Source organism: Lucilia sericata, unplaced genomic scaffold (assembly GCF_015586225.1).
Source record: "Lucilia sericata isolate MDLA Ls3-8-SP2 unplaced genomic scaffold, ASM1558622v1 Contig000848F_arrow, whole genome shotgun sequence".
Lineage (NCBI taxonomy): Eukaryota > Metazoa > Arthropoda > Insecta > Diptera > Calliphoridae > Lucilia > Lucilia sericata.
Genome location: NW_023994840.1, coordinates 1 through 208,676, shown reverse-complemented (window position 1 = coordinate 208,676; position 208,676 = coordinate 1). Strand labels below are relative to the sequence as shown.

Sequence of the window (208,676 nt, the reverse complement as noted above, 5' to 3'; positions counted from 1 at the left end):
GCAATTTTTCATTGCAGTCCTCAATGGATTAACTTTAAATAATGTATTTCATTATTGTGATTCGTTTTCATTTAAAAATCATTATTGTGATTCGTTTTCATTTAAATAAGAATAAAATCACAATCTTACCTGTGGAAAGGTTGAAAAACTCATCAAATTTATTTATGTAATAAAAGAATTTTACACACGACATTAAAAATTGTTTTAAAAAAGTACAATTAAGATAAACAGGGGAAAATTGTAGTTAATTTTAAATACTGAAATGTACGATAAACCGGGGAAGATTTTCGAAATGATGGAAATAAAACTTTGATACTATAATAAGCTTAGATTAATTATGAAAATAAAATGGACATATGTATGTATGTGATAATGTCTACATATGTATGTAAACCGATTCATTAAGTAAACCTAAAAAATCCCTTTAACTAACATCTACCACTCTCTGTAAATCCAATTAACCACAAATTGTTGATGTTATTTAAAATATTGTATAATTGATGATGGTTTGTGGCAGATAAAAAAAACTATTCCCAAAATGCTCATTTAAACATCAGCAAACGACAACAGCAGCAACAATGTTTACAATTACATTACAGAATCTTACGTTTTCACTAATTCACCCCTCCCAAAAACTAGTTAAAGAAAATAACCCTTTTCCCTTAACAACATACATTCGTATCTATATTCATACTCAACACATTTTTAACCAACTTGTCTAGAATTCTAACAGAATTTAAACAATTGTAACAAATAGAAACTCATTAGACTTTTACAACATTGTAAAACGAGTAAGAGGCACACATATACACACAAACGACAATTGCAACTATAAATAGTTGCAAGTTCTACTTCTAGTTTAATATGTATGAGAAGGGGAGCAGCATACATTGTTGACATTGTTCCCGTGTGTTGTTGGTTGGTTAAGTGTTGGCAAATGATAATATCCATGCACTGGCATCTTTACATACTTACACACACTAACATACATACATTCTAAACATTACCGATAAAGACATTGAATGAAATACAAACACATCATCCTTAGTTTAAGTCAAAAACATGTGCAGCATTCAAATCGGTTAGAAGCTGTCAAAACGATTATCTAATTCGGTTTTTTTTGTTAGTTGTATAGCCATTGTCATTTTCTAGGTCATCTGTAAGAGTTGTACATAGATTTCAAAGAGTGTATTCTTGAGGGTAAATTAGAATGATTCCTTTTACGATTTAAGGAACTAAAACTGATTTTAGTTTTTAGAGAGATAGAAGAAATAGGAGCTGTGGTATTGAAATTATTCCAATATTGATAAACGTATTTTTTTGAAAAACAAATGAAAAAATTAAAAAAAAAATTGGAAACATTGAAGAAATATATATATGAACTCCTTTGAACAATTTTTGCTAAGACCAATAGATGAAAAGTTAATTTGAAAAAAAGCCTGCAAGACCAAAATGTCCAAAATTAAGCCCCTCTAACTCCGGCAGTTCTTGACCGGTGGAGCTACTATCCAATAGTACTAACTTTGGTGCAAATTTCACAGAAATCGATTAATTGTTTATTTGGATTAAAAACGGCGATATTCAAAGATATTCAAAGAGGCGATATTGATCCTTAGGTTTTATTTTTCAAATTCAATAATTTATTTTAAAATTATTTAAAATTTGTAACACATTTACTACCATTTTAATTAAAATAATAAATTTAAACAATTTTTTTTTAAAAATTTTATTGCAAATGTAAAGATCAAATTTATCAATTATAATATCGACTCCTAAAACTATACTATGATATAAAACACTAAATAAGCAAAAATCCTAATACAAACAACTTCCACTTAACATCCACAATAATAGCAAAGTAAAAGTTTTGTCTACAAAAAATGTACAGATTACACTTTGTCCCAACTTTTAACTATAAAGTCCTACAGACTCTTTGCCTAATATGTACTTACAACAACATTATCTAAATAAACTACTTTACTCACACATACAGGTAAAATTGGCGCTTAAAGTCAATCAATCAAATGCGCATGTCTAAAAAGTAATCTCTTACTCTCTATCTCTCTCTCATATTTTAACCATTTTTCCCACCAAATTTTTAACCTTCTCATAAAATTTGCAAAGTTTAGTACTAACTAATGACAGCAACAAGTGTTTAGCAACAACAATGTAATAGAGAAATTTGTATGCAAAAATTGATAAATGCAAATGTAATAGAAAATTTGCAATAACAAATGAAATTGTAAATTAAATAAGAAAATTAATACAAATTAATAAATAAATTAAGGAAAACAAAAAAACATACCCAAATTTCACAATTCAATTGCTCCCATTCGGAATTTATTTCTTCATTAATGGTGGAACGACGATAAAATGAGCTCCAATAGCCACGAATGCTCATGAAATGGCCAAACAGTTCATGGGCCATGGTCATTAATAAATAAATTAAGATCAGGATAAATAGAACACAACACAAATTAAAAACAAATTAAAATAAATTAACAGAATATATTATTAAACAAATTTAATAAAAACATACTTAAAAAAACACAAATAATAATTTAAGAAAAACTAAAAGAACGTTTTAACTGTTCCAACTAAGAACTAAAGTGTGGCATTGAAAATGAAAAAAGCAATAACTAATTTTGTCTAATAGAAATAAAAGCTTCCCTAATCATTACAAGCTTTTAAAGTTTTGAGACAGAAAATAGGGAAATATGTATAACAGAGCTCATAGCTTAATTGGAACTTAAACTTTGATAATAAAAATACCTTAAAGATACTTCCCCTGTTGTTTCTATATATAACAATAACTTTCTTTAGGAACTTGACTAAATATTTCAACAATTTTTTTCTCCAAATTTCTATTACTCTCACAGGTAAAATTGGAGCATTACATGTCTCCAAAATAATGCAATTCTCCTTTATACTCTCTTAATCATTCATTTATTATATTTCTCGTAAAATTCTTAATAAAATCATAAAGACTTTAAAAGTTTTAGTGACAGCATTGAAAAAATGTTGGAACACGATATTAATCCGTCCGCCATTCAAAATAGCTAAAATCTGTGATCACTTATATTTCCCACTAAACTTGGATATAAATCGAAAATTGCAGATAGAACCTTATAAACTCTCTAATTGAGAAAATAGCTAAAACCTGTGATTAATAATATTTTCAACTAAAAATTCATTCTTATTTTTTAAAACATAAAAGGAGCTATAGACTTTAAATATCACACCAAGTGAGATAACAGCTAAAATCTGTGATCACTCATATTTTCCATAAAAAATTAATTTTTATGCAAAAAAAAAAAAAAAAAACTGAAAACGGCTGTAGATCATTAAATAGTGCCCCAAATGAAATAACAATGAAAATCTGCTATATTTAACGAAAAACAAATCACTCATATTTTCCTGTAGATCCCTAGAAAATGCTAAAATCCAGAAAATAGCTTAAATCACTTATTTTTTTTTTCACCAAAAAATATTTTTTTTTTATATGTAAAACACAAAATCTTTTGTAGATTTGTAAATAATGCTCAAATTAGAAAAAAGCATGAAAACCTGTCATCATATTGATTTCTCATCAAATATTGATTTTATATTAAAAAAGTTGAAATTGAAAGTAAGCTCTTTAAGAAACTTTTAATTGAGAAAATAGCTAAAATCTGCGATCACCCATATTTTCAATTAAAAATGGATCCTCATTTAACGGTCTAATTAGGAAAACAGTGGATATATATAATCACTTTCATTAAATTTAATATGAAAATATTTGAAATCGGCTGCAGATCCTTAAATAATGCTTCAATTGTGATAATTTGCGATCTCTCATATTTTCAATGAAAAATTTATTTATATATATAAAACCTATAAACATCTGTAGATCTTTAATTTAGGCTACAGTTGAAAAAATAATTAAAATTTGTGAACACACATATTCTCCATGAGAAAATAACGAAAATGTGATCTGATTACTTACATTATTTTTATTTGAATGCTTTAAATCTAGAGACGTCCAATATCACTACAATATCAATTTTCTATCAAAAATGGATTTGTAGCTCCTTCCATATTACTTCAATTGAAAAAATAGATTCAATACTTTGCTTTTTCAGTTAAAATATTCCTCTTGAGCAAAAGAAACCTTCATTTTGAAAAAAAATTGAAAAAATCTTTTTTTTAGTTAAAAAGTAATTTTTTGAAAAACAAATAAAACAATTAAAAATAAAATTGGAAATATTAAAAAAATACATATCTAAAGTCCTTTGTACAATTTTTGCTTGGATCAATAGATGAAAAGTTACACTCATTTGACCAAAATGTCCAAATTTAAACCCCTCTAACTCCGGCAGTTCTTGACCGATGGAGCTGAAAATTTGTGTCTGGCCTACTATCCAATAGTACTAACCTTGATGCAAATTTCATCAATTGTCGATTAATTGTCTATTTGGATTAAAAACGGGGGAGGAGGATGAGGATTTTTTGGTACGTAAAACACCTTCAAATAGGAGATATTGATCCTAAGGTTTTATTTTTCAAATTCAATAATTTGTATATAAAACCTAAAAACATCTGTAGATAGTTAATTTAGGCTACAGTTGAAAAAATAGTTAAAATTTGTGAACACACATATTCTCCATGAGAAAATAACGAAAATGTGATCTGATTACTTACATTATTCGTAAAAAATTTATTTGTATGCTTTAAATCTAAAGACGTCCAATATCACTACAATATCAATTTTCTATCAAAAATGGATTTGTAGCTCCTTCCATATTACTTCAATTGAAAAAATAGATTCAATACTTTGCTTTTTCAGTTAAAATATTCCTCTTGAGCAAAAGAAACCTTCATTTTGAAAAAAAAAATTTAAAAAATCTTTTTTTTTAGTTAAAAAGTAATTTTTTGAAAAACAAATAAAAAAATTAAAAATAAAATTCGAAATATTAAAAAAATACATATCTAAAGTCCTTTGTACAATTTTTGCTAGGATCAATAGGTGAAAAGTTACACTCATTTGACCAAAATGTCCAAATTTAAACCCCTCTAACTCCGGCAGTTCTTGACCGATGGAGCTGAAAATTTGTGTCTGGCCTACTATCCAATAGTACTAACCTTGATCCAAATTTCATCAATTGTCGATTAATTGTCTATTTAAATTAAAAAATGGGGAGGAGGATGATGATTTTTTGGTGCGTAAAACACCTTCAAAGAGGCGATATTGACCCTAAGGTTTTATTTTCAAATTCAATAATTTGTTTGAAAATTATTTAACAATTGTAAAACATTACCATTTTCATTAAAATAATAAATAAAAAAAATTAATTTGTAGATTTTCATTCAAACGGAAAATTTTATTGCAAATGAAAAGAGCAAATTTATCAATTATAATATCGACTCCTAAAACTATACTATAACATAAAACACTAAATAAGCAAAAAATCCTAATACAAACAACTTCCACTTAAATCCCACAATAATAGCAATGAAAAGGTTTTGTATACAAAAAATGTGTTTAAAAAGTGCAGATTTCATTTTGTCCCAACTTTTAACTATAAAGTCCTACAGACTCGTTGCCTAATATGTACTTACAATAACACTATCAAAATAAACTACTTTACTCACACATACAGGTAAAATTGGCGCTTAAAGTCAATCAATCAAATGCGCATGTCTAAAAAGTAATCTCTTACTCTCTATCTCTCTCTCCTATTTTAAACCATTTTTCCCACCAAATTTTTAACCTTCTCATAAAATTTGCAAGTTTAGTACTAACTAATGACAGCAACAAGTGTTTAGCAAAAACAATTTAATAGAGAAATTTGTATGCAAAAATTGACAAATGCAAATGTAATCGAAAATTTGCAATAACAAATGAAATTGTAAATTAAATAAGAAAATTAATACAAATTAATAAATAAATTAAGGAAAACAAAAAAACATACCCAAATTTCACAATTCAATTGCTCCCATTCGGAATTTAGTTCTTCATTAATGGTGGAACGACGATAAAATGAGCTCCAATAGCCACGAATGCTCATAAAATAGCCAAACAGTTCATGGACCATGGTCATTAATAAATAAATTAAAATCAGGATAAATAGAACACAACACAAATTTCAAAACAAATTAAAATAAAATAACAGAATATATTATTCAACAAATTTAATAAAACCAAATTAAAAAAAACACAAATAATAATTTAAGGAAAAACAAAGAAAATGTTTTAACTCCTCCACGGCCAACTAAGAACTGAAGTGTGAAGTTGGAAAAGAGAAAAGCAATAACTAATTTTATCTAATAGAAGTAAAAGCTTCCCTAAACATTACAAGCTTTTAAAGTTTTGGGACCGACAACAGGGTAATATAACAGAGCTCATAGCTTATTTAGAAGCTTAAACTTTCATAACAAAAGTACCTTAAAGATACTACCTTTATTGTTCCTATTTATAACAATAACTTTCCTGAAAATCTCTTTCAACAACATTTTCTCTGGTGCGTTAATCACCTTTAAAGAGGAGATATTGATCCTTAGGTTTTATTTTTTAAATTCAATAATTTGTTTCAAAATAATTTTAAAAATAATAAAACAATCATTACCATTTTAATCGAAACAATATATTTTTGAAAAAATTTACTGATATTTTTAAAATTTGTAGATTTTTATTAAAACGGAAAACTGCATTACATATTTCGAAATGTTATTGCAAACGAAAAGAGCAAATTTATCAATTATAATATCGACCCCTAAAACTAGACTATGATATATAACACTAAATAAGCAAAAAATCCTAATACAAACAACTTCCACTTAAATCCCACAATAATATTAATGAAAAGGTTTTGTCTACAAAAAATGTGTTTAAAAAAGTACAGATTTCATTAAGTCCCAACTTTTAACTATAAAGTCCTACAGACTCTTTGCCTAATATGTACTTACAACAACTTTATTAAAATAAACTACTTTACTCACTCACACAGGTAAAATTGGAACTTAAAGTCAATCAATCAAATGCGCATGTCTAAAAAGTAATCTCTTACTCTCTATCTCTCTCTTATTTAACCATTTTTCCCTCCAAATTTTTAACCTTCTCATAAAATTTGCAAAGTTTAGTACTAACTAATGACAGCAACAAGTGTTAACCAACAACAATGCAATGCAATGAAGCATGTTGTATGCAAAAATTTTACAAATACAAATGTAATAAAAAATTTGCAATAACAAATGAAATTGTAAATTAAATATGAAAATTAACACAAATTAATAATAAATTAAGGAAAACCAAAAAACATACCCAAATTTCATGATTCAATTGCTCCCATTCGGCATTTAATTCTTCATTAATGGTGGAACGACGATAAAATGAGCTCCAATAGCCACGGATGCTCATGAAATGGCCAAACAGTTCATGGGCCATGGTAATAAATAAATGAATTAAAATCAAGATAAATAGAACACAAAACACAACACAAATTTAAAGCAAATTAAAATAAATTAACAGAATATATTATTAAACAAATTTAATAAAAACATACTTAAAAAAACACAAATAATAATTTAAGAAAAACTAAGAAAACGTTTTAACTGCTCCACGGCCAACTAAGAACTAAAGTGTGAAGTTGGAAATGATAAAAGCAATAACTCATTTTGTCTAATAGAAGTAAAAGCTTCGCTAATATTTATAAGCTTTTAAAGTTTTGGGACAGAAAATAGGGAAATATAACAGAGTTCATAGCTTATTTAGAAGCTTAAACTTTCGTAACAAAAGTACCTTAAAGAAAGATACTACCCTTATTGTTCCTATTTATAACAATAATTTTATTGAAAGGCTTTTCTTAATATTTCAACAAAATTTTCTCTGGTGTGTTAATCACCTTTAAAGAGGAGATACTAATCCTTAGGTTTTATTTTTTAAATTCAATAATTTGTTTTAAAATAATTTTAAAAATAATAAAACAATCACTACCATTTTGATCGAAACAATATATTTTTGAAAAAATTTACTTATGTTTTTATCGAAATATTTCGAAAACGAAAAGAGCAAATTTATAAATTATAATATCGACCCCTAAAACTAGACTATGATATATAACACTAAATAAGCAAAAATTCCTAATGCAAACAACTTCCACTTAAATCCCACAATAATATTAATGAAAAGGTTTTGTCTACATAAAATGTGTTTAAAAAAGTACAGATTTCATTTTGTCCCATCTTTTAACTATAAAGTCCTACAGGCTCTTTGCCTAATATGTACTTACAACAACATTATAAAAATAAACTACTTAACTCACACATACAGGTAAAATTGGCGCTTAAAGTCAATCAATCAAATGCACATGTCTAAAAAGTAATCTTTTCCTCTCTGTCTCTCTCTCATTTCAACCATTTTCCCACCAAATTTCTAACCTTCTCATAAAATTTGCAAAGTTTAGTACCAACTAATGACAGCAACAAGTGTTAAGCAACAACAATGCAATGCAATGGAATGGAGAAATTTGTATGCAAAAATTTTACAAATACATATGTAATAGAAAATTTGCAATAACAAATGAAATTGTAAATTCAATTAAATATGAAAATTAATACAAATTAATAAATAAATTAAGGAAAACCAAAAAACATACCCAAATTTCATGATTCAATTGCTCCCATTCGGCATTTAATTATTCATTAATGGTGGAATGACGATAATATGAGCTCCAGTAGCCACGAATGCTCATGAAATGGCCAAACAGTTCATGGACCATGGTCAATAATAAATAAATTAAAATCAGGATAAATAGAACACAACACAAAATTAAAACAAATTAAAATAAATTAACACAATATATTAGGAAACAAATTTACTAAAAACAAAATTAAAAAAAAAACACAAATAATAATTTAAGAAAAACTAAGAAAACGTTTTAACTGCTCCACGGCCAACTAAGAACTAAAGTGTGGCATTGAAAATGAGAAAAGCAATAACTAATTTTGTCTAATAGAAGTAAAAGCTTCCTAATCATTACAAGCTTTTAAAGTTTTGAGACAGAAAATAGGGAAATATAACAGTGCTCATAGCTTATTTAAAAGCTTAAACTTTCATAACAAAAGTACCTTAAAGATACTACCCTTATTGTTCCTATTTATAACAATAATTTTCTTGAAAAGCTTTTCTTAATATTTCAGCAAAATTTTCTCTGGTGTTTTAATCACCTTTAAAGAGGAGATACTAATCCTTAGGTTTTATTTTTTAAATTCAATAATTTGTTTTAAAATAATTTTAAAAATAATAAAACAATCACTACCATTTTAACCGAAGCAATATATTTTTGAAAAAAATCTATCGAAATATTTCGAAATGTTATTGCAAACGAAAAGAGCAAATTTATCAATTATAATATCGACCCCTAAAACTAGACTATGATATATAACACTAAATAAGCAAAAAATCCTAATACAAACAACTTCCACTTAAATCCCACAATAATATTAATGAAAAGGTTTTGTCTACATAAAATGTGTTTAATAAAGTCCTACAGACTCTTTGCCTAATATGTACTTACAACAACATTATCAAAATAAACTACTTTACTCACACATACAGGTAAAATTGGCGCTTAAAGTCTATCAATCAAATGCGCATGTCTAAAAAGTACTCTCTTACTCTCTAACTCTCTCTTATTTTAACCATTTTCCCACCAAATTTTTAACCTTCTCATAAAATTTGCAAAGTTTAGTACTAACTAATGGCAGCAACAAGTGTTAAGCAACAACAAACAATGCAATGGAGAAATTTGTATGCAAAATTTTAAAAATACAAATGTAATAGAAATAACAAATGAAATTGTAAATAAAATATGAGCTCCAATAGCCACGAATGCTCATGAAATGGCCAAACAGTTCATGGGCCATGGTCATTAATAAATAAATTAAAATCAAGCGAAATAGAACACAACACAAATTTAAAACAAATTAAAATTATCACAATATGTTATTAAATAAATTTAAGAAAAAACTAAATTAAAAAAAAACACAAATAATAATTTAAGAAAAACTAAGAAAACGTTTTAACTGCTCCACGGCCAACTAAGAACTAAAGTGTGGTATTGAAAATGGGGAAGGCAATAACTATTTTCGTCTAGTTGAAGGTTGAAATTAATAAAAGCTTCCTTAGTCATTACAAGCTTTTAAAGTTTTAAGACAGATTTTGTTAAAAGAGTGCAGAAAACAGGGACAGGTCTAATCTATTCCTTACTTTATTGTCAAAAGTTGTTAAAGTCCCGACTATACACCTTAAATTTTGTTAACAAAAGTACCATTTTTGTCCCTATTTATAACAATAACTTTCCGAAGAAGCTTTTCTAATGATTTAACAACATTATCCCCCAAATGTATATTACTCTCGCAAGTAAAATTGGCGCTTAAACTCCATATATTAATGTGCATGTCTCTAACATAATGCAATTCTCCCTACTCTCTCTTTATCTCACTTTATCATATTTCCTGCAAAATTGTTAATATCATAAAAAACCTAAAATTTTTAGTACAAAGTAGTATTACAACAACAAAGTTAATGAAAAGTTTTGGTGCAAGCAACAAAAAATTTAAGGAGCAAGAAAAAACTCTAAAAAATTTGCAATTATTATAGAATTTAATAAAAAAATCAAAAATAAAAAATTAAGAAAAATAAAACATACCCAAATTTCATAATTCAACTCCTCCCATTCAGCATTCAATTCTTCATTTATGGTGGAACGACGATAAAAGGAACTCCAATAGCCACGGATGCTCATGAAATGACCAAAGAGTTCATGGGCCATGATAAGTTATTATACAAATTAAAATCCACAAAAACACAACATAAATTTAAAAAAACAAATCAACACAACATATTAATTAAATAAAATATAATGAATTAACAAAAAATACAAATAATAAATTAAGGAAAACTAAAAAGACGTTTTAACTCCTTCACAGCCAACTAAGAACTAAAGTATAAAGAAAGAAATGCGAACTGCAATAACTAATTTTAACAACTTTTAGTTGAAAGCTTTACTTCCTAGCTTTCCTTACAAGCTTTTCAAGAGAGTTTATAACATAGTAAGTTGGCAAGAATTTTCATTAAAACTTCCTACTAAAACTTCTCCCCCTAAACTGTTACGAAGCCAATAGATTGGTCTATAAAGAAATAAAATTAACTTGTCCATAGACTAGAATATAGACTAGCCTATTAAATAGTTTACAGCCTTGTATATAGAATAGTCCCTAGACTAGTAAATAAACTAGTCCATATACTTGTACATAGACTAGTCCATAGATTGATCCATGGACTTATTCACAGACTAATAAATAGCATTTAAACAAGTCTATTCAATAGTCCATATACTAGTCTATTTACTAGTGGTTGGCCTGTTCTATAATCAAGTCTGTAGTCCACAGCATTTTATATAGATTAGTCCCTAGACTAGTAATAGATCATATAGTTGTTCATAGACTAGTCCATAGATTGATTCATGGACTTATTCACAGACTAATAAATAGCATTTAAACAAGTCTATTCAATAGTCCATTCTATTTACTAGTGGATGGACTGTTCTATAGTCAAGTCTGTGAACTAGTCTATTGACTATTCTATGTACTAAGCCATAGACTAATCTATGGACTAGTTTACTGTCAGGTCTATTAACTTGTCTAAAGACTTGCCTACAGACTGGTCTCATAGACTAGCCAACAGAATAGCTCATAGACATTTCTACACTCTAGAAAATAGACAAGTCTATGTACTTGCCTATGGACTATCCATAACATTAGTCCATAGACTATCTCATAAACTAGTAAATACACTAGTCCATAGACTATGTAATAGACCAAGTCATAGACTAATCCCAAGAATAGATAATAGACTAGTACATGCTTTGACTAGACACTAGACTAGTCGACAGACTAATCCACCGACTAGTCGATAAATTAGTCCAAAGAGTAGTCTATAGACTATTCCATTGACCACAACCTGGACAAGTCCATAGAGCAGATTATAGACTAGTGCAAAGACTGATCTATCGGCAAGTCTAGTTTGAGGACTAGGCCATTAAGCAATTTAAATTACAGGCCCTAATTAAGTCCAACTAAATCTACAAAAAAAGTATTTTCTTTTGTTCCAACATTGATCTTCAAATGCTTTAAACATTTTTCTCAAACTTATCTCCACAAACTGCTTTGAACACACACATACAGCTAAAATTGGCGCTTTAAGTAAAAGTAGTAACTGCGCAGGTCTCAAAATTATATTCTCCCTCACGCTCACTCTCTCTCTTCCTCTTTCATGACTTTAAACATAATTCCCATAACTCCATCATGCCAACTAAGAAATAACATGTTAAGAGCTTCCTTAACCTTTTTACAAGCTTAAAAAGTTCTGAGAGAGATTTTAAAAGCCGTAAATGATAAACGGAAATGTAGAACTTTGATTAGCAGAAGTTATTAAACTAACTTTAAATTGTTTTATTTCCAAAAAATACATTCCGCAATATGGTAACGGTGGCACTTATAGATGGCGCTCATTGCTAAAATGCGGTTCAAGTATTGACTAAACTGATAAAAGCTTTTTAAAAGAGCTTTGGAAAACAAATTCATTATTAAATCGACGTATTCAGGCACATATATACATAAGTATGTTTATGTATGTGCTTACATATGTAAGCACATGCTGAAAGTTTTATAAATTTTTACAAGACAATTTCGGAGTTTGCTCTTTTAGATAAATATTTCGGAAATATGTACCTTGCAAAATAGGGAAAACAACATATGCTTTTAAATTAAACGTTTGTAATCAGCAGCTTTCGTAGACCATTGTAGCTTTCAATGTTTTGTTTTTAAGACTTCAGCCTTTTCTACCAAGGTCCATTTTAGTCAGACCTGGGATAAATGCATTAAATGTGTTAATGCATTAATAATTTTTTCTACATAAAAAAAATTAATGTTAATGCAAGTTTATTGCATTAACATTAACATGGGTACATTTAATGCATTAAATTTGCATTAACATTAAATATTTTTAAATTTAATGCATTAATTTTACATTAACATTAAATATTTATGAAATTAATGCATTAATTTTGCATTAACATTAAATATTTTTGAATTTAATGCATTAATTTTTCATTAACATTAAATAATAAATAATAAAATTAATGCATTAATTTTCCATTAACATTAATGTATAAAATAATTTATAAAAATAAGAATACAGCGCTAAAGACCTCGGTCTAACTAAATTCAAGTAAAATTGAATGTGTTAAAGTCCTTTCTAATAAGTCCTATACTCGATAATACATATTAGAAGAATAGTATCACTTCCCAGATATTCCTTTTTTAGTTTATTTTGTTAAAGTCCTTTCGAATAAGTCCTATACACGATAATACTTATTAGAAGAATAGTATCACTTCCCAGATATTCCTTTTTTAGTTTATTTTGTCTGTGGAATCTTATATAAATATCATATTTAAAACACACAAGTTTGAATGGAATATAGAAATTATTAGAAAGGACTTTAACCTATTTAATTTTAGTTGTATTTAGCTAGATCGAGGTCTTTTGTGCTGTATTTTTATTTATGTTTATCAATTTTTATATATATTAATGTTAATGGAATATTAATGCATTAATTTTATTGCTTATTTAATGTTAATATAAAATTAATGCACTAAATTCAGATATATTTATTGTTAATGCAAAATTAATGCATTAATTTCAAAAATATTTAATGTTAATGTAAAATTAATGCATTAAATTCAAAAATATTTAATGTTAATAGAAATTTAACGCATTATATTTTACAAATTTAATGTTAATGCAATATTTTTTACATTAAATTAATTTTTTTTAATTTAATGTTAATGCAAAATTAATGGAAATCGCCCAGGTCTGATTTTAGTTAGTTAGTTAGTTAGTTAGTTAGTTAACTAACTAACTAGTTAGTTAACTAACTAACTAGTTAGTTAACTAGTTAGTTAACTAGTTAACTAGTTAGTTAACTAGTTAACTAGTTAGTTAGTTAGTTAGCTAGTTAGTTAGTAGTTAGTTAGTTAGTAGTTAGTTAGTAGTAGTAGTTAGTTAGTTAGTGTAGTTAGTTAGTTAGTTAGTTAGTTAGTAGTTAGTTAGTTAGTTAGTTAGTTAGTTAGTAGTCGTTAGTAAGTAGTTAGTTCGGTTAGTTAGTTAGTTAGTTAGTTAGTTAGTTAGTAGTAGTTAGTTAGTTAGTTAGTTAGTTAGTTAGTTAGTTAGTTAGTTAGTTAGTTAGTTAGTTAGTTAGTTAGTTAGTTAGTAGTTAGTTAGTTTAGTTAGTTAGTTAGTTAGTTAGTTAGTGTTAGTTAGTTAGTTAGTTAGTTAGTTAGTTAGTTAGTTAGTTAGTTAGTTAGTTAGTTAGTTAGTAGTTAGGTTAGTTAGTTAGTTATGTTAGTTAGTTAGTTAGTAGTTAGTTAGTTAGTAGTAGTTAGTTTAGTAGTTAGTTAGTTAGTTAGTTAGTAGTTAGTTAGTTAGTTAGTAGTTAGTTAGTAGTTAGTTAGTTAGTTAGTTAGTTAGTTAGTTAGTTAGTTTAGTTAGTTAGTTAGTTAGTTAGTAGTTAGTTAGTTAGTTAGTTAGTAGTTAGGTAGAGTTAGTTAGTTAGTTAGTTAGTAGTTAGTTAGTAGTTAGTAGTTAGTTAGTTAGTTAGTTAGTTAGTTAGTTAGTTAGTTAGTTAGTTAGTTAGTTAGTTAGTTAGTTAGTTAGTTAGTTAGTTAGTTAGTTAGTTAGTTAGTAGTTAGGTAGTTAGTTAGTTAGTTAGTTAGTTAGTTAGTTAGTTAGTAGTTAGTTAGTTAGTAGTTAGTAGTAGTTAGTTAGTTAGTTAGTTAGTTAGTTAGTTAGTTAGTCGTAGTTAGTTAGTTAGTTTAGTTAGTTAGTAGTTAGTTTAGTTAGTAGTTAGTTAGTTAGTTCGTTAGTTAGTTAGTTAGTTAGTTAGTTAGTTAGTTAGTTAGTTAGTTAGTTAGTAGTAGTTTAGGTTAGTTAGTTAGTAGTTAGTTAGTAGTTAGTTAGTTAGTTAGTTAGTAGTAGTTAGTTAGTTAGTTAGTAGTTAGTAGTAGGTAGTTAGTTAGTTTAGTTAGTTAGTTAGTTAGTAGTTAGTTAGTTAGTAGTTAGTAGTAGTTAGTCGTTAGTTAGTTAGTTAGTTAGTTAGTTATTGGTTAGTTAGTTAGTTAGTTGTTAGGTAGTTAGTTAGTTAGTTAGTTAGTTAGTAGTTAGTTAGTTAGTTAGTTTAGTTGTAGTTAGTTAGTTAGTAGTTAGTTAGTAGTTAGTTAGTTAGTTAGTAGTTAGTTAGTTCAATTCGGTTGCCGATTAATTTCATTCACTTGTATCGAAGTGGTTAATTTAGGACTTCTGTGGTTCAATAACTTTTTCCTAGTTCACATTAATATAAAAAAGCTATAACCACTTATTGAGGACATCCACCCCAAACTGCAGGGTTCTATACGATGCCCTTGTGTGAGTCTGTTAGCTGTTAGAAGTGTATATTATTTTGGTATACTGAAGTTATTTATATTGTTTTCTAAAACGCATTTGAGGACGTAATGTTTTGTTTACATTTTCTTTGTGATACTTTACTATAAAAATGCTAATAAAATACATTTTATGTATGTAAAATGGTACATATCGCACCACCTAGTACAAAAGTGGCACAACTCAAAATTTATTTTTCCGTGTTTATATTCATTTTAAGCCTTAAGTTTAAGCCTTAACATGCACAAGATATTTGTTTAACTCTACAAAAAATATTTGGTATTTGTTGTTGTTAACTGTCAAGAAAAAACGTTATGTCTTTCTTTATCTTTCCGAATTTGTAAACAAATTTTTTCCTTTTCTTAAAAAAAAATTTTTGAGTTGTGTCACTTTTTTACTGGGTGTGCGATATGTATGTATTTAGTACTACATATGTACGTATTGACACACTTTTAAATATCTTGTTATTATTTATAAACAAGTTTACAACTTCAGCGTTAAATGCGGTTTCATTAAAGAAATATTTTGACAAAATTGTTTTTGTGGTTAACTCTTATAAACTACCTTTTCTTAACACCCGCACAGTGGGGCAGAATGGAAATTTTTTGGAAATAAATCTGGCATTTCTAAACGGCTGATCCGATCGGGATAAAATTTGGCGTGAGCGTAGCCAAGGAGTATTCGAGTTTAAGTTTTGAAGATGAACCCTGCAGATGCCCCAGGGACGGCGCTGTGGCGGCTCAAAGTAGGGTACCTACGACATGTAAAATTTTTAAACTCGTGCCATTTTTTTGTTTTTCACCCAAATACAAAGATTTTTATATTTTGTGAAAGCGCTCGACGAGATCTTGAAAAAACATGCTTGGACATACTACTTATCTCTTATAATATCCGAGTTATAGGCATTTAAAAATTTAGTGATACAAAATTTACCATACCTTGGTCCGCCTTTTTTTGAATACCGGACGTAATTTTGGACCAAATGGACTCAATTTTTTCTTGTTAGTTAGACAACAAACTTCCAATAATATACAAAAAATTTCAGATCAATATCGTTTACAGATCCAAAAAATATACGTTTTTTAATTTAAAAATTCAAAAAATTTTAGATTTTTGGCGTTTTTTTGCCAAAAATGTGTCTTAACTCTTTTATTAATAAAATAAAATTTTTATTAAGAACATATAACAATTTTATAGTTTTCTAAAAGGTATCTTTACGCAGAACGCTTTGGCGTAAAAAAACTTGTCCTATTTTTTGAAAATGTTGCCACTGCGTCCTTTCGAATATGACCTATTTTTTATCAAAACTTCAACTTTGGGCGACATGTTCTAAAATCCCAAAGCTGTGATCAGAAAACTGAAAGCAGTTTTGGAAACCTCAATATGTTTTCTATTTACTCCAAAGTATTTTCCCAGCCCTGAAAGAAATGTGGACCCTATGGGCAAAAAAGTAAAAAATCCCATTTTTGGGATTTTCATTCCTATTTTTGGGAATTGCGGGATGCCCTTTGACCTTTTCAATTTTTTTTTTGCATATTCTTATTTGAAATGACAAATTTAACAAGCGTTGAAAATTTCATTGAGTTTTGTTCATAAATAAAGATTTTGTCATATATTACATATTTGTTTAATTTCTAAAACTATGATTTATATCAAAATTTTAATAGGATCGCAGATAGCTACAACAATTTAGTCCATATTTATCCTTTAATATCATTTTTTAGTTAGATATGGAAATTCTCGACCCTTTACAAAAAATTTCAAGCCAATATCTCAATTACATTCAAAAATATGTTCATTTAAACCTGTGTCCTTTAATTTCATCTTTTTCATATTTTAGTATTAAGTATGACAGAACATACATTTGGTGTTGAATAAAATATTTGGACAATTTTTAAAAATTATTTAGTTAATTATTTTATTATAATATTGTATATAAAATAAAAAAATTATAATTTTATTATGAGCCACGCACAACAACACCTAAATCACCCCACACAAATTACCTTTCCCGCCCACCGAAATATAAAACACAATTTAATACAATATCATCAGTTAGTATAATAGCTTTTTTTATTTGAACTGTTTATCTTAAACATAATACAATTAATTCTTACAACCTACTTATATAGTTAATTCCTAACACTACTTATTTTCTATAAAATAATCTGTCATATCGGTATACATATCCAGAAGGTAATATAAGTCCTTTAAATCTTCCTTGTTTTGAGATGATAGAGTTTCATAACAAATCCATCTTTTTCGCATAGTTGAAAGAACAGGATCAGAAGATAGAAGTAAACTATTAAAAATATCTTCATTCTGTGATTGCCTGGAGCATTTTCTTGAGCTGAATAGTTGAACATGCTTAAAATCTCGATTCCTCGCTTCCTGGGCTTCTTCTGTTAACTCTCCAAGTGGAAGAATATTCGATTCAATTATTATTTGACCATGACACAATATTTTGTGTACTGTTGGTGTTAGTTCCCTCCATGGATACAGAGATACAAGTAATTTAGAAATTTCAGATGTGTATTCCCCAAATCGATTTTCATTAATTTTATGTTTACTATTCAGTGCCATTAAAATAGTTTTAACTCTTCGAAGCAACTCCTTGTCGATTCCAGTTATTTTTGAAGTAATTTCAAAATCACGAAAAACCTTCTCGACGTATTACCGTCATTTGTACTACCGCAACTTGAAAGTGGTTTGTCGATGTTTAATCCCATCTGAACTTTAAATTCTTCTTGGATTCTGCTTTTTTCCGCAGCTCTTTCTTTCAATTCTTCATTATTTTTTGTTGATTTAGTAGGATAGTTTGTTTTTTTTTTCCTGGATCGCCTTGTATGATGGTAATATATTGTGTCCTTTTTCATGCAGAGCTTTCCTTAATATTTGGTACTTATTTCGACTGAGACCCAGTTCCAACATAAGCGCTATTGCTTCCTCTTCAGTAAAATTTGATTATGATGTTGGAGTTGGTATACTTTCCACAATTCGCTTAAGTCGTTTTGGTGATGCATTAGGAAGAATAGTTGCAATATGTACGACATCCATATGTTGGTTTTCCTTTTTCAGCATTTCGTTAAATGTATCAGCAATTTCCTCATTTGAGATTGAAAAAAGTTTTTGTGAACATAAGTCTTCGTATGACTTGCAAGGCGCTCCTATTGATGTGTTGTAAGTTGAGATTTCCGTAGTAGTTTCCATCCAACTACAAAATTTTAATCGAAATTTCTTTTGATTTCCATCCACAGTTTTAAAAAGTTTTCAATTTTTGATATGCCTGTTTTGTCTACTTTTCTACTATATGTAGTTTTTATATAATTTGAAATGTCTTCAATTCTTTCTGGCCCTTTTGAAGATATACTCCATAAAACGGAACACAACTCTTCGTACTTTAATGTAATCTTCATTGTAGATTTATTAAATATGGTACTTAAAATCTGAGAAGTTTACTTATATACCAATTCTTGTCATTTCCGATACAGGTATTCCAAAGTAAAAAATTACGAATTGTCTACCTATTAACATTTAGGACTATATTACTATAACCTGTAATTCAGTCATTGATATTTCTTATTAGTGAATGAATCGAAATTATCATTACCTGTATATTTTTACCTACATGATCATAAACGAAACAGAACGAAATGATCTGTCGAAAAAATTTAGGTAAAAAATAGTTATAAATTTTTGAAAATTTAAGCATAATAGGACCTTTCAATTATAGGGATAAGCAAACAAATAGGTAAATATAAGATTTAAATATGTGCTGTCATACTTAATACTAAAATATGAAAAATATGAAATTAAAGGACACAGGTTTAAATGAACATATTATTGAATGTAATTGAGATATTGGCTTGAAATTTTTTGTAAAGGGTCGAGAATTTCCATATCTAACTAAAAAATTACATTAAAGGATAAATATGGACTAAATTGTTGTAGCTATCTGCGATCCTATTAAAATTTTGATATAATCATAGTTTTAGAAATTAAACAAATATGTAATATATGACAAAATCTTTATTTATGAACAAAACTCAATGAAATTTTCAACGCTTGTTAAATTTGTCATTTCAAATAAGAATATGCAAAAAAAAAAATTGAAAAGGTCAAAGGGCATCCCGCAATTCCCAAAAATAGGAATGAAAATCCCAAAAATGGGATTTTTTACTTTTTTGCCCATAGGGTCCACATTTCTTTCAGGGCTGGGAAAATACTTTTGGAGTAAATAGAAAACATATTGAGGTTTCCAAAACTGCTTTCAGTTTTCTGATCACAGCTTTGGGATTTTAGAACATGTCGCCCAAAGTTGAAGTTTTGATAAAAAAATAGGTCATATTCGAAAGGACGCAGTGGCAACATTTTCAAAAAATAGGACAAGTTTTTTACGCCAAAGCGTTCTGCGTAAAGATACCTTTTAGAAAACTATAAAATTGTTATATGTTCTTAATAAAAATTTTATTTTATTAATAAAAGAGGTTAAGACACATTTTTGGCAAAAAAACGCCAAAAATCTAAAATTTTTTGAATTTTTAAATTAAAAAACGTATATTTTTGGATCTGTAAACGATATTGAATTTTTTGTATATTATTGGAAATTTGTTGTCTAACTAACAAGAAAAAATTGAGTCCATTTGGTCCAAAATTACGCCCGGTATTCAAAAAAAGGCGGACCAAGGTATGGTAAATTTTGTATCACTAAATTTTTAAATGCCTATAACTCGGATATTATAAGAGATAAGTAGTATGTCCAAGCATGTTTTTTCAAGATCTCGTCGAGCGCTTTCACAAAATATAAAAATCTTTGTATTTGGGTGAAAAACAAAAAAATGGCACGAGTTTAAAAATTTTACATGTCGTAGGTACCCTACTTTGAGCCGCCACAGCGCCGTCCCTGGGGCATCTGCAGGATTCATCTTCAAAACTTAAACTCGAATACTCCTTGGCTACGCTCACGCCAAATTTTATCCCGATCGGATCAGCCGTTTAGAAATGCCAGATTTATTTCCAAAAAATTTCCATTCTGCCCCACTGTGCACCCTGTATTTACGATTCTTTATAACTAAAGTTCTTGCGTTTGTCATTTGGTATTAGTTTCACGTATTAATACAGTATAACAAGTTATTATACGAATATTTACAGCTATAATAACGGAAGTTGACAACTTGCTAACTATTCGTAAACAACTTTCATAGCAATAAATTTGTTTGAAATTGTAATATTAACAAAACTCAAAATATGTGAATATATCGGTATTAGAATAAATTGCAACATTAATAAATTTATGGACTACTATATTGACTAATCTATGGACTGCTATATTGGTTAGTCTATGGACTAGTCTACGGTCTAGTTTACTGATTACTCCATGGACTTTTTATTAGTCCTACTATGACTATAGTATATTAATTAGTTTATCGACTAGATTATATATATTGACTTGACTCCGTATATGGATTAGCTTATTGTCTAGTGTATTGATTTGTCTATGAACTAGCCTATTCACTAGTATATAGTCTAATGATTATTTCATTGACTAATTTATGGACTAGTTAATGAGATGTGAGCTTTATAAAAACAAATATGCGTTTTTTGCAAAATTTCTTTAAATTTTACAATAAATATCTAATTATAAAATGTAAATTCAATTATCCTTTGCCAAGTCCCGAGTAAATTTGTTGTTTTCCTTTTTTACGACAAGATTTAAATGTCATTTGTTGACAAGTTTATGGCCTAAAACGTAATAAAATGGACAGTGGGGTAATAAAGAAGAACAAAGAAAACTATAAACAAAATTTAAAGTCGCGTAACTACATATATGAGTTTTACAATTGTAAAAACCAAAAATATATATTTTCTCGAGTCACTTCATGGGTGAAGAATGCCATCAAACATACACATTAGTATTTGGCTAAGAACTGACTTTTGTATAGAAAGGCAGAGTTTTAAAAGAACTACTTTCTGTGTACTTTTGCTTCATACTCCCTTTTGTCATTAATATAAATTCTAACAAGCACTATTTTTCTGTTTTTCTTTAAAGATGTTTTAAAACGAAGAATTGTTATTAAAATAAATCCTTTTAACTAGCTGCACGAGCCAGTTTAAGTACAATTACATACATATGTATTATTTTCTAAATCATACCCAAGTATTAAGAATAGTTAAAAGAAAAGTTTTTTAGTTTTCTTTCCTTTTTCCCCTATTAAACGTTTTAGTTTTCTAAAAGCTTTTCAAATTTTATTTTTGTTTGTTTGTTCCTTTTTCGTTTGGGTTATCACCTCTTAAAATAAACAATATAAAACGTAAGGACCTTTTAAACATTAGAAGCAACACTTTATCTCATTTTTGCAAATAAAAAGAAAAAGAGAATTGAATTAATCTGATACTAAAATTATTTTACTACTCAACTAAAGACGAGCTACAACTTAAAGTCACTTCATTGTATAAATTATATACACTGAAAAAAAATCCATGCTTAACTTTACGAAAAAAATGTCGACTATGAAGCATTTCGTACAATGTACGAAAGTTTTCGTATATATTAGGCATGGATTATTTTCAGTGTAAAATTTTCTTTTATAGTTATACATATTAAGTTATTGCTGAAAGAAGAAAAAATTGTTAAAAATAGTGTTTTCATTTATTTCTTCAAATATTTGCACAATATGCACGTACCTTAAGAGTCGTAAAGACTGTCTTTTATAACATGAGATTATTGCCTGTATAATAGTGAGACATTACCTGATTTAAAGCAAATACTATTTCCGTTTTTAGTAAAACCTATAAAAACAAATGTTTTTACTAGATGCTTCAAAGTATCTTATATTTTATCTGCCTTATTCATAAATATTTATCAAAGGTTTATAGTACAAATTTTGTATGAAAATTTGATTTATAAACCTTTGATAAAAGTGTATGAATAAGACCCTATAAATCATATTTTAACTGTAAGTTCAGTTCTGATCGAAACAAAGCACCCATCGCGAATGCGTAGTGTTCGTAAGACTGTGTTGCGAATCTTAGTCGCCGTTATCGGTCACTCGAATATGATTATGCGCTGACCGAAAATGTACAACTTAAGAACCAGTTTCATTCCAAGAGCATCGCCTCAACATCTCGCATACGTGATAAAGTAAGACGATTTGTTTCGGATTCCAGAGTTAAGACTGGCATCGTATGAGTACCAGGCCACAAGGAAAGAATCGGTAACGAATTCTATAAAGGGAAAGCAGAATAGGAGGAAGTTGTCCTAAGTAACCAGTATAAAAGTGTTCGTCTCAACGATTGGAATAATGTAACAGTGGGTAGAACCACAAAAATCCTATGGGGGAACCTAACGAGTGGGGGAGAATAAAACATCTCGGCAAAGGTTAGGTTCCTAGGACCTGAATCGGATTCAATATATATTCATGAGCAGGAGATGAACCACAAAAAAAGTTTGGATATCAGACGACACTAAGAATCTGGTTTTTCAAAGAAGGGAACTCAAGCTGCAATTAAACAACAACAACAATAGTCTAAGAGAGCAATACCAACTTGTAGCGAAAGAGATAAAGAGAAGTGCAAAAAGAGACAAGATTTCGAAGTGCTTCATGTGAAAACTTACCTGGCGGCCTTTTTTCACTAACCGGGTGAGTTTCTTTGACGACTCAACATCGCCCTTTGTGTTTGTTACACGCAGGTGGCAATTTTTGTACGTGATTCTCTCGGTCCAACTAGGAAAAGTCAATCACTGGTTTAGAATCAATAGAAGGGGCGGACCCAGCATCACCCTATTGATGCTATGAGGAATGCTCATGCTAGGAGCGGTAATAGAAATTTATTCCGAAAATTAGACTAGAGGTATTGGTACAACCTCTTTACCCCTGGATTTCAATACACCAAGATGAGATCTATCATCATGGAAACAATCAACAAGAATGGCGCTAGAGTAGAAGCTTCTAAGCTGATGAAACCCTGTTCGAACAATTAATACTCACGAAACTCCAAGAATTAGGACAATGTAATCTTATATGAGAAGACGCCAAAACAAGTATAACAATTTCAACTTCCACTTAATACAATGATTTATTTAGTTTCAAGGATTGCCTTCATATTTTAGAGGACTTTTTCACAGTATAATTTAAGTACTTTCTCCATCATAATTACTGACCTTGCTGCATATCCTAGACACACATAGAAAAATGTGTCTAGACACAAACATGTTTTCCTTTTCTTTTGTCGCAACGTCTTCATAAGTGTTTATAATTTTTATTAAGGTCAATAAATAAATAATTTTGATTTTGGCACAAAATAAGTTAGCTACTAGAAAATAAAAAAATCATTTTGTTTTTATTTTTCTGTTATGAAATATGAATAAATATGTAATTTAATTTAAAAGTAGTTTTAATATAAGCACTTGTTTACAATGTTATTTTAAATTTCCTTTTTACTACTCTAGTAAAAAATACAAAATACTACAAAACTAACACTTTAACAAGAGTAGATACTGCCATAAATTTACCAAAAATGTAATATTTTTTAATAATACAGCATCATCTTGGGCTATAAAATTATTGCCCTATAAATTTGCATACTTTTAAAGGGTATAAAAGCATAATTATTGTACATAGAAAAAAAAATATGAATAACATGTTTTTTTAAGATTTCCCTGAATAACATATTGTTGAAAATTATAACATATTTTATGGAGTCTTTTTTATTGCACAAATTTATGACATACTCCAAGGAGTACACAAACTGCCAAATATGATGAAACCATCATGATGAAACTAATTTAAGTATCAACAAAAAAATTGTGCAAATAGAAGTAAATTTTGAACAGAATTATCAAATAATTGAAAAATGGAAATTTTGAAATAATACAAACTTATAAGAAACTTTTAAGATTTTAAAGTATTAAACTAATTTTCCGCTAGACTATATACTAGAATATAGACTAGACTATAGACTAGACTATAGACTAGACTATGACTAGACTATAGACTAGACTATAGACTAGACTATAGACTAGACTATAGACTAGACTATAGACTAGACTATAGACTAGACTATAGACTAGACTATAGACTAGACTATAGACTAGACTATAGACTAGACTATAGACTAGACTATAGACTAGACTATAGACTAGACTATAGACTAGACTATAGACTAGACTATAGACTAGACTATAGACTAGACTATAGACTAGACTATAGACTAGACTATAGACTAGACTATAGACTAGACTATAGACTAGACTATAGACTAGACTATAGACTAGACTATAGACTAGACTATAGACTAGACTATAGACTAGACTATAGACTAGACTATAGACTAGACTATAGACTAGACTATAGACTAGACTATAGACTAGACTATAGACTAGACTATAGACTAGACTATAGACTAGACTATAGACTAGACTATAGACTAGACTATAGACTAGACTATAGACTAGACTATAGACTAGACTATAGACTAGACTATAGACTAGACTATAGACTAGACTATAGACTAGACTATAGACTAGACTATAGACTAGACTATAGACTAGACTATAGACTAGACTATAGACTAGACTATAGACTAGACTATAGACTAGACTATAGACTAGACTATAGACTAGACTATAGACTAGACTATAGACTAGACTATAGACTAGACTATAGACTAGACTATAGACTAGGACTATAGACTAGACTATAGACTGACTATAGACTAGACTATAGACTAGACTATAGACTAGACTATAGACTAGACTATAGACTAGACTATAGACTAGACTATAGACTAGACTATAGACTAGACTATAGACTAGACTATAGACTAGACTATAGACTAGACTATAGACTAGACTATAGACTAGACTATAGACTAGACTATAGACTAGACTATAGACTAGACTATAGACTAGACTATAGACTAGACTATAGACTAGACTATAGACTAGACTATAGACTAGACTATAGACTAGACTATAGACTAGACTATAGACTAGACTATAGACTAGACTATAGACTAGACTATAGACTAGACTATAGACTAGACTATAGACTAGACTATAGACTAGACTATAGACTAGACTATAGACTAGACTATAGACTAGACTATAGACTAGACTATAGACTAGACTATAGACTAGACTATAGACTAGACTATAGACTAGACTATAGACTAGACTATAGACTACTATAGACTAGACTATAGACTAGACTATAGACTAGACTATAGACTAGACTATAGACTAGACTATAGACTAGACTATAGACTAGACTATAGACTAGACTATAGACGAGACTATAGACTAGACTATAGACTAGACTATAGACTAGACTATAGACTAGACTATAGACTAGACTATAGACTAGACTATAGACTAGACTATAGACTAGACTATAGACTAGACTATAGACTAGACTATAGACTAGACTATAGACTAGACTATAGACTAGACTATAGACTAGACTATAGACTAGACTATAGACTAGACTATAGACTAGACTATAGACTAGACTATAGACTAGACTATAGACTAGACTATAGACCAGACCATAGACCAGACCATAGACTAGACTTTAGACTAGACTATAGACTAGACTATAGACTAGACTATAGACTAGACTATAGACTAGACTATAGACTAGACTATAGACTAGTCCTTAGACTAGACTCTAGACTAGACTATAGACTAGACTAGACTATAGACTAGACTATAGACTAGACTATAGACTAGACTATAGACTAGACTATAGACTAGACTATAGACTAGACTATAGACTAGACTATAGACTAGACTATAGACTAGACTATAGACTAGACTATAGACTAGACTATAGACTAGACTATAGACTAGACTATAGACTAGACTATAGACTAGACTATAGACTAGACTATAGACATTTTATTTAATTTTAAAGAGAATAAATGTAATCTTTTTACAAAATACCACCCTAATGTGTGTATATTTATCCTTATGATATAAAGGGAAAACTCAACATAAAAGAAAACTGCTAAAGCTTTGACAAATAGAGCCATTTATCAAATTTTTCATCATTCCGTCTCTGTTGTTTATTTGAAAAAGTTACTAATTTTATTTTTTTAAACAACAGCTGAAAACACTCAATTGTACAATTTTAAATTTAAACAATAAGGCACAAAAAAGAGCCACCCATATAAGTATGCTACAAAATAATAACTAAAACAAAAGCCACTAAAAACCCAATGAAATGCTCTAATATTTCTCTTGTGTTTCTATTTACATACATATATTTCTTTAACAAAATTTCTTGATTTAAAAGAAATTTTTTTTTGTCTCACATTTCTATTATTTTGACAACAATTTGCACAACTGGTTATAACCCTTAAAAGTATGCTGTAAAAGCAAAATCTTACAGATAAAGATATAAAATGTAACAGCATTAGATTGGGTTATAAATACAAACAGACACTTAGACAAAATGCCAAATAGAAAGAAAGACAGATGTAGAAAACAGACAGAGTGGATATATGAATAGAGATAGACAGTAGTATGAACAGTTAAGATAACAATGCCATAGAGAAAGAATGAGTCCTTAAAGAAGGAGAGAGAAAAAAAGAACAAAAAACTTTAAAACAAAAACAAATAAAAGGTTATAAAGACAACAATAATAACAAGAAAGAAAAAGACATTAGACAAACAATACCATGTTAATGTCTTTTATATATATTCAGACAATTCTTCTAAATCCAAATGGAAATAAAAAATAATATAACAATAACGATGAAATTCAGGAAAATAAAATGTTAATAGAAACAAACAGCTAATCATTTCAAAGTAAATGTTCGGAAAATATTGCATACATCTAGGAGGGAAGGAATTCCTAAACAGAGTACAGGTAGGAAGGATTTCTTAAAATATTGAAATAAAATTTAATCTTTTAAATCTTATGCTTATAAGAAAATTATATAATTTTCTACATATTTCAATTCGCATACTATCCCCGCATAGTACCAGTATTATTATCTTTGTTCTACCATGTATTTTACATAGTTGAACAACGAAAGTATTGTTGTTCAACTTAAAGGACAATACCAGGATAAATTGTGAGCCTTAACAATACAAATACAGTTATTGTCTGAAAGACTGGGTGAAAATGGAATGAACAGCTCTAAAATTACAACGACAGTAAAAGCTCATTGACAACAATAATAAAAATAATCACAAAGTATATAAAAATGCTAACAAAAAGTTGTGTATATAATATTCTATATACTTGTAATAGATGAGACCTAAATAGAAAATTGCTAGGTGTTTTAAAGAGGTAAAAGAATCAAAAGTTTCACTTACTTCATTAGTACATATAGAGAAACAAGGCAAGAAATAAATCCGATCACCATTTCCATTTATAAGAACTAAAATAGTTTTGTCAAATTTACTATTATAGTCAATAGCCGGTGACTGTAGTCGGTAGGCTAAACTATAGACTTGTCAACATATAATTTCAAAAACTAATATAGACTATAGACCATTCCATAATAGATGAGACCTAAATTGAAAATTTTCGAGAGTTTTAAAGAGATAAGAGAATCCACAGTTTCACTTACTTCTTAAGTACATATAGAGAAAAAAGCACGAAATAAATCCGATCACCATTTCCAATTTATGAGGATTTTATTTTATGAGGTACGTAATTGTCCCATATGTTCATATATGAAAGTTCTCCTCAGAAGATTACTTTAACGCCTATAACTGTATTTAAAGTACTAGTATATTCAATAGCCGATGGCCTCCGAAGAGACTTCTGAATATACAATTACAAAGACTAATAAACTGAATGGACTAGACTACATACATATATAGACTATTCCATAGAGGTGTCAATAATCTAGGACCAATGTAGTGTAGTTAGTATACTACTAGACAATAGATTTATTCATACTTTAGCTACTTTAGTCCAGCTTATAGACTAGCCAATAGACCAGACCAAAAGTCAATAGAATGGTATAGATACTTAGTTAGTTAGTTAGTTAGTTAGTTAGTTAGTTAGTTAGTTAGTTAGTTAGTTAGTTAGTTAGTTAGTTAGTTAGTTAGTTAGTTAGTTAGTTAGTTAGTTAGTTAGTTAGTTAGTTAGTTAGTTAGTTAGTTAGTTAGTTAGTTAGTAGTTAGTTAGTTAGTTAGTTAGTAGTTAGTTAGTTAGTTAGTTAGTTAGTTAGTTAGTTAGTTAGTTAGTAGTAGTTAGTTAGTTAGTTAGTTAGTTAGTTAGTTAGTTAGTTAGTTAGTTAGTTATAGTTAGTTAGTTAGTTAGTTAGTTAGTTAGTTAGTTAGTTAGTTAGTTAGTTAGTTAGTTAGTTAGTTAGTTAGTTAGTTAGTTAGTTAGTTAGTTAGTTAGTTAGTTAGTTAGTAGTTAGTTAGTTAGTTAGTTAGTTAGTTAGTTAGTTAGTTAGTTAGTTAGTTAGTTAGTTAGTTAGTTAGTTAGTTAGTTAGTTAGTTAGTTAGTTAGTTAGTTAGTTAGTTAGTTAGTAGTTAGTTAGTTAGTTAGTTAGTTAGTAGTTAGTTAGTTAGTTAGTAGTTAGTTAGTAGTTAGTTAGTTAGTTAGTTAGTTAGTTAGTTAGTTAGTTAGTTAGTTAGTTAGTTAGTTAGTTAGTTAGTTAGTTAGTTAGTTAGTTAGTTAGTTAGTTAGTAGTTAGTTAGTTAGTTAGTTAGTTAGTAGTTAGTTAGTTAGTTAGTTAGTTAGTTAGTTAGTTAGTTAGTTAGTTAGTTAGTTAGTTAGTTAGTAGTTAGTTAGTTAGTAGTTAGTTAGTTAGTTAGTTAGTTAGTTAGTTAGTTAGTTAGTTAGTTAGTTAGTTAGTAGTTAGTTAGTTAGTTAGTTAGTTAGTTAGTTAGTTAGTTAGTTAGTTAGTTAGTTAGTAGTTAGTTAGTTAGTTAGTTAGTTAGTTAGTTAGTTAGTTAGTTAGTTAGTTAGTTAGTTAGTTAGTTAGTTAGTTAGTTAGTTAGTAGTTAGTTAGTTAGTTAGTTAGTTAGTTAGTTAGTTAGTTAGTTAGTTAGTTAGTAGTTAGTATTTAGTTAGTTAGTTAGTTAGTTAGTATTTACTACAGAAAACTTCGTCGTAGCTAAAAATTATCTCTTTGAGCTTTGGCGATATTTGCCCTATGGTACTTTGTACCGGCAAACTTGAGATTGTACTAAAGTTATGGTATAATTTGTATACTATTGAAAACATTAAGACAACAACATTATTATGGGACAATGTTTCTATATATAGATCAGACACGTTTAAAACCATATACACATTATATACACTTTCATCGGGCAGATAAATACAACTTGTGAATACTTTATTTCGCAATAACTTTAAGCCTTATTATGATTTCTGTTAGGCTAAAGTGGTAACAGATGATTATATTGCATTACAGTGTTGGGGCTGACAAACATTTAGATTCTTGTATGGAATTGTTAGGGTAAATATGTCAGTAACAACCCAACAGTTTTCAAGAAAACCATGTTTCCCTTTTTTAAAAATATCCCGATTTTGGTCTTACCCGAATTTTGTTAATTTCTCTCGTAAATGTGTATGTCAACTTTGTAAGGCAGATAAAATTTAATCGTCACTTTAACATATATATTGCAATACAGTTAAAATCACCAGTTCGCGACCGTTACCTCGAACTGCAGGATATGTTTAAATGACAGTCGATTTGTAAGAATGGTAAGTCGTCTATCTGTGTGTATTAATAAAAAAGTTCTTCAATATGGGTTAGTACGTGTGTCTATTTATTTACAAAAAAAAAGCACAGAAAAAACAACCAAAAACAAGAGATTACATTTTTTATTGCTGAAGGCCTAAATTAAATGTCATAATGTTTTTGTTGCGTTTAACACAAATTTAAGCAGCTTAATCGCTTGTTCTACAACTGTTTATAGTCAGTCAGACATTCACTCACTGCTTAATCGCTTGTTCTCAGTCTACATAGACATTCATTCAGTCAGCCAATTCTTCCTGCCTTAGTCTATTTAACCTCTCCACGTGTTTTTTAATTTCTAAACTTTTTTTGTGCTTTTAGGTGATTAGTCTTTATCGGCTGATTGTTGAAGTAGAATATACAATTTATATACAATTTATGTTCAAAAAGGATTTCAAAAAAAGTCACAGAGATAAAGATAACAACATTACAGCTAATTTACTTAGCTTTTGATTTTTATGTTGGTTGATTAACTTTCATGTTTTTTGGATTGGGTATATTTTATCGTCTAAATCTGCTTAGAATATTTTTCGTTAAAGAAAATATTTTCTTATGACTAAGTTAAAGAAAGTTTATACATTTGAGAAAAAGAAATATCGTTAAACTCACAGTGATATAGATAAAATAAATTTGTAACTTGAAAGTACTTAGTCTGATTTCAATGAAATAAAGAGGAAGGGGTTGCAAAGTTTACATTTTTAATATGGAGTTCGTGGGCCCACTGTGGGTGTAGCTGGAGATCCCCAAATTGAGGCACCTCGGGTATGCATAGTCTAGTCTATATCTAGTCTATAGTCTAGTCTATAGTCTAGTCTATAGTCTAGTCTATAGTCTAGTCTATAGTCTAGTCTATAGTCTAGTCTATAGTCTAGTCTATAGTCTAGTCTATAGTCTAGTCTATAGTCTAGTCTATAGTCTAGTCTATAGTCTAGTCTATAGTCTAGTCTATAGTCTAGTCTATAGTCTAGTCTATAGTCTAGTCTATAGTCTAGTCTATAGTCTAGTCTATAGTCTAGTCTATAGACTAGTCTAGTCTATAGTCTAGTCTATAGTCTAGTCTATAGTCTAGTCCTATAGTCTAGTCTATAGTCTAGTCTATAGTCTAGTCTATAGTCTAGTCTCTAGTCCTAGTTCCTATATCTAGTCTATAGTCTAGCTATAGATCTAGTCTATAGGTCTAGTCTATAGTCTAGTCTATAGTCTAGTCTAATGGCTAGCTATAGTCCTGTCTATAGTCTAGTCTATAGTCTAGTCTATAGTCTAGTCTTAAGTCTAGTCTATAGGTCTAGTCTATAGTCTTAGAGTCTATAGTCTAGTCTATAGTCTAGTCTATAGGCTAGTCATATCTAGTATAGTCTATTTCTAGTCAGTCTATCGTCTAGTTCTATAGTCTAGTCTATAGTCTAGTCTATAGTCTAGTCTATAGTCTAGTCTATAGTCTAGTCTATAGTCTAGTCTATAGTCTAGTCTATAGTCTAGTCCTATAGTCTAGTCTATAGTCTAGTCTATAGTCTAGTCTATAGTCCTAGTCTATAGTCTCAGTCTATAGTCTAGTCTATAGTCTAGTCTATAGTCTAGCTCTAGTAGCTCTAGGCTTAGTCTAGGTCTAGTCTAGTCTATAGTCTAGTCTATAGTCTAGTCTATAGTCTAGTCTATAGTCTAGTCTATAGTCTAGTCTATAGTCTAGTCTATAGTCTAGTCTATAGTCTAGTCTATAGTCTAGTCTATAGTCTGTCTATAGTCTAGTCTATAGTCTAGTCTATAGTCTAGTCTATAGTCTAGTCTATAGTCTAGTCTATAGTCTAGTCTATAGTCTAGTCTATAGTCTAGTCTATAGTCTAGTCTATAGTCTAGTCTATAGTCTAGTCTATAGTCTAGTCTATAGTCTAGTCTATAGTCTAGTCTATAGTCTAGTCTATAGTCTAGTCTATAGTCTAGTCTATAGTCTAGTCTATAGTCTAGTCTATAGTCTAGTCTATAGTCTAGTCTATAGTCTAGTCTATAGTCTAGTCTATAGTCTATAGACTAGTCTATAGTCTAGTCTATAGTCTAGTCTATAGTCTAGTCTATAGTCTGGTCTAAAGTCTAGTCTAGAGTCTAGTCTATAGTGTAGTCTATAGTCTAGTCTATAGTCTAGTTTATAGTCTAGTCTATAGTCTAGTCTATAGTCTAGTCTATAGTCTAGTCTATAGTCAAGTCTATAGTCTGTCTGTAGTCTACTTTTGAAAGTGTAATGACTTTAGTTCGTCACGTCAAAGTATTCATACCGGAAGACATCGGTTTTAAAAGTTGATATGAAATCCCCCTTATACATATAAAAATTATTTTATTTAAAATTTAAATATAAGAATTAAAATTTATACAGTAAATCACTTATTTATTATTATTCCTCTTCTTCATTTTCAGAAGAATTATTTTCAGAATCTAATGTTTCAATTGGCTTTGGTTTCAAATCAGTTTCAACGGTAGTATTCAAATTATTTCCAGAATCTAACGTTTCAATTGGCTTTGGTTTTAAATCATTTATGGGGAAACCATCCAAACGGTTTGAGGTTTTAACATCTTCAACATTACAGCAAAATATAATGCCCATTACACCATGACGAAAAGTAGAGCTAATTTCTTTCAACCAAGGAATTTCCTGACATATGTCTGGACAAAAGATGATATCTTCCTCCGCATAAAACTAAAAAGAAATAATTAAAAGAAAAATGTTAAGCTTATTCATTTAATGAAACTTTTTTAAACTAAATAAGTACGCACATCATTAAATGGCGAATTAAAACCAATAATGACAATTTCATCGGTGTAATTGTCACTGCCCTGTAAATAATTCCAAACATACAATGGTATTGTCCTGTCAGTTTTCGCGATCACTTCTTTCATGGTGTAATTCGTTTGACAGTTATCAATAAAGGGTGCTTTTAGGGTGCCAGATATTCCCGCTAGGATGTCATATGCTTGATGTTCATTTTCAACATGCTTTTCGAGAGCAGCTTCATAACGTTGCCAATTATTAAGACGTAAATTTGGCCACCACAAAAATCCAAGTAGAGAAGAGAACTGCTGATTAAACGTCGAATTTAGCTTAGGGGTTTGTATTATGGAACTGTATCCATAATTTGTGTAAGTGAACATTTTTTGGAACTGTTCATTATCGAAATCGTCTTTTGTGATGCTATGGAAATATAATAAATACTCTTTGCTATTATTATTTGTATTTAAGGCCAAATTCATAATTTACCTATTTGGACCAAAAGATTCATCTATATATTTTATTTCCAAAGGAGGTGGTGCGTTCGAATTCTCCAAGTTAGATGGTTTCTGAAATTATTAAATTTAAAATAAAAATATTAAAAATAGGTTTATTATTTTAATAAGTTTACCTCATAAAAAGATTGTTTTGGTTTTAATGTATAGTAAACTGATGAAAGGGACTGTTGATAGGTACTATAACAGATTCTAGCCAAAATAGTATAATAATTATTCCAGTTATAAGGTCTACCCACAAAATACGAAGTCGAATAAAATGGACACCATGTGAAATCAGTTATTGATTCATATAATTTCCATTTTATTGTTGAGCATTTCAAATCCATAGCTTTTTCATAACTGTAGATCCCATACGATTGTTCTGTATCCGTTTTTGTGTATATAGAGTTCATACACTTGACGAAAAGTTGATTTGTTTCGAATCTATTAAAGATAAAAAATATTTGTAATTAAGGTAAAACAAGTAAGAGTGCTGTATTCTGCTATGCCGAATCTTAAATGCCCTACACCAGCAAGCTACTTTTTATTTAAAGCCATTAAACTAACTAATTTTTTAGATTACTCGCCATAAGATTTGTTTCCAGGGTGAGGGTTCTATCATTTATTAATTTCTTTATGCATATATGGAATTCATTTTGATTAGGTTCAGAAGGTACTATGACCCATTATGGGCCAATCTTGCCGATGTCAAACAATTTATATATTTACAAAATATATCCCTGACGAGTTTTACTCCGATGTGGATATTTTTAATGAATTATGTATATTCGTTTAAATGTTTTTCCAAACTATGTTGATGACCTTATATGGAAGCTAATACTACTAATGGGCCAATTCAAAAACATTTTTGCAGAATGTACTCATGTCGAATTTTATCCGGATGACCAATTATGGACCGATGCGAAAAAAATTCCGTATAATGACTCCTATATACAAAAAATGCATTTATGTCGAATGTTTTCCCAATAACTTTGATTGTCAATGAAACTGTGCACTTAAGTAATTTTCGAAAATGGTCCGAATATGGGAGTTGTGACCAATTAGGGAATGATGAGGATATTAATTTTATATGTGCGTTTAAGTGATTTTCGGATGTAGACTTTAAGTAGGAGCTGTGATCAAATACGGGCCTATTCGTAAAAAATTCGTAGAATAATTCATATACATATTCATGTCGATCGGTCGATAACTGATCCATCCCCCCCTATATAAAGTCTCCTTCAGAAAATGACTTTAACACTCATTATTGACATAAAAATACAAATATACGGATGAAATTCGGCATAACCATGTTTTATAGGTACAATTTACGTACCAAATTTTATGAGGATCGAATTGACCCTAGCCTCTATATAACTCCATAGTTGTACAAATTCAGCAATAATGAGTTTTTAAAAAAATGATCACTTTTTATGAAATTTTCAAAGGTTTTTAACTCATATCTCAATTATTTATGAAGTAATCTTCTCTAAAGCATTCAAGATTTTGGCCCCGAAGATATCTAGGGTCTTCAGAAAATCGATTTTAACAAACATACAGACGGATGGACGGACTGACAGATAGACAGACACTTATGGGGTCTGAAAATTATATTTTAAAAAACTATAAGTCCCCCATTGACAAAAATGTACTTACTCTTTTTTAATTTTCAAAAATTATATACAGTTTTGAAAAATAGACAAAATTACCTTTCCATTGATATATAACATACCTATCTAATGTTTTTTAAGTGACAAATTAATTAGGGAAAACTCAACATCTTTAAGAGAATTTACCTAGTACTATTATTTTCATCCATACATTTGTTAGGCAGGTTTTACTACCTAAATTTTTATGAATTTTTACAGCCACTTTTTACGATTAATCTTTTATTCTTTATCCCTAAAAAAATTAACAAGTATTTATTTTATATAAAAATAGTCTTTATTTATTTTTTTATAAATAAATATAATTTTGTAAAATAATCGGTATCACAGTAGTCCATATCTAAAAGATAAAGTAAATCTTTAAATTCATGAATATTTTCAAATGCTAACGTTTTGTAGCAAATCCAATGTTTCCTTATAGTAGATAAAACAGGATCAGAAGATAGAATCAGATTATTAAAAATATCTTCATTTTGAGACTGCCTAGAACACTTCTTTGAGCTAAACTGATGAATATGCTTAAAGTCTCTATTCCTCGATTCTTGGGGTTCTTCTGTAAGCTCTCCTAAAGGTAGAATATTATGTTCTATGATGACCTTTCCATGACATAATATCTTGTGAACTGTAGGTGTCATTTCTTTCCAGAGTTATAATTCCAAAAGTAATTTAGAAACTTTTGTAGAATACTCTCCAAATTTTGTTGCGTTCACTTTATGCTTGCTATTTATCGCCATTAGAATAATATTGACCTTTTGCAGTAAATCCATATTAATTCCGGTTATTTCGGAAGTAGTTTCAAAATGTTTGAAAAAACGTCTAGCGGTATTACCATCGTTTGTGCTTCCATATCCTGTGAGTGGTTTATCAATATTTAATCCCATCCGCTTTTTAAATTCCTCTTGAATTCTTCTTTTCTCACTGGCTCTCATTTCCATTAACTCCTTATTGTTATTTGCACTTTTGTTTGCATTTTCCGGTATGCTTCTGTACTTTAAATCATATGCTAAATGTAGAAAATGTTCCAGAAATCGTATGCGAGCATGTAGGGGGGATATTCCAAATTGTAATGTTTCCTCATTTATTGACCTTTGCTTGGAAATATTCGAAAATTCTGATTTTTTATCACCACATATGTAGCAGTACCAAGTAGATGATGTTCCTGTAATGGCATTTCCAACTTTCCCATCAATCATTGTAAGTTTTAAATCATAGGACATGTTAAACGAATAATTTTCTATTTCGATTGTTATAGGTTCCAAGTTTTTAATTTCTGCTTCAATACGATTTATCAAATCTTGCGTTGTTGTTTTGGATTTCTTTATATACTCAAAGCTTATTGGCCTACAAAAAGCTTTGGATCCTGGAGTCGAATTCTTCCAAATATCATCGAAACTGGTTGATGGAGAATCGCTGTCAGCATACTTTCGAATTCTTAATGGAACTAGCGATGCCATAAATACACTTTTATACTCGGAAGATGATTCACTTGTGTTGATTTGTTTATATTCCGAGAGTGCTGATAATCCATCACATCCCCACTTACAAATCAGTTGAAAATCACAAGAATTTATTTTTTTTAGTTGGTCTGAAGAAAAGTCAGAAGCAATCCTTAAAGCAGTATTTTCGAGTAGAGCGCCGAGTCCAATAACAGCCTTCCGATCAGTTATTCCAATAGGAGGTGGTATAATGCTTTTCTTCTTTTCATTTATTTTGTCATATGATGGTAAAACATCCACTCCTTTTTCAGATAGCGCCTTAACGTTATGTAGTTATCACGACTCAATCCCAGCTGCAACATAAGCGCAATAGCTTCTTCCTCAGTGTCCGTTGTATCAGATGATGGTGTGGGTATACTCTTTACAATTCTTTTCAGTCGTCTTGGTGATGCGGTTGGAAGAATATTTGCAATTTTTATGGCATCCAAAGGCTGTTTTTCTTTTCTTAACATTGCTTTAAAAGTGTCCGAAACTTATCCGTTAGATAAGGTTTCTAGTGAAGTTGATAACCTTTTCCTCTTTGATTTTGAGCTCAAATCCTCATACTGCTTACAGGGAGCACCAACAGTTGATACGCAAATAGCAACTTCTACACATTTATCCAGCCAATCAGAAAATTTCGATCGAAATTTAGCAATGGAATACCGAACACTCTTCAGTTTTATATCAACTGATTTTATAAAATTTTCAATTTTACATATATCAGTTTTATCCACTTTATTTTTATGTGCAGTTTCAATATATTTCAATATAATAAAATAAAATAAAAGCGCGCCATAAGATTTGTTTCCAGCGTGAGAGTTCTATCATTTAGTAATTTCTTATATGGAATTCATTTAGATTAGGTCCAGAAAAATTAAATAGGTGACCCAAAAACAATTCAAAGCTGAATGCTCTCATGTCGAATTTTATGTGGTACTAGCTATACCCAGTGTGCTTCGCTACCCTCATCGTAATTGAATAAAATAAATATTAAAATAAATATACTTGTTTCTAGGTTCAATATTTAAAATCTATGAAGGTTCCCTTTTAATAAGGACCCTATAAGTTTGATTTTATGATTGTAGTGTCAATATTACAGAAAATTAAAAAAAAACAGTTGAAGGACGAAAAAGTACCAGACAATGACTTTTTATAGATTTTCATTTAATCAGGTTAATGCAAGTTTAATTTTCAACCAGAAATTCCTATCATACAGATTTTTATACAATCAGGAAGCTGCGTATCCAATTTTATATTTTTAGGTTCAATATTATAGAAAATTCGAAAAGTATTAGTAAAATAACAAAAAAGGACCAGAAAGTCTCCTTCATAAATTTTCGTTCAATCAGAACACTTAGTGTTTAATTTTATGTTTATATATGCAATATTTTAGAAAACTCAAAAAGTACCAGTTGAAGTACGAAAAAGTACCAAAAGACCTCTTTTATTTACTTACATGTTAATAAGTTCTATATTATAGAAAATTCAAAAAGTACCAATTAAAGAACGAAAAAGTACCTGGAAATACTTCATTTTAAATTTTCATTAAATCAAGCTCCTGGCTGCTTAGTTTTATGTGTCTAGGATCATAAAAATAGAAAACTCAAAAAGTTTGAAGAACGAAAAAGTACCAAAAAATCTAATTTTATATGTTCTCACTTGCTCCTCCACATGATTGATTTCATGTTTCTAGGATCAATATTATAAAAAACACAAAAAGTACCTTTTGAAGAACGAAAAAGTACCAAAAAGTCCCGTTTTAAGATTTTTCTCACATAATCCGGGCTCCACATGCTTAACTTCATGTTTCTAGGTTTAATATTACAGAAAATTCAAAATGTTCCTTTTGATGAATAAAAAAGTACCAAAAAGTCCCCTTTTATAGATTCTAAATTACTCCGGGCTCCACTTGCTTAATTACATGTTTCTAGGTTCAATTTAATAGAAAACTCAAAAAAGTACCAGTCGAAGTACGATAAAGTACCAATAAGTCCCCTTTTATAGATTCTCTTTTACTCCGGGCTCTACTTGCTTAATTTCATGTTTCTACGTTAAATTTTATAGAAAACTCAAAAAGTACCAGTCGAAGGACCAAAGAGTCCCCTTTTATATGTTCTCTCTTACTTCGGGCCCCACATGCTTGATTTCATGATTCTAGGATTAATATTATAAAAAACACAAAAAGTACCTTTTGAAGAACAAAAAAGTACCAAAAAGTTCCCTTTTATATATTCTCACTTCCTCCGGGCTCTACGTGCTTAATTTCATGTTTCTAGGTTCAATATTATAGAAAATTCAAAAAGTACCTTTTGAAGAACGAAAAAGTACCAAAAAGTCCCCTTTTATAGATTCTCATTTACTCCGGGTTCTACATACTTAATTTCATGTTTCTAGGTTAATTTTTATAGAAAATGCAAAAATTACCTTTTGAAGAACGAAAAAGTACCAAAAGGTCCCATTTTATAGAATCTCATTTATTCCGGTCTCTACATGCTTAATTTCATGTTTCTAGGTTTAAAACTCAAAAAAATACCTGTGTAAAACGAAAAAGTGCCGAAAAGTCGCTTTATTATTAATTTCATGTTTCGATTTCAATATCATAGAAAACTCAAAAAGTACCAGATGGAGAATGAAAAAGTACCAAAAAATATCACATGGTACTGGGGTTCCAAATAACACCCCATTAGCTTATTTAGTATTTCTAAATCTAAAAATTTTATCTAAATTGGATCATTGTGTTTGAATAAAATCAAATTTCCCGTTTTTACCCCTTTTGGTACTTTTTTTCTCCCCATTAACGAAATAAAAATTCTATTCCAAAAAGTTGCAACATCGTAGTGGGAGCCCGTTATTATGTATTCATACGTATAAGTTAATAAACCAAAAACAATGTTTTATGAAAAAAGTACCAAAAATAGGTACAATTTTCACCCCTTAAACGTCCGAATAACCAAAAAGCACTAAATTTATATTTTTATTTTTTCGTCAAGTTATGAAGGAGTCAAAAATATTGTTTGAATGTTCACTGGTTTAAAAGATACATGGGGTACAAAAAAGTACCAAAATACAGTTTTTACCCGTTTATTCCCTAAAGGGGCCGAATTTGTCCGCTTATTTTTTAAATGAATGACGATGACCTTTAAACAATTTGTGTATCTTTTCTAGTTTAGGAGATATGAGGTTACCGAATTTACCCGTTTTTACCCTTTTTTACCCCCTAAACATTCGAATTTCCAAAAATCCAGTCTTAGTGGATCTATTTTGAGGGAGACCAACCTCCTGTCCAAATTTCAGCTCTTTAGCTTTAACCGTTTAGGCTGTGCGATGATGAATCAGTCAGTCAGTCAGTCAGTAACGTTAGAATTATATATATATATAGAAAGCGGTGGTTCCCGATAACTTTGATTGTCAATGAAACTGTGCATTTAAGTAATTTTCGAAAATGGTCCGAATATGGCAGTTGTGAACAATTAGGGACCGATCCGGAAGTTAATTATAAATGTGTGTTTAAGTGATTTTCCGAAGTAGACTTTATATGGAAGATGTGACCAAATACGGACCTATACGTAAAAAATTTCGCAGAGTAATTCATTTGTATATTAATTTCGATCGGTCGGTAACTAATTTTGATCGGTCGGTAACCTCCAGATAAATTATCCCTCAGAAAATTACTTTAACACTCATTATTGACATAAAATATGAATATACCGATGAAATTCGGCATAACCATATATTATAGGTACAATCTACGTACCAAATTTTATGAGGATCGATCCATAATTGAGCCTAGCCTCTATATAACCCCACTTACAGAAAATCTCAATTATTTGTGAAGCAATTATCTCGAAAGCATTCAAGATTTGGGTCCCGAAGATATCTGAAGACTTCAGTAAATTGATATTAACAAACATACAGAGGGACGGACTGATAGACAGACACTTATGGTGTCTGAAAATTATATAAAAAATTATGTAAAAAAAGCATATACCCTTCTCACGAAGGTTAAGTAGAAAATTTTTTAAATATATTTCCTATAATGACAAATATGTACTTACTCTTCGAATTTAAGATCACAATATGCTTTAATTTCTTGATTGTCATGCAAAATTATATAGTTTTGTTTTACATATATCTGCTTTGAGCCAACATATTTATACACTATTGGTCTTAAAGAAATATCTGTCGGAAGATATACTCTGCAGTCAGCTTGTATGGATGTTATGGTACAAAATATAATTAATATATTTAAATGAAAAACTTTTATAACTCGGCCCATTTTATAAATGCGTGCTGAAACTTTCGAATTTTACTAAGTACTAAAGCTAGGTCTTAAATACATCTTCTATTTATATGACTAAATTTCAGATTTATAAGCTTATCTCTCTTTAAAAAAAAATAAACATATTTTGCAAATTTTTCTATACCCTACGCAAATTCTATTAAGTAAAACAGAGGGAGCAGAGAAATGAGTGAGAGAGTGATATAATTAATTAATAATTTTGTTGTTACAACGTATTCGTACATAGTATCAATGAATTTAACATGCAGTTATATTATAACATTTAATCGAATTTAAGATATTTTAAAGAATATTTTATATGAATACTTCCAACATTACCCTAAACTAGCACTATTAACAATTACTGAAGGTGCTTTGTCATTAAAATCCGTGATAAGGCATTTGCAATGTCCAGCAATAATTCCGGCATTATCATTAAGTTCAACAACATTGTATGTACGTGGAAATTGTAATAAATAAAATTATGTTCTTTCCCTTATAGGATTGATATTAGTTACAAAAAAATTTATACAAATTATTATTTTAATAATATTCACAGAAAAAACTGAAAATGTGTTTTAATTATCAAATTGATTGTATCAAGCAAGTTTTGCACCTATCAACAAAATGATGATATCAATTATGAAATTTGTAAAAAAATATTTTTTTCCAATTAAAGAAATAATCAAAACAATTAACATCAGTAATTAAATTCAAAATTTAAATTAGTTAATTCATTAATTGGATAAATTAAATATTTAATAAAATAAAACTTACATTTTAATTAGTTTATTAATCAAATAAATTGAACAGTTTGGTTAAAAATGTATTAAAAATCAATAAAGTCGATGATTGAAACAATCAAAGCATTAATTGAATGCTTACAACATTAAAGGATTCCTTTACCTTTAACAATGCGTTAAGCACTCTCAAAAATATCTCTTTATTGTCACATTTGAACAAATAAAGTAATTTATAAATTTTAAAATATTTATGAAACTTCAACCTCTTATGCCTAAAATATTATTGACTATTTGAGATTTATTTTCCGTTATAAATAATGAAATTATTTAAATAAAATATCAAAACAAAAAACCAAAATAAAAAAGTAGGCTGGAAAAACGTTTTCAGCCAATTAAAAAATTAATTGATTCAATTAAAAGTTTAATCAAATTTGTATACTTAGGATCAAAACAATGAGATAATTATGACAATTAAAAAATTGTTTAAATAAAAGTTAAAGAAAGAGGAAAACATGTTAATTGAAAATAAACTACCGATAATTTTTTCTGTGTTATTGGATAGAAAAATATTAAAAACATAAAAAGAGTTTTTAATGTTTATTGATATAGATATTTAAAATCAGTAAAATCGGTCCATAAATAACGGAAATATGAAAAATTCGACAAAACTTCTGAAAATTTCATCAACAAATTTTAAAAATTTTGTTCTTGTAAAGTTTGTCATTCCTTATAGATAGCGGAGTCAATTTAGCCATGTCCGTCTGTCTGCATGTATGTATTAATGTTGAAGTGCTTTACGTGAACACCTGCCGTACTGGCCCATTTCACGGTGGTCTCTTTCAACCACTGGGTGAGCTTTTGTAACGACTCACCACCGCTCCATTGTGCTTCTTATACGCATGTGGCAACTTACATATATCGAATTTCCGGTCCAGTATATGTGCACTTTGCTCAAATTCTTGAGCTATCTAATCTCTGACCATTGCTGCCCCGTTGCATAACCTCCTAGATGCAAAAACATCACTTCCGTTTACAACCACGCAGATGGGTTTGCCTCTGTTGAGTCGGCAACAGCACCTACAGACGTAACCGGTAGATCGAAGTACGAATTCATCAAATAAGCCGAGACTTTGTTCTTACTCATAGTGACACACTGTGGTAAATCTGTTAAAAACAGAGTTTACTCTGAACATACCTAGACAAGGAAGAAAAATTCATTGGTATCAATTGTATAAGATACCATTCATCCATCACCTGCACACTTCTCATTTATCAGACATAACATACGACAGACTCACTCTAGGTATACGGGCGGATGAGTTCCGTATACCCCTACATTAATCCAGTATCATATACAATTATGCACGTCGAGATGCGTATTATTGTAATAAATATTCTGTGATCAAACATATGTATATGATCCTGATGGAATGAAAATTTATAAGAGTAAACTTTTGTGTACTTTTTCGTTCTTCCTAGAAACATAAAATTAAACACGCAGCGCCCTGATTGAATGAAAATCTATAAAAGGTGACTTCCTAAAACTTTTTCGTTTTCCAATTGTGATTTATTTTATTTACAGCACATTCACAATAGCAAGTGAAATTTACAGTTTTGTAGAAAATAATTATTTTAAACATTTTCAAATACCATTGTCACTCGTTTTAATAAAAGGTCGGCAAGAATAAACAACAGTATAATTTTGGCAAAGGCTCAGTTTATTCTCTAAAATTAAGTAATTATTATTTATAAAGTATCTTAAGATTAAACAAAACTTACTCGGTCGATCTCTTGTAGGCAATATAAAACGAGGACAAGTTGACTTTAACAATTACGTGACAAAACAGACTTTAGAAATGGTTGCTTTGTAACAAGTTACTTATTTAAAAAATGGACAATTCCAATGTATTAATTTAGCTTTACATAAATTATTGACTTTAATATACAAGAAACCGTAAGTTTTTTCCCCTCTTTAATAAACATAGATACTAGCAACATTTCGAACAAACAAAGATGCCACCTAATAATAAACAATATATCAAACAGGATTGCCCTCAACGACATCCCCGCCCCCGTGAATCGACTTCATGGGCTGAGATTCACTACATCCATCCGCTACATCTAGTACAGCTAACTTGTTGATCGGTCTACTTAAAACTCCTGTTGACGTACGTATATCTGCGGAACGGGCAACTCCATCTTTACCAAATATTAATCTTAAAACTCTTCCTCTCTTCCACTTTGAGCGGGGTTCATTCACATCGCAAATTAACACAAGGCTTCCAGAACATAATGGACTGGATGGGGCAAACCATTTAGAACGGCGTGTAAGTTCTGGAAGATACTCTTTTATCCAACGCTTCCATACTCCATTCTTTAGATTTTGCAGTATACGCCACTGTTTTCTTGATGCGCAAATACGATGTTCATATTCTGCGGGAGTTTGGGTTGAACTGGTACATCCAAGTATAAAATGATTTGGTGTTAATGGCTCGGGCTCGTTAGGTGTTATCGGAATATGAGTAAGTGGCCTTGAATTTACCATATTTTCGGTCTCTACCAACAGACTGTATAGAGTTTCTAAGCGTGGGGCATGTTCTTTTAACATTGCGTATAAAGCTCTTTTTACTGATTGAACCAATCTCTCCCATGCTCCACCAGCAGATGGGTCAGATGGTGTATTAAATTTCCATTTTATGCCAAGAGGAGCAAGGCCAGCAGTAATGACTTCATTATCCCAAAAATTCCTCTCACCATGTAATTCTTTCTGGAGGCCTACAAAATTTGTTCCATTATCACTCCTTATTTGTATTGGCACTCCTCTGCGATTAGCGAAATTTCGTATACACATTAAACAAGCATCACTAGAGAGATTTGTAGCGATTTCCAGATGCACTGCTCTGACCGTAAGGCAAGTGAATAGCGCAATCCATCTTTTTTCTCTTTGACGTCTTATAGTAACCTCAACCGGCCCAAAATAGTCAAGACCCGTATATGAAAAGGGCCTCAAGAACGGTGTGACACGGTCAATTGGTAATGGCCCCATTATTGGTTGACTAGGCTTTGATTTACGAATTTTACATATACAACATTTTGTTTGAACTTTATTTATTACACTTCTGATTGATGGAATCCAAAATTTATGCCTTATTTCGCATATTACCGTGTTGACATTAATATGGTTGAATCTATGATGATACCACGAAACCAACAATTCTGTGAACCGGTGTTTTCTTGGCAATATACACGGTCTTTTTGTACCCATGGCAACAAATGGTGCATTATCGATACGTCCATACACACGAAGCAACCCAAAATCATCCAAATATGGGCACAACGTTTTTAAATCACTTCGAGCCTCAATAGGTTTGTTCATTTGGAGGCATTTATATTCAGAACGAAATGTTGATTGCTGTACCATACGACACAAAATCTTTTCAGCGTGATCTTCTTCTTCAACTGATAATTCGCCTTTGATTCTACCGTTATTTTCAGATATTTTTGAATTATTAATAAATCTCATTATCCAAGCCATGGCTCTTTTCAATCTACGAAAATTAGAATATCGATTAAAATCAAATAAAGGTGAACATACCACAGATGTTAAGACATATTTATTTCGAAGTTCTAACTCAGGTTCTAAATGGTAAGAAGTATCATTCATTGAAGGCCACAAATTTTCTGGAAGATACAAAAATTCTGGTCCATTTTTCCACCGACTATCAAATTCAAATTTTGGTTTTGACCGCGTTGCATCATCGGCAGGATTTTCAGTTCCCGGTAACCACCGCCAATTATCCACTGTCGTAGCTTCTAAAATTTCACCAACTCGATTCGCTACGTACTGTTTATATTTTCGTGAATCAGATTTTATCCATCTCATTACTGTATGAGAATCTGTCCAGAACTGCACACGATCAGGTTTAACACAATAATGATTAATTATTTGGTTTTGAAGTCGAACAGCTATAACAGCGGCTTGAAGCTCCAGTTTTGGTATTGAGTGATATCTTGTCGGTGCACAATTAGTTTTACCACAAACAAATGAAATTTTATAACCAGTATTTGTTTTTATTCGCCAGTAACCGACAACCGCCATGGCCTGTTCGCTAGCATCACTAAACAAATGTAACTCATTAACAGTATTACAAAAATTATAAAAATGGCAACGAGATATTTTATAGTCCTTTACCTTCTTTATTTCACACAGCCAAGCAACCCACCTACCATTCAAACAATCCGGTATTTCATCGTCCCAGTTTAAATCGTATTTCCATAGTGTTTGCATCAGAATTTTTCCCGCTACTGTAATATTTGCCAAAAAACCATACGGATCAAAAATAGACATAATTACACTTAACATTTCTCTTTTTGTTGGTTTGCGACGTAATTCAATAATATCTTCAGTTATTCGATGAAATTTTAAAATAAAAACAAATTCATCAGTAATTGGATTCCAATGCAAACCTAATATTCTTTCGACTCCATCCGTTGACACATCTACTGAACGTACATTAGAGCCATGAAATGCGTCAATAACATTCTGGGAATTTGAAACTATTTTGCATAAATCAAAACCAGCTTTTTTATGAATCTTTCTCACCTCTGTTACAACCTCGATTGCTTCCGAATCTGACTGGAAACAATCCACGTAATCATCTACATAATGACGATAAATTATAGCATCCTCGGCTCTTGGGCTTACTTCCGAAAATGTCTGGGCATTTTTGTTTTTAATAAATTGAGCTATAGTAGGAGAGCAAGCGGCGCCAAATATCATTCTTGTCATAACACAATGTTGTATGGAATCATTACAATCTAAACCTCTCCACAAGAATCTTTGAGAATTTATGTCATCATTCTTTATGGCTACTTGTAAAAACATTTCACGAATATCTCCGCAAACCGCTACCGGTGCTTCTCTAAATTTAAACAATACTGAAATAAGTGAATTGTTTAAATCAGGGCCAGAAAGAAGTGCATCATTTAAAGAAATTCCATGGACTTTGGATGCAGCATCAAAAACGACGCGAATATCATCTTTGTTTGGGTTTTTAACGGCAAAATGAGGCAAATAAAAGGTTTTTGGTGTAATTGCTTGCTCTGATTGGCTTAACCGTCTGGCATATCCCTTTTTAAACAGATCTTCAATTTTGTCACAGTATTTCTTAGCATATACATCATCCCTTTTAAATTTGTTTTCTGTTAATTCTAATCTTTTTCGGGCCATTTCATAAGTTGGTGGAAACGAGATATCGTTAGTTTTCCACAATAAGCCACATTCATAACGATCACCAATGAACTTTGTTGTTGTGTTCATTATATCTAATGCTCTTTCATGTTCACTTGACAAAATTGTTTTAATATTACTTTTCACACCACAAGATTCAACCTCAAAGTAATTATACATCATATCTTTTATTTCTTCATCGGCCGTTTTATTTTTTACTGCATTTGTACAAAATACTTGCTTGGCCTTTGAATCACAATTTTTCACGGGACCATAAATAATTAATCCCAATTTACATTTTATAACAATCGGACCAAAATACGATGGATTTTCTATAACTTCATTGGGAACTGTTAAAAATGCGTGAGCAATACTTATTATCATTTTTGGTCTTATTGAAATGTATTCGTTAATTGGTATATTTGTCAAATGGGGATAATTAACAGTCAGCTGATTTTTAACAATCGATTGGGTTGGCAATTCTAGATTTTTTGACAAGTAAATTCTTTTCATTTCATATTTATTTTTATTATCGTCAATAGCGCTTACATAAACATCAACAATTTCTGTGGATTCACTAGACGAGCGACCATTTAACCATTGCAGCTTTAGCGTATCTGTTGTGCCGTGTAGGTCTAGCTGACGAGCAATATCCCAATCTAGAATTGTTGCATTAGCCCCATCATCTATAAAGGCGTAAATAGACACTTCTTGTCCATTATTGTAAAGCTTTATTGGGATTATCTGGAACAAAACATTATCAAGTTGGCAGTCTACATGACAATTAACGGCGGATGAAATAGTTGATGAACTTGTGGGCATTTCTCGGCTAATATTATGTAGGAGATTATGATGTTTTTGAGGACAATTATTTATACCACACACATGTTTGGCGTAACAGGATTTTAATTGATGATTCGGTTTTAAGCAACAAAAACACAAGTGTAATTCTTTTACAATTTTCCAGCGATCATCTACTTCCATGCTCAAAAACTTTTCACAATTACATATGTCCGCACATTCACCATCACAAATAAAACACGGTTTGTGGGCCATGCTAAGCATTGCATATTTGTTTGTTTTTTGTGATGCAGGTTGTTGATTATATGATTTGCGGTTGGAGCTATCTTGCAATGAAGTTGGAAGCGAATCAGATACCATGTTAGCAAGTTTTCTCATACAGTTCAGCCAGTTACTAAAATCAATAATATTGGCTGTCTTATTTAAACTTAAACATTTTTCTGCCCATTGCATTTGTTTAGTTGTTGACAATTTTGAAACTAATTCGCTCAACAGCGATGGATTATATAAATGGTGTTCTCCTTCTACTGACTTCAGAAATGTGGCCATGTTGTTAACTTTATTGGCAAAACCTATAAGTTGGTCCAATTTACCATCGGGAACGTTCGGATATAACCTCACTTTTTGAATCTGGCTTTTTATTAGCATTTCAGGACGTCCAAATGTTTCTTTTAATGTTTCAATTATGGCACTCACGTTTTTTGAACTGGAAAGAAGGCATTCCACGGTTTCTCGTGCGGGTCCCGTAAGAGCTTCACGAATTCTAATGATGTTCTGAAGATCAGTATATTCAAATTCTTGAGTAGTGGCAATAAAATCTTCGTAAAACATTTGCCAGTCTTCAGGCTGGCCTTCAAATTTAGGAAGGGGATATATTTTCTTTGATTTGGTAGGTTGGCAGTTTTGACTATGAAAAGATAAATTAGAATAGGACTCACCCGTTTCTTGACCATTATTTCGAGGAGTATTATCAGATACTGGTGTTGTTGTCGGTGGTATTGCTTTGGCAATGGTTTGAATTTCTTGTCTTAATTCTCCAACTGTAGCTTTCGTCTGATTATTGTTGGCGATAATTAGACTTTGAAGAGACGTCATTTGGCGCTGAAACTCTCTCTATATTTCAGCGATTTGCTTTGAAGCATCTGGTGGTTTCTTACACGAACCTGTTTGGACGTTAGATGGAGTAGTATTTTTTGGTGTCTGCGAATTGTTTACTTCATTTTGTAAGACTTCATGTGGCTGTCTTAAAGCATCTGGTTGTCTAGGTGTACCCGTTTGAATATTTGGTGCAGCTGCACTCCTTGGAGTATGCAAATTGTTGGCTTCATTCTGCGATTCCATTATATAACGGGCTGGCGGCACTCCTTTGGTATCTCTATTACTTCTTCTAAATGGGGCAGGATCCGACATAAGGCAAATGGCAAATTAATTGTTTCATAAGGCTGACGAAGAATAAAGTTGTCACTCGTTTTAATAAAAGGTCGGCAAGAATAAACAACAGTATAATTTTGGCAAAGGCTCAGTTTATTCTCTAAAATTAAGTAATTATTATTTATAAAGTATCTTAAGATTAAACAAAACTTACTCGGTCGATCTCTTGTAGGCAATATAAAACGAGGACAAGTTGACTTTAACAATTACGTGACAAAACAGACTTTAGAAATGGTTGCTTTGTAACAAGTTACTTATTTAAAAAATGGACAATTCCAATGTATTAATTTAGCTTTACATAAATTATTGACTTTAATATACAAGAAACCGTAAGTTTTTTCCCCTCTTTAATAAACATAGATACTAGCAACATTTCGAACAAACAAAGATGCCACCTAATAATAAACAATATATCAAACAGGATTGCCCTCAACGACAACCATTTCAAATATGTTCCAATAATTTCATTGTTTAAGTAGATTTCCCCTGAACATTATTGTTGGGAAAACCATATAAACGTTTGGAGGACTTTACATCTTCGACATTGCAGCAAAATACAATGCCCATTACGCTATAGCGAAAAGATGAACTGACATTGGCCAACCAGGGTATTTCTTGACATTTATCCGGACAAAAGATAATATCTTCTAACGTGTAAAACTGTAAAGAATAATTGAACAAAGAGTTTCATACCTTTAGTAAACCCCTTACTAAAAAAAACTTACCTCATTAAATGGTGAATTGAAACCTATAATAACAAACTCATTAGAGCTATTGCCTCTGGCCTGCAAATAATTCCAAACATACAATGGTATTGTCCTGTCAGTTTTATCGATCACTTCTTTCATGGTGTAATTCGTTTGACAGTTTTCAATAAAGGGTGCTTTTATGGTGCCAGATACTCCGGCTAATATGTCATATGCTTGCTTATCACTTTCAACATGTTTTTCGAGAGCAGCTTCATAACGATTCCAATTGTTCAGACGTAAATTTGGCCACGATACAAATTCAAGTAGAGAAGAGAACTGCTGATTAAATGTCGAATTTAGTTTAGGCATTTGTATTATTGAATTGTAGCCATAATTTGTGTAAGTTATGACGTTTTGAAACTGTTGATTATCGAATTTTTTTGTAGAGATGCTGAAATTAATCAATTATTAATGGATTTATAAAAAGTTATTTGATTTCTTACAAATTCGTGGAAAAGGTCTCCTTATTTGATTTCTTACCTATTGGAGGGAAAGGTCTCCTTAATATACATTATTTCCAAACCGGGTGCATAAAAAGTCGTTAGATTAGATGGTTGCTAAATTAAAAGAAATCATGTTAAAGCTTTTAAATTTTTACTAGATTTTACATAGCCTACCACATATTCAGAATGTTGAGGTGCCAAACTATAGTACACCGATGAAAAGGATAGATTATTGATGTCATAACAAATACCAGCCAAGTAGTCGTAACCTAATTGCGAATGCTTGGGTCTAGCTACAATATATGAAATTACATTCGATGAGCACCAGGTATAGTTATTTGATGATTCATATAAATTCCATTTTATAAAGGAACATTCTAAATTTATTTCGGATGTATAGGCATGGAGGTTATATGCACCATTTGTGTTCGTCTTTATGTAGATATAATTATTATAACATTTAATATAAAGTTGATTTGATGTTTGATATTTTTCAGGTCTATTAGATAGAAAATCATTAAAAAATATTACGATTAAAAATTGTATTCATAAATTTCATTATGTCATTCTCTATTTTTACTTACATTTTGAATTGTATATTACACTGTGCCTCTATTTCTTGATTTTCATATAATTCTATATTATTTATACTATTTGCATCAAGATTTATTTTAATTGTATGTGAACCAACGATTTTATATAAATCTGGTCTTAGCGACAGGTCCGCCGGATAACGTACTCGACAAGTAGCCCTTATGGATGTTATTAAACACAATATGAAGAATATATTTAAGCAATAAACTTCCAACTTCCGTGACATTATAAGCGTTATTACTTTCAAAAGCAACTATCTAACTGTTCAAAGAAATTTTTAGGTAAATATAGCCAACTTCTTCGGAATTCTTTTGATAACTACTGTTTAATTATTTTTTATAATTTCATTCCATTAGATTGGCATATGCTACAACCTTATACACTACATGTACATATTTCGATTCAAAAAAAAAAAATACACATATAGACACTATAGTCTAGACTAGACTAGACTATAGACTAGACTATAGACTAGACTATAGACTAGACTATAGACTAGACTATAGACTAGACTATAGACTAGACTATAGACTAGACTATAGACTAGACTATAGACTAGACTATAGACTAGACTATAGACTAGACTATAGACTAGACTATAGACTAGACTATAGACTAGACTATAGACTAGACTATAGACTAGACTATAGACTAGACTATAGACTAGACTATAGACTAGACTATAGACTAGACTATAGACTAGACTATAGACTAGACTATAGACTAGACTATAGACTAGACTATAGACTAGACTATAGACTAGACTATAGACTAGACTATAGACTAGACTATAGACTAGACTATAGACTAGACTATAGACTAGACTATAGACTAGACTATAGACTAGACTATAGACTAGACTATAGACTAGACTATAGACTAGACTATAGACTAGACTATAGACTAGACTATAGACTAGACTATAGACTAGACTATAGACTAGACTATAGACTAGACTATAGACTAGACCATAGACTAGACTATAGATTAGACTATAGACTAGACTATAGACTAGACTATAGACTAAACTATAGACTAGACTACAGACTAGACTATAGACTAGACTATAGACTAGACTATAGACTAGACTATAGACTAGACTATAGACTAGACTATAGACTAGACTATAGACTAGACTATAGACTAGACTATAGACTAGACTATAGACTAGACTATAGACTAGACTATAGACTAGACTGTAGAGTAGACTATTGAGAATACTATAGAGAAGACAATAGACTAGACTACAGTCTGAACTACAGACTAGACTAAATGAGAGAACGACTATATGGATTATTTATAAAAATTATGTGGAGGTACCGCGTTATTCTTCGATATCAAAAAGTACTGATAAATGTACTAAAGTACAGCAATTCCCATGCCTGCGCTGGAATACAGTTTATGAAGTCATAAATATGTATATAGAGTATGGCTAAAATTTGACCCTAGCTCCCATATAAGGTCCTTCGTAAAATGACTTTAACTTTCTGAAAAGTAGTAGAAGCCACAAACAAGTTTTATAAACAATATTACCAACTATTACTGTAGGGGTTTCCATTGAACTCCAAGATAAGCAATTTTCAATTGACTTATAAATCAAACACTTAATCGATGTAGTAAATCGAAAACAAACACTATCAGTATTAAATGTATTTGAATTAAAATTATGTTCTTTCCCTTTTATGAACAGATATGTATACTATCAAATCAAAAAATGTACATACATATTTTTTATTACAAATTCTTTTTTTAAACTTTGGTGTAAAAAAACAAGTTGGAGTGCTATATTCGGCTCTGCCGAATCTTAAATACCCTCCACCAGCAAGCTACTTTTCATTGAGACCCATTTAACTATCTAATTTTTAGATAACTTGGCGAAATTTTTGTTTCCTTATTGAGGGTACTAACATTTATGCATATGTCAAACTAATTTTAATTAGGTCGAGAAAAATCATCATATATATAAATACGCAAAGCCAAAACGATTGGGAACATTTTCCGGCTCTATTACTTGACCGATTTTCTTGATTCTTTTTTTGATGAATGCAGATTCGCGAACCTCACTGCAGAATCTATATATGATCAAAATCGGTTCAGTATTTTCGGAAATATAAGCGTTTAAAGTTTCTACCAATAAACAATCACACAAACATGTGCTTGAATTAAAAAATAGAAAACAAAATAAGAAAGCAAAACAACACTTTTTTTTCATTGTAGAAAAAAGAGAGGAGAGTGTAAAAACATGTCACTTCTCTGTTGATGGTTTATTTTTGTATTTTGCAATGATATTTTTTGTTGTTGTTTTTAATAAGATTTTTGTAAACTAATATGATTTTATTGTTTTTTATTTTTTAAAAGTGTAAAGTGATAAATTATGAATGTAATAATTATTTATGTAAGATACAAGAGGATGATGATGTTTGATCTGGGAAAACATTGCTGGGACAAGAATTCTACATAAATGTTAGTTTTTATTGATTTTAAAGATTTTAATGATGGACAAAAACAAAGCCTGTTAAAATATAAGTAGGATAGTTTGTTGGTCATGTCGGTACATGATACACCGTAATAAATGAATCAGTATATCTCTAATACGTAGGTTTAGCACAGTGAGGATTTGATGATATTCTTCTTTTTCGGGTTATTCTAACCAATTAGGAAAAAGGCGGTTATAGAAATAGAAGTGTAAAGTGAAAACTGTACTTTGTGTAGGCGATGGTTACTTATATGTTTTATAAAAATAGATAAATGTTGAAAGGGGTCAAATACAAATCAAGTCTTCTGGGTTGATAGCTGCCATTACTTAAGGTGGTATTAGAGTAAAATATATGTCGTCTAATACCTCCTTTAGCAATTTATCGCTATTAAACTTACATACATATATTAATATAATGCTGGAATTTATAGTTTATTAACGTTTTCTTTCAAACATTTCTTATATAGTACTTAAATAATTATGAAAAATTAAATAATACCTAAATCATGGACAAACTCTTTTAGTAAAGAGGCGTTAAAGTATTATTCTCCAGATATAAGAATTTATCCCTGTGCAAAATCTTTCTTGCCTATGCACTTCTATGCGAAAGCTAATAGAATGCCTATTAAACGGTCTTCGCTTAAAGGCCTATGAGTAGTACAGCCTCATAGAATATCTACTATTAAATTCTATTAAAAAACATTTAAATTTAAGCCAAATAAGTAGTAAGTCAGCTGAAAGAAGTCTTTATCGAGTGTTATAAGGGAGAATTTATACAACATAAACCTGAAGGATGGACTTTTTATACTAAAGACAGCAAAATTAATTTATTTCTTATAGAGATAATATATACTATATACATATATCCCTGTTCCAAATGCCCATTCCGATCTTAAATGGAGTTATTTTAGTAAAGATATTTATTAAAACTTAAAAAAAAAAACAATAATTTAAAACATCCCACTTTAAAAATTGAAAGTGGTTTCATTCCAAAAAAGGTCTTTTTACTTTATTCAAAAAACAAAAACCCGAAAAGAATTCCACTTTTGATCGGAATGAAATCCTTTTACAGTCCTGATAGCAATAATTGAAAAATTGAATTTTAAATGAAATTTTGTTAGATCGTAATTTGCAATGTACTTTTGAAGGACTACTTCAAGTCTACCTTCTGCAGAAAAACATAGTTACAAAAGATGAAAACACAGAAGATATGTTGAATTTTGGTTATTAAAATCTATGTCCAGTTTTGAAAAAAAGCTTATAGGTTTGGATTCTGTGCGCTCTTGAGAATATTAATCTATTTTTGTTTTTGTTATCTGTCAGCTATAAAAACCAAAAAACAAATTTAGATAGTTTCATAAACAAGTAATGATTTTTCGAATTCAATTGTTACAGCCCTATTGAAAATATTTTTAGACGTTTGTACTTTTCTGATTCCTCTTAAAAAATTACAATTTCACTTCCAAATAACTATAAAAAATATATTATAAAAATTTATTCTTGAGAATGACTTCAGGAGTAATGAATTTGGAATCAAATAAAAGAGACATTCCGACATAATCTGTGTTAAAATCATCACTTCTCTAGGTCTTTTCTTTTTGCTGCGATATAGAGATATAGGTTGAATGTTATTACAGGTTACAAAGGAATAGTGCTGGCCAGGTTCGACATTGTTTACGACACTGATGATTGCTGGAGGAATTGGCAGATTGTTAAACATAGGGAAATATCATATTGTAAGGCATGAATTTATCATATTGTAAGTTTTGCATAGATTTTATGAACATTTATGTAGGGGATAATAAATCGAAAGAAGAAATGTTCGTTAATTTTGCTTTTAAAAAAAGCAAATATTTTTGAAAAATATGTTGCATAAATAATTTAAGAACTTAGATTTGAAACTTCATTCAGAATTTTAACCAAAATTTATCACATTTTCTAAAAGAATACTTTGATCAAAGCAAGTTTTACACTTTGATGATAGCAATAGGAATATTTTTTTCAAACATTTGAACTATAAAAGTAGGGATTTATTTTGCAACATAAGTATGCAATCTTTCATCCAATGGTTCCGGTCGAATTTCGGCCGCGGGGCGAACTCTAGTGTATATTAATAGGCCAGTTTGAAAACATTTTAATATAATGATTTATCTGTACACAGAACATACTCATTTTGAATTTTATCCGGATATAATCATTTAATTACGAATTAAGTGATATTAAGTGATTTTCAGAAGTATACCTTATATGGGAGCTAAGACAACCTATGGACCGATCCGGAAGAAAAAAATCCGTAGAATGATTTATATATACAAAATACACCTTTATGTCGTATTTTATCCCGATAACTTTGAGTAATTTGAGTAATTTTCGGAAATGGACCTTATATGGGAGTTGTGACCAATTATCAACCGATAAAGAAAAATTTAGTATAATGATTTAGTATAATGTTTACTACAATAGATTTATTAATTAATGAAATATTTGCGTTTAGGTGATTTTCGGAAGTGGACTTTATATCAGAGATACAAGCCGAGACGGCTCAAATCGGCGGCGGCTGGCCGCCGGTAATATTTTGCAAGCCGCGCCGCCGCCGACTTCTTTCGGCTCAAAAGCTAAGCCGGCTTAAACGTAGCCGCTGATAAAGATTAGAATCACACATGTATTTCAGAACATAATTTCACCAAATTGAACGGAGTTGCCACTATTTTAAATTCGTATGGCAAATTGAAAAGAGTTGCCACACAATATTGTGCTAATATTAAAATAGTGAAAACTACTATAAATGTCCATTTTCTGCAGAAAAAAACTTATATAGAGACAGGTTTCTATGTAACAGACTATTATACAAAGATTTTCCAATATAATAAACCTTATAAGGTCAATTTCTAAATGATTTATATGTACACATTACATATTCTAGTCGAATTTTATCCTTATAGCTTTAGAATTTAATGAAATATATTCGTTTAAGTGATTTTCGGAAGTGGGCCTTATATGGGAGCTATGACCAATAATGAACCGATCCGTAAAAAAATTTGGTGGAATGATTTTAATGTACACAAAACATATTTTTGTCGAATTTTATCCCGATAGCTTTAGAATTCAATGAAATATATGCGTTTAAGTGATTTTCGGAAGTGGACCTTATATGGGAGCTATGACCAATTATGGGCCTATTCGGAAAAAATTTAGTAGAGTAATTCATATTTAGACAAAATCTGTTTATGTCGAATTTTATCACGATAGCTTTATTTGACAATGAAATATGTGTTTTTAAGTGATTTTCGGAAGTGGGCCTTATATGGGAGCTATGACCAATAATGGACCGATCCGTAAAAAAAATTGTAAAATGATTTGTATGTATTCAAAACATATTTGTGTCAAATTTTATTCCAATAGCTTTATAATTCATTGAAATATATGCGTTTAAGTGATTTTCGGAAGTGGACTTTATATGGGAGCTATGACCAATTATTGGCCTATCCGGAAAAAATTTCGTAGAGTGATTCATATTTAGACTAAACATATTTGTGTCTAATTTTATAAAGATAGCTTTATTTGACAATGATATATGAGCTTTTAAATTATTTTCGGAAGTGGGCCTTATATGGGAGCTATGACCAATAATAGACCGATCCGTAAAAAATTTGGTAGAATGATTTATATGAACACAAAACATATTTAACTCGACTTTTATCACAATAGCTTTACTCATCAAAGAAATATGTGAGTTTAAGTGATTTTCGGAAGTGGACCTTATATGAGAGCTATGACCAATTGTGGACCGACTGAGATCTACGTTGATAGTATGATTTCTGTTCACATTATATTTGCATGTACAAAATTTTGTGTTGATACCGATATATTTGAGGGAGTTATTAACGAAAAACGAATTTCCGGGAATATATACCTTTGTATGGGGGCTATGGGAAATATTGGATCGATTGTAAAGATTTTGAACATAATTGATTACTGCCCTGAAAAAATAATGTGTGACAAAATTCATCGAAATATCTTTGGTAGTTTCCGAGAAAACTTCAAAAGAATTATGAAAAATCCGTAATTTTTTTCGAGGTAATCTGAAATTTTTACTTATAACTTTTTACGTTGTGAACCGATTTTGCTGATTTTCAATACCAAACTGCTTAGGACAATAATGAATATTCTTAGTGAATTTGGCTGATTTATTTTGCTTAGTGTTAACGTGAGCGTGTTTTAACCAGACAGACAGACGGACAGACGGACATAGCTAAATCGACTCAGAATTTCATAGGGACCCAGAATATATATACTTTGTTGGGTCTCAGATGAATATTTCTTGGTGTTACACACGGAATGACAAACTTATATATACCCTCTATCACCACTGATGGTGGTGGAGGGTATAATAACCCTGCAAACATTTTAAAGTGTTAATTAAGGTAATTGTGCTAGTCGCAGTAGAAGGGAATTTTTAAAGAAATGACATTGTATTTATGCAAACTGACACCGCATGCATGTTGAAAAAGCAAACAAAACATATAAAAACTGGGAAATACCAAAAAACTAGAATAAGAAGACACTCTCCCTAACGCAATTAGACAGCTAGTGGAAACATGTTGCTGCAATAACACAGTGCAATCAAATTAATAAAATATAGAGAAAAATTCTATTCTATTCTGGACTATAGCCCAGGCTATATTCTGGACTCTAGTTTAGAATATTGGTTGGACTAGTCTATAGTCCAGTAATAAATTAGTACTATACTCTGAACAATAGTTTAGTCTAGTCTTTAATCGAGACTATATTCTGCAATCTTATCCATAATATAATCTATAGTCTGTAAAACTATCTGATCTACAGATCCAAACTATAAACAAGACTGGTCTTTAGTCGAATGTATAGTCTAGTCTCCAGTCGAGACTATAACCTAGTCTACATTTAGGATTATGGTCTTGTCTATAGCCTGGACTATGATATATTCTGTAGTTTCGACTATGCCCTATTCTACACCGTTTAGTCTGGACTATAGCCTTGTATATAGGCTGCACCATTGTCATCCAGTCTCTTTTGTTTTATACATTTCAGGACTCCAATAAAACAAGTTTTATTCCACACATAATTTGTAATTTAAATTAGATTCACGCCCACTGTATAATGGCACCGGAACAACAAAAAAACGAAATATTACACTTTTTTCGCCATTCTTAACTTTTGGAAACTATTAAATCACACAGTTTTTTTACGCTGCATATGAGAGTGTTAAAGGTGAATGTGTAAAGGTAAGTGAGTGACTGTATGTTTGCAAAAGTGTAATAACGTGCATGTGTATACATAAGGACCATATTTAGATGGGTTATATTCTATACTTCAACTCCCATAGAAACTTTTTCACATAAAAAATTGAAGCGCGTAGTATTTTTTTAACTGCAATAAAAAAGCATTAAAAAAGTTTTGAAGGTGCAAGATATACACACGTTTGTATAGATGTGCTTAACAGTGTGTAAATGTATAGAGGTTATTATTAAAAGAAAACAAATAGAAAATTATTGTTGGGCATGTAGGACCATATAATGCGATACACCAGTGGTCTTAAATGGAAGTTTGCTAATGTGATTAGTACTATAATAAAACATGGAAGATACCTAAAATGGAAGTTTGCTGAAGTGAATGATACCATTATGAAACATATTTGTCCAATTTACAATCGGTGTCATAGCGTTGTATTGTTGTATGTCGTAATATGTTTATAATAATAAATTGCGAATTACAACAATCCGACGCCGATTGTGAATTGAAAAATGTTATTGAATCATATCATAAAACCTATAAAACGCTCCTGTAATATTCTAAAACTCTATAATGTGTTATAAACATAAGCGTAAATGCATTACAATATCTACACTACAATGGGAGTATAACAACACAAGACAGGGATAAAATGCTGAAAGAAATAATTTTTACTCAACACAAATTATCGAAAATAGCTTTCACATAGAGTATTTATCCAAATTTATTGTAAAATAGAAAATTTATTGAATTTAAAATAAAATAGAAAATTTATTGAATTGAATATTCTTTACATACTAGAATATACAGTTTTGACAATAATCTTAACTATAAGTTTAAACTATAGTCCATAGCCTTATCCTTATAGCCTGTAATCTGGACTATACTTAGTCTACTCTGTAATGAATGACCACAGTCAGATGTCTATTCCAGATCATAGTCTAGTTTATAGTCTAGTATCTAACGAAGTCTCCAGTGTAGTCTATGATAAGATCTTTAGTCGGAACCGTAGTATTCTAATCTATGATCTGGACTAGTCTAGTCTAGATTATAGTCTGGAGTCTAGTCTGGAGTCTAGTCTGTAGTCTGGACTATATTCCGGTCTTCAATCTGAACTATAGTCTGCCCTATAGTCTGGACTATACTCTATAGTCAGGCATAGCCATATTCTATAGTATAGTTTATAGTCGGGACTATAGTCAGGACGATTGCATGGATCATAGTATATTCTAACCTGCACTATTGTCTATAGTCTGGACGATATAGTCTGAACTATATTCCGATCAATAGTGTGGACGGTAATATAGTCTATAGTCTTGGCTATAGTTTGGTATAATTTAGTTTATAGTCTGGATTATAGTCCGGTCTATAGTCTGGGCCATAGTCTGGATTATAGTATGGAAAATAGTCTAGTCTGTCAGGACTATATTCTATAGTCAGGACCATAGTTTAGTCTATAGTCGGGACTATAGTCAGGTCGGTATTCTGGACCATTGTCTGGACTGTAGTATATGCTATAGTCTAGTCTATAGCCTGGAATATAGTCTAGTTCAGTCTATAGTTTTGACTATAATTTAATCTATAGTGTGTATTTTAGTCTATAGTGTGGACTGCAGTCTAGTCTATACTTAGTATGGACTATAGTACAAGATCTAAAGTATAGTTTTGAATATAGTCTGTTCTTTAAAGTCTGAACTATAGTATATTCTATAGCCTAAACTATTGTCTATTCTATAGTTTACACTATAGTCGATAGGTTAGTATATAGTCTAGATAGTTTAATCTATATTATGGACTATATTATGTAATCGTTTTGGACTATAGGCTAGTCATTAATCTGTGCTATTAAGTGAATATTAGTCTAGTATATAGTCTGAGTTAGACTGGAGTTTATTCTAGTGTGCCGTCTGGACTTGTAGTCTTTATTCTGAACTACAATAAATTCTATATATAGGAATATAGACGATTCTTTAATTCAAACAAAATTCTGAATTATAGACAATTCTATTTTGATGCAGTCTAATGCTCGCACATGCAGTTAAAGTTTTCCAAGCATCTCTTATTGCCAACGTTATTTTTTTAATTTAATTTTTTCTCGTTTTTTAACCATAAGCAAAAACTCACCATCCTACATTAGGATTCACCCCTTAATATGGTAATAAAAGAAAGTGGGTGTTTTGAACTGAAACTGAAAGTTCAATTTATTTTATAATGCCACTTTTTTGTTAAATGTGTATTCTTGTTTTTGGGACCATCCTTCACAGCATATGCACAAAACTGCATATTGTTTACTCAGCAACGATAAAAAACTAACTTTATTGTTTCTTTCAAAAAAAAAAAAAAATGTTATAAAAAGTTTTGAGTAATAAGAGGGAGTGAGATAGAAACAGAGTGGAAGGAAAACCTCGCACATATATGTATGCTTAAGGATACATTTGTATGTGAGATTGTTTGAGTAATTTTTAAACGGTGACAACATCATGTTTGAACAATAACATGTGGTTTATTTTTAAAACTTTTTCTTTTGTTTTTCTATAAATATTATTACTTTTTTGGGTACCTTTTCATGCCAGCGTGTGATCACAAACGCTTTAAACAATAAACTTTTGTTTGCACAAACGTATTTAATGCATCTTGGCGTTATAATTTTAGTTTTTGCTGTTAAGGAAACATAAAAAGTCATTGTATTGTCGTCGTATGCAACATGTTACCAGACACAATATGCAGGTGAATAAATTTATATGTTTTTTTCATGTTTTACAGCGAAATTTTAGTTAGAGGGCTTCGTAATAAGTGAAATGTATTTATTAAATTAATTGTTTAAAGTTCTAAATCAAGAACAAAGTATACATATTTGCATACACATATGTATGTACATACATATATCTATAGTTCAGGCTATAGACTAGACTATAAACAGACTATTGACTAGATTTTAACCCAGGCTATGGACTTAAATATAACTCAGACAATAGACTTGAATATCACCCAGACTATCGACTAGAATATAGTCAAGACCATAGATTAGACTATACTTCAGACTATAATCGAGACTGTAGACAATACTATAGGCTAGACTATAGCCCTGACTATAGACTAGACTATAGAGCAGACTATAGACTAGACTATAGACTAAACTATAGACTAGATTATAGACTAGACTATAGACTAGATTATAGACTAGACTATAGACTAGGTTATAGACTAGACTATAGACTAGATTATAGACTAGAATTCAGACTAGACTATAGACTATACTATAGTCCGGACTATTGACTAAAATATTGTCCAGATTATAAAATGTTCTAAAGTCCAGAATATAGTCTATATTCCATAATATGTATAGAATATAGCAGATTATAATTCAGTCTATATACTAGACTATAGTCCAGACTATAGACTAGGCTATATTCCAGACTATAGACTAGACTATATTCCAGACTATAGTCCAAACTAAAGACTACACTATAGTCCAGATTATATACTAGGCTATTGACTCCAGACATTACACTAGACTATAGACATTGCATTAGCATATAGTCGAAACTATTGGCTAGACTATAGCTATAGACAAGACTATAGTCCAGACTATAGACTAGACTATAGTCCAGACTATAGACTAGACTATACCCCAGACTATAGACTAGGGTATAGTCCAGACTATAGTCCAAATTATAGACTACACTATAGTCCAGACTATATACTAGGCTATTAACTCCAGACATTACACTAGACTATAGACATTGCATTAGCATATAGTCGAAACTATTGGCTAGACTATAGCTAAGACTATAAGCTAAACTATAGTCCATAATATTATAATCCATAATATAGACTAGAATATAGGACAGACTATATTCTATAGTATTAAATAAAGGTAAATTTTCTTTTTTTTTGAAAATTTTGCATAAATTTTCTATTGTTATAGGAATTTTTCCATAAATTTTCTTTTTTATAGAAAATTTTCCATAAATTTTCTTTTTATAGAAAATTTTCCATAAATTTTTTTTATAGAAAATTTTCCATAAATTTTCTTTTTATAGAAAATTTTCCATAAATTTTCTTTTTATAGAAAATTTTCCATAAATTTTCATTTTATAGAAAATTTTCCATAATTTTTCATTTTATAGAAAATTTTCCATAATTTTTCATTTTATAGAAAATTTTCCATAATTTTTCCATAAAATTTTCTTTTTATAGAAAATTTTGCATAAATTTTCTTTTTATAGAAAATTTTCCATAAATTTTCTTTTTTAGAAATTTTTCATAAATTTTCTTTTTATAGAAATTTTCCATAAATTTTCTTTTTATAGAAATTTTCCATAAATTTTCTTTTTATAGAAATTTTCCATAAATTTTCTTTTTATAGAAATTTTCCATAAATTTTCTTTTTATAGAAAATTTTCCATAAATTTTCTTTTTATAGAAAATTTTCCATAAATTTTCTTTTTATAGAAAATTTTCCATAAATTTTCTTGTTATAGAAAATTTTCCATAAATTTTCTTTTTATAGAAAATTTTCCATAAATTTTCTTTTTATAGAAAATTTTCCATAAATTTTCTTTTTATAGAAAATTTTCCATAAATTTTCTTTTTATAGAAAATTTTCCATAATTTTTCCATAAAATTTTCTTTTTATAGAAAATTTTCCATAAATTTTCTTTTTATAGAAAATTTTCCATAAATTTTCTTTTTATAGAAAATTTTCCATAAATTTTCTTTTCATAGAAAATTTTCCAGAAATTTTCATTTTATAAAAAATTTTCCATAATTTTTCCATAAAATTTTCTTTTTGTAGAAAATTTTCCATAAATTTTCCTTTTATAGAAAATTTTCCATAAAATTTTCTTTTTATAGAAAATTTTCCATAAAATTTTCTTTTTATAGAAAATTTTCCATAAAATTTTCTTTTTATAGAAAATTTTCCATAAATTTCCTTTTTACAGAAAATTCTCCATAAATTTTCTTTTTATAGAAAATTTTCCATAAATTTTCTTTTTATAGAAAATTTTCCATAAATTTTCTTTTTATAGAAAATTTTCCATAAATTTTCTTTTTATAAAAAATTTTCCATAAATTTTCTTTTTAAAGAAAATTTTCATAAAATTTTCTTTTTATAGAAAATTTTCATAAAATTTTCTTTTTATAGAAAATTTTCATAAAATTTTCTTTTTATAGAAAATTTTCATAAAATTTTCTTTTTATAGAAAATTTTCATAAAATTTTCTTTTTATAGAAAATTTTCATAAAATTTTCTTTTTATAGAAAATTTTCAAAAAGTTTCTTTTTATATAAAATTTTTAATAAATTTTCTTTTATATAAAATTTTTAATAAATTTTCTTTTATAAATTACAATTTGATTTAAGAATTAAAAAAAAGTATTTCGCTTGACCCCGACGTGATTTGAACACGCAACCTTCTGATCTGGAGTCAGACGCGCTACCGTTGCGCCACGGAGTCACTTAATTCTACGAAATATCGTTTGCCTTATTAATAAAGCACAGCTGATCAGTAAAAGCTTTTAAGTTGTGTATATTTTCGTTGTGGTGTTTATTATTAAATTTAGCGTCCATTCAACTTCCACTAAAACGAATCTTAAAAGCTAATTTAATTTAATTCTTGTCGGTCCGTCCGTTTGTGTATAAATTATTTGTTTGCTGTTGGCAGTCAGTCAAACAGTTGGTCGTATGTTCGCTGATATGTTTTGCACTTTTTTGTTTGATGTGTTTATTTTATAATTAAATTTGATTAAATTAAATTTATTAGTCTTGTCATGTTTGTTGTTGTTGCTGTCTAAATGTTAGAGATAAGATAATTAATTAAATTTAATTTCTGACTTGTTTAGCGGTTTGGTATTTATGCCAAACGGCACAGGTGGTAAATTGAATTTCTAAAGGGTTAATGATTTACTATTTACTTTTGTTGAAAATAGTTTTTAAAGAAACTAAAATATATATTTACAGAATTAAGGAAACATTAAGACTTTTACCATAGATTAGTCCATATGTACATATATCTAGTATATTTACTAGTACATTGGCTTGTTCATAGGCTAATGCACAGACTTGTCAGTGAACTAGTCTATAGAGGAGTCCATAGTAGTTTTCGTTATATTTTTAGGTTTGTTAAACAAATATTGAAATTTCCTTTCACTATTATTCCTTTCATAATATTTACGAACTTTCCATATTCTGAATGATTTTATTCATACTATTTATTACAAAATCCATTACAGTTATATGTATATTATTTTTTTCTCTCCCTGTAGGTGATTTTCATTCAAAGCTATGAAAATTCTTTCATTAAATCATTAAAATATCTTTCTTTTCAACCAATATCAAACCAATATTAGAAAAAATGTTTTACAACTTTGTGGGTAGATTGTAATCGTTATTTTTGGCACACATTTTGGTTTTATTTTAGAAATAGCAAAAGTACATATTAAATGGCTTTTACCTTTCTCCTCCATTATAGTCAAAGTTCATAGAAATGACCATAAAGTCAAGGCATTGATTATGCTGTCTGGACTAAAAGAAATGAAGAAAAATGAGAAAATACATAACAGGATTTATTAGAAAATCTATTATTAGACACAAATATAAAATTTATGGGGAATTTAACAATAAATTCTTTTAACTTGTTAGTAGCTTACAGTTGCACAGTGTGTAGATGAAGTTTATAAGATATTACAGTTATTTCAACACTAAAAATCTAATAATAATCTATGCAATGGTTGTAAATCACTAGTTTATATGTACTACCATTTCTTAACTGAGACCTTTTACAGTTATCTTGGACTAATTTTAATATTTACTGTTTACAAACTTTTTCCATATTAATTTCATTTCCAGAAGATGTTCCTATAGAAATGGCCAAAATTTCACGACGTGCTGTTGCCTCGTCGTCTTCAAATAGTGCTGCGATAACGTCGTCTTCTTCCTCTACATCTGCACATACGTCATCATTGTCGTCGTCTGGATCAGCAGCCGCCACCGCCTCATATAAGACGTCACAGCAGGCAGTATCTTTCGAAGGTCGTACAAATGCCAATAGTATTTTAAATGAAGGTAAATCGGCGAGATCGGTACCCTCGGGTGCAACACATTTTATTGATACTCCTTTGGGTGGTTATGCGAGTGCCTCAGCTACAGTTACTGCTACGCCATATCCATTACGAAATGATGGTACACAATTTACAACAACACATAGTAATGTGTATGCCTATACAACAACGACTGGGTAAGATCGGCCTATATATCTACTATCCACACTTTCCAGATCTTAATAATATTATCTTTGTTTAGACCTAATAATAATATGCCGTATACTGCCTCACCCCTGCCTCCAAATAATGCAACTATACAAGAGCAATTATATCAACAGGAACGTGACCGCATACGTAGGGAATTCTTTGAGACATATGACGTTATGACCGGTGTTCGTATAGCCGCTACTTTGGGTGGTTTCTTTGGTCTTATGGTGTTCTTGATAGTGTGGAAAAGTCGCAGTAGCTCAAATGAAACTTTAAAGGTTTTGAAAGTAAGTTTTTATCGAAAATCATAAAAAAACGTTTATTAAATTTCCTTTATATATGTTCGCAGGATCCAAAAATGGCTGCAGTTGCCGCGGTTTGCATGCAAGAAGAAGAGGAACGCGAAATACAAGAAGCCATGGTTGCTACCGGTATGTCAATATATCCCGATGAATATGATACTATACTCTATAGACGTCAACGAATGCTTTCCCTGGGCAATGTCAGTGCACCGCCTATGCTTAATAGAGGCTTTCGTTTCTCTTCGGTGGGCGGTGGCTATAGCAGTTTGCTGGAACCACCAAGAAGATTTTCCTTTTCTGCCGCTTCGGGTGCATTGAGTATAGGTGGCGGTAGCTATGCCGGCAGTAGAAGGCGTAGTGGTTCGGAAACTTCACGTATATTTAGTAATTACCCTATGGGTAGTAGTTTTGGTACCGATGACTATTTTGTCGAAACGGATGATGAATTGGAAAACGGTGATTATCAGCAGCGAGAGACTACGGTTCATATGGAAGATGTGGGGAAACGTTATAAGCGCACGGATTCGGTTAAGAGTAAACAGGGGTTTCTTGAAGTGCCGTTAATGGTAAGAGTTGTTATGGAGCTTATAGTCTGTTTTTAGGCGGGTAATTCAGAAAGTCTGGAAAAAATTTCATAATTAAAGTTATCGGAATTTAGTTTTCGAATGATTTACATATCTTTAATAGAATAGAGTTTTTTTAATCAATCTACTCTTATCAATCGATACTTTTCATAATCTTTAATATTGCTCTAAAATATTTCCTAAAATTAGTTACTCCGATTCTAAGAATTTTTCAGCGAAAGTTATATTGCTTTCGCTTAAAATCAGAAAGCTTTTACCTCTATTATGGTATTTTTTCCAGACTTTTACTTACAGCTTTTGTTCATATTCATATTAGTTATAGTTTCCTTTCCTTAAGTTCTTTGACTTTATAATTTATTTCTTTTACTCAGGAGTCGTTCTCCCTAACATTTAACGATTTTTTAGCCAGTTTCTTATATTTTCCAACTTGGTTGTCTGATCTTAAAATAAAGTTTACCTAATTCAATAATAAAAAAAAAAATATTTCACTTCTTTTTTTAACACTTTTTCTTTGTATCTCTTATACTCTTTCTTTCTCTCTCTCTCTCTCTATCTCTCGTTTTCTTACTACTCTTCTAACTTACTATATCTCACTATATATGTATATCTCTCTCTTTCTTCTTCCGTTCATTTTCTCAAAAAGGATACGAATTTTTTCTAAGTCCAAACAAATTACAAAAACAAAAAAAAAAAACTAGAAAAAGTTTTAAGCTGGTCTTTTAGTCAGTCTTAAACAACCTTAAAGCAAGCCAAACAAAGTCTTTGAATAACCCATCATACATCTCAATCATTGAACACACGGATAATTTGGGATAGTTTTCTTAATCATGGTAGTTTTCATAGACCGTTGCTAAATGTTAAAATAAAGTAATATTATTTATTTAATCCCAATACAAATTTCTCCTCTCCTTAATAAACAGGGTCAAGACTCGCGACGCAGTAGCGCCATAACCTGCTGCAGCACTGATAGTTCTTATTTGGAAAGACGTTCTTCTGCCTTTACGTTGGGTATGTCAAACCTGCCGCCTTCATTACAGCGAAAATGTTCAACAGCTTCACGAGCATCGAGTACCGATATATGGGATTATTATTATCCCGATATACAAGTTATACAGCCCACTCCCAAGCCATCACCTTGCCCCTCCGAACGCAGTATCTACGAACAATTGCTGGCTCAGACACAAACGCCCACACCATCACAGCAGCAGCAAACTCAGGCTTCCAAAACAACGACTACAACTATAGCAATGGAAACATCATTGCGAGGTCTGGCCACGGTAACCACAGCCAGTAAACCAGCCTCCAAACCTATTACATCGCTAACAACAACGGCTTCAGCAACTGCCAATGGTTTGGCGTCATCGAAAGCAGCCGTTACGCCCACAACTTCCAATCAGTTTATACGAAAGCATAGTATAGCATTCTATGATCCAGAAAGTGCTCAGTCTGGTCGCAAACAACAAATTCACTCAATAAGCGCCGACACCGTAGATGTCTATCCCTATAATCAACCGTTGACTGAAAGAGGTATTTATGATGCTTCGAAACCAGCACAATCAGCTCCTCCGGTGGGGGTGCATCATGGCTTCCGTTTTTCGGATTCCCCCACTGAGGAACTGCGTCTTAATGTGAAACGCAAAATTGCGGTAATGGAACTTCCACGCATACCATATCCCGAACAGGATACGCCGCCCAGTTTAGCGGCCTTTGCCTGTGAAAATAACAATAGTTTTCCATATTCAAATTCCGCAGCTGCCAAGGCTGCGGCTAATGCCGCCAATTCGAGTAGCATCAGTATTGATAGCACCCCCTTAAGTATTGATAAGCTCAATGGTAGTGGTAGTTTGGGTACTATTTCTGCCAAGGCTTTATTTAATGCCGATAAGAGAGCCCCTTTGGCATCATTAAGTTCCTTTAAGATTTCATCTTTGGAATATCAAGATTCTGAACTAAGATCTATGGATGAAGATTCGGTATTTCTGGATAGTGTGGCAGATACCGATGAAGATATGCAGCAGTTAAGCAGCGACAGTGAAGAAGCCAGTTTTCCCGAAGAGCAAAATTTGGAAGCTGCAGAGAGTTTGGTAACAGCGACTAAGCAACAGGATATTGTGGAACCCCCTGCCACCGTGACAAGAACCACGAGTGCAACCACATCAAGATATCCCCTGGAAAAACGTTACAGTTTAGAAGTTTCCAATGCCAACACTCCAATAACCACTGATTCGCCCACGGTAGGGGGAATTGTCAGTGGTATACCTATAACTGCCAGTGCGCGTGTACGTAGATCATTGTTACAGCGTCATCGCACCATAAGTGTGTCTTCCAGTGATCGCGTAGCTTTACTGGGTCAGCCTCTAAAAGAATTTTCCTCGAGTATAGCTCAAACATCAAATACGTCATTTGATACCAAACAGCAGACACCTTTGGAAACCCATTTTGGTGCCATCATTTGTACAAACAGTCCTCCAACACATCCCCGGCGAGCGCAACTACTGCAGCAGTACAGCGACCCACAAAGTCTGCCAACAACCACAACTACTACCACAAACACCACAGAGGAGGATACCTGCTCTACCCTCAATACCGAAGTGGGCATGGGCCCTGACAATGTGGCTGATATACGCGATACAATAACAGGCGGCAGCACTGAAACTGTAGCAATGGGTAGTAGCACTACGAGGGGCTCCACTAGCCTTACCCAGCACAGTAGTTTAAATACGGTTGTGAGTTTTGGTCGTTCCAGTCCTTTCGGTGATTCACAGCACGTAAGTATCAAAGATGTCTCACAATTACATTTCCCAAATCATCTTCAACATTATCATCATTTACAGCTGCATCAGAATCGGCTTCACCAACAACAAAAACAACAACATCATCATCAGCATTCTCTGCAAAAACTGCCAATTTCAACATCAACCCAATATGATCCTTGTGCCTCTTCTATTTCCGATTCTTTTATACAAACAAAGGAACCTTTAATAAAAATGCCTTCTTCTCTTAAAAGCCTGATACTACAACATAAACCATCATCAGCTACACAACAACAACATCAACACACTGTTACACCCATAACAATAAGCCGCAGTGCCACAAATCTTACCTATACCGATTCTACACCCCACACACCCGACGATTATTTTGCATTCGAAACACAACATAGTCCTTGTCCTTCGGTAATGCTAGAATTACCCCTCATCCGTCTGCCAACCGAAGATAGTTCGACCGAGAACTCACAAGCATCTGAACATACTAAAGGTGCCGATCAGGAGCTTAGTCGTGGCTGTAAGAATGATCAACCTAGTGATCCTAGTTTACCGGGTTCATCACGTAAATGGTCCAAAGAAACATTATTCTAGCTAACAGTTCTTCTAAGTCTATCATCAACATCATCAGTTTGTTTACTTTCTAATATTGTTCGTCTTCGACATTTGACAGCTTTCATTTTAAAGATCACCACTTTGCATGAGAACATATAAAAAATGAATATTAAATATGGCGGTATAAAGTTACTTTAGATAGATAGAGCTATAGAGGAATTTTAATTTATTTTAAGAATTTTGGGATAGTTTTTCTTTTAAAAATAAAGTTTGGATTAAAAATTTTGTTAGAAATTTAAAATGATATTTAGATGTTTGTATAAACGATCGAAACGATTTACTTTAATTGACTTATTCACAACAATCTACCGAAGTTTTATAGAACAAATTTTGTTAGATCGGTTCTGTTGTTAGATCTTACAACGTTGGCAGTAAAATGTGCGGAAAATTTCTAACAACAATGTCAACATAGAAATGTCAATACAACGTTGCGAAAGAAAAATTGCAAGTTCACACGATTGTTAGACATTTTCTGCACAATTTACTGACAACGTTGTAAGATTTGACAAACGTGTATCACAGCTTTTAGTTTGCTATATATTATAATCATAGATACCGAATTTAAACTTACAATTTAAAGTTTTGTGTTAAAGGGACAGTTTAAACTTGTGTCCTTAACTTACAGTTTAAAATTGTATTTTAAACTCACAGTTTAAACTTGTATCTTAATCTTACAGTTTTAACTTCTGTCTTAAACTAACAGTTTAATGTTTTGTATTAAACTTACAGTTTAAACTTGTGTCTTAAACTTACACTTTAAACTTGTGTCTTAAACTTATACTTTAAACTTGTGTCTTAAACTTACAGTTTAAACTTGTGTCTTAAACTTACACTTTAAACTTGTGTCTTAAACTTACAGTTTAAACTTGTGTCTTAAACTTGTTTCTTAAACTTACAGTTTAAAATTTTGCCTTTAACCTACAGTTTAGACTTGTGTCATAAAATAACAGTTTAAACTTGTGTCCTTAACTTACAGTTAAACTTGTGTCTTAAACTTACAGTTTGAACTTGTGTCTTAAACTTACAGTTTAAACTTATATCTTAAACTGTTTAAACTTGTGTCGTAAACAGTTAAAACTTGTGTATTTAACATACAGTTTAAACATTTGTCATAAACTTTCAGTTAAAACTTGTATCATAAACTTTCAGTTAAAACTTGTATCATAATCTTACAGTTTAAACTTGTGTTTTAAACTTACAGTTTAAACTTGTATCTTAAACTTACAGTTTAACTTGTGTATTTAACATTCAGTTTCACCTTGTATCATAAACTTACAGTTAAAACTTGTATCATAAACTTGCAGTTTAGTCTTGTGTCATAAACTTACAGTTTAAACTTGTGTTTTAAACTTACGCTTTAAACTTGTATCTTAAACTTACAGTTTTAACTTGTATCTTAAACTTACAGTTTAAACAAGTGTCTTTAACTTACAGTTTAAATCTAAGTCATAAACTTACAGTTTAAACTTGTGTTTTAAACTTATAGTTTTAACTTGTCTTTAACTTACAGTTTAAACCTAAGTCATAAACTTACAGTTTAAACTTGTGTCGTAAACTTTTTGTTCAAAATTTGAAGCATAAACTGACACTTTAAACATGAGGTTTAAACAAGTTTAACTAGCAGGTTTAAACATCAATTACAATTAGTTTAATCGTTTAAAAATCAATGTAATACAAGTGTAAATATAAATCATTTGTTAAATTTTGATACACTTCTTACATTACACTCCATTGCCCCCCAAAATAAATAAATTCCTTTACAGCTCTGTTAATCAAAACCAGCAAAATAAATTCATAATTTTCATCATGATAATAAGGGATAAATACATATTTTCTGTGCAATTTAATAAGGAATTTATATATAAATAATATAAAATAATAAATAAATAAAACAATTTAAATAATTAATTTTATATATAAAAAGAGCTTGTTGTTAATTTTTATTATTAAACAATATTATTATAATTATAACAATTACACAATGTGACAAAATTACAAAAAGTGTATTTGCCCTACATGTGATCTAGTGATCTAGTGATCTAGTCTAGTAGTGTAGTTTACAACACCATATTTAGAAATGGATATACCTCGAGAATCGAGAGTTTTTCCGAGGTAGATTAAAAATTCCAAATAGGGTGGAGTGATCTACAACTGTCACATGTTGAGTATTGCTTTGCTGTCACACAGTGTTATTAATTAGTCTATTAATTAGTAATTAGTGAAATTGGAGAATTGAATGCAGTAAAATCAGTCAGTATTTAAATACGAAAAAAGTCCTTTTTGAAAAAAAACCAAATAAAATAAGAAAAAAATTGGAAAAACAAAACATTTAGCCTTTAAGTAAAAAGAACGTTAGTAATTGAAAAAAACTGAAACCAAAGAAGCAGTTAAAATATTTAAACACATTTGGATGTTGTTTTTATTGTTTTAGTATTTAAAAATAATTTTTGAAAAAAAAAAGAAAAACGTTATTTTGCCATGCAAAATTTTAGTTAAAATTTTGGTTTCCTTTTTTATTTAAAAAAAAATTAAATTAAGTTATGGTCTTATTTAATGAATATTTAAAGAAATAATAGTTAGATTTTTCTTTAAATATTTGCTTAATATGACCTTATTTTATAAAATATTAATAAAAACAAATTAAGAAATATATATATTAGTCAAGAGACTGTTTGTTACTCTGTGTTAGATGAAATCTACTTTAAAAAAAAATCGTATTCTTTTACTTTCATAAACATACTTTTATGTGTCTTTACTCTAAGGTTTCTCTTTATACGGTTTCTTAGTTGAACAATAGAAAAATTTTGAATTAAAGATTGTGTATTTGCTGTATTTGGAAAGATTTTTAGAATATCTTCTGCATTTAAATAGTTGAATTACAAACCTATAATCATATTTCCTGAAGACCTACTAAATTTGTAATATTTATCGTATAGTAGAGACAAATAAAAATGAGAGTCGTTACGACTATAAATCATTCTATAGTCGAGATTGTAGTCCAATCTGTATTCGATGCAATAGACCAAAATATAGTCCACACTACATATAGACCAATCTATAGACGACCAATTTATAGTTGAGATTATAGACTATCGAGGCTATATATATTCTATAGTCGATACTTTAGATCAGTCCATAGTCAATAATTTATACCAATCTATAGTTGAGACTATATATTATATAGTTGAAACTATAGAATAGTCTATAGCCGTGTTTTAGAATAGTCTAATTTCGAAACTATTATCGATACTAGAATAGTCTATAGTTTTGTCCATAGAATAGTCTATAGTCGTTACTATAGAATAATTTATAGTCGTTACTATAGAATAGTCTATAGTCGTAGTTGTGACTATAAAATAGTCTATAGTCGTGACCATATAATGGTCTATAGTCGTGACTATACAATAGTCTATAGTCGTGAATATACAATAGTCTATAGTCGTTACTATAGAATAGTTTATAGTCGTTTTATAGAATAGTCTATAGTCGTGACTATAGAATAGTCTATAGTCATGACTATAGAATAGTCTATAGTTGTGACCAAAGAATAGACTATAGTTCTGACTAAAGAATAATCTATAGTTGTGACTATAGAATAGTATTTAGTTGTGACTATAAAATAGTCTATAGTCGTAACTTTAGAATAGTCTATAGTCGTGTCTATAGAATAGTCTAAGCCGTGTTTTAGAATAGTCTATAGTAGAAGCTATAGTCGATACTATAGACCAATCTATAGTCGATACTATACACAGATCTATAGAAGACTATGGAATACTCTATAGAATAGAGTAGTTCTTAGTTGTGGCAATGGAATAGTCTATAATCATTACTATAGAACTGCTTATAGGCGTTACTATAGAATATTCTATATCGTGACTATAGAATAGTCTATAGTCGTGACTATAGAATAATATATAGTTGTGACTATAAAATAGTCTATAGTCGTAACTATAGAATAGTTTATAGTCGCGACTATAGAATAGTCTATAGTGGTGACTAAAAAATAGTCTATAGTTGTGACTATAGAATAGTCTATAGTCGTTTCTACAGAATAGTCTATAGTCGTGAGTATAGAATAGTCTATAGTCGTGACTCTAGAATAGTCTATAGTTGTGACTATAGAATAGTCTATAGTCGTTTCTATAGAATAGTCTATAGTCGTGACTCTAGAATAGTCTATAGTCGTGACTCTAGAATAGTCTATAGTTGTAACTATAGAATAGTATATTGTCATTTCTATAGAATAGTCTATAGTCGTGAGTATAGAATAGTCTATAGTCGTGACTATAGAATGGCCTATAGTTGTGACTATACAATAGAATAGAATAGTGTATAGAATAGTCTACTGTATAGTCTATAGATGAGACTAGTCTAGTCGTAACTATAGACCAGTATAATGTCGATACTATTGACCATTCTCTAGTCGAACCTATAGTCTGTAGTCGATACTTTAGGGCAGATTATAAACGAGATATAGACTAGTTTACAGATGAGTCCTTAGACGTGACTACTCTCCAGCCTATAGTCAAAAGTATAGACAAATCCGATACTATAGACTACAGATCAGTGTATAGTCGAGACTATAGTCTCCAGTTGACGGAATTCGGAAAACAAATTACTCCTTTTGGAAAATCAACGAAGCTAAAATTCAATCTCACCAGACAGCATTTATACGATCTTTCTTCGCAATTTTCTAATTGTTTGCCACATACCACACATACATACATACATATGTACTTTAGGTTCAAACGAAATTTTTCATAAAAAAAATTAAATCAAAATACCAAAATTTATAGAACATTTCAAATCTACTGCAACTCATATACCTGATTAAATAAAACATGAAAAAGCACTTTCTAATATTTAAAGAAAAATACTGGAAAATGTAATACAAACAACAAAAATGCACCAATAATATCAAAAATAAATAAACAACAGAAAACTAATGTAGAAATGTAAACAAAAAAAAAATAATAATATTTTCATACCACTTCATACAAAAAAAATAAATAAATAATAGAAATATTTTTTAGAAACTAAGAGCCAACAAGAGTAGTATGAATAAATAAAAATAATAATTATAATAAAACCAAAAAAATAATAATAATTTCCTAAAATCATCCCACCTATCAAGCATCTATTTTTCTACTTAATAAAAAGAAAATTAATCAAAAAATCTGTAATACATAAAAAAAGAAAATAAATAGGAACTTATTTTTTAAATAAATGAATAAATAAAAAAATTAACCTGAATAGTCTGTTTCATCTCTAGAATAAAATGCAAGGAAATATTAATTTGTAATAAATAATATAACAAAAATACATAAATACATATTACTACTATTTTGTACCAAATTTGACAACCAAATGAGAATTACAATACAAGCAGAAAATTCTTTTAAAAAGAAATGAAGTAAAGTTTTGAACAAAAAAAAAGAAAGCTTTTAAAAATAAAGCTTTTTTGAAAGAGTTTTCATTGAGAATTATACAATAATTTACAGCTCAAATTTTCAAATAATAACTTTTAAGCTTAATTTTTCTAAAAGTTTTCTTTTTAAGAAACTACAAACTGCTGCACTAAAGCTTGTCTGCTATTATAACTGTAAACAAAATTACAAAAATAATAAAAAAAGAAAGCTTTTAAAAATAAAGCTGTTTTTGAAAGAGTTTTCATTGAGAATTATACAATAATTTAAAGCTCAAATTTTCAAATAATAACTTTTAAGCTTAATTTTTGTAAAAGTTTTCTTTTTAAGAAACTACAAACAGCTGCACTAAAGCTTGTCTGCTATTATAACTGTAGACAAAATTACAAAAATAATAAATTTTGTTTTAGGAAATAAATCAAAAACTATAATTAATATAAAAAATATAAATACAATTTGTTAAATATTAATTTTGTTTTTATATTATTTTCTTTTTAAATAAAAAAAATGCTGAATGAAGATCGTAAACATAATTATTAGTTACTTATAAAATAAATTAATATTAAAAATAAATATAAAACAAACAAAAAATGTTGTAGTCCCATATTTAAGAATTGTTCAATGATTAGAATCTATAAATAAACAACAAAACCAAAATAAAGAAAAGTTATTTATTAAAAAATAAACAAAAACTAAAAAAATAATAATAAAATGTAGTGGAACCAATTGTTTGATAAAAAAAAGTAATATTAATGTTAAAAATATATAGAATTTAAGTTATATGGTGAGAAAATCAAATCAACAAATATAAATTCTGTATTATTCGAAAAATTTTCCAAATTTAAGAAGAATTTATAAGAAAATTTCAATTTGCAATACAAAACTGAATACAATTTAAGAAACATTTTTATTATAAACGAATCGTGTTTAATTTTATAATATTTTACGCCATCTTTCTTTTCATATCAACATCTTTTCTTTTACACTTATACCATTTTCTTATGTAAAATTTATAATTCTGATATTTTAGGCAAACCATCAAAAGTCGAGAATAAAGATCACACTATCTACACCAATCTATAGTTGAAAATATATAACCAATCTATTCCTTCACATCTGAAGATTTTTTAAATCTCTAAATTTATAATTTATTTCCGATTTCGATTTCGTTAACAACTAATTTTTGTTGTTATTTAAAACGAATCGTAATCTTTATAACAGTTTCTTTCTAAAAACGCTAACATGTTTAAAATCGTTTAAAAGTTGTGACAGTTATTACTATACTCTCTGACCTTTAACTTATATGGACCATAAACACAACAGAAATTACTAATTTTGAGAAAATAATTCATTTTAGACTTGTACATAGATAAGTCAATAGACCAATCCATCGGTTATTCAATAGTCTAGACTATAGACTTTCCAATATACCAGTATATACATATACTCGCCTATAGATAAGGCCATAGAATAGCCAATAAACTAGCCCATGGACTTGCCTACTCCATTAGTCATTAAGCAAGTCAATAGATCAACATGTCAGTAGACTCGTGTATAGAGTGAATTAGTCAATAGATTAACAATAGAATAGTCCATAGACTATCCAATAGACTAGTTCATTAGTCTATAGACTAAACAATTGACTAGTCTCTAAACTAAAGAAAAGGCCATTCTATAGACTAAACAATAGTCCTCAGACTAGCCAATAAGCTATCAATAAGCAAGTTCATATATTAGTCTATAAAATAGTCAATAAACTTGCCAAAAGACTAGTATATAGAATAGTCAATTCACTAGTCCATGGATTAGTCAACAGATCACACAATAGAATATTCCATAGACTAGTTTATTGACTATCCAATAAACAAGTTCATAGATTAGTCTATAGACTTAACAATAGACTAGTCTATAGAGCAATAAACTATATGTATATACTAAACAATAGACTAGTCTATGGACTAGCTAATATATTAGTCTATATACTAGCGCCAAAAGACCAGTATTTAGACTAAGCAATAGACTAGACCATAGACTTTGAAAATTTCCGAAAAGTAAGAATAACTTTGATAACAAGATCTTTTAAAACTTTTGACATTTGCATGGGACCTTAGATAAATAGACAGCGAAATTTTTAACAACTCGTTTAATTTCTAAGGGCCAATCTTTAGGTGAAAGATTAGCGATTAAATTAAAATTAATCCTCGAAAGATGTTTTTGAGTACTCAATTAGTTAATTTTTTAATCTTAAGCACGAAATGCAAAAGTATAAACAGCTGATGCAAAAAAATTAACAAAATTTTTATAAATATAAACATTAAAATACTTTATTTATTGATTAGTATAAATTATGGACACTCCCAAATACATTTTTTGTTTTTAATTTAAGTTTTCATTAATTTTCATGTTAAATTTACAATTGTCTTCTTCTTTTTATAAAATATGCATTGTTTTGATAACAAACAGTGAAGTTTTCTGTTATTTTGTATGGCAACACTGCGAAGTTTAATCTTGTACTCAAAAACATCAAAGGGGATTAACATAAGATTAAATTTATTTTTAGATTAACTAATCTGATTATTAATTGGCATTTGATTACCATCTCAAAAACTCGCTCTAAAGGATTCTCAACTTGTTTCACTTTTTCGAAAGTTCAAATTTAAAATTTTGCCAATAATTAAGCAATTCGTATCTTTAAAACTATTTTTTTTTTCAATATTTCCATAACATTTCTCTGTTAAAAACTGAAATCATTCTATTAACTCTTAAAACATGGTGTAAAATTTTATAACAAAACTATAATTTATTAAATTATTTATTTATTAAAAATAAAACAAATTAAATTCGTAAAATAATATGATTGATGCTACAGTATTAAGGAAAATCAGTTAAGGCATTTATGATATAGTTTAACAAAATAAATTTAATAAAAAAATTAAAAAAAAAATCATTGTTATCTCAATAATAAGAAAGTTAAAAACAAAATAAAGCAAAAAACAAACACCATTAAATTAATTTAATTACATACATATGTATTTGTATTATAATTTCAATAATTTAAATAATATTTTCATTATTTATAATTTTTCTTTAAACATTAAAGAATTAAAAAAAAACTAAACATAAGCATTACGAAATAGTTTTAAACAAAATAAAAGAAAATAATTATTATAATTTAAGTAAAATTAAAAATAATTAATAAAAAACATATATTAACAACTAACAATATAATTATTATTAGTTGAATGGGTATCAAAAAAAAACACAAACAAAAAATAAGAGAAAAACAACAAATAAATAAAATTCGTTTAAGTTAAATAAAACAGAAAATAAAAAAACATATATGAGTAAAATTTTAGTTAAATGTTATTTAAAACAGAAGAAAACAAACAAATTCGAAAAAAAACAAAATAATATTAACAAAAAACAAAAGGAAAACCATTAATGTAAATGTTAGCAACAATTTAATAAAGAAAATCAGTAAATAATATTAAAAAAATCATTAAAAATTTGTTTTATTAGATGCGAAACGCCATAATAAAGGAAACTAATGTTTCATTAAATGGAACTATCGATACTACCCATTGAGGCGTATGTTGTTCAAATTAAACATAAATTTTACAGTAACACATGCTTTCTAGGCGAATTTGTATAAATGCTTCTCTGAAACCGACCCGCAACTCTATAATGGACCTAAAATATCTAAATATATTCTGTAAATTGAAAAACAAAACAATCTTTTCAAAATTTTTATTTACCAAATATTAAAAAGAAGAACTTAAATATCTTACATACTAATAGTACTCCTTAACATCTATCCTTAGGTGAAACCACCAAACCGCGACCTTTACGGGCGCCCGATATACTGTTTCTACAATATCAATCATTTCTTGTTTATCCTCAAGAGGCCAATTGATTTTATTATTACCCGTACTATCGATACTACCCATTGAGGCGTATGTTGTTCAAATTAAACATAAATTTTACAATAACACATCCTTTCTAGGCGAATTTGCATAAATGCTTCCCTGGAACCGACCCGCAATTCTATAATAGACCTAAAATATCTAAATATATTCCGTAAATTGAAAAACAAAACAATCTTTTCAAAATTTTTATATTTTTATTTACCAAATATTTAAAAAAAAGAACTTAAAATATCTTACATACTAATAGTACTCCTTAATATCTATACTTCGTTGAATAGTCCTTAGGTGATACCACCAAACCGCGACCTTTACGGGCGCCCCGATATACTGTTTCTACAATATCAATCATTTCCTGTTTATCCTCAAGAGGCCAATTGATTTTGTTATTATTACCAGTACCCAAATCAATCATAATATGTTTGTTACGAAAGAAAAACATTACCGTACAGGGATCATACAATTCGTACATTTTATTGAAATCAGGAACTTCGGTTATGTCCACCAAATAAATGACAGCGAAATTTTTCACTTTCTCCGCAATACTATACAAGACCTCATCCATTTTCATACAGGCCGGGTCCCAATCGTGGCCAAAACGTATGACCTATAAGCAAAATAACAGTAATTGTAAAAATATTTAAGGCCTAAAAGCAATATTTACTTACCACTACGCGGTCTTCCTCAGATAAAATGGCCTGATCCACTTGCCAGCCATTGTGTAAATGTGGTAACATATAAGACATGTTGCTGGTTTATTTAAGTCCACTTTTCTTTTTAACGTAATTAATTTTAAAGGTATTTTATTTAAATTTAAGTTTATTTTCTAAAATTTCTGCTTAAATTTCTAGAAAACGTTTAACAACACAGCTGTTGCCAGAGCCCTGCGCCGACAAATATTAACGACGGCTGAAACTAAAAATATTTGTGGCGGCTTAAAATCGACTTTTATTCAGTTATTTTTATATTTTCAACGAATCCGAGAGATTAAAAAGTGGTATTTTAAATACAAATATTTAAATTGTCTACTAGAGTAGGAAATTTTTGTATTCGTAATACTATTTTATTTAATTATCTCGTTATACAACTCATTTTCACGAGATTTACTTATAAACTAACGGTTCACAATAATAAGAATACACAATTTTTGTAATATTCTGCTAAAAATTCAATATTTAGTAACTTTTCGTATTGTTGGTAAACAAATTTTGACAGTTTGGTATTTCGAACAAAAACAAATTGGCTGTGTTTTTTGTAGACGTTCTTGTACAACGCAACTCGTGTCGCAACTTTATTAATTTATTTTAGTTAGAACTATAATAAATTTCAATTACCCATGTCTGGTTTCTATATTGATATTAATTCCTAATTGTAATTCCCCTACGGTGCTTTTTAAAAATGACAACTCTGGCCACACTGGCCAAAAACCGCTTATTGAAATGTCAAAATTCTTTTGATTCTTTTTGGTGGAACAACACGTTGCACTTTTTGTTACAAGATTATTTAAATTTTTAGCGAAAATTTAAACAATTCTAAATAAATTGTTTCAAAAAATAGCAAGTGCGCAGCTACAACAACAGTATGGTAAGTGCAGGCAAACAATTTATAAGCTGTGGGTAATTTTACACAAATATTTTGATTCATTCACAAGAAATATTTTTGCAAAGAAGTGTGGTTGAGTGTTTGTCGTCATGATTTTCTCCAGAAAACATACCCTCAGTTTTGCTGATGTAATTTACAAAGAATATTATAAGTGAAAAGTAAACATTTAACTTTCTCTGCTTACAGGCTAATGTGGAGCGTAAAGGCACCTTTAAGGTGGAATATTTACAGAAGATCGAACAGCAAGTGCAACAACGTTGGGAACAAGAACATCTACACGAAATCGATGCCCCCGCGGAGCCCAAAAAATCTCAAGATGAGAAATTTTTCGTTACCTTTCCTTATCCCTATATGAATGGCCGCTTGCATTTGGGTCATACATTCTCATTGTCAAAGGCTGAATTTGCTATACGCTATCACCGTTCCAAGGGTAAACGTGTTTTGTGGCCTTTTGGTTTCCATTGTACCGGCATGCCTATTAAGGCTTGCGCTGATAAATTGAAACGTGAAATGGAAGATTTTGGTTATCCACCACAATTTCCAGCTGTCACTGCAGAGGTTGCTCCTGTCGAAACTTCCGATGTGCCCAAGGATAAATCGAAGGGTAAGAAGAGTAAGGCTGTTGCTAAGACTGGTTCGGCTAAATATCAATGGCAAATTATGCAAAGTTTGGGTTTACAAGATGAGGAAATTAAACAATTCGCCGATGCTGAGCATTGGCTAAATTATTTCCCTCCCTTGGCTGTAAAGGATTTGAAGAGAATTGGTATACATGTAAGTATTAAGTTAGTTATTTGATATTTGATTGAAATATTTGTTTTGGTGGGTTTATTATGTGCATTTAGGGATTTTTTTTTAGTGTGAAATTGTTGTTAAAAATTTGTTAAATACATCTTTATCGAACTTTTTTTTTTATTAATCGTTTCTAAAGTAAATGTGTTTTTCATCTCCATGTTGATGAGTCATTTATTGGATACTTATCAGAAATATATAGTTTTAAAACAAAAGCGTCTCAGAACTGTTTAAACCTGAGTTATTGAAAATTAAAATCCGATTCATAATCTAAAACGATAACATTTCATTTTTTCATTAATTTTCACTCTCCATCTAATTAGCATAGTAGTATATTTATGATTATTACCAGAGGCACTTATATTTGTCAAAAGAATCAGTATACAACTACGACTCTATTGGGCCTGTTCTGTGCTTCCTTACCAGTGCCTCTGGTAGAAATCGAATCTACAGACAATAACATTAACTACTAATTATGATTATTATTATAGGTTGATTGGCGTAGAACTTTCATAACCACTGATGTGAATCCCTTCTACGACTCCTTTGTACGCTGGCAATTTATGCACTTGAAAAATCGTGGCAAAGTTATGTATGGCAAACGTTACACCATTTATTCGCCCAAGGATGGTCAACCCTGTATGGATCATGATCGTTCCACGGGAGAAGGTGTAGGACCTCAAGAATATACTTTAATTAAAATGAAAGTTTTGGAAAAACCCGCTAAATTAAGGTAAATTAAAAAAAAACAATTCTATTTTAATGTGCAAGTTTTACATGGATAACTCTTTTAGTGCCATCAAAGAACCGGTATATTTGGTAGCTGCCACCTTAAGACCTGAGACCATGTATGGCCAAACTAACTGTTGGTTGCATCCCGATATTAAGTATATTGCTTGGCAAACTACACGAAACAATGAAGTTTGGATCAGCACTAGACGTGCTGCTAGAAATATGTCCTATCAAGGTTTCACCGCCGAAGAGGGTAAAATTGTTGAATTGGCCGAATTAACGGGACAAGATCTTATGGGTACACCTTTGTCTTCACCTTTAACCTCACACAAAATCATTTACACTTTGCCCATGTTGTCCATTAAGGAGGATAAAGGTACTGGTGTTGTGACCTCAGTACCATCTGATTCTCCCGATGATTATGCTGCCTTAATGGATTTGCAAAAGAAGGAAGCTTTTAGACAAAAGTACGGACTCACTGATGAAATGGTTTTGCCCTACGAACCCATTTCCATTATTGAGGTACCCACTTTGGGCAACATGTGTGCCAAATATGCCTACGAATTGTTGAAAATTCAATCTCAAAACGACAAAGACAAATTGGTTGAAGCCAAGGAATTGTGCTACCTTAAAGGATTCTATGATGGTGTCATGTTGGTGGGTGAGCACAAGGGTAAAAAGGTACAGGATGTCAAGAAAGACTTGCAGAAACAATTGGTTGACTCTAAGGAAGCAGACATTTACTATGAACCCGAAAAGACCATTATTTCTCGTTCTGGTGATCAATGTGTGGTGGCCTTGTGCAACCAATGGTATTTGAACTATGGCGAAGCAGAATGGCAAGCACAGGCTTTCAAGATTTTAGAAAAAATGGAAACATTCCATGATGAAGCCCGCAATAATTTCGAACATTGTTTGAATTGGCTGCATGAATATGCCTGTTCGCGTACTTATGGTTTGGGTACCAAACTACCTTGGGATGAACAATGGCTTATAGAATCCTTGTCCGACTCTACCATTTACATGGCTTTCTACACCGTTGTTCACTTGTTGCAAGGTGGTTCTTTCCGTGGTGAAAAACCCAGTCCTTTGGGCATTAAAGCCGAGGATATGACTCCCGAAGTTTGGGATTATGTATTCTTTAAGGAAACTCCTTATCCCAAAACAACAAAGGTGCCACAAGCTACTTTGGATGTTTTGAGAAGAGAATTCGAATATTGGTATCCCATGGATTTGAGAGTGTCAGGAAAGGATTTGATACAAAATCATTTAACATTCTCCATCTACAATCATGCTGCCATATGGCCCAATGATGAAACCAAATGGCCCAAGGGCATGCGTGTAAATGGTCATTTACTTTTGAATTCCTCAAAAATGTCCAAGTCTGATGGTAATTTCCTGACACTACATGAAGCCGTCGACAAATTCTCTGCCGATGGTATGCGTTTGTGTTTGGCTGATGCTGGTGACAGTGTAGAGGATGCTAATTTTGTGGAAAGTACCGCTGATGCTGGTATTCTTCGACTGTACACCTTTAATGAATGGGTTAAGGAGATGTTGGCTGCCCGCCCTGCTATGCGCAAGGGCCCTCACCATACCTTCAACGATAAGGTCTTCATTAGTGAAATGAATTTGAAAACCAAACAAACAGATGAACACTACAAGAAAATGTTATTCAAAGAGGCTTTGCGTACTGGTTTCTATGAACTCCAGCTGACCAGAGATAAATACCGTGAATTGTGCGGTACTCATGGCATGCACGAGGAATTGGTATTCGAATTCATACGCCGTCAAGCTTTACTCATTGCTCCCATCTGTCCTCATGTGGCTGAACATGTTTGGGGTTTGTTGGGCAACAAACAATCCATACTCCACGCCCAATGGCCAGAGGTGGGTGACATCAATGAAATTGATATTATGTGCTCGGAATATTTAATGGAGGCTGCTCATTCCTTCCGTTTGAATTTGAAAAATCTTTTGCAAGTCAAGGGTAAAGGTGGCAAGGAAAAGGCTGTCGATCCCACTTCCGTTAAACCCAATAGAGCCTTAGTGTGGGTGGCCAAAACATATCCTCCTTGGCAATGTTGTGTTCTTGACACCATGAGAGAATTGTACACTCCCACTGGTTCACTGCCTGACAATAAGGTCATTGCTGCCACTTTGCAAAAGAAGGAGGAATTGAAAAAGTTCATGAAACGTGTTATGCCCTTCGCCCAAATGATACGTGAAAAGGTGGAAAGTGGTAAAGGTTTAGCTGCCATGGCTGTTAATCTTGAATTTGATGAACGTCAAGTTTTGCTTGACAACTTGGAGTATTTGAAGAATACTTTAGATTTAGAGGCTTTGGAGGTGAAATACACCGATGATCCTTCGGCACCCGAAAAGACAAGAGAAGAAGTAAGACCTGGCAGTCCCTTCATTGCTTTCACCGTTGCTCCTCATGTTCCCGTTACATTTACCAATCCCATTGAGAGATCTAGCCTGTTTCAAGTCAACACTGTTGTCTCCGAAGGTGAAACGGTTAAAACGTTGCGTGAAAAATTAGGCAAAATTTTGGGTTTCAAAGGTAAATATTGCTTTCATCTTTATTTTATTTTCATTTATGTTATTTATGTTTATTAAACTTTTCAGCTGATTTGTCCACTCTACAAATCTGGCGTTATGAAGATCCCGTTTTGGGACCCCGTCAATTGCCCGAATTCCAAGACTACAAAAAGGGCAAAACTCCATTGACCGATGGCTCTTTGTTATTGGATATGGAAAAACAGCAAGTTACTTTGGTGGAAGAGAATGGTACCTCAATACCTGTAGGACGTAATTTTATCTATGTTGTGGAGTAATTTAAAGTATTTTTGTAATATTTTCTTTTAATTTTTCTCTTTTCTTTGTTTTCTTTAATTTTTCTTTTTATTTTTCATTTGCTCTTGAGTTTTTTATTTATGAAATAAATCTACATTATGCGAAGCATAATTATAAAGCTTATAAAAGTGTTTTAATTTAATCTGTTTTGTGTATTTACAAATCATTCAGAGAAATTTGTTTTTGATCAGTCTACTAGTTATAGATCCCTTACAAGAGCTAATTCCGAAAATCACTTAATCGCAAATAACTCATAAATAAACAACAGTATCAGAACATAATAAAGTCCACTTCCGAAAATAGGTTCTAATTCAATCGAAACGACGTGTTTTTATACCCTACACCACTTTAGTGGGGAGGGTATATTGGATTTGTGCTGATGTTTGTAACATACAAAAATATTCGTCCTAGACCCACCTTAAAGTATACCAATCGGCTTAGAATCGTTTTCTGAGTCGATTAAGCTATGTCCGTCCGTCCGTCTGGCTGGCTGGCTGTCCATGTAAACCTTGTGCGCAAGGTACAGGTCGCAATTTTCAAGACAATTGGATGAAATTTGGCACGCACGTTTTATTTGACCCAAGGACGAAGCCTATTGGAAATGGTTAAAATGGGTCCATTATTTCACCTAGCCCCCATAGAACAGAACCCCCCGAAAAGGGGTTCTGAGCTCATAATTATGCTAAATATACAGATATATCGATAAAATACGGCACAACTAATTTTTATTGAAGTCTTGATGACCCTGCCAAATTTCATAAAGATCGGGCCCCATTTGACCCTAGCTCCCAAAGTCCCCTTCAGAAAATTACTTCAATGTCCCAAATTAACTTATAAACACAAATATCGCGATGAAATTCAGCACAATAAAATATTATGTAAATATAAATATATTGAAAAAATTTTACCGGGCTCGGTCCATATTTGCGCCTAGCCCCCATATAAAGCCTCTTTCAGAAAATTAGTTTTTCATCCATAAATTGCTTAAATGTATCGGAACAAGGGAATATTGAAGATAAATATGAAAAATAAATCACATTTAATATTCATAACTGGTGTAGGGTATCATATGGTCGGCCACGCCCGACTATACTTTCTTACTTGTTTTTCTTTCTATATGTATTACAGACAATTTTAACAATTCTACCAGTTAAAGTACCAAAAGGATTCATCATATATCATCCTCATTCAATCGGGACCAAGTATGTTAAAATTCTTGTAAATTCTGATTTTGTGAAAGTACTATTCATTTGTACAAAAAGTACGTCAAAAAATGTACCAAATTATTAGCCTAAATTAGGTCCTTAGTAGAGTCTGATTTGTAAAAAGCTTACAATTTGTAATCAAAATTGACTCAATGAGTTTGAATATATTTTATACTTTTGGTACTTTTTCTCTCCGTAGCGAATATTTTCTAAAAAAGTACCTATAACAATAAATCTTCGAATTTCCTAAAAGTACCAAACTTATATTTGTAATTCCCGGGATTTGCTATTGCGGAAATTCCAGTGAATAACACTACTTGAGAAGCTAATGTATGATATAGGTTTAAAATAGTTTGTTATTAACTTTTGCTTGTTTTGAAGTTGTTTGTTTCTAATTGGAATGCAAGCACATTTTTAAAATTGTTGCAATTTTTTAATGTAAATAGTTTTTGTCAATATATTGTTCGTAATTCTTAAAATATTTTGGGTGATTCATTTCTTCATCATCATTACTATCAATTCACCGATGAAACGACATTTCACTAATATGTAACCACGTGGTTAAGTCCAACTTGTATGTATTGAGTCATTTGTAGTATGATATTAATATTAACATCAGGGAGATTTTCGGAAAATTGACTTTAATAGACATTTGTGTCAATTATGGACCGAACTCAACATAATTCTAGAGGATCCTTTATTTCTTATAACAAATCATTTTTGTCGACTTTTCTCTTAATATTTACCACGACTGTTAAATGTTTTTTTGGTAATAAACTGCGTTATCTATCTATATGAAATATCAGAGATTTTGGTTCTTATAAAACTTGTTTAAGTCGGTATTTGTAAGCCACTTATGAACAATAAAATCGTGGGACCTCATATGGGGCTAGGGTCAAATAATCTATTAATATAGTATATTTTTTGCTAGATCGTCTTAGAATATATATTTTTATAAGTCTATGTTCGATATTTCGATGTGTTACAAAAGAAATGTATATCCACACAGAATTCGTAGTGATTGGGTTAGGTTTGATGTGTCCACTCAGATCCCGTTTGTCCACTCAGAATACGTACCATCATATTAACCTCAGACTTGCTCATTTTGAGGAGGCTTCTCGTTAGGTTCGTCCCATAGGATTTTTGTGTTTCTAACCCACGTTTCATTAAGTATTCCAAAATACCTTATGGGTTTCGTTTCGTCGAATGGTTTTACGTTCATCAGCTCAACTACCTTACCTCTAGGAGAGTATTTGGTTAGTGCTTTCTTACAATCTAATACAGTCTTATATTTTACATTATCATCTGATATCATCCTAATTTCCTTCTGGCTGTCGGTAAATATGTAAAGGCCTGCGGGAGCCATATTTATTCTAATTTAATTTACGCATTGCTCGGACTTCTACCTGGAAGCTAATATTGTGATTATGTAAACATTGGTATATTTCTATTTCTGGGTCTTCAATATAGAATCCCAGGCCCACTTTGTTCTCCAATTTGAGCCATCCGTGCAGCAACGGATTCCCACATGTATTTCCTCTAATGTTCCGCTTAACCAAGACATTTTATCCGGGATCAGTGTTCCAAAGGCACGTCGGATGATTTTGTATAGTCTTCTAATGTGTCCAGTATACATTTATGAGGTGTCCTATAACCGCCAGTTCGCCTAAAGTTATGAGCCGTTCGGCTGTAAGTGCAGCGTTTTTAAAGCCTTGGTTGACCACTTATACCCATGCACCATGTATACATGAGTAAAGAGCACAAAATGTCACCGTGTCACAAAAATGGTGACCGTGAAATACCATTTTCCTCATAGTTATATCGTACATCATTCAGCTTATCCACATGTTCCTTAGCATATAGTTGATCCAGTTACGGAGCACCTGGTCAACATGAAACTAGTCTAAGGATTGTATAATAGTATCAGTTAGGATCATTGAATCCTCCTTAGGAGATACAGTAATCTCTATAAAAGCTTTAAGAGGTACTCCACAAGGGGGAGTACTATCACCACTCTTATGGAACATGGCCATAAATGATAATCTCTCTTGGCTATAAAACAGTCGCCTATGCTGATGACGTCGCGGTAGCGGTATCAGGCGATCATCTTGAAACCATATCCCAAAGGCTAGAACAAGCACTAAAGATCATTAGCTCGTGGAGTGTCGAATGTGGTCTTAGTGTAAATCCTAGTAAAACGGAACTTGTACTATTCTCTAGCAAATACAAGATTCCTTTATTTCCTCTTCCTTGCCTAAACGGCGAAGTATTAAAACTCTCGGACAGCGCTAAATATCTGGGCGTTATCCTTGATAAGAAGCTATCTTGGAGTACAAACGTACTTTCTAGGGCATCTAAAGCCATTACGGCACTATATGTTTGTAGGAAGGCCATAGGAACATGCTGGGGCATAAATCCAATGAATGTTCACTGGCTCTTTGAGGCAGTTATTAAACCTATTATGCTATATGGGGTTGTTGTCTGGTGGCAGGCGCTTGAAAAGGCTTCACTCAGACAACAACTGGAAAAAGTAATGAGATCAACTGCGCTTCTTATCACAGGCGCTCTCAGAACAACTCCTTCGAAGGCGCTGTTCACTATGCTCAACTGGCTCTCGGTCGATCTCCTTGCAAGGAAATTGGCTATGTCAACTGCGGCCAGATTGAGTGTAACTGGCAAGTGGAAACAATGCTCCATAGGCCATGCTAGGATCATAGATCTTATACCGAATAATCAGTACATTGTTGATTATTGTATTCCGGTACCGTCTCTAGTGAGAAAGTTCCAATATTATATCTCTTCGGAGTCTGAAGAATCTCTCCTTCCGCCAAATAATTGCTTCCGAGTGTATACAGACGGATCCAAGACGACGAAAAGAGTTGGTGGTGGCATTTTCATTGAGGAATTTGGAACGAAAATCTCCTTCCGACTTAATGATGAATGTAGTATCCTTCAGGCTGAAATATCGGCGATAAGGAGGGCGGTAAATTGGCTAAGGTACTATCGGATATCTAACAGGGATATCAGAATTTATACTGATAGTCAAGCTGCTATTAAATCCCTAACTGGTGTGTTCTCCACATCCAAAATTGTCCATGAATGCCGGACGTCTCTCAATGAGATGGCGAGGCATTCGAACATCACCCTAATTTGGGTAAAGGGACATGGGATTTCGTATGGCAACGGTATTGCTGACACCTTGGCAAGAGCTGGCACTATGCTTAGCAGAATGGATATAGATCAGTTCTGCGGTATACCACTACTTGCAATTAAGAGGCAAATCAGTGAAAAATGCCTCTGCATTGCTCGCGACAAATGGTCGCGTGAACACACGTGCTCAACATGTAGAGTACTGTGGCCACAAATGGATCCTCAAAGGTCTAAATATCTTCTTGAACTCCAAAGACCGCAGTTAAGTAGGCTGATATCGATAATCACTGGCCACTGTAAATTTGGGAACCATGCCAGACGCATTGGTCTCCCGTTCAACGATTACTGTAGGAGTTGTCAAAACGAGGATGAAGAAGAGACTATTACTCATCTTCTCTGCGATTGTCCTGCTTTGGCGGAGGCCCGTTTTCAGACGCTTGGATCGACCTATTTTGGTGATCTAACCGAATTGTCAAACATTCAATTAGAACGTCTTCTAGAGTTCATTAATTTGTCAAAATGGGTGTGAATCCTATTACTCACACTACTCATCCACGGCAGCTGCCCTGGCTTTCTCATTTCTCATCATCTCCTTCTCTTTGCAACTGTCTCTGTTCTTTCACTCTCCCCTATTTCTCCCTCTCTTCTCTTTTCTTTTTCTTACAGGTATTTTTACAAAGGGATCAACATGGACCCAAGTAAAGCCGAAATTGGCTACCTGTGAAAACCTAACCTATCAGTGTGCTCGGTATTGAAGGCGCCTTCAATGCATACCGCCAGTGTATATAGTTTTCTTTTTAGGTTCTTAGGAACAATTCTAGAACCAGCTTTTTTAAGAGATTTTTGTTTGAATTATACAGGCCAACAAATATTAAGTTAAGATATCTCGAAGAAGGAAGATGGGATGGGACAGATAACACTTTCAGATGACATAACAGATTTTTATCAATAAAGGTGTCTTCTTATAACGACACAAATATAGCTAAAAAAGAGGATTTTTCAGTTTTAGAACACTATATATTATATAACTGATTTGATAGATATATTATGAGACCATATTCGGATTAAGCGATGCTCAATCCTTTGGTCTATGGGTTAAAAATTTGATGGCCTGTATTATATTTATTCAAAGCACGTCGAAAAAAGCTTTCTGAAAATGAGGTTAGAATGATGGGCATTCTAACTTGGACGAGTGGGGTCGGATGAATGTAGAGTATGTGAAGAGTGCAGTGTCCTATTGAGTAGTATATAAAAATGAAAGTTCCATTCAAAATATATCAAGTAATTACGGATGTATACAACTAAATTTAATCGTTTCCCATAAAATTCTATTAAAAATAAATATTAAGTTTAAATTACAGAAATATTTAATCTCGAGAGGAAATAGATTAAAAGTTAATAACAACTTCCCCTTTTCCAAACGGAACATTATAATTAGTTTAAAATTCTTGAGCCCCTATTTCAAGTGCAACTCAAAAAGTGCATAACAACAGTTAATACAACAGTTTTAGAATATAAAACAAAAAACCACCAATGTTTTTATAAAAAATCATTTATAAAAAACTTCTACTTACCCCCATTTCTACCATAAAAAGTATTCATGGTATTTAAGTCAAGTATTAATACAATCTGGTCTATATCTAGTCTATATTTTAATTTCTTTCTTCACCCATTATTGCTGGAAGTCTGCACATATAGTACAGTTGGCCTACATACACTTGTGACTAGAGTTTAAAGTCAATAGAAAATATAATAGATAAGAACCACCACCACCTCCGAGTATTTTTATATAGTACGACTAACTCACGGCTCAATGGGCGGTCATTTTGGTAAAGTTTATTATTAGCAATTGGAAAATGTTTGTAATCAACTTGAAATCTTCATTAAACAAAGTAGTATAAAAGCTAATGAAAATTTGAATTTGTATAACAGTTTTTCATTGAACTACCTCAAGTGTACTTGTAGTAATCAGTTTCGGAATAACGCGAAATCGCAGTTAATTATTCAAAATGTTTAGATACGTTTTAATAGCAGCAGTATTATGTCTGACTATATTCGTCCTAGAGGTACAAGGTAGAGGTTGTTTAATACCCAAAACTAAACAAAAAAGATCAGTGGATTATGAAGTGGGGCGACCACGTTTGGATGGTCGTATTGTGGGCGGTTATAAAATCAATATTACCGATGCTCCTCATCAAATATCGTTACAAACTTCGGGTCATATTTGCGGTGGTTCTATCATTTCACCACAATGGATTTTAACAGCAGCTCATTGCACCGAGTAAGTCTTTATAACTTACTAGATAACTAGGACCAGTACTATTCTAATGAAAACTTTATTTAACCTTTCAGAGGCCGCACAGCTTCTCGCATGAAGGTTCGTGTTGGTTCTTCAGAATCCGCCAAGGGTGGTGAACTTATACAGGTGGCCGAAATTGTCCAGCACAAACAATTCAATTACACGAATGTTGATTACGATTATTCGCTCCTAAAACTCACGAAAGAAATTGAATTTGACGATACCAAGAAAGCTGTAAAACTACCCGATGTCAAAGATGATTTCATGGATGGTGATACTTGTTTTGTAACCGGTTGGGGCAATACTCAAACCTCAGCCGAATCCCGCGAATGGTTGCGTCAGGCTGAAGTGCCCATTTTTAATCAGGAAGAATGTTCAGATAAATATAAGAAATTCGGTGGTATTACTGAACGTATGATTTGTGCCGGCTACATTGAGGGTGGCAAGGATGCCTGTCAGGGTGATTCTGGTGGTCCTTTGGTAAATGAATCTGGTGTTTTAGTGGGTGTTGTTTCGTGGGGTTATGGTTGTGCTAAACCTGATTATCCGGGTGTTTATTCTAGAGTTACTTCTGTGCGCGATTGGATTCGTACAAATAGTGGAGTTTGAGAAATTTGTTATAGAGAAAATTGTTGAAAATATTATGTTGCATCTTTTTGAATAAAATTAAATTTAAATAAAAATCCTTGGTTTTGATTTAACTCGTTCAGACTAATGATTTTTTAGAAATTTTTACCTCAATAACTAGATTTGTGAAATGATTATTAGGTCAAGATACGCTACATAGAACGGTTCTGAAACTAGTTCTTTCAAAACTGATTGTTGATCTAACTCATTAGAGTGGTGGCGTATTGAGTGGAATCTTCAAAATATACTTTGATGATTTCCATACCGTTAGCTCGAGTACTTTAGCAAAGTGGTCCGCCTTGTCCAAAATTGTCACTTACGCCTTCTTTGCAAGTCACAAAGGGGCGGTGGTGAGTCATTCCTCACCCTTAAAATATACTTTATATTTTAGCAATCTTTTATTAGTAGATTTTCCATAGAAAAGTCCTCTTATAAAACGTGCAAAATTCAAATTTTTTCACCTTATTTGGCAGACATTTCCATTTAACTATAAAATTTGAAATGCAACAGGTGCCATTTCAGCAACACACATCCTTATAAATTAAAGGCAGATATTCTGTCGATATTGTTTTATTTGCACATTCACTCTCTAATAAAAGTTTCCATCTCACGTTTTATAAAACACTTTCAACAGGTTTGTTGACATAACATCGCCGCCTCCACAAGTGAGTGTGTGTGTGTGTGTGTGTGTGGAAACCAACTGCGTTGGAAATATTGCATGCATCAGCACTATTTAAACTTAAGAAAAAGTTTCCTTTCAAATCGCTAACACTGTGTGGGAATGTGTTACTAGGACAACCAGTAATCATCAGAAACATCCCACATACGACCAATTCAAAGGAAAACTTTTGAAGAAAGAGGAATAAAATCAATGTCAAGTGCAATGTTTTGAAAAGTTTTCTGAAAAATAAATAGGGGGAAAAAACTAAACTGAACACATTAACTTTTCTTACAGTTTTCAGGTGCAATAAGATTGTTACACTCGAATAAATATTTAGTCAGAAGTATTAGGTAGGTAGGTTGATAGGAGGATGAATATTACTTCAAATCCGAAGAAATACACCTAGGCCACTATCGGGCCTGTTGTGCGCTCCTTATCATGGAAAAAAGGGAACTGAATGAATTATTTTTTAGTGTTCATAAACTCAGTTTCCTGAACGTAATTCCTAAGAATCTTCCACTCAGTGTTAGTCAGGAATGTTATTTCCGGAATAACATCACTTCCAAGATACTTGGATCTAACTTCGACGAATGCCTGGCAGTGGCAAAGAAAGGGCTCCAGAGTTTCACTGTCCTCTCCACATGCGTCGAATGGTTTCGCGTTTGTCAGGTTAACTGCCTCGAGCTCCCTACCTTTTAAAGCTATTATATTCGCCCTTTCGTTACCGACAACTCCCGAGTGGGCTGGTACCCATATGATGTGAACCTTACCTCTGTTAGAGTATTCAGTTAAAGCTTTCTTACAATCCACTACGGTCTTAGATTTAGTTCTATCACCTAATATCGCCCTAATTGCCTTCTGGCTATCGGTAGTCAGAAGCATTAAAGTTTGCCATTGATTACCCCTCGTGGGAAACTAATTACTTGGTTATGTGCTAGTCTAATGATTGTGGGCTTTTGAGTTCGATTTTCATCTAAAAGCATGGAAAGGAATTTCTGGTTATTTTTAAGGCATGGAACATTTAAATTTTAAAATACATAATAGGAAAATAATGGGAAAATGGAAAATTTAACAACTCCCACCAAACCGTAAATGTTTAATACAAAATAGAAAAAAATGAGGAAAAAGGAAAGAAAAAAAGGAAAAGGGAAAAGAAAGATAGAAAAAGTTAACTTTTTAAAAATGTTATTGCTCTAGACTAGACTATAGAATATGTGTAGTCTATAGTCTAGTGTAAAGTCTAGTCTATAGTCTAGTCTAAAGTCTAGTCTATAGTCTAGTCTATAGTCTAGTCTATAGTCTAGTCTAGTCTATAGTCTAGTATATAGTCTAGTCTATAGTCTAGTCTACAGTCTAGTCTATAGTCTAGTCTATAGTCTAGTCTATAGTCTAGTCTATAGTCTAGTCTATAGTCTAGTCTATAGTCTAGTCTATAGTCTAGTCTATAGTCTAGTCTAAAGTCTAGTCTATAGTCTAGTCTATAGTCTAGTCTAAGGTCTAGTCTATAGTCTAGTCTATAGTCTAGTCTAAAGTCTAGTCTAAAGTCTAGTCTAAAGTCTAGTCTAAAGTCTAGTCTATAGTCTAGTCTATAGTCTAGTCTATAGTCTAGTCTATAGTCTAGTCTATAGTCTAGTCTATAGTCTAGTCTATAGTCTAGTCTAGTCTATAGTCTAGTCTATAGTCTAGTCTAGTCTATAGTCTAGTCTATAGTCTAGTCTATAGTCTAGTCTATAGTCTAGTCTATAGTCTAGTCTATAGTCTAGTCTATAGTCTAGTCTATAGTCTAGTCTATAGTCTAGTCTATAGTCTAGTCTATAGTCTAGTCTATCTCTAGTCTATAGTCTAGTCTATAGTCTAGTCTATAGTCTAGTCTATAGTCTAGTCTATAGTCTAGTCTATAGTCTAGTCTATAGTCTAGTCTATAGTCTAGTCTATAGTCTAGTCTATAGTCTAGTCTATAGTCTAGTCTATAGTCTAGTCTATAGTCTAGTCTATAGTCTAGTCTATAGTCTAGTCTATAGTCTAGTCTATAGTCTAGTCTATAGTCTAGTCTATAGTCTAGTCTATAGTCTAGTCTATAGTCTAGTCTATAGTCTAGTCTATAGTCTAGTCTATAGTCTAGTCTATAGTCTAGTCTATAGTCTAGTCTATAGTCTAGTCTATAGTCTAGTCTATAGTCTAGTCTATAGTCTAGTCTATAGTCTAGTCTATAGTCTAGTCTATAGTCTAGTCTATAGTCTAGTCTAGTCTAGTCTATAGTCTAGTCTATAGTCTCGTCTATAGTCTATAGTCTAGTCTATAGTCTCGTCTATAGTCTAGTCTATAGTCTAGTCTATAGTCTAGTCTATAGTCTAGTCTATAGTCTAGTCTAGTCTATAGTCTAGTCTATAGTCTAGTCTATAGTCTAGTCTATAGTCTAGTCTATAGTCTAGTTTATAGTCTAGTCTATAGTCTAGTCTATAGTCTAGTCTATAGTCTAGTCTATAGTCTAGTCTATAGTCTAGTCTATAGTCTAAGTCTAGTCTATAGTCTAGTCTATAGTCTAGTCTATAGTCTAGTCTATAGTCTAGTCTATAGTCTAGTCTATAGTCTAGTCTATATCTAGTCTATAGTCTAGTCTATAGTCTAGTCTATTAGTCTAGTCTATAGTCTAGTCTATATAGTCTAGTCTATAGTCTAGTCTATAGTCTAGTCTATAGTCTAGTCTATAGTCTAGTCTATAGTCTAGTCTAGTCCTAGTCTAGTCTAGTCTAGTCTAGTCTAGTCTAGTCTAGGTCTAGTCTAGTCTAGTCTAGTCCTAGTCTATAGTCTAGTCTAGTCTAGTCTATAGTCTAGTCCTAGTCTAGTCTATAGTCTAGTCTATAGTCTAGTCTATAGTCTAGTCTATAGTCTAGCCTATAGTCTAGTCTATAGTCTAGTCTATAGTCTAGTCTATAGTCCTAGTCTATAGTCTAGTCTATAGTCTAGTCTATAGTCTAGTCTATAGTCTAGTCTATAGTCTAGTCTATAGTCTAGTCTATAGTCTAGTCTATAGTCTAGTCTAGTCTAGTCTATAGTCTAGTCTATAGTCTAGTGTATAGTCTAGTCTGTAGTCTAGTCTATAGTCTAGTCTATAGTATAGTGTATAGTCTAGACTATAGTCTAGTCTATAGTCTAGTATATAGTCTAGTCTATAGTCTAGTATTTAGTCTAGTCTATCGTCTAGTCTATAGTCTGATCTATAGTCTAATCTATAGTCTAGTATATAGTATAGTCTATGGCCTAGTCTATAGTATAGTCTATAGTCTAGTCTATAGTAAAGTCTAAAGTCTATTATCTAGTCTATAGCCTAGTCTATAGTCTAGACAATAGTAAAGTCTAGTCTATAGGCTAGTCTATAGTCTAGTCTGTAGTCTAGTCTATAGTCTAGTCTATAGTCTAGTCCTTAGTCTAGTCCTTAGTCTAGTCTATAGTCTAGGCTATAGTCTAGTCTAGGCTATAGTCTAGTCTATAGTCTACGCTATGGTCCAGTCCAGTCTATAGTCTAGTCTATAGTTTAGTCTATAGTCTAGTCTTAGTCTGGTATATTGTCTAGTCTGTAGTCTGGCCTATAGTTTTGTTTATAGTCATGTCTAAGTTCCAGTCTGTAGTCTAGTACTATAGACTAGACAATAGTCTAAATTATATGTATACTAGACTAATCCGGTCTATTTCTAGTCTTTAGTGCGGTTAAAAAAAAAATTAAAATTTAAAGAACTACGTTCAGAAAAGTACTATTCCGAACATCGGACGATAATACCTTCAGCCTTGACATAAGTGTTTTTCACCAAAATCTGTCCATGAATATAAGAGTACAACAGGCCTGATAGCCACCCTGATATAGTTTTTCGGATCTAATAATAAATAATACATTCCTTCAACCTAGCCTATCTATACTGACAGCCGATGTAAGGTATCATATCATATCATTCTTCATTGTGATTAAGTGGTTATAATATTTCAATCAAACAAATTGCAACTTTGTATAAAGATGCTATTTATATTTTATAATATGAATAATTAAAATATTTTTATGTATATTACAATTAATAAGATGTAAATATTATGCCCTATAGTAATTAATAGATTAGAGATTGGTTTAAGCCGATATTTAAACATCGTGATAAAATATGCATGTAAATAAAACATATATATGATGATCGGTTCATTTTGAAAATTGTTCTATTAATAATCAAAATATGACTTTTTTATGAAAGATTTAAAACAGGTTTAAATCATTTGATTTTGAAGGGGGTTTAAATTCGACTATGACAAGTGATTGTGGTTTTCTCTGTAATAAAAACGTTTATAAATTGTTTCAGTCTTTATAAGAGAATTGCAGTGAATCTTATTAAAACGAAGAAAATGCAGCATTTTGTTGGTATTGCAGTGATCTTACTACTAACATTTTTCAAATGGTCACAAGGCATTAAATTAGTGTGTTATTATGACATGTCAAGTGCCAGTAGAGTGGGTATGTATCCAAATAATTTATTTTTACTACTATGTATTGGTAATACTATGTACACATTTTCTTTTTCACTATGGGTCGAGCAAAATTTACTTCTCAAGATATGGAACTTGCTTTGAGTTATTGTACTCATGTTATATACAGTTATGTGACCATAACACCGGATAAATTAATCCTTACGGCTCAAATGCCCGAAAAGGAACAGGAACTAGCCAATATGCAATATTTTAAAAATAAATATCCCAATGTTAAGTTTCTTCTTAGTATTAGCGGTGAAAATAATGACAAAACTACTAAGAGTTTTTTACAACTATTAGAAGATCGGCAGGCCACGAAAATTTTAATTAAATCACTAATGGATGTGTTAATCAAATATAAATTTGATGGCTTAAGTTTGGATTTCCCCTTACCGACAGTATTGCCTACTAAACCGCGTCACACTAAAGCAACGGTTCCCAAATGGGGGTCCGCGGACCCCTAGTGGTCCGTAGTAAAATCCTAGGGGGTCCGCGAAGACGAACGAAAAAAACCATGAATAAACAATATTCTGCTTTTATATGTATGTACAAATATATCCAATTTTTGTGCAATAATCCCAAATTTTTTGGTGACTTTTTGAATTTTATTTTTTCGGTTGTTTATCAGGAAGAAGCTAGTCCCTACAAATTTATTGTATAACTTTTATAAAGTAAAGTACTGCGTGATTTGTAATTTTTATTTCCTGTATATGTACTGAAATAATGGTTTTTATTTCAGACAAATAATACTCTGCCTTACAATTAAATTAGGGATACTGGTATTCCAGAGTATGAAGTTCAATTCAAATACAAGCTTATTACAGATTTAAGTTTATCAAATTGTAAGCAAAAATGTTCTCGTTTGAAAGGACAACAATTATATATTTCCAAAACAGAGGTGACTCTTTATGCATCTCTTTATAAATATTACAATCCGACGTGATACACAGATTTTAACTTGATTTTGTCGACCAATACATATTATTAAATTAACATCAGAAAATCCATAGCGTTTCGCGTAAATATGTAGCCAAAAACCATGAAGTAAAATAATTCGTTGGTATTTTAAAATTCAAATTTAAGTTCCAAATTCACACTACTTTAACAAAGAGTTCAAATCATATATTATGCGGATAACGCATTCCGCAACAACATAGAAGAAGTCCAACTTTCTTATATTATTTTCCCGAAAACTTAGCTCACTTACTCAGTTCACCCTTTGCAATCGCAACAAATTTTTGAAACGTGACTCCTTAAGCACATGTGACAATATTTGATAAAGAAACCTTTTCGCTACCTTGAAGAAAAATGAACATGAAAGATCTCACGATCATAAAATTAAACATCATGTTAACATATCAACAAAGAAGTCATTCTATCTTCAAAACATGCAATTGAAAACCTATCTGAAATATTATATATTCTCAATGTACGGGAAAAAAAATATGTATGGGGGTCCGCGAAATTAAATAAGCTCTTCAAGGGGTCCGCGAAGTAAAAATCTGTGGGAACCGCTGCACTAAAGTGTGGAATTTTTTTATTAGTTTATTTAAAATTCATCATTTTGATACTGATCCTAAATATATGGAACACAGAGATCAGCTAACGATTCTGATACAACTATTAAAAGCCCATTTTAATGAACGCAATCTTATGCTGACATTGAACGTATTACCCAATGTAGATTCGAGAAGTAAATACTTATTTATTTATACCTAAACTTATTCCTACATAAACATTAATATTTTTCAGAATATTTTGATATCCCTGAGATTATAAATTATTTAGACTTTGTTATTCTATCGGCATTTGATTTTTGTACACCTCAACGTAATCCCCTAGAAGCTAATTTCATGTCACCTATAAAAATTCCAAAATCCGCAACACTTCCACATAACAGTGATTTGTCTTTGGGAAATATTAAAGATTTTTATAAATTCTGGCATTCGCAAAATGTACCGCGACACAAAATCGTTATTGGTGTTGCTGCTTACGGTCGTTCTTGGAAAATGACAAAATATTCGAATAGTAATGGTGTGCCTCCAGTTTACTATACGGATGGACCAGCTACTGCTGGCCCCCAAACCTATACGCCTGGATTTCTATCTTATCCTGAGATATGTGAAAAGTTAAGTGATTCTCAGTTAAGAAATGTAACTGATCCTAAAGCAAAATCTGGTGTTTATGCTTTTCGTCCGGCAGATAGTCATGGTCATTTTGGTATTTGGATTAGTTATGAAGACTATATAACGGCTGGAGCGAAAGCAAATTATATACGAAATCATAATTTAGGTGGTGTTGCTTTAATCGATTTGAGTTTAGATGATATACACGGTGTGTGTAATGGTGAAAAATTTCCCATATTGAAATCAATTAGATTAAGATTGACTGAAACACATTCTTGAGAAAACTGCAAAATTTTTATAAATAATTGTTTCTTTTTAATGTAATTTTTTGTATTTGCAATATGTGTTATTGAATACTAAATATACCCAGTGTGCTTTGCCACCCTAAAAACAATATAGTAAATAAAATATCCACTTTACGATATTTGATATACAATTTTCACTTTCATTTATTTCATATGGGAGATGCCACGCCTACTATTGCAAGTTTTTTTTCCACGTTAATTTGGACTTTAAAATAACCTATGAAATATTATAATAATCTAGTAGTTTCCTAGACATACGAATGGCAGGTGCCAAGCACCCTATTGAAAGTCCTCCCATTTTTCTCAAAATGTTCAAATGAATGCCAAAGTTTTTCGTTCAAAATTTGAGAATTCTATCTCTAATGGTTTCTCAGATTTAATTAATATGGGGGTTCTAAGCCGCCCCTAAATGTTTAGATGAATATTAAAAATCTTCGTGCAAAATATGAAAAATCTTGTTCTATAACTTTCCCACATACACGAATCTTTGTATTTAATTCATATGAGAGGTACTCCTCCCCCTTGGTAGTATACCAATTTATTATCCAAATTAAATTAAAGTAAATTAAAGTTCTTCGTGTAAAATTTTGAAATTTTAACTCTAATATTCAAAGACAAACAAATTTTTGTAATTATTTAGTTCATATAGGGGCTGCTACGATCCTATGAGGATACTAAAGTGGCGCGGGAAAAAATTTGAGGAATCTAGATATTATATTTTCTCAGATATACTAATGTAAGATTTTTATATCGGAGGTGCCATGCCCACTATTCTTATTAGTTAGTTAGTTAGTTAGTTAGTTAGTTAGTTAGTTAGGTTAGTTAGGTTAGTTAGGTTAGTTAGGTTAGTTAGGTTAGGTTAGTTAGGTTAGTTAGGTTAGTTAGGTTAGTTAGGTTAGTTAGGTTAGTTAGGTTAGTTAGGTTAGTTAGGTTAGTTAGGTTAGTTAGGTTAGTTAGGTTAGTTAGGTTAGTTAGGTTAGTTAGGTTAGTTAGGTTAGTTAGGTTAGTTAGGTTAGTTAGGTTAGTTAGGTTAGTTAGGTTAGTTAGGTTAGTTAGGTTAGTTAGGTTAGTTAGGTTAGTTAGGTTAGTTAGGTTAGTTAGGTTAGTTAGGTTAGTTAGGTTAGTTAGGTAGTTAGTTAGGTTAGTCTAGGTACTGAATACAGCGAAATACATACATTTTGATAACAATTCCGTTTATTTTGTATATTTCAACACAAGTTATTAACAAACCATTTTTTTCGAGTGAACAGTAACCAGGAAGTCAATTGACGCAAATCAAATGTAATTAATTTCTAAGACACTGCTTCTTTTAACTTCTTATATAATTTGAAGTAGAACGTTTTTAATCTGAAACGTATAATATTCTATAACATTTCATAAAATTATTATTATTATTTGATGGTGTTAATGCGTGGCTTTAAGGATTTAAAAATAAAAAATGAATTTTAAAATTTGTTTGTGTAGTAAATTTAGAAAACACAAATTTAAAAAAAAAAACTCAATCTTAGCCTGGATTAAATTTTTTATTAGTTCCAAAATTTTTGGAAAATTGAGTGAGCTCTAAAATTTTTAATAAACAGCCATTTAGAGTAAAGAATCAGAATCTTAAATTTGTGAAAGTAAAGTTTGTTAATTAAAATTTCAGTAATATATTGAACCATTACTTTTAGTTGTTCCTAACATATGCAGTCTAAAACTTCCGTTAACGCCTTAATAATATGTAGCTATGATACTTTTAGTAAAAGTAGACTTTAAAACCAAGCTTTATGTCAATTTTTATTTCGATATCAGAAATTCTGCCACAAAGATCTAATTTAACTGGACTATAAATAAATCCCAACATTAACAATTCAAATCAGTATCATACGATTTAGAAAAGTATTTATCAATGAATTCAATTGCTAACTGTATGCATTGACAGAGATGAAAATAAAAGTGACAAAACAGAATCAACGAAAACAAATTTCGTACTTCAATTTAATTTATTCATTAATTTTTTTAACACCTTAAATTATTTAGCATTCTTTAATTTATCGTTATATTGAGTAACCCCATAAAATATTTTTTCCCTTCAATACGATGAAATGTTAACATGGTTAAATAAAGTGCCAAACACTTACAGTACTTTGTGACCAAATGCGACTGAGAGCTGCGCAACGTAAAAAAGTGGGGCATAGTTGAAATCGGGAAAATTGTAATTTTTTAAAATGGTTTATTAAATATTACCTATAGGTTTCTAAAAATAGAATATACGATTTTATTATGGAAATTAATTCAGATAAAATACATTAGAAAATGTACCACAAAATGGAGTTGGTGCTGATACAATTTCTAAAGTTTTTTTGTCCTGACACCAATATTTGGTGAGCAGAGTTAAAGGATAAAAACGTAATGACATCAAAATTTTCAATTGCTGGTTGAGAACTGAGGGCCTTTAAAAAAATATATTTTTTTATTTTTTCGTATTTATAGTGCATTAATACGCATCATTTGAGAGGTATTCCTACAGAAGAGTGGTTCACGGAACACCCTATTATACAGTATACCCTTCTCAAGTATGATATATTCGACTAAAGAGAATCTGGTATAAGACTATGTGTAATTGTAGACCGATTTATAACCTCTGGCTCCCTTATCGTACAGTACTGAAATGTCTAGATCATAAGAAAAATACTTTCTATTATTATATATCAACGATTTATGTCGATATTTTAGAGTGATATTCTTCCCAAAAACTCTTTTGAATTTTCAATAGGGGACTTTGTATAGGGGATAGGGTAATTTAAAGCTATTTATGGTAGAGAGATTTATATTTCTACAAAACTTGTTGAAGGTGACCGATCTTATATAATACAAACGCAATGAGCTCTCAGGTATTCTTTCTTTTACGCGTACTTATGCGGTGTGTAACTTTCTGAAAGGGGAACTTACATGAACAATATATCAACAAAAGACTATAGACTAGACTATAGACTAGACTATAGACTAGACTATAGACTAGACTATAGACTAGACTATAGACTAGACTATAGACTAGACTATAGACTAGACTAGACTAGACTAGACTATAGACTAGACTATAGACTAGACTATAGACTAGACTATAGACTAGACTATAGACTAGACTATAGACTAGACTATAGACTAGACTATAGACTAGACTATAGACTAGACTATAGACTAGACTATAGACTAGACTATAGACTAGACTATAGACTAGACTATAGACTAGACTATAGACTAGACTATAGACTAGACTATAGACTAGACTATAGACTAGACTATAGACTAGACTATAGACTAGACTATAGACTAGACTATAGACTAGACTACAGACTAGACTACAGACTAGACTACAGACTAGACTACAGACTAGACTACAGTAGACTATAGCTAGACTATAGACTAAACTATAGACTAGACTATAGACTAGACTATAAACTAGGCTATAAACTAGACTATAGCCTAGACTATAGAATTGACTATGGACAAAAGACTTGACTATAGTCAAGTTTATAGATTGGGCTATACACTAGATTTACTACTGAAAAAATTACTGGTATGAACTTTTTTACCATGCCTGGTATAAACTATTGTACGACCACAAAATACCTATGTATACTTCCCTATGGAAGAAATACAAACAACAAAATGACGAATAATGAAAGCACTACGACAATTAAACTTTGGCAAATGATTTTTGTGAATGATTAGTTTTATTTGTATATACCCCCTGATAAACATTACGTAGCACCTTTAAATGAGAAAAATTCTCGGTCTAATACAGAGCAGAGAATGATATGGAAAAAAAGCAAAGCAAACAAACAAGAAAATCGGTGACATAAAGAACGTGCTGCACGTTGTCGTTACACGTGAGTCGAGTGGAAACAAAACGAATAGTGGATAGAAAAACAAAACGTTTTACTTAACGTGCATTGGCGTAAGTGGGACAGCTGGTAAGCAAAAAGAGTACGAAAGACTAGAGAAAGCTTTTTGTTCATTATTTGCAAAAAAGAAGCTTTTATTTGCTATGCCGGCTTACAAAACTCATGCAATTGCAATGTGCTGGTTTGTAAGAAAGTGCAAAAACACTTTATATTGTTGTTGTTTGCCAAAGGGGAGGGGGTAATGGTAGGAGGTAATAGTTTGTAAACAAACACAGTTAGCTGCAAGTACTCGCAAGTTAGGAGAGTCAATTCAACAAATATTTAAATCACTCACAGTTGAAACGACCAAGTGAACGGATGTTGTAAACGGAAAACAATTTCCAAAGTCTTTTCTCACTTAGAACAACAGTTTTAAACATAAAAATTTGTGGAAATTTTTAAAATAAAATTAATAAAATTTTAAAATATTTAATTAAAATAAATTTCTTAAAAAAAAGAAATTATTAAGAAAAGAAAAAACTACAAACAATTAATTTCTCTTAAAAATTTATGGAAAATTTTCATTTTACATACAATTTGAATATATGTAGATAGTATACCAGAAAACGTGACTTGTTGAATAATAACAAATGCACAACAACAAAAGATTTTACAAAAATAGAAATCACGTTGCAAATTTATGTAATTGTTCAAATATTTAAATGTCAAAACTAAATTCTAGTTTTAAACAATAAAAACCAATAATCAATTAAAGAAAATTTTGGGAAAAAAATTTAAAATATAAAGCAAAACCTGAAAAACAAACAAGTGAAAAAATGTCAAACAAAAGAAAATTGCATAAAATGTTTTAAAGAAATAGAAAAATAAAAACAATTAAAAGCTTGTGTTACTAAATTACCAACAAAAAGCTTTAGTTAAACTTGAAATTTTTAAATAAATTAATAGTTGCATAAACAACAACAACAATAAAAACTAAATATAAACATTATCTCTACATATTATAATTAACTAAACAAAAGGTGACAGTTGACTGTGCTTAAAGCTTAAAAATATTAAAAGCCAATTGTTAATTTGCAATAACTGTATTTTACTACTAACTAAATACCTTTGAATTTAGTTCCGGAAATTAAAGTTTTTCTTTTTCCACTACACACAAATAAATTTTGGATTATTTATTTAACAACAACAAAAGAAACATTTGGTAAGTTAATATTATCTAAGAACAAGTATCGAATCTTAATAGCCTCTACCTATAAGATAATTATACCCTATAGTGTGGAGTATATTATAAGTTTGTGCTGATGTTTGTTACATGCAAAAATAATTTAAAGTATACTTCTGATAATACTTTCTGGGCCGATTAAGTCGTGTCCATCTCTCGATGTAAATCTAGTAAGTAGTCAAACTATAGGTCGCCTTTGTGCTGATTTTTGTAACACCCAAAAATATTGGCCATACACCCATATTAAAGTATACCAATCGGCTCTGAACATTTTCAGAGTCGATTTAACTATATCTGTCTGCTTGTCCCTCTGTCCATCTGTATGTCCATGTAAATCTTGTGCGCAAACTACAGGTCGAAATTTTCGCCCCAAGGACGAAGTCTATTGTTGAAATCGGTTCATTATAAGGGTCTAGAGCTCATAATTATGTTAAATTTTTTGTATAAGCCTAAATATTACTGCCAATTTTCGTATTGATCGAGCCTTGTTTAACTCCATAGCCCCCATATAAAGTCCCCTTTAAAAAAGATCTTGAAAGTCAATTTATAAACACTAGTATCACGATAAAATGTAAACTTTAATGTAAACGAAAAATCTTCTACCAACATTTATATTGTTGAAATCGGTTCATTATTTCACCTAGCCCACATACAATCGTATTTTATACCCACCATCAGAACAGATGGTGGATGGATATTGTTTTTGTCATTCCATTTGTAACACTTTGAAATATTGGTTGTAGACCCATAAAAGTATTTATATTCTGGATTCTTATTAGATTCTAAGGCGATCTAATCATGTTCGTCCGTTTGTCTGTCCGTCAGTCTGTTGAAAATACGATTGAGTCCAAACGGGACGAGCTAGAGAGCTGAAATTTTGTACAGATATTTTAAGTTGATGGAGGTTGGTATTGAAAATGGGCAACATCGGTCCTTGATTTCATATAAAGTCCCTTTTAGAAAATGTCTATAATGCAGACAACTGATTTCAAAAAGCATGTATATGTAGCAATGAAATTCGACATAAACATATTTTATTGGAACCGAAATTTTTTGGTCAAATTTTATAAGGATCGGCCGATAATTGACCCCTATATAAAGATCCCATCAACTCGTCCATAACTCGCTTAAAAATACTAGTATTGCAACAAAATTCTACATAAACAGGTTTTATGAGAACTAACGCTTAATTTTGTAAGGATAGGACCAAATTTTTTTTTGAAATTTGTTTTCTATTGCAAATACTTTTTACGACGAGAAAAACTCATGAACTTTTGGGCATTTTAAACAAAAATGGAATAAAGGGAAAGAGTTTTTCATTTAAGAAAAGTAGTAGTATTTTTAAAAAGTAGTATTAAATAAAACTACTGAAATATCATTAAGAAAATCACGACTTTCTATTCGATTTCGAACTTTTAAGGGATATTACCGAGATATTAACTGAACTTAATTTAAAGTTCAACTAATCTATCCAAATCAATGTTTCCTTTATATTCCTTAATACGCAATAAGTCACCAATGTGTTGATCGGTTAAACTATTCCGCAATTTACTTAAAATCAGTTTCATACTTGAGAATGCCACCTCACAGTTATATGTGGTGCCAAACATGGAATATAGCTTATATATTTCGTTTTTTAAATTGAAATATTTTGTATCATCTATCTTTTGCCAAAATTTTTCCCCAGATTCCATAGGAACTTCAAAATCATTACGCATTTTATGCAATTCTTCGTGAAGAAAAGCATCTTGCTCTTCTATTTCACATCTAAGGGGATTATCATGTATTTCTATTGTTTTTTTATAAATTTTAAGTCTTGAAATCTGTCATTGTAATTCTTTTTTATGGACTCAACTATTTTGGCGTATTTCTGAATACAATCAAACGTATTAAAATTAAATTCTATGAATATTGATGAAGTTTTCTTAAGATTTGATATACTATTACTTTTTAATTGATTTATTAAGAGATCTAATTTTGTACTAAATTGGTGAATAATTCTATTCAAATGAAATATTTTTATATTTTTACCTTGCAGGCATAAATTAAGGTCATTTAATATCTCGGTAATATCACATAAAAATGCGAAATCTAATAGAAAGTCGGGATTTTCAAGACAATTAGTAAGGTGTTTTGTATCTTTATTGGATAAAGTTTTTAAAAATTCGAGTACTTCTTTTCTTAAATGGAAAAGTCTTTCCAAACTTTTGCCTCGAATTAGCCAACGGACTTCGGTATATAAAAGTAAATCTCCATAATCCGAATTAAGGTTTTCTAGAAAATCTTTAAATTTTCTGTGTGTCAGAGAATTGTGCCCCCCTCTTATTATATTTATTATTTTTACAACAACATCCATTGTATTTTTCATACCCAACTCTTTGGAGAAAAGAGCTTGTTGGTGTATGACACAATGGAATGCTGGGCAATTTATTCCATTTTTGTTTAAAATGCCCAAAAGTCCTTTATTTTTGCCTCTCATTACCTTTGCTCCATCCGAACATATTGAGGCTAATTTATTTTTGTCAGCAAATGCAAAAACATTAACATCTAATGCATCATACAGAACTTGTCCTGTTACATGACCATGAAGTGAAACCACTTCAAACATTTCTTCGAAGCACTCTAAATTTGCATTAACTGTTTTAATACAAATAATTAACTGGCAAATATTATTGATATCCGTACTCTCATCTAGAGAAATCGAAAAATATTTGCAATTAATTAATCTTTCTTTTGCTGACATTTTAATAAATTTGCTTATATCTTCCGTTCTTCTTGTTATAGTACGACGAGATAATGGTATATCCTGGCAGAGTTTCATGGCATTTTTCTGCAAAACAACTCAAAATATCTGTAGTTAAATTGAAGAAAAAAATGCCATCCTCAAATGGGCGACATTGTTTTGCTAACATAAGATGCCTTTTTATGAGGCAATGATTTTTTTTGGCTATTTAAAGGAACATTGTTGCAATTATTTGCTGTTGTTTCATTAATTATAAATTTTAAGAAAAACTCTGCTTTTAATTGCAACAACTTTACTTTTCTGTCATGTCCCCTAAGGTCATTTAAGGGTCCATGGCAAGTTTCATAATGCCTTTTCAAAAAAAAATAAAGCTTTTCTACATATAATTTTATAACATACGACGCATTGTGCTTCACCGTCCATGTTTTCTATAAAAAAGAAATCATTTTCCCAATTTATATCAAACATTTTGCTAGGTGTAATAAAAGAGAAAAAATCATAAGCATAAAAAAATCCGCAACGTGATCTTGCTTCTACAAAAGCTGAACAGCAACTGATTTGATTTTGATCTCTGAGATCGTAACAAAGCAACAAACAAGTGGTCATTTTAGTAAAACACAGACACACTAATACACACAAGCTTATAGTGTAGGTGTGTCAACAAAGCGTCAGCAGAATTTCTTGGCCTATACACGCGTGCATTAGAATTTCAGTTTTGCTCGTGACTGATCTATATATATAAAAGAGTAGCGTTACTGACTGACTGATTCATCATCGCACAGCCCAAACGGCTGAACCTAGAATCATGAAATTGTGACAGTAGATGTGTTTTTGGTTATGTAGATCCACTAAGGAGGGATTTTAGGAAATTTGTACATTTACGGGTAAAAAGGGGAAAAAACGGGTAAACAGGTTTTCTTAATTATCTTCACAATATTAGTGATACAAGAAACATTTTAAATGCAGCTGTATCTACTCTTAAAATGAGCAGATGGGTGTCTGGTACTTTTTTGAAATTCGTACTTTTAAGGGGTGAAAATGTGTAACAAAGGTGATTTTGGTAGCTTTTTTGGCCCTTTATAACTTTTTAACTAATTAATATAATAAAATTTTTGTAAATATTTTGGATATATCTCCCAAAATAAGGAGACACCTGTTTCGTACTTTTTTAAAGTTCAGTCCTTTTTTGGGTGTAAAAGGGAGAAAACTGTATTTATGGTACTTTTTTTTAGCACATTAGGAAAACTTTTTCGGTTTATTGAACTATTCCTATTAAATTACGGACTATTTATTGTAATAAAATTTTTGCTATTTCACTGGGAAAAAAAGTACCAAAAAGGGAAAAAACAGGAAATTTAATTTTATTCAAACTCATTGAGCCAATTTTTATAAAATTTGAAAAAGTAGTTTATTTAGTCACACAAAATAAGCTGTTGGTATACTATTTTGGAATTTGAGTACTAAGGCTTATATAGTACTCGAATTTGTAAATTGTTTGGTACTTTTTGAAAGCACTATTTTTCTGGAACAAATGAATGCAGATTTTAATCGTTTGAGTTTTATCTGTGATATATAGATTTAAATACGGAACATTTTGTAAATTTAATTCTCGAAAAAGTATATTTCTAAGCGAAAAGGGGAAAAATTGTATTCTTTATTATGTATGTTCTTTAATATGAATTCAAAACACATGATTATTAAACATACACGGTCCTCATTGAATAAGATTCTTTAAGAGAAAACTTTTTAGTGCTTTTTATCTCATAAATGGTACTTTTTTAATTTTCTAAAATATTTAACCTAGGAACATTAATTTTAACATACATGGTCTTGACAGAATAATATTCTGTAAGTGGGAACTATTTGGTACTTTTCTATTCTTCAAATGGTACCTTTTAGATTCTTTATAATGGTTAACCGGAATACACAGTCCTTATTAAATGAGAATTTATTAAGAGAGATTTTTGCACTTTTTCGTTTTTCCGATGGTTCTTTTTGATATTTTTACGATATTGAAAATACAATTTAAAATGTAGGGACCTTAGTGAATGAGAATCTACTGAAAGAAACTTTTGGTACTTTTTCATTCATTAAAATTATATTTTTTGAATTGAATATAATATTGAACACAGAAACATACATATTTTTGATTAAATGATAATCTATTAGAGGTATTTTATAGTACTTTTTTTCAAGTAGTACTTTCGAAATTTTCTATAATGTGGAAGCTAAATGAATGAAACTAAAAATACAAGCTTCTTACTGAATGCGAAATTAATCACGTGATATGGAACGTATAAAACTGAAACATTAAAAAATGTTTAATTAATTTTAATTTTCTATAAAATTAAATTTCTATAAAACAAAGAATTTTGATTATTTTTAAAACATGAAGTCAGAAATAGAATAGTTAAAAAAAATATATTGAAATTTATATTCAGTTATAGGCTATTGTATGATCGTCACTCCATAGATAACAAGAAGACAGTTAGACAGCTAGTGCAAAGGAGTCAATGCATGGTAATAGACATTTTCGCTTAAGTTTTTTTTTTTTTTTTTGGTGTTTACTCTCTAGATTACTTGGAGACTATAAATTGACGGCTGTGTCCGCTCTTGTTTACAAGAGAGACACTAAAGTGACAATTGTTTTCACTATCGTTTACAAAGAGTACGTTCGTGACTAAAGAGCCAACTAATTGATTGGATGTAAGTAGAAATGATAATTGTCCGATACATTGACTCTATGTCGAACTGCTTTTAAAAGATTACATTTCAAATTAGTTTCTAAAAATTCATATAAAATACATACATATACGAAACGGTAAATCCGTACTTATACATCCATATAAAAAAATTTTTTATCTAAACGTACTTTATTTATAAACTCATTCAATATTTAACCTCATTTTAACTTCCGTCAAATTCGAAATATCCTGCTATCTACCTAGTCTTCAAATTTATTTTATAATACCATATACCTAATGACAAGCTGCAAAACTTTATTTTTGTCTTATTTATATAGTATTTCATTTTGATTGCAAATTTGAATTGTTAAATCATCATACAAAGATAAAATCTTGACAATCTTTAATAACTTTGTATTTTATTAAGGGAACTCGAAAAATAACAAAAACTCAATTTGATTTCTTCAATGAAATATTTCATTTGCATATCAGGGATACATACATTCATATGTACATTAGGATAGCCCCGTTTGTATTTAGAAAAAAATAAGAAACAGTTTGTATGGAGGAAATATAAGGTACTGATGTTCCCACTCGAAATTTCTAAAAATTTTTGTACTGTGGTCATCATTTGGGAAGCCTTTCCAAGGTGCTTTCTATGTAAAAAATATGGACCAAACATCATTACTTTACTTCTTCCATACAATCGGACCCGCCTAATGTTTATCTGCGATACAGAAGTTGACTTATGAAACCAGTCCACGTGCGTATGTATGTTATTAAACCATTGAAGGTTATATTATTTTAATTTTAGTTTATTTTTATCGATACAAAACCTCAGTTATTGTAGGATATATCCATTAATTGATGACAAATCTGTATAGAAAAAGCTTTAGTATTATATTGTTATATATATAGTAAAGGTTCTATGGAATAGTTTGTTTTAAAGCGATAGAGTTTTCTATACAGAAAAGCTTGAGCTTAAGCGATAGAGTTTTCTATATAGAAAAGCTTGAGTTTAAGCGATAGAGTTTTTTGTATAGAAAAGCTTGAGCTTAAGCGATAAAGTTTTCTGTACAGAAAAGCTTGTGCTTAAGCGATAGAGTTTTCTATATAGAAAAGCTTGAGCTTAAGCGATAGAGTTTTCTATAAAGAAAAGCTTGAGCTTAAGCGATAGAGGTTTCCATATAGAAAAGCTTAAGCGAAAAAGTTTTATGTATATAATTTTTTAATAACATCCGTTGTCAAAGTTTATACTACAACACTATGTCGCAACGTTTTCTATATAGAAATGCTTGAGCTTAAGTGATAGAATTTTATATATAGAAAAGCTTGAGCATAAGCGATAGAGTTTTCTATATAAAAAAACTCGAGCTAGCTATATATAGAAAAGTTTGAGGTTAGGCGATAAAGTTTTCTATAAAGAAAAGCTTGAGCTTAAGTGATAGAGTTTTCTATATGGAAAACTTGAGCCTAAGCGATAGAATTTTCTATATAGAAAAGCTTGAGTTTAAGCGATACAATTTCCTATATAGAAAAGCTTGAGCTTAAGAGATAGAGTTTTCTATATCGATAAGCTTGAGCTTACGCTATAGAGTTTCCTATATAGAAAAGCTTGAGCTTAAGCGATATAGTTTTCTACATAGAAAACTTGAGCTAAAGCGATAAGATTTTCTGTACTGATGTACTTGATGTGAATAAAAAATTCCGTCAGATTCCGATTCAGCAGAGCGTAATCTTTTAAAAAAGTAAACTTTAGTCTTTGGATTAAAAATTTGTTGGCCGGTGTTATTATTCAGTCCTTTTTTCTCAATGTGTTACATGGTAGAGCGAATATTAATTATTTTAAGAACAAAAATCCATAAAAGTGTCTTGTTTTAAAATAAAAATAGAACAGAATCTGATATTAAATGTAGGTTGAAATACTATTACACAAGACAATGAAAACACCTTCATACTTTGAGTTTTTCTTTTTGCATTTTTCACTTTTCATTATAATTGTAGCTGTATATTTTTATTTTTTTCTAACAAAGTTAACTTTCTAAGGATTTTATGCAATATGAAATCTAATTTATTTATTTACTTGTTGAGTCCTTATGAAAATAAAATGTGTCACATGCCCTGGTCTTGGGTTTTCTTTTACAAATCCGAATGTTCCTTAACGTGATACGAATTGATTAGATGCGAATTTTTGCAACCACCTGTTGTAACAGTCGAAAAAAATGAAAAGTTGAAAGCTTCAGGAGGGTGTTTTTGGAAAGCTTTTATAATACATTTTTATGTTATCGAGTTAAATGGAAAAACAACGTCAGTGGGGGGTTTACCCACTAGGTAATACAAGTAAATGACAGATACCTGAATAAATAATTTCAAAAACATCTACATATAGACATACATAGGTATTTCTTTATGAATATTGTACATAATCCAACACGTTGCCTAACATTTTTCTTTTAAAAAGTGGGTGTGTCGCCTATATTTTTATTTGTTTTGTAATCAATCATACATACATATGTAAATGTATACTTAAGACAATGTTTGTATGAATGTATAGGTATTCATATGTCAATTAAAAAATCATTCTTGGGGTCTTAACAATAACAGTTTAACTCGAAAATCATACTTTAAAATTTTTTTTTTAATTTAAATTCGGAAGTTGGTCTCATATATGGGCATACATAGGTTATTTTGGACCGTTCCTTATTTATTATCAAGATTTACTTATTTAATTTAAGCTGAACTGTATTATAAAATATTAATATTAATATGAACATCATGATTCGAAACAAATAAATGTCGAACGGGACAAGATCTGATTTCAAGGTAGTTTTGCAACATGTGGCTCAATGCTCTCTTTTCAGGCAATGTTCGTTGAGGTTCTTTATGATGTTCTGGACAGATTTCAGCGGACCTTAATTGAAAGGTCCCTTTTTATATCACCAATTACAAAACATTACTCTAGCGCCATGGACATTGATCTCTTAAGCTTCGTGTTATCGTAAAATTAAGTAATTTTTTATCTCAAGTAATGATTCGGTGTAAAAATCCACCGACTTCAATCATACTGAAGGAATAATGCGAGCTGCGTTATTCACACTTATGCACTGGTTGCCTGCCGATCTGATAGCCAGGCAACTGGCATTAAACTCGGCAGTCAGACTTCATGCTGCTTCTATCCTGGGAAGTACGACTTACATCCCCGATAATATCGATTATTGCTCTCCCAAGCTACTTCATACAGGGGATACTGGCACACTAGTTGGTGTTCCGCTTTCATGCTGTAAGGCCTTTATTCAGCATGAACTCTATGGGTCTGCTCAGATGGTCATCACTGACCTATTGCTCTACATCAAGAATGACCTGGCCTCTCTATGATGAGCGAAGATCTTTCTGTTTGATGAGGCTTTCAAGGATGAGACTACGTATACTGGTAGCCATCCTAACAGGGCATTGTACTATAGGTGCGCATGTAAGAAGACTAAATCTTCCATACAATGACTATTGCAGGAGCTGTCAAAGTGAGGACGAAGAGGAAACTGTAGAACACATTCTCTGCCTCTGCCCTACCCTAGCAAATATCAGGACTGAGTTGCTAGGTAGTCCAACATTGTATGAACTTGCGGCTCTATCTAATATAGTCATATATAAGATAGAATCGTTCATTCGTGCCTCTGGCTGGTTTAATACCATGTTAATCACGGACATGTAATGTCCCATAGGTTGGTTTTCTTTTTGCAGGATCCGCTATAGGATATCACAACGGGACAACCATCTTTCGTACTTTCGAACCGATGGAATACATTCACTTTTACTCAAATTAATCTTCCTGCGTTAAAAATCTACATTTGTTTTGAATAAACCCATAGAGCTACCACAATCTGTATTAACACTGAAGATAAATTCACAGTGATATCGACCGTACATATGTCTATAGATTTTTCCATTCCTATTTATTTTCTGGAACCCTCTTCTTAATTTTCATGACGAAATTTTACTTCGCGGACGAAAATAATATCTATCACTCATACTCTTTTTACTACAGATCTGTTTAACCTGAAATCAATCTTTCAATAATTAATATAGTTGACTTCTTTTATCGGGATCTAAAGACGATAGTTACTTGGCGTAAATTAAGCCGCATCACTTTTAAATCTCATAAAACCCAATGTTGTTTCGCAAACGATTTGAGACTCAGCTTTGGCTAATTCTCTGCATGCAATACAAAATGACGTCCCATGGAATAGCTATATCTTTGTAATTGCGAAGGAAATATTCAAAATATTGGAATATAATTTCCACATATGGACTGGACTAAGGACTAGTCTTAACTTGTTGAGCAGAGTTCAAAGAGGAGTCTTAAACCCTATAGGAGATGAAACTATTACTAATTCTTTCGAATTTTTGGAACACAGAACGAAACTTGGAGGAAATAACTCTATTTTAAAGGTATTCCGACGACTACTGTTCAAGAGAGGTCACACAGTTTTTTTTGACTTTCACTTAGATCTCAGCCATTTGATATTTCGAAATACCTTTTAGGAAATCTAGCAGTATAACGATGAAATTCGACATAAACAAGTTTTATAAGAACCATAACCTCTTTACGAAATTTAATAAGGAAAAGTCTATAATAAAACCTAGCTTCCATACAATCACTTTTACAGAATATCGGTTTACTAACGTTACTGACTGATTCATCATCGCGCAGCTTGAACGCTTCGAATATTTAGGGGTCTAAAAAGAGTAAATTTGGTAGCATCATATGTCCGCAACTAAAGAAGATACAACAAAACTTTAATACTTCAGCATGTTTGAAAGTATAGTCGGACATGGCCGACTATATGATACCCTAAACCAAATTTTTTTTGAATTTTACCTTAATTCCGATGTATTTAAACAATTTATTGATGAAAAACTAAATTTCTAAAAGAGGCTTTATATGGCAGTTAGGATCAAATAAGGGCCGATCCTCAAAAAATTGGGAAGAGGGATGTAATTTTATATAAAGGTTGGTTATGCTGAATTTCATCGCGATATTAATGGTTATAAGTAAATTTTTGGACGTTTAAGATATTTTTTAAAGGGGGTTTGTATGGGGGCTAGGGTCAAACGACGGCCGATCATTATAAAAACTGGCATGGTTTATTTATGCTTATACAAAACTTAGTTGTGCCAATTTTTAGTGAGATATTAGTATATTTGACATAGTTATGAGTTAAAAACCCAAAATCGGAAAGTCAGGTTGTATGGGGGCTAGGTGAAATAATGAACCGATTTCAATCATTTTCAATAGGCATCGTCCCTGCGCCGCACAGTGGTATAGGAAAAAAAAAGAGGGAAATAATTCGGTAACTTCTAAACGGTTAATCCGATTTTAATGAAATTTGGTATGCACAAAGAGGAGGTGTTGTCGAGTTTAGGCTTTGAATTTGGACCTTATAGGCCAACCAGGGGCCCGGCGGGGGGTCCTCAAATTAGGACACCTCGGCTATGTTAAATTTTTAAAACGATCCTATTTCTTCATTTGAGTTCCGATTTAAAAAAAATGTCGTATATAGAATCTCCTCATCGAGCACTATAAAAAATGTCGTCGTAGCAGTAAATTATCTCTTATAGTTTAGGAGATATTCGCATTTGAATATTAAAATTTTAAAATTTTTACCGTCCTTACTTTAGTTTTTTTGATAATAGCAGGTCCAAATATTTCCGATTTTCGCCATTTTTTTTTATTTGCTTAACAACAAGTTTATATACCAAGCAGTGAAAGAATTATGTAAAAATCATGACTGAGTCCAAAGTTATGGGCATTTAAATTTAAAAAATTAAAAAAAGGCGATTTTTTGTCATTTTTTTGGGAAAAAAGTATCTTTTTCTTTTTAAGTTATCTAAAAAGTTTCTAAGAAGATGTATATAGAATTTATACTTTTTGGAAAGCTGACTTTACATAAAATACGATAAATGAAACAAAACCTAAAAATTTTTGATACCGAGGGGACCAGGTCCATCCAAAAAAACCCTATTTTTTATGGAAAATTAAATTTTGAGCAAAAATTCTCAAATCGCATAGTCGATATCAAATTATAGTGACCTGTTTTATATGACCCAATAAGTTCTTAATCATTTTGTAACGGGTTTCGATAACCCCGCCCCTGGTATGGATATAATAGGCAAAAAACCAAAAAATCCCATTTTTGGGATTTTTTAAAACTTTTTTGGGAATTCCGGGATTTCTAATAAGAAAATTCGAAATTTTTATTTAATTTTGGATTTTGAGTAAAAAAATCTACCTAACTGTAAAATTTCATCAAAAAATATTCATAAATAAAATTTTTATTGCAATTTGAAAAATTTGTATCTTCGCAAAAACTGAATAAAAAACATTTTTTAATTTTTTTTAAAAAAAGTATTCCGCGAATTTTTTAATTTTCAAAAATTATATACAGTTTTGAAAAATAGACAAAATTACCTTTCCATTGATATATAACATGCCTACCTAATGTTTTTTAAGTGACAAATTAATTAGGGAAAACTCAACATCTTTTAGAAAATTTACCTAGCACTATTATTTTCATCCATATATGTAACAAATTTAAGAGTTAACCTTATGGATGAAAATAATAGTGCTAGGCAAATTTTCTAAAAGATGTTGAGTTTTCCCTAATTAATTTGTCACTTAAAAACATTAGGTAGGCATGTTATATATCAATGGAAAGGTAATTTTGTCTATTTTTCAAAACTGTATATAATTTTTGAAAATTAAAAAATTCGCGGAATACTTTTTTTAAAAAAAATTAAAAAATGTTTTTTATTCAGTTTTTGCGAAGATACAAATTTTTCTAATTGCAATAAAAATTTTATTTATGAATATTTTTTGATGAAATTTTACAGTTAGGTAGATTTTTTTACTTAAAATCCAAAATTAAATCAAAATTTCGAATTTTCTTATTAGAAATCCCGGAATTCCCAAAAAAGTTTTAAAAAATCCCAAAAATGGGATTTTTTAGTTTTTTGCCTATTATATCCATACCAGGGGCGGGGTTATCGAAACCCGTTACAAAATGATTAAGAACATATTGGGTCATATAAAACAGGTCACTATAATTTGATATCGACTATGCGATTTGAGAATTTTTGCTCAAAATTTAATTTTCCATAAAAAATAGGGTTTTTTTGGATGGACCTGGTCCCCTCGGTATCAAAAATTTTTAGGTTTTGTTTCATTTATCGTACTTTATGTAAAGTCAGCTTTCCAAAAAGTATAAATTCTATATACATCTTCTTAGAAACTTTTTAGATAACTTAAAAAGAAAAAGATACTTTTTTCCCAAAAAAATGACAAAAAATCGCCTTTTTTTAATTTTTTAAATTAAAATGCCTATAACTTTGGACTCAGTCATGATTTTTACATAATTCTTTCACTGCTTGATATATAAACTTGTTGTTAAGCGAATAAAAAAAATGGCGAAAATCGGGAATATTTGGACCTGCTATTATCAAAAAAAACTAAAGTAAGGACGGTAAAAATTTTAAAATTTTAATTTTCAAATGCGAATATCTCCTAAACTATAAGAGATAATTTACTGCTACGACGACATTTTTTATAGTGCTCGATGAGGAGATTCTATATACGAAATTTTTTTTAAATCGGAACTCAAATGAAGAAATAGGATCGTTTTAAAAATTTAACATAGCCGAGGTGTCCTAATTTGATGACCCCCCGCCGGGCCCCTGGTTGGCCTATAAGGTCCAAATTCAAAACCTAAACTCGACAACACCTCCTCTTTGTGCACACCAAATTTCATTAAAATCGGATTAACCGTTTAGAAGTTACCGAATTATTTCCCTCTTTTTTTTTTCCTATACCACTGTGCGCCGTATTGTCCAAATTTTATCCAAATATCTTGAAAATTGTAGCCTGTAGCTTGCGCACAAGGTTTACATGGACAGCCAACCAGCCCTCCCCACTATAGTGGTGTAGGGTATAAAAATAATCAGATAGGTGTGTGGTAATTTTTTGAAATTCAAATCTTTTAGTAAGTAAAAGGGTAAAAACTTAATTCGAAATTAATCGAAAAATTAAGTATACAAAGTTAGTATTATTTGGATATTTCGACGGGTGAAAATTTTACCTATTTTTGGTACTTTTTTCATAAAACATAATGATACCAACACGGAATTACAACTATTAGGAATAACATTTTATTTAAATTTCGTGGATGAAAAAAGGGGATAAAAACGGAAAATTGAGCCAATTTTAATAAAATTTTAAAAATAATCATAAAGAAATTATGCAAAACATCAATTGTAAAACTTAACTGAAACAAGTTAGAGTGCTATATTCGGCTACGCCGAATCTTAAATACCCTCCACCAGCAAGCTACTTTTTGTTGAAACCCATTTAACTATTTAATTTTTAGATAACTCGCCAAAATTTTTGTCGAACTAATTTTGATTAGGTCCAGACAAATTTAGAATGATTTATCTATACACAGAACATACTTATGTCGAATTTTATTCGGATATATTAATTTAATAACGAATTAAGTGGTATTAAGTGATTTTCAACAGTTAACCTTATATGGGACCTAAGACATTTTATGGACCGGTCCTGAAAAAATTCCGTATAATGATTTATATACATATATACAAAATATACATTTATGTCAAATTTTATACCTACATGTGCATAAAATGTGCGTTTAAGTAATTTTTAGAAATGGCCCTTATATGGGAGTTGTGACCAAATATGGACCGATACAGAAAAATTGTATACCTATGTATAAAATGTGCGTTCAAGTAATTTTCAGAAATGGTCCTTATATAGTACTTGTGACCAATTATGCACCGATCAGGAAACAATTTCGTATAATGCAGAGAAAGATCAAGTATAATTTTACTCCAATAGGTGCGTTTAGGTGATTTTAGGAAGTGGACTTTATATAGGAGCTATGAGCAATTAAGGGCCTATCCGGAAAAAATTTCGTAGAGTGATTTATGTAAAGACAAAACATATAAGTGTCGTTTAAGTGATGCTCAGAAGTGGACCTTATATGGGAGCTGTGACCAATAATGGACCGATCCGACAAAAAAGTGGTAAAATGATTTGTATGTACACAAAACTTATTCAAGTCGAATTTTATTCCTATAGCTTAAGAATTCAATGAAATATATGCCTGTAAGTGATTTTCGGAAGTGGACCTTATATGGGAACTATGACCAATTATGGGCCTATTCGGGAAAAATTTCGCAGAGTGATTTATATTTGGGCCAAACATGTTTGTGTCGAATTTTATCAAGATGGATTTATTTGATAATGAAATATGTGCTTTTAAGTGATTTTCGTAAGTGGGCCTTATATGGGAGTTATGACCAATAATGAACCGATCCGTAAAAAATTTTGTAAAATGATTTGTACGTACACAAAACATATTCAAGTCGAATTTTAACCCGATAGCTTTAGAATTCAATGAAATATATGCGTTTAAGTGATTTTCGGAAGTGGACTTTATATGGGAGCTATGACCAATTGTGAACCGAATGCGATCTACGTTGGTAGTATGATTTCTGTTTATATTATATTTATATGTACAAAATTTGGTGTTGATACCGATATATTTGATTGAGTTATTAACGATAAACTAATTTCCGGGAATATATACCTTTGTATGGGGGCTATGGGAAATATTGGATCGATTGTAAAGATTTTGAACATAATTGATCACTGCCCTAAAAAAGTGTGACAAAATTCATCGCAATATCTTTGGTAGTTTCTGAGAAAACTTCAAAAGAATTATGAAAAAAAACGTAATTTTTTTCGAGGTAGTCTGAAATTTTTACTCATAACTTTTTATGTTGTGAACCGATTTTGCTGATTTTCAATACCAAACTGCTTAGGATAATAATAAATATTTTGGGTGAATTGGGTTGATTTCCTTTACTTAGTTTTAACGTGAGCGTGTTTTACACAGACAGACAGACAGACGGACATATTTAAATCGACTCAGAATTTCATAAGGACCCAGAATATATATACTTTGTTGGGTCTTAGATGAATATTTCTTGGTGTTACACACGGAACGACAAATTTATATATACCCTCTATCACCACTGATGGTGGTGGACTGTATATAAAGCATTTCAATTCACACACCCCTAGTATTTATAGTTAATCTATTTTTAGCACATATCATTATGTTGCATGGTGAATAACTTACCCATTTAACTAATATATTCTATTCATAAAAAATCAAATACCCCATAACTTGTATTCAATGTTAAACAATCTATTGATCTAAAATTAATCTTTAGTGTAAATTATTTTTTGCCCGACTGCATTTCATCCATCTGCGTAAAACATACAAATCTTTACAACATCAGTCAGTCACTCGTAGTTAACATCAAAATCCATGCTGCACGCTACTTTAGCACGTGGATGTGTTTACGTTGTTGATGCAGCGGAAAAAAATAGTGGAACTATATACATCTGTATATGAACATGTCACGGTCTTAAGAAAAAACTTGCATTTTGTGTCTTATAAAGAAATATAGTTTTAAGAAAATCAGCCACCCTAAAATTGCCATCCCTTGTAAATGTTTGCAAAACTATTCTATAACTCTATTTCACATGTAGCAATCATATCGCATTTATTTTTATGCTGGTACTCCATAGTGTTGCTGCTGTTGGCTTTGCTTGTGTTTGCATTTAGGATCTTCTTTCGTTACATGTGCACTGATTCGTGGTCACCTTTTAGCAGACAATTGATTTCGAACTCAGGTTGAAAATTGAGCAAATGTTACGACGACTACAGCAACTGCTACATACAGCTCACTTATGTAGGTTGTGTACCGTGCACTCGACATGTGTGAGCTTATCGTGTTACCTCACACAATGTATTCCCAATTCTGTTGAAATTTTTCAGAAATGTTAGTTGTGTCAAGGAAGCCATTGGCAGAGGTAATAAAAATAAAGTCGATTGTGGTTAATAAATAATGATTTATATATTTTAAACAAATGATTTAAATATAGTGCAATTATGAGTAAGTTAAATAAAATATAATAAACAAATTAAGAAGAATTTATAATTAAGAAATTAGTGATAATTGATGTTCTTAAACAGTAAACACCAACGCAAAAAAGATAATAGAAAAATAAATTTGATTCTAATTTAATTGATACAAAAATGTTTCTTTATATTTCTTTTTTTAAAATTTCAAAGATTAAATTATAAATATTTTAATTAACATGATTAAAAGTATTTTAAACTTTGAAACATATTAATGTGTAAAAAGTGCTACGTATGGAAAACTAATTCGTTTATAATAGGGGAAGCAGTCTAGTGGTATCCACCGTCTGGTGAACTCTTAAGATATGATGCTATACTAAGCTATATAGTACGCATTAAGCATAAATTCCAACTCAGTTCAAAATCAGTTCTAATTCAGTTCCAGTTCAGTTCAGTTCTAGTTCAGTTCTAGTTCAGTTCTAGTTCAGTTCAAGTTCAGTTCTAGTTCAGTTCTAGTTCAGTTCTAGTTCAGTTCTAGTTCAGTTCTAGTTCAGTTCTAGTTCAGTTCTAGTTCAGTTCTAGTTCAGCTCTAGTTCAGTTCTAGTTCAGTTCTAGTTCAGTTCTAGTTCAGTTCTAGTTCAGTTCTAGTTCAGTTCTAGTTCAGTTCTAGGTTCAGTTCGGTTCAGTTCTGTTCAGTTCTAGTTCAGTTCTAGTTCAGTTCTAGTTCAGTTCTAGTTCAGTTCTAGTTCAGTTCTAGTTCAGTTCTAGTTCAGTTCTAGTTCAGTTCTAGTTCAGTTCTAGTTCAGTTCTAGTTCAGTTCTAGTTCAGTTCTAGTTCAGTTCTAGTTCAGTTCTAGTTCAGTTCTAGTTCAGTTCAAGTTCAGTTCTAGTTCAGTTCTAGTTCAGTTCTAGTTCAGTTCTAGTTCAGTTCTAGTTCAGCTCTAGTTCAGTTCTAGTTCAGTTCTAGTTCAGTTCTAGTTCAGTTCTAGTTCAGTTCTAGTTCAGTTCAAGTTCAGTTCTAGTTCAGTTCTAGTTCAGTTCTAGTTCAGTTCTAGTTCAGTTCTAGTCAGTTCTAGTTCAGCTCTAGTTCAGTTCTAGTTCAGTTCTAGTTCAGTTCTAGTTCAGTTCTAGTTCAGTTCTAGTTCAGTTCTAGTTCAGTTCTAGTTCACTTCTGGTTCAGTTCTGGTTCAGTTCTAGTTCAGTTCTAGTTCAGTTCTAGTTCAGTTCTATTTCAGTTCTAGTTCAGTTCTAGTTCAGTTCTAGTTCAGTTCTAGTTCAGTTCTAGTTCAGTTCTAGTTCAGTTCTAGTTCAGTTCTAGTTCAGTTCTAGTTCAGTTCTAGTTCAGTTCTAGTTCAGTTCTAGTTTAGTTCTAGTTCAGTTCTAATTCAGTTCTAGTTCAGTTCTAGTTCAGTTTTAGTTCAGTTTTAGTTCAGTTCTAGTTCAGTTCTAGTTCAGTTCTATTTCAGTTCTAGTTCAGTTCTAGTTCAGTTCTAGTTCAGTTCTAGTTCAGTTCTAGTTCAGTTCTAGTTCAGTCTAGTTCAGTTCTAGTTCAGTTCTAGTTCAGTTCTAGTTCAGTTCTAGTTCAGTTCAAGTTCAGTTCTAGTTCAGTTCTAGTTCAGTTCTAGTTCAGTTCTAGTTCAGTTCTAGTTCAGTTCTAGTTCAGTTCTAGTTCAGTTCTAGTTCAGTTCTAGTTCAGTTCTAGTTCAGTTCTAGTTCAGTTCAAGTTCAGTTCTAGTTCAGTTCTAGTTCAGTTCTAGTTCAGTTCTAGTTCAGTTCTAGTTCAGTTCTAGTTCACTTCTGGTTCAGTTCTGGTTCAGTTCTAGTTCAGTTCTAGTTCAGTTCTAGTTCAGTTCTATTTCAGTTCTAGTTCAGTTCTAGTTCAGTTCTATTTCAGTTCTAGTTCAGTTCTAGTTCAGTTCTAGTTCAGTTCTAGTTCAGTTCTAGTTCAGTTCTAGTTCAGTTCTAGTTCAGTTCTAGTTCAGTTCTAGTTCAGTTCTAGTTCAGTTCTAGTTCAGTTCTAGTTCAGTTCTAGTTCAGTTCTAGTTCAGTTCTAGTTCAGTTCTAGTTTAGTTCTAGTTCAGTTCTAGTTCAGTTCTAGTTCAGTAGTTCACTTCTGGTTCAGTTCTGGTTCAGTTCTAGTTCAGTTCTAGTTCAGTTCTAGTTCAGTTCTATTTCAGTTCTAGTTCAGTTCTAGTTCAGTTCTAGTTCAGTTCTAGTTCAGTTCTAGTTCAGTTCTAGTTCAGTTCTAGTTCAGTTCTAGTTCAGTTCTAGTTCAGTTCTAGTTCAGTTCTAGTTCAGTTCTAGTTCAGTTCTAGTTCAGTTCAAGTTCAGTTCTAGTTCAGTTCTAGTTCAGTTCTAGTTCAGTTCTAGTTCAGTTCTAGTTCAGCTCTAGTTCAGTTCTAGTTCAGTTCTAGTTCAGTTCTAGTTCAGTTCTAGTTCAGTTCTAGTTCAGTTCAAGTTCAGTTCTAGTTCAGTTCTAGTTCAGTTCTAGTTCAGTTCTAGTTCAGTTCTAGTTCAGTTCTAGTTCAGCTCTAGTTCAGTTCTAGTTCAGTTCTAGTTCAGTTCTAGTTCAGTTCTAGTTCAGTTCTAGTTCAGTTCTAGTTCACTTCTGGTTCAGTTCTGGTTCAGTTCTAGTTCAGTTCTAGTTCAGTTCTAGTCAGTTCTATTTCAGTTCTAGTTCAGTTCTAGTCAGTTCTAGTTCAGTTCTAGTTCAGTTCTAGTTCAGTTCTAGTCAGTTCTAGTTCAGTTCTAGTTCAGTTCTAGTTCAGTTCTAGTTCAGTTCTAGTTCAGTTCTAGTTCAGTTCTAGTTTAGTTCTAGTTCAGTTCTAATCAGTTCTAGTTCAGGTTCTAGTTCAGTTTTAGTTCAGTATTTTAGTTCAGTTCTAGTTCAGTTCTAGTTCAGTTCTAGTTCAGTTCTAGTTCAGTTCTAGTTCAGTTCTAGTTCAGTTCTAGTTCAGTTCTAGTTCAGTTCTAGTTCAGTTTTCTAGTCAGTTCTAGTTTCATTTCTAGTTCAGTTCTAGTATCAGTTCTAGTTCTAGTTCAAGTTCTAGTTCTAGTTCAGTTCTAGTTCAGTTCTAGTTCAGTCTCTAGTTCAGTTCTAGTTCTAGGTCAGTTCTAGTTCAGTTCTAGTTTCAGTTCTAGTTCAGTTCTAGTAGTTCTAGTTCTAGTTCTAGTTCAGTTCGAGTTCAGTTCTAGCATTCAGTTCTAGTTCTAGTCAGTTAGTTCAGTTCCAGTTCAGTTCTAGTTCAGATCTAGTTCAGTTCTAGGTTCAGCTTGAATTCATCACTAGTTCAATTGTAATTCAGTTATATACAACTTAGCTGAGGGGTTTAAAAAATCTTTTCTGATAATTTTTGAACAATATCATTTTAAAGGTATCAGTGTCTGAAAGAGTGATTCGTATTGTATTCGTATTGGATTCCGTAAAATCTCTTAAAGAATTTTAAACATTTAAACAAAGATTCAGTCAGATGGATTGCCGATAAATCGAAATAATTTATTGATAAAATAGATTTAATATGGTTAAAGTACATACATATTGTAAACCGTTTGTATTAAATGATTATTTCTTTTCTCACCTTTAATTTCAGCATCAATTTTCGTTTCATACAATTTATCCAAATGAATTCCACCGATGAGGATCATAAACTACAAACGTAATTTCATAATAATAATTTTGTAATGGACTGGTTATTAGCAACACCGCAACTTCATAGTGCTTTCTCATCATTGGGCTCCCTTGAGGGAGATACTTACGTTGTTAGCGCTAACGCATTAGGTAAGTGAGATATAGTCCAGCAAACCCAACCAACTGTACTTAATATCCTTCCACAAAACCCACAGCCACACTGGAGGAAATAAATTATAAACTATCTTACGAAGATCAAACCTTACGTACCTTTCGGAGAGCTATCGGTTTCGGGCAAAATGTACGATCCGATTTAATACCTTTACTAGAGAATACGAAAGATGAGGATATTTTAGACTCGGTTATACGTATATTGGTGAATTTAACAGTACCGGTTGAGTGTCTGTTCTCAGTCGATGTCATGTATCGCACCGAGGTGGGCAGACATACGATATTTGAATTGAATAAATTATTGCACACAAGCAAGGAAGCCTTCACCGATCCGAAAAGTACGAAATCTGTGGTGGAATACATGAAGCATATTTTGGAATCCGATTCAAAGTTGACGCCGAAAAAATGCGATCAAATCAACAATTGCCTATTATTGCTGAGGAATATTCTGCATATTCCCGAATCGAATGCAAACTATTTAATGCCTTCGACTTCGCACAATCAGCCGGGCAGCACACATCCCGTCTCTATGCAAAATACCATACTATGGAATCTGTTTATACAGAGCATAGACAAATTACTATTGTATCTTATGACCTGTCCGCAGCGTGCTTTTTGGGGTGTAACCATGGTGCAGTTGATTGCCTTGATTTATAAAGATCAACATGTTAGCACTTTGCAGAAATTATTGAATTTGTGGTTTGAGGCTTCACTGTCGGAAAGTTCGGAAGATAATGAAAGTAATACTTCGCCGCCAAAACAGGGCAGTTGTGATTCTAGCCCCATGTTGACATCAGATCCCACATCTGATTCTTCGGATAATGGTAAGTGTTGTTAAGATGAAAGGTCAGCAGAGCTAATTACTAAATATCACTTGTTCTTTAACAGGTAGCACCGGTAGTAAAAATGGTAATTCTGAAGATCGTCGTCAAGCATTGCGTGAAGAAACCGAGGCCACTTTACAAGAGGTGAGTCGTAAGGGTCAAGAATACCAAGACTCTATGTTAAGAGTACCCGCTGACAAAGTTGATAGTTCCGAAGGAGCTAGTGATGTGGGCGCCACCGATTGTGAGGAAGGTTTCATTTTGAAACAAAATCAACAGGGCAATGATGTAATGGAATCATTGGAGGATGAGGAAACTGGACAAACAGATGAAACAGTTTTAGATTCTACCAACAATAATTTCGCGACAGAATTAGCGGAGGAAAAATCCACAAACACAAATAAAAAACAACAACAAGAACAACCAGCTGAACAAGATTCTAACACTTCCAATTTGGCCGATGCTGCCAATTTTATGCCACCACCGGCATTACCTCTTAAGAGCTCCACATCAGCGTGCAAAACACGCGTTATAGATACCGAATTAATGACGGCTACACCAAAAGTTTGTCAAAAATCCCCACACTCGGGTCATGTCAAACTAACAATGGGTAATTGTGGACCTCAAAAAAGAGAGTGTCCATCTTCACAATCCGAACTTTCAGATTGTGGTTATGGCACTCAAGTTGAAAACCAAGAATCGATTTCAACTTCCAGCAATGATGACGATGGTCCACAGGGTAAACCTCAACATCAGAAACCACCCTGCAGTTCGAAGGCCAGAAACAAGCACAGAATTGTCTTGACCGCCATTGATAAGAAAGAGCTGAGACGTAAGAAATTGGTGAAAAGAAGCAAAAGTAGTTTGTAAGTATTTCAAAATCTAGAGGTTCTTAAGCTTAAAAGATATTTATAGTTATTTTTATATCTAAATACCTTTTTATCAAGAATCACAAATCTCTATTAAACTAACAATTGCGTATTTGTCTGATTTATTTTCTTTTTTTAGAATTAATATGAAAGGTTTAGTGCAGCATACACCCACAGATGAAGACATATCCAATCTTCTTAAGGAATTTACCGTTGACTTTCTGCTTAAAGGCTATGGTTACCTAGTAGAGGAATTACACTCTCAATTATTAACAAATTTAGTAAGTTTATCTCATTGTGCTTGTGCTCTCAAAACATTTTAATTAAATTTGTTTTCTCCCCCTTGCCTCCTAATGCAGAAAATACCCATTGATACATCACATTTCTTTTGGTTGGTTACATATTTCTTGAAATTTGCCGCCCAACTGGAATTGGATATGGAGCATATTAATACCATTCTTACCTTTGATGTCATCAGTTATTTAACCTATGAAGGCGTCATGTTGTGCGAACAATTGGAATTGAATTCACGTCAGGAGGGCAGTGATTTAAAACCATATTTACGTCGCATGCATTTACTCGTCACAGCAATACGCGAATTTTTGCAAGCAATAGAAACATATAAGAAAGTAACACATCTAAGCGATGAAGATCGTGAACGCTTACGTTTATTGCAATTGCAAATAAGCAGTACCGAAGATTTGCGCAATTTATTCGTGCTGCTATTGCGTCGCTTCAATCCCAGTTTACATACGAAACAATATTTACAGGATTTAGTTGTTACAAATCATATATTGCTATTGATTTTGGATAGTGTTACTAAATCGAATAGTAATATACATATAAAGATGATTGATCACATATCACAGTGAGTATTTGTCCAAGTTTAGTCTTTAGATTCTTTAACTTAATGCAAATGAAATTTAGTGTCAATGGGTTCAGGTAGATTATAAATTAGAGATGTACATCAAAAATATATTGATATAGTCCTATTTTACACTGATTGTTCCGATTTCGTATATGTCAGTCATTTCGTTTCGTCTTCGACAATCAATTATCGTGAAATTGTTACCAATAAGGATCACAATGGAGTCCTAGCTAGAGTCGTACTAGGGAGAAACGATACATTCCACCAAGTAATTCTGGGCGCATCAACTATTCTGATGTTAATCTTATGATCATCACACCATTCCTAAACTCGCTGCTCACGCCTCTATTGATTGTATGCCCTTGGAAGGGATTGCATTGTTCACTATCTTATTGTTGACTGATCTATTGGAATTTTGCTCGTCGGGTTACCGGCATCGTATACTTTAGTCGAGATCATCCCGGAGTAGTCTTTTGGCTACTTTGGCTTGATATTGCGGATCTCTCTTACTTCTTCTTCCACGTTGATGGGTGCTTCTTTTCAAATACTCTTTCCTTTCAGATTAATTTGATTGATGTGCTCGCCTTCTTTGTTTCCCTTACTCGTAGGATTCCGACTCCAGATTTCAAATTGTCTGCCAGGGAAGTCAAGGTAATCAACTCCGTAGTAGTCTTTTGCTCATGATTGCAGAATGTCGAGAACAAGATGTCGAAGCATTTTACGTGAACACCTGCTATGTTGGCCTTTTTCACGTTGGTACTTTTTCAACCACTGGGTGAGCTGACTATCCGACTCACCACCTGCCGGTCCATATAAAAGAACATTGCTCAATTACTCGAGCTAACTAATCTATGACCATTGCTGCCCCGTTGCTTAACTTTCGAGATGCAAAAGCATCACTTTCGTTTACAACCACACTGATGGGATAACCTCGGTTGAGTCGGCAACATCACCTAGAGACGTAACTCGAATCTAAGCTGAGGACTTATTCTTACTCACAGAGAATACACTGTGGTAAATCTGGTATGAATAAAGTAAACCAAGAACATACCTGGACAAGGAAAGAAAATTCAATGGTATCACTTGTATCATCCATTACCATTCAACCCAGCACACATCTCATTCATTTGACACACTCATAGAGAACAACATTGACACACTTACTCTTGGTAAGGTCCGTACACCCTTACATTCATCCTTTATCAAATACACTTAACACCATCGCTTAGTCCCACAGTCACTCCTCTGTTGGGTATCAGTTGTATCGGCAACAGCGCCTTATTTATGTGCATCATTATTTTAACCGACATTTTCTTCTCTCGAATTTGGGTTTAAACCACAGCCACTACGAAGGAACCTCTACAATAACTGGGACAAAACAAAGTTCAAAACTTTAGCCTACGGTCTACCGGTTCCCGCGGTACTAGATTATCTGTCACAAGAACTTGAACGTTTCTCCGAAATCTTTCCTTGCAGCTGTACATCTGAAACCATGACTGCTGATTCCTTAACTTGTACATATATACGACTTTTTCTGAATCGAAGTGTATGGACGATATTGACATTCATTGTATAGACGATATTGACATCGAAGACACATTGATCTGTATTTCTTCAAAAACCACGTTTTTGAAGGCATCAACAGAATTTGAAGTAGATACATCAGCTGGAACTAACAACGAATCATTGTTGCAATTATCAAGCTTTTTGACCTTTCTACATCTAATCAGACCTTTACTTTTGATTTTTTATATTTTTAAACCGTTGAAACAAAATCTAGACTCCGATTTTTAATGATTTTTAATACATTTGCGAAAATTTCAACAAAAAAAAAAAAACTGGTACTTATTATAATCTTTCAAACTTTTTAGATTTGCTACTTTGGAAATAATGCATTACTACGGAATGCTTTTAGATGATTTCAATAATAATGGTGAATTTGTCAATGATTGTATATTTACCATGATGCATCATATCGGTGGTGATTTGGGACAAATTGGAACGCTCTTTCAACCGGTCATATTAAAAACCTATTCACGTATATGGGAAGCTGACTATGAACTATGTGATGTAAGTTATACATAGAATTTATTAAACGTAATCTTATAATAATATTGAATTATTTTTTAATCTTTAGGATTGGTCCGATTTAATTGAATATGTTATACACAAATTCATGAATACACCACAAAAGAGTCCTTTAACTTTACCCTCAACATCGCTGACAGAATTAACGAAAGAGCATAATATGGAGACTACTGTGTGGTAAGAATCTTTGTTTTCCATAAAACAAAATTTCTAATACTTTTACAATATTTTCCAGCTTATTTTTTGAGTTTAAGATGTATTTGTTTTAAGTTTAATTAGCAATTTTATTACAAAAAAATATATAATTGATGTTTTAGATGTTTTAATCTAAAAATTATATGCATACGTGGATATTTAAAGAACAATTATTTTAAAAAAAAATTAATTTTTGACATATTTTCATTTCGTTTAACAAATTTTTTGTTTTTTGAGTTCTAAATTTTGTTCTTTCTGAATCCATGTCATGTTGTAATTATGCTCTCACTAAAAACTTACCTAAACAAAAACCTTATGTTTTCAACCTTAAAACAAACTGCTTTTACAGAATGAAACGTGTTCTTCCCCCTTAGCCTTATCTTTAGTAGGTGCCAGTTGTCTGAAGACGTTACAGGATCTCTATTCTCTTTTAACTCTCGATCAACTGTCAGTTTTGCTTGCTGTTGCAGAGAGCAATATCATGATGTGGAATCCCTGTTGACTGTGGATCATGCGTTTCATCGTTGCCTTTTTATTATCAATAACAAATTGTTTTTTAAATATGGTCTGAGATGAAAATTTTATTATTTGTTTATAAATTCTTTTATTACAAAAATAACTTTTGAACTTAAATATTTAACTTATTTATTTGTTTGCGAATATTTCTACTTTAAATTTGTTTAATATCTATCTTAACGTTTTAATTAATTTCAAAGAATAATTGTTTTTATATAAAAAATATTGTAAAATTTTGTTGTACTATTTTGCAAATTTAAATGAACAGTTTTTTAAAGTTTATATAAAATATTTCTTCATTTTATGTTAACAAAATCTACATTAATCGTCGTTGTCTTAAAACAGCACTTGGACTCAAGAGGAAATGGACACTTTGTATTGGTACTACGTGCAGAGTAAGAAGAACAATGATATTGTGGGAAAAATTGTCAAATTGTTCTCCAACAATGGCAACAAACAAAAGTCAAGAATATCGATTATACAGCAACTATTGCAACAGGTATGAATGGAACCAAAATTATATATTTTTTTAATAGGTCCTATGCTATGTTCACACGACACAATTATCGTTCCCATTGAAATAATTATAACTACAGACAAGACCATAGACTAGACTAAGTATAGACTAGACTATAGAAAATACTATAGGCTAGAATATAGACTAGACTATAGACTAGACTGTAGACTAGACTATAGACTAGACTGTAGACTAGGCTATAGACTAGACTGTAGACTAGACTATAGACTAGACTATAAACTAGACTATAGTATAGATTATAGACTAGACTGGACTATAGGCTAGACTAAAGACTAGACTATAGACTTGACAATAGACTGGACTATAGACTAGACTATAGACTAGACTAGACTAGACTATAGACTAGACTATAGACTAGACTATAGACTAGACTATAGACTAGACTATAGACTAGACTATAGACTAGACTATAGACTAGACTATAGACTAGACTATAGACTAGACTATAGACTAGACTATAGACTAGACTATAGACTAGACTATAGACTAGACTATAGACTAGACTATAGACTAGACTATAGACTAGACTATAGACTATACTATAGACTAGACTATAGACTAGACTATAGACTAGACTGTAGACTAGACTGTAGACTAGACTATAGACTAGACTATAGACTAGACTACAGACAAGACTATAACTAGACTATAGACTAGACTACAGACAAGACTATAGACTAGACTATAGACAAGACTATAGACTAGACTATAGACTAGACTGTAGACTAGACTAAAGACTAGACTATAGACTAGACTGTAGACAAGACTATAGACTAGACTATAGAGTAAACTATAGACTAGACTATAAACTAGACTATAGACTAGACTATAGACAAGATTATAAACTAGACTATTGACTACACTATAGACAAGATTATAGACAAAATTATAGACTAGACTACAGACAAGGTTATAGACTAGAGTATAGACTAGACTATAGACCAGACTATAGAATAGACTGTAGACTAGGCAAAGAAACTACCTAACTAAGTAAGTAACTAACTAACTAACTAACTAACTAACTAACTAACTAACTAACTAACTAACTAACTAACTAACTAACTAACTAACTAACTAACTAACTAACTAACTAACTAACTACTAACTAACTAACTAACTAACTAACTAACTAACTAACTAACTAACTAACTAACTAACTAACTACTAACTAACTAACTAACTAACTAACTAACTAACTAACTAACTAACTAACTAACTAACTAACTAACTACTAACTAACTAACTAACTAACTAACTAACTAACTAACTAACTACTAACTAACTAACTAACTAACTAACTAACTAACTAACTAACTAACTAACTACTAACTAACTAACTAACTAACTAACTAACTAACTAACTAACTAACTAACTAACTAACTACTAACTAACTAACTACTAACTAACTAACTAACTACTAACTAACTAACTAACTAACTAACTAACTAACTAACTAACTAACTAACTAACTAACTAACTAACTAACTAACTAACTAACTAACTAACTAACTAACTAACTAACTAACTAACTAACTAACTAACTAACTAACTAACTAACTAACTAACTAACTAACTAACTAACTAACTAACTAACTAACTAACTAACTAACTAACTAACTAACTAACTAACTAACTAACTAACTAACTACTAACTAACTAACTAACTAACTAACTAACTAACTAACTAACTAACTAACTAACTAACTAACTAACTAACTAACTAACTAACTAACTAACTAACTAACTAACTAACTAACTAACTAACTAACTAACTAACTAACTAACTAACTAACTAACTAACTAACTAACTAACTAACTAACTAACTAACTAACTAACTAACTAACTAACTAACTAACTAACTAACTAACTAACTAACTAACTAACTAACTAACTAACTACTAACTAACTAACTAACTAACTAACTAACTAACTAACTAACTAACTAACTAACTAACTAACTAACTAACTAACTAACTAACTAACTAACTAACTAACTAACTAACTAACTAACTAACTAACTAACTAACTAACTAACTAACTAACTAACTAACTAACTAACTAACTAACTAACTAACTAACTAACTAACTAACTAACTAACTAACTAACTAACTAACTAACTAACTAACTAACTAACTAACTAACTAACTAACTAACTACTAACTAACTAACTAACTAACTAACTAACTAACTAACTAACTAACTAACTAACTAACTAACTAACTAACTAACTAACTAACTAACTAACTAACTAACTAACTAACTAACTAACTAACTACTAACTAACTAACTAACTAACTAACTAACTAACTAACTAACTAACTAACTAACTAACTAACTAACTAACTAACTAACTAACTAACTAACTAACTAACTAACTAACTAACTAACTAACTAACTAACTAACTAACTAACTAACTAACTAACTAACTAACTAACTAACTAACTAACTAACTAACTAACTAACTAACTAACTAACTAACTAACTAACTAACTAACTACTAACTAACTAACTAACTAACTAACTAACTAACTAACTAACTAACTAACTAACTAACTAACTAACTAACTAACTAACTAACTAACTAACTAACTAACTAACTAACTAACTAACTAACTAACTAACTAACTAACCAACTAACTAACTAACTAACTAATTCCGAACATCATGTGATCGTTACCACATTTGTACTTTAGACTAACGTGACATCGTATCATTCATACCTCTTCATGCTCTCCTGTGTCTTGAGAATTCTTTAATTCATAATTTAACTTGCCCTGAATACTTAATATCAAATTGATTTTTATCATTCCAGGACATTATTACTTTAGTCGAGTATGATGACTTAATGAAATTTGAAGATGCTGAGTATCAGCGCACTCTACTAACCACACCCACTTCTGGTACCACAGAATCGGGCATTGATATAAATGAAACACCCGTCAAGGGTAACAAACCTTCAGATGATATACAGGTTTGTTATATAAAAATCTTCCTTGATTGCAGTTTATTTTAAAAGAAATCGTAATTTATATTTAAGATTCTTCGTGATCTTATTATCAAGGAAAAGAAACAGCAACATATTGTTTGGCTGCAAAAACTTTTACTCGAATGCTGTTATATTAAGATGATTTTAAAGAATAATCCCTTGCGTGAAGATCATCAACATTTGAGTTTTGTTATGGAACCAGTGGCATATCATTGCATATGTAAGTTGCTTTAACATTATAATGCCGTTGAATGTACTTAAAATTTATTTATATTATTTTTTTGCAGTGAAAAACAAATCCATACCCGTGGTCCAGTGGAATAATGAGCAGGCAACAACAATGCTTTATCAGCCATTCGTTTTACTCTTGCATAAATTGGGCTTTCAGTTACCAGCCGATGCGGGATCAGTATTTGCACGTATACCCGATTTTTGGACACCCGAAATGATGTTCAATTTAGCTAAGAAATTGGGTCCTTTGGAAAAATGTGAGTTAGAAATGAAAATTGAAAATGTGATAAAGGGGCGGGTTGATATTAAATGTATTTTGAGAAGATTTTTTCTTTTTGTTAAATTAAAAAAAATGAGTTAAATAGATATCAGGACCATTAAAGGTTTCTGATCTCTATTAAACACTTAAGACATACGTCGTTATTCTTAAACGTTTTTCTTAAAAAAAAGATCTTTTACGCCAAGATTTAAAGATCTCGAACCCAAATGAAATCGATATTATTCATTTTCTTTTATCATCATTTCCATTACTATTTTGTTTTGTATGATATTTGTTGTGTTGCTACCTTCTTGCGCCTTGTTTCTTTTCTTCTTCTTCTTCTTTTCTTTCTCGTTTCTTGTTCTACTCTGTTTATAGTGTTCATCAAATTCGATATTCATCAATTTGATATTGTCGACGAGACGGAAGTGCTACAATCGTCTAAAACACATTATGATGTCACCTCTACAGCTCGCAATTCCTTGAGTTCAATGTCTAGTTTAGATGTGGATCTAAACGAAAGCGATGAATTGGCACCGATACCGGAAGTTGACGATATCTTAGAGAAAACATCACAGGCTAGTGAGATATTCGCCATGCCCAATGCTAAACAATGTAATTCCATAATAAGGTAAATATTTGTTGCTGAAGAGTTAGTCCGATTCAGAAATAGTCCTAAAACTTCTATAAGATATTAATATTAAAAATTTGAACTGAAACTTTAAATATAGTTTTTCATATTTTCAAGTTCTTTAGCAAAATTCTATTTAAATTAATGTAAAGTTCTTAAACTTATTAATCAATGTTTCAGATAATTTATTAAAATAACATCCGGTGTAATTTATAATAAATTTTACTTTAAATTAAACCTAAAAAACATTAAGAAATCGACAAAACTTGTTGGATTTTTTTAAACAACCTCTTAAAGATTGATTTAATGATTAAACATTATATTAATTAAATGATTTATCATTTGCTTATTGCTATTGTTCTCTTATTAAAACTAAATATAAATTTCATTAACAAAAAAATTAATTTAAAATCTTTATCATCACATTATAGATATACACCTGAACCGACCACAATACCGACCATTCCCAATTGGCTGCAACTGGTAATGCGCAGCAAATGTAACAGTTCCAATGCTACTACAACAACAAATGCCGCTGCTGCAGCAGCCAGTTTAGCTAATTTAGCAACAAATGCCTGGTAAGATTTTTTAACACAATTTGTATGCACATGTTTTGGGGGGATAACTTAAAACTAAAGTTTTACTAAAATTCCACTAAGATATAATTTTCAATTACATCGTTCATTAAATTCATAATAATAGTTATAGTATCTTATACAAGATCTCTTCGTTTAGATTGTGCTGACTTGTAATAAGTGCAACTCTAATAAGTATATTTTACTTAAGGATTGCTGACTTTTTACCGTTGGCTGCGAATGTTAGTTTTAACAGTGTTATTGTCATTTCAAATAAAATGATTATGTAAACTTTAACATGCTGGTAGTGTCAGATAACATGCAGCCGCTGTATGTGGCAGATATTTGAAAATAAGGGGGACCAGTTTTGAAAAATTATTTTAACATTTTCAATGTATTTAAAATTATATGGATTCTATTCGAGTGATTCAATACAAAAGTCTAAACGACATCTGGGGCAGGCATAAAAAATTTAAATTTTGAAATAGTACTAACTTATAACATAAAGAGTACTTTTTTTAGGCTTGAATGTACCAAACTTATTTTCCGCTAGACTATATGCTGAACTATAAACTAGACTAGTTAGAAACTATACTACAGACCAGACAAGATTATAGACTAGACTATAGACTACACAATAGAATAGACTTTAGACTATATTATAGACTAGACTAGACTATAGATTAGCCTACAGACTAGCCTATAGACTAGCCTATAGACTAGACTATAGACTAGCCTATAGACTAGACTATAGACTAGACTATAGACTAGACTATAGACTAGACTATAGACTAGACTATAGACTAGACTATAGACTAGACTATAGACTAGACTAGACTGACTATAACTAGACTATAGACTAGACTTAGCTAGACTATAGACTAGACTATGACTAATATAGACTAGACTATAGACTAGATAAGACTAGATATAGACTAGACTACTAGACTAGACTATAGACTAGACTATAGACTAGACTATAGACTAGACTATAGACTAGACTATAGACTAGACGATAACTAGACTATAGACTAGACTATGGACTAGACTTAGACTAGACTTAGATAGACTTATAGACTAGACTATAGACTAGACTATAGGACTAGACTATAGACTAGACTATAGACTAGACTAATGACTAGACTATAGACTAGACTATGATAGACATAGACTAGACTATAGACTAGACTATAGACTAGACTATAGACTAGACTATAGACTCGACTATAGACTAGCACTATAGACTAGACTATAGACTAGACTATAGACTAGACTATAGACAGGACTTATAGACTAGACTAGACTAGACTATAGACTAGACTATAGACTAGACTATAGACTAGACTATAGACTAGACTATAGACTAGACTATAGACTAGACTATAGACTAGACTATAGACTAGACTATAGACTAGACTATAGACTAGCTATAGACTAGACTATTAGACTAGACTATAGACTAGACTATAGACTAGACTATAGACTAGACTATAGACTAGACTATAGACTAGACTATAGACTAGACTATAGACTAGACTATAGACTAGACTATAGACTAGACTATAGACTAGACTATAGACTAGACTATAGACTAGACTATAGACTAGACTATAGACTAGACTATAGACTAGACTATAGACTAGACTAGACTAGACTATAGACTAGACTATAGACTAGACTATAGACTAGACTATAGACTAGACTATAGACTATACTATAGACTAGAGACTAGACTATAGACTAGACTATAGACTAGACTATAGACTAGACTATAGACTAGACTATAGACTAGACTATAGACTAGACTATAGACTAGACTATAGACTAGACTATAGACTAGACTATAGACTAGACTATAGACTAGACTATAGACTAGACTATAGACTAGACTATAGACTAGACTATAGACTAGACTATAGACTAGACTATAGACTAGACTATAGACTAGACTATAGACTAGACTATAGACTAGACTATAGACTAGACTATAGACTAGACTATAGACTAGACTATAGACTAGACTATAGACTAGACTATAGACTAGACTATAGACTAGACTATAGACTAGACTATAGACTAGACGAAGAACTAGGACTATAAGACTAGACTATAGACTAGGACTATAGACGAGACCTATAGACTAGACTAATAGACTAGACTATAGACTAGACTATAGACTAGACTATCGACTAACCTAGACTATGACTAGACTATAGACAAGCTAATAGACTAGACTATAGACTAAGACTATAGGACTAGACTATAGACTAGACTAAGACAGACTATAGACAGACTATAGACTAGACTATAGACTAGACTATAGACATACTATAGACTAGACTATAGACTGACTATAGACTAGACTATAGACTAGACTATAGACTAGACTATAGACAGACTATAGACTAGACTAGAGTGCTAACGTCATTGTGAAATCCGTGGATATGCAAATGGTGCATTTGTTAAGAATACAAATGAATGGAGTTTAAAACACCTGAGTAAATAATAAACTTACATAAACAAATATGTATTAACTTCTAAAACATGACAAATTTTAATATCAGAAAGAAGAACTTAATTATCTTGCAAAAATATGTATGTATATGTTACTTCATAAATTGGAAGTTTCATCGCAATATGTATTTCCCTTTCATACATTTTGTCAACTGTTTTCATTCCTAGAAAACATCATTCATGATTCATGACAAGTCACAATAAAAGTGTAACATTTTTCGACATGACAACACTGTCCCAAAAATTTGTCATAAAAATCTTGTTGACATATTCAAATCAAATGAAAAACAAAATTTTTTATCTTCGCCTACAAGTAGTAAAAGGTACAAAAACAAATACTTACGAGCATAAATGTGTACATACAACTGGTATTTACTAGATACAATCATATTTTACATACAATCTTTATTTTAACGCCAACTAAATATAAACATTGTTAAATGATTCGAAACAAAACAAACAGAAATAAATAAATAAAAATCTATGTAGAAATATGAGACCAAAATATATGAATGCTAGGGATCTAAACGGTAGATTTGAAAAAGTGTGCAAAATCTTAACATTCATAGTGGTTGAAGAAAAAGTACCCTATATCACTAGTGGGCATAAAGATGCACTTATAATACACCTTGTGTTACAAAAGTTCTAACTATGTGAATATGACTTGATATTTCCATAGTGTAGTTAGAGGTTTTTTAAAAAATAATATTAATAAACAGTAGCTTCATAAATGTTGCAGTTTTGCACGATGTGTCGCCATACATAGAGCGCTAAAATACTCAAATTAAAACAGTTTAAACATTTTGTGACACATATGGCCGTAACATAATCTTGATAGGAGTTTGTTACACAAATAAATACATATTTGACAGAGACTGCTATTTGATTCTCACAAACTTAAAACCTAAACAGAATATTAAAAAGTTTCGTTATTTTATATTTGTTTCTATGTTTTAATATGATCAGCATATTACTTAGGTGATTTTTTTTGTTTATTTTTAATTATTATTATTATTATTATTATTCTATATAAAGTGACATTTAGATTAATATTGTTAAATGTGACAAGTCATGTTAATGACCAGAATATTGCAAATTTTAAAATAAATAAATCAAAATGTTGTATTGTCAAATGCTAAAATTTTAAAAGAAACAGATTTATTAAAAACTTGTAGAAATAATTTTGTGAAAAAAGTTGTTGAGCTTGTTTTTTTTAGAATTATAATTAAACAAAATAAATTTATGAACTTTGAAACAAAATCGGCAAGTGATCAAATTTTTAACTAAAAACTAGTACACTTCTTGTTCAGCTCTCGATCAGTTCTAGTTCAGTTCTAGTTCTAGTTCAGTTCTAGTTCAGTTCTAATTCAGTTCTAGTTCAGTTCTAGTTCAGTTCTAGTTCAGTTCTAGTTCAGTTCTAGTTCAGTTCTAGTTCAGTTCTAGTTCAGTTCTAGTTCAGTTTCTAGTTCAGTTCTAGTTCAGTTCTAGTTCAGTTCTAGTCAGTCTAGTTCAGTTCTAGTTCAGTTCTAGTTCAGTTCTAGTTCAGTTCTAGTTCAGTTCTAGTTCAGTTCTAGTTCAGTTCTAGTTCAGTTCTAGTTCAGTTCTAGTTCAGTTCTAGTTCAGTTCTAGTTCAGTTCTAGTTAGTCTAGTTCAGTTCTAGTTCAGTCTAGTCAGTTCTAGTCAGTTCTAGTTCAGTTCTAGTTCAGTTCTAGTTCAGTTCTAGTTCAGTTCTAGTTCAGTTCTAGTTCAGTTCTAGTTCAGTTAGTTCAGTTCTAGTTCAGTTCTAGTTCAGTTCTAGTTCAGTTCTAGTTCAGTTCTAGTCAGTTCTAGTTCAGTTCTAGTTCAGTTCTAGTTCGTTCTAGTTCAGTTCTAGTTCAGTTCTAGTTCAGTTCTGGTTCAGTTTTAGTTCAGTTCTAGTTCAGTTCTAGTTCAGTTCTAGTTCAGTTCTAGTTCAGTTCTAGTTCAGTTTCTAGTTCTGTTCTAGTTCAGTTCTAGTTCAGTTCTAGTTCTAGTTCAGTTCTAGTTCAGTTCTAGTTCAGTTCTAGTCTAGTCAGTTTAGTTCAGTTCTAGTTCAGTTCTAGTTCTAGTCAGCTCAGTTCAGTCTAGTTCAGTTCTAATTCAGTTCTAGTTCAGTTCTAGTTCAGTGCTAGTAATATTGATTAATATATCTGCAGTACTAGTTCAGTTCTTGCTCAGTTCTACTAATAATTATAAATATTTCTTAAATCGTCTCAAAATTTATAACATTCATGAAACATCTTTCTATTCTTATGATTCATTTTTGATTCTGTCATAATTTTATTTAAAATACTAAAAAAATTATTCCAACTAAAATGGCACATAAACTAAATAAACTGAAGAATATTATTTTAACAATAAAAAAAAATAACCTGCAATATAAATTATATTTTGGTTTTCTCTGTGACCTTCTTAAAGTTTAATAAAAAAAGACTGCAACTGGGTTTGGTACAAACAATAAAGCAGCCATAGCAAAACTGTCTGTTAAAAAAATCTAAAGACATGTCTAAAAGTTCAGTAACCAAAAAAGAAGAAAATATTTAAGAGAAACAATGGGCAATTTTATGAAGTATGAAATGTATTGTATTGGTACCTGCATTATTAACCAAAAACAATGTATATTTACTACCTATAAAAATTACTCATATGGACTTAATAGAGGAGTTACATAGTCTGCAACAAGCATCAGGGCAAGTAGTAAACGCTATTAACATGTACTTGGTTTGTACTCGTACTTATAGTGGATGCAAAAATTAGCACCAACAGTACAAGTTCGGTTGAAAGCATGTATTGTAATGAATGGTTCGTATATTATAGTAACACCTTAAGAAGTGTCTATCAATCAAGGCATAAATCATTTTAATTAATTTTTTGTAAACAGCCAACAAATAAACCTGAAGTCAAATACATTTGAACCAGGTTTGACGAGGGTTTTCAATAGAAATTTCAGCCACATACTTACGAAAAACCTGATAACTAGAACTGAACTAGAACTGAACTAGAACTGAACTAGAACTGAACTAGAACTGAACTAGAACTGAACTAGAACTGAACTAGAACTGAACTAGAACTGAACTAGAACTGAACTAGAACTGAACTAGAACTGAACTAGAACTGAACTGAACTAGAACTGAACTAGAACTGTACTAGAACTGAACTAGAACTGAACTAGAACTGAACTAGAACTGAACTAGAACTGAACTAGAACTGAACTAGAACTGAACTAGAACTGAACTAGAACTGAACTAGAACTGAACTAGAACTGAACTAGAACTGAACTAGAACTGAACTAGAACTGAACTAGAACTGAACTAGAACTGAACTAGAACTGAACTAGAACTGAACTAGAACTGAACTAGAACTGAACTAGAAACTGAACTGAACTAGAAACTGTACTAGAACTGAACTAGAACTGAACTAGAACTGAACTAGAACTGAACTAGAACTTAACTAGAACTGAACTAGAACTGAACTAGAACTGAACTAGAACTGAACTAGAACTGAACTAGAACTGAACTAGAACTGAACTAGAACTGAACTAGAACTGAACTAGAACTGAACTAGAACTGAACTAGAACTGAACTAGAACTGAACTAGAACTGAACTAGAACTGAACTAGAACTGAATGACTAGAACTGAACTAGAACCTGAAACTAGAACGGAACTAGAAACTGAACTAGAACTGAACTAGAAACTGAACTAGAACTAAACTAGAACTGAACTAGAACTGAACTAGAACTGAACTAGAACTGGAACTAGAACTGAACTAGAACTGAACTAGAAACTGAACTAGAACTGGAACTAGAAACTGAACTAGAAACTGAACTAGAACTGAACTAGAACTGAACTAGAACTGAAACTAGAACTGAAACTAGAACTGAACTAGAAACTGAACTAGAAACTGAAACTAGACCTGAACCTAGACGTGAACCAGAGTGAACTAGATCTGAACTAGATTGAACTATAACTGAACTAGAACTAAACTACAACTAACTATAATGTGTAAATCTTACAATATGTAGAACTAAACCCCTAGGATTTATTCGCTAAACGAGTCTCAGTAGTATTTCAATAGATGGCACTAATAAAGACACTTTGGCATTAAAATATTTTTCGGAGAAAAAAACTAATATAATTAATGGTTTAAGGGGAAAATATTATATACAAATTTATTAACAAAATTTGTATGGTTTTTTAAAAGGTCTCATTCAATCGGTTATTTTGTATTGCTTTAAGATTTAACACTTTATTAGCCCGCAAAAATTGTTGTAATAATCATAAAGGAGGACACATTTCCAAAAGGCATTTTAAATTTAGATAAAATACCTCTTGACATACACATGAACGAATGAATGTACGTCTAAAATAGTTTGCAGTCTTTTTTTCTTTGAGTTTATCCGAAAACAACCCACATTCGTGGTACAAAAAAGCAAATGCAAAAATAAATTTTGCAAAACTTTAAATAGTAGAAAAAAAACTTGTCGTCTTAGTATTGATTTAAATTCCATAAAAGTGAACTCATCTACATTTATGGTATTTTTTGTTTTTGTAGATTAAAGATTGCAAAGCATATTTATGTTTGGTATGTGTATTCTGGGTGAGGTTTGATTTTATCATTATATCGTTTGAAACATATGCCGAAATGTTGGACAGAAGTGTTATGATCGTGTATTATTAAACTTTAGTGACTTAACGAAATTTCACGTACTTATCTAGAGGTTTCATCGGGGAAACAGTTTTAACAAAATTATTGTTTCCATAGCTATAATTATTGATAGTTTTAAACGTTATGTTCCACTACCACTTTCAGTAGGCTTTTTTCAAAATTATAGTTATAAAACACGCCTACACTAAGTAGGCGGGTTGGAGTTCCTATTCTGTTTAAACATCTCCACATACATATACAATAGAATCTAAGTGTAGGGCCCCAACAAAATTCATTAGATATTCGTTTATTTGGCATAAAAACAGTAACATGTTGCAATTAACATTTAAAAGATGATATTTAGAAAAAAAAAAAAAAATAAACCTAACCACAGCAATTTTATTTGCTCTATAGAATATTTGAAATTATTTTATTTATTTTATACGGAATCCAGTTTTTCGAGTGTGTTTTTCCAATTTTTTTTCACATATTTTGTGTGAATATTTATTTAGCAAGAATTTTAAATTCAATAATAATAACGATCAATATAAATGTTAAATTAATTTCCTGATGTTGAACAAAAATTACGCAAAATAATGGCGTAATAAACATTTTGAAATATTGATATAAACAATTAGAAAATAAATTTATTTTAATAATGTAATTAAAAATAAACGTTAATGGTTGGTTATTAAGGGATGTAAGGAATCTATAACTGTTATTTTTAAAACTTTTTATATCAAATTTTGAACAAGTAAAAAATTATAGTCGAGCTAGGTCGACTGTACTTTACAACATATGTTAAGAGATTAAATTTGATTTACTTTTGATAATAAAGCATTTAAGTTGTACCTTACATCCGATATATTTAAGCAATTTATTGTTAAAAAACAAATTTTCTTTATATGGAGGATTGGGGGAAATATAGGCCGATCTTCATAAAATTTGGCGAATGAATTTATAGTTATATAAAATGTATTTATGCTGAATTTCATTGTGGTAATAGTCTTTTTAAGTGAATTGTGGACATTTAAGACACTATATGAAGAAGGATTTTAATGGGGGCTAGAGTCAAATGAGGACCGATTATTACAAACTTCATCAGAGTCATCAAGGCAAGTGTAAAACTTAGTTGTGTCGCTTCATATAGAGGTGAAAAGATGGACGGACGTGGATGGAATCAATATAAATGTCCGTTACAAACATAAGCAAAACTGAAATATACCCATCCCACTAAAGTGGTGTAGGGTATCGATTTTGTCATTTCGCAAAAATAGAATATTTGTTATTGATCACAGAAGTATTTAGTTAGTTAGTTAGTTAGTTAGTTAGTTAGTTAGTTAGTTAGTTAGTAGTTAGTTAGTTAGTTAGTTAGTTAGTTAGTTAGTTAGTTAGTTAGTTAGTTAGTTAGTTAGTTAGTTAGTAGTTAGTTAGTTAGTTAGTTAGTTAGTTAGTTAGTTAGTTAGTTAGGTTAGTTAGTTAGTTAGTAGTTAGTTAGTTAGTTAGTTAGTTAGTTAGTTAGTTAGTTAGTTAGTTAGTTAGTTAGTTAGTTAGTTAGTAGTTAGTTAGTTAGTTAGTTAGTTAGTTAGTTAGTAGTTAGTTAGTTAGTTAGTTAGTTAGTTAGTTAGTTAGTTAGTTAGTTAGTTAGTTAGTTAGTAGTTAGTTAGTTAGTAGTTAGTTAGTTAGTTAGTTAGTTAGTTAGTTAGTTAGTTAGTTAGTTAGTTAGTTAGTTAGTTAGTTAGTTAGTTAGTTAGTAGTTAGTTAGTTAGTTAGTTAGTTAGTTAGTTAGTTAGTTAGTTAGTTAGTTAGTTAGTTAGTTAGTAGTTAGTTAGTTAGTTCGTTAGTTAGTTAGTTAGTTAGTAGTTAGTTAGTTAGTAGTTAGTTAGTTAGTTAGTTAGTTAGTTAGTTAGTTAGTTAGTTAGTTAGTTAGTTAGTTAGTTAGTTTAGTTAGTTAGTTAGTTAGTTAGTTAGTTAGTTAGTTAGTTAGTTAGTTAGTTAGTTAGTTAGTTAGTTAGTTAGTTAGTTAGTTAGTTAGTTAGTTAGTTAGTAGTTAGTTAGTTAGTTAGTTAGTTAGTAGTTAGTTAGTTAGTAGTTAGTTAGTTAGTTAGTTAGTTAGTTAGTTAGTTATTAGTTAGTTAGTTAGTTAGTTAGTTAGTAGTTAGTTAGTTAGTTAGTTAGTTAGTTAGTTAGTAGTTAGTTAGTTAGTTAGTTAGTTAGTTAGTTAGTTAGTTAGTTAGTTAGTTAGTTAGTAGTTAGTTAGTAGTAGTTAGTTAGTTAGTTAGTTAGTTTAGTTAGTTAGTTAGTTAGTTAGTTAGTTAGTGTTAGTTAGTTAGTAGTTAGTTAGTTAGTTAGTTAGTTAAGTTAGTAGTTTAGTTAGTAGTTAGTAGTAGTTAGTTAGTTAGTTAGTTAGTTAGTTAGTTAGTTAGTTAGTTAGTAGTAGTTAGTTAGTTAGTTAGTTCAGTATACTATAGTAGACACTCGACACAGAACTTTTTTAGTCAAGAAATTAGTCTATTCAATAATCAATGACTTTGACTATAGCGTAATCAGTAGACAGGTCAGTTTTCGAATCAATTGACTTCTCCATACAATGGACAATGGAGTAGTCTACAGACTTAACCATATATTGAAATAAAATACCTTAATAATAAATAGTTGCAATTTTATATCTTTCAAAAACATAAATTCAAATGTCTATAAAATTATTGAACTAAAAATAAAATACCTAATTTCACTAATTCGATAACTTGTTTTATTTTTTTGCAATTCCTAATTTTTGCAAACCAAAAACGAAAGTAAAGCAAATTAAAGAAAAAAAGTAAACATATGAAAAAACGCAATCTATGAATTTATCACATTTTGTCTCAATAAAAATTCCAATAACAAGTTTTGCATCTTACGAATACAAACGGGTAATCCGGTGTCTACGTTTTTTGTTGTTGACACCACTTGTACTCTGCGGTTGGTTTTTTCCCCCATTCCTATATACAACAAGTAGGAAAGTATATTCGGACATGGTCGATTATATGATACCCTACACCATAGGTATATTTAAAAAATTATTTATTTTTCATTAAAAATTTGTTGAAGTTTACCTTAATTCCGATGTATTTAAGAAATTTATTAATAAAAAGCAAAATTTCTAAAAGAGGAGTTAGGGGAGTTAGGGTCAAATATGGGCTCAGAAAGTGATCGGTATACTTTAAGGTGGGTGTAGGACCAATATTTGTATGCGTTACAAACATCAGCACAAACGTATAATACCTCCCCACCATAGTGGTGTAGGGTACAAAAACAAACGAACATTTATTAAATAAAGTTTATGCTAATTTTATTTTTATACGAAATCATTATGAAATCAAATTAGAATGCTGTGATGATAATAACGATTGCCAATCTGTAATTAACGTTTGGTTAAAGATTTTTTGGCAGTTTATAGATAGCACGTGCTTTTTAGTTTTTTTTTTATAGTTAATTTATGGATTTATTTATTGTAGTTGTCAAATGTTATATTAAAGATAATTAACTTAAGTAATGAAATATTCAAATACGAATAATAATTCAAACATTGCAATAATTGCAAGCAGAGACTAGCAGCAAGATTTTTTTAAAAACTTATTAATAAAATTATGTTTAATTTTAGTTAAAAGTTTGTGCGATCTTTCAAAACAAATTTATTATTAATAGCCAATAATTAAATTGAATTAAAAATATATTTAAAATTGTTTAATTTGTTTAAAACATAATATTTCATATTTAGAATGTATTGAATAGTTTTCAATAGACAAGTCAATAGAATAGTCAATAGACTGAACCAGTCAATAAACAAGTAGACTAGACTATAGACTAGACTATAGACTAGACTATAGACTAGACTATAGACTAGACTATAGACTAGACTATAGACTAGACTAGACTAGACTATAGACTAGACTATAGACTAGACTATAGACTAGACTATAGACCAGACTATAGACTAGACTACAGACTAGACTATAGACTAGACTATAGACTAGACCATAGACTAGACTATAGACTAGACTATAGACTAGACTATAGACTAGACTATAGACTAGACTATAGACTAGACTATAGACTAGACTATAGACTAGACTATAGACTAGACTATAGACTAGACTATAGACTAGACTATAGACTATACTATAGACTATACTATAGACTAGACTATAGACTAGACTATAGACTAGACTATAGACTAGACTATAGACTAGACTATAGACTAGACTATAGACTAGACTATAGAATAGACTATAGACTAGACTATAGACTAGACTATAGACTAGATTATAGACTAGACTATAGACCAGACTATAGATTAGACTTTAGACTACGCTATAGACTAGACTTTAGATTAGACTCCATTATTTGCTATAAAATTTTTTTTTTTTTTGACTGTAAAAAAAAAACTCCTGGTTATTAATCTCCAAATTTCCAGCTAACCGTTACAACGCACTTTTCCCTCAACTGCAGTTTCAACAAGTTAGAGTGCTATATTCGGCTGAGCCGAATCTTAAATACCCTCCACCAGCTACTTTTATTTTAATACTTTTCTAATTGATCAAATATTTGTAAAAATAAGTTTTCTCATGTCTTAAATAGAAAAACCCCAAGATTTAAACAGCTTTAATCTGTTACAATTCCCAGATTTATTGAACATTGCAAACCCCATTATTTATATATTTTTATAGCGCCCTAAGATATGCTTTAACGATATTTAATAATCTGCATGTATGCATGTGTGTGAAAGATTTAAGGATTTTCAAAATACATATATATAACTTTATTCTACACAAATTGATAATGCAACTAGTTAAATACGGTTAAATTGCTTTTAGGGGCAGGACCTAGTATGGGAGATATGACCAATTATAGACCTATCGTAAAAAATTCTTTAAGCAAAATTTCTGTACATAAAAGCTATATTTCAGTCAAATTTTGTATCTATATCCTAATTTAGTAATAAGTAATGTGTGTTCAAGTGATTTTCTGAAGGGACACTTGCATGGGACCGACCGCACCCATGTTATGAACCGATCGTGAACAAATCTTGAAATAGAATTTTTGTATACAAAACTAATATTTGTGCCTAATTTTGTATCAATAGCTTTATTTGGTAATGAGTAATGTGCGTTTAAGAGATTTTCGTAAAAGGACCTTGTATGGGAGCTATGACCAATTATGTATATAAAGACAAAATTTCAAAATTCTGTACCTATATCATTATTTGGCAATGAATATTGTGCATTTAAGTGATTTTCTGGAGGGGACCTAGTATGAGAGCTATGACCAAATATGGACCGATTGCAAAACAATTGTATAGTGTAATTTATGTATATACGAGCAATATTTGTGCTAAATGTATATATATCAATATTTTGTAATGAGTTATGTGCGTTTAAGTGATATTCGGGAGGGGACCTTGTACAGTAATATTTCTGTGCATATGAGCAATACTTGTACCAAATTTTATATGGATATCTTAATTTAGTAATGAGTTATGTGCGTTTAAGTGATTTTCGGGAAGGATCCTTGTATGGGAGCTATGACCAATTATGGAACGATCGGAAAAAAATTTCATAATAATATTTCTGTATGTGAGGGTAATACTTGTACCAAATTTTTTATGGATATCTTAATTTAGTAATGAGTTATGTGCGTTTAAGTGATTTTCGGGAGGAGACCTTGTATGGGAGCTATGACCAATTATGGACCGATCGGAAAAAAACTTTCACAGTAACATTTCTGTGCATATGAGCAATACTTGTACCAAATTTTATATGGATATCTTAATTTAGTAATGAGTTATGAGCGTTTAAGTGATTTTCGGGAGGGGACTTTGTATGGGAGCTATGTCCAATTATGAACCGATCGAGAAAATTTTTTCTTTAAATAAATTCTATTGACATAAGATTTTAATTTGTAAAATTTTGTGAAGATACAACATTCTGACGGAAGTTATTAACAAAAAACTCATTTTCCGGGAATATGTACTTTTGTATGGGAGGTATATTAAATTATGGAACGATTCTGGCAATTTTCAGCAGGAATCAATATCTTGTGTAGAAACGAATGTATGATGACTTTCATGAAATTATCTTGCATAGTTTTCGAGAAAATTACATCAGAATGTGTAAAAAATGCTTATTTTTCGGAGTTGTTTTAAATTTTGATTCATAACTTTTCCCGATGTGAACCGATTTTGCGCATTTGCAATACCAAACTGTACCGGATAATAATGAATGTTTTGGGTTAATTTGGTTAAACTATATTGCTTCGTTTTAACGTGTGCGTGTTTTACACAGACAGACAGACAGACAGACGGACGGACATAGCTAAATCGACTCAGAATTTCATAAGGACCCAGAATATATATACTTTGTTGGGTCTCAGATGATTATTTCTTGGTGTTACACACAGAATGACAAACTTATATATACCCTCTATCACCACTGATGGTGGTGGAGGGTATACAAATTTAATTTTGATAGGAAAACCTTTTAGCAGACATGCGATGCTATTATTTCTTCAATTCGTATAACAAATTAGAAGATGCCTAACCATTTACCAATAAAATTTCGCGATCTTTACATTAAACAATTCGTGTCTAAATAAGTACATGTTTCTCATCAATTATTTCGTTAATAACCACTCCTTATTTATTTTTTGGTAAAACTTACATTTAATTAATTGCATTAAAATTAATCTCATGTTATTGTTAGTCATTTGTCTTTAACTGATCGTTATGGCTCTATTGTTAAAAGAAACCAAATTGTTGTAAATTGTGTTGTTAACTGTTTACAAGTTGTGGAAAAAATTAATAGAGTATGATGCAGTGGGTCTAAGAGATAAATTAAAGTGTAAAGTAAAGATGAAGATTTTAACAATTTTGATAATGTCAAGATTTTCTTACTTAAAAGGTGTTAGTTTTATTTATGTTTATAAGATAAACTTGAGATAAAATTTAACTTCATTTGAAAGTTATGTTAACTGTAATACTGTGTGTAGGGTATTTTTAATGTTAGTCATTAAACATTTGTTCATAATTTTTAAACTTTTTTTAAATTAAATTGATCTATAAATTTAACTAATAAAATTATTTATGTCTTCGTTTTTCGATGGTTGTTTGTAAAATTTTTTTTATTCGCACTTGACCTTAAAAAATCACCTTAATGGGATGATGTCTTGTAGTGATCTTTAAACTTATTTGAAGAAGAATATCTATTTACTTTATTGTTTGTTTTTATGATTTAATTTAAATCTGTGTTTATTGTGTTTAAAAAGCATAAAGTTTTTAATTAATTGTTATAATACTTATATATTATGTAAACTAGCATACCCTGGCTGCTCCGCTACCCTAACTTAAATTAAATACATACAAAATTTTGTTTACTTTTATAGAAAATTAAAATTGATTAAACATTTGTTTAATGTTTCAGTTTTATACGTTCAATATCACGTGATTAAATTCGCATTCATTAAGAAGCTTGTATTTTTAGTTTCATTCATTTAGCTTCCACATTATAGGAAATTTCGAAAATACTATTTGAAAAAAGTACTATAAAATACCTCTAATAGATTATCATCTAATCAAAAATTTTATGTTGCTGTGTTCAATATTATATACAATTCAAAAAATATAATTTGATGAATGAAAAAGTACCAAAAGTCCCTTTCTGTAGATTCCCATTCACTAAGGTCCCTACATTTTAAATTTTATTTTCAAAATCTATGTTCAATATGGTAAAAATATCAAAAAGAACCATCGGAAAAACGAAAAAGTGCAAAAATCTCTCTCAATAAAAGGTACCATTTGAAGAATAGAAAAGTCCCACTTACGGAATATTATTCAGTCAAGACCATGTATGTTAAAATTTATATTCCTAGGTTGAATATTTTAGAAAATTAAAAAAGTACCATTTATGAGATAAAAAGTTCTCTCTTAAAAAATCTTATTCAATGAGGATCGTGTATGTTTAATAATCATGTGTTTTGAATTCATTTTAAAGAACATACAAAGAGTATCATTTGAAGAAAAAAAAGTACCAAAAGTGGAATAAATTTTACCTAAGTGGAAAGTACTAATAAAAAGAGTACAATTTTTCCCCTTTTCGCTTAGAAATATACTTTTTCGAGAATTAAGTTTACAAAATGTTCCGTATTTAATTCTATATATCACAGATAAAACTCAAATCTGCATTCATTTGTTCCAGAAAAATAGTGCTTTCAAAAAGTACCAAACAATTTACTCGAATTTGGTCCTATATAGATAGGTCTTAGTACTCGAATTCCAAAATAATATACCAACAGCTTATTTTGTGTGAGTAAATAAACTACTTTTTCAAATTTTATAAAAATTATCTCAATGAGTTTGAATAAAATAAATTTTCCGTTTTTTCCCTTTTTGATACTTTTTCCCCAGTGAAATAGCAAAACTTTTATTACAATAAATATTACAGAGTTAGTCCGTAATTTAATAGGAATAATTCAATAAACCGAAAAAGTTTTCTTAACGTGCAAAAAAAAGTACCATAAATACAGTTTTTTCCCTTTTACACCCAAAAAGGACTGAATTTTAAAAAAGTACGAAACAGGTGTCTCATAATTTTAGGAGATGTATCCAAAATATTTATAAAAATTTTATTATGTTAATTAGTTCAAAAGTTATAAAGAGCCAAAAAAGGTACCAAAATCACATTTGTTACACATTTTTACCCTTTAAAAGTACGAATTTCAAAAAAGTACCAGACAACCATCTGCTCATTTTAAGAGTAGATAGAGCTGCATTTAAAATGTTTCTTGTATCACTAATATTGTGTAAGATAATTAAGAAAACCTGTTTTACCCGTTTTTTCCCTTTTTACCCGTAAATGTACAAATTTCCAAAAAAAATACCTCCTTAGTGAATCTACATAACCAAAAACACATCTACTGTCAAAATTTCATGATTTTAGGTTCAGCCGTTTGGGCTGTGCGATGATGAATCAGTCAGTCAGTAACGCTACTCTTTTATATATTTAATATAGATAATTATGAAGAATTATTAGTGATTAAAGCACGACAAAGTCATGAGTGGTAATTAAAATAACAAAAAAAAAAAAAAAAAAATGGAAAGTATAATTGTTTAAAATCAGATGAGACTTATATGATATTTGAAGACAGTAATGATGCCAAAAACCTTGGTTATAATGAAGGACTATGTTGATATAAATTGTGAAGTATAAGGTGACAACATTCGATAGTAAAAGTACATTGAAAACCCAGGAAAAGAAGTATACTACCGTCACAATCCCGTGTCGATGTAGTAACGGAATGTGTAAACTAAGGCGATATCAGGTGGTATGTCCAGGTTAAACATTTGTTGGACTGTATAATGATTGAAATTTTTACCTTATTCTCACACTAATTAATAAATACTACTGCACAAAGTTATAAAATCATAAACAAAACTTAACAACAACTTCTTTTTTCGATTTATTTACAGCAATGAATCAGACATCTGGATGTCCAATGGCAAAAGTTCGACACTACCAGTCAATAGTGGTGCTACAACAGCAGCAGCAACAGCCGCCACTATCACCACCAGCACTAAAGCAACTTGCAGTAATTTGGTTGAGCCTAAAGTGACGACAAACACAACACCAACACCAACACTTGGCACAATGGCAGCAGCAACAAGTGCGATCTTACATCCAACAACAGCACCCGCAACACTGTTACAATGTCCATCAATCAACCAAATAATTGGTCTACAACATGAAATGACTAACATTGAAGGAGTAAAATTGCAGACAACAAAACAGAAATTAACAATTTCAGCATCATTAAATACCCTGACGACAACAGCTCTAACAGTGGCAACAAAAACAATAACCACTACCGCTCTGGCCATACCACTATCGACAACATTATTAGCACCTTCAACAGCTGATATTGCTACTGCAGCAGCAGCAGTAGTAACACCATCATCGTTAGTAACTATAGCAACAATGCCAACAATCAATAATGCTGTAACATCAGAGACACCATCAGCATTGGCTGTCAGTTTTAAAGATTATCAGCAGCAACAACATCAACAGCAGCTGCAACAACAGCACCAACAGCTATATAACAACAATATTATTAATCAGCAATCGTTACAGAAATTACAACTGTTACAACAACAACAGGAACAACAGCAAGCAACACAGATTACCTATATCAATCACAGCGATGATGATGACTCTGCCATGAAATCATTGGAACGTAATGACTCTTCAGCTTCGTCTGGTTTCTATACACGCAGTGGCAGCGGTAATTTGGAACAAGAATTATGTGCCATGGTTGCATCAGCGTATGAACAAGAAATTGCCAAGTAAGTTGAAATTAAAAAATCGTTTAAGAAAATACGATATCTAGAGTGGTATTTGGAAACGTATTTTGAATAATTTTGGGTAAAAGGCAAGTTTTGGCAATAACTTTAATCAATAGTATGTCTCAACATCAAAAAAGTTCGGTGTTGTAACAATTTTGTAAATATATTTCTAAAATATTGGAATATTTGTCGTTGCTATATTCTGGATCAGACATGGACAATTTTAATTCTGAAATAGTACTAACGTTTAACAAAAAGAGTACTTTTTACGTGTTTAAGTACTAAACTAATGTTCTGCTAGGACTATACTATGAACTAGACTACAGACTAGAGTATATACTAGACAATAGCCTAGATTGTATGCTAGACTATAAACTGGACTAAAGACTAGACCCTATACTAGACTATAGACTATACTTAAGACTCGATTACAGACTAGACTAGGCTATAGTCTGGACTATAGACTTGACCATAGACTAGACTATAGACTGGACTATACACTAGACTAAAGACTAGGCTATATACTAGACTTTGGACTAGACTATAAACTAGAATATAGACTAAACGATAGACTATGCTAATAACTAAACTATAGACCATATTATATACTATACTAGACTACAGACTACACTTAGACTAGACTATATACTAGTCTATATACTAAACAATATACTAGATTGTAGACTAGACTATAGAGTAAACTATAGACTTGATTGTAGACTAGACTATAGACTAAAACTATATATTAGATTATATACTATACATACTAGACTATAAACTGTACTAAAGACTCGATTATTGACTAGACTATAGTCTTTGCTATGGACATGACCATAAACTAGACTATGGACTGGACTACATACTAGACTAAAGACTAGGCTATTTTCTAGACGGTAGACTAGACGTTAAACTAGACTGTAGACTGGACCATCGACTAGATGATTGATCTAGTATATAGTCCAGACTAGACTAAACTATAGACTATATTATATATTATACTAGACTATATAATAGACTATAGACAACACTATAGACTGGAGTCTAGGCTAGTCTATAAACTAAACAATAGACTAGATTGTAGACTAGACTGGACTATAGACCAGAGTATATACCTACTAGACTAAACTAGATTATATACAATTAGATTAAATTATATACTAAACTAGACTATAGACTTAACTATAGACTATATTATATATTATACTATACTATATACTAGACTATAGACATTATAGTTTGACTAAACTATATACTAGTCTATAGGCTGGACTATAGACTAAACTATAGACTAGACTGTAGACTAAATTATAGACTAGAGTAAAGACTAGACTATAGACTAAAACTATAGATGAGACAATAGACTAGACTATAAACTATACCATAGACTAGACAATATGCTAGCCTATAAAATATACTATAGGCTAGACCATAGGTTAGACTGTAGACTAGACAATAAACTGGACTATAGACGAGATTGTAGCCTATTGACTACTATGTGGACGTAGGGATACTGTGGTACTTTTCGATATCAAAAAGTCCTGAATTTTCCATGCTTTTTCTGGATCCTCATAACTTTCTAAGACGATCTAGTTATGTATCTTCATCGGTTGCCATATGAATGGCAAGTACACTTTATCCAAATTTGGAGAGTTAACTGGGTGTAGACTTATTGACCTACTTAGATATATCACGGCTATAGATAGTACATCTAAAATTTATTATTAATATAAATATACTGCTCTTAATGGGGAATTTAGGTAATTATGGCCCATGGTTAATATAACTTGAAAGAGTGATTAATTATTCAGAACAAATCATTTTTGTGCAATGTTATCTTAATGCCATAGTTTTTATGGGACTAATAAATAGCAAACAGATTTTAGGTATTAAATATGGGGTAAGTTAAATTATGGAACCATTCTCATGAGTTTTGGTTAAGTGATTTTTGACTTTTGTCTTAGGTCGAATATTATCTCTATAGTTTTAAAAGAACTATGAGTTTTAAAGTAATTTTTTAAAATGGACTTTATAGGCTAGATAGGTCCAAATTTTCAGTATCAAATATACCGTATCAAAGAGAGATTGTTACTTTAGATTGTTGCGCTTGAGCCCTACCTTATTGGGCCCACTCGATATTTATCACGTTTTATATGAACGGTATTACATTAGAATATTTTGAGAGGATCGGAACATAGTTGACTTTAACCCACCTATTAAGACCTTATGTAGGAGATTAGTTTAAAGTTAAGAAGTCGTTTTAAAATAGTAGTATAGATGAAAATACGACTGAAATGATTTTTTGATAATTGATTGAGGACTTCATAAAAGGCCCTTCCATGAAAATCGATCTGATATCTGAGGGTTAAACATTATAGCAAAATATATAAATACAAATTTTGATTCAAAATATAATACTATATTTAACAATTTATAATTCTAATTTAAACTAACATTTACTGTTTCTCGCTCTTTTTTCTCCCAGCAGTGATAGTGCCTCCGTTGCATCCGATCTAACACGAATGTACGTCAGCGACGAGGAGCATGAATATCGAGTGGCACACTACCACTAAATGCAGACAAACTTTAAATTTTATACAATTTGATTTGAACTAAAGCCGGGAGACATATTGGAAACGATTGGCCTTCAAAATGAAAAAGAAAAGAATAGATAGATTTTGAAATTAATTTATTTAGAAAAGATTGAAAAGGAAGAAGAGCGTAATGAAATAAAAATATATTTATTTTTATACATACATATGAAAATATATAGAATTGGCAAGAAGTATAAGTAAAATAGAATTTATTTATAAAAATAATACAAATAAATTTTACACAACAACACATATAAGTATATTTACAATAAAACCCTTTCTTGTATAATCCCTACCACGACTTGGAACGAAAATGTATTAAAGCGATTGTGATTGACAAAGTTTAGATTTAAACATAACTCTTGGTTTAAGATTTGTCCGCTGAATTTAAAATATCCTAACATGACGACTAACTAAACGATTTTCAAAAGAATTTCAGACTTTTCAAAATGTATCTCAAGATTGTAAAATGTTTTTACACAGTTTCCGAAAGGTGAAATGTCATATTGTCCTTGGACATTATTACACACCAAAAAGTGTCACAGTACTAAGAACTAAGGTTTTGCGAAATTACACTTTTTCTTGATAAGTAATTATTTGTCAGTATTTGACAATGTCCTTGACTATGATCAAGGACATTGTGACACTTTTTGGTGTGTCACAACGTTTAAGGACAATATGACACATCACCTTTCTAAAAACCTAATCAAATATTCCAATAAATTTCTTTATACAAAAAAATGTTACAATGTCCACCGACATTATGACACATTTCTAGTGTATTATAATGTCCACGGACATTATGACACGCCATCTTTGCAATAAAGTTAAAGAAACGAATTACGTTTAAAGAATCTACTATTATATACCTAAATATGCAACCACTAATGCCTAACGAAAGAGACCTTTGACTGTTACCAATACCAAATTGATGGGCGGGGCTATACACTCTACTCATAATCGGTACGTAACGATTGTTATACAAATATTTATTATGCTTTACATTTGACTTTTTTTCTCAGTGTAGAAATAAGTAGCATTATATATTTTGTTTTATTTTTTCAAAAAAGATCTTATTTTGAGATATACTTATGTATTTATTTGAATTTATGTGAATTATTATTTAATAGCATAAATTAATGTATGTATATTTTTAAAAAAAAATAAAAATAATTTTATGAAAAACAAAAACATACAAATTATTTAAATGTTTTACTTTTTAAACAAAAAAACAAAATATTTTGTAGTAGTAAAATTATACAAAATAAATACATAATTAATTTTATAAGTTAAAATACTAATAATATAGAAATAAAGTTTATTTACATAAAATTTATTAAATTTATGAAAATGTTGTTCTTTTTTTAAAACCACTACTGGAGATCAAATGGTTTGTATTTCATTAAATTTTAGTTTAAATTTAGGAACGCATAATAAAGTATTAATCAACATACGAGTAAAAATCAGAGACCAGCATTATAGCCGGCTTAATGTAGACGCCGTTTGTCAACATTAAATGCAGCCGGAATATATTAATTTTAAGTCAGCGTATGCTTATGCTGAATAGAAGCCCAGCAGTTCAACAAAGAGTCAATAAATCCGAATAAGACAGTGATTTCCACTAACGTCTAACCACCCGGTTCGCTCTAATTCGTCTTTCGTCACGGTTGTACTCTTTGTAAACGAGGGTGAAGATAATCACCTGGGATGTCGGTGGCTAGGGATAACTCTTAATAGTAGGTTAAATAGGTAGTTCGGGTCCGACCTAATTGCTGGGAGTATACAACCACAACACTAGCTTCCAAGCTGAAGTCCGTGCAATAATGATATGTGTAAACTGGATTAGAATATATTTGTTACCAACAAAAGTTCGATATCCAGAAGGTCGTACTGGACTATAAGCAGAATTTAATTGAATACCTTTAAAGAGCTTAGCTTTGTGTAATATAAGGTACCAATACACTCGAGAATAATAGTGAGTAAATGGAGGAGAACTCACTGAAGTTAACCGTTTGACGCAACGATGGCTGAACATGTCCCACTGAATTCCATACGGCCTCAGTGGGCGAAACCATTAAAATCATATAGGAATAGTTATGATAGAGAATGAATTAAAATTGAAGAGTAAGTATAGAATAAAACAGGCATGGAAAATTAAGTACTATAGTACTTTTTTCAGTACTTATTGATATCGAAACAAACCACGGTAGTCCCTTATAAACTGTCTAGGCTATACTATATATAGTCTATAATCTAGTCTATTCTATAGTATATTATAAAATCTATTTTATAGTCTAGCCTACAGTCTAATCTGCAGTTTAGAATATGTTTTAGTCTATAATCTAGTCTATGGTCTAGTCTGTAGTCTAGTCTATAGTCTATTTTAAAATCTATTTTATAGTCTAGCCTATAGTCTAATCTATAGTTTAGTATAAGTCCAGAATCGAGTCTGTAGTGTAGTCTATAGTCTAGTCTATATTCTATTCTATAGTCTAGTCTATAGTCTAGTCTATAGTCTAGTCTCTAGTCTAGTCTCTAGTCTAGTCTATAGTCTATAGTCTAGTCTATAGTCTAGTCTATAGTCTAGTCTATAGTCTAGTCTATAGTCTAGTCTATAGTCTAGTCTATAGTCTAGTCTATAGTCTAGTCTATAGTCTAGTCTATAGTCTAGTCTATAGTCTAGTCTATAGTCTAGTCTATAGTCTAGTCTATAGTTTAGTCTATAGTCTAGTCTATAGTCTAGTCTATAGTCTAGTCTATAGTCTAGTCTATAGTCTAGTCTATAGTCTAGTCCACAATCTAGTCTATAGTCTAGTTTACAGTCTAGTCTATAGTCTAGTTTACAATCTAGTCTATAGTCTAGTCTATAGTCCAGTCTACAGCCTGGTGTGTAGTCATTCTATAGTCTAATGTAGTCTATAGTCTAGTTTACAGTCTAGTCTATAGTCTAGTTTACAATCTAGTCTATAGTCTAGTCTATAGTCCAGTCTACAGCCTGGTGTGTAGTCATTCTATAGTCTAATGTAGTCTATAGTCTAGTGCATAGTTTAGTCCTTAGTCTAGTCTACGGTTAAGTCTATAGTCTAGTCAATAGACTATTCTATAGTATTGTCTTAGACCTTTACGGTCTTGTTCACTGCCACCATAATGTGTTTCCTATCAGGAATAGTACCTAAGTATTTTGCACTATCTGACAAAAAGAGAGAGAGAGTTCGTCCCCATTTAGTCGAGGTAGTGTGAACCTATAAATCTTGTATTTACTAGTATAAAGTACCCCGCACACCGCCCACTATCGATACTCCATCGACTTAATATCTTGAGTTATTCTTCAAGTCTTTGAGATATCGTATTCAGATGAAACCCTTTTACTGCTACCGCAACGTTTTATATTTCAGGATGCCCAGTCTTTGGAGTAGACTAATTATGGCAACGTTCCACAAAAGTGGAGAGAATACACCACCTTGAAGTGTTCCTCTATTTGCCATTCTTGGACTTCTGCCGTTTCCATGTTGGAGCGGATGATCCTATGTTCGAACATGTCTTTTACATATCTGATTGTAGATTGCTCAAAACGTCATTAAAGCCACCTTGTATAGGAATATACCTATGGAGTAACCGCAATGAAAAGAGAACGAGAAAACCCTTCAAAATGAGTTAGTCTGAGGTTAGTATAGTGGTGCATATTTTGAGTGGACAAACAGGATTACAGCACAATTTTTCAAAAATTACAGACGAAGAATGCGAAGAGGATAGTCAAATTCTAATTTTCTGCCGACTGACTGCTGATTGTAAGCCGTTGAAGTTAATTTTGACCGACTCAGGTCTCTGGTGCAGACTCCTTACAAAATTATTATCATTAAATTTTGTTATTTTTCAACAAACAACATTTAACGCATGAACAACAATAACATATCTATGAAAAAAGCACTAAAACTAAAGTTCCACATTAAAACGACTGAAACAATTTTAGTCGTTTCTTTTGGACAATACAAGAAATTCGGTAGCTAAAATCAATAAACAATGTTGTACAAACTGGTGAACATGATCATTGAAATCCACAAAAACAATAAAAAAATAAATAAATAAAACAAGTAAGAAAGTATAGTCGGGCGTGGCCGACCATATGATACCCTACACCAGTTATGAATATTAAATGTGATTTATTTTTCATAATATCTCATTTATCTTCAATATTCCCTTGTTCCGATACATTTAAGCAATTTATGGATGAAAAACTAATTTTCTGAAAGAGGCTTTATATGGGGGCTAGGGGCAAATATGGACCAAGCCCGATAAAATTTTGTGAATATATTTATATTTACATAATATTTTATTGTGCTGAATTTCATCGCGATATTTGTGTTTATAAGTTAATTTGGGACATTCAAGTAATTTTCTGAAGGGGACTTTGTATGGGAGCTAGGGTCAAATGTGGCCCGATCTTTATGAAATTTGGCAGGGTTATCAAGACTTCTATAAAACTTAGTTGTGCCGTATTTTATCGCTATATCTGTATATTTAACATAATTATGAGCTCAGAAGCCCTTTTCGGGCGGTTCTGTTCTATGGGTGCTAGGTGAAATAATGGACCGATTTTAACCATTTTCAATAGGCTTCGTCCTTGGGTCAAACAAAACGTGCGTGCCAAATTTCATACAATTATCTTGAAAATTGCGACCTGTAGCTTGCGCACAAGGTTTACATGGACAGCCAGCCAGCCAGCCAGCCAGCCAGACGGACGGACGGACGGACGGACATAGCTTAATCGACTCAGAAAACGATTCTAAGCCGATTGGTATACTTTAAGGTGGGTCTAGGACGAATATTTTTATATGTTACAAACATCAGCACAAATCCAATATACCCTCCCCACTAAAGTGGTGTAGGGTATAAAAACACTAAGTACGAGTACAACAAGTCTGAATGTCGTAAACGAGGTTAAATTTAAAAGTTATAATTCTTAAGCTAAAAATGATCTTCACAATTATGGCTAAAATACATACACTCTAGAAAAAATATATAAAAATAAACTAAAGATAGACTGTGTTACTTTTAGTACAACAATTTTATGGGAACAACAAAAAAAAAACTCAGGTTTAAACTGAGTTTTATATTTAGTTAAGACGAATTTTTTATAACCTATAGTTAAAATATAAACTTTTTATAAGCAACACCTAACTCAAATGGGTATATAACGAAAATGTTATATGTTTTGTAATGCTGTTATGAAGTTGTTGACTCAGTACTGAATACTACAACTAGTAATGTAAAATGTAAATGGCCCTAGATTCTAAGCCTCAACTAGGCGCGGCTAAAGAACTGAGAAATAAGCATTTCAAACAATGCCAAATACATATCTAGGAATTATTATAGACTCAAAACTGCCATGGACACTTAACTCAGTACGGTCACCTACTACACTTGTCGTAAGACGATCGGGAGGAAATTTGGACTTAGTCCTAACATACATAGTTAAATGGATGTACACAGCTAAAGTACGTCCTGTTCTTACATATGGATCTTTGGTATGTTGGACTGCAACTAAAAAGAATTTTATTGTAAAACAAGTTAGATTGCTATATTCGGCTATGCCGAATCTTAAATACCCTCCACCAGCAAGCTACTTTTTATTGAAACCCATCTAACTATTTAATTTTTAATTTTTAGATAACTCGCCAAAATTTTTGTCGAACTAATTTTGATTAGGTCCAGAAAAATTTAGAATGATTTATCTATACACAGAACATACTTATGTCGAATTTTATCCGGATATAATAATTTAATAACGAATTAAGTGGTATTAAGTGATTTTCAACAGTTAACCTTATATGGGAGCTAAGACAACTTATGGACCGATCCGGAAAAAATTCCGTATAATGATTCATATACATATATACAAAATACACATTTATGTCAAATTTTATACCTACATGTGTATAAAATGTGCGTTTAAGTAATTTCCAGAAATGGCCTTATATGGGAGTTGTGACCAAATATGGACCGATCCAGAAAAAATTGTATACCTATGTATAAAATGTGCGTTCAAGTTATTTTCAGAAATGGTCCTTATATGGGAGTTGTGACCAATTATGCACCAATCAGGAAACAATTTCGCATAATGCAGAAAAAGATCAAGTATAATTTTACTCCAATAGGTGCGTTTAGGTGATTTTAGGAAGTGGACATTATATAGGAGCTATGAACAATTAAGGGCCTATCCGGAAAAAATTTCGTAGAGTGATTTATGTAAAGACAAAACATACAAGTGTCGAATTTTCTCAAGATAACTTTATTTGACAATGACATATATGCGTTTAAGTGATTCTCAGAAGTGGACCTTATATGGGAGCTATGACCAATAATGGACCGATCCGAGAAAAAAGTGGTAAAATGATTTGTATGTACACAAAATTTATTCAAGTGGAATTTTATTCTTATAGCTTAAGAATTCAATGAAATATATGCGTTTAAGTGATTTTTGGAAGTGGACCTTTTATGGGAGCTATGACCAATTATGGGCCTATCCGGAAAAAATGTCGTAGAGTGATTCATGTTTAGGCAAAACATATTTGTGTCGAATTTTATCAAGATAGCTTTACTTGACATTGAAATATGTGCTTTTAAGTGATTTTCGGAAGTGGGCCTTATATGGGATCTATGACCAATAATGGACCGATCCGCAAAAAATTTTGTAGAAAGATTTGTATTTGTACAAAACAGATTTGTGTCGAATTTTATCCCGATAGCTTTATAATTCAATGAAATATATGCGTTTAAGTGATTTTCGGAAGTCGACCTTATATGGGAGCTATGACCAATTATGGGCCTATTCGGAAAAAATTTCGTAGAGTGATTTATATTTAGACTAAACATATTTGTGTCGAAATTTATCAAAGTAGCTTTATTTGACAATGAAATATGAGCTTTTAAATGATTTTCGGAAGTGGGCCTTATATGGGAGCTATGACCAATAATGGACCGATCCGCAAAAAAATTTTGTAGAATGATTTACATGTACACACAACATATCAAGCCCGAATTTTATCACAATAGCTTTATTCATCAATGAAATATGTGCGTTTAAGTGATTTTCGGAAGTGGACCTTATATGGGAGCTATGACCAATTGTGGACCGACTGAGATCTACGTTGGTAGTATGATTGATGTTCATATTATATTTGTATGTACAAAATTTGGTGTTGATACCGATATATTTGATTAAGTTATTAACGCTAAACTAATTTCCGGGAATATATACCTTTGTATGGGGGCTATGGGAAATATTGGATCGATTATAAAGATTTTGAACATAATTGATCACTGCCCTAAAAAAATAAAGTTTGACAAAATTCATCGCAATATCTTTGGTAATTTCTGAGAAAACTTCAAAAGAATTAGGAAAAAAACGTAATTTTTTTCGAGGTAGTCTGAAATTTTTACTCATAACTTTTTACGTTGTGAACCGATTTTGCTGATTTTCAATACCAAACTGCTTAGGATAATAATAAATATTTTGGGTGAAGTTGGTTGATTTCCTTTACTTAGTTTTAACGTGAGCGTGTTTTACATAGACAGACGGACAGATGGACATAGCTAAATCGACTCAGAATTTCATAAGGATCCAGAATATATATACTTTGTTGGGTCTTAGATGAATATTTCTTGGTGTTACACACGGAACGACAAACTTATATATACCCTCTATCACCACTGATGGTGGTGGAGGGTATAAAAATAATAGGTACGAATTAGTCCTTCAAAAGATCATAAAATCTTCATATGTTTGTCATATCTGCCTGTAGCGCAGAGATGCTTAGCTCATTCGGATGTTGGAGATCAAGAACATATGGATTTTAAGTCTACTGCACCCCCTATATTAGGCCAAACATCCGACTGTACTACCCCTCACATGGGCTTTGATATAGTTTTCGAAATCAGAGTTCCTCCCATGAAAGAGTGTGTCTTACCATCTAAGTTTGGGTCCCTGCACATAGGGACTATATATCACCAACGAAACAGACAGTAATAACTAGCCGTACAGTTTACTGCCTTATTAGCCAATTAATCAACATATAACTGTCTTAAAATGCTACCATACCTATGCCACAGCATTAGTAAGTTTCAAAACTCCCTACAAAATTTCTTGAAGTTCGGTTCATAAATTGACCCTATTCACCTATATAAAATCCTCTTCAGAAAATGACTTTTACGAGCATTACTGGCTTGAAAATGCTGTTATAGGTATGAAATTCGCTATAAATAAGTTTAATGGAAATCACAACTTCTCTACCAACATTTATGAGGATCGGTTTATAATTGACCATATAGCCCATATAAGTTCCATTTTAGAAAAATATTTTAATGCTCATTACTGATGGTATAGTATAAAAAAATCGACAAAAAATACGTTTTAGACCAATCAATATCTGTTTACAAAATAAACGGGGATCGGTCCAAAATTGACTCTTTCTCCCATATAAGGACCTATCAGATAAATACTTCAAAACACATTACTTGCTTAAAAATTTCAAAAAAAATCAACTTTCATCTGCTAAGAAGGAATTTTTAAAAAGGAATGGAATGCTGTACTGTCAGGTCCAGGTGCAGCCATTTAGGCTGTACGATGATGAATTAGTCGATATATTACACTACTCTTTTATATATACAGAAGATTATAACAAACACAAATTGTAAATAAATATACCTCTCATTTTCCCCGAATGCTGTGTATGACAACAATCAGCAGCAATAATAATAATACCTGGTACTTATTATCATAATAATTTACTGCTAATATAATAATTGGTTTATATAGTCAATTGTTATTATTATTGTTTTCATTTATTTGTTTATATATTTTCTTAAAGTTAAGTCTGTTTATTGTTTTTGGTAGCATATAATTGCAACATGCCACAAAATTGGTAATTGTGGCAAAATACCCTCCGCACCTCAACTACATTTTCAACTGCAGGTTTTGTTACATATAAAAGCACTATAATGCCAAATTTAGAGTACATATTTGTACGTGTGCTAAAATATCCAAGAACGAAAAAAAAATCTATAACGATTTATTTTGATTTTGGTCACATTCTCCAACAGCAAAATCAAGTCCAAGTCAATGTTTTTATAAATGTTTATATATAATAACGAAATGAATGATTTTAAGTATAATATTTGATTCAACTTAAATAAAATTAACAAGTAAGAAATTATAGTCGGGCGTGGCCGACCATATGATACCCTACACCAACTGCGAATATTAAATGTGATTCATTTCAATAATGAAGCATTTATGTTGAATCTTATATAGGTTCCAAATAATGCCTGTTCATGTACGGTTATATGCTGACTAGGAGAAATAAAAGACCGATTCCAATCATTTTCGTTATTTGATCCCGAGAGTAGTATGTGACCCATTTTACATTTACACACAGACAGACGGACGGACATAGCTTAATTGACTCAGAAAGTGATTCTGTGCCGATTGGTATACTTTAAAGTGGGTGAAGGACCAATATTTTGGGGTATTACAAACATCAGCACAAATGCATAATACCCTCCCCACTATAGTGGTGTAGGGTATAAATACATATATGTAAGTATGTATGCGTAAATAACTTACATTTCATTTGTCAGTTATACATATTTTTTTACTAATGTCCCTATGGGATTCTCTAAAATATTTATCGATTTGTCTTTGAAACCTTTTTTTAATTAAAAAAACTAAAGCTTTACAAGCTCCGCCCTCCATATTAATGATCCAATATCCAATCAATCATTTATCAGTTGTATCACTTTACACCAAAAATAAATTATGACAAGAATTACTGTGCCGAATATTTTATAGATGTACCTACTAACAATCCTTTTCTGGTCCTATTTGACAAAAATATATAGCCTATTAATACTTCCAACTTATGTTTAACGGTCCAGGGTTTGATTGATGCACAAAGAAATATATAAACTAACAAAGTGGAGCTGAAACGGGGGCGGGAAATACATCTATATCTTTCAATTTCCCTACTACCAAAGTCAGATCTGATAAAATAGTAATAAGTCCCAAAAACATCAACCGCAGGGGAAAAGCCCTGCCATGACTTGATCACATTGAACTTAGGTAATAAAGTTATTTTCGTCAGTGGAATCAAGGAAAAAGTATTAGATATATATAACTATATGTTCAAAAGATCTTATAAACGAAATTCAGGATTGAAGAATTTCGGAAGAGTACTGTGACCAACACCAAACTCGATTAAGTTTCGAAATATGTCTAAAACTGAAACAATGTTCAGTACCTTACTAAAAAGCCGTTAAGGACAGAACGCTTTTTAATGTGAAAATATAGAGGTATAGACGCCAAATTCGTTCGAGGACAGTAGTCCTCTGCGAGAACGGATATCTGCCCAGGAGAAACCCTCTGTAACAGGGGAGATCCGCAACGAGGTAATAGAAGAGTTCACAAATGCCCTGGTTTAATAATTCAAGGACAGTTGTCCCCTGCTAGAGCGGATATCTGCTCAGAAGATACCCCGGATAATACAGGAGATCCGCAATGAAGTAGAAGAGTTCACAAGTGTCCTGGTTGAATCGTTCAAGAACGGTTGATCACTGCAAGAGCGAAGATCTGCCCCGAAGAGACCCTGGGTAACAGGGGAGATCCGCAATGAAGAAGAAGAGTTCAAAAGTGTCCCAGTTGAATCGTTCGAGGATAGTTGTCTTCTGCAAGAGCAGAGATCTGCACAGGGTAGATTCTGAACAAAGTAGAAACGTTTACAAAAAAGATCCTATCCAAAACTCATTTCCAACCGGAAACTTTGATCGATGATTTGGGCCGGAGACTGGATGATATTGAGGAGGTAATGCAACTCATAATGGATTCCCATTTCACACCTGGTATATCGGGTACCATAGATGAACCGATATAGGGTGAAGGGGGAGGAGAAGCACAGAGATAGTTACTACAACTGGCAATGGTTAAACCATATAAAGCTCCGGAACAGGATGGTATTTTCCCTGAACTTTTACACATGGAGGCGGAACTGATTTCGGTACATCTGACGAAAATTTCCTCTAAGCACATGAAATTCGAGATATCCCAATTAAATAAGCCAAACTCGAAAAACTAAGTTATGCGACACGATCGGTGGAAACCGCGTAAAATAATGTGTTATGAGGGGAGTATGATGGTACGAATTTTGAGTGGACTCACAGGATTACGGGCACAACTATACGAATTCGGACGTGTGGATTCAGACGAATGTAGAGAATGTGGAGAGGACATTAAATTTATAATGACTTAGAAAAGACTCATATAATGATTCTAAGCTGATTGTTATATTACAAAGGGGCATTATTATAAAATTAATATTGATCTTTTCCATATATGTATTTAGATACAAACTTTTGAGTGTAAATACAAAAATATGAGTGCATTTGATGATGAGTTTTTTTTTTTTTTAAATGAAATTCGATTTTTGATAACGCCCATTTCTGCAATTTGTAGAAATGATCAAGTCGACTGACAAGTCAGTCAAATTTTGAATTTAATAGACAACGGTGCTCGATAATTTAAAGCTTAACAAAGTGGTTCCTAAAAAAAAAGTTTAATTATGAGGAGCAAACTAAAAAAAAACTTTTAACATATTTTCTGACAATTAAAACGTGTGTGTTCAAATCCCTTGAAAGCCAACATTGATTTTGATTTTTATATCAAGTTGCAAAGTCAGTGCAGCTTTCTAGGATTTTAACATCGACAAATCTGAAGAAAAAATTTTGTTAAATAATTTTATAGTTGTGTTAGTTTTCAGTTCGGTTGAATAAATGATTCAAGTCCATAGGGCAAGTCCAAACGGCAGCTATTTCGGACAGTTTATAGTGATTCAACTTCTTAGTTTCGAGAATAAAAGGGCATCTTCATCGTTATGTTTTTTTAATAGCTGCTGAAGTACGCACTTTTATTCATGTTAACTTTAAGAAAATTCATCAAACGAACTTCCTAATGGGTGTTAGTCCATTCTTGTGAATTTAAATCTATGTTTTATTTTTCAAAATTGATTCGGTCTACTTTGTTTAATTCCAAGTATTTTAAAAGCTTTACAGTGATACACACCATATAAAAACGTACAAATCTGAACTGTGTACATTGTTAAGTTTTAAAAATATTTGATTCATATCAACACTTTTGGAGGATCACTGTTAACATTTACATACATAGTCCGGCATCATTGCAGAATAAATTTGTCATTTGTTGTAATACTTTCTTCGGAACTATGTATATAGTTATATTTTTATACCCTTCACCTTTGTGAGGAGGGTCGAAGTGCTTTACGTGAACACCTGTCGTGGTGGTATTTTTAACCACTGGGTGAGCTTTTGCAACAACTCACCACCGTATATGGAATTTCCGGTCCAGTATACGTGCACTTTGCTCGAGCTATCTAATCTGTCGCCATAGTAGTCCCGTTGGGGAATGACAGGTGGCATGAGTCAAGCTCAATCTAGCCTCGACAAGGGAAAAGGCAATCAATGGCTAGAGTCGATAGAAGGGGCGACCCAACATCAGTTGAAAACACCCTATTGATGTTATGAGAAATGCTCTGTCCCGTAATTGGTAGTCCGAAACACAGATCTATATTCAATTAGCCAGATTTATTTCAGTTGACACAAGGACCTACTGTGATAAGTCGAGCATGTTTAGAGTAAACTCCAATACACTCAACCATGAAGAAAATGGGTGATTTAATGATTAAGGTATTACATCTCCACAACGTCTCAACTAATTTCACCAACATTTCGACCGTCTTCCGTTCTGTCATTCCGTCATCTCCACAGATACCTCTCGTCCATCAGATACAAGTATCCAAATGGTACATTTCAAGGAAACATTCCCTCCGGGGGGGGGGTGGATAACGTGAGGCGGGTATATATAAGATTGTCATTCCATTTGTAATTTCTATAATATAATATTCCGATCCTATAAAGTATAACTATTCCGAGTCCTTATAGATAGCGGAGTCGATTTAGCCATGTGCGTCTATGCGTCTGTCTGTGTGGGACTATGTTGAAAACAGTTTTCAGAAGATCCCAGATATCTGCGAAATCTGAATCATCAATAATTCAATCAGACATGCGTTCGGGAAGAACGCCCGTAGAGCCCATAAAACCTTTTGAAATTCCTATAATATTGAACCTAGAAACATAAAATTAAACATGTAGAATCGGGAAGTAATGAGTCTTAAGTAAACGATAATTTGCAGGAAAGGATTTTTGGTACTTTTTTCGTTCTTTTACTGGTACTTTTTGGTTTTTATGCAATATGGAATCTAGAAACATATAATCAGACATACATACATATATCCTGATGTATTGAAAATCTATAAGAGTGATTTCTATGGTACCTTTCCGTTCTTCAATTTTTACTTTTTTAATATTAAACCAAATATTTTTTATTTCAAAATTGAACAAATTTGTGGAGATAGTGTCCGCTTTGTCACGCTTGTCTCTTTCCGGATCATATACAAATTTTATATATTCCCAAAGAAATCTTTTTTTTTTTTACATAAAATAAATCTTGATATCATAACTAAATTAACTAGAAGTTTACTGAGGATATTTACGTCATATTAGCCTTGGGTATGTCCGATTATAAATTTATATATGTGATATATATGATATTGCCGATTTTTGAAATCATCCCCCCATACAGAGTCTTCTTCTGGAAATGTGTAGAACCTATATATCGTCATGAAATTCCAACTTTCTGACATATAAACATAAATCCTTAAAACTTTATCGGAATCGGTTCATTTATAAACCTAGTCCTCACACTAAGCCTCAATCAAATCAATTTGCTTACTTAGTCATAATTCCACATTCGATCGGAATCGAATTCTGTGATAGGCATTTTACTTAAACTCATTTTACATAAACTCTGACATGTTTCGAGAATGAATGAGCGACTTCATCGTTTTATTTTCATAGTTGCTGAAGTACGTACTTTCATTCTCAAAATTTGTTGGAATATCCAGCATACTGATTGAATTAAAATTTATAAAAAGACAGTTTCTCGTATTTTTATACCCTCCACCACCATCAGTGGTGATAGAGGGTATATATAAGTTTGTCGTTCCGTATGTAATATCAACAACGTATATATATTCTGGGTCCTTATGAAATTCTGAGTCGATTTAGCTATGTCCGTTCTCAGAAACTATCAAAGATATTTCGATGAAATTTGTTACACATCACTTTTTTAAGACAGTGATCAATTATGTTCAAAATCTTTACAATCGCTCCAATATTTCTCATAGCCCCCATATAAAGGTATATATTCTCGGAAATTAGTTTATCATTAATAACACCCTCAAATATATCGGTATCAACACAAAATTTTGCACATGCAAATATAATATGAACTGAAATCATACTATCAACGTTTATCTCAGTCGGTCCACAATTGGTCATAGCTCCCATTAAGGTCCACTTCCGAAAATCACCTAAACGCACATATTTCATTAATAAATAAAGCTATTGTGATAAAATTCGAGTTGAATATGTTTTGTGTACATACTAATCATTCTATCAAATTTTTTATGGATCGGTCCATTATTGGTCATAACTCTCATATAAGGCCCACTTCCGAAAATCACTTAAAAACACATATTTCATTGTCAAATAAAGCTATCTTAATGAAATTCGACACAAATATGTTTTGTCTTTAAATGAATCACTATACGAAGTTTTTTTCCGGATAGGCACATAATTGGTTATAGCTCCCATATAAGGTCCACTTCCGAAAATCACTTAAACGCATATATTTCATTAAATTCTGAAGCTATAAGAATAAAATTCGACTTGAATATGTTTTGTATACATATAAATCATTCTATCGCTTTTTTCCCGGATCGGTCCATTATTGGTCATAGCTCCCATATACGTCCCACTTCCGAATCACTTAAACGTACCTATTTCATTGTCAAATAAAGTTATCTTGATAAAATTCGTCACAAGCATGTTCTGTCTTTATATCAATTACTCTACGAAATTTTTTCCGGATAGGCTTCCATATAAGGTACACTTACGAAAATCTCTTAAACACATATATTTCTTTGAATAGTAAAGCTATCGGGATAAAGTACGACTTGAATATGTTTTGTGAGCATATAAATCATTTTACGAAATTTTTTCCGGATCGGTCCATATATGGTAATAGCTTCTATATAAGGTCCACTTCAAAAAAAAATCACTTAAACGCACATATATCGTTATCAAATAAAGATATCTTGATAAAATTCGACACAAATATGTTTTGTGTACATATGAATCAATCTACGTTTTTTTTTCGGATAGGTCAGTAATTGGTCATAGCTCCTATACATATAAAGTCCACTTCCGAAAATCACCTAAACGCACATATTTCATTAATTAATAAATCTAGTAAAATTCGACTTGAATTTTTTCCTTTTCGGTCGATAATTGATCACAACTCCCATAAAAGGACCATTTCCGAAAATTACTTAAATGCACATTGACAAATAAAATTATCGGAATAAAATTCGACATAAATGTGTATTTTGTATATATAAATCATTTTACGGAATTCTTTTCCGGATCGGTCCATAGGTTGTCCTAGCTCCCATATAAGGTGTACTTCTTAAAATCGCATAATACCACTTAATTCGTTATTAAATGTTTATAAACATACGGATAAAATTCGAAATGAGTATGTTCTGTGTATAGATAAATCATAAATTTTTCTGGACCTAATTAAAATTAGTTTGACATATGCATAAATGTTAGTACCCTCAATAAGGAAACAAAAATTTTGCCAAGTTATCTAAAGATTAGATAGTTAAATGGGTTTTAGTAAAAAGTAGCTTGCTGGTGGAGGATATTTAAAATTCGGCATAGCCGAATATAGCACTCTAACTTGTTTCATCTTTTAAATGGTACTTTTTTGATCATTCAAAATCATACATATAGAATCCTGATGGAATGACAATTAATAGGAGTAAACTTTTTGGTTCTTTTTCGTTTTCAAATAAGTCTTCCTAAGGAGGTTTCACGTCTTCCTCTCCTTAGACCTCATAGAATTATAGGGGTTCTAACTATCGTTCCATTGTTCCAAATGCCTGTAGCTTTATAAAATCACTAAAATTAATAGTGAAAGTCAATCCTGAGAGGAAAATATTGAAACAGTTTGAAAAACATACAGTTTCTTTTTAAGGAATTGTATTGTAGATTAATCTTATTTAAAATCCCGAGAATTGCCAGATACAACAATTTCAATATATTTATAAAACAAGTAATTTTGAATATTAAAATTGGCCAGATTATACATATCAATTTTATCAATCTAGCTAGTTTTCCACTCAACCTGCAATAAGAACATCAATTGGAAATCCCTCTAGAAGATTATTTTTCTTAATGAAATCCGGTGAGCAACAAAACATAATGCCAGCAAATGTATAACGGAACGAGGTGTATACGTTCTTTAGCCAGGGTATGTCTGCACAGATATCGGGACAGAAAATTATACGATCCAACGAAAAGAACTAAAGATTAAAAGAAAGTTTTTAAGTTTTATTTGGTAAAAAGGTGAAAAATATTTATATTATTTACCTCTGCATATGGAGAATTGTAACCAACAATGATAAAATCTTTATTATTATCATCATTGGATCTAACATAAGACCATATATAGGCCGGTACAGTAACAATTTTCATATCAATCTGCAGTAAGTAAAAAAAATTCAAAAAAATATAAATAAGATATATTTATACGAAATACAAAGATTCTGAGGCCGAATTAACGCATACGTGTTTGTTCCCTGATTTATTTACCTCCAATTCAAGTTTTTTACTTTGCTTCTCTGTTAAATTAATCGGAAGTTCTGCTATGCCTGATGTCCCGGTATACATTTCAAATCTATTGTTGTGAGCATAGTTTTCCAAAGTATTAATAAACATTTTCCAATTTCCCAAACGTAAATTCCTTCACCATATAATATTCAAAAATGCATTATATTCCTTAAAATATTTCGCATACGAATAACCCTGAACAATGGACGACACCACGTAGTTGGCAAATGATAATAGCGGATTTAATTCATATAAATTAATAAATTGTTGTTGTAATAAATTATTACTGAAAATTTAAATTTAAATATTATATATATATATTTTTTAATGTATAAATCTCGAACTTACTTTATTACTACAGATTTGGTTGTTTTTAAAAGTTGTAAATCATCCAAAAGACCAAAAGAATTCAAACTTGGATATATAAATTCCATGTTGTTCAGCTTATATTAAAATCGGAAAATATTATATTAAAACATATTAATGTTTATATCAGACTAACTTACCATTTCTGAATAAGTTTTTCGGTTATTTTGTACTGTATAACGTATATTTTGAAGAGAAACCTTTTCCAAGTCGTAGCATATTTCAGCAAAAGATATATCACCTTTATTTATTTTCGATAATAACAATAAAGAAGTCGAATTTTTACACCAGGAATTTTTTTTTTTATTATTATATACAATATCCCAATAAGTTTGAAGGCACTCAAAATGTGGTCTATGGACTTGCATGTGCTTGTAGAATAAATTGTCTTCCTTACAAGATAATTCTAACGATTGTATTTGATTAAAATATAAGGGGTCATAAAATCCTATGAATCCATTTTCTAGTGATCTGTAAATGGTAAAAATATTATAAAAAGGGATATATAACATGTATAGAGCGATCCCCGATAAAGCTCAATATAAATCGAGTGAAGTAATTACCGGCCCAAAAACAATTAGTTTTGATGAAAAATATACTTTGTCACACCCTGTCAAACATTTTGTAGATAACCAGAGCCATCGCTTTATTTTCGCCATAATGGTGGATGAAACAAATTGCTTTAGGGCGATAATTTTCACACTTATAAGTCTCTCCCTGGGGATTGATGTTACATTAGCAATCATTCAGAATGCAAGAAATTCAACGGACGAAAACACTACTTGACATCTTTCGCCGAAGACTTGTTTATGTGAAGATTCGTTAATACCCCTTTAGGACAGTACTTGATTGCTTTTCGGCAGGCAAGTATTACTTGAGAATAATTCAGTTAAAAAATTAGCTATATCAATAGGGTCGGTTATTGCTTATTTTATTAAGAGTCGGAATTGAAGAAGTATGACCGGTAGATTTTAATGACCGGGAGAGCAACCTCCGGATCATGATACATCGATTAATAACCTCCTCCAGTACCTCTAGTCTGACGAGGATACCAATGTATCCTCGACCTTTATTTATAATTATTTGACCTGGGGTCAAACCAGAGAATTTATCTTCGTCTTGTCCCGATTATTGCAGAGGTGCCTTCGGGATGCATGTGGTTTAAACTGAAAATCGCGGGAAGAGAATGCTATTCAAAAGACTGATACAGGGTGAAATCTATATTTCGGGATAAGTTCACTGCTGTTGTCGGAAAGACAACAGATACTCCTCAGAGTAGGGTTGGTGTCAAGTGAATATGATACGGAATCAACGAAGAGGTATGGTGGCCCCACTGCTCCCTTATACCTATAATAAATGTTTCGGATGTTTTTTTTTTTTTCAATGAATGTGTCGGATAAATGCGAAGTGCTCTGGTGTTCTTTACACGTAGGTGGCTTTTTATTAAAGCACTGGACTTCTATACCGGGGAGCAGTAAGAACCTTAGTACACTGGTTCGTATAAAGCTTTTTTGTGCCTTAGTAACATGAAGATCTCGATTCTGATTAAACCAAGACTTTTGTCTAACGGCTCTCAAACTCCTTTCTCTTGGCATTAAGAATTCATATCATTCCTTTGGGCGAAATATGTATGAAAAAAAATGGATGAAATAATTCGATCTTACCCAAAATATGTCTCGCAGGAACCTGTCACACTTTCGCCATTACCAATTTCAAATTTATCATTTGTAATATTTACTTGCAGTTTAATGTTGTCTATTATCCTTTCAAATTTTGGAATTAACTGCGAATCTCCCGAAACATATACTTCACAATTACCTTGAGCGCTTGACAAATTATCGATAATTAATAATAATTTTATAATTATTAAAAGTTTTAGGTTTATTTTAAACATTTCGATTAGAGGGTTTTTAAGAAACTGAACTCAGCTTATATGTTAGAACTTACTTTTTAAAATAAAATTGTTTTTATGTATAATACCGTACACTTGGTTGATCTTCATATTGAGTTTAATATATCGAACTTTTTGATAATCGTTATGCCACATCGTCACTATAGCGTCAAGTATGATCATTCAACTGGTCTAATATTATTGGGACTAGGTGAAATCGTGAACCAATATTTGCTGTTCGAACACTAACATGCTTTCAACAGACATACGGACGTATATAGTTGGATCGTTTTAGAATCTAATAAGATCTCTAAATATGCATGTATGACAATTATGGTCTGCGAACAATATTTCCATGTGTTACATAATGGCATAAACAGTCTACCTATTTTTGTTTATAAAATTAAGAGTGTAGGGTATAAATATTATACATACAGAAAACTTTTTGATTTCTTAAGTTTTATATCTCAAAGTTTTGTACAAATAAATTTAAAAAGTATTTTTGCTTTATAAGCAATTTTATATACTTATCAGTATAAATGAGAAATTACATGTTTGTTCAAGTCACAATCGGCGTTATATTGTGAATTGGACAATTAATGTATATGAACAAAAAATATATTTTTTTTTTAAATGAGGTCTTTAACCACAGAACTTCCTAAGATTAAAATCAAATAAATTCAAACAATTAAAAATATATTTATATTCGGTTTTAACTAATTATATATACCTACCATCAAAAAATCACTATTCTTTCAGAATTTATCAATATGTCAAATAGTGAACCGATAATGATCATATCAAAACCTTATCAGTTGACAATATTTCAGCACTCCCGCTATAACTGTTTGGGTCTTAACGGAATTTCAATAGGCACACGCATATGAGTTCCTCATGGAAATTGTGAAACCATATGTGTTATAGCATAGATATCTGTGCATTAGAAGAAATAAGTTACTGATTTTTCCACCGCAAAAGAAACCGATTCTCAAAATGTTTGTCCTGTGGTCAATAAAAAGGTTAGTTTTTATGATATGATATCAATGTATCTATGACAGTGGGAGATGGAGATGACATCCGTTATAGGGAGACTTAGGGAGGCCAGTCGTAATCTTTAGGACTTTACACTGACTAATCTTGACTTAAGGACCGACAAGTCTGAATACCATTTTGACATCTTTTAATGACATTTTCCTTATGTCTGTAGACTTTACAAAGATAGACTTAGGATGCTGGTCTATGAATTGGACCGTATGTCTGTGAAGATAATTTTCTCTATCGAGGAAAGTCTGATGCTAGAACGTACTACAAAATTCCATTAGGACTTTATTGATGTTCGTAAATTTTGACCCAGAATTTTGCGGACTGAGGATTACCGATAGATACAAATGTTTCTAAGTTCGATTTGGGACAAAACTTTAAATGGCGCCATGGATAATTCGATCCCTAAATGTGCACTAGAAAAAGGGCCCAGAATCTTACAGACTTTTGTGAATTACCGATAGTTAGGAAGTTCGAGGTGAACAGAGCATTACACAGTGACTTCAATAACGCCATGAATAATTTGACATCTACGGTGTTTATTGAGAAAAAGGGCTTGATGGAATTGACTCAGACGCACATAGCATATATGTGAAGATCCTGGAAGACAGAATACTTCGAAAATAGAGGTCAAAAATCTTGATAGTATTATTCAGAATATCAATAATCCCGTTCAAAAACGTAAATTTGGTTGGATCTTCTTTGTAATGTTTTTCTGAATAATAGAACATTTAGGAATGTGAAAATCCTGGTTGATGACGATGGGACTATTATATCTGGTCTTGGTCTTAAATTTCTCCCGAGTATATCAGAGAATGATTAGGGAATCTGTATTGACATTGGACAAGATGACAGTTATAACAACATTTGGGGAGACTCTAAGGGCTGACGGAAGGACTAGAGGAGCTTTGTGCTTGGGTTCAAAAAACGAAATGTTTAAGGGAATCTTCTAACAAAAAATCGTTAGGATTCGTTCAAATACACTTAATTGTTTTAAATTTTATAAAAATGTTTAATATATTTTACAGCAAGAAATACTAAGGTCCGACAAAGACAATAACTTGTATTAAAATTCTTTTAATTGTTGATTCTTATAGAAATCGAATAAATCTTATAACAATTCTTTTAATTTTGATTCTTAATCAAATCTAATGATTCTTCTTCTAAAACTTTCAGCTCCAATAAACTTTCGGTTTGAAGTTCAATACCAGCATTCAGAGTTTGATTTGTTTCAGTTGCATTCAGTAAACTTTCGGAGGAATTCAAAATTTCTGTTATTTTTAACGCTTTCGGGGCACGTGCCATTAAAACATCCATGGGAAATCCGGTTAAATAATTTGTCTTCTGCATAAATTCCGTAGAACAGCAGAACATAATACCAGCCGTTGCATAATTAAATGATAAATGAATATCATTTAGCCAGGGTATTTCAGAGCAGATATTGGGACAGAATACAACTTCGTTAAGGCTAAAAAACTATAAGGGAAATTATATATAAAAATTGGAAAAAATATAATACACTATAGTATGCCGACCTCTGCATAGGGTGAATTATAGCCGACTATAATAAAATCTTCATTTTGATTATCGGTTGAGGTTAAATAAGACCAGATGTAAGCAGGTACGGTTTTATTTAAATAACCATTCTGAAAGATGACATTAAGCAACTGTCTCTATAAGCGTAATTCCAAATCTTCAAAATTACCTTAATTTTCAGCAAATCATAATCCAACAAATTTTTTCTAGGAATCCTAACTTCACCCGATGTTCCTGCATATAATTGAAAACTATTATTGTAGGCATAATTTTTCAAAGTGTTCATAAATAATTTCCAATTGCCCAAACGTAAATTACGCCACCAGATTGTATTTAAAATATTTACATATTCATTAAAATAATGTTCATATGAAACGCCCTGGACAATAGGTGATATTTCATAATTGGCCAAGTGAAGCCAGGGATTTGTTTTACTCATATCTGTTAATTGTAGTTGTAATTCTTTATCCCTAGAATAAAAGAAGTTTCTTTTTAATCATAATTCAAAACCACATAAAACACGATCACTTACTGAAGATCAAAATTCTTTATAGTTTTTAAGTTCCACAGATCGTCACCCAAAGACTTATACGACTTCAAATCGGTTTTTGTTATATCTCTTAGCTGAAATGAAAATAATATTCCAATAACACATTATTACATATCGATATTAATAAGATCATTGCCAAATTCTTAATACTCTTAATACTTTAATTCTTAAACCGATTTTCTGTAAAGGAAATAATTGGTGAGTAGGATAAGTTTTAGACCGTTCCTTAAGATATATCGTACAGAGATTTCAGTTCATATAAAAATATTAAATTCCATAATATTTAAGTCAGTTATGAGCGTCAAAATCACAATCTGAAAGGGACTTTAGGGTTAGGACAGTTAGGGTCAGTTAGGAAAGGATTGCTTTGAAATGCGGCATATAGATTTTGATTTACCTAAGAGTTACTAATGTCAGTTAAGCCGTTTGGACCCTATTGTTCTTTTAACAGAAACATCAAGATCGTCTTCCATAATTTTGCTCATATCTCCGTTATTAATGGGCCGATTTTGCTGATTTGAAATAGAAAATTTATCGAAGACATGTCTGTTAGACATGGGTACCGAGTCACTCTAATGTCCCTGGGAATATCAAAACGGATGAGCTAGCAAAAAATGGTTCACTAGTTGGTGTCCCACTTTTGCTTTGATTCCATGTTAAACTCGGACATGTAATGGTTTCGGGTAACACAACGGGACCATCATGTGGATCGAAGGGAGTCGGTCACTGGGCGGCTGTCTCAACAAACGTATATCTGTTAGAATTATTTGAATTCCGCAGACATCTGGATTCTTCTGAAAATTGATTTCAACAAACATACCGACAGACAGACTTGCAGACATACAGGCAAAGTTTAATCGACTCCGCTATCTATAAGGATCTAGAATATACACAAATGAAATGCTTACCATTTCCATATTAAACTTTTGTTCAGTATTGCTGACATTATATACGAGTGTGTGCAAAGACCATTTATTCAGATTAAAACAAATACCAGCCAATATATGATGATCTTGATTGGATTTTACTGCGAGTAAAAATGTTTTAGTATTCTGATTCTTATCGCACCATTCATACGTTTCATTCGCATCGTAAATGCTCCAATTTAATTTTTCACACTCCAAGATCTTTTCCTGCAATAGGGTATTATTAAAGAAAAGTTGGTTGTTTTGACACCGTAGATAAATTGTTGTTTGATTCTTTAAAACTTCTATGTACTGATTACTATAACCATAACGATCACGCCTTTGTGTATAATAAGAAATATAACTGAAAATTTATCAAGATTAAGTATAAGCTTAAGCGAATCTTAAGTTGGAATTTCGATATTTACCTAAAATTTGTACGACATACAGCCTGGATAGTTTCACCTTCATTTAATGGTATATCTTTACCATTATATGGTAATTCCACCATATATTTACCAACTATTTTCTTATAAATCGGTGAGGTTTCCGTATTGTTAGGATATTTTATTATACAATCACTTTGAACATGTATTATTTGTATAAGACATAAAATGCTAAAACACAATAAAAACTCTAATTTGAATTTCATTATTGTCTTATTTGATCAAGTAAATTTAATGATTTTTTATAGTTTCTGGCCTATTAAAAAGGAAAGCAAATAAAAGAACTATTCTTGATTAATGTCCGTAAGTCACTGAAATCTTTTTTAAAATTATCGAAGGCTTATAAATAAAAATTTCCCTATTTGCTTGTTGTGGCAAATCTTTGATAAGCTAAAAATTGATAATGAATATGAGAGTGAATATTACAACTGAAATTAATCAGCATTTCATGTTTAAAATCTGAATAGATGGATGATGTGTTGAATTAAGTGATTGGTTTGATAAGTCACTGTTAGAGTCTTTAATAAGCTCAACAAATATATTCAAATAACCGTTGCAATTCAGCATAATCTTTGTTCGTGTATTAATAAATGAATTGAAGGTAGATAGATAGATTAGATAGATAGATAGATAGATAGATAGATAGATAGATAGATAGATAGATAGATAGATAGATAGATAGATAGATAGATAGATAGATAGATAGATAGATAGATACATAGATATAGATAGATAGATAGATAGATAGATAGATAGATAGATAGATAGATAGATAGATAGATAGATAGATAGATAGATAGATAGATAGATAGATAGATAGATAGATATATAGATAGATAGATAGATAGATAGATAGTAGATAGATAGATAGATAGAATAGATATGATAGATAGATAGATAGATAGATAGATAGATAATAGATAGATCGCTCGCTCGCTACGCTTCGCTCGCTCCTGCTCAGCTCGCTCGCTCGCCTCTCGCTCGCTCGCTCGCTCGCTCGCTCGCTCGCTCGCTCGCTCGCTCGCTCGCTCGCTCGCTCGCTCGCTCGCTCGCTCCTCGCTCGCTCGCTCGCTCGCTCGCTCGCTCGCTCGCTCGCTCGCTCGCTCGCTCGCTCGCTCTCTCGCTCTCTCGCTCGCTCGCTCGCTCGCTCCTCGCTCGCTCGCTCGCTCGCTCGCTCGCTCGCTCGCTCGCTCGCTCGCTCGCTCGCTCGCTCGCTCGCTCGCTCGCTCGCTCGCTCGCTCTCCTCGCTCGCTCTCTCGCTCGCTCGCTCGCTCGCTCGCTCGCTCGCTCGCTCGCTCGCTCGCTCGCTCGCTCGCTCGCTCGCTCGCTCGCTCGCTCGCTCGCTCCTCGCTCGCTCGCTCGCTCGCTCGCTCGCTCGCTCGCTCGCTCGCTCGCTCGCTCGCTCGCTCTCTCGCTCGCTCGCTCGCTCGCTCGCTCGCTCGCTCGCTCTCTCGCTCGCGCTCTCGCTCGCTCGCTCGCTCGCTCGCTCGCTCGCTCGCTCGCTCGCTCGCTCGCTCGCTCGCTCGCTCGCTCGCTCCTAGCTCGCTCGCTCGCTCGCTCGCTCGCTTGTGCATGGACACTTTTCACCGGCCTTCATCAACCACTTGACTGATTGGAAACCTGGATTTAGTGGACGCGGCACCTCCCTTATAACGATTATATTAAATTAGAATATCGAAGAGAATATAATTGCTTGATTACTCAAATTTACTATTAATATGAATATTTACGTTAAAATTGGCTGGACTAACAATGGGTGGCATGCCACCTCTACTACGAATTTAATGCAAAAATTCGAAAATCAAGAAAAGTATTAGAGCTCAAATTTTGCTCGAACAACTTTGACATTCAAGTGAATTTTTAGAGGAAAACTGGACGACTTAGCATTAGGAGGGCATGGCACCTCCCATATGAGTTAAATAGAAAAAATTATAATAAATGGGAAACTATAAAGCTCGAATTCACAAATTTTGCACGAACAACTTTGATGTCAATGTGAACATTTAGGGGGGGAAATTGGCCGGACTAGCAGTAATGGGTGTGGTATCTCCCATATGAATTTAAAGAGGTAAAAGTGTTATATTCGGTTGAGCCGAATCTTTTATACCCACCATCAAATTATTGCCTAAATGGAATACATCCTTATAGTTAAACTTTGATATTTAAGGATCAATGCTTTTGTTATTATCGATACAATTTTCTAATCTACTATCATAGTTCTACATTAATATGAATTTATATACTTGGAAGAGGGCCTTTAATTGTGGACCATGCTCTTCCAAAGTATAAAATATAAATTTTTAAAACAAATCGTTTTTGTCCAACTGGTTTTTTGTAAGAGTGGTTATATGCGGGGTAGAGTCAATTATGGACCTATCCTCATGGGTTTATACAACAATTTCATTGCTGAATTCTGAATTTTATATCTGAAGAAAACCGTTTATGGAAGGTTGGATTAGTTATAGACCGATCCTCAACAAATCCAGTAAAAAGATTTAATTTCCTATAAAACTTGTTTATGTGGAATTTCACAGATCTACTCTTATTTTTAAGCTAGTAATGAGTGTTAAAGTCATTTTGTGAAAGGGGACCTTATTTGGGAAGTGGGGTCAATTATAGACCGAGCCTCATAAAATTTAGTGGGGAGTTATTAGCTCGTATAAAACTTGCTTATGACGAATTTCATCGCTGTATTTCTAAGACAATAATGAAAGATAAAGTTATTAACTTTTACTTATTAAGTAATCGTATTGTTTACATCACTAATTGTTACATTCGTTATCAATGTTTATATGCGAATTCTACTGAATTCTGATTTTTATATACATACATATTTAATAAAAGTAAACAAAATTTTTTTTTGTTTATTTTAAGAATCCCAATCGGTCATTTGATACCCTACAGTAATTATTAAAAAAAAATTCAAATTATACTACGAACAAATCAAAATAAACACACATATGTACATGGTTATTAACAAGTAACTATACCCTGAGTGCTTCGCTACCTTGGGGATAACATAAATCATTCCATTATATTTATATTCTATTTCTTTAAATATATAGGGCAAATACATACATACATATGTATATAACCATCCCCATCGGCACCTAAAGTGATCATCTGCTTTAAATTTCAAAACAAAACGTTTAAAATGCGAAAATGTCAAGAAAATCGGTCTATAGACAAAAAAAACATTCATATCTATATATATAAAAGAGTAGCGTTACTGACTGACTGATTCATCATCGCACAGCCCAAACGGCTGAACCTAGAATCATGCAATTTTGACAGTAGATGTGTTTTTGGTTATATAGATCCACTAAGGAGGGATTTTTGGAAATTTGTACATTTATGGGTAAAAACAAAAAAAAAAAAACGGGTAAAACAGCTTTTCTTAATTATCTTACCTAATATTAGTGATACAAGAAAAATTGTAAGTGCACCTGTATCTGCTCTTAAAATAAGCTGATGGGTGTCTGGTACTTTTTTGAAATTCGTACTTTTAATGGGTGAAAATGTGTAACAAAGGTGATTTTGGTACTTTTTTTGCCCTTCATAACTTTTCAACTAATTAACATAATAAAATTTTTATAAATATTTTGGATACATCTCCCAAAATTAGGAGATACCTGTTTCGTACTTTTTTAAAATTCAGTCCTTTTGGGGTCTAAAAGGGAGAAAACTATATTTATGGTACTTTTTTTTTGCACATTAAGAAAACTTTTTCAGTTTATTGAATTATTCCTATTAAATTACGGACTAACTCTGTAATATTTATTGTAACAAAATTTTTACTATTTCACAGGGAAAAAAAAAGTACCAAATAGGGAAAAAATGGGAAATTTAATTTTATTTAAACTCAAATTAATGCAGATTTGATTCGTTTGAGTTTTATCTGTGATATATAAATTTAAATACGGAACATTTTGTAAACTTAATTCTAGAAAAAATATATTTCTAAGCGAAAAGAGGAATTTTTTTTATTAGTACTTTCCACTAAGGTAGAATTTATTCCACTTTTGGTACTTTTTTTTTTCTTCAAATAATACTCTTTGTATGTTCCATAATATTAATTCAAAACACTTGAGAGAAGTTTTTAGTACTTTTTATGTCAATAAAATAAAATTTAACATACATGGTCTTTACTGAATAATATCCTGTACGTAGAAACTCTTTGGTACTTTTCCATTCTTCAAATTGTTAACCGGAACACATGACACACAGTCCTTATTAAATGAGAATTTATTGAGAGAGATTTTTGTACTTTTTCGTTTTTCCGATGGTACTTTTTGAAATAATAAATTTAAAATGTTGGGACCTTAGTGAATGAGAATCTACTGAAAGGGACTTTTGGTACTTTTTTATTCATCAAATTATATTTTTTGAATTGTATATAATATTGATCACAGAAACATACATTTTTTTAATTAAATGAGGTATTTTATAGTCCTTTTTTTCAAATAGTACTTTCGAAATTTTCTAAAATGTGGAAGCTAAACGAATGAAACTAAAAATATAAGCTTCTTACTAAATGCGAATTTATTCACGTGATATTGAACGTAAAAAACTGAAACATTAAAAAAATTTTTAATCAATTTTAATTTTCTATAAAAGTAAACAAAATTTTGTATGAATTTAATTTAAGTTAGGGTAGCGAAGCACCCAGGGTATGCTAGTTTGTATATATAAAGATATAGATTAATATTTATTGTTTAATTCAAATAAATAAACATATAAAAAAATATTTAATAATAAGTAGTGATATCCCAATCTATTGTTGTAGTTTCCACTTCTGTAGTTGTAGTTTCCAAATGTGAAGACAACAAAATGTCCATGGGAAATCCCTGCAAGTAATTGGTCTGTCTTATGAAATCTGTTGAACAGCAAAACATAATGCCCGCATATGCATAACGAAAGGAGGTATAAATTTCATTTAACCAAGGAATCTCTGCACAAATATCGGGGCAAAATATTACATTCTCAGTGGTGAAATACTAGATCATAAAAATATTGAATAAAAATACCAGCTAAAAGAGATAAAAATTAATTTATGTATGTATGCATCCATCCTACCTCAGCATAGGGTGAGTTATAACCAACAATAATAAATTCTTGATTCAAATTATCATACGATTTCAAATAAGTCCATATATAGGCAGGTATGGTCTCATTTTTAAAACCAAACTAAAAAAATAAAATATAAAAAAATCAAATTTCTCATCATTTAAATGCCTGCTCTATATTTACTTTCATTTCCAATCGTCTTTCTTTATGGCACTTGTCATCGGCTGGATATTCTGCTACGCCCGATGTACCGGTATATATTTCAAAACTATTAGAATAAGCATAGTTTTTCAAAGTATTTAAAAAACGTTGCCAATTACCCAAACGCAGGTTACGCCACCAAATAATATTTAATAAGTTATCATATTCTTTGAAATATTTTTTTAACATTTCATCCTGTACAATTGAAGATACTTCGTAGTTTGCTAAACTCAGCCATCTATCAGTTTTAGCCAAATTAGTTAATTTTTCCTTTAATAAAGTGCCACTATAAAATGAAATTGTTGTTATTTGTTTTTTGTTTATTTTTTTTTAAAATTTCATACCTTAAATCTGAGAGAGTGGTAAATTTTAAATTCCAAAGATTTTCATCTAAATACTCACTGGGAATCATATTGGTGGTGCGCACGTCCATTGGCTATACGATCATTAAAGTAATTTATTAAATTTAATGAATAGTTTTTGCTTATATACTCAATATTCAGATTATGGTTATGAATTTGGAAAGAATCTGTCCTCTTGGTATAATTATATATAATTTCGAAAAATTTTGCAGTTATTGACTGAACTCTAGTTTCTTAAATCCAATAATCTTTGTCGAATATATTGTCCTTATACCAGAACTTTAAAACTATTTTTTTAACAACTGGCAAACCTGGTCCGCGTTTTCGTCCCTAATTTTAACCCATATTTCCCTCCACGTACAGATCTATGAATTTCCAATTCATACGACTCTATCGGTGAAATACACATATAAATACTTCTCAAGGCCCCTGTAACATATATTTGAAATTTAATGTTATTAGTAACCGTAGTTTCCGAGTTTATTTATTGCGAAAATTACTCTTTTATTTATATAGATTATCGAACAATGATGGTCTTATATGGGAGCTATGACTAATAGTGGGCCAATTCGATATAAAAGGCGGAACTATATATACACAAAACACATTAATGACGAACTTTATTTCCATATTATCAATTAATAATGAAATTTGTCCATGTAATGATTTTCTAAAGAGGACCTTGTATGGGAGCTACGAAAAAATTTCGGTGTCAGTTAACAATATATACTAACCTGATTCAAATAATTCCGTCGTAAATTTGAAACATTATAAACTACAGTTTGCAAAGCGATTTGTTCCATATTATAACAAATTGCAGCCAATACAAAATTATCCGTAGATGGTTTGGTCGCCAATAAAAATGTACTGGAATTTTGATTATTTTGACACCAAGTGTATGGCTGCTTTGTGGAATAGATAGTCCAGTTGCGATGCATGCATGAAAATTTATTCTGAGAAAGTTCTATATTATCATAAACTAACTTGTTATTACGACATTTTAAAGTAATTGAATTCTTATTTAAAATTGATTTATCAACGACAACTTCCCTATAGCCATAATGATAATCATATGTAGAAGATCTTTCTTTCGTCTGATAGTTGATGGAACTGAAAAAATATAAAGAAAAAATTAATTTTACTATAAAAAATTTTAATTTCTTTTAACTACACAAATCATTTACTTTAAAAATGTATCACAATGTACATGTATTGTTTCACCATCATATAATTTTATAGGATTTCCATTGTAGGGTACACGTATTTTAAATTTTCCAATAACTTTTTCATATTTCGGTAAAGTATCTTCATCCGTGGGATATTGTATAACGCAATCACTTTGTATGCTGGGCAAATATGCCATCAACAATACAAAACTTATTAAATTTAATATTTTCAATTTAGACATCCTTTTGTTCGGAGCACTATAACAGAACTAATTGGAATTTTAATATCAAACTCAGACTTTTATAATTAAACAAAAAATATTCACTCACTTCGCTGTGATAACACTATCGGGCATGTTAACCGCAACTCCAAGAAATTAAATTCCAAATAAGGAATAACTCATTCACTTATCGTTATATGAACAGAAAAACATAAATACTCATTTACATATGAAATCATTAATTGTCACATTTGAAAGAGAACATGAGTTCGATGGTCAATAAAAAATTTGTTGTTTTTATTACACTCTTAATACACTCAAGCGATGGCTAGTATCAGGGTTGGCAAAATTGGTAAAATTGCACTTTTTTGGTACAATTCGATCATCAAAACTAATATGTTACACAAATGAGTTAATTTTCTTTAATTTATTTCTCTTTTGATATAATAACATAGGACAACAAATTTGTAACCCGGACTGAGTATCTGAGAAATCCGAATCTGGTCTCAGAATTTCTCCATGACATTTGAGATATCGTGTCGTAAAAACTAAACTAAACCTTTAAGCAAGCATAAAATTACAAAAACAAACTTATAAGTCTCAATGTGTCATAATTTTTCCCCATAAAAATCTTTTTGAATTATTCAAAAATCTCTTGTATTTGCTGAGATATCGTCTGATGAATTTATTGCCGGGGAATTATAATTGTTTTAAGCTTTGGGAGCGCACAACAGGCCCGATAATGGCATACTTCTTCTAACTAACTAACTAACTAACTAACTAACTACTACTAACTAACTAACTAACTAACTAACTAACTAACTAACTAACTAACTAACTACTAACTAACTAACTAACTAACTACTAACTACTAACTAACTAACTAACTAACTAACTAACTAACTAACTAACTAACTAACTAACTAACTAACTAACTAACTAACTAACTAACTAACTAACTAACTAACTAACTAACTACTAACTAACTAACTAACTAACTAACTACTAACTAACTAACTAACTAACTAACTAACTAACTAACTAACTAACTAACTAACTAACTAACTAACTAACTAACTAACTAACTAACTAACTAACTAACTACTAACTAACTAACTAACTAACTAACTAACTAACTAACTAACTAACTAACTAACTAACTACTAACTAACTAACTAACTAACTAACTAACTAACTAACTAACTAACTAACTACTAACTAACTAACTAACTAACTAACTAACTAACTAACTAACTAACTAACTAACTAACTAACTAACTAACTAACTAACTAACTAACTAACTAACTAACTAACTAACTAACTAACTAACTAACTAACTAACTAACTAACTAACTAACTAACTAACTAACTACTAACTAACTAACTAACTAACTACTAACTACTAACTAACTAACTAACTAACTAACTAACTAACTAACTAACTAACTAACTACTAACTAACTAACTAACTAACTAACTAACTAACTAACTAACTAACTAACTAACTAACTAACTAACTAACTAACTAACTAACTAACTAACTAACTAACTAACTAACTAACTAACTAACTAACTAACTAACTAACTAACTAACTAACTAACTAACTAACTAACTAACTAACTAACTAACTAACTAACTAACTAACTAACTAACTAACTAACTAACTAACTAACTAACTACTAACTAACTACTAACTAACTAACTAACTAACTAACTAACTACTAACTAACTACTAACTAACTAACTAACTAACTAACTAACTAACTAACTAACTAACTAACTAACTAACTAACTAACTAACTAACTACTAACTAACTAACTAACTAACTAACTAACTAACTAACTAACTAACTACTAACTAACTAACTAACTAACTAACTAACTAACTAACTAACTAACTAACTAACTAACTAACTAACTAACTAACTAACTAACTAACTACTAACTAACTAACTAACTAACTAACTAACTAACTAACTAACTAACTAACTAACTAACTAACTAACTACTAACTAACTAACTAACTAACTAACTACTACTAACTAACTAACTAACTAACTAACTAACTAACTAACTAACTAACTAACTAACTACTAACTAACTAACTAACTAACTAACTAACTAACTACTAACTAACTAACTAACTACTAACTAACTAACCTAACTACTAACTAACTAACTAACTAACTAACTAACTACTAACTAACTAACTAACTAACTACTAACTAACTAACTAACTAACTAACTAACTAACTACTAACTAACTAACTAACTAACTAACTAACTAACTAACTAACTAACTAACTAACTAACTAACTAACTAACTAACTAACTAACTAACTAACTAACTAACTAACTAACTAACTAACTAACTAACTAACTAACTACTAACTAACTAACTAACTAACTACTAACTAACTAACTAACTAACTACTAACTAACTAACTAACTAACTAACTAACTAACTAACTAACTAACTAACTAACTAACTACTAACTAACTAACTAACTAACTACTAACTAACTAACTAACTAACTAACTAACTACTAACTACTAACTAACTACTAACTAACTAACTAACTAACTAACTAACTAACTAACTAACTAACTAACTAACTAACTAACTAACTAACTAAACTACTAACTAACTAACTAACTAACTAACTAACTAACTAACTAACTAACTAACTAACTAACTAACTAACTAACTACTAACTAACTAACTAACTAACTAACTAACTAACTACTAACTAACTAACTAACTAACTAACTAACTAACTAACTAACTACTAACTAACTAACTACTAACTAACTAACTAACTACTAACTAACTAACTAACTAACTAACTAACTACTACTAACTAACTAACTAACTAACTAACTAACTAACTAACTACTACTAACTAACTAACTAACTACTAACTAACTACTACTACTAACTAACTAACTAACTAACTAACTAACTAACTAACTAACTAACTAACTACTACTAACTAACTAACTGACTAACTAACTACTAACGATGTAACCAAAAATTGTTGTCAAAGAACTATCAACTTCGGTCAAGTTTTTTACTAAACTTCGTAAATAGAATTCTTGTTTATTTTCTCTTATTTTGTATAGAAACATGAAAGAGGTTATTTTTTACTACATTTTGGTTTAGTCTAATGACTTTCCTATTGTCTAATCTGTAGACTAATCTATTATCTAGCCTATAGACTATTCTATCGTCTAGTGTATATACTACTCTATGAATTACTCGTTGGGCTACTATACAGACTAAATATCTCCCATGTCTAATCTATATACTACTGTTCTGTCCTGGTCTAGTCTAATATGTTCTTTTTAGTAGTATGTCTGACTGTTTGGTATTGTTTGATGGAATCACTCGATATTCAAAATAATAAATTTATTTTACGTTAGGTTCAGCAGACTGTATACTATTACGAGTATAGCTTTACTTGTGTCCAATTAGGTCCCTTTCCTGGACATAATAGCCATGAATTTTTCAATTAGTGTTTGTGAGTGTCATTATATCAGGAATAAAATAACTCCAAAGATATTTGGGTTTAATTTCGACTACAGCCTGACAATGATAAAGAAAGTGCTACATAATTTCACTGTCCTCTCCACATGCTCTGCATGCGTCTGAATTCTTTCGTCTAATATGTATAGTTCGGCTTATAATCCTGTGTGTCCTCTCATAATATGTATCATTATAATAACTTCAGACTTACTCATTCTGGGGATAATTCTCATCCTGCCCTACTTAGGGTTACCCCATACGTCCTTGTTGTTCTACCCACCGTTTCGTTATTCCAAGTTGCCTTAAGTGATTCTCCTACCATCCGTTTAATTCTCTCTTACAGTGCAATACGATTTTAGATTTAAATTGTTATCCTGATATCTCCCTAATTGCATTCTGACTGTCCGTAAAAATGGTTATCAATCCGCTTTTGTAATCCAGCGAGCGTTTAAGTCATTTTCTGAAGGGGACCTTATATGGCGATAGGGTCAATTCTGGACCGATCCACATAAAATTTGGTAAAGTAATTTTGCCTCTCATTTAACTTAATTTTATCGCTATATTCGTTTTTAAAGACAGTAATTAGTTTTCTGAAGTGGGCCTTACATGGAGGGTAAGGTCAATTCTGGACCGATCCACATACAATTTGGTAGAGTAATTTTGCCTCACATGTATTTTTAATTTCGACACATTCCGATTATAAAGATTTTTTTGGCGACTTTTTTAAGAAATATGTATATGTTATACCCCAGGTGACTCACTGGCTGACGATCACCTATAAATGTCTATAAACTTGAAAACACCTCAGCTATAACACTTCAGCTTCCTTTCGATATCTCCAATAGTTCCCGAGATACCGAATTATTTCCAAAAATAACATTTTCTTAACCACTTTGAGGCAATTGATAACATATTTGTATCCCAGCTAAAAAAAAATATGTATGGATCATATATGGATTCATATATGAAGCATATATTTTCATATATGTTCATATCCGAAAATTGGCGGAATTGGGCATAATCTCCATATATTTCCATATTTGTTCATATATTTCCATTGATTCCATATGTGTGTCCATATATGACATGATCATTTATCGCCATTTTTCGGATATGAACATATAAGAATATATATGGTCCATATATGATTCATATATGATCCATATATGATCGTTTTTAGCTTAGATGTTTGAATTTTCACACATTGATGTAGAATTTTGTCTGTAAATTTCAAAGATTAAGTTTAATAAATGTCGGTAGACAATTCTAATGTTGTTGTTTCCACTTGCGAAGTTGTTGTCTCTACTTGCAAAGTTGTTGTTTCAACTGACGAAATTGTTGTTTCAATTTGTGCAGCCATCAAAATCTCAATGGGAAATCCTGGCAAATTATTGGTTTGTCTTATATAATCGGTAGAACAACAGAACATAGTGCCGGCAATTGCATAACGAAACGAGGGATAGATTTCATCCAACCAAGGAATATCCGCACAGATATCGGGACAAAATACTACCTTCTCAGTGGTGAAATACTAAATTGTAGAAAAAATACATAATGATCAATAAAGTAAATAAGTAAATTAAGTATCTTATATCTCAGTATAGGGTGAATTATAAGCAAAAATTATAAATTCTTTGTTTACATTATCATACGATTTCAAATAGCTCCATATATTAGGCGGGTATAGTCTCATTTTTAAAACCAATCTATAAATGAAAGAAAACAAGTAAGAAATTATAGTCGGGCGTGGCCGACCATATGATACCCTACACCAATTGCGAATAATAAATGTAATTAATTTCAATAATGAAGCATTTATGTTAATCTTATATAGGTTCCAAATAATATCTGTACGGTTGTATGCTGACTAGGAGAAATATAAGACCGATTTCAATCATTTTCAACAGCCTTCGCCATTGGATCCATAGAATAGTATGTGACAAATTTTAACAAATTATATTCAAAATTGTGATGTGTTGCTTAATATGGACAAATATTTTTGAGTGTTACAAACATCAGCATATTGTACAGGCCGTAATCGGAGTGTCCGGATGTATGGGGGCTAGGGCAGAAATTGAGCCTATCCTTATAAAATGTATTATTAGGAATTATCTATATACATATGTAAAAATGAATGTGTGTTTGTATATTTGTATGTTTGTATGTTTGCATGTTTATATGTTTGTGTGTTTATATGTTTTTTTCAAATTTTCACAGCGTATTCCTCTATATCTGGTAATAGGCTACTTTTTATTTCCGATCATGGCGAAAAATTGCAGTGTTATTTATAATTATATCAAACTTAGTTGTGCCAATTTTTGGGAAGATAGTAGTATATTTGTCGTAGTTATGAGCTAAAAGGCCCAAATCGGAAGGTCCGGTTGTATGGGGGCTAGGGCAAAAATTGGTCCGATCCTTATAAAATTTAATGTCGACATTTATGTTTATATAAAATCTATTTGTGGCAAATTTCATCGTGATACCAGTGTTTGTAAGTGAATTGTGGACATTCAAGCCATTTTCTGAAGGGAATTTTGTATGGGGGATAGGATCAAATAATGTCCGCTCATTATAAATATCGACAGTGTTATTTATAATTATATCAAACTTAGTTGTGCCGATTTATGGAGAGATAGTAGTATATTTGACAAAGTTATGAGCTAAAAGGCCCAAATCGGAAGGTCCGATTATATGGGGGCTAGGGCAAAACTTGGGCCGATCACTATAAAATTTATTGTTCGGAATTATGTCTATACAAAACACATTTTTGCCAAATTTCATCGTGATACTAGTGTTTATAGGTGAATTGTGGACATTCAAGTCATTTTCTGATGGGGACTTTGTATGGGGGCTAGGGTCAAATAATGTCCGATCTTTACGAAAATCAATAGAATTATTAAGACATATATAAATCTAAATAGTAGATCATTTAACATAATTATGAGGTCAAAAGCCCTATTCGGGGATCCGGTTGTATGGGGGCTAGGTGAAACAATGGACCGATTTCAACCATTTTCAATAGCGTTCGTCCTTGGACCAAGAAAAGTGCTCTAAATTTCATCAAATTATTTTAAAAATTGTGACCTGTAGAGTGCGCACAAGGTTTACATGGACACACAGACAGACAGACGGACGGACGGACATAGCTTAATCGACTCAGGAAGTGATTCTGAGCCGATTGGTATACTTTCAGGTGGGTGTAGGACCAATATTTTTGGGTGTAGGGTATAAAAAACTGTATTAAACATATATTTAGTATTTGAAATACTTAATGTCATTTCCAATGGTTTCTCTTTATACCACCTATCCTCAGACGGATATTGTGCTACATCCGATGTACCAGTATATATTTCAAACTTATTATATTTAGCATAATTCGCCAATGTTTTCTGAAAACGTTTCCAATTGCCGAGACGTAGGTTACGCCACCAAATTGTCTTTAATATATTGTCATATTTCTTAAAATATTCCTTTAATGTTTCATCCTGTACAATTGAAGAAATTTCATAATTTGCAAAATTCAGTCATTCATCAATTTCAGCTAATTCAGTTAATTTTTCCTGCAATAGCTCCTCCCTGTAGGGTAGAGATGAGGAATTGAATTTACTTTATATTATTTTAATTATTAATCTGAAAGTGTGGCAGTTTTAAGTTCTGAAGATTTTCGTCTACATTCTCCTTGGGATATGTATTTGTTGCTTGTAAATTCATTGGCTATATGTGAAAGAGAAAAAATGTAATATTAAAATTACTCAAGGTTTAATCTTACATGTTTTTTAAAACAAATTCAGACTTACCTGCTTCATATGATTACCACGTAGATAGATAGATAGATAGTAGATAGATAGATAGATAGAATGATAGATAGATAGATAATAGATATAGATAGATAGATAGATAGATAGCTAGATAGATAATTAGATAGATAGAGATAGATAGATAGATAGATAGATAGATAGATAGATAGATAGATAGATAGATAGATAGATAGATAGATAGATAGATAGATAGATAGATAGATAGATAGATAGATAGATAGATAGATAGATAGATAGATAGATAGATAGATAGATAGATAGATAGATAGATAGATAGATAGATAGATAGATAGATAGATAGATAGATAGATAGAGTAGATAGATAGATAGATAGATAGATAGATAGATAGATAGATAGATAGATAGATAGATAGAGATAGATAGATAGATAGATAGATAGAGATAGATAGATAGATAGATAGAAGTAGATAGATAGATAGATAGATAGATAGATAGATAGATAGATAGATAGAGAGATAGATAGATAGATAGATAGATAGATAGATAGATAGATAGATAGATAGATAGATAGATAGATAGATAGATAGATAGATAGATAGATAGATAGATAGATAGATAGATGATAGATAGATAGATAGATAGATAGATAGATAGATAGATAGATAGATAGATAGATAGATAGATAGATAGATAGATAGATAGATAGATAGATAGATAGATAGATAGATAGATAGATAGATAGATAGATAGATAGATAGATAGATAGTAGATAGTAGATAGATAGATAGATAGATAGATAGATAGATAGATAGATAGATAGATAGATAGATAGAGATAGATAGATAGATAGATAGATAGATAGATAGATAGATAGATAGATAGATAGATAGATAGATAGATAGATAGATAGATAGATAGATAGATAGATAGATAGATAGATAGATAGATAGATAGTAGTAGATAGATAGATAGATAGATAGATAGATAGATAGATAGATAGATAGATAGATAGATAGATAGATAGATAGATAGATAGATAGATAGATAGATAGATAGATAGATAGATAGATAGATAGATAGATAGATAGAGATAGATAGATAGATAGATAGATAGATAGATAGATAGATAGATAGATAGATAGTAGATAGATAGATAGATAGATAGATAGATAGAGATAGATAGATAGATAGATAGATAGATAGATAGATAGATAGATAGATAGATAGATAGATAGATATAGATAGATAGATAGATAGATAGATAGATAGATAGATAGATAGATAGATAGATAGATAGATAGATAGATATAGATAGATAGATAGATAGATAGATAGATAGATAGATAGATAGATAGATAGATAGATAGAAGATAGATAGATAGATAGATAGATAGATAGATAGATAGATAGATAGATAGATATAGATAGATAGATAGATAGATAGATAGATAGATAGATAGATAGATAGATAGATAGATAGATAGATAGATAGATAGATAGATAGATAGATAGATAGATAGATAGATAGATAGATAGATAGATAGATAGATAGATAGATAGATAGAGATAGATAGATAGATAGTAGATAGAGATAGATAGATAGATAGATAGATAGATAGATAGTAGATAGATAGATAGATAGATGATAGATAGAGATAGATAGATAGATAGATAGATAGATAGATAGATAGATAGATAGATAGATAGATAGATAGATAGATATAGATAGATAGATAGATAGATAGATAGATAGATAGATAGATAGATAGATAGATAGATAGATAGATAGATAGATAGATAGATAGATAGATAGATAGATAGATAGATAGATAGATAGATAGATAGATAGATAGATAGATAGATAGATAGAGATAGATAGATAGATAGATAGATAGATAGATAGATAGATAGGATAGATAGTAGAGATAGATAGATAGATAGATAGATAGATAGATAGATAGATAGATAGATAGATAGATAGATAGATAGATAGATAGATAGATAGATAGATAGATAGATAGATAGATAGATAGAGTAGATAGATAGATAGATAGATAGATAGATAGATAGATAGATAGATAGATAGATAGATAGATAGATAGATAGATAGATAGATAGATAGATAGATAGATAGATAGATAGATAGATAGATAGATAGATAGATAGATAGATAGATAGATAGATAGATAGATAGATAGATAGATAGATAGATAGATAGATAGATAGATAGATAGATAGATAGATAGATAGATAGATAGATAGATAGATAGATAGATAGATAGATAGATAGATAGATAGATAGATAGATAGATAGATAGATAGATAGATAGATAGATAGTAGATAGATAGATAGATAGATAGATAGATAGATAGATAGATAGATAGATAGATAGATAGATAGATAGATAGATAGATAGATAGATAGATAGATAGATAGATAGATAGATAGATAGATAGATAGATAGATAGATAGATAGATAGATAGATAGATAGATAGATAGATAGATAGATAGATAGATAGATAGATAGATAGATAGATAGATAGATAGATAGATAGATAGATAGATAGATAGATAGATAGATAGATAGATATAGATAGATAGATAGATAGATAGATAGATAGATAGATAGATAGATAGATGATGATAGATAGATAGATAGATAGATAGATAGATAGATAGATAGATAGATAGATAGATAGATAGATAGATAGATAGATAGATAGATAGATAGATAGATAGATAGATAGATAGATAGATAGATAGATAGATAGATAGATAGATAGATAGATAGATAGATAGATAGATAGATAGATAGATAGATAGATAGATAGATAGATAGATAGATAGATAGATAGATAGATAGATAGATAGATAGATAGATAGATAGATAGATAGATAGATAGATAGATAGATAGATAGATAGATAGATAGATAGATAGATAGATAGATAGATAGATAGATAGATAGATAGATAGATAGATAGAGATAGATAGATAGATAGATAGATAGATAGATAGATAGATAGATAGATAGATAGATAGATAGATAGATAGATAGATAGATAGATAGATAGATGAAGATAGATAGATAGATAGATAGATAGATAGATAGATAGATAGATAGATAGATAGATAGATAGATAGATAGATAGATAGATAGATAGATAGATAGATAGATAGATAGATAGATAGATAGATAGATAGATAGATAGATAGATAGTAGATAGATAGATAGATAGATAGATAGATAGATAGATAGATAGATAGATAGATAGATAGATAGATAGATAGATAGATAGATAGATAGATAGATAGATAGATAGATAGATAGATAGAGATAGATAGATAGATAGATGATAGATAGATAGATAGATAGATAGATAGATAGATAGATAGATAGATAGATAGATAGATAGATAGATAGATAGATAGATAGATAGATAGATAGATAGATAGATAGATAGATAGATAGATAGATAGATAGATAGATAGATAGATAGATAGATAGATAGATAGATAGATAGATAGATAGATAGATAGATAGATAGATAGATAGATAGATAGATAGATAGATAGATAGATAGATAGATAGATAGATAGATAGATAGATAGATAGATAGATAGATAGATAGATAGATAGATGGTAGATAGATAGATAGATAGATAGATAGATAGATAGATAGATAGATAGATAGATAGATAGATAGATAGATAGATAGATAGATAGATAGATAGATAGATAGATAGATAGATAGATAGATAGATAGATAGATAGATAGATAGATAGATAGATAGATAGATAGATAGATAGATAGATAGATAGATAGATAGATAGATAGATAGATAGATAGATAGATAGATAGATAGATAGATAGATAGATAGATAGAGATAGATAGATAGATAGATAGATAGATAGATAGATAGATAGATGATAGATAGATAGATAGATAGATAGATAGATAGATAGATAGATAGATAGATAGATAGATAGATAGATAGATAGATAGATAGATAGATAGATAGATAGATAGATAGATAGATAGATAGATAGATAGATAGATAGATATAGATAGATAGATAGATAGATAGATAGATAGATAGAGATAGATAGATAGATAGATAGATAGATAGATAGATAGATAGATAGATAGATAGATAGATAGATAGATAGATAGATAGATAGATAGATAGATAGATAGATAGATAGATATAAGATAGATAGAGATGATAGATAGCTAGATAGATAGATAGATAGATAGATTAGATAGATAGATAGATCGATAGATAGATAGATAGATAGATAGATAGATAGATAGATAGATAGATAGATAGATAGATAGATAGTAAGATAGATTGATAATAGATAGATAGATGATAGATAGATAGATAGATAGATAGATAGATAGATAGATAGATAGATAGAAGAAGATAGGATAGATAGATAGATAGATAGATAGATAGATAGATAGATCGATAGATAGATAGATAGATAGATAGATAGATAGAGTAGATAGATAGATAGATAGATAGATAGATAGATAGATAGATAGATAGATAGATAGATAGATAGATAGATAGATAGATAGATAGATAATAGATAGATAGATAGAGTAGATAGATAGATAGATAGATAGATAGATAGGTAGATTGTGAATGGACAATTTTTCACGGCCTTATAAAACAATTGACTGATTGGAAACTGGATTTAGTGGACGCGGCACCTCCCATATAAAGATTATATAAATTAGAATATCGAAGAGAATATAATTGCTTGATTACTCAAATTTACTATTAATATGAATATTTACGTAAAAATTGGCTGGACTAACAATGGGTGGCATGCCACCTCTCCTACGAATTTAATGCAAAAATTCGAAAATCAAGTAAAGTATTAGAGCTCAACTTTGACATTCAAGTGAATTTTTAGAGGAAAACTGGACGACTTAGCATTAGGAGGGCATGGCACCTCCCATATGAGTTAAATAGAAAAAATTATAATAAATGGGAAACTATTAAAGCTCGAATTCACAAATTTTGCACGAACAACTTTGATGTCAATGTGAACATTTAGGGGGGAAAATTGGCCGGACTAGCAGTAATGGGTGTGGTATCTCCCATATGAATTTAAAGAGGTAAGAGTGTTATATTCGGTTGAGCCGAATCTTTTATACCCACTATCAAATTATTGCCTAAATGGAATACATCCTTATAATTAAACTTTGATATTTAAGGATCAATGCTTTTGTTATTATCGATACAATTTTCTAATCTACTATCATAGTTCGACATTAATATGAATTTATATACTTGGAAGAGGGCCTTTAAGTATGGACCACGCTCTTCCAAAGTATAAAATATAAATTTTTAAAACAAATCGTTTTTGTCCAACTGGTTTTTTGTAAGAGTGGTTATATGCGGGGTAGAGTCAATTATGGACTTATCCTCTTATCTTATCCTATTAGTTATAGACCGATCCTCAACAAATCCAGTAAAAAGATTTAATTTCCTATAAAACTTGTTTATGTCGAATTTCACAGATCTACTCTTATTTTTAAGCTAGTAATGAGTGTTAAAGTCATTTTCTGAAAGGGGACCTTATTTGGGAAGTGGGGTCAATTATAGACCGATCCTCATAAATTTAGTGGGGAGTTATTGGCTCGTATAAAACTTGCTTATGACGAATTTCTTCGCTGTACTTGTATTTCTAAGCCACTAATGAAAGATAAAGTTATTAACTTATACTTATTAAGTAATCGTATTGTTTACATCACTAATTATTACATTCGTTATCAATGTTTATATGCGAATTCTACTGAATTCTGATTTCCATATACATACATATTTAATAAAAGTAAACAAAATTTTTTTGTTTATTTTAAGAATCCCAATCGGTCATTTGATATCCTACAGTAATTATTAAAAAAATTTCAAATTATAATACAAACAAATCAAAATAAACACACATATGTACATGTTTATTAACAAGTAACTATACCCTGAATGCTTCGCTACCTTGGTGATAACATAAATCATTCCATTATATTTATATTCTATTTCTTTAAATATATATGGCAAATAGATACATACATATGTATATAACCATCCCCATCGGCACCTAAAGTGATCATCTGCTTTAAATTTCAAAACAAAACGTTTAAAATGCGAAAATGTCAAGAAAATCGGTCTATAGACTTAAAAAACATTCGTATTTGTATATATAAAGATATAGGTTAATATTTATTGTTTAATTAAAAAAAATAAACATATAAAAAATATTTAATAATAAGTAGTGGTATCTCAATCTATTGTTGTAGTTTCCACTTCTGTAGTTGTAGTTTCCAAATGTGAAGACAACAAAATCTCCATGGGAAATCCCTGCAAGTAATTGGTCTGTCTTACGAAATCTGTTGAACAGCAAAACATAATGCCCGCATATGCATAACGAAAGGAGGTATAAATTTCATTTAACCAGGGAATATCTGCACAAATATCGGGGCAAAATATTACATTCTCAGTGGTGAAATACTAGATCATAAAAATATTGAATAAAAATATCAGCTAAAAGAGATAAAAATTAATTTATGTATGTATGCATCCATCCTACCTCAGCATAGGGTGAGTTATAACCAACAATAATAAATTCTTGATTCAAATTATTATACGATTTCAAATAAGTCCATATATAGGCAGGTATGGTCTCATTTTTAAAACCAAACTAAAAAAAAATATATATAAAAAATCAAATTTCTCATCTATCTGCTCTATATTTACTTTCATTTCCAATCGTCTTTCTTTATGACACTTGTCATCGGCTGGATATTCTGCTACGCCCGATGTACCGGTATATATTTCAAAACTATTAGAATAAGCATAGTTTTTCAAAGTATTTAAAAAACGTTGCCAATTACCCAATCGCAGGTTACGCCACCAAATAATATTTAATAAGTTATCATATTCTTTGAAATATTTTTTTAACATTTCATCCTGTACAATTGAAGATACTTCGTAGTTTGCTAAACTCAGCCATCTATCAGTTTTAGCCAAATTTGTTAATTTTTCCTTTAATAAAGTGTCACTATAAAATGAAATTGTTGTTATTATTTGGGGTAAAATGTTTTTGTTTTTTTTTTTTTTAATTTCATACCTTAAATCTGAGAGAGTGGAAAGTTTTAAATTCCAAAGATTTTCGTCTAAATATTCACTGGGTATCATATTGGTGATGCGCACGTCCATTGGCTGTACGATCATTAAAGTAATTTATTAAATTTAATGAATAGTTTTTGCTTATTTACTGAAAATTCAGATTATGATTATGAATTTGGAAAGAATCTGTCCTCTTGGTATAATTATATATACAAAATCGAAAATTTTACAATTATTGACTGAACTCTAGTTTCTTAAATCCAATAATCTTTGTCAAATATTTTTAACAACTGGCGAACTTGGTCCGCGTTTTAGTCCCTAATTTTAACGCATATTTCCCTTCACATACCGATCTATGAATTTCTAATTCATACTAAATTTTTAAACGACTCTATCGGTGAAATACACATATAAATACTTCTCAAGGCCCCTGTAACATATATTTGAAATTTAATGTTATTAGTAACAGTAGTTTCCGATTTTATCGATTGCGAAAATTACTCTTTTATTTACATAGATTATCGAACAATGGGAGCTATGACTAATAGTGAGCCAAATCGAAAAAAATCGGAGGCGAAACTATATATACACAAAACACTTTAATGACTAACTTTATTCCCATATTATTATTTAATAATGAAATTTGTCCATGTAATGATTTTCTAAAGGGGACCTTGCATGGGAGCTACGAGCAATTGTTAACTGATCCCGAAAAAAATTTCGTACATACTATATATACTAACCTGATTCAAATAATTCCGTCGTAAATTTGAAACATTATAAACTACAGTTTGCAAAGCGATTTGTTCCATATTATAACAAATTGCAGCCAATACAAAATTATCCGTACATGGTTTGGTCGCCAATAAAAATGTACTGGAATTTTGATTATTTTGACACCAAGTGTATGGCTGCTTTGTGGAATAGATAGTCCAGTTGCGATGCATGCATGAAAACTTATTCTGAGAAAGTTCTATATTATCATAAACTAACTTTTTATTACGACATTTTAAAGTAATTGAATTCATATTTAAAATTGATTTATCAACGTAAACTTCCCTATAGTCATAAAGATCATCATATATAGCAAATCTTTCTTTCGTCTGATAGTTGATGGAACTGAAAAATATAAAGAAAAAATTAATTTTACTATTAACAAGTAAGAGTACTATATTCGGCTATGCCGAATCTTAAATACCCTCCACCACCAATCTACTTTTTATTGTAGATCTCTAATCTAATTTTTAGATAACTCGCCAAAATTTTTGTCGGACTAATTTTGATTAGGTCCAGAAAAATTTAGAATGATTTATCTATACACAAAACATACTTATGTCGAATTTTATCCGGATATAATAAATTAATAACGAATTAAGTGTTTAGGTGATTTTATGAAGTGGACTTTATATAGGAGCTATGAGCAATTAAGGGCCTATCCGGAAAAAATTTCGTAGAGTGATTTATGTAAAGACAAAACATATAAGTGTCGAATTTTCTCAAGACAACTTTATTTGACAATGAAATATGTGCGTTTAAGTGATTCTCAGAAGTGGACCTTATATGGGAGCTATGACCAATAATGGACCGATCCGAGAAAAAAAGTGGTAAAATAATTTGTAGGTACACAAAACTTATTCAAGTCGAATTTTATTCGTATAGCTTTGGAATTCAATGAAATATATGCGTGTAAGTGATTCTCGGAAGTGGACCTTATATGGGAACTATGAACAATTATGGGCCTATTCGGGAGAAATTTCGCAGAATGATTCATATTTGGGCAAAACATGTTTGTGTCGAATTTTATCAAGATAGCTTTATTTGATATTGAAATATGTGATTTTAAGTGATTTTCGGAAGTGGGCCTTATATGGGATCTATGACCAATAATGGACCGATCCGTAACAAATTTTGTAGAATGATTTGTATGTACACACATATCCAACTCGAATTTTATCCCGATAGCTTTAAAATTCAATGAAATATATGCGTTTAAGTGATTTTCGGCAGTCGACCTTATATGGGAGCTATGACCAATTATGGGCCTATCCGGAAAATTTTTCGTAGAGTGATTTATATTTAGACTAAACATATTTCTGTCGAATTTTATCAAAATAGCTTTATTTGACAATGAAATATGAGCTTTTAAATGATTTTCGAAAGTGGGCCTAAAAAAAATTTGGTAGAATGATTTGTATGTACACAAAAACATATCCAGCTCAAATTTTATCACAATAGTTTTATTCATCAATGAAATATGTACGTTTAAGTGATTTTCGGAAGGGGACCTTAATGGGAGCTATGACCAATTGTGGATCGACTGAGATAAACGTTGATAGTATGATTTCTGTTCATATTATATTTGCATGTGCAAAATTTTGTGCTGATACCGACATACTTGAGGGAGTTATTAAAGTTAAACTAATTTCCGGGAATATATACCTTTGTATGGGGGCTATGAGAAATATTGGATCAATTGCAAAGATTTTGAACACAATTGATCACTGCCATAAAAAAATTAAGTGTGACAAAATTCATCGCAATATCTGTGGTAGTTTCTGAGAAATCTTCAAAAGAATTAGGAAAAAAACTTAATTTTTTTCGAGGTAGTCTGAAATTTTTACTCATAACTTTTTACGTTGTGAACCGATTTTGCTGATTTTCAATACCAAACTGCTTAGGATAATAATAAATATTTTGGGTGAATTTGGTTGATTTCCTTTACTTAGTTTTAACGTGAGCGTGTTTTACACAGACAGACAGACAAACGGACATAGCTAAATCGACTCAGAATTTCATAAGGACCCAGAATATATACTTTGTTGGGTCTTAGATGAATATTTCTAGGTGTTACACATGGAACGACAAACTTATTTATACCCTCTATCACCACTGATGGTGGTGGAGGGTATAAAAATGTTAATTTACTTTAACTACACAAATGGTTTACTTTAAATATGTATCACAATATACATGTATTGTTTCACCATCATATAATTTTATAGGATTTCCATTGTAGGGTACATTTATTTTATATTTTCCAATATTTTTTTCATATTTCGGTAAAGTATCCTCATCCGTGGGATATTGTATAACGCAATCACTTTGTATGCTGGGCAAATATGCCATCAACAATATAAAACTTATTAAATTTAATATTTTGAATTTAGACATCCTTTTGTTCGGAGCACTATAACAGAACTAATTGGAATTTTAAGATCAAACTCTGACTTTTATAATTAAAAAAAAAGAAATATTCACTCACGTCGCTGTGATAACACTATCGGGCATGTTGACTGCAGTTCCAAGAAATTAAATTCCAACTTATCGTTATATGAGCAGAAAATACATAAACACTTATTTACATATGAAATCATTAATTGTCACATTTGAAAGAGAACATGACTTCGATGGTCAATAACCCAGCGGTAAAACATACACAATTATGTACTCGCTTATCTAAGTGATATTTCGTGGCAGTCGGTGGTGATGCTTTCACTTATTCTTCCACTTAGATTTAACATAAAAGTGTCCTAGGCTGCCCCATCGATGTGCTCTCACTTAGAATGTAAGCCACAATATCATTAAGACAAATTAAAATTTCACTTACATAATGTGTGGAGTTCTAAGCGAAGTTAATGAGACGCCTATAAACGCTTGCAAATAAGCATGTAATGTATGTAGACTACAATCCTATTTGCATTTGTAAGTTAAAGTATTTTGTTATAGAAAAATATATATATTTCTTATATTTATTTTAAAATTATGCAAGTTTATTTAAAAATTATCATCACAAATTATAGTTAATTCAATAAAAAATATAAATAAACAATTTTAACGAAGATAAATGAAATGAATCTTAATTTTCTTTTGAAACTCTCGGCCATCTTCCTTTACAGATCCTGTAAACAATCAAGAGGAAGTTGTCAGTATTAAAACTAGAATATATGAAGTAAATTTACCCTAATTATTTTAAATTTTTGCAATAAAATAACTTTTTTTAACAAAACACAACTTCATTTACAAAAAATCAACTTTAAACTGAAACAAAAAGATTCTTCTTTTCATGTAGTAGTATACAAAAGAAAAATAAAACGGTACTTTAGTTGTTTTTTTAAAGAACTCTCCGCTTAAATCGTAATCTATGTTATAATTACGTTGGATTACGCATACATTGCACTCTAAGTACTTAGATTACTCGCTTAGAACGTCATACTGATGTCATCGAATATTATTTAGGTACTTTGTTTCATTTACCGCTGGGAAAATATTTGTTGTTTTTATTACACTCTCAGTAGACCCAAGCGATGGGTAGTATCAGGGTTGGCAAAATTGGTAAAATTGCACTTTTTGGTACAATTCGATCTTCAAAACTAAAATGTTACACAAATGAGTTAATTTTTATACCCATCATCAAAAAGATGTAGGGGTATATTGATTTTGTCATTCCGTTTGTGACACATCGAAATATTGGTCATAGACCCATAAAAGGATATACATATATTCTGGGTCCTTATTAAATTCTAAGACGATCTAGCTATGTCCGTCTGTCTGTTGAAAGCACTATAGAGTCCGAACGGTATGAGCTAGAAATTCTCATTAAATGTTCTCTATAGATAAGGTTTGTTTGGTATTGAAAATGGGCCATATCGGTCCACGTTTTCGGATAGCCCTAATACAAGTGGACCCCCGAAAAACAGCTTTAACGGGCATATCTGTTTTATCAGTACGAGAATAGCGATGAAATTCGACATAAATAAGTTTCATATGATCCAACATCTCCCTACCAAATTTTATGAGGATAACTGTCCCCTTCGGAAAATCACTATAACGCTTATTACTGGCTTAAAAATAATAATATAGCGATGATGAATTCGACACAAATAAGTTTCATGCTAGCCAAAATCTCTGTACCAAATTTTATGTGGATCGGTCCATAATTAACCCTACCTCTCATATAAGATCCCCCTTCAAAATATTACTTTAATGCTCATTACTGGCTTAAAAATACGAGTATAGCGATGAAATGCGACACACATAAGTACCATGCGAGCCATAATCTGTCTATAAAATTTTATGTGGATCGGTCATAATTGACACTACCCCCCATATAAGATCCCCTTCAGAAAATTACTTTAACGCTAAGTACTGTCTTAAAAATACGCGTATGGAAATGAAATTCGACACACATAAGTTCCATGCGAGCCAAAATCTCTCTATCAAATTTTATGTGGAGCGGTCCATAATGACCCTACCACCCATATAAGGCCCCTTCAAAAACGACCTTAACGCTCATTACTTTCTTAAAATACGAGTAAAGCAATGAAATTGACATAAGTTGCTTACGAGCAAAATACTCTCGGGCAAAATTTTATGTGGATCGGTCCATAATTGACTCTATCTTACAAGACGGGAGAGAGAAATGACAGAAGTCAGTTTCGTACGAGCCCAAAAGGGAAGAAACGGGAGAGGAACGGAAAGCGGGACCGGAAAGGGGAGAAAACAGGGAAACAGGAGGGAGAGGGCAGAGAGCGGAAGAAGGGGGGGCGAGAGAGGGGAAACGGAAACGGGGAGCAAGCAGAGCAAAAACGGGGAGCAAGGAGAGCAAGGACCGAGAAGGGGGGAGGGCGGCGAACGAACGAACGAACGAACGAACGAACGAACGAACGAACGAACGAAAACGAACGAACGAACGAACGAAACGAACGAACGAACACGAAACGAACGAACGAACGAACGAACGAACGAACGAACGAACGAACGAAACGAACGAACGAACGAAAACGAACGAAACGAACGAACGAACGAACGAACGAACGAACGAACAACGAACGAAACGAACGAAACGAACGAACGAAGAACGAACAAACGAACGAACGAACGAACGAACGAACGAACGAAGAACGAACGAACGAACGAACGAACGAACGAACGAACGAAACGAACGAACGAACGAACGAACGAACGAACGAACGAAACGAACGAACGAACGAACGAACGAACGAAGAACGAACGAACGAAACGAAACGAACGAAAGAACGAACGAACGAACGAAACGAACGAACGAACGAACGAACGAACGAACGAACGAACGAACGAACGAAAACACGAACGAACAAACGAACGAACGAACGAACGAACGAACGAACAACGAACGAACGAACGAACGAACGAAAGAACGAACGAACACGACGAACGAACGAACGAACAACAACGAACGAACGAACGAACGACGAACGAACGAAAACGAACGAAACGAACGAACGAACGAACGAACGAACGAACGAACAACGAACGAACGAACGAACGAACGAACGAAACGAACGAACGAACGAACGAACGAACGAACGAACGAACGAAAAAACGAAAACGAACGAACGAACGAACGAACGAACAACGAACGAACGAACGAACGAACGAACGAACGAACGAACGAACGAACGAACTACGAACAACGAACGAACGAAAACGAACAAAACGAACGAAGAACGAACGAACGAAACGAACGAACAACGAACGAACGAACAAAAAACGAACGAACGAACGAAACGAACGAACGAACAAAACGAACGAAACGAACGAACAAAAACGAACGAACGAAAACGAACGAACGAAAACGAACGAACGAACGAAACGAAAACGAACTAACTAACGAAAGAACTAACAAACGAACGAACGAACGAACGAACGAACGAACGAACGAACTAACTAAGACTAACGAACTAAGAACTACTAAAGAACGAACGAACGACTAAGAACAACGAACTAACTAACTAACGAACTAACAACTAACTAACTAACGAACGAACACTAACTACGAACTAAAGAACTAACTAACTAACTAACGAACGAACTAACTGAACTAAAACTAACTAACGAAGAACTAACGAACGAACGAACTAACTAACTAACGAACTAAACGAAGAACTAACTAAACTAACGAACGAACGAACTAACGAACTAAAACTGAACTAAACTAGAAGAACTAAACTAACTAACTAACTAAAACTGAACTAACTAACTAACAAAACTAACTAACTAACTAACTAACTAACTAACTAACTTTTTTTTTTTTTTTTTTTTTTTTTTTTTTTTCAATTGTTTCATTTATTATTCAATTGTTTCATTTTTACAAAAACTTTTCATTTTACAAAAATTACTTAAACTAGACCCGCA

General features: G+C 31.2%; 13 protein-coding genes and 1 non-coding gene across 19 annotated transcripts; 5 read left to right on the top strand and 9 right to left on the bottom strand.

The window, feature by feature from the left end:
• Positions 1-32,608: 32,608 nt before the first annotated feature.
• LOC119608550 lies at positions 32,609-40,911 on the bottom strand. The gene is made up of 5 exons (XM_037963010.1): positions 40,685-40,911; positions 33,619-33,928; positions 33,477-33,556; positions 32,996-33,410; positions 32,609-32,918 (listed from the first exon to the last, which is right to left on the bottom strand). The coding sequence occupies exons 1-5, from the start codon at positions 40,903-40,905 to the stop codon at positions 32,616-32,618; spliced, it is 1,329 nt and encodes a 442-aa protein (XP_037818938.1). The 5' UTR covers positions 40,906-40,911; the 3' UTR covers positions 32,609-32,615.
• Positions 40,912-43,196: 2,285 nt separating this feature from the next.
• Positions 43,197-51,156, bottom strand: LOC119608543. The gene is made up of 6 exons (XM_037963003.1): positions 50,890-51,156; positions 50,480-50,804; positions 50,343-50,419; positions 49,839-50,253; positions 49,554-49,773; positions 43,197-43,301 (listed from the first exon to the last, which is right to left on the bottom strand). The coding sequence occupies exons 1-5, from the start codon at positions 51,123-51,125 to the stop codon at positions 49,585-49,587; spliced, it is 1,242 nt and encodes a 413-aa protein (XP_037818931.1). The 5' UTR covers positions 51,126-51,156; the 3' UTR covers positions 43,197-43,301; positions 49,554-49,584.
• LOC119608542 lies at positions 43,352-48,799 on the bottom strand. Of its 2 annotated transcripts, none has more exons than XM_037963000.1 (2): positions 46,255-48,799; positions 43,352-46,194 (listed from the first exon to the last, which is right to left on the bottom strand). In XM_037963000.1, the coding sequence occupies exons 1-2, from the start codon at positions 48,775-48,777 to the stop codon at positions 43,690-43,692; spliced, it is 5,028 nt and encodes a 1,675-aa protein (XP_037818928.1). In that variant the 5' UTR covers positions 48,778-48,799; the 3' UTR covers positions 43,352-43,689. The 2 variants fall into 2 exon arrangements, with proteins under 2 accessions (XP_037818928.1, XP_037818930.1); XM_037963002.1 differs by having other exon boundaries at positions 45,520-45,769; positions 45,844-48,799.
• A 12,879-nt stretch (positions 51,157-64,035) lies between the features above and the next one.
• Trnaw-cca lies at positions 64,036-64,107 on the bottom strand. The gene has a single exon. It is a non-coding gene; the product is annotated as a tRNA-Trp (tRNA).
• A 1,395-nt stretch (positions 64,108-65,502) lies between these two features.
• Positions 65,503-70,967, top strand: LOC119608551. 2 transcript variants are annotated; one of them, XM_037963012.1, is made up of 5 exons: positions 65,503-65,886; positions 65,952-66,186; positions 66,249-66,767; positions 67,706-69,553; positions 69,620-70,967. In XM_037963012.1, the coding sequence occupies exons 1-5, from the start codon at positions 65,516-65,518 to the stop codon at positions 70,142-70,144; spliced, it is 3,498 nt and encodes a 1,165-aa protein (XP_037818940.1). In that variant the 5' UTR covers positions 65,503-65,515; the 3' UTR covers positions 70,145-70,967. The 2 variants fall into 2 exon arrangements, with proteins under 2 accessions (XP_037818940.1, XP_037818939.1); XM_037963011.1 differs by having other exon boundaries at positions 67,706-70,967.
• Positions 70,968-79,688: 8,721 nt separating this feature from the next.
• LOC119608544 (thioredoxin-like protein 4A) lies at positions 79,689-80,410 on the bottom strand. Its single transcript, XM_037963004.1, has 2 exons — positions 80,183-80,410; positions 79,689-80,121 (listed from the first exon to the last, which is right to left on the bottom strand). Exons 1-2 carry the CDS (start codon positions 80,258-80,260, stop codon positions 79,771-79,773), a joined length of 429 nt encoding a protein of 142 aa, XP_037818932.1. The 5' UTR covers positions 80,261-80,410; the 3' UTR covers positions 79,689-79,770.
• Positions 80,411-80,927: 517 nt separating this feature from the next.
• LOC119608540 (leucine--tRNA ligase, cytoplasmic) lies at positions 80,928-85,622 on the top strand. The gene is made up of 5 exons (XM_037962998.1): positions 80,928-81,098; positions 81,303-81,890; positions 82,400-82,641; positions 82,703-85,206; positions 85,272-85,622. The coding sequence occupies exons 1-5, from the start codon at positions 81,096-81,098 to the stop codon at positions 85,478-85,480; spliced, it is 3,546 nt and encodes a 1,181-aa protein (XP_037818926.1). The 5' UTR covers positions 80,928-81,095; the 3' UTR covers positions 85,481-85,622.
• A 6,157-nt stretch (positions 85,623-91,779) lies between these two features.
• Positions 91,780-92,846, top strand: LOC119608541 (trypsin-1). The gene is made up of 2 exons (XM_037962999.1): positions 91,780-92,135; positions 92,207-92,846. The coding sequence occupies exons 1-2, from the start codon at positions 91,864-91,866 to the stop codon at positions 92,760-92,762; spliced, it is 828 nt and encodes a 275-aa protein (XP_037818927.1). The 5' UTR covers positions 91,780-91,863; the 3' UTR covers positions 92,763-92,846.
• A 4,964-nt stretch (positions 92,847-97,810) lies between these two features.
• Positions 97,811-100,450, top strand: LOC119608545 (chitinase-like protein Idgf3). The gene is made up of 4 exons (XM_037963005.1): positions 97,811-97,933; positions 98,008-98,368; positions 99,465-99,640; positions 99,700-100,450. The coding sequence occupies exons 1-4, from the start codon at positions 97,825-97,827 to the stop codon at positions 100,350-100,352; spliced, it is 1,299 nt and encodes a 432-aa protein (XP_037818933.1). The 5' UTR covers positions 97,811-97,824; the 3' UTR covers positions 100,353-100,450.
• A 4,131-nt stretch (positions 100,451-104,581) lies between these two features.
• LOC119608538 (protein timeless) lies at positions 104,582-157,121 on the top strand. 3 transcript variants are annotated; one of them, XM_037962995.1, is made up of 16 exons: positions 104,582-105,466; positions 125,507-125,694; positions 125,760-126,539; positions 126,604-127,405; positions 127,548-127,689; positions 127,768-128,276; positions 130,148-130,346; positions 130,414-130,541; positions 131,421-131,574; positions 134,430-134,588; positions 134,655-134,823; positions 134,891-135,091; positions 135,472-135,724; positions 136,156-136,302; positions 152,979-153,848; positions 156,331-157,121. In XM_037962995.1, the coding sequence occupies exons 2-16, from the start codon at positions 125,598-125,600 to the stop codon at positions 156,416-156,418; spliced, it is 4,698 nt and encodes a 1,565-aa protein (XP_037818923.1). In that variant the 5' UTR covers positions 104,582-105,466; positions 125,507-125,597; the 3' UTR covers positions 156,419-157,121. The 3 variants fall into 3 exon arrangements, with proteins under 3 accessions (XP_037818923.1, XP_037818924.1, XP_037818925.1); XM_037962996.1 differs by lacking the exon at positions 104,582-105,466 and adding an exon at positions 110,293-110,305; XM_037962997.1 differs by lacking the exon at positions 104,582-105,466 and having other exon boundaries at positions 125,598-125,694; positions 156,334-157,121.
• Positions 157,122-172,704: 15,583 nt separating this feature from the next.
• LOC119608548 lies at positions 172,705-177,529 on the bottom strand. 2 transcript variants are annotated; one of them, XM_037963009.1, is made up of 5 exons: positions 173,806-177,529; positions 173,648-173,742; positions 173,282-173,585; positions 173,060-173,170; positions 172,705-172,992 (listed from the first exon to the last, which is right to left on the bottom strand). In XM_037963009.1, exons 3-5 carry the CDS (start codon positions 173,405-173,407, stop codon positions 172,810-172,812), a joined length of 420 nt encoding a protein of 139 aa, XP_037818937.1. In that variant the 5' UTR covers positions 173,408-173,585; positions 173,648-173,742; positions 173,806-177,529; the 3' UTR covers positions 172,705-172,809. The 2 variants fall into 2 exon arrangements, with proteins under 2 accessions (XP_037818937.1, XP_037818936.1); XM_037963008.1 differs by lacking the exons at positions 172,705-172,992; positions 173,060-173,170 and having other exon boundaries at positions 173,425-173,585; positions 173,806-174,136; positions 175,330-177,529.
• A 129-nt stretch (positions 177,530-177,658) lies between these two features.
• LOC119608547 lies at positions 177,659-180,365 on the bottom strand. Its single transcript, XM_037963007.1, has 6 exons — positions 180,017-180,365; positions 179,592-179,952; positions 178,666-178,757; positions 178,303-178,603; positions 178,133-178,243; positions 177,659-178,073 (listed from the first exon to the last, which is right to left on the bottom strand). The coding sequence occupies exons 1-6, from the start codon at positions 180,238-180,240 to the stop codon at positions 177,723-177,725; spliced, it is 1,440 nt and encodes a 479-aa protein (XP_037818935.1). The 5' UTR covers positions 180,241-180,365; the 3' UTR covers positions 177,659-177,722.
• Positions 180,366-184,721: 4,356 nt separating this feature from the next.
• LOC119608552 lies at positions 184,722-187,167 on the bottom strand. The gene is made up of 7 exons (XM_037963014.1): positions 187,161-187,167; positions 186,849-187,099; positions 186,399-186,774; positions 185,647-185,738; positions 185,285-185,588; positions 185,111-185,221; positions 184,722-185,031 (listed from the first exon to the last, which is right to left on the bottom strand). Exons 2-7 carry the CDS (start codon positions 187,070-187,072, stop codon positions 184,783-184,785), a joined length of 1,356 nt encoding a protein of 451 aa, XP_037818942.1. The 5' UTR covers positions 187,073-187,099; positions 187,161-187,167; the 3' UTR covers positions 184,722-184,782.
• A 13,434-nt stretch (positions 187,168-200,601) lies between these two features.
• LOC119608546 lies at positions 200,602-204,697 on the bottom strand. The gene is made up of 6 exons (XM_037963006.1): positions 204,451-204,697; positions 202,247-202,622; positions 201,505-201,596; positions 201,132-201,435; positions 200,965-201,075; positions 200,602-200,885 (listed from the first exon to the last, which is right to left on the bottom strand). Exons 1-6 carry the CDS (start codon positions 204,672-204,674, stop codon positions 200,658-200,660), a joined length of 1,335 nt encoding a protein of 444 aa, XP_037818934.1. The 5' UTR covers positions 204,675-204,697; the 3' UTR covers positions 200,602-200,657.
• Positions 204,698-208,676: the final 3,979 nt, after the last annotated feature.

Coding starts and splice junctions, on each gene's coding strand:
- LOC119608552 (XM_037963014.1), bottom strand. CDS start 187,072: ATGTCTAAATTGAAAATATTAAATTTAATAAGTTTTGTATTGTTGATG. Junction 186,775..186,848: donor CATTGTGATACATTTTTAAA/GTAAATGATTTG, acceptor ATATTTTTTCAG/TTCCATCAACTATCAGACGA. Junction 185,222..185,284: donor AAAGACGATTGGAAATGAAA/GTAAATATAGAG, acceptor TTATTTTTTTAG/TTTGGTTTTAAAAATGAGAC.
- LOC119608545 (XM_037963005.1), top strand. CDS start 97,825: ATGCAGCATTTTGTTGGTATTGCAGTGATCTTACTACTAACATTTTTC. Junction 97,934..98,007: donor GTCAAGTGCCAGTAGAGTGG/GTATGTATCCAA, acceptor TTTTCACTATGG/GTCGAGCAAAATTTACTTCT. Junction 99,641..99,699: donor ACCCAATGTAGATTCGAGAA/GTAAATACTTAT, acceptor AATATTTTTCAG/AATATTTTGATATCCCTGAG.
- LOC119608543 (XM_037963003.1), bottom strand. CDS start 51,125: ATGTCACGGAAGTTGGAAGTTTATTGCTTAAATATATTCTTCATATTG. Junction 50,254..50,342: donor GAGACCTTTCCCTCCAATAG/GTAAGAAATCAA, acceptor GATTAATTTCAG/CATCTCTACAAAAAAATTCG. Junction 49,774..49,838: donor TCAATTCACCATTTAATGAG/GTAAGTTTTTTT, acceptor TATTCTTTACAG/TTTTACACGTTAGAAGATAT.
- LOC119608551 (XM_037963011.1), top strand. CDS start 65,516: ATGGCCAAAATTTCACGACGTGCTGTTGCCTCGTCGTCTTCAAATAGT. Junction 65,887..65,951: donor GCCTATACAACAACGACTGG/GTAAGATCGGCC, acceptor ATCTTTGTTTAG/ACCTAATAATAATATGCCGT. Junction 66,768..67,705: donor TTCTTGAAGTGCCGTTAATG/GTAAGAGTTGTT, acceptor CTTAATAAACAG/GGTCAAGACTCGCGACGCAG.
- LOC119608550 (XM_037963010.1), bottom strand. CDS start 40,905: ATGGGCCGAGTTATAAAAGTTTTTCATTTAAATATATTAATTATATTT. Junction 33,929..40,684: donor TGTGATCTTAAATTCGAAGA/GTAAGTACATAT, acceptor TATCTTTAATAG/ATTCGAAACAAATCAACTTT. Junction 33,411..33,476: donor GAATCTTTTGGTCCAAATAG/GTAAATTATGAA, acceptor ATATTTCCATAG/CATCACAAAAGACGATTTCG.
- LOC119608547 (XM_037963007.1), bottom strand. CDS start 180,240: ATGAAATTCAAATTAGAGTTTTTATTGTGTTTTAGCATTTTATGTCTT. Junction 178,244..178,302: donor ATGATTTGCTGAAAATTAAG/GTAATTTTGAAG, acceptor GTCATCTTTCAG/AATGGTTATTTAAATAAAAC. Junction 178,074..178,132: donor ATAATTCACCCTATGCAGAG/GTCGGCATACTA, acceptor TTTCCCTTATAG/TTTTTTAGCCTTAACGAAGT.
- LOC119608548 (XM_037963008.1), bottom strand. CDS start 175,559: ATGTTTAAAATAAACCTAAAACTTTTAATAATTATAAAATTATTATTA. Junction 173,743..173,805: donor GAAAAACTTATTCAGAAATG/GTAAGTTAGTCT, acceptor TTTTAATATAAG/CTGAACAACATGGAATTTAT. Junction 173,586..173,647: donor ACCAAATCTGTAGTAATAAA/GTAAGTTCGAGA, acceptor TTAAATTTTCAG/TAATAATTTATTACAACAAC.
- LOC119608540 (XM_037962998.1), top strand. Junction 81,891..82,399: donor TGAAGAGAATTGGTATACAT/GTAAGTATTAAG, acceptor TTATTATTATAG/GTTGATTGGCGTAGAACTTT. Junction 85,207..85,271: donor CAAAATTTTGGGTTTCAAAG/GTAAATATTGCT, acceptor TAAACTTTTCAG/CTGATTTGTCCACTCTACAA.
- LOC119608544 (XM_037963004.1), bottom strand. CDS start 80,260: ATGTCTTATATGTTACCACATTTACACAATGGCTGGCAAGTGGATCAG. Junction 80,122..80,182: donor CTGAGGAAGACCGCGTAGTG/GTAAGTAAATAT, acceptor TTTTGCTTATAG/GTCATACGTTTTGGCCACGA.
- LOC119608538 (XM_037962995.1), top strand. CDS start 125,598: ATGGACTGGTTATTAGCAACACCGCAACTTCATAGTGCTTTCTCATCA. Junction 134,589..134,654: donor AACCTTCAGATGATATACAG/GTTTGTTATATA, acceptor TTTATATTTAAG/ATTCTTCGTGATCTTATTAT. Junction 136,303..152,978: donor AATTTAGCAACAAATGCCTG/GTAAGATTTTTT, acceptor ATTTATTTACAG/CAATGAATCAGACATCTGGA.
- LOC119608542 (XM_037963000.1), bottom strand. CDS start 48,777: ATGACGTCTCTTCAAAGTCTAATTATCGCCAACAATAATCAGACGAAA. Junction 46,195..46,254: donor CAATCGAGGTTGTAACAGAG/GTGAGAAAGATT, acceptor TCAAATTCCCAG/AATGTTATTGACGCATTTCA.
- LOC119608541 (XM_037962999.1), top strand. CDS start 91,864: ATGTTTAGATACGTTTTAATAGCAGCAGTATTATGTCTGACTATATTC. Junction 92,136..92,206: donor ACAGCAGCTCATTGCACCGA/GTAAGTCTTTAT, acceptor TTAACCTTTCAG/AGGCCGCACAGCTTCTCGCA.
- LOC119608546 (XM_037963006.1), bottom strand. CDS start 204,674: ATGTCTAAATTCAAAATATTAAATTTAATAAGTTTTATATTGTTGATG. Junction 202,623..204,450: donor TATTGTGATACATATTTAAA/GTAAACCATTTG, acceptor TATATTTTTCAG/TTCCATCAACTATCAGACGA. Junction 200,886..200,964: donor ATAACTCACCCTATGCTGAG/GTAGGATGGATG, acceptor TTTATGATCTAG/TATTTCACCACTGAGAATGT.